The sequence below is a fragment of the Orbicella franksi genome, chromosome 12 (genome assembly GCF_964199315.1).
Source record: "Orbicella franksi chromosome 12, jaOrbFran1.1, whole genome shotgun sequence".
NCBI lineage: Eukaryota > Metazoa > Cnidaria > Anthozoa > Scleractinia > Merulinidae > Orbicella > Orbicella franksi.
In genome coordinates, this window is record NC_138156.1 from 24,443,466 (window position 1) to 24,701,515 (window position 258,050).

The 258,050-nt window shown below is 38.9% G+C and overlaps 24 protein-coding genes, 1 long non-coding RNA gene and 1 pseudogene across 40 annotated transcripts; 13 read left to right on the top strand and 13 right to left on the bottom strand.

The window, feature by feature from the left end:
- Nucleotides 1-2,201: 2,201 nt before the first annotated feature.
- On the top strand, nucleotides 2,202-25,176 carry LOC145463659 (uncharacterized). 10 transcript variants are annotated; one of them, XM_081447422.1, is made up of 16 exons: nucleotides 5,215-5,925; nucleotides 6,027-6,115; nucleotides 7,759-7,822; nucleotides 9,620-9,700; nucleotides 13,165-13,221; nucleotides 13,587-13,630; nucleotides 14,015-15,060; nucleotides 18,805-19,103; nucleotides 19,702-19,785; nucleotides 20,258-20,347; nucleotides 20,702-20,760; nucleotides 20,845-21,026; nucleotides 21,869-21,983; nucleotides 22,122-22,243; nucleotides 22,861-22,961; nucleotides 23,635-25,176. In XM_081447422.1, the coding sequence occupies exons 4-16, from the start codon at nucleotides 9,653-9,655 to the stop codon at nucleotides 23,713-23,715; spliced, it is 2,328 nt and encodes a 775-aa protein (XP_081303548.1). In that variant the 5' UTR covers nucleotides 5,215-5,925; nucleotides 6,027-6,115; nucleotides 7,759-7,822; nucleotides 9,620-9,652; the 3' UTR covers nucleotides 23,716-25,176. The 10 variants fall into 10 exon arrangements, with proteins under 10 accessions (XP_081303551.1, XP_081303548.1, XP_081303549.1 ...); XM_081447425.1 differs by lacking the exons at nucleotides 5,215-5,925; nucleotides 7,759-7,822 and adding an exon at nucleotides 2,202-2,567; XM_081447423.1 differs by lacking the exon at nucleotides 7,759-7,822 and having other exon boundaries at nucleotides 5,215-5,956.
- A 93-nt stretch (nucleotides 25,177-25,269) lies between these two features.
- Nucleotides 25,270-40,272, top strand: LOC145463652 (ATPase family AAA domain-containing protein 2-like). 2 transcript variants are annotated; one of them, XM_081447408.1, is made up of 20 exons: nucleotides 25,270-26,731; nucleotides 26,887-27,044; nucleotides 27,165-27,217; nucleotides 27,321-27,580; nucleotides 28,550-28,865; nucleotides 29,269-29,409; nucleotides 29,858-30,045; nucleotides 30,436-30,577; nucleotides 30,919-31,067; nucleotides 31,455-31,703; nucleotides 32,048-32,435; nucleotides 32,841-33,271; nucleotides 34,567-34,785; nucleotides 35,147-35,246; nucleotides 35,628-35,827; nucleotides 36,102-36,347; nucleotides 36,598-36,634; nucleotides 37,569-38,285; nucleotides 38,808-39,049; nucleotides 39,520-40,272. In XM_081447408.1, the coding sequence occupies exons 1-20, from the start codon at nucleotides 26,642-26,644 to the stop codon at nucleotides 39,577-39,579; spliced, it is 4,386 nt and encodes a 1,461-aa protein (XP_081303534.1). In that variant the 5' UTR covers nucleotides 25,270-26,641; the 3' UTR covers nucleotides 39,580-40,272. The 2 variants fall into 2 exon arrangements, with proteins under 2 accessions (XP_081303534.1, XP_081303535.1); XM_081447409.1 differs by having other exon boundaries at nucleotides 37,569-38,102.
- Nucleotides 40,273-40,507: 235 nt separating this feature from the next.
- Nucleotides 40,508-45,051, bottom strand: LOC145463723 (acyl-coenzyme A thioesterase 13-like). Its single transcript, XM_081447509.1, has 3 exons — nucleotides 43,828-45,051; nucleotides 43,413-43,597; nucleotides 40,508-42,700 (listed from the first exon to the last, which is right to left on the bottom strand). The coding sequence occupies exons 1-3, from the start codon at nucleotides 43,909-43,911 to the stop codon at nucleotides 42,523-42,525; spliced, it is 447 nt and encodes a 148-aa protein (XP_081303635.1). The 5' UTR covers nucleotides 43,912-45,051; the 3' UTR covers nucleotides 40,508-42,522.
- An 85-nt stretch (nucleotides 45,052-45,136) lies between these two features.
- LOC145463722 (acyl-coenzyme A thioesterase 13-like) lies at nucleotides 45,137-47,579 on the bottom strand. Its single transcript, XM_081447508.1, has 3 exons — nucleotides 47,496-47,579; nucleotides 47,117-47,301; nucleotides 45,137-46,318 (listed from the first exon to the last, which is right to left on the bottom strand). The coding sequence occupies exons 1-3, from the start codon at nucleotides 47,577-47,579 to the stop codon at nucleotides 46,141-46,143; spliced, it is 447 nt and encodes a 148-aa protein (XP_081303634.1). The 3' UTR covers nucleotides 45,137-46,140.
- Nucleotides 47,580-50,499: 2,920 nt separating this feature from the next.
- Nucleotides 50,500-69,392, top strand: LOC145463657 (exportin-2-like). The gene is made up of 32 exons (XM_081447417.1): nucleotides 50,500-50,720; nucleotides 52,430-52,575; nucleotides 53,417-53,462; nucleotides 53,698-53,753; nucleotides 54,431-54,496; nucleotides 54,668-54,747; nucleotides 55,347-55,437; nucleotides 56,985-57,092; nucleotides 57,684-57,776; nucleotides 58,417-58,509; nucleotides 59,073-59,147; nucleotides 59,238-59,367; nucleotides 59,626-59,691; nucleotides 59,794-59,903; nucleotides 60,123-60,215; nucleotides 60,488-60,572; nucleotides 60,969-61,030; nucleotides 61,651-61,787; nucleotides 62,139-62,242; nucleotides 62,782-62,879; nucleotides 63,272-63,330; nucleotides 63,742-63,833; nucleotides 63,928-64,050; nucleotides 64,435-64,514; nucleotides 65,023-65,120; nucleotides 65,519-65,604; nucleotides 66,001-66,082; nucleotides 66,492-66,540; nucleotides 66,849-66,943; nucleotides 67,383-67,480; nucleotides 67,699-67,832; nucleotides 68,637-69,392. The coding sequence occupies exons 1-32, from the start codon at nucleotides 50,654-50,656 to the stop codon at nucleotides 68,724-68,726; spliced, it is 2,892 nt and encodes a 963-aa protein (XP_081303543.1). The 5' UTR covers nucleotides 50,500-50,653; the 3' UTR covers nucleotides 68,727-69,392.
- A 3,185-nt stretch (nucleotides 69,393-72,577) lies between these two features.
- On the bottom strand, nucleotides 72,578-75,564 carry LOC145463714 (coiled-coil domain-containing protein 25-like). Its single transcript, XM_081447497.1, has 10 exons — nucleotides 75,494-75,564; nucleotides 75,368-75,415; nucleotides 75,199-75,238; nucleotides 74,997-75,048; nucleotides 74,539-74,614; nucleotides 74,305-74,408; nucleotides 74,078-74,227; nucleotides 73,479-73,531; nucleotides 73,239-73,284; nucleotides 72,578-72,849 (listed from the first exon to the last, which is right to left on the bottom strand). The coding sequence occupies exons 1-10, from the start codon at nucleotides 75,516-75,518 to the stop codon at nucleotides 72,817-72,819; spliced, it is 627 nt and encodes a 208-aa protein (XP_081303623.1). The 5' UTR covers nucleotides 75,519-75,564; the 3' UTR covers nucleotides 72,578-72,816.
- An 81-nt stretch (nucleotides 75,565-75,645) lies between these two features.
- Nucleotides 75,646-78,925, top strand: LOC145463678 (tektin-2-like). Its single transcript, XM_081447454.1, has 5 exons — nucleotides 75,646-76,161; nucleotides 76,490-76,560; nucleotides 76,849-77,215; nucleotides 77,466-77,546; nucleotides 77,813-78,925. The coding sequence occupies exons 1-5, from the start codon at nucleotides 75,745-75,747 to the stop codon at nucleotides 78,272-78,274; spliced, it is 1,398 nt and encodes a 465-aa protein (XP_081303580.1). The 5' UTR covers nucleotides 75,646-75,744; the 3' UTR covers nucleotides 78,275-78,925.
- A 102-nt stretch (nucleotides 78,926-79,027) lies between these two features.
- Nucleotides 79,028-83,406, bottom strand: LOC145463720 (putative transmembrane protein 244). Its single transcript, XM_081447504.1, has 6 exons — nucleotides 83,379-83,406; nucleotides 83,213-83,298; nucleotides 82,910-82,983; nucleotides 82,335-82,460; nucleotides 81,078-81,122; nucleotides 79,028-80,953 (listed from the first exon to the last, which is right to left on the bottom strand). Exons 1-6 carry the CDS (start codon nucleotides 83,394-83,396, stop codon nucleotides 80,847-80,849), a joined length of 456 nt encoding a protein of 151 aa, XP_081303630.1. The 5' UTR covers nucleotides 83,397-83,406; the 3' UTR covers nucleotides 79,028-80,846.
- A 2,304-nt stretch (nucleotides 83,407-85,710) lies between these two features.
- Nucleotides 85,711-92,888, top strand: LOC145463727 (neurexin-1b-like). Its single transcript, XM_081447513.1, has 5 exons — nucleotides 85,711-86,267; nucleotides 86,890-87,104; nucleotides 89,370-89,588; nucleotides 90,041-90,472; nucleotides 91,221-92,888. The coding sequence occupies exons 1-5, from the start codon at nucleotides 85,750-85,752 to the stop codon at nucleotides 91,517-91,519; spliced, it is 1,683 nt and encodes a 560-aa protein (XP_081303639.1). The 5' UTR covers nucleotides 85,711-85,749; the 3' UTR covers nucleotides 91,520-92,888.
- Nucleotides 92,889-95,461: 2,573 nt separating this feature from the next.
- On the top strand, nucleotides 95,462-107,953 carry LOC145462339 (neurexin 1-like). Its single transcript, XM_081445832.1, has 7 exons — nucleotides 95,462-95,997; nucleotides 96,303-96,998; nucleotides 98,836-99,420; nucleotides 102,154-102,377; nucleotides 103,229-103,748; nucleotides 104,888-105,117; nucleotides 105,736-107,953. The coding sequence occupies exons 1-7, from the start codon at nucleotides 95,462-95,464 to the stop codon at nucleotides 105,975-105,977; spliced, it is 3,033 nt and encodes a 1,010-aa protein (XP_081301958.1). The 3' UTR covers nucleotides 105,978-107,953.
- A 2,666-nt stretch (nucleotides 107,954-110,619) lies between these two features.
- Nucleotides 110,620-116,397, top strand: LOC145463668 (neurexin 1-like). Its single transcript, XM_081447442.1, has 5 exons — nucleotides 110,620-111,155; nucleotides 112,162-112,397; nucleotides 113,033-113,248; nucleotides 113,969-114,427; nucleotides 115,789-116,397. Exons 1-5 carry the CDS (start codon nucleotides 110,620-110,622, stop codon nucleotides 116,163-116,165), a joined length of 1,824 nt encoding a protein of 607 aa, XP_081303568.1. The 3' UTR covers nucleotides 116,166-116,397.
- Nucleotides 116,398-117,919: 1,522 nt separating this feature from the next.
- LOC145463692 (histamine H2 receptor-like) lies at nucleotides 117,920-119,554 on the bottom strand (annotated as a pseudogene).
- Nucleotides 119,555-120,244: 690 nt separating this feature from the next.
- Nucleotides 120,245-121,397, bottom strand: LOC145462340 (uncharacterized). The gene is made up of 5 exons (XR_014041186.1): nucleotides 121,329-121,397; nucleotides 121,106-121,154; nucleotides 120,829-120,904; nucleotides 120,619-120,669; nucleotides 120,245-120,353 (listed from the first exon to the last, which is right to left on the bottom strand). It is a non-coding gene; the product is annotated as an uncharacterized LOC145462340 (long non-coding RNA).
- LOC145463667 (neurexin 1-like) lies at nucleotides 121,394-131,707 on the top strand. 2 transcript variants are annotated; one of them, XM_081447441.1, is made up of 6 exons: nucleotides 121,394-122,085; nucleotides 125,486-125,721; nucleotides 126,357-126,572; nucleotides 127,301-127,759; nucleotides 129,448-129,567; nucleotides 130,169-131,707. In XM_081447441.1, exons 1-6 carry the CDS (start codon nucleotides 121,550-121,552, stop codon nucleotides 130,219-130,221), a joined length of 1,620 nt encoding a protein of 539 aa, XP_081303567.1. In that variant the 5' UTR covers nucleotides 121,394-121,549; the 3' UTR covers nucleotides 130,222-131,707. The 2 variants fall into 2 exon arrangements, with proteins under 2 accessions (XP_081303567.1, XP_081303566.1); XM_081447440.1 differs by having other exon boundaries at nucleotides 129,448-131,707.
- Nucleotides 131,708-132,742: 1,035 nt separating this feature from the next.
- Nucleotides 132,743-134,968, top strand: LOC145463729 (uncharacterized). Its single transcript, XM_081447516.1, has 2 exons — nucleotides 132,743-133,487; nucleotides 134,444-134,968. Exons 1-2 carry the CDS (start codon nucleotides 133,403-133,405, stop codon nucleotides 134,959-134,961), a joined length of 603 nt encoding a protein of 200 aa, XP_081303642.1. The 5' UTR covers nucleotides 132,743-133,402; the 3' UTR covers nucleotides 134,962-134,968.
- Nucleotides 134,969-135,781: 813 nt separating this feature from the next.
- Nucleotides 135,782-145,478, bottom strand: LOC145463676 (nuclear receptor-binding protein-like). Its single transcript, XM_081447451.1, has 20 exons — nucleotides 145,277-145,478; nucleotides 144,674-144,796; nucleotides 144,248-144,289; nucleotides 143,651-143,803; nucleotides 142,877-142,917; nucleotides 142,489-142,583; nucleotides 141,593-141,673; nucleotides 140,825-140,889; nucleotides 140,438-140,530; nucleotides 139,881-139,964; nucleotides 139,454-139,502; nucleotides 139,174-139,249; nucleotides 138,960-139,010; nucleotides 138,623-138,682; nucleotides 137,971-138,043; nucleotides 137,537-137,605; nucleotides 136,931-136,994; nucleotides 136,758-136,813; nucleotides 136,524-136,590; nucleotides 135,782-136,401 (listed from the first exon to the last, which is right to left on the bottom strand). Coding segments are annotated over exons 1-20 (1,473 nt in total). The 5' UTR covers nucleotides 145,406-145,478; the 3' UTR covers nucleotides 135,782-136,399.
- A 73-nt stretch (nucleotides 145,479-145,551) lies between these two features.
- LOC145463708 (syntaxin-7-like) lies at nucleotides 145,552-154,575 on the top strand. Of its 2 annotated transcripts, none has more exons than XM_081447489.1 (12): nucleotides 145,552-145,712; nucleotides 146,785-146,895; nucleotides 147,254-147,325; nucleotides 147,908-147,971; nucleotides 148,107-148,197; nucleotides 149,049-149,126; nucleotides 150,004-150,060; nucleotides 151,258-151,328; nucleotides 151,942-152,026; nucleotides 152,289-152,361; nucleotides 153,179-153,261; nucleotides 154,069-154,575. In XM_081447489.1, the coding sequence occupies exons 2-12, from the start codon at nucleotides 146,799-146,801 to the stop codon at nucleotides 154,159-154,161; spliced, it is 864 nt and encodes a 287-aa protein (XP_081303615.1). In that variant the 5' UTR covers nucleotides 145,552-145,712; nucleotides 146,785-146,798; the 3' UTR covers nucleotides 154,162-154,575. The 2 variants fall into 2 exon arrangements, with proteins under 2 accessions (XP_081303615.1, XP_081303614.1); XM_081447488.1 differs by having other exon boundaries at nucleotides 145,557-145,712; nucleotides 148,101-148,197.
- Nucleotides 150,070-162,696, bottom strand: LOC145463690 (nuclear inhibitor of protein phosphatase 1-like). Of its 2 annotated transcripts, XR_014041353.1 has the most exons (8): nucleotides 162,627-162,696; nucleotides 162,497-162,557; nucleotides 160,709-160,862; nucleotides 159,826-160,061; nucleotides 158,945-159,101; nucleotides 158,631-158,698; nucleotides 155,631-157,844; nucleotides 150,070-150,981 (listed from the first exon to the last, which is right to left on the bottom strand). XR_014041353.1 is itself a non-coding variant. In XM_081447467.1 (7 exons), the coding sequence occupies exons 1-7, from the start codon at nucleotides 162,680-162,682 to the stop codon at nucleotides 157,488-157,490; spliced, it is 1,089 nt and encodes a 362-aa protein (XP_081303593.1). In that variant the 5' UTR covers nucleotides 162,683-162,696; the 3' UTR covers nucleotides 155,587-157,487. The 2 variants fall into 2 exon arrangements, 1 of the variants encoding a protein (XP_081303593.1); XM_081447467.1 differs by lacking the exon at nucleotides 150,070-150,981 and having other exon boundaries at nucleotides 155,587-157,844.
- A 134-nt stretch (nucleotides 162,697-162,830) lies between these two features.
- Nucleotides 162,831-169,718, top strand: LOC145463710 (non-structural maintenance of chromosomes element 1 homolog). The gene is made up of 8 exons (XM_081447492.1): nucleotides 162,831-162,959; nucleotides 163,051-163,172; nucleotides 164,137-164,214; nucleotides 165,687-165,828; nucleotides 166,577-166,695; nucleotides 166,818-166,885; nucleotides 167,011-167,102; nucleotides 168,302-169,718. The coding sequence occupies exons 1-8, from the start codon at nucleotides 162,854-162,856 to the stop codon at nucleotides 168,367-168,369; spliced, it is 795 nt and encodes a 264-aa protein (XP_081303618.1). The 5' UTR covers nucleotides 162,831-162,853; the 3' UTR covers nucleotides 168,370-169,718.
- A 131-nt stretch (nucleotides 169,719-169,849) lies between these two features.
- On the bottom strand, nucleotides 169,850-174,190 carry LOC145463670 (kelch-like protein 3). Its single transcript, XM_081447444.1, has 4 exons — nucleotides 172,651-174,190; nucleotides 171,416-171,721; nucleotides 170,723-170,918; nucleotides 169,850-170,401 (listed from the first exon to the last, which is right to left on the bottom strand). The coding sequence occupies exons 1-4, from the start codon at nucleotides 173,363-173,365 to the stop codon at nucleotides 169,912-169,914; spliced, it is 1,707 nt and encodes a 568-aa protein (XP_081303570.1). The 5' UTR covers nucleotides 173,366-174,190; the 3' UTR covers nucleotides 169,850-169,911.
- Nucleotides 174,191-174,265: 75 nt separating this feature from the next.
- Nucleotides 174,266-181,908, bottom strand: LOC145463674 (tyrosine-protein kinase STK-like). Its single transcript, XM_081447448.1, has 4 exons — nucleotides 181,514-181,908; nucleotides 179,822-180,347; nucleotides 178,931-179,564; nucleotides 174,266-178,068 (listed from the first exon to the last, which is right to left on the bottom strand). The coding sequence occupies exons 1-3, from the start codon at nucleotides 181,906-181,908 to the stop codon at nucleotides 178,938-178,940; spliced, it is 1,548 nt and encodes a 515-aa protein (XP_081303574.1). The 3' UTR covers nucleotides 174,266-178,068; nucleotides 178,931-178,937.
- Nucleotides 181,909-182,093: 185 nt separating this feature from the next.
- On the top strand, nucleotides 182,094-190,328 carry LOC145463671 (tyrosine-protein kinase Src42A-like). The gene is made up of 4 exons (XM_081447445.1): nucleotides 182,094-182,638; nucleotides 184,068-184,347; nucleotides 185,382-186,065; nucleotides 186,404-190,328. The coding sequence occupies exons 1-4, from the start codon at nucleotides 182,094-182,096 to the stop codon at nucleotides 186,590-186,592; spliced, it is 1,698 nt and encodes a 565-aa protein (XP_081303571.1). The 3' UTR covers nucleotides 186,593-190,328.
- A 3,135-nt stretch (nucleotides 190,329-193,463) lies between these two features.
- Nucleotides 193,464-197,064, top strand: LOC145463719 (cytochrome c oxidase subunit 5B, mitochondrial-like). Its single transcript, XM_081447503.1, has 4 exons — nucleotides 193,464-193,630; nucleotides 194,292-194,389; nucleotides 195,379-195,478; nucleotides 196,705-197,064. Exons 1-4 carry the CDS (start codon nucleotides 193,513-193,515, stop codon nucleotides 196,845-196,847), a joined length of 459 nt encoding a protein of 152 aa, XP_081303629.1. The 5' UTR covers nucleotides 193,464-193,512; the 3' UTR covers nucleotides 196,848-197,064.
- An 18,278-nt stretch (nucleotides 197,065-215,342) lies between these two features.
- On the bottom strand, nucleotides 215,343-236,397 carry LOC145464308 (uncharacterized). Of its 3 annotated transcripts, none has more exons than XM_081448155.1 (7): nucleotides 236,270-236,397; nucleotides 230,472-231,023; nucleotides 227,915-227,981; nucleotides 221,618-221,828; nucleotides 218,378-218,496; nucleotides 217,357-217,498; nucleotides 215,343-216,512 (listed from the first exon to the last, which is right to left on the bottom strand). In XM_081448155.1, the coding sequence occupies exons 1-7, from the start codon at nucleotides 236,369-236,371 to the stop codon at nucleotides 216,242-216,244; spliced, it is 1,464 nt and encodes a 487-aa protein (XP_081304281.1). In that variant the 5' UTR covers nucleotides 236,372-236,397; the 3' UTR covers nucleotides 215,343-216,241. The 3 variants fall into 3 exon arrangements, with proteins under 3 accessions (XP_081304281.1, XP_081304279.1, XP_081304280.1); XM_081448153.1 differs by lacking the exon at nucleotides 236,270-236,397 and adding an exon at nucleotides 235,122-236,262; XM_081448154.1 differs by lacking the exon at nucleotides 236,270-236,397 and adding an exon at nucleotides 231,333-235,113.
- Nucleotides 236,398-236,440: 43 nt separating this feature from the next.
- LOC145464309 (uncharacterized) lies at nucleotides 236,441-243,782 on the bottom strand. The gene is made up of 7 exons (XM_081448156.1): nucleotides 242,855-243,782; nucleotides 242,574-242,633; nucleotides 242,120-242,164; nucleotides 241,918-241,956; nucleotides 240,903-241,463; nucleotides 240,200-240,294; nucleotides 236,441-239,877 (listed from the first exon to the last, which is right to left on the bottom strand). The coding sequence occupies exons 1-7, from the start codon at nucleotides 243,005-243,007 to the stop codon at nucleotides 239,760-239,762; spliced, it is 1,071 nt and encodes a 356-aa protein (XP_081304282.1). The 5' UTR covers nucleotides 243,008-243,782; the 3' UTR covers nucleotides 236,441-239,759.
- Nucleotides 243,783-243,883: 101 nt separating this feature from the next.
- On the bottom strand, nucleotides 243,884-256,271 carry LOC145464307 (uncharacterized). Its single transcript, XM_081448152.1, has 8 exons — nucleotides 255,728-256,271; nucleotides 253,717-253,852; nucleotides 252,172-252,392; nucleotides 250,078-250,630; nucleotides 248,076-248,565; nucleotides 247,329-247,507; nucleotides 246,937-246,995; nucleotides 243,884-246,393 (listed from the first exon to the last, which is right to left on the bottom strand). The coding sequence occupies exons 1-8, from the start codon at nucleotides 256,084-256,086 to the stop codon at nucleotides 245,988-245,990; spliced, it is 2,403 nt and encodes an 800-aa protein (XP_081304278.1). The 5' UTR covers nucleotides 256,087-256,271; the 3' UTR covers nucleotides 243,884-245,987.
- Between the last annotated feature and the right edge of the window lie 1,779 nt (nucleotides 256,272-258,050).

The window sequence follows — 258,050 nt, forward strand, 5'->3', positions numbered from 1 at the left end:
CTTAGCTGTAAAGAGTTGCTCGCAAATATGGGCGAAATTTAAGGACACTCTTCAGTTAGTCTGACGGAGCAAAACACATGGTTCATTTGACGTTTTGCCGAGCGTTGTCAAGTGACAGGTTATGTGTTAAAACTCCAAAAAGTTGATAAACATTCAAGAATTTTGCATAAATTGAAGTTTCCTATGAAATAGTTGACTTCTTCGTGCTTGATATGTGCTCAAAACCCATATTTTACTCAAAAGTTACTCAGAAAGGCAAAACTTGCTTGAGGTTGCTAGAACCGCAAAAAGTTGCTCCAAACGCCAAAAGTTGCTCAAAAGTTGCCCAGCACAATCGGGACAGGCCTAGTGATTTTACCATCTCCCGTGTAGCCCTGAAAGCATAACATTTTAGTCACGAAGTCACTACCCACGCTGTTAGTAAACCTTGTTCTTTTATTAAAGGCAACACCTGTCCGTTGTGTACTGTACGAGAAGCTAATGCAACTCCAATAGATGCGGAATACTTTAATCACAAATCCAAACACATAAACGTCCACGAAGCATTTAACTACTCTTATCAAGCGAAAAAGGGATGCGTGATATGCGTCCCCCACTCGTCTCTACTTGTTATTGTATACCGCCCTTCTGCGTTCGAGTTCGCCGATAAACACTCGTCAGGCTTCCAGCTGTCTATCTTGACTCCCCGCTTGACCCTCTTATGAACTAAGAGTTACAAGAATCGTGCTCGTCTGCATTTTCAATGGCGAACTGTCAATTGCAGGCCTCCTTTTTTGACCACGCGGTCAGTTCCTTCGATCCAGTGACACGGGTTCTTCATCCAATTGCAAAGAACGTTGAGCCACTTAATACCAATATACACAGAACGGAATTCGGATAATTACACGAAGATAGTTAAGTGCCGAAATACATAACCTGGGAATTTCCTACTGAGTGCCGGTTACTGGTAAGGAAAAGGGGACAAGAAAAGCAGCAATTCTTTTCCTTTTGCTTGGATCCAACCGGCTCCGCGTTAGATCCTCATTGTTCTATGGTCTAAGCTGCAATGCCAAACGGGAGGAAGTCGAACGTAAAAATTGGTCAGGAACGAGAAGCCAAGAAACCAGGAGAGTTATAGATCAGCACACCAACCGGAAGCCAAAGAAAATATTAAAGGTCTCATATTTTGTGTAACTCTGCTGAAGTTACAATGACGCACCGCCCTTTTGTTGCCATTGTTACTAAACCCTGCGAAGCTTAGTGACGTATTGGTACTTTCAACTCGTCTTTTCCTCTGACGTTTACTCGTTTTCAGCCAAATGGTTCACTTTTTACTTGAAATCGTGGAAGACAAATTTTGCACAACGGATTCTTTCAACAAAAGCATGAAATGCTAATTTTGAAAACATCTGACTCGATATAATTATTTGAACACCTTGTTATTTAAAATAGCCAATCTTTGATACTGAGTGTAAAAGTCTTTTTGCTGCCAGATTTTATTGGCTCAAAATCAATTTTTTTCCCGTAACTATTGTAGTAACAAATTAAGGTAATACTGACAGTCTGTGTGCTAGCTTATTTCTAAATTTGTCGACTTGTGTCACAGCCAACTGTCATCACCCGACAGTTACTTTAGGAAATTCCTTCTACGGATAGTGTTTGTCCGTGACGACCTAACGAGAAAAGGCTCTTTCAGCATCACATTTGTTCCTGATAGTTGGTGAATGTTTCCCGGCCGTCGAAATAGTATCATGTATAGATGAAATTCAATCTGCTCTGTTTAAAGTGGTTGGAAAAGAGACACTCGACCAAGATACTTGATAGTGTTGTTCAAGAGATCATAACAGTCTTGTTTTGTTACGTTATTTAATTTATTTTTGTTATCCATTCTCTAAAATACTATTTTATGACCACATAAACATTTCTTTGTTACAGACCAGTTTTTCATGGGGTGACGGAATTTCTTATTGAAATTTTCAGCAAAAATGCAATTAATCAGAGAAAAAATATATATGTTAGAATACTGGCTAAGCAAGTTTTAATAAATCCAAATACGAATTGTGTTCTGAAATGTTCTACAGGTTGCATTTTTCAATTGATTTATAAATACTATGTAATTAATCAGTTTCCTACTTTATACATAAGACGATCTTTGGTTGCGTCTTGAGTCGTCATAAGTCAGCAACACTGGTACAGTTCTAAAATACGCCAAAAAAGCTGCAAAATCTAAGTCGAAATGGTTACATTGAAAGGGCCGGCCGGGCCAGCTTTACTCATTTGCTTAACAATAAAAGCACACGCTATCAGATTACAGGAAGCCAATAGTAAGTGAGACAGGCTCGAATTATACATGCACAGATAATCCTCGTTAGATTTTATTACGAAACAAAGAAAAAACACCCGCCCGGCCAGCAATGCCTTCATTCAAGTAGGCCTAACGTAAGCCGTTTTTTCTGGAGTCCAATGAAATTCACTCTCAATCAAGAATACATCTTCACCTGGTATGAAAGAAACACTCCTCGCGAGACCACAATGCACGTGTGCTGAGAGCACTCTTCGCGCAAAATGTGATGAGATATTCCCCCAAGGTACGTAAATCTTATCTGCAATCTTTCCGCAGTTCTTGGCTTAAGGCAAAGTCGAGAAACTTAGACTGGAATTTTTTGGTTCACTGAAAATCGACATTTTTTTTCAAAGAAAACTTATGAGAATCCATAGAAAGTTGTTCAAATTACGTAAACGAATTTGAGTTAGCCTGCGCCTGTAACCAGAGCTGTGAATGACTGTAGTAGGGTGACAAAGATCTGGGGCCAACCACCTCCGGTTCAGGTGGGTAGTTATCCAAACGTTGGGTCGACCATGAATAACTGAATAGAGCGAGTTGCCGGGGGGAAATGATCAAGCAAATGTATTCTTCCCATGTAATTGCTAAGCAGGTATCGTTCATGTGAGGGAACTACGAAAGGTATAATCCGATGTTGTCCGTATTCCTGTCTGAGATGTAATTATTCCTTTCTCCAGACCAAAAAGGGGGCGATTATTCTAAAGGGCGATAATTTTCTAGTTTCCCCTACTGTGGGGCTGGGTTAAACTACAGCAAAATTTTCGGCAACTGGACTATCAACTGGACAAGGCCCGTAGGGAACAACGAAATAATGGTTATATTCATGACACCGAAACCCAAACAAGAACACAAACTGACAGCAACATTGCAGACACTCTCATGTTATGTCGAAGCCCAGTTTTGGCTTACAAAGATGTCTGCTTGATAATAAATTGATGGCGAGTTGTGAAATTTGGGCGGGGGGGGGGGGGAGGGGGGAGGCGGAGGCCGAGGAGGGAAAGGTGGGAAAAGAGCGATTACCGGTATTTCAAATGTTGGCTCAAAATGTTCTGGTTCGGCGGGTTATTAGTCTTCAAGGTGGGCAATTATTCGAGAAAATACGGTTTGTACCCTTTCTAATGAAAAGGAGTTGAAGGTCGCAATTAACAATTACCAGCTTCCTTTCCGCTTCAGTCATTATCTGGCTGGTAGGGCGGACATTGTGCACAGCAGATGTGAGGGGCCGAGTGTATTTATTTTTAACATGAACTCCGATCCGCAGACGTGCAATAAGTCGAAATTTCGAAGATGGCGGGTCATCCTTGAGGTCAAGTATCCCTCAAAACCGCCCAACTTTGTTTTGTTTAGCGTTCCTTTTCTGCCTGAAGTAACTTTTTATAACGAACTTATTTGTTTTTAAGGCTAATTTCCCATTAAATAAACTTACAAAGGTCCCTTATTTGAGACCCACGCTTTCGAACCGCAACCAGCTAAGACTGAAAACTATTTTGAGACAAACTATTTTAATCCTCGGGTGTGATATCAAGCAACAACAATGTAAATTCTCCTTACCTGTCTCAATGCGCCTTGTTAGCACCAGTTGGGAGACTTTGGCTCAGATCATAGTGATCAGATTGTTAATTCTCACAAAATAACTTGAAGTGGACACCTGTAGCTTAATTTGTATTGATTATGAGAAGAGAAGTCGGTGGCTTGACAGATTTGAATGGTTAAAAATAAAACAAACAAGACTGTGTGCAGATGCTCTGACAGATTAACATTATTCGTCGTTTTATTTAATTGTTTTTTTAGCGCACGTTAATCATGATTAATTTACTTTCGCTCTTTCTGAGGGAAAACTTCACTCGGTACGTAAGAACATAGCAGTGATCCTCATTTTCCAGCCAATTTTAGGCAGATATCAGCATTCTCTTTTAATCATTTAACAACATAAGCAGAAAACCCGCCGTGTTTTGATCATTTTTATGAAGGTAAATATTAAAAGTAAACACAATTTTCCAAATGTGTATTTTCTCGACCTTCCAAAAGACTTTAGAATAATTCCAGCGCGCCTTTTAAATTGCTCATGTTATTCAATATTTGTGATTAAGGTGGTGATTAATAGTCGTTCGCTTATGACATTAATAACTTAGGGAAATAACTCATATAATTCCATTATTTCGAATATTCTGTCAGTAAACGAACAATTTGTCGTTTACTCTAATAAAGTGGTTGCAAAATGGAAATTGTTCTGTAAACGAGGAAAAAGTTAAAAGTTCCTGCAATATTTTCCCTCGACCCGAATCGAAAGTATTATTAGCGGTAACAGACCGGAAATCCTCTTCTTAAAAAGTCATAACAAAGAGCGTTTGGCAACGCGGGATTTCATAATCCGCGAAGCAGCTTTCATCTCCAGCAGATCACCTGCCCGTCACTTGTGAACGGTCCAATCATGGCCAAGCGGCATCGTCTTTGCTCCGAGTAAGAGACTGGCAGGCTTCCCAAAGCGTCTGAGAAAAAAAAAGGAACACGCAAATATTTCCTGTAAGCTCGCGGGCGGTAAAAAACTCAAATGAAACCCGCGAGCATTGCTGAGTAAGAACCTGTTCGGGAGCGTTGTAAATTATTCGTCGATTTAAGCCACTGGCAGATGTACTTCAGAGAAATGATTTAGCGACCAGCAGGCAAATGCTAGTGGGAACTTGCAAAAGGCTATTGTGCTGTCCTCTGATGATAAAATTAAGATAACAGCTCTTTCAAATAGAATGAAGTGTTTTCCTTTAATACGCGGTTCTTCAATCTAGCCAATGTTTGTTTATACACGACACAGGGCCAAAGATAGCGATCAACCTTTTGAACCCTTGTTTTCTAAGCCTTTTACCATGCACCCCGCGTGCCGAATTTCTTCTTCAACTCTTTCTCAATAAATTCGTAATTGGGCAACGAAACAACTCCATTTGCCGTTTTCGTGGCTTGCGGCAGAATACGACGGCGCAAGAGTGTGAAATTTGGGGGGAATCTAGCGACTTCTAATTTTTTCACCAAGGGTGTAAGACAATTGATTTTGTATACAGGCTGGTATTTGTTCTATTGCCGAAGGGCAAAGTAGGCGGCACTCAAAAGACTTAACAATTTTTTCCCTCTGGCAAACCTCACATGAAGTCATCTTGACGAATAACAACAAAGAGAATATCTTTAAGGACTTTGAAAGAATGATTTTTAAAGGGTGATTTGCCTCAGTTTAGCGAGCGGGAAACGAAGACTCGCGAGTCAAAGGAAAACATACATCATCACCTCCCAATTTTAGTTTGTTTGATGCTTCAATTGTCTCCGAGTGTCACCAATTCACAGTAATTAAACTAATTAGGCCTGCTGCTCTTATCGCAGTGCCAGAAATTGACCAACACAAGCCTTGATTGGTTTACGTTAATTGCCTAAGCAAACTTCAAAGGGAAGAGCCGCCGGCGTCCATCCCATAAGACGTTGCAGGCCCCACCAGCTTCCCTCGTGAAAATTGATGAGGGAGTTTCTAGCTGGTTGCGTTCGGTTGGTGTTCTCCTATTACAGTTTAGCATTTTCCACCTTCCTCTTACAGGTTGAACGCACTGTATATAGCATCTTCGGTACGGAAATGTGAGCTTTACCTGGGTGGAGGTTTGATTCGTCCGATTGTGAGCTCCGTGCGTGATTGTGACGTGAATCTCACAAGCCTTCTGTGTTGCAGGGTACGAGCTCCATAGATCGACGCCATGTAAGACGAGTCCCCCAGTTGAAGCGCGAGTTTTGATTGCAAGCGGTGAATGGTGAATTAAGGTAAGTTGAGCACTTCATTCGCATCGTAACTGTATAAAAGGATCGTCGGTGCTATTTATTTTTGTGCGGTGTCGCTGGAGCCGTGACTTAAGAAACACGTGTGAATAAGGCCGCAATGACACCTTCGAGGACAACGGGCGCGTTTATCCTGGGAATGGGACAAGTTTTTTCCCACTCTTCTCGTGCGGTTTTTTCTGCATTTATTTCGCTGGGAAGTAGAGCTTTGAAAGTTTCGGCTGTCTGTGTTATTGGAGCTATGCTTATGTGGGAGGTATTATTAGAGGAAGCCCCTGAATGCTTGAGTGAGTTTTCGATTGAAATTGCCGTTTTGCATCGCAAGTGCTTGGGGCAAACGCGCGCTCTCATCGAAATAAACACAAATTTACTGGGTTTTTTGACGGGAGCGGTTATTTCCATTTCTTCAATATTCCGTAAGATTGCAGTGCGGTGGCCTTTCACGTGTTGTTCTTTTCTTCAGAGGAGTTTTCGGTGTTTAATCGAAGCATTTCCAGTTAATTTCCTTTGTGGCTCGATCGAAGTGCAGCATGAACTTGCACGCTTGATAACTAATGGATCATTCATTTTACATACAACAACAATACACGTGTTTCATAATCATTATGATTACATTTTACTATTTACGTGCTCTTGTCTTTGAATTCTTTTGTTTAATGTGCCAACTGGACATCGCGAGTTCCTTCGGAAAAAAGAACACTGAATGATTCGAAACGATCGCCCGCAATAATCGCGCGCTCCGGGCTTTCATTTTGATGGTTGTGAATGTCTAGCGCTATTGACAACGGTGGTGGTTTTATGTAATTTTCTCCGATGTGTAATCAGATGTGTGTTTCCTTGGTTTGACGTATTATAGCGATTGTAAAGGCGTAAAATTAGAGAATTTCGACATGTCGTTTTCATTTGCGAAAGTCGCTGGCACGAATGTTATTCCCCTGTAATGAACAAGATAGGTCTGTAGATATAAAACCACTAAATTGCTCTTATCAAAGGCTATCATAGCAACAAAAGTTTTAACCTGTTTAGGGACAATCTTCGAAAATAATTCAAACAGTGTTGTTAAGCTTCGCATCCTACAGAAGATTAACATAATTGCCGTGAAATTATGAGAGGACTTCTCCACACAAAAAGCCGAACAATTACGCACGCCGCTCGCATTGTTCTTAATTGAAATGTTTATGTGAAAAATTTCTACGAGAAAACAAAAAAAACTAAAAAGGCAATTGATAAGCGTTTAGTATTTTAGCACTGCGTGGAATTATTTCACTTTCACGCTATTGTCGGAAGTTTGGTCCCGGTGCGGGCGTAAAATAGGTTCTCCCTTCGCAACACAAGTAAGGTTATTTTCTTCCTGTGGTGTTTATTTTATGTATTACAGTTCCAGAGGTAAATCCCCGACTAGTTTTGGTAGTCGTTAAACTCTTTATTGCAACATTTTAATCCAACTCATTGCCTTTGCAATTCTCTTGTTTCGCTATGCCGATTTGCGGATCGAAAGGGATCTTTTTGAAAATATTACCAACGACCGATCGATGACTTTTTTGATGTCGCGTTTTCTAAGATTATTTTGTCAGTACCGAATCTTTGTAGAAAGAGTTACAATTGGACGTTATTTATTTCTTTTGCAGATAAGTTCCGTAGTGTATGATTTCCATCAAATGCTTTTTTTGAGTACAGGGAATTTTGTATGAGGTACGAGAAATTTAAAATGAAATAATGAAATATCAAAGGGAAATGTAGCTTAAGAGAGAAAAAAACATTATTTTGTAATCGTGTAAGATCTTCTCCTTAAGCACTAACCTACAAAAAGAACTATTGTTTATATGTTCAGGTTCTTTTTCTTCTAGATTAAGGTAGAATCTTGATTATCCAAACTTTAAACAGCAAACATTGGTTTAAGAACAGTTGTTTTGCATGCTGTCAAGAGAGTTTTAATTTCCTTTTTAATCACATGTCCTGTCCAAGCTCCAAAAAGCAAACTTTCTGTCTTTGGAAGTCAAAAGAATCAGTTGGTGAGCAGGCTTGGGAAAACAAGTTTGCTCAGCCACAACACCTGACTTCTGAATTTGTTTTTGCTCTTTGTCATCACATGAAATATCTGTCGTGGTCTTGCCAACGTTTTCTTTCATCATGTTAGCTGAGAGAGAATTAATTTGCGTCTGTATGAATTAGGTTTCCCTTACAGCAATAGTTGAAATGTTCAAGGTTGAAGAAAAAGTGGGGGCATCAAGTGTGAGGATTTCCCTTTTAATTTGACGAGAGGGCTTTGTCTGTTTATTGGGTATTTGCTTTATTTTGAACTGCTCAGCTGTTGTTTAAATCATGTCAACAGTTTCTGTTGATTTTTTGACTTCTTCCATGTAAACAAGAAATACATAAACTTGCTTATGTTACACCAGCAGCTTTGAAGGTGTTTTTAACAAACTTTAAAATTGAACAAAGGTCAATGATTTTATTATTGCCCTATTGCCAAATTTCACATAACAGAAAAACATAACAGTTCATAAACATGCTGTTTTCCAACTTCACAGATCCTTATTGTCAAGCAGTGAAATAAATAGAGACATGACCATCCTTAAATCCACTGCTATATACTATTAAAATTATCACAATAAAGTTGAATGATGTTGAATAATTAACATATTCTGAATGTTATATTTCAACTAGTAATATATTTCAACTAGTAATATATTGCATTTTTATTTATAATATTTGAGTATTCTTTATCTCAATCATTTATTACTGCCTGTTCATTAACTGGTCGTTTAAAAGCCACAATTTGGCAAGTTTCTATTGAATTCCCCTTCATAACCTTTTCCTTCAAAATTTCAGTCAGTTTTCTCTTACTAATATAAAAAGATCTTTCTTGAAACAAAATAACGTGGCTTGTTAACTACCATTTTAAATTTGTCCCAGTTTTTTAGGGGAATATATAACTAATGAAGTAGGTGACCTTTTAATCTACTGGCATATTTTCGTAAGCAGACAATAGACTAGGGCACAACAAGTGTAGATTCTAGATCAAGGTGCTTAAAAAGGGGATGAATTGAAGGTGTTATTGAGTTTTGTCTTGGTTCCTTGAGCCTTGTTCTGTTTTTTAGCAAACATAGTTGCCCCCTCCAGGATCTCCCACTGTCATTTTTCAATGCAGTAATCCATGACAAATGTTGTTCAAATGTGCTCAGACATGATTTGGGAATCTGCTTAGAACTACAGCTGAGGAGTAAATAACAAAAGTTCATTGTAATGACTCCTAATAGTTATTTATTAATTCTGTGAGACATTATTTTTGTTAAACACATGTAATCAAGAGGTAGTACTATATAGTACTCAACAACAGCTTGTCAAAATCCATTTCTTGAACTTTTTTCCGTTAATAATAAAGATTTAATGTGGCTGATATAAACATGTTTACGAAAATAAACTATAAGAAGTCTTGACATCCATTGTACTTGTTAAAAACACTTAACCCAGTTTTATTCCTTCAAGCTAACTGCCAAGGAGAACTAGCCTGGACATCAAATGTTTCAGATTTGCAGCCCAAGATATTTCCCTGCCATGCGATCCAAGGTATAATATAATACAGTTAAATTAAACTATTAAAAGTATTAAATCATAAACTTATAACTTATACAGGCTGCTTCATAAATATTAAAATTATGTAAAGGTGTTGTTGCAGATTTTTGGTTAATCTGAGTAATTTCCCTGGGGAAGGGACTCAACCTTTTAAATCCAAATACAAAATGTAGTGTAGTTTGATTACGGCTGGGCTTCTTAAGCTACCTTTTAATGAGATACATGACCTAAGTAGTAGTTAGAGAAAAGACAATACTAGATGATAAAAACTTACAATATGGTAGTCTTTTCATTGTCCATTGCCTTATTTTGTTTTTTTGTTTTGAAAAATGTATGATTATAACTTTAAGAAATCTCTTGTTCTGGTTTTTACTGCAAACCCTATCATTGGAATCTTGTAAAGCTGAAATCGCAAAGAGAGCAGTTTTCATGTTTATGAAAGAGATGTCGGCAAGTATTGAATGCTACCGTTGTGCGTTCACAGGGTGCAAATAATTCACTCTTTCCTTGAACATTGCACAATGATGGGCAAGTGATTTTGCTCTATTGCTTGTTATGATCCTGTCATACAAGAGACAACACAGTTATCTCAAAAATATTATGATTTAAGTCTTCACACCTTGTTGTGATCTGAACCTTAAGACAAGAGACAACACTATGTTAAAAATATGATTTAACTCTTTACTCCTTGTTTTGATCTTAACCTTAATACAAGAGTCAACAGTATGTTAAAAATATTATGATTTAACTCTTTACCCCTTGCTGTGATCTTAACCTGAATAGAAGAGATCACATAATGATCTCAAAATGATTAAGTCTTTATTCCTTGCTATGATGAAGGACCTTTGGCCCATTGGTTATAGTGTGTGCTGATCTCTGGATTTAACAGTCCAGGTTCAATCATCATGATGTGTTCTCATCAGGCATGACACTTTACTGTCACAGTACCTCTCTCCACCCAGGTGTATAAGTAGTTACCAGAAAATTGTAGGGACAACCTGACAGAATGCTGGGAACTTGCCATGAACTAGCATCCCATCCAGGGAGAGGGGGTGGGGGCAAGACTTCTAGCTGCTTCATGTTTCTAAAATCAGAGATAGAGGCCTAGAGCTACATAGATACATGCTAAACAAATCTTCTAATCTTCATACAAGAGACCACACAGTTATTTCTGTGCTTTTAACTTTTTAATTCAAGAGACAATCACTATCAATGGTGAACAAAACCTTGAATTTGAGAAATCATCTTTTGGGCTTATTTGACACATATCACTCTTCATTACCAAAGAAAAATTTGTAAACAAAGAAAATTGAGCACATTGTGAAAATTCTTTAAGTGTTTAAACCCACTGTGAATCTGTTGCTAAGTTAGTTGACATGTAGTTTCACCTAAAATTTGGTCAATTTGAGACTGTTAGTGTACCAGACTTAAATAAAAATAATGAACTTTGAGGAAAATCTTGAAAAATCTGGCAAGAACTTTGGAGATCTGTGAAGATCTGTGAAGTTCAGCATAAGACTTATCCCCTGTAATTGCCAAAACATGTGGGTAATTGTCAGAATGTTTGCCCCAATAACTCACACTGTTACCAATTTGGTACATCTGGTTTTGATTTCCCCGGTCCAAGCTTTCTATGTGTGTACTTTGATAAAATTATACTGACATTCCAGAAACCATTTGTCACAAAAGGTAGAAGAAGACATTTTTTGATGTTCACATTTAGGTCTTGTACATAGTCAAAAATAGCAACAAAAGCTTCTTGGTATTGTAAGTCTTGCTTTGAGAACAACTGAATAGTTGTTAAAAAACAGTGGATGTATTCTCTGGTAACCACCTGTACTTAACCCCTGAACGTAGATAACTTATACAGTTTTGTGACCTCAACTTTCACAGTTTTGTGACCTCTCCCTGTGTAGTATACAAGTGTATCAGCATATCTTCCGAAAAACACAACAGAAAACAGATGATCACATCCTTGTAAGCTATAGAACTAAGCTGAAAATTTGAAATTAAAACTGTTGCAAACATTCCTTTTTCTATTCTCTGCCCTTCCACGTCTTCTCATAGACACAAAAATGTTCTTGGAGAAAAAAGATTACTCTGAGAAATGTGTTGTTTCTTCTCCTACCTGTTGTAAACTTAAGTTTTGCAGAGACTGCATTTTTTGTACTTTCAGTTTTTTCCAACCAATATGCCTGAAATCTATGCCACATTTTTAGAGGTGTATACTCTGGTAGATATCTTAAACACCTCATTAAATATTCTTGATGTTTGCACTTGCCGTTTGAAGAACAGACTGCCTGGGCTAGTATCGCTTCAATTCTGTCCCAAGGTCTGGGTACATTTTGCATTACATCAAAAGGTGCTACACCATTAAGTATATGCATGTCATAACAGTGGCTGAGTAAACAGCTGTCTCTATTTATGAAGTTATCTGACGCCCTGTCCACACATATCCGGATATTTTTTAATCCGCAACTTTTTCTTTCCAGATACCGTTTCCATCCACATGCATCCGGCAAATTTGGCGGTGAATCCAGATATTTTTGAACCCGCTCTCCAGAGTGGATAAAAATAAATCCGCAGTGAATCTGATAATGTGTGGACGGTGAATCCGGATATCATCGGATGCGTGTGGACAGGCGAATTCGATTTGAATGCGCTATGTGTGGACAGGGAAATTTTTGAATCCGGAAAGAAAAAGTTGCGAATTCAAAAATATCCAGATACGTGTGGATGGGGTGTGAGATTCCAGCTACAAAATTCAGTATTGATCTTGAAACTCTGCAAAGACTGTTGTACTAGACTGAAACCCTGATCAGTAACTGATGTAACTTACACCCAAATCTTCTCAACCATGCAAAAACAATAGGGCAATCCTAGCTAATGTCATTGTTTTATATTTTGTCTCTTAAGCATATGACTTTGTGTAGAGAATGCGTCATGCTAAATGCAAATCAACTCTAAGCAGATAACCTTAGTGCATGGTGAAAGTTTTAGTTGTTTGGAGGTAGTATTAAAGGAGATATTGGCTTTCAAAAACTACAAAACATTTTAGGTGGCAAAAAGTGCTAATGAGCCCATTCATTCTTTGTTAAATTTTGAATAACTTTGAAACCTGCATTGGACAAAACGTTTTCAATATATCAGGCTCGAATTCCTTGGGACAGTCAATCAATACTATGACCTTTCAATGTATTTAGAACTGATATTTTTGTCCCTTGATCAGAAACTGAATTGCTTATGCTAATGAGGCAAGTATTGTAAACAAAGATTGGACTGTTGTAGAAACACCACACAAATATTTGTTGTTTGAACTATGTGTTGTGCATCATCAGTGGGGAATCTTAGTTGAATAGGTGTCTGAAGGGAAAAGTCCATTGACTTTGGTTAGATTTTTACTCACCTGGCAGTTCTGGCAGAATCTGATGTTCTTTCGCATTGTTCTTGTTCCTCAGGGGATGGCAACGGATCAGGTACAGGCGGAGTCGAGTGGTGTCCTGGAGACAATACCTGTAAGTTATCACATGGACAGGTAACAACATCAGCAAATGAAGCGTCTGCGCAGTCGGACAGTATGCGTCATGAAAAAATTTTTAAAATGTAATATACTGCATATTTTTCAGTAGCATGAAATAACGGGCAAACAGAACCAGATGGCTTTGCTGTTTTTGCTACAGGTTTTCGAGACTGGCTATCAAAGTATTTTGATAAACAGATGCTCTTGAGCAGCCGAGTTTGAGTAACATAAAGTTCTACAGCAAAGGAAAAAAGCAGTATAATTTTATCTGCAATGCTGTAATGTTTGCTGTAACGAATGTATTGTTTTAGTGCTTTCGGTAAAATCTTTTGTTTTAATGTTGGTCAATTTATTCCTCAGGCAAAAAGGGCTAGGCAAGAGAACAGCGACAATGAAAAAGAAAGGTGATTCTTTCTTTGTTTTAGTGATAGCACTAGTCAGAGTAATGTACTTGCTGGAGGTACAATGGTCCTATGGCTAGTGTTGTACACTCCAGATGGAGTGATACAGATTTGAGCTCTGGCTGGTATCATTGTACATTGTTTTCTTCAGATATTTCAAGACACTTACACAAACTTTCACTACCCACAAATGACAGTGGCCATGGCCCACAAAAGATGTTAAAAATACTTGTTTATTTATGGGTGCTATGCCCCTCCCTGCAAGGCACCAGTCTCACTTCCCTTTATATCTATTTAATTAGGTACACGACCCCTCAAGCATGTAGTGCTTAGATGATAATCGTGTTTTAAATAAAGGGTTTTACTTACTTAATTTACTTACTTTAGCAGTGATGAGTCCAGTCAAGGTGGATCTCCTGTTCATCACCCCGTCAATGGTGCCACACGAGATGGTAAGACAGTGATCACAGGTCAGGACGCAGAAAAAAATGATCCGTCATGGGACGTGGGCACAGTAGGTGAATCTGCTATTGCTGTCACTAGTGCTGATCTTGGTGTTGGAGGACCTAATGTTGTCGCACCAGTATCCACGGCAACACTAAGCTATCCTTCGTCTGATGGTTCTACCACCATGACAAACTTGGATGGTTGCAGCTTTGGGAATCAGGCGGCAATTGCATCTGGGGTAACGGACAGCTCTGGACAGTACCAACAGCTGTCGGGACAATACACTGCGAATACTGCTGGCTATTATGGCCAGCGGCCATATCCTCATATTGTTCCTGCTCCACAACCTGGGATGCAGCAGTATAAGACAACGGGAGGTGTTATACAAGGAACAGGAATAACACAGGTCGCAGGGTACGTATATCCCCAGGCAGCGTCCCAAGGTGGATACCCCATGGTACAGACTGTAAGGTACCCAGCAGTGAACGCATCAGGTAAGACTGCAGCTGATTCTCGGAATGTTTCTCAAGGAAAAGCCCATGGAGGCAATATCCCTGATATATCAACTCTTCGACAACCAGCAGGGTCGTATGGTAATCCTTACGGAACTGTCACATATCCTGCCATTATTCAGTCTGGCCAGACAGTGTATAGTAATCCATATCAAGCACCCTACGGGACAGCTTACGTAGCATCAACAGGAACGCCGACATCTAGCACCACAGCTTATACTGTTCAACAGTCTGATCAAGGTTCTTTTCAATATGGATATACTACAAGTAATCCACAGACTTACCCATATAACTACCTCAACACTCCACCGCCAGCGTATTCACCTTCACAGTACATTGGGCAGATGAACAATACACCGCCCCCTAATGCTGTAGCTGGGCCAACCAGCAGTTATCAACTCACTCAGCTTGTTACCGGGCAGGCAAATCAAGGTGTGACAACCAATGGAGAAAGAACGCACACTGCGAGTACAGGTATGTTGGCTGCTGATAGAATTAGCAATGAAATTCAATTCCAGAGGCTTGTGGCTCACCATTACTGATATTGGACACTGATTTCTGTAGAATGATGTGACCAGAAAGGTAGTTACCCCCACCCCTTCCTTAGATGGGGTACAAGTCTATCACAAGTTCCATTTACTCCCAGTATTTTGCTTGTTTGCTTAACACTGTGCTTGTACCTGTTGATCCTCTAGGGTAGTGAGAGACAGGGATAAAGTGTAAAGAACTCTTTGCAAGAACAAAGAACCTCTCCATTTGTTTATGGAGATTTCAGTGCATGTCTAGCTATTGGCAGCTCATTGTAGGGCACCTATTGGAGAAGGGATGCTAAATAGGGACGGGGCACTTATTTCTTTTAGATCATCTACATCTGAATGTGATACAATAATTAAATGAAGTACAAATAACAGATACTTTGACTCAAGGACGGCAACAAAAGGGGCCCTGACGGTCATACCGTTCATTATTGCATTCAGATGAGAAAGCAGACCTCATATTGAATTCATTTGTCCTATGTCAATGGAAGGGGGCACTTAGTGGAATAGGGGTGCTTAATATAAAATGGCACTCAAAGGGGAGTGTTCATTAGAAAGGGGGTGCTTATTGGAAGGCTTGATGAAATCACAACTGTAAGGATTATTTTTTCAAGAAGTATATACTTCCCAGCAAATGTGTGATAGAAGACTTGATCAATATTCTCAAAGACCCATTCTTTAATGAAAATCTGTTTTCTTCTTACCAGTTTTCATGAATTTACTTAAGGTCTCCTTTGGAGAATCTACTCTCTCATGAGATGATGAGCAAATTCTATTTTCTGTCTACTGAAATCTTATGTGAAAGAACAGCTTTCTGTTGTTTTTTGGCATAACTTTCCCACAAACTGCTGGCTTTCATGTAAACAAAAATGTGTGGCTGAAACAACAGCAAAGAAACAAGTGCTTGCAATCTCTTTGAATTTAAATCTATTTGGTTTGTAAATTTTTTGTTTTCTTTATCAACAGTAAGTGCCCTTAGAAAACACTCAACTTTTTAAATTAAAAGATCAAGCACTTTCTGAAAGTTATTTTAAAAGATATTAAAGATAGTCGGTTGAATCCTCTAGCGAACAGATTGCTTTTTGTAAGCAGCAGAAATTTGGGTTTTTAAGTAGGAATTTTATTTTGTCATGCTTTGGGTTTGTCTTAACTTGTTCTAACATTGAAATATTTCTGTATCAACCAAATATTATTGCCATTTGTTTTCTAAGCAGCATCTTCTGTAGTACTGTTATGGGTTCCTTTATAGGTGAGGAAATTATCCATACTGTATCTATCATGCTTTTGATTGTCTTACCGCCAGAAAGAAAAGCAGCATCGCTTCAATACTCATACAGATTTTCAACAAGTCAGAAGTCCTTATTGATAATTTTTTTATGTTCTGGTACCAGATCTATGGATTTGTTAGTTTGTTGCAATTAAAGACATTCTCTGCCCTGAACAGGGATTAAAAAAAAAAGAGTTTGTTGTCAGTAGTAAATAACAGGAAGAGATTCTTCTAAAATTGGGTTTTTTGTAAAATTCTACTGTCCTTAATAAAACCTTTTTTGGAGTGAGTTAAACAAACCCTATGTACTAATCTAAGAACTGGATCAAGAAGTATGGAGAATTTTATCATTACGAACTCATAGTTTGTTGCAAAAGGGAATCAGTTTTGTCGTAATTTAAATAGAGGGATTTCTTTTTCTTTTTTCATGACATGTGTTCCCTTGATGTAGAGCATTGTTTAAATGGAAGTCCATTTAATGGTACAAATGTTTACTTTAAATTCTAATGAATTAACAAGTCTCCTGTGGAGGCCAAGAAACCATTAGTGGCACATATGTTGTTTTCAGTGTGAGTGAGTGTTGTTGTGTACATCTGCGTGCTCAGACAAATTTGATGTCAGTTTGAATTGTTGCGGTATTGCTGTGAGGGTACAATCACTATAGTTGCTATCTGTACAAATGTTTTGATGGCTGGCTTCAAAATGGAAAAGTCTTTTTATTTTTGTGGATGAATATTAATTAAACAAGGACAGGAAGAAGTCCATTAACATGAACAAACAGCTGTTTGCTACATTAAGTGAATCTGATGGAGTTGATTAAAATTACAATGGCATAACAACTTAACTGGAACCACACATGTACATAGACATGTCTGCCTCTCAGTTTTACTCCTTGTTTTTGTTTTAGCTAGGCAGGAAGTTTGTGGAGCAAGGGAAATGAATTTCATCTTTGTTTGGCTTGTGTTGAGAGATGATCACTTAAAAACAGCCAATACTAATTGGCCAAAGCCTTCTGTATTTTATTAGGTTTACTAAAAGCTTTAGCAGACTTTGAGGAGTCCATGTATACACATACTTGAGAAAACAAATAATGCAAAGCAGCTCTTTTCAGTTTTATGTCAAAAGAGGCGTTTTATGTAAATCAGTAGTTATTTTTTGAAAATATTGGTGTTTTTTTTTCAGGAAAAGGGAAGAGACAATTGAATGAAAACAGTTTTTATTTTGCTAGTGAATAGATGTTTTAATTTCTTTTTTTTTCCTTTTTTTCTGTTTAATCAGAATGCGAGTGTATTCATCTTTATTCTTAAATAATAAAAAAACAAACATGGAAGTCACTTTTTGCTATGAATGCAAATGGCCTTTAAGAACAGGAATTGCTTTTTACTGTAGAAACGTTTGCATGTATATTTTGCCATTTTTCTGTTTGAAGTGCTATCTATCTTAATCAAGCTGCATGTTATGGAATATATTACACTGTTATTGCATGCTGCAAGTTGAGTTACCAAGATGATAATATTTTTCTGTCTAAAATGAGGTGCCCTGGTTTCTAGTCACAAACTGTTGTTAGAACTTCCAACATTATTACTCTATGGGTTAAGGCATGTCATTGTCATGCCACTATGATGCTAAAATTAGTAAAAGATGAACAAATCTCCTGCTGTGGTATGTTTTGTGTCACCTCAATGAATACAGCAGCTTCATTTCAACCCGGTTGTGGGTTCGAATCCCACTGAGATCTTGCAAAAACAAAACAATCACTAGCGTTTGACTAGCCTAGTAGAGTGTTGTGGGTAAGATCAGAGGCTTGAACATTCTCCTTCAACAGGAGGGGTTCATTATTCTGACTAATCTCAGAGTTTAATTTTGCTTTCTTTTAGAGCAGTAGTAATTACTGTAAGATTTCCAATCTTAGACATCCATACATGCATATTGTGTAGTATGATTGCTGACATAGCCTGTGTTACAGCCACTCTCCCTGAAAGAAAAATTGTAGAGAGCATCTATGGTGCTGTCAGTAATCATGTAATATATCTAATTTTGTTGACACAAAATGCTGATTACCTCTGTTAATCTGGCTTTTAGACTTCAAAGTTGTGAATGATTGTGGACTTGACGGCCAACTCTCAAAATATTTGTCAATATTTTAACTACAAATGATTATCAATCAGCCAGGTCATTTTCCACACATTCCTGGAAGAACCAGGTGCCTGGAACACTATCAACAACAGTAACACACAGGCACGTCTCTCTGATTTTCTCTTTTGGGGAGGGGCAGCTGGAACACAGGCTATTGCCAACACTATTCAGGTATATCACGTTTTACATTACCAGCAAAATACCCTGTGATGCAGGCTCCAGTAGCCGCATCAGCAATAGTTTTTGAACTCATTTCTTGTAAATTATTTTCATCCTAAGGTAATGCCACCATTCAGTATTCACCGAACCTACCATCCTCCCCAAGTCCTCCTCACTCACCCGGCACAGGAACAGACACCCCCCTGAACAGTGTCACTATGGTTTCTGCAAATGTTGGAATGCCTGGACAGGACGGAGTGCAGGTCCTTGTTGATTCAGGAGGGACAACACCAGGAATGTTAGTCCAAGGAGCAAACAGAGGGCGTGGCCGAGGGGGGAGAGGTGGAAGGGGACGGGGTGGTGGCAGAGGAAGAAGATCAACTTCTGGACCTCCACCTGAGATCGACCATAACATTGAGGTAAAGGTATTAATTATCTCTTTGTAGTTGCATATGACATTTTAACTAAATATTCTTCCCAGAAGGTCCAGGATTTAAAATGAGCATTTGTGGAAAGGCTTTTTCAAAATGACTAGTGGTGACAAAGTAATAAATATCAGTATTATTTATTTTTTTTACCATTGGGTTTATCCCCTAGTGAAACATGTATTTGAACATTTTTATCAACCTTAACTTTCAATTTCGGACTCTTATCTGTCAAAACAAAGCCAATCTATGTGTATGTAAGTTTGGGTGGTGCCTTAATGGGGGTAAAGACAATAGAAAAACCCTTACAGGGACAGCCAATAGGTGGCCATGGATGCTTAATAGAGTTGGTCAGTTGATAAGGGTTCTATTTACAGTATTTAACGGACAATAATTTCAGATAACTGAGAACTGGCCACTTAATGTAGTAAGGGGTGGCCACTCGTGTACATGTAATAGGAGGCCACTTAGTAAAGGTTTAACTGTATATATTTATGCATGTGTTTGTTGTGGTTACTTGTCGCTTAGCCACTTTTTTAGTTGTACCACATGCCTTATTTAACTGACTGTGTTAATTTTTTTTATGTTTTAGCGGATCTTTATATGGGATCTGGATGAAACTATTATTATTTTCCATTCGCTTTTAACGGGAACTTTTGCTTCAAAGTTTGGCAAGGTAAGAGATTTCAAAGGTTTCAAAAATTGAAGTTTGAAATGTGCTAAGCCTGTCGAAACCAATATTTATATGAAGCTGTCTAATTTTGTCCTGCAGTGCAGTGCATTATTAAAAGTCTGCATATGAGCCAATTGGCCCATCAGGTCAGAGTTTATCCTGGTTTCTGTAGCATGAAGCGACTAGGAGTATTTCTACACTCCCTGGATGGGATTTTAGTCCATCGCAGAGTTATCCCCAGCATTTAATTTGCCGGTACCCATTTATAAACCTGGGTGGAGAGGAGCACTGTGAGAGTAAAGTGTGTTGCTCAAGTGCACAACACAATGACCCGGCCAGGACTCAAACCCAGACCTCTCAATTTGGAGTCGAGCACACTAATCATGAAGCCACCACACCTCCTCCTTAGTGCATCACTACCACACCTTTTAAACCTGTGGTTCTTACAATCTCTTGTTGCATGTTTATTCCACAGGATGCTCCAAACTCAGTGTCATTAGGACTTCGCATGGAGGAAATGATTTTCAATTTAGCAGATACACATTTATTTTTTAATGATTTAGAGGTAAGATTGAGAGTTTCAATAAGCTCCGATTCTCATTCACTGATCCAACCCTGAAAAAACAACAAGAAATAAAACAGGAGAATTGGAAGATCCTTTGGGCAGTCTTGTACATCATAACAAATGGCGCGAATGTGTGATTTGCATGATGGCGCCATTTGGCTACAACTATCAGAATCCTTCACTCGTTCTGTTTCTTATGCTTAACCCCACTGGGGCTACAAAATTTAAATCATAAAGAAAAAGTGTAAGGAATTCTGGGAGTTGTAGTCAAATGACATCAACGTGCAAATCTGCTATTGGTTTTCTTTATGAGCCAATGCAAAATTGTAGCTCAATGTCACATTTGGTTTTCAGGACTGTGATCAAGTGCACATTGATGATGTTGCTGCTGATGACAATGGACTAGATTTAAGGTATAGTTGTGTGTACCTGTCCTTGTGGTTTTGTAGATCAGGCAGAGAGTGAGCTATTCAGTCTCTTGATGATATTCACTCCAGAACATCTTTGCCTGTGTGCAGTACCTACAATTTTGAGGGAGACGGATTTCATGCTGCTGCTACATCAGCCAACCTGTGTCTGGCCACTGGTGTCCGCGGCGGAGTAGATTGGATGAGGAAACTAGCATACAGATACAGACGAATCAAGGAAATCTACAACAGCTACAGGAATAATGTAGGAGGTAAGATGGGGTTCATTTCTGTAGTAAGTAATGCGTTACGTAGCACAGCAGGTAATTGACCTTAGTCATAGTTACCTCGTGGCTGGAGGGATCCCATGTGAAAAGGTTGGGAGCACTGCCTCTGTCCAAGTGACAAAACCCATCTTCTGTCTTTCTCTCTCCACTGTTCTCCTCCATGTATCCATTCCCCACCCCCCATGGATTTTGTTGGTAGTCCAATGGTATCTTAAAGTGGTCAAATAAAGGTTGAACCATAACCAGATTGGTCTTTTTTAGGGGTTTTATACAAATTTTCCAGTGAGACTAGCCACTTTTCAACAAGCATTCTGACCTTTTCACATGGTATTTCCCTTCCCCTCCCCAGGGTGTACCTGCTGATACAGACAATTTTCATTGTGTAAACCTGCTTCCACTTCTCATGGTCTTCACTCTTTTAAGTATTTTGCTTGCAAAACTTGGAACTCTCTACCTGAGAACTTAAGAATGGAACCTACTTTAACTGGTTTTAAATGCCTTGTAGAAACAGTCTCCTTTCAGGTATAATTGCTGATTACTACACTAATTGTTTGTTTTATAAATATTGTAGCCAAACATAATTGTTAGTAGTGAAGTACTTTTTGTTTTTATATTTGCAATGTTTATTTTCCTCGAAGATAAAAGCTTTTTAGCTACCTGTAAATTCGAGTCAGAAAAAATAGTCATGTAAGTATGTACACTGCATTTCTGAGTGAGAACAGGTTTCATGAATGGACTGATGTCACTCAGCATGATTAACCACAAAGTAGGGCACAAAAATCTAAATAATATTGTTGAGATATTTTGCCATTGTTATTCCCTTGAAGGTCTTCTTGGTCCAGCTAAAAGGGAAACATGGCTACAGCTGCGTATGGAATTAGAAGCAACCACAGACTCATGGCTGACTCTTGCCTTAAAAGCGTTAACACTCATTCACTCCAGGTAGCGACAGAGTTCTGAGTTATGCTGAAACTTTCTCACACATTTTTTCACTCTTCGCAAATGAACAAACATTCTCTTTTTGACACATTGTTGGATTTGTTTTCGTTGCACTTATCATCCCCATTTTTCCATCTGCAGGTCAAACTGTTTAAATGTTATGGTGACAACCACACAGCTTGTTCCTGCACTTGCAAAGTGTCTTCTGTATGGACTTGGTGGGATTTTTCCACTGGAAAATATTTATAGTGCTACTAAAGTTGGTAAGTGGTAATGATGTAAAGGAAGATTTTAAAGGATATGTAGAACAAACTTTTCAGTAGACTAAAATAACATAAATCCTTGAATTAGTGGACAGGGCACTTATTTCAAAGTTAGGAGAAGACAGGGGGTACTTATTTGAGGAGGGCGCTTAATCCAGGTTTTGTGGGGGGGGGGCTTATTTAATTTTTTGCCAATCGCGGTCACATATGATCGGTTATTTTGTAATACATGTATGTGTTAGTCGTGCTGCTGCACAATGTTGGTTGGACTTCAGGCATTGAATCAACAGATCTCTGCTACCATCCTTTGCGACAGTCAATGTGCAGAGCTTGATTGAGTCGATAATCACTTGCTTGTGATTGAACATGACCAAAACTATACATCCTTTGTTGTCCCAGTACTTGTCCATAACACAGGGGAAGTGGAGGGGGTGCTTATTTGAGGGGAGGTGCTTATTTTTAATTTTTGCTGATAGGAGGGGTGCTTATTTGAAAGGAGTGCTTATTTGAGAGGGGACGCTAATTCAAGGATTTATGGTAGTTTGTTTATGGTGTCGCAGATTTGCAAATCACAGTTTACATGGTCAGGATTTCCTTTGTTCTCTTTGTTTTTATAGGAAAGGAAACCTGCTTTGAGAGAATCTCAAATCGATTTGGAAAGAAATGTACATATGTAGTTGTAGGAGATGGAAGAGACGAAGAAATGGCAAGCAAGCAGGTAAAGTTATCTTGAATTGAACACTGTAACAGTCAGCTTTTTGAATGTGTGGTAGGTAAGGAAGATATTGACCGTGGGTCTGGTTTGCTTGGAAAGAATAAGTTTGTTTGTTTTGTTGTGTTATGGAATCCTACACATAGAATAATTTATGTCCAAAAAGGCTGACAGTAGCACCCCTCTGAAGTGGCCACACCCATTTAGAAGCATCGCTGACTTACATTTTGTGTAAAAGTGTAATACTGATCATTGTTTTGAACTTTACAAACTCTGAAATCACCCCTCTTGCCTTAGTATGAGTTTTTGTCCGCGCACGTAACTTCAGGTGATTTTAATTAGCCAGTCGTGGCCCAGAATGTGCTAGCGCACACATTTGAACTTCGCTGTTGTAATTTTGTAGATTTTCATCTTTGCTGTATTTTCTTGGCGTGTTTAAGATTTTAGGTCAGCCTTGCCACTGTTTCTGGAGTTTTGAGTCTAGCTTCTTCACCTTTTTTAGCCATTGTGATTCGTCGTTTATTGTATGTTCCGGATTACGTGGCTGGTTCATTAAATAGTTCGTTTATTTGGAGTCTGAGCCTACAACTCACTGAATACAATTCCCAACAATCATCACCTATCATCACTGAAGCCAACATTTAAGGCCTTCACATTAATCTGTACTTTTTTGTTTCAGATGGGATTTCCTTTCTGGCGGATTGGCACCCACACAGATTTAATAAACCTTCACCATGCATTAGATTTGGGACATCTCTAGAGGATTTAATAATTATCAAAGACTTGTTATATCATAACTTAGAGTTATTCTCCATTTAAGGGAAATAGGGGAGGAATGAACCACAAATGTTACAGAGATACAAGATGACAATGCCATGTATTGAAAATACATATTGTGTGGGAGGGTAGGTCGGAGGTCCAAATTTTACGTCTGTGAATTCTATCTCTTTATGCAACCAATAACCTAAAGTGGAAGTTTATTTAGAGATTGAGTTCTTGTTTTCTTACAAAACTAATATTCGTTTTTAAGCCCTTTTACCCCTAAGAGTCCTGAAATTTAAAATTAGGGGAAAAAATCTCAAATGTCATTTTGCTCAATAGCAAAAGATAAAGAACACCGCATAAACGTGCTGCTTGATAACATTCATCCAAATGGTAGTACTAGTGATTCATCCACAGACTTGGAAATTAGAACCAATTTGTACAGCATAAGAAATTTCTACTCGATAGCTTTGAAATATTGGAGCTGTGTCAATTTACGTAGTCTCTGTCTCTTGGGGTAAAAAGGTTAAGGATATGGTTGATGCTAGAACGTGTAACTTAAAAGCAAAATTTTTGTGTCATACTTGCAGTCTTGCCATGGCCAGGGAGGGATGATCACATGCATTTATATAACTATATTATAAAGCAGAATATCTGTACAGCTTTTGTAACGTAGAGGCCGGACAATTTGTAAGGTTTTGTTTCATAAAGTGTCAATCATTCTTTCTTAGTCGCTGGCTTATTGGTCTCTTTCGTAGCCATTACATGGGTTGTCACGCAATGTTTGTTACACCGTTACTGTCACGCAACGTCTCACCTAGAGAATCGCCTCGAGGCGACCCAAATAAAGGTTTCGCAGGAGACGAGCTTCGTAGAACGTGACGAGAGTCTGGTTTTTAGCCGAGAAAAGAAATGTTTTGTTTTGCCATTGTGATCTGGCCGTTGATTTTTCTAGTTTGTTTTTGCGCATGCGCCTAAAGAGTTAATGTTAGAGAAGAAATGAACATTCTCGTCCCCAGAGGCCGCGCTCCTTTTGGTCAGCACCAAGAATCGCGACCTCTGGCCGGATCCAACACCGGAAGTCCGCGATTCACGGATTTCCCGTCACTGCGCATGCTCAGGGTCAAGTCTGGCAAATCTGATTGGTTCCAGTCTCATTCTATTGTGTTTGCAAAGCCAATCAGAACCGGAACCTCACTTGACCTATCCAGAGGTCGTGATTCTTGGTGCTGACCAATAGGAGCGCGACCTCTGGGGACGAGAATGAGAAATTGAAAGAAAATAATGTGAAAATTTCCTCTTCAGAATGGTCAAATTATTACATATTATATATTGAATTTTATATATAAATTCATCTGTATATTGTCAAATTGGAATTCAGAGTATCAGTCTATGAAGTATGTAACATTTGGGAATGCCAATAAAACTATCAAGTATTCCTTTATTGGAGTAACATGAACGGTATAAGTGTTTTGCTTTCTTCTATGTTTCCATTAAGTTTTGAGTTAAATTTCTTTTTCTGCAAGATAGATTTTTCAACATTTTACGTAGTAATTAGCAAGCATAACAATACTCCCTGAGGTTTTCGATTTTTAGACGTTTTTAAAGTATTCAATTCAAAATCCACTCACTCCCCACACTCCTCGGGTATATGACAACTTTTCCTTCCCCAGGGTAGCGCATTTTCAGGTCATTTCGGGTGGTCAAAGGCAATTTGTCTTTCAGTTTTTGAAATACGTACACCTTTCGCTGTTTGTTGAGATTTTCTGTTAGTTTTCAATAGAAAACGTAGAAAACTTTCTGAGTTTATAAACTTCCTTGGTGTCTTGCACTGTTCAAGCGAACCCGGGACCATCTTTGAACACCTTCGCATCGGCAAAAGTTTCCAATGTTGCCTTGTCGGCGAACTAATCATAAAGAAAGAAGCCTTGACATCTTTGCAAGGCAGGACCAATCCGTAAGCGCTTGGGAAGAAAGGGCTTGGCTGAAGCAGGCTGCGGTTATTTTTCAATTAGAGTGTTAATTACAGATCCGATTCTGCCTGATTACACAGGGAAACATGGGCACAGACCTCGTCTTCCCGAAGCAAGTTAGCTAGCCCTACCGTGGGGTATTGGCAACATTTTTTGTTTTGCTTTTGTTTTGCTTTTGTTTTTCAAAAGAAAGGGAAATGCCCAGGGTAGGGGAGAAGTGGGAAGGGGGGGCGGGGCGGTGAGCGGGCTCGGGATTAACTTACATCCGGAGCATTTGGAGAACCGCTAATTTCGGGTAGCTAAAACGAGTAACATCTATTCCGGCTATACCCAAAGCGTTTTTTTTAAGAATAAAGTGTTTAATGAGGCGAGCGCTGAAGCTTGAATAAGACTTGTTGATAACAGTGTATTTTACATCAAAATACAACAATATATTACCTTAGAATTTGGGCCAATACCAAAGTGAATGTCAGACTATTTTGGCCGGTGACTTGACCCGTTGTATTCATAATTACAAGTCAAGTTACGTTTGAGGTTGCTCCATTTTGAGGATCGTTATTTTCGGAACTTTACGGTAAATCCATCAATCTTCTCTGAGGTAAGCTTTTTGGCACTTGGTTCGGGGAAGAGAAAGAGTCACGCGAAGTATTCTAATGATCCATTTTAAAGAAATTGACGCGAAATGAAACGGAAGTGAGGCAAGAATTTCTTTCATTTTGCTGTTTCATTTTTTCATTCATTTTGTTGTTTTATTTTCGATATATGTCCCTCCAAGTGGCCGTGGTTCGAGGAAGATGACTGAGGAGGCATTGCGGTGCTGATCCCGCGGGAATAAAGGTTTTCGTGCGGGAGCACCCGAACTCCCGGAAACGTGAACATGCTATATCCGGGACATCCATTCCCAAACAATGGTTCACTGCAGAAAATGGCCGGCAAGGTGAAGTAACCATCATGGTAAAAGCCAGCGAAAGTACGCCTTTCGTTCGCACATTACGGTCTGGTAACGGGAGGGGGAAAAATATTGGGAATAGAGAGGAGAAAGTGAGTACAAACTGTTGGATTTCATGCTCACTAATAGGTTAAAAAGTTACACAGTTTGCGATGATAATTTATACAATGTACATGCATGTATGTGTTGCCTTTGCAGAGAGTAAACCTCAAATTCATTGCCTAAATTCCTTCTTTTTATGCAAAAGGCTCCATCAAGCGATGAAAGTGGGCTGGAGACAAAACCTCTGCCTCCAAAGAAGCGCCGTTTGCGTAACAGCAAGGAGTATAATGATGTAAGCGGAGGATTATATCCGAGACTTCAAGTGAGCGTTCCGGTAACCCGTTCAACTCGCCAAAACCAAAGGTAACTTTATATTGTTATCGCTCGACATTGATTAATTGATCGAACTGAGATTTAGGCACGCTGACTTCATTTCAATTTCCTAGACACAGGAAGTTTAAACGCTTTTCTATTTTATGTCAGAATACTCAATGGCCCAACCATCGAAACCAGGAGTTCACAGCGGCGAGGCCGAGGTATGCATTTTCAAGCTTTCATCTTTATTTATTTTTTGTTTTCTGGAGTTTAGCACTCTATTTACTTCAAGAAACCAGACTGTTTGCTTTAATTTTCTTACAGAGAAAGCAGCCAGCTATAGAGCTTCGAGCTCCGCTCATAAAGGAAGCAATAAAACCAAAGAGAGATTTGTGGACGACGCAGACTTGGTTCGGCGCAGCGACAGAAAGCGAAGAAAGGTTTACGAAACCCTAAATGTTAAGATGTTAACAGATCATCGTTATTTGACTGGATTCGAAAATTCAAAATCTCCCAAAAAGAAAGGTGAAAGGAAAAGATATTTGGTCGAGGAGGAGAGCGATTCTCAAACGGAAGGCGATGAGGTAAAATTTAAATATTGCGTTGTTTGGTTTGAAATTGGCGCCAATTTCTCATTTTTGGCGCCAATCGCGTGAATCCTTACGTCAAATTATTTTTTATTTGAATTTATGTCCCCAGGATAGTGCCTTGTCAGTTTTACTGCTAACTGTGGCATTTTTTTGTCACAAATGATGATTTTATGAAATGGTTGAATCATTTTAGAATAATTTGCTTGGAATGCAAAATCCTGCAAAATGTAACAAGTTAGGTCGGGATGTTAGGGTCCTTGGGTTCAGAGACCAATGTTGTTTTCTTATTTGTCTTCAGTCTGTTGATTTATTTCATACTTTCTTCAAATGTCCTAATTTTCTGGTGGTGAAATGATACCTATGATAAAAGGGCCAAAATGTTTTAACTTTTGTGTTTCTGTGTTTTAAGTACAGTAACATTTTAGACCATGTTGATCAAGGCTGTCACAAATTCCAAAGTGCTACATTTTCAAAGTGGAGCACTCTGGTGAAACAAAAATCTTCCCAATACCTAATGACATTTGTGTAGAGAATATTATGCAGTTCCAGAAAATATCCATACTCTCCCCAAGGGGATTATAATTTCCTGGAGGTGAGGGGATTCAGTAAGACCAAAAAATTTAAAGAAATGTACAAAGCTTAATTGGAATTTCCAGAGGGGTGCTTGAAAAAAATCCCTTCAGTAGGGGAGGTATGGATATTGTCTGGAACTACAAGTTCTCAAAAAACCCAGCCATGGTTGTCTTGTTTTGAGGATATCATGTGCAAAATATGATTTAGGGGAAAACTTTCTGTGACAAAAAAGGGACATTCTGGTTGGTTTCCTCTGATTTGCAGATGTCAAGATCTGTATGTAGTCTTAAGGCCTTATATGTCCTGTGGTGCAATGAGGATAGTTAATGACTGTATGTAATCTTTTTTTAAGTCAACATTAACAGTTGCTTGTACTCATCTCACACCTAGGATAACATTGCTGAAACACCAAGTATGTATGATCTTGTCAAGAGAAAGCATGACCAGACTCCAACACCAGAGAAACGATCAAATAGAAAAGGTAGGCGTCAAGAAGACGAGCAGCCAGATGATAGTGATGAGGATGAGGAGGATGATGAGGAGGAAGATGATGATGATGATGACGATGATGAGGACGATGATGATGAAGATGATGATGGAGAGGAAGAAGGGGGGGAGGAGAAAGATTATAAAGGTTATCAGCTAAGGAAGAGTCGGCCCATACCAAACAGATATACTGCACCACCTTTGAAGTCCAGTAGTAAAGGTACTTGCTTTCAAAATATCATCTCATCTTTTAACCATTTGTTTCTGTCAGTTTTAAAAAAAGATTTGTCAGATTTTGAAATAACAGTATGACTCATTGTCATTGTTGCAAAACTGTCAGGATTGTTGCTCTGAATTGTACATTGTGATTGGCTGCTTGTGGAAAAAGCAAGACATTATGCTGTAAAATTATGGCCAAATCAAAATTAACTGATTCTTTTGAATTTTACTGGTGCGGTTGACATGATGAACAATTAAACAAAAACGTGACCTTATCAGGTTAGACATTATTTCGTGCCTTAAGTTTATTTTATCCTATGTATTTGTTAGTTTTTACCAGTATGTTGAAAGAAAAAAACAAACTACCAGTACTTTATTTTCACATGTATACATCTATCTTACAGGAAACAGAGGCTTCCATATGGGTGAAGTGAGGCGAAAGGGTAGGGAAAGAAAGAAAAAAGCACAGTATGCCTCTCCTGTGAGAAAAATTCGCAGACACAAACGGAAAGCTCACCATGTGAGTTCTTCAACTTCCTCTTCTGGTAAGATACTTTTACTTACAACTTAAAATCCAGGGTATTTGAAACTGGAGGGATGTCAAATTGTTTCTCAAAAGACTGAAGTTTATTTTAGTGCAAGTATACCAAAGCAGTAGGCACCAAAATTGTGGTCGGGTATTCATGGTATAATCTCATTTATTATGTAGACACATGAGTGTTTTACTGGAAAATACACCGCTTGGAAAATTCAGGAGAATCTGGGACCCATGTGGCATAATTATTTTCTGTATCCTCACTAGTGAGGTGATCTCACTTCCTACTTTTTCACAGTTGTTTGTCCAGTCAGTGAAAAATAGAATGCTGATAGATTCATGCCCAGATAATAAAAAAGAAATGGTTGCTGAAGATATGAATTTGTTTCTCTTATTAAAAACACAAGAAAACCCTGGCCAGTTAGTTGCTAAGGTAATCATTGTTTCATGCCCTCTAGATAACTCAGATAATGAGAAAGATGAAAGAAAGTTTGAACGCAGAAAGGCTAAGAGCATGGCTAAAGCCAGAGGTCGCTGTCTCCCAATGAACTTTACCATGGATGATGCAGCCACTGGAATTCTCAAGGAGAGAGCCAGGATTGGTTCAAGTTTAGCTGATGTGGATCCTATGAACATTGACAACAAGGTTTGTTTAGCTTATCTTTCAAGTGGGTAACAGGATAGCTCTTTGCGGGCTAATTAACAACTATTCGTTTGCCTTGTCAACTTTTCTTTTGTCTGGCTGGCCACAGTTGTGGTGGCAATTAATGACTGACCGTTGTTGTATCTCCAGCTAAAAGAAGACTTAGATTGGCAACCATTGTCTGTCACAACATCAACCAAAGCCTTTCCATCTGCCCATCTGTTAATGTATCTTTTTGTTTATCACAGCAATGCTTAGATTCGTGCTATCATCAAGACCCAATCGAATTATTTCATTTACAAAGCTGCTTGTTAAACTTGTAATTATTTACTTTCAAACCAACAACTTTTGGTAGAACTACTTTTGATCTTGAAGGTCTCTGTTTCTGGTCAGGTAATGTTTGATGCAGTTGGCGGCCTAAACAAGCAGATAAGGGCACTGAAAGAAATGGTTTTGTTTCCACTGATGTACCCTGAAGTGTTTGAAAAGTTTAAGATTTCTCCACCAAGAGGAGTCCTTTTCCATGGACCACCAGGTACGACTGTTTATGTTTTGTTTCTATTAATTTATAAAATGTATTTCATTATCCATGAGATAAGAGTTTCAAATAAATCTGGCTCCTGTTTACAGTTCTCACATTTTACTTAGTACATGTTCATATGGGTACCATCAAATTTGATGCGGGGAATAACTCTGTGTATGGACTGGCATCCCAACCAGGGGGGATTAGAAATACTCCTAGTTGCCTCATCCTACAGAAACCAGGATACGCTCTGGCCTGATGGGCCACTTGGCTTGTATACAGACTTCACCTTTTTTACCTTTTCATTTAGATGACAGTTACTGAGACTGTGTGACTGTACAATTTTATTTCAGGTACTGGAAAAACACTTGTAGCACGAGCCCTTGCTAATGAATGTAGTCAAGGTGACAAGAAAGTCGCATTTTTTATGAGGAAAGGTGCAGATTGTCTGAGTAAATGGGTTGGTGAATCTGAACGACAACTCAGGCTTTTGTTTGACCAGGTAAGGGCTAACTCTGTCTTGATGAGTCATTTTATAATCTAAATTGAAGCTGAGTTTTATGTTCATTTGATAAATAAATTATCATTTCAAAGTGGAAAATATTTTAACACATGCACACTACAACAATGTACTTGTTGGTGTTTAGCCTTTAATCACTTTGAAAATGTATTCACATGTACATTGCTTTGGTTATGCCTGTCACCCACCTGGGAAAAAATGTAAAAGCTGCTTTTCTCTCTCGATCGATTGGCTGTTTAAACTTCTGATATCCTGCCCCATTCACTGGTCTCCAAACTGGATGCTTAAGTTCTCTTTAAAGTATTTGCATCGATCAACTACCAATGTTGTCGTCTTACAATCTAAGCCTGATGTTTGTTTTGTTAACAGGCATTTAGTATGAGGCCAGCCATCATATTTTTTGATGAGATAGATGGACTGGCACCTGTACGTTCCAGTCGTCAGGACCAGATTCACAGTTCCATTGTATCAACCTTGTTGGCTCTAATGGATGGCTTGGACAGTCGTGGAGAAATTGTGGTTATTGGTGCTACCAACAGAATTGATGCTATTGATCCAGCACTGAGGCGCCCTGGTCGGTTTGACAGGGAATTTCAATTTGCTCTTCCCCATAGGAATGTAAGTTCTTTTCCAAACTGTTTGTCTGAACAGTTACAATTTATGAAAAGCATTGTTGATTTATGTGAGGTACATGTAAAGTTTCCCTATTTAGTATACAAATGTACTGGATACTTACACTGATTGAGCAGTAAAACCAAATGAGAAAATTTTTGGCTTGAGCTTATTACTTACACTGTAAAGACCAGTTTTGGACCAAGTGCTGCAAGGTCTTTGCAGAGCACCTGAGAACTACAAATTAATGTTCACATCTACTTAAGGCATCTCAAGAAAGACTTGGTTTTCACTTTCATTGATTTTTTTGTCATTTTGTATTGAAGTCAGAGTTTTGTCTTTGCCCATAGGCAAGAAGAAGCATCTTAACCATTCATACTCGTGAGTGGGAACCTAAACTGCTACCATCCTTTGTAAGTGAGGTAGCAGACCACTGTGTGGGATACTGTGGAGCAGACATCAAAGCCTTGTGTACAGAGGCAGCACTGTTTGCGTTAAGAAGACGTTATCCACAAATATACAGCAGTACAAGGAAACTGTTAGTAGATGTCAACTCCATTGAAGTGACTGCTAAGGACTTCCAGAAGGCAATGAAGGCCATAATTCCAGCCTCTCAGCGATCTGTGGTCTCTCCAGCAAGAGCACTCTCGCCCCTTATTTGGCCTTTGCTGAAGACGAGTTTGACTCAGGCAGTGGAGATTCTTGAGAAGATATTTCCCCCTGCTCACATGAAAACAGGTACGCAAATCAAAAATGGCTTGGTCACCTGCTATATGTTAGGTATAGGCATCCCTGTTACTTGGAGAACATTCTACATCAACTTATAAAGCATGGATTTACATTTCACAAAGCTTCTTGGCATAAGGGATACCTACCCTTGTTGTAGAGTGTCTCAAATCAAGTTACTGTATGGTCACTTCACCTGACTATAGATTGGAAAAATAAATATGATACTGAACCTTGGTCTCTATTTTCAAGGGGTGGAGGCTTGGGGTGGGCTCACTACTTTCTGCATTTATTAGCAGGAACAATTTTTTTGATGTTACTTTTGGGGGCCTGCTACTTTTGGGGGTCCTTGATTTCGGAAGTTTACAGTATTCTAACAGTGATCTGCTATGAATCATGTTTCCTATTTTGAAACAGTGACAGAGAGCAGTCCCAGCAGCCTGATGGGGAATCCCAGTGGAAGCCGTCATGAGCAGCGCAGTAGGTTGGCTGCTGTTTTGAGTGATGAGGAAACCAGTTCAGATGATGACCTGGGACCTCCAATTTTCGAGTCCGTTCCTGGATCATCAAGAAGTGAACGATACATGCGACGTGCACAGCAGTTCTCTGGCAATCCTGAATTGGTAGAAGTTCAGCATTCCTCTTTCTTCAATTCTGCAAATGGCCAAGCCAGAGGGCTGTCAACATATCGACCCCGATTTCTGATATGTGGTGAGCAAGGCATGGGCCAATCCACTCATATTGCTCCTGCTTTACTGCATACCATGGAACATATGACTGTGTACTGTTTGGACTTACCAGCTCTGTATGGAGTTACCTCCAAAACCCCTGAAGAAGCTTGCTCACAGGTATGACCCTGTGTTCTACTAATAATGTATTTAATGCATTTAATGTTCATAGGGTGGCAGGTGCAGTAGCAGTAGCAGTAGCTTCAATGGTTAGTGTGCTGGACACTGGATCTAGTGGCCAGGAATTTTGCTCTTGGCTAGGGTCATTACATTGTGTTCTTGTGTGCCAGCAAATTGTTGGGGCAACCTGAAAGAATGTTAGGGCATAACTTGCAACAGACTAGCAATGCATCGAGCAGGAATAGCGATACTCATAGCCATACTCATACATGATACTCATACAGAATTCTGTATCAAGCAATAAGAACTATGAGCCAGTTGTTTATGTCTCTGTCTACACGTATGTATATATAGTTAATTGAAATTTAGCATAGTTAACGACTAGGAGCTAGTCTGGTCAGTAGCGTTTTTATAGGCGGTTGTTAGTGTCTTGGCCGTCTGTGAGCGTTTGGTTAGCATTTGGTGCGTTCTGTAGCATTTGATATAGTTCAATGAAATTTTACATAGTTTATGACCAGGAGCTAGTCTGGTCAGTAGTGTTTTTTTGTAGGCATTTGATAGTGCCTTGGCCATCTGTTAACGTTTGTTAGCGTTTGGTGCGTTCTGTAGCATTTGCAGCAGTCATATGGTCGTGAGAGCCCTGGGGCTGACATTGTCCAGCGGTATTTTTGGTTAGTACATGTGTTGTCGTCCCACCTGCTCGCAGTGTGTTCATCGCTCTGTTAGTGTGGCGTTGAGGATTGAATTATATAGTTTAGCGGTTCTCGGCATTCCCTCCCGATCCCCCTCTTTTAGCTTTTTTGTTTTCCCCACCAATGCCATCTGGCTTGAGTGTGACGGGTGCCTGTAGGGGGCTTGGGGTGGGGGGCTCGTGGCTTGGTTGCGGGTTGGGCAGGCCAGTCGGGTGTTCTAGCGCCTTGGGGATGTGACTGCGGTTGCAGCCCCCGGGCTTCGTAAGCACCTTCCCACCACTAGCGACTTGGGCCATAAAAACGCACTGTGGAACCCCGCCTTACGGCCACCTCATTATTACAGCCACTTTATTCTTGCCTAAGCAAAAGCTCAGTTGGTCATTTTCTTATTTGAAATATCCCTTTGATACGGTCACGCCATTAATATGGCCAGATTTTTGTGGCCCATTGGTGACCAGATTTGCTGGGTTCCACTGTTAGTATCAGTTGTTAATAGCGTCTTTTTGATTCTCATTGTGACTACTGAGTTTTATATTTATTATAGTACTATAATAATTTTAATTTTAGAATGCTTTGGTTTGAGTTGATTTCTTTCCTCTTCAGTTGTTTCGTGAAGCACGTCGCACATCCCCTTGTGTGTTGTATTCACCTCATTTTGATGCATTGTGGAAAGCTACAGGAGACAGCCTGCATGCTACATTACTGTCATTGCTTCAAGATCTTCCTCCACTTGCTCCTGTGTTGTTTCTGGCAACTACTGATAAAAGATGGCACTACCTTCCAGCTATTATGAAGGAACTCTTTTCCGAGGAAACTGGACAGGTAGAGAGATTTAAAGTGTATACATATGTAGTATTGTTGGCAGTGGTTTTGCATAGAGCACTGGAGGATCTGTTATGGAGGAGGTGAAAATTCGAAACAACATTTTGTTTTTCCTTGGGAGTGGTCTAGAGATTTTTAACCTGCATATAGATCCACCTTATACAGGATAATATTCAGTAGCTGTTGTTTCAACAAGTGTCGCACTTGCTAATGAGCATTTCATCCGCAAAAGGCGAATCAGGTTAATGTAATAGATTGCATTAGGATTAAAAACAGCCCAGGATATTACTGCTGTCACACTGTCTAATATTGTCTCATTGTCTTCTCATGATCACTGATTCATGTCTGACTTTTTATTCAGGTATTCCGAGTGGCTGATCCTACCTCAGACGAGAGACGCGCTTTCTTTCATAGCCTATTCTTTGAGGAAGCTGTTCAACAACCCAAACCAAAGAAATCAAGTAAGAATAGCTGCATACTTCACTATGTCTTAACTTGACTGAAAACACCAGCATTCCTTTCTCTTTTTTAGATATTAGTGAATCTAAATGTTAGAACTGCAGGAGAATTTAAAAGTAAAGGATTCTGATAGTTCCACTCAACTGTCCAGTCTTCTCAACATTATTTATTTGTAACACGGAGGCAGTAAAACTGCTTAGTAACTTGGTCAAGATACAGTACTTTTAATTTTTAGAAATATTATTCAATATGAACTTTTAGTTAAGATTTGAAACATTTGTGTTGCATGGTGATCAATAGATGCTTTTACTTCTAATTGGTTATATGGTCACTAAAGACCATTCTACATGTAATGCACAGTAAAACTTTTTTTGCATGATTAGAAAAAGATCAGGTAGTGGAAGTGTTGCCTTTTGCTCCTACACCACCTCCACGGCAACTGTCAGAAGCAGAACTACAGAAGGCTCGGCAGGATGAAGAGAACACCATGAGAGAATTGCGCATCTTCCTCAGAGATGTAAATGCAAAGCTTTTTCAAGATCGCAGATTCAAGGAATTTGCCAAACCAGTGGATTTACAGGAGGTAAATGTATACATGAATTAACCTGAGCAGGAGTTTCTTAAAACAGACTTTGCTTAAATCAAGGAACAATTACATGTAAAACTACATTGCAAATTAAACATCCTGTTTGTTGACATAAGAAAAGAAAATCAAAATTTCACTATAGCAAACAAGTTGCAGATGGTAGTGGCTGCTGGTCAAAATAGGTTAAAGTAACACAAGTATAACACAAGGTTCCTGTTGTTTAACACCTCTGATTATATTTTCTCTAAAAAGGTAATTAATCTGTTTTCAGGTGCCTGACTACCTTGAGATCATTGATGAGCCAATGGATCTAACAACCATAATGCACAAAATTGACTGCCATGAATACAGTACATGTGAGCAATACTTGGCTGATGTTGATTTAATCACAAGCAATGCTTTAAAGTACAACCCTGACAGAGATCCCATGGACAAGCTGATCCGGCACAGGGCTTGTGAACTCAGTGATATGGCACACTCCGAAATTAAGTCACAACTGGAACCGGAGTTTGAGAAGGTGAGAGACCTACAGTAGAACCTCAAAATTTGTTACCTTGACTTGAGCTGTTATTATTTTCCCTTTAATGTATTTTTCAGCCATTTAATATTGGATGTCTTGAACTCTGTTATCTCAAGATTTTTTCTGTTTCCCTTGAGGGTTTGAGATAGGATTCTACTGTTAGTAGCTGAATTGATTGCAGAAATCTACCTGAAAAGTATTTTTTAGAGAATGTCTAGCTTACTCCACATTTGTACCTTTTCTACAGACCTGTGAAGAAATCATAGCAGCAAGAAAAAGACGAGGTATGATATGACTTGCTCACATGTCCCTTAATTATTAACTAGCTTAGGAGACACAGTAAACCTTCACTTCAATCACTGGGAACATTGTTAAACAGCTTGTAAAACTTTGATATCTATTTTCTATTTCAATACATTCCAAGCAGTTGCTAGGTGACCAGGATAGAGGACCTGCATGGAAACCATCTAAGGCTGATGTGGCTTCCTCTGTAAATATTGTAATTTAATTTATGTCAAGAACAAAGGAAATCTTCAAAGATTGCATTATCTAATTTAGTAATTAGTTTCTTGAGGTATAATTCTCAGAGCTAACCTCAAAGGAAACTAATGGCAATTAGTAAATGAAAAATAATTACTACATGTATTTTGAGCTTCAGTCTGAAAGGGCCGGTACTCAAGCTTATGGGGGGCCTTTCCTGAATCACCCCCTGTCATTAGTGAGAATCTCACAATGTTGAACAGTGGATGAAAGGGAAAGGGAAAATAAATCACACATGGCAGATATCATTTAAGAGGAAGCTCAACTCTTGAGTGTTTTGATTGTGTGAAACATTGCTGGCTTCATGTTATCCATTTACAGGTGGCATGGTTCTAGCTCTGGCTAAAGTCACTGTGTTATGTTATTTTGCAAGGCACTTGTCATGATTAGACTGTTTTTTTTTTTTTTTTTGTTTTTTTCCCGAAACAAAGATAACCTTAACAACACCAACAGATTTCGATACAGTTGATAATATTGTGACTTGTTTGTTACGATTTAGCCTGATTTTGGATTAGCCTTCCATCAAGGGACGAGGATAGAAATACTCTAGGTGCTGTCCTGATTTGCCAGTAGACTTAGATGTCAACTTAATTAAGCTTGCTTGCACAATTGTAGCAAGACTTTTGTCAGACTAGGTTATAATATTTTTATGGCTACTTCTTTTTCTTCCTCTGTCAGGTGATAAATCAACTGCTGCTGCTCCTCCATTCGTGTTTGTTGCTCCAGTGAAACAAGGTATGACAACTGATGTCACCTCTACACAGGCTGGAGTTCAACAAAGAGACAAAACAGCATTGGGGGTATCAGACATTACCTTTGTGTCAGAGTCACAATCACAGAGCAATAGCTCCAGACAGAGGAAAAAACCTCGCCGAAGGAAAGCACCAATCTATTGGGGAAAGAAACCTAGTCGAAGAAAATCTGATGTAAAGCGCAAATTAGATTCTGAACTTGATTCTATTACTGGAGAAAAAGAGTGTCTGGAAAATGGTGACCAAGCAGAGAGTGATCCTGAAGATATTCCTGGCAATTCGGTAGGAGATAGGTCCGTTGATGAAGAAACTGAAGAAGTACATGTACTTAATACAAACTGTGAGGAAGAAAATGATGCCACAGATCATCAAGACGACCAAGATGATGTTGAGCTTATGGAGAATGGGGACACATCGATAAATGGGGAGGTGGTTTTGTTGGACTCGGAAAATCTCGGAGGTGAAGTTAAAGATGATGACTTGGATGCTAAGTCAGTTCTTCAAATTGAGTCAGGCCATGTTTCACAGTTGTCTGAACAAACTCTGAAAAATCTTGTTTTGTCTATCGAATTATCAAGCTTGCCGAACAGGATCACTACAATTGGTTGCTCTAAGGAGAAGGAATGTGATGTTGAACATATCGGTGAGCACAGCTCAAAAAGTATTTCTTCTGATGACAGAAATTCTTTCACTTTCATACATTTCATAGTTCATAGTTTCACATGTCTGTTAAAGCCCATAATATAAAATTTAAATTAAAAAATAAAATAAAGCTATAAGATATCAGTCCCAGAAACGAAGCATTATGTATTGTAAAACGTCAAACACCCTTTGGCTATTCCCTTCATCAATTCAAACCTTAATATTTAATGTAAAACCACTTTTTGAGTACAATTTTCAAGTCACTTGCAGTAGTAGTAATTTTGTTAGAAGTTATACCTGCAGCTAAATAAAATTTAGGCAAAGTTAACTTTGAGACAATGTTAGTCGTTATTTTCCCTGTGAACAGTGTGACCTGTAAAAGGCTATTTGTGTTAGGCCCATTTTTGCAATTAAATTGACATTTTTGTCGAGTCCATTACAAGGTGATGGAGTACAAAATAATGTTCTTGGTGTTGCCATAAACATCCTGTCCTCAATACAGTTTGCTTTTACATTTTAACAGGAGAGCCATCCTCAAGCCATCCACCTCCTAATTATAGAGAGCTCAACAATGTAGTGGATGACAGCTCAAGAGACAACTGTCCAATGACTGCAGATATCAAAGAGAAACTAGAGTCTTTATTGGATTTGTTAGTTGATACAACTAAGGGGGCATCCATCGAGATGCTAGAGAGATACCACAGTGCTCTTCAGTGTTGTATTCATAAACAGAGACACATTCATGACAAGAAGCAGCTTCTGAAGGTAGGAATTCTGTCAAGATGTTCCTGGTTGTTTCAAAGTCAATTTATGTTAGCAGAATAGTGCTTTGTTATTAGGTTACGGTGTAGTCATTGTGACCACAGTGCTCAAACTGGGTTTCAGTAAGATTTTATTTTAGAAGCTTTAAACTGATAACTAACCTGACTGAGACATCTACAATTGCTGTAGATCTCTCAGTCAGGTCAGTTTTTTTCTTGACTGTTGTCAGTTTGAAGCTTCTACAATATAAACCTCAAAGAATTAGCTTCAAGTAGCTGGCAAATTTTTCTAGCATGTGGCTAGCATTATATATCCTGGGCTTGAAATGTATGAAATTGGTTGCTTGATGATTGACTGATTGACTGATTGACTGACCGATTGATTTCAAGATTGGTGAATTGACTGATTGATTGATTGGATTGATTGATTGACTGACTGACTGACTGACTGATTGATTCTCATTCTGTTTTAAGGACTTGGAAGTGATGATTGAGGGATTTGGACAATCTTCTAGAACAGCAAGACCACCATAAGCTCATTAAAATGAAAACTCACTACTTTTTGATAAAGCTAGCGTAATATAAGATTCTTGTTCAGTCACTGGCCATTATTAATTTATTGAAGATTTAATTATTTTGCTATTTTCTGTGAAAATGTGCCACAGCCAAAGCAATGTTTCCTATATTTTGAATGTCTACTGTACAGATGAACATTTTTGACAAAGCAATACATTTTTCAATTAATTTGATTTGTTTTTGATGTGACCTGGCCAATATTGTTGTTAATACTGTACATTCCTCATTGACTTTCGGTTTTTGTACATTTGAAAGATCCACTTGTCTCAATTGACCAAAATGCAGGCATGACAACTCAGTAAATGACCCAACAAGCAATTCCAATTAATTAAAAAAAACCCTGTAAATTTGCTTATTTACAATTTTTTTTGGGGGGGGTTGGGGTAGTGTTTTATGGGGGGGGGGTAGGCAGATGTACATGGGTGAAAGGATAACAGTAATTCATACTTTTGTAATGTTGATCTTTTCAATTTGGTGGGAAAATATTTTTAGAAAAGTAGTACTTCTTTACAATGTTCATTGGTTAATGTGTTATACATCGTTTGATCTCTATTCACTGCAGCATTTCCATTCACATTTACTGATAAGATACTAATATAAATAAGTTAAATAAGCTTTGCAAAATAAAGATACTCATTTTCCAAAAGAAAAGGTTGAGAGTGTCTCAATTTTTGTTTGTTGTGAATATTAACTAGTCATGTCATAAACTTATGGTGAACTCACTCTAGAAATATCCCCAAAATGAGGTTTGGCTGAATGACTAGTCCAACAATTGGTTTGAATCATGACGGTACATTAATAATATTAATTCTATTTATTTATGGTGTAATGATACCAACCAAAAGAAAGTCTTCACTTAACTTAATAATAATAATAATAATAATAATAATAATCAATATTTAAACAGGGTGACCCCTTCAGTCGCAGGACTGGTATCAACGGGGGCCTTCCTATTGTTAAGTGCAATGATTTGCACATGACCAGGGACCCTTGCACATAGCTCATGACCACCGCACAAAGCTCTATTTTTATTTCAGCTAATATCATTGCCAGATATTTTATAAACAGAAGACTTGTTACTTAATGGATGTCTGTAAAAAGGCTTGAAGTGACTTTTGACCCATGTATAATTTGTTCTCTATTTTGTTAAGTAAGCACAAGGTGATTTGGACCGAGAATCTCTCGGTTAGTACGTGTGCTGTGATTAGTCAGTTTAGTGGGCTGTATTCTACTGTATGGCCCGCCAAAATTTAAAGCTGTTTTTGTTGCCAAAATGTTTCGCGATTTATTGCCAAGTGTTCTGAACATTTTTAGCGAGTAAAAGTTGAAAACTTTCTTTTACTTCTGAAATTGTGTATTAAAACCTGCTAACAACCTAAAGATGATTTCCAGTCTGTACTGCGCAGTCTCAGCACCCTAATGTTTATAAACATAAAAGAACCTCACTCGATAGAATGCGAATTGACGTTATTCCTTATGAATCACATGCCTTATCTTTGAGGCCTTTCAAATTCTTTTTCCAACTGCTACATTGATTTTTACAGCCGCAAAGTTGTTTCATCAAGTGATATGAGAAAGAATGAAACATAAAGCTTTGTGTCCATAATGGGGGTTGACATGAAACTTTGAATTTACTTCATGTAAGTAATTGCAAAATGTTCACATTTTATGACATCATACATGAAACAAAACAAAAAATGTAAAAATACTCTCAAGAGTGTGCAGTATGGACTGGAAATCATCTTTAAGAGTCACTTAACGAATTCAAATTGACTCATTTCGCTTTCGAGGTGCATCAGAAATTTGAAGCTGTTCCGTGTGAATAGAAATCGTTCCTGAACCTGTCAGGCATACAGTAGAGATATAATAGGGAGCTTAAGCAACGACGACGGTGACGCCGAGGACGACGCCTAGTCAAAATGAATTTATGTTTTAGCAACGAAATTTGGAACTGTCTAAATCTGTTCCGTATGCCAATGGCTCTAAAAACGTGCTCAGGCTAAATATGCAATGACAGCATACATTTCCAAATATGGAAAATTAGCCGTCGTCATTTGCGTTCCTCAGACTACGCAGAACTTGGTCATTTCACGTTGTTTTGCAGAGTCTGCAGAGAAATGTACAAAGATTTATAACACATGTGCACAGCTATTGTTTTTCTCATTACGGTAAGCCCCAACCAAACGATCGCAACATATTGCAACACATGTTGCGTGCGTTTGGTCACCATGTTGTGACGTGTTGTGACATGTTGGGTGTTGTTGGCTCAAATTTGAAAATGGTCAAACTTTTCACACAACTTTTGTGGACGTTGCATGACGTAGTCATTTGGCCAGGTTCGTGCAACAATGTTGCACCAGGGCATGCGCACTAGTTCGATTTTCAACTTTCATGTTGCAAAAGGGTGGCCAAACGCACGCAACATGTTGCGCTCAATTGCTACATGTTGCGTCGAAATTTTGTGATCATTTGGCCGGAACTTGCAAATACTGGGGCAACAATGTTGCAATATGTTGCATTGAACTGTTGCGATTGCTTGGCCGGGGCTTTGCTGTCGTCATCATGGCTTGCTTAAGCTCCCTAATAACTATCTTACTAACTTCGTTTTCTCGGTCCGTACTGTAAGTTACGAATCCTTGTTTTTCTCCTTTCATTAACAGCCTGCACGTGAATTTGCAATTAAAACATATTTGCAAGTCACTAATGATAGTGTATTCTGCTATAATGGCTTGAAGGAAAAAATATATAATTTAACATTCAATGCGTTGTTTTAATCCACCTCATGGTAGTGAAGATTTCTGCTTGTGAAAAGCTTTGCTTGATTGACAGATAATTTGGAAAAATTGATAAGGCTGGCCAACTGTATATATAGATCCCTGACAGACCAGAAACATTTTAAGTCTACTCTGCCTTGATAGCTGGTGAGCCTTGTCCAATAAATTTTGTGTGGCTTGCTTTTGCTAAAAGTTTGCCATCTTTGTTCAGCAGTTCAGCAGAGGTGAAGGCCAATGTCCGACCCATCTTAACAACTTCTGCATATATGCTTATTTCGTCTCCAACGGGAGCAGCTCGTAAGTAGCTGTAAGGTAAATCAAAGTGTCAAAAATGATTTAGCTGTACAAATTATGGAGAAATTTATTCATTGGATCTGGCAGCATTGCAGCATAAAAACTATCAACTCATCAAACCCAAAGTTGTGAAGAAGCATTTTGTAAGATGTAAGTCCAAGAACCCAAAAGATACATCAAACCTTGGGGTTCAACAGAGAGAAAAAAAAAGAAACATGGAAGGGGAGGGAAATGAAAACCGAGGGGGGGGGGGGGTTACTCCCAGAAAAATTGGGCACGGTTCTACGGCCCACTTCCCAAAACCTTTACCCTATTTATGACCAAAATCTGTGATATTCCCTACTCTATTTATGACCTGACCATAAATTTGAAACCCTATTTATGACGTGACCCTTAAATCAAAACCCTGTTTCAGATCTGCATTACAATTAGTTCCCTAGTTCAGACCAATGTTAAATTACCGTAAACAGAATTGGTGACTTGGGGCTTTTGTTGATTTTCTTTTCCATAATGATGAAAATGTGGCTTCTTAAAAAAAATACCCATATCAAGGCTACAGTGCAAAAACCATACCCTATTCATGAACAAAGTGGCTAAGTCAGCTAAAATTGATACCCTGATTTATGAACAAAACAGCTGAAAAACCATACCCTTTGGGGCCCCACATACCTATATAGGCCATATAAGGGAGTATCTCTTCCCCCCAGATGAAGACAGACTTACCTTATGCTCATGTCAATGCTAACACCTGGTAAATGAGGTGGTTTGGTGACAACTGTAATAGTAGTTAAATAGTCAACCAAGAATGCTGTCATGCCACCATGAAGAGTGCCCACCCCATTCAAATGACTTTCATCCACTTTCATTTTAAATGAAGCCTTGCCTTCTTGAAGTGATAGAATCTCAACCTGTAAGAGTGACAATTAATTATGAATTATAAATAAGCAGGGTTTACCTTGTGGAAAGTTAACCAAATTAAAGAAGTTTTTTTTTTGGGGGGGGGGGGTGAACACACTTGATGCAGGCACCTTCCCCACTCTTGGGGGAAAAATTATTGTACACTCCAGCAAGAAGTATGCGCCCAAAATGGAATTTTATCTAAGAAACCTTTAAAATACGAATAGTACAAAAAAAATACCGTTTTTGCTAATCTGTCAAATCGTTTCGATATGCGTAAAGCCATCATAGCTTGCCGAACTCTCTGCAGTACCGGTGTCGCCATATTGAAAAAAAAAAAACAAGATCCATAACCCCCTGCGGTACAAAGCCTCGTCCCAGTCTACAAAGCGGTTCTCGACCTTTTTCGTGTACATCCACGAATGGAAGGTCTGATTTATGAATCAAAGTAGGGCTTTGAAGCTTTTAGGTCCATCAGTTCCCCTTTAGAAGAAGTAGGTAATTCTACTAAATTCTCTATATACGTTTTGTGTCACAAATGTTGCGTTTTTTGCTGAGGCTTGCACTTAAGTCTTCGTCTGCAACATTCGATCCACCTTGTTCCATAAACAATAACCATATACCTTTGACTATTTATTGCCTGGATAAAACCATCGTTAATAGGATACTGAACTCCAACGGAAGTTTTTGCGTTCCACAATTGTTTACTCACGAGTATATTATTCGTGAACGTTTATTTACGTCATTTTAATGGCTAAGTTGTTCTTAATTCAAGCGTTACAGTTTGTTTGGGTCCCATATGATCCGGGGGGGGGGGTAATTTGGGAATTTCTGGGTGGGATGTGCCGCTGGGACCCTGGAACCCTTGGCCTATACCAGAGCTAGTTCAGCTGAATTTTGCTACCCTATAATAGAGTAAACTCCCCAGATCCCCCCATCTATTGACACTGTTGAGGCTGATTTGCGTAAATTTAAACTTACGGATTTGATATTTTTTATATTTTTGAGTGGCAATTCTTGGTTTCCTTACTCAAGATAAAATCTTCAACCAACCAGTCAGTTTTGTGAAAAATGATACCCTATTCTAGACCCAAACGCTCTGATTTATATACCCTATCCTAGAGTAAACTGCTTGAAAACCATTCCCTTCACAGCAGCACATACCTATATCACCCATATATGGCAATGCCCCCGCCCCCCACCCCCGGCATATGATCAGGTGGATTTGATTAAGAAATGATAAATCAAATCAAAATATTAATAATCTGCAGATCAAAGTAAGTTAAATAAGTTTCTCAAGAGCAGAGGTAGCAACTAATTTTCATTTCCATGGATCACTTTTCCCCAATTTTACCCAAATACCACTTAGTTAACTTTGATTGATTTGATTTCAGCCATCATCACCGATATTCAACTTGCAGCCTGTGCAAGTGACCTGGGAGTGTCATTGTTCCTCCTTAAATGCTGCAACCTTGTTTCTTAGTGACACCTGATTTTCATGCAGTTATCATTAACATTTGCGGGGAGGATAGCATGGTTTTTATTGGGGGTGGGGGGGGGGGGTGGATGGATGAAAGGATAAGAGTAATATTCAAACTTTTGTATTGTTAAGCTTTTTAATTTGGTGGGAAAATATTTATGAAAGTATCACTCTTTACAATGTTCATTGGTTAATGTGTAATACATTGTTTGATCTCTGTTCAACACAGTATTAATAAATAAACTGCACCTCAAACAACATTTCCGTTCACATTTACTGATAAGATACCAATATATATAAGTTAAATAAGCTTTGCCAAATAAAGATACTCATTTTCCAATAGAAAAGACTGAGAGTGTCTCAATTTTTGTTTGTGCTGTAGAACCAGTAAATGTCGAAACCGTATGGTGAACTAACTCTAAAAATACCCCCAAAATGAGGTTTGGCTGAATGACTAGTCTAAAAATGGTTTGAATCATGACATTACATTAATAATATTAATGCTATTTATGATGAAATAATACCAACCAAAAGAAATTCTTAACTTTGCTTGCCTTGTAAATTGCTACTTCCTTTTAAATGTTATGTGCAATGATTTGTACATGACCTCTGATGAGGCTCTGTTTGTATTTCAGCTAATAAATTATCGCCAGATTTACAAAACAGAGGCCTTGCTAGTGAAGGAGTGCCTGTCAAAAGGTTTCATTTGACTTTTGATTGCATGTGATGTCTTGTTTGCTTCATTGAGAAAGCACAGCTATCACTTTATCGTACATCACAGTTTGGATGTTTCTTTTCCAGGTGCTCCTTCAAATAAGGCATCATTGCAGGTTTAATTTGCAGTAAAAACAAATTTACAAGTCACTAATAATAGCGTATTTTTTTTCTATTGGCTTGAAGAAAAAATATATAATTTTTAAATATTCAATGCATTGTTTTAATCCACCTCATGGCAGTAAAGTTTTCTGCCTGTGAAGAGCTTTGTTTAACATTGACAGATAATACTGAAAAATTTGATAAGGCTGGCCAACTGTATGCATTTCAGATCCCGGACAGACCAGAAACCTTTTCAGTCTACTCTGATTTGACTGTTGGTGGGCCTTGTCCAATGAATTTAGTGTGACTTGCTTTTGCTATAAGTTTGCCTTCTTTGTTTAGCAGTTCAGCCAACGTGAAGGCTAATGTACGGCCCATCTTAACAACTTCTGCATTTATAGTTATTTCTTCTCCCACTGGAGCAGCTCGTAAGTAGCTGTAGGTAAACCAAAGTGTAAAAAAAAAAGTGCTTCAGCTTTGCAAATTAACAAGGAATTTATTCATTGGTTTTGGCAGCCCTGCAGCATAAGAATGTAGAACTACACATCAAACTGAACACAACGTAACTTGTGACGGATCATTTTGAAGATACTGTGAACATAATTTATTTGCTAGAGATTTTCCCTCCAAGGCTCCAAGAACTCAAGGATATATTAGAGCTTGGGGTTTTACAGGGAAAAAACAGATGTGGAACAGTGGAAGGGGAGGGAAATGAAAGATAATTCCTTCCATTCCCCTGCTGTTGTACCTCAAACTTACAGATGCTGCTTGAGCACAGTTGTCGGGGGGGTGGGGGAGGGAAGAAGCATTGCAAAACAACCCTAATACATACATACATACACACTTTATTTAAATGCAGTCAGTTACTTGTAAGATTTCTTTTTTTAAAAACTTATTTACATGTTTGCTGTGTGGGAGTATGAGGTTGGTGATTAATCACATTTTTAAAGTTGATAACAGATCTAATGGTTCTGACGTTAGATGGAAGGCTATTCCACAAATGTGTCCCACTTTAGCAGAAACTGTGTTTCAAAAAATCGTTACGCTGTGAAAGGGACTACACCTCTAAGGGGTGAAAAAAAAAATTCAAGCCGAGCCCACAAAGCATGATCTTGGTACTTCTTAGCGGTTCTTTTCAAAATTTCTGAAGAGCACCCAGTCCTTTTTATATATGGGAGTACCCCCCCCCCCCCCTAGGCCTGAGCTCTTGGAAACAAAACAACTCTCACGTTACCTTATGCTCATATCAATGCTAACACCTGGTAAATGAGGTGGCTTAGTGAGAACCGCGCCAGTAGTTAAATTATCAACCAAGAATGCTGTCATGCCACCGTGAAGAGTGCCCACCCCATTCAAATGACTTTCATCCACTTTCATTTTGAATGAAGCTTTGCCTTCTTGAAGTGATAGTAGCTCAACCTGTACAAGTAACGATTAATTAAAAATTATGAAATAATGAGTAAAGTTTACCTTGTGAAAAATTGTTTCAAATTAAAGTTACATGCAGGTTGGACCGGGGGTGTGGGGTGAACGCACTTGATGCTGGCACCTTCCCCCCAAAAAAATTATTGTCGTGTTGCCAGAAAATAACATGAAATATTTCCTTCTTTTACCGTTTTTGCTAATCTGTCAAATCCTTTCGATGTGAGTGAAGCCTGCATAATTTGCCGAACTCTCTGCAGTACCGGTGTCGCCATGTTTGAAGAAAAGAAAATCCCCAGAACCCCCTGCGGTACACAACCTCGTTCCAATCTACATTGCAGTTCTCGACCTTTTTCGTGTCCAACAGGAATTGGAAGGTCTGATTTGAAGAACAAAGGACAATTTTGAAGCTCTTTAGTCCATCAATTCCCCTTAAAAGAGGTAAGTTACTCTACTTTAGTTCTCTTTATATGTCTTGTGTTACAAATGTTAAGTTTCTCTGCTTAGGCTTGCACGAAAACTTTTACACGTGTACTCTTCGTCTGCAACATTCGATCCTCTTTTAGCGATTATTTGTCTTTTGATAGGATGATAGAATATTCTTGCTCTCTAAATCTTCCCTGTAGCTTACTGCCTGGATAAAACCATCGTAGATAGTATACTGAACTTCAACGGAAGTTTCTGTGATCCACAATTGTTTACTTTCGCATGCTCGTGTACGTATTGAAGCTTAAAGAGCTGAGGTCCTAGCTCAGCTTGATAAGCGTGTTCTTGTTTCAATCGTGACAATTTCGTCCCTTATGATCTGAATTACGTTTAATTTAGAAATGTACTACAAATTTAAATAAGTTGAATAAGTTTCACAAGAGCAAAGATAGCAACAAGTTTTCATTTTCATGAATCATTTTTCCCCACAAATAATTTTACCCCAATTCCATTTCACCAGGCCTTCCTCCCCAGTTGTATTAATGGTTTACGTTAATTGATTTCAGCCATGATCACAGATATTCAACTAGCAGCCTTTGCAAACATTCTGGGAGTGTCGCTGTTCCTTCTTGTTGTTCTGTATCACTTTGTAGCAGTCAATAATCCTAAGAGGAAAGAAGAGTAATTTGATTCAATGTTAACATGTAAGTTTTTCATAGGTGCGTGATGTAGCTATTCCACCTGGGACGTTCTATAGTCTTTGTAACCCCTCTTTAAATAACTAAGTTAGTAAGTATACCATGGCTCACGGTAAATCATTTGTGAGAATAGTCTAGGTTGTAGGCCAGTGCAGTACAATCAACAGGAATTTTATTGTGCATGCAGCATTCAAACCTGATTTTTTTGTGATTCACACTACTTACAAAACTAGTATGTCTACTTACCCAATTTAAAACAGTAATACAACTACTAATTCAACAGTAATAACTATTTAAAACAGTAATACAACTACTTACACTACTTACACTACCTACAGTATGATGCAATTACAGATGCTACTTACCTACTTCTACCTGTTACCTACTTACTTACTTATTCAAACCTGATGATAAGGCAATTTATTAGTTATTCATTATAAACAGAAAATGATTATCTGAAAATGATGACTACCTAAAGGGCTGTAAAATGCAGTGACCTTGTTGTGCAGTTCTTTGTATTTTGGTCAGATCAAAGTGATAACCCTAAAATTTGAACTTGATACATTAGTGATTCCAGATTTCATGTAGTTATTATTAACTTTCATAGTTTTGATAGTAAATTAGTTGCAGGGAGTTATGTCAGATTAATCATACTTGTAAACTAAATTTCTTTGAATGATTATTAAACTCAGTGATAATCTAACAGTGATTCACAAGACAGAGTAATCAGAAGTTTTTTCCTTTCATTTGCAAGTAGCCATCAGCATCTAATTCTCCTTTCTTTTCTCTTCTCCTTTATTGGCACACTGCCTCATTCCCTGATCCTAGCCTTCTGCATTAGAGACAAATGAAATTAAGGCCTTCTTCATAAAATGTACATGAGCAAATCATTGATTTGTATTGTAGTTACTGTATTTTTTATTTACACATTTGTTGTTTACTGTCTTCTTCAGGTTCAGAAATTTTAGCATTCAATGGTCTTTATTGCCTCAGGACAAGAAGAAACCAAGTGTTTAGATAAAAAGTCAAGACTCATATTGTACATGTGTCATTATTATTAGAAACGTTTCTTCACTGTAATGTTGCTTTTAAGACAATAAAAGTATTTTGTAATCCAGCCTTTCAAGTGTGTATACATTTGTTAGGGGGTGGTAGTGGGTCATTTTAGTTTCTAGTATTTGGGTTACACCCCATTCAGTTAAATTAATTTAATGAGAGAAACAATATTAACTGAACATGAGTGACTATGTTATCTGCATTTCCAAACACCTAGAAGAGAGTAGTGCAGTATTTTTGACAACTCCGAGTCCAATGTGTGTGGAAATGTGGTAAAATGCTGCGTCTCAAGTGGTTGATATGTCTTCTCAGTGGAACTAAACTAAGCAAACATTGGAGAAATAAAACTAGGAAAATCTATGCTATTAAGGTATTCCAACACAGCTAAGCTAATGATCTCCTTTTTTGACTGCTGGCTCTTTTTATGAGACAATCAACAAAGGGGCCATGATTTTAGACTTGCAAATTAAATAAATAAAGTCCACCCAGTATCTTCACCTGAGATAAAAATAATGAGGACTGATGCACAAGGCTGAGGTAAGGGAAAAGACCATGAAAATGGGGTTGGATACCATTATCACGATAATTTTTAAACTAAGAAATTCCAAACATTTGCGTATACATGGTACCTCTTATCATTTGCTTGAAGCACTTTTCTCCATTTTCATGAGATTTACTTTTCAAATTATCTGGGGAATCTGAATTAGTAGGTCTTGTAGGTGAAAAGGAAAGAAAAATCGGCCGCAATTTTTTTCAAACAGATCTGGGAAAATGAGATTTATTTTTCAAATTCAAATGAGATTTACTTTTTCAAATTTAAATGAGGTGTACTTTTTCAAATTATCTGGACAATCTGAAGCAATAGTAGTTCTTTTTACAGATGAAAAGGAAAGCAGAACCTGCTGCAATTTTTTACATAACAGATTTGGGAAAAAACAAATGAAATAAAAATGAACGGGAAGCTATTTTTGTCCTGATAGTAGACTGGGTACGAAACATGTGAGGTTGAAAATGTGACATGCGCAAATCCAATGGCGCATTTCGTGAAGATTTGAAAACGCTGCTAGTTGTGAAACGATCTTTCCTTGAATTTTTCCATTCTAAATCGTTTTAGTTGGATTTCAAACACCGAGATTTGTAGTTTCTTTTTACTGCTTCACTAAAGTAAGATGGCAGAGACAGTGGCACTGAACTTGAAAAATACTTTGTCAGCTGAAGCTAACGTTCGGAAACAAGGTAGGTAGAATTTTGAACTAAGTTTAATAGGAAAAATCATAAACTTAAGCTTACACCTAAATCTGCAGTCTTCCTTCATGCGTTTTACAGGAAGGCATTTACACTAGATGCGATTTTACAGACCAAAGTATAAACAGACTAAATGAAATGAATGTACGTACATGTACATGATTGTACAGAGTCTAGCTAAGCTTCGTGATGTTCTTTTTGTAGCGGAAACCTGTGAAGGCTTGCGTTGGCATAGCTAGCTAGGCCATGCACGTGGTCAAAACGAAATAGAAGTTGATGTTAAAAAGGTGTTTGCGTTGTTCAGCCTTTCAATTGCACCATAAAATTCGGGTTGATTTAATTTTGCGTTTGATCATCATCATACGATCGAACTGAAGAAATTTGATTGGATGATTTTGAATTATCTTACCAGTTATGACGATAGCACACATCTGGTAACTGCTCATACTACAACTAGTAATATGTTTCAAGAAAAATGCATTCTCATGTTCTGAATCCCGGTATCAAGTTCTGGCTCATGCAGGCCAAACAAGAGAAAGTTAATTGACAAATGTTGTAATTTTTCAGTATTTTGTGAGTCAGCTTTTTATGACCAAACCACTTTCACAAGACAGAGGGTGATGGGAAATGAAACTTTCTATGTGTAGACTAATATGGACTGGTTTACTCTGTGGTAGACAGGAGCGTAGCTAGGGGGGTCCTGGGGTGCCTGTGACCCCCCTTTTGTAAGCCTTTTTTAAGCAAACAACCTACAACAGGTGGCGAAAATGATATGACAATCTGGTGAGTACCCTCACTTTGACACAGTATGAACCCCCCCCCCCCCCCACCTTTGAAAAATCTTGGCTACACCCCTGGTAGAGTCTTGAGCATGTAAATAGTCTAAAGAAACAGTGCAATCATCAATCAGAAGCATTACGTTTCAGATTGATATTTGTCATCCTTGTTTAGAGTCTCGTAATTCTGTCTACTATTGCACGGTCAGTGTAAACCAACACCACATGTCAGTAGTGGGGTTTAGAGGAAGGTTATAAGGATTGATCATAACCTTGGTTGCCCACTGACAAATTCAAAAGCTGTTTGGCCATGAAGGCTTCATCTGTTAATTGATTGGCAGTGTCAGCCAAAGGAGTATGCATACACAGCTTGGCTACCTGTAGTGAGAATTGAGTACAAGTTACCTGCCCATGTGGCATACCAATGGCTACAAAATGATAGTACAGAGAGAGAGAAGGAATTAATGTAGTTGATTATGGGACAAATCATTAACATTCTGGGATCATGTGTACTAAAGACATCTGTGGTCGAGTGTTGATTGATATCCTCTTTTGACCCTTGATCAACTCTTGATCAGCATCTTGATCAACATTCGATGGACATCTTAATTGATTCTTGGTCAACACTTGATCAACAGCTTGATTGACACCTGGTCGACACTCGATCAACAGTTGGTGAGTGTTAACCGACTTGTATATATCAATGGTTTGTCTGCAAAAATTAGTTGACTCTTGACTGACTGTCAACTGAGATGTTGATTGAGTGTCAACCAAGGTGTCGATCGATATCGCTCAAGTGTTGATCAAGGGTTGATTGAGGGTCGATTGAAGATATTGATCGACACTTGACCACAGATGCCTTTAGTACACATGACCCACACTCCGTAGTGTTTGACTTAACTGTGGTTGTTTGGATTACAACAGCTGAGAAGTTTCTTGAATCAGTGGAAGGGAAGGAGGAATACAATGTTTTGCTACTGCAAATAGTGGATGATGCTTCAGCAGATGGATTGATTAGATTTGCTGCCGCAATTGCATTCAAGAACAGTGTGAAGCGAAACTGGAGAATTGTGAGTTCAAGAAAATAGCTGAACGTGATATTAACTGAGAGTGAGGTCTTTATGAGAAAATCTCAAACTGAAACCTTGCTGTATTGACAGAGTGATGGCGAGGTCAATACAGCGAAGTTAAGGTTTAAGATTTTCCCGTAAAGACTGAACATTCAAGGTTATAAGTTCACTCACTTCACTGACCTAATTATATATTCTTCACATCATTTCACTCCTCATGGGAAGATATGAACTCAATTAATTGACCTCGCTCCCAATGTGTGGCTTCATAGCTCAGTTGGTAGGGCATTGCACTGGTATCACGCAGGCCACGGGTTCGAATCACATTGAAGCCCTGAGTTTTTTCAGCTTTTAAAGCTTTATTATTATCTACTGAAACCAACTGTACAATGAACAAAGCCAATATCATTGCAATAAGTCTTGTAGGACTTGATATGTACAAGTAATCATTGTTAGCCCCTGTCCACACTACTGTAGAGAGATTTCAAAATTGCATTTTCACTCTGAAACTGAATCAAACATTTTTCGTCCACACTGTGCCGATGAAATTTGAAAATGCCAGTCACTTTAGATTTGTGTTTGATGAAAACTTGGTCAGAGAAATCACATGATTATCAAGTCATCATTGTTTTGAAAAGCTGTTTCCAAAATGTTTTGTGTCCACACCTAAACGCAAAGCCGGCATTTTCAAATGCCTCTAATTTGAAGAGCGTTTTCCAGAAAGTTCCATGTTCATGACAGATTAGTGTAGACAGTAGGCTTGACCGCAGAAATAAAACTGCATTCTTAAATTTCTCTTGTGTAGTGTGGACAGGGTCTTAATTTGTAATTATTTTGTTAGATTCCTGATGAACCAAACAAGATCAACGAAAGTGATCGAGAAAAAAGTAAGTTTCAGACACTACTACTGAACAAATAGCGTAGCGTTGAAAGTATTTCACCGGATCGATTTATCATAATGTTAACAGGATAGTTTCCAAGAAATGCAAGGTTGTGAATGATAAACAAATCAAGTGATGAACATAAGTCACTTGGATATATATCAAATTTTGCAATAACAATTATTAAACAATGTTGTATACATGTACATGTAATAATGGTTTACTTTTTTTACTTGAATAGTTAAAGGCAAGATTGTTGATCTGATGCTTAAAAGTCCAGAAAAGTTACAGAAGCAGGTATTTAGGAGTGTTAAATTTGCCTTTAGTTAATTATTTTAAGTATTGCAGAAATTATTTAATTCTCTCAGCCCTGAAGTTCAAAATACCTTTAGAACTGTTGTGTTAGCCTCTAAACAAGTCATTTTTTGTTACAAGCATTAATTTCTTCCTCTTACTGTGCTTGTGTGTGCTTTTTCACCTTTTTCACTTCGCTTTTGCGCATTTGCACATTCAGCTTTACCAATTTATTCTTATCCTTAATGGTGATCATTTTTACTATGTATCTACATGTACTATTTAGATAAATTGTCCTGCCAATGACAGTATTTCAATTTCTTTAGTCTTAAATATGTCAAAGGGTAGTCCTTTACATAAGCCTTACTGTGCAGGCCTCATTGGGCTTCCTCACCTCATAGATTTGATATTTTATGTGAAAAAAAACTGAAACTGAAATTGAAACTGAAATTTATTCAGTCATGATGGCATAGAGAACTGGTTGATTCTCATTTATCTTCATGTTATGATAAGGTAATAGCCTGTGTGCAGGCCGATCATGTTGGAGCACAAGTGCGAGTGGCATAGCTACAATCGCTGAATTAGGTGGTGACCCTTTGAGATGTTTCTTGGCACCTCTTCAACAGACTCAACCCTGCTGGATTGCATATATGAGGTTCTAATGTATTATTTTTTTTCAGCTTAGTGATGCTGTCAGCATGATTGGTCGAGAAGACTTTCCTGATAAGTGGAAAAACTTGTTACCAGTAAGTGCACTGAAATACAAATCAAATGTATTTCTAAGGAGGGTTTTAAAGATGAAGAGCCAAATGGTTGAAGAGACAGGCTGTAAATCAAGACACTACTTATTTAGTATTTTCTCAAATCATGAAATTAAAGTAATGTTTGAATGTTTGGTACAAATTTCTTTCTGACAGGAACTTGTGACAAAGTTTGAAAGTGGAGATTTTCACATAATCAATGGAGTTTTACAAACAGCCCACTCATTATTTAAAAGGTTTGTATCGTGTGTGTTATCATTATTTAACGTGATCATGGCAAAGTCAGAAGTAAAATGTTTGACATGAAGATATGATTGATCATTGCAGTTATACACACAACTTTGGCAGTTGTGAAATTAAAGCCTGAAAAAAAAAATTCAGGCCTACGATGATCAATTATATCTTCATATCTTTCTCTGCAGTTCAATTATGTGGTCTTTTACATATTTACTTGTATTCTTCACCATTGATTACAAACTCAGATGGCTTGATAGCTCAGTTGGTAGAGCACTGTATCGGTATTGCAGAGGTCATGGGGTTGAAGCCTGTTCAGGCCTGAATTTTTTTCCACGCTTTAATTTCACAACTGCTTAACTTGTGTGTATAACTGTGTATAACTGCGACGATCAATCATATCTTCATATCTTTCTCTGCAGTTCAAATATATGGTCTTTCGTATATTTACGTGTAAAATGTTTGAATGAATAATCCTGATGGCAACATTCATGTGGAAATACCAACCTCTTAATTGATGAGTTAAAGTACAATGCTATAAATGACAGAAGTTTTCTTTGACTGTTCATGTTTCTCTTCAATGCATTGTTTATTTTTGTAGATATCGTCATGAATTCAAGTCTCAGGAACTGTGGACTGAGATAAAGTTTGTGTTGGAGAGGTTTGCAGAGCCACTCACGAATCTGTTTGAGGTAAGTAGATTTAAGGGGACTTAAGATTTGAGTACGAGTACAAGATTGAGTATGAGAACGACTTTTCAATTCTAGTTTGCAGGCTTTACATTATCACATCACATACCCATCTCATCCCATGAGCTGCCCTTTCCACCTAAAACCAGCATGAAGAGCGACAGCTCTGGAAACATCACTGGTTGGAAATTTGAAAATCGTACTCATACTGAATCTTGTACTTGTAGTCCAATCTAAAGGTCCCTAATGTCCGACGTGGTTCAATTTTCTCTTTATTCCCTGGGTGGGTTCTCCCAGAAAACATGGGTGGGGGTGTGCAGCCTGCTTACCTTATTTATGACCAAAATCTGCAATTTACCCTGCCCTATTTATGACCTGACCCTTCAGTCAATACATGTACCCTGTTTCAGACCTATCTTACAATTAGTTTCCTAGTTCAGACCAATGTTAAAGGCATTGTGATGGGCTTTTGTTTATGGTCTAATCAATAATGATGAAAAAGTAGCTTCTTTTTAGAAACATACCCAATTCAAGACAAGTGCAAAAACCATGTACCCTATATATGACCAAAATGGCCAAAATCGACACCCTATTTATGACCAAAATAGCTAAAAAACCATGCTACCCTTTGGGGCTGCACATACCTATAAAGCCCATATAAGGAAGTATCTCCCCCTCCCCCCTCCCTCCCCCTTTCAGTCTTTATCCCATGTCATGGAGGATAAGAGAACTTAACATTCATTTGGTGTTCTATTTAACAATTAGATTATGAGCTCAAGATTTCTATGATGTGATAGTTGATGAGGCCGAAGGCCAAATCAACTGTCACCTCATAGAAATCGAGAGCGAATAATCTAATTGTTTTAGTACAATTGTAGCTTAAATTAACACAAACGATGGTTTCCAAATATTTTTCGACCGCTTTTTCAATAATTTCGAGTTTTTAAAGTCAAGAATCCGTTCATGTCCTTCTTTTAGTCTTCTCAGGAATTTAATTATCCATTTACATCTAAACTTTCTTCCAAAACTTTCAAAAAACGATAAAAACGTCGCATTTCGTGGACGACCGACAGCTACTACATTCTAATGGCTGATAGTATACGAGTAGCTCAGCCAATCAGATTGCAGCATTTGCATTAGTATACTAGTAGAATTCTACTAAATAAAATTATATTTATTGAATAAATTACAAATATTATGATAGGGTGTGCAAATTTTGGAACAGTTTATAATGATACATAAACCGCAGTATTATGTGCTGACAACGAGAGGACAGGGTTCACAGTCATCTTAAACCTAAATGCACATTTTCTTAGGTTACACTTTTGGGGAGTATTGGCTTCTCCATCTGTTCTGCAAGTAGAATTGATGATATTATCCTGACTTTGTGATTTTGTTGGTCTGTACTGTGATAATGCAATGTCAAATCCTCTTCATCACTTCCTTATACTGGTGCAAGGTGGAATGTGTTGGGAGGCGTCTCATTCTTTGAAATCTTTCTTTTAAGAGTTCTTGTAAATTTTTTTTTTGTTTTTTTGTTTTTTTTGCAGGCCATAATGGAAGAAGCCAACAGATGTGGTAATGACCTGGCCAAGTTAAAAGATATTCTCAGTTCTATCTTGCTCATCTGCAAAGTGTTCTACAGTTTAAACTTCCAGGTGATTATTTTCATGCCCAGCTAAGAATCCCATGCAGTTTCTTTTAATTTTAATACATTTATATTTTAAATTTGAGGATGATTTTCTTTATTGATAACACCTGTCTGCTATCTAAATGCTGGTTTTCACTAGTGATGTAGTCAAAATCGGAATAGTAGTCTGAGTTGTAACAGAGCTTACGACCCTAGTGAAAACCGAAAATCAGAATTGTAAGCAGAGTCATAAGCTCGACAGTATCGGAATCAGAAGAATCAGACTCCGTTTACGACTCCCGTCACTTATGATTCAGTGAGAACTAGATTGTCGGAGGCAGAAGTAGAGGTGGAACCAATCACAAGGCCCAGAATTGAGCAGTGTGATTGGTTTAGATTCTTCTGCTTCTGCTTTTGACTCCATCAATGTAGTTTTCACTGGATCATAAGCGACAGAGTCATAGGCGGAATAGGTATTCTGTTTCCAACTCCATCAGTTTGATTTTCACAAGATTGTATCACTATATGGTTATGATTACAGCTCCAACTACAACTCTTTCGCTAGTGAAAACCAGCCTTATTAAAACTACTATTACCAACATATTTAAATACTTTTCAGGACTTACCTGAACACTTTGAGGAAAACATGGAGAAATGGATGAAGAACTTTCTTATTCTCCTCACAATAGACAGCAAGCAACTGAACCTAGAGGTTCTATTCTATTCTTTGTTAATTTTGTTTGTTGAACTATGTAGACTGCGAGCAGTTTCAAGAAAGAATGCAAAACAACATGAGCATGTGAGCGTGGCATATGAAGCCATGAGCTGTCACTTGTTTTGCATTCTTACCCATGGATTTTCAAGCGTAAGAGAGACTGCTCGCTGTCTTGTTGAACTATTATTAATTCCATATTGTTAAGATATGTATGAACTGAGCAACCATGGACCATACCAAAAATAAGAAGTACGTTGTTTAACTCTATGATAAATTAAATTAAGTAAAGCTCATCGTATGATGAAAAACCCTTCTCAGACTCATTAATCAAATTTACTAACTAAGGTAAGACACGAGAAATGTGTTTGGAAATGTGTTCTTAATTATTAGCAGACAATTTAATAGCTTTATTTGTCCAGTTTGTCCCTAGTTTTAGTTTCAATTGAGAAGATATGATTATGTAGATATCATTGCGTATCTAGGGTAGGGTTTCAGAATGCTCTAAGAGCCCTGGTTGTGGCATAAGTATAGGGAAGTCATGATTTTAGTGATGATAAAGCAGGAAATAAGGTATTTTATATAAAACTCCTCATCTTGATTTTGTTAACTTCCTTAATTGAAATGTTTAATTTTTAAGGACACTGATGAGACAGGACCATTAGATCTTATCAAATCACAGATCTGTGATAATGTAGCATTGTATGCACAGAAATATGATGAGGATTTTGAGGTAAGAATTGATTTTAATAGCAACAGGGGAGCAGGGATGGCACAGTGGTGAGAGTGGCCCGGGTTTGATTCCGACCTGGTGCCATATGTGGGTTGAGTTTGTTTTTGGTTCTTGCCTTACTCTGAGGGTTTTTCTACGGGTTTTCCGGGCTTAAAAAAGGCGTCGTCCAGGACAAGTAGATTTTCTTGCCAGATCTCCAAATTCCAATTCAACTGGGATAGAGTTCTCGCATGAAAAACCAGCTAAGGCTGATGTAGCTTTGTCTCTGTTGTAAATAAATAAAAATAAAAAGCATTCATTTATAACCAATCATGTTTGTATGCTTTTAAAGCAGGAGAAATTTTATTTATTTGCTGTATTTTCTCCTTCAACCCTTGAGCACCCATGAAGCCTGTACAAATTTCCGAACAGCTTGCTGCATGTGGAACTCTCCTCCCCCAACTAACAGGACACTTAGATCGGTACTGTTTTAGCAACGACGCATTTTATTTTTAAGATGATTACCTCTCTTATTTTTATTATATAGACACTGGTTATCTATGATGTTTAATGATTTATTTCAGAACTACCTGCCAAAGTTTGTAGAAGCTATTTGGCATCTCCTTGTCTCTACGGAAAAACAAGCAAAACATGACATTGTAAGTTTGAGTGTTTTGAATTTTTGTTTCAAGGTCTGCTGTAAGAATTTTATTGTATAAGGCAAAGTTTGAAATTTGTTTGGTTTACAGGTTGTTAGTAATGCCATTGGTTTCCTTGCCTCGGCATCAGAAAGAAATCACTACAAATACCTGTTTGAGAAACAAGAAACCTTGAAAAGTATCTGTGAGAATGTTGTTGTGCCAAATATAGAGTTTAGAGGTGAGTTCTATCTTATATCGCCTTCACAGTTCCTTTTGTTTTATTGTGATATTTTAAATACACATGCAATGAAAACATCATCAGTTCTAAGAAATATTGGTTATAAATTATACCTGCCAGTTGCTTACTTTCATAATGATCTCTTTTGAATAAGTTATATGCATGTTGAGTTCAGTTTCCATAAAAAAAAATGTCCTTGTAGTGAGACAACATACTGACTATTAATAATTATAAAATTCTCCTTTTTTCCAAATTCAGAGGAAGATGAAGAAATTTTTGAGGACAATCCTGAAGAATATATCAGAAGAGACATTGAGGGTTCAGGTACAGAGAAGAATTTTAATTTACAGCAACGTGATGCTGTATAATGCTGTGTGCGGCATGCTTTATGTTGAAAAGGATAACCATCAAGTTGAATTATTTTAGATGTGGACACCAGACGTCGTGCAGCCTCTGATCTTGTACGTGGATTGTGTAAATTCCATGAGCAGCGGGTCATAGAAATATTTTCTCATCATGTAGTGGCGATGCTTCAGGTAACTTTGAAATCTTCTCACTGATTGATCATTCTAACTGTGGTAAAAAAAAATTGTGGTACATTAGGAAAGTGTTTCTGGTCTAGCCAAGGTTCTTAATATGTTAGATCCTATTGAACAATGTTAAACAAGACATTTTAGTCTGCTCTCATGATTTCTGAATTTACTGTTTCTTAATGACTTAATAAATAAATGTACATAGTTTCTTTTCTTTAATAGCAATATCAGTTGAACAGTGAGAACAGCTGGAAAGCTAAAGATGCTGCAATATTTCTTGTCACATCACTGGCATGCAAGAAACAAACTGCTAAGGTATTTTTGACATTTATTTGTACCAGAGGAGAAAAAGGAAAATGAAATGTTAAGTGCTGTATCAGGGCCTATTTTCAGATAATAGTTCTCCAAGGAGGAGAGCAGTTTCAAAAACAAATCTTATCAAAAGCAATTATTATGGTTTTCCCATATCTGTTGAATAATAGCAGAATGCATTCAGTTGTATGATTAAGAATATTGAATAAAATATTGTTTTTTTTTGTTTTTTTTGTTGAACTAAAACATGAATTATTTAAATCTCTTCTGCTCAGCATGGAACAACACAAGCCAGTGAACTTGTTAATTTACACAGCTTTTTCACTGAGAATATTTTGCCAGAACTGCAGATAAAAGACAGTAAGTGTGAAACAATATTTCTGTTGTTAGAAACCACTCAACCTCTACACCTTGCTATAAAGCTGGATTTTAGTATGTCGAAAGTAGCCAGTCTTTGGTGCTAACTACATAGGATCACTTATGAACTTAAAGTGAATGGCCTAACTCACAATGAGTCTTTCCATGACTCAGTGGTTTAGGCCTGTATCTGGGAAGTCATGGGTCTGAATTCTGTCTGTGAAGTATCTCTCTATTTTCTTTGCCCATACTTGGGGAATTCTGAACTTTTCATCTTTTACATTCATCGATATACTTTGTGACTGCTATTTGCACAAGAATTTGTAACTTGTTAGATTAACGCTCTGAAGGTCTTTTACTTCAAATATTCATTTAGCTTTGATATCTTTCTTTCTTCAGTTGATCTTCATCCAGTGTTGAAGGCTGATTCCATTAAATATGTTATCATCTTTAGAAACATGGTAAGGTCTAGAATATAGAATGGCTTTATGTCTCAACTTGCTAAGTGTGATCACATTAGGCCACATCAGCTTCTACTAGTATGACTTAGTACATTCTGCTCCTTTATTCTCCAAATTAGGAATTTTAGACATTTATCAAATCAACATGTTTCAAATAGCTAAATTTATGTACTATTATCATAACAACCTGTTTCCTCCATTGTTTTTCAACTTTTTTTTTTTTTGCAAACTGTCAAATTCATGGCTATAGCACCAGAACAGCCAATAATTATTATCATGTGCATCATTGCCGGACTAATCTAAAAAAATTTACAATTCTTTATCAACATCCAAAGATCTGGAATTCCCTTCCTGTTACAATCACTTCATTGTCAAGTTTTCCCAATTTTAAGAAAAAACTGGTAGAGTTTTTAGTAAAATAATTACTGAACTGGCAAAGCCGCACACTGTTGCTCTATTTATGTAACCGTATTGTTACGTACGAGGTGGCCTCAACTAAAAGCCTGATGGTTCCTAGAGGTCACCTTGCCTCACATTAAAATATTTATAAATACTGCACATTAAGTAAAAAGGCAAAATAAACAGAATGAATGAATGAGTTATTGTTTCTGTCACATCAGCTTTCCCGTGAAGTATTAGTGGCTTGTCTGCCATTACTCGTCAAGCACTTGACAGCCAAGAGCCATGTTGTGCACAGTTATTCAGCAAACTGCCTGGAGAAACTCTTTACTCTGAAGAAACCGGGTGGAGGAACTCCGTATGTGTTCGTTTTTGTGTTATCTTTGTTTGTTGTCGTGTAAACCTTTAGTTACCTTTTTACCTTATGAAATACAGCATATGCAATTGACTAAATCTTTTGATACAGTCAAAAGCTTTTGAATGGAAAACAATCAGTAACATGAGGGGTTATAAGACATTTTGGTTCTTAAGCTGAACAATCATGCATCATTGCCATTGTAATGCCTTGCTATTAACAGTTATATTACAGAGATGAAATAACTGGAATATTTAATGACTGTAAAGCTGTTTGAAACTAGTATCAGGACTTTTTTTCAAATTGGTAAGTCAATTTTTCCATGCATGTCTTTTTTACATTTTACTTACACAGAATCAGCAAGGCAGAGATACAACCATTCTTAGAGGAAATGTTGTCAAATCTATTAAACTTGTTACAAGTTCCAGGTTCACAAGAGAATGAATATGTCATGAAAGGTAAGGCATTTAACACCATTTTTGAAACCATATTGTAAAATCCTAGAATTTGGGCAATTTTTTTGGAGACATAATGATGGCAGTGCGATTGTTAGTCTGCAAAATCCTGCCAGTTACATAGGCTATGTGACTTTGAGGCAAAATTCAGCTGCAGATCTATGACTGTATGCTAGACTTGCAATCTGGTTTTTACAATAACTGCATAAATTCTTGCATGCTCATTGGCTAATTTTCATTGTCAATAAGCTGACAGACACATGTCTTGAATTTCTCACATTTTGATTTAATTTTGTCCCTTCTGCCCTATGGTTTAATATTGTACAAAACAAAATGACATCAGTTTTTCATGCGTCTGTCCTGTTATTGGTAGTGAATTTTGTCATAACATTGTCAATTGAAAGTAGTCTGCAGATCCACTTGGCTGTCAATTTGATGTCAATTTGTTAAATTGATTCTAAACATGGTTGGGTGGGTGGGCAAGGTTTATGAACATGATGGAGTTCCATTTTGTACTTAATGATTTGCGTGCTGTTTTGCAGCCATTATGAGGTCATTCTCCTTGCTCCAGGAAGCCATGTTGCCATATGTTGGTGTGCTGATCAGTAGTCTGGCAAATAAACTTATGCTTGTCAGCAAGGTAAGAGACGGATTACATGTAATTGTAATCTGCTCCATATCTCACTATTTTAGTTTACTACCAAACTGAAATATGTTGCATTCAGTTGTTTTGATTCAAATATAGTGATGACAGATTGCAGCTGATTGTAAAGCAGAAGTTTAATTCATTCTGACTGTGGTTTGGATGGAAAGTGGTTTGATGTAGAATCCCACCCTTTGAAATCAGTTATATTGCCCAAGTCATCATAATGTTCCAGATAGACTGTCAGCTCTAAACACAATCAAAATAGCAGTCATTATTAGTACTGGTCACAAAATTCTTTCTAAAGCTAATCTCACTGGGATGATCACACACAACAAACAATGTCTTTGCTTGATTGCTGATATTTTATTGAAATGTTTTTGTTATAGAACCCCAGTAAACCACAGTTTAACCACTATCTGTTTGAGGCCATCTGCTGTGCTATCAGGTTTGTTACTAGTAAATGCAAAATCTCCAAGATGTAAAATAATGAAGATATAATATAAAGCTGAAAAGTAATATCAATATCAAAAGTGAAAGACTGTGTTTGATCACATTTCCAAACTCTGAGAGGAGAGTTGAAAACACAGTGCATAGCAGAGTATTTTTGACAAATGTCAAGTTGTTTGGAAATGTGGTCAAACACTGTCTTGATTGTTTTATATAATTATCTTTTCAATCAAAAGTAAAACTAAGGTGAAAACGGAGAAATAAAATTATTGTAAAAACCTCGGCTAATTAAGATCAAATATCGAAACATCATTAAGGCCACAATTTCTTTTGTCTAGACTCCAGATGAATTATTATTAATGAGTTTGTGTATTAACAGATATGTCTTTGGTTCTGTTCTTGTTATCAGGGCAATATGCAAAGCAGATGCTTCTGCAGTGTTAGGATTTGAGACAACACTGTTTCCTGTTATTCAAGAGATCCTTTCAAATGATGTGACAGGTAGGCAGTTAGTTACTTCCAGATTTTCTTGCTCAGTTTGGCTGGAGTGCTACTTTATCTTCTCCTAATGTACTGCTATTTTGCCTTCTTTCAGAGTTCCTGCCGTATGTTTTCCAAGTTTTATCTTTGCTACTTGAAATTAGACAAGATGAAATTCCTGAACCTTACATGAAGTTGTTCCCACTTCTTCTGTCTCCAGTGCTCTGGGAAAGAACTGGTATAAGCTGCCACTTTACATTATTTTGTACCTAAGTAAACTTTATTATCATTCTGAGATTACCAGTATAATGGAATAGTTCTTCTCTGGCAGTAACACTTGAAGGAGCTCAGTCAAGACATTTTAAGTTATTTTGGTCATGTGCAAAATTACTTTTCAATTGAAAGAAACCTGAAAATAATAGTTTACTAAAATAGAAAAACACCAAAGAGATAATAATAAACCATCAAGGAACAAGGATGATTAAAGATGGAGAAGATTAACATGAATTAGAAATGACAAACTTGAAAAATATAGGGTTAAGTTTTCAAGATATGCAAACTGTGACGTAGTTCATTTAAATCCACAAATTGTATGATACTCAGCCAATGGCTCTTGTTTCAGGAAACATACCTCCCTTGGTCCGCTTACTTCAAGCTTATATTGAGAAGGGAAGCAAAGTTGTCGTTCAGGAAAAGAAAGAGGTAACTAGGCAACAGCGTGTAGTTAATGATAATCTGGTTGGTATAATATTTGGTAAAATATTCGTATTCTCCTCTAGAATGCCAAGAATTTGTTATGTTGCGTGTTAACTTCCAAGTCTCTCACCAAGACCTCTTATACTTGGTGCAAGAATGAGAGTTTATTGCTCTTAAATCTAACTTGAGGTTTCTGAAGATTCTATAACAATTTATAGCAATCTAAAAAGTATAAATTATGTAATTGTATGTATTGAAAGTTATTAATTAAGGGGATATATAATTATAAAAAAATAACATTACACCAATTGTTAAGACACCATATGAAATTCAATGATCCTAAGGAAATAAAATAAGGAAACATTTGCAAGGTTTTAAAAAGTTATTTACAAGTAGTTATGGTCCTTGTTGCCCGTTATACATTGCTGAAAAAGGTAAAGAGAGGATTACCTCACTGGCTTAAAGTGCCTTAATTTTTTATTAATGGAAATTATTGTTTGTTTATTATCATTAGATGGGTCTGTTAGGTGTATTTCAAAAGCTGATTGCCTCAAAGAGCAATGATCATGAAGGATTTTACCTGATGGGGAGTATGGTGGAACACTTTGAAGTGTAAGTTCATCTCTTGTCAATATTTATCATAAATCACCATGTTACAAGTAAGAAACTGTTTTTTCCCATTTTATAACATAAGAAAAGAGGGTATTTGTAAGCATTTTTCATGGAATTTGCAATGTCTAGAAATGTGATGAAAGTAACAATGTCAGTGTTTGATATATCTTCTCAAAAAACTAAAACTAAAATGTAGGAGCAAATAAGAAATAAAATCATAAAAATATTTTGTGCTTGAGATCATGCATCCAAACCATTTTCACAGTTACCTTTTCTGTTGTTTTAACGAAGATAAACTATTAGTGAGTTTTGAGAATGATTGATCATGAACCAGTTAATATGTTACACCATTTAATTATCTTGTGACTTTTAATTTGTTCCTTATTCCCCTTGTTCAGGTCTGCGCTGTCACAACATATTAAGTCTGTGTTTGTCCTTCTATTCCAACGGTTGCAGAGTTCAAAAACTACAAAGTTTGTTAAAGGTAACATTATCCAAGACTTTTCCTGTATTTTATCTCATACCAGCCCTCTATGCACCAACAATTCATAATGCTCTGTCCCTTTTGGTCAGGGGCGGTGTGTGTGTGTGTGGGGGGGGGGGGTCCTTGGGTGCCCTTGACCCCCCCCCCCCTTTTTTAAGCAAACAGCCTGCAACAGGTGGCTAAAATGACATGACAATCTGGTGAGTACCCTCTTGACAGAGTGTGACCCCTCTCCCCTCCCCCTTTGAAAACTCCTGGCTGTGCCCCTGCCTTTTGGCTCTCTGTTGATTGTATACTTCCTGCATTTGTACTGTATCACCTTTCTTCTTTGTTGTTGTTGACCTTTCAAGGTTTGACATAATTTTTTTTGTCACATTAATTTCCTATAATTTGTAGGTTTACTAGTGTTCCTGTGCCTTTATGCTGGAAAGAATGGTGGCACTGCTCTGATGGACACTGTAGACTCCATTCAACAGGGGTAATGAAAAAGTCAATGAATCAGTATTTAGATTAAGATCCATTACTTTTTTTCTTACAAGTTTTCTAACAATCATGTGAGGCAGGTGTCATGTTTGTTGTATTCAAAAGAATAGCCCACGAAAGCATCTACTTTTTTTTCGTTTTGGCTGAAACAAGAGTCAAAAAAGCTGGATGCTCTCACAAGCTAACAAGACAAAGGAAATGTTGGAATCTTATTGTCAAGTTGTGTCCATAGATGTGTCGTTAACAGAAGAGAGTGTTTCTGAAAAAATATCTTAAGTGACAAATCTGAACATTTTCAAAAGCTATTTCGAGAAGTGCATTTTGTTCAGTTCATTTAGAATCTTGAATTGTAATTTTTTTTCCTACTGTCTCAATATGTTATTGTTCCATTTGCTTTCTTCCAGACTTTTTGGAAATGTTGTGCAAAAAATTTTAATCCCTGATGTACAGAAGGTAAGAAAGATAATTTTATTTATCGGAATGTTTTTAGACTGTGAGCAGTCTCTCTTTTACTCAAAAATCCATGGGGAAGAACGCAAAACAAGTGAGCGTGCAACCATGACTGTGAGTGTGATGTTTTCTGTTGTCCAATGGAGTTTTGAGGTGCATCCCTACAGGGACACAAGCAACGATATTTAAATGCATAAGCTTAAGGTCCTGTTTTTGGTGTCTTTATTGTTCTTTGTTCTTACCCATTCAGTTATTTTATTATTATTTAAAATAATATTTAGGTTACATTTGGATTTCTTTCTCACTTGCAGGTATCTGGGACAACGGAAAAGAGGATCTGTGCTGTTGGAATGATCAAGTTACTTGCAGACTGTCCTAAATTTTTAGAAACTTACAACAATCTTTGGTAAACTATTATCATTTGTTATCTGTCAGTCACTGATGATAGCTGTGTAATCATTCATTCATTTGTTAATTTATACATCTGTCATTGTGGAGGCACGGTGGCCTCATGGTTAGTGCACTCGCCTCCGGATCAAGCAGTCCGAGTATGGGGCCTGGCCGGAGACATTGTGTTGTGTTCTCGGGCAAGACACTTTACTCTCGCAGTGCTTCTCTCCACCCAAGTGTGTAAATGGGTGCTGCAAAATTTGATGCTGGGGGATAACCCTGCTATGGACTAACATCCCATCCAGGGGGGAGTAGATATACTCATAGTTGCTTCATGCTACTCAGAAACCAGATGTAAGTGCCAGCCTAATGGGCCACTTGGCACATATGCAGACTTGACCTTTTACCTTTTTACCAGTAGTATAATATTGACTTCACATGTTGTATCATCATAGGGTGCCTTTATTACAAGCTCTGATTGGATTATTTGAGTTACCTGAAGATGACTCCATTCCTGAGGATGAGCACTTCATAGAAATTGAAGACACGCCAGGTACAGAAACTAACCACTTACCTCTTTGACAATGCCTCAGTTGGTATAGTTGTGTTTGATACTCATTTTGCATTGTTCCAGAAAATCTACACCCCTCCTGTGGAAGGTTTTTAGTTTGACCCCCACCCCCACCCATCTGGAAATTCCAGTTTAGCTTTATACTTTTCTCTCAAAACTCCGAACTATTGTGAAAAAATTTGATGGCTTCTTTTTCACAGGGTACCAGACAGCCTACTCACAGTTGGCTTTTGCGGGAAAGAAAGAAAGAGATCCATTTTTTGGAACAATTCCTGATGCCAAAATCTTCCTTGCCCAGTCCCTACTGAAACTATCAACAGCACATCCTGGAACGGTAGGATGTAACTTAAACTATATTATTATACCATTTGATTGGCTAATAATGCTGAAAATAATTCCTTAACAATTTAGTTTAGGATTATAGCCATGCTGTTGAAACTAACTAGAGGCATGTTTTATGTGTATGTTGAAGCAGAGGATTCATCAATGCCAGGTACCAGGCGAATTGACTGGCTATAGACAGAACTTTGCCCGGCTGCTTCATAGACATTTTATATAGTACTGTTCCTGTCTTTTTAAAAGACTGTCTAACACTCTTCTAAAATTTGGTTGAGCTTATTTTAAGTCAAAGAAACCTTGATTGTGCTGGTAAAGTATGATTTATTTCCCTTGTATCTTCAAATTGTAGTCGGAGCAAATTGTCCCATTGACATCCATTGATCAAAAAATATATATTCTGCATGATAGCCCACTTTAAATATGTAGGCTTGTAGGCAACTGAGCGGTGCTAATTTTGTGATTCAAATTACAGGAAAACCCATCTCTGCAAGTTTAGAATTTCAAATTTTTCCAGGGGTGCATCCCCTGCCCTGAACCCCCCAGCTAGGCAAGACCCCTTGAACCTTGCAAATTTTCTGCCAATGTCATATCCTGCTGCCCTGAAAATATTAATAATAATAATATTGAAAGTATCATTGAAACCCTGGATGCAAGCTAAAATAATATCATTCTGAACAGTGTGCATACACTTAAACCATCAGTAAAGGTATAACTTCCCACATTGTGTATTGTGTTAATCTTGTGACCCGCCCTGAATATGTATTTGATTCAGGTAACTTATAGTCATTCTCTCTCATAGATTGACACCAAGATCAAGTCTGAGCTACATGAAGATGCATTAGGCTTCCTGCAGAAGTATCTTCAAGAGGCGGGCATTACTTTGAGATGAAGATTAAGCCTAGAATAAATCCTAGCCTTGCCTGGCTACAAACAAACTCAGACAAGAGTTTGGTTTGGTGTATTCATGTTGGACAAGTGGTTATTGATTCAGGCACTTCTTGTCACTGACCTACGTAATACATGTAGAACTGACTGATAGAGATGTACAACAGGAGGTCCTTTACATAAAATTACCCTAGTCATTAATCCATAGTGATTGTCTTCTTATAGTCAGCCTTAAACAGTACGAAAAGCTACAGGAACAAAAAGAACAGCTTTGTCCCGTCAGGACATGATTTTATGTAAAAAAAATTGGTTTTCACTCAGCAGACTAAAATAGAAATGTATGTTCCACTGTAAAGTGTTTGTGAAGTCAGAAGCCATTTATGACTAGGTAAGATTTCAATCTATTTTTTGCTGTAAACCACTCAATGGACCAGTTTAAGGTTGTTTCACTGACTGGACATGAGAGATGTAACTATTAACTGGCAGCATCACAGCTAAGATCATTTCAATGAAGGACTGAGATGTTGCAGTAGACCCAGTAGTGTACAGTCCTGTGTATTATTAAGAAATTATAATTTGATTCATAACAAATACGTTCCCTGGACATGGAGTTTAAGTAGTGAATAGAGCTGATGTAGATGTTTGTCATAATAAAAAGCTGTTAGATTCATTACTTCTGTAGTCATCTTTAAACGCTGTTTTAAAAAACGCATTTATTTATGACTAAATCACACACCCTACTCATATCATTTGCATATTTCCATTTCTCCTGGATGCTGGACTTGATCTCTAGCTGTATGGAAGTTGAGTTTGGAATATCATGAGGGCTTCTATTTGGGAGAACTCTGAAAACAGTTGCTTGGTACATGACCTGATTGATTAAAACCAGTTCTACAAATTTTGACGAATATTGAACATTCCTATTTCATCTTACAGACTTGTTACCTTTGTATCTAAGGGATTCACTGATATAATATTCCTAGAGACTTTGTTACCCAGGATACAGGAAGTTAAGTTGTCATTTTAAGATGATCTTTCACTACAGACTGAGGACATTTCTGAAGAGGCCTACAATACAGGGGAAAAACGCCCTTGCATAAAACTGTTTATTTTGTCTTTTATATTAATATACAATATTTACAAAGAATTTCCACAAAATAAAATTAATATTACCTCTGTAACAATATTGTAACTATTGTTCTTTACTATATAGATTTTTTAAGTGACATGTTGAACTACTCACTAACGTGTCTGTTCCATACTTTGTGTGTGTGTGTGTGTGTGTAATGAACTGGAAATATCTTTTTTATACATATAACAATTCTACCTTTTTGGTTGGCTTTGCTTGGCTTTGCTTGGCACCTCTTAGAGAGGGGGTGGGGTGGTACACTTAAGAGGCATTTCAAGCACATTTGCACAAGCCATGGTTCATATTTTAGCAGGATGAAGCCCAGCCAATATCAAACAAGCTTGATATGCTACCAAAGTATACAGTCAAGAAAGTTGTACCCCAAATGTGGCCAAAAACCTGGTGATAACAGGTCAATGGCTTGATATTACAGGAAATCAGGACAGCAAATAAGGGTGCCATTTGGCTAATTGTGGATTTAAATTAAACTGTGGTAAGTGTTTGTTACCTAGATCCTCATGATATTAGATAACATGCACAAGTCAACTCCTTGGATTCAGATGTTTCTTTGTTTCTTGCTTGTAATAATAATTTACATGTAAATCTTTCTCAAAACTCTACACCTGTGTGGCTGTGACAAATGGGTCTCAGCAATAAGGATCAGACAAGTTAATTTTTAAGTCAAATGTTGTGTACGTATTCCTATAAGGCTTAACAAACTATAATTTTTGAAAAAAAAAAGTTTTCCATAGATCACCTACCACTATTAAAGGACTTTTCTAGTTAGGGTCATAACCAACTGAGAAATACATTCACACATAATTTACATATTCTAAAACACACCCACAGGTGAAAATAAACTCATTATTTCTACCATTATTTCACAGTTGAAGAAACCATAGATCAATCTAGAAATTAGTTTAGTCTTGAACAAAATTAACAAACTACACATTTTACAGAAAGCAAGAGAACTCCTGTAAAGTAAGTCGGAAAGTTACACGAGAGACACTCATCTGAGATCAAGCCACAACGTAAAATTCTTTTATAGTTCTGAACTTAGTAACTACGAAAAATGTACTAGGAGTCAATTAGTTTCCGATAAGTCTTGTTCTCGTGACTCCTGTCCACTGGCTTCTTTCCCTTGTATAGTTCACTTGCATTACAAAATTTGGCAATACTAGAGAGATGAATAACAATACCATGAAGTGAACCGAATGTTACAGACTTACTAACCCTGCGAGCAGAGTCTCCTTCGATCTTGATCGAACGAGACTCTGCTCGCAGCCGGTACAGACTTACTCTATGTTGACTCTATTTATCCAACGTAATTCGACTCGCAGTGAAGTCGTGAACTCCATCACGGATACAAACGCGAAAAGCGAATAGTTGTATAACAACGTAAGTAAGAATAGCTGCTTGGTTTCTTCTACGGAAAATGTGTCAAAGTTACACGAAAACTGTAATTCGATTCCACTGACAGAATTGAGATTAAAACGACAGTAACCTCTGAAGTGAAACCACTGTCGAGGTGAAACCACCATTGCATTGCCTTCATTCTGTAGTCTCGTACTGAAGTCTGCTAAAGCAAAGTGAAACGAAGATGACATAAAAAGGACTCTCGTAATAATAATTCTCCACAAAGAAAGTGTTCATTCTACCTCGCACGTCGCTGATCCATAAATCGCCGTGGTCTTTGTAGCGAGGTAGTGGTTAAGCTATCATCTATTCCTTGGCCTGTGATCTTGGAATGAGACGCTTTGCACGAAATCCTCGTATGTGGCTTTCTTTTCGCTACGTGCTACACTCCAGGAGGAACAAGCAGTTTCCAATTCCACTGTAGCATATGAGAATAACAGCAGCAATGAAAACTATCGTACAAATTGTACAAGGGCGTCTTTCTAAGAAAAAGCTCGCCAAATACAGTGTCATGAACATGGAATGGTTGTGCAATAAAAACAAGTTCGCCGGGCGTGGAATCAGCAGAAGAGGCAACAGCCACTGTAAGCAATACATTGTTCAATATTGGCGTCCACGAGATCACTTTAGAGGCTTTTTTGAGTGTCAAAATCCAGTTAAGACTCGACAGAAAACGAAACGTGTTAGCCAAGTATCAACTCTCGAACCCTTGGGTTGGTGCCCAGGTTTCCCCGGTAAAGAAGAAGCCTCACGGTGACGGTGACTTCGTCACCATCAAAGGAAAATAGGTGCGTTATGCGTACACGCGAAAGCATAGTAACTGTTGACTTCGGGGTAAAGATGCCCTGATTTTGAAATATTCAAACAGAGACCGAGCGGGTGAATCAGTTTTTTCTTCAAGGAGCAAAGTTCTGGGGTACTTTCCATTTTGTGGAAAATTTCAGAAATTTGAGTTCATTGGAAGTAAATGGTAGATGGTTTTTCAGTTTGCCTTAGTGGAAGATTCCTGAAAAAATTGAACTGAGTGATTAGAAAGAGGTAAAGAGAAGAACAGTTTTTACTTCAAATTTTCCAGTGCAGTGAACTGAAAAAGGATTTTCCATTTACATCCGGCCCAGGTTGTTCGAAAGGTGAATAAGGTTATCCATTATCCAGCAGATAGCATGGTTTGAGTTGTTAACACTTATCCACTGGTTAGCGATTTATCCAGTGAATATGGTAGTGTTATCTAGCCTTTGAACAAAAATAATTTTTGACTAAATAGAGAGTACCCCTAGATTGTGTTCCTGTCCATCTGTAGATTGGAAAAATTAGATAATATTATTCAACATTTTTCAACATCCTTTTATTAACAATGAATTTAGTGATAAATATTTGCACATAGATTAGATTCTGGTACTTCCTAATCTGAACAGCCCCATAATATTATGATACTGGCATACAGGTTTTTTTTTACTGCCATGAGGCTGTCTCCAGCAGAAAAAGGGCCTAGTATTCATGTGCTACCAGAAAGAAGAAAGGTTTCAACCTAGGCTTGTGTTTAATCTCTTTACATAAAATCATCTTCATCTGACACATTGTCCTGAATAGAGAAAAACACAGTAATTCTTGTGAGTTTTGATAACAACCACTTACTGATCACTAATATGATTAGTAAATTACCATTCTTTTAAATTTTGCATTCATAGCAATATTACCATAAATCCTCTAAACAGGTTCTGTAGGTTTGTAATTTTGTAATACATGATTGGTTTTTAGCTTAGTTCATAATTTGATTGTAAAGTTGCACATATGTTGTTTCTGCTCTTTTAATAAAGACTATAATCCCCCTAGGGGTTGTTAATTTCACTCACATAATTTTGGTATGTTTGTCTTTTTTCCCATGTTGTAGAGGGAAATTACATCAGATTCCACAGGAAAGAACAGTCAGTAAATAGAATTATTCTATTTAAATATTATTGTTCAGTGTACCTTGTTGGACATCATATTTTGTGAGACCATTAATGAGTCATAGCTCCTGAAAAAATAAAATGAATATTATCAACTTATGTAGTAAATTGCTCATACATGACACTTATTTGTACATCAGCAAACATATTTTGAGTTAAATAATCCAGTACTATCTTACTCTCAGTATCATGGATTTTCAAAACTTAATATAAAAATAAAAATAAAAAATAACTTTAATATAAACACAGCTTCCATTCTCACCTCAGTGCAGCTTCCTCTTTCCTTTTCTTTTCTTCCTCTTTTTCTCTTTGTTTCTGGTTACATATAAAAGAATAAAAAACAGTAAAACTAATGTTTGTCAATAAGATACTACTGACACTCTCCAGCAACATCAGCCAAAGCTAAGAATGATCCTAATCAAATGTTCACCCAATTTAATTACAAATGTGTTATTCCAGAAATATATCCATACCCCTCCCAAGGAGGCAGGGATTTCATTAAAATTCACTACAAATATGGTAACTGTAACTTACATGCATAATTTTTTGGGCCTTTTTTATTTTTATTTTATAATTTTCGTTTTCAATATTTTGGGGGCGTTTTTAATAAAACAATAATTCCACTCGTGCTTGTTGGATATATGAGATGGTAATAGCCGAATTGGCAGTACATGCCTCGTTGGCTATCTGTTACCTCATATTCAATGGACACTCATGGAATAATTATTGTTACTTAAAACGATCCTAAAGTCTCTGGCACTCCCCACTAAGGTGTTTAACCTGTAGTGGACAAATTACTTGAAATTTATTACTGTCAGCAAAAAAAGCCTTAGTGCATAATAATTTATTGAGCAAACATACCTGCTCTCTTAATTTCTTTTTGTTTCCTTCTCTTTCCAGTCGATCCCTCTCTTCTCTTAGCTCTCTTAAGTTTACAACCTTTTCTTCTTTAGTCTTGTTCAGTCTGTTAACTATCTCACTGATTTTCTTTTCAACTTGAATGGTTCGTACCTTCAAAGTTACAGACTAAAGTTAAGAGTAACAAGAAAGTGAATAAAGACACTGATAATTTAGTAAAGATAAGTTACCTCTTTGTTACTGTGAAAACCCACTTGGCCAACCTCCATGTCACTGGTCTTTTTTAAGTTTTCCCAAAGGGTGTATACGACAGCAATATTGTTAGTCTTGCAACCTAAAATATATTAATTTAATAAAATTACTGTTTGAACATAAGTGGCTTTCAGCACTTCCATGAGAAAGACATCAATGGCCAGGGGATAGGGGGAAGAGAGACCCTGGGAACAATTAAGGTTGATGTTTACCTTGAATGCTATTAGCTTTTACTAGCTGAGCACAATCTGTTAACACTGCCATGGGAATGTCATCCAGTGTTTCACCCTATTGGAATTAAAACAGAAAATCACTAACACATTTGAAGAATGAAAAGATAGACATCCCCACATGCCAGGCTTATATCAACAATAGCTTTCATTTGGCATGAATGTCTGCAGACATTATCGTGAACACTTCTCTGAGAGTGTAGCTCGAGGAACAGAGAGATTTGAGGAACGGATAATGTCCAAGGACAAATATCCTCGGAAGAAAATTTTCTCTCCAAATCATAGCTGTTGTGTTTATTATCCCTCAAATATTTTTTGCAACATGCACAGTTTTGAAAAAAAAGTCATGTGACATGTTTAGACCAATCAGGTATGAGCAAAAATATTTGATGGTATATAATTCTTGGTATAACACTTTCACAGTACATCCGGTATCTTACCTTTCGTAATCTAAGATAAACATGAGCTGATGACATTTTGTCAACATGAAACCTACAAAATAAATTACACATTGTGTGGCTCAACGGCAAAACAAGAAAATTCACTTGTAAAACAAGCAAAACAAAAGAGAACCTAAGATGGTTAAAAGTGGCCCTGTATTCTGTAGTTTAGCCGATGAGCTGTATTAATTAAAATTCTTACCAAACATCTTCTGGGAAGCCCCATTTAATTAAATCTTCATCTGTATGGAGACAAAATATTTCTTTCGCTTAATAGTATAGAAACGAGTGATATGGCCTTTAAAATGGCCGGAATGTTTGATCGATCGAGACTGATGATAAAAAGTTTCAACAATAAAAAATTAACTCACTTTCGTGTTTATCTGCTCCCATGAAAATAATGGATGGTGGCGAGACAACTGGTGAAAAAAACAAACAGCAATTAAATATAGTTTTGCTTTCCCCAGAAACCAGTTACAACACATAATTCGACTCACCATTGCTTTCAAAATATAAAACCATGATGGATGGTGTCTGCCTTCAACAAGGCGTCCAAGTTCCAAATAACAACCGTGACAATCTGGGGACTACTAGTCCCAGTCCTTTCGCAATACGAGTTCTATCAGTTGCTATGGGAACAAACAACGCCAGCTGTAAAGAGTACTATGGTTACTGTGTAAACTCATTTAGTCCACGTCTTCCTTGCGGAAAGAGTCTTTGCCTGAAATTTTATTGAAAAGGAACATATATGGCTTTGACGGATCCTAAGATTCCTCCACGCTTTGCAGTGTCAGATTGGCACACTTCAAACACGATTATAAGGACAAACGCAGAACGCCAAAGAGATTCTTCGCACCGTGTTCGACAAGAAAGCCGCTTTCTGAGAAACGAGACAGACAACCACACTCGCTGGACCCAACACGACAGCAACACAAAGCTTGAAAAGAGAATACATGACATTGACAACTGGAAGAGGGATTTAGAGAGATGTCTCGCCGAAACAGATGCCGAGATTGCTTTATTGCAGCAGGAAAAAGAACGAACAGAACGCGCCCTGGAAGCAAAGAAAGTTCCGCTTGATATCACCTTCGAATGTCTTATGTTAAGAGAAAATCGACAAAGCATCGATCTTGTACGAGATGAAGTCGAAGCCCAGCTTCACAAGGTTAAAAAACCTTTTTCTAACAGATGTTTTTCTCGAGTGAATTAGACATAAACATGTTTACATGAAGTAATCAATTAAAAGTTCCTGGTGAAACCCCCCAACAATTCTAGAAAATAAACCTGATAAAATGATATAAGGTCATATAAAACTTCTGGAAAGGGGAAGGGAAAACAAGTTATTATACGATTTAGCATGCATGGTTGTGCTGAGATATATTTCGTATTTCATTGATATTGCAGTGTAATCTCAATTAGTATAAGCATATTATACAGTGTTTTCAATAAGCTTATGTATAAATTTAATGTAAAATTCATGTTTTGTGTTACAGGAGGTGGAAGTGATTGAAGGAGCTAAAGCTCTTCTTCAGCAGAAAGTTGACGAAGCCTCTGAACAATTATGGTGAGTTTAAGAAAGTCTAGAATTTCATTCATTTAAATTATAATAATTATTAGTGAATTTACTTATTAAGTAAAAAATCCCTGTACAAAACTGAGGCAGCTATCATGGAGGTCTGAGGGAAAAAAAGGATCACTCGGAATAATACTGGAAAGCAAAGAAACTCCACAAATGAAAAATATACTTCACTTCACAATTCACTTTTAGCCATGACCCCCTGGGGGTATTAAGCCGATGATTAAGTGAAAAATATCCAGGTAACAAGAATTCTGAATGTTTCTCTCATTTCAGTCTCTTGCAAGAGGCTCGCCATCAACTACACCTTGATATAACAGACAAGCACACTACCCTGGAGCTTGATGCTGAATGTTATCGCCTGAACAACAACTCAGCTAACATTGGCTTTCAAGTAAATCCCACACGCACCGTGAAGGGAAGTGTAACTCCTGAGACTTGGGATTCCTTTTCAAACTACAACAAGCTACGTGCCGAGGCAGAGATGAAAGCATCCAAGCATCTCAGGGAGGCAATTTTTGCCACCTTAAAGCAGACAGCTAATGATCTTGAAGCTCAGAGGCAAGCCACAGAGTATTCCTTCCGCAAAAGAATTCACGAGACCAATCAGGCTAGGTCAGAGCTGGAGTGGCAGCAGAAAAATGTAAATATTGATCATTATATTATTATGCATGTCAATATGTCCTTTCCAAAATCTTTCTAACCCAAAAAAGTCCTCAGATCCCAAATTTCAAATGCAAAAAAGATAAGAGAGACAACCACAATGGTTTCATAGAAACTAATCTCTTTGTTACAAAAATTGTACAAGGTGTGTAGGACCCTACACCAGCCATCATCAAACTTCTGGACATGTCAAAACTCAATGGTTAATCACTTAATCTCTTTTCTCTTAGACCATGGAGGAAATCTCAACGTTAGAAAATGACATTAAGGGAATCAAGGAGGCAATTGATGCTAAGAATGCACCAATGATGGTAAGTTACTGTTGCAGTTTTTCAGGGTTTTCTTTGCTCGCTTTCAGTAGCCTAACTTCACAAATATCAATAAGTTTTTCTCCATGACGAATGGTTGGGGTCATTGTTTTTATATGGTTTTGAATGTTCTTTTTTTTCTGGATCTGCAATGATTTTACTGTGTTTACCGGAAATGCATGCCCAGTTGCAGGATCAGACTCCAAATGGTCCAGATACCTAATGCAATACATTGTTTCATTCAAACTTTTGTTGCCGTTGATTTCCAGGTTGTACAAACACGTCTGGAAAACAGAACATACCGACCCAATGTTGAACTGTGCCGTGACCAGCCTCAGTATCAGATGTGCCATGAAGTGGCTGAAATCAGCGGCTCCATCAGGGCACTGAATGAGAAGCTCCGAGAAGCAGAAAATGCACTGCAGGCTTTGAGAAGCAACCTGGAGAGGATCAATGAGGACCTTGCAATCAAGAACAACTCACTGGCATTGGAGAATAGAAGCATGGAAGTGCGGCAGAAGATGAAGGAAGTCCCACATAGCATGATGAATACAGGAACAGTGTTCAACACCATTCAACATTCATCTCGTGTTCCTACCATGGAGAATGCTCCCTTTACAGAGGTGCAGGGTACCCGTTCTCCCATGCCCGTGACCTCTCCTCGTGCGGCTAACACCACCTACACACCACCTTTGAGCGGCAGGAGGGTGCAATCACCACTTGTTGACTAGTAAAAGTTTTTATAAACAGAAGAAAAGTTTGTTATAGAAGTGTTGAAATGGTGATTTTATGCAAGAATTTGTGAACTACTTTGGCATAGAGATGGACTCTTCAAACCAGGAAAACTTCCAAGAATGATCACTTGTAAACTGTTTTTTTTTATTGTTCTAGTTGTCAATACTTAATACCAATTATAATTGCACATACCAAAATGTTTTTTTTTTCCTTTTCATTTTAGACCAATACAAAATATGTCTTCTCAACAGCTTTCAACTATAATTTTCACAAAATGACTTTTTCAAAAAACATGGTTAATTTATGCATGTACAGTTAACGCCATTTTAATGTAAATATTTTGGAATTATTCAAATCAGCTGCTAATAAAACAATCTTCATGATACTCCTAATGTGTGAACTCAGTTTGATTCTTGTTATGGGAATAAATCCCACAGTGAAATCAAATATTTATTAATACTGGTTCTAGATAATCATATCATTCTCATAACAATACTTGTTTCTTGTTATCAATAGTTTATACGGTCAACTCCATCCTATTTCTCACACACACAAAACTGACTATTAAAAGATTATGTCATAACCTGCATAGCAGTCAGTTGCTCTCCAAGTACAAAGGACGTGTCAAAGCTCTGTGCAACAGGGCAAACAGTGTTAGACAGACAAGAGGAATAGAAGATTGAAATACAAAAAGATACTGATTACTACAATCAATATATTGGACAACACAGGCATTAATATTACATAACTGAAAGATAACGAAGATTTTATTATAAATGTACCGCAAGTTACAATGTCAGGGTCTTGGAAACTTGGTTACTGTAGAATTCTGTATATATATCCAGTGACTAAAAAACTGCCCCACTATACCAGCATTTTTATTACTGTTAAAAAAGAGGCTGGTCTGTAAAAAATAAATAACCAAAATCTGCCCTACAGCCTTGTTTCCAGCCTAATTTCCCAGGTCTCTCTTCTTCATACCTCAAGGAGGCAGGATGAAGAAAAACCCTTGACTAGCTAAAATATAATACTGTCAAAAAAAGTGAACATCTACGGCTACTATTTACACGAAGGAGTCTTAATTCACCAAACAATATTACAGCACAAAATTGGTTTTGATTCAAATCATTGTACTTTATCACACTAAGAATAATGTGTGGTCATGTTACAGACGTTACATGTCCATTGTAATTCCATCCACACATGATAAGTAGTTTCCTTGAGCTAACTTTCATCCTGTCTTCCAAGCCTTATTTAGACTATAAAAATGTGTTCATGTCATCTTTCTGGTATCCGATCTTCACAAAAGGAAAAGAGAAATCTTATGTACAGCTTACTGGACAAAACATGCTAACCAAAACATTTTGAAAGCCCAGCTAAGATGATCAAACAGGCAAATTTCTCAAGCCCTTAGTTTTAAAAAATACAAATTAATTTCATAACACAGCTAGTACAACCACACAACCAAGTTCAGTGTATGTAAACATGCACCATTATCCAATAGTGCATGTTGATAACAGGAGCAAGTCACCGTGCCAAAATTATTGTTTATCACATGGTGATGTTGCAATAGATGTTGTTTTAGATTTTTTTGGAGTGAGTTTTGATATACATTTCCACCGGCAATGTTATTAAATGGTTCATGCTTTTAGCTATGCACTGCTGAGTTATGATGAACTTGCCAAGAGCAACTCTTGAGTGCTCTCCGAACTCCTTGCTATAAATGACTGTTAATTACTAGTCAGTAATAGTGAAAAAGCAAAACATATTGCATTGTCAAATATCACTGACTAAAATATTCTTCAGCCTACAAAAGGGATTTACCTTTATATTATCATATAATATTTTTCTTTCTCATAAGCATTTAAGCCATGCCAAATCCTAGAGTGACACAACTTTCTGGTAACAACTTATTTGTGATCAGAATATAGTAATCTGAGATTATTTGACTACATACCAACTCTAAATTCCTTTTATTAGTTTATTTACAGTTATTTACAACTGAATCTTATTTACATTGTCAGGCAATATAACATAACCTCTACTGTAAGCCTAATAAACTAAATACACTGAGAATATTTTAAAAGTGTTCTTGTCATGTTATTAGACAACTTTACAATATTATTATTATTAGCTTTTGCTCTTATCAGAAAATAAAGCGCTTTCCATCTTTTAAAAAATATTTAGCTAGTTTGTTAGCTAGCATATAATTTTTCATTTATTACTGCACCTTTCAATAACATGCGTACTATTAAATTCAAAGCTCAACTGACAAATGCGTTTTTCACTACCGTCAATCAAATGTTCAGCAGCTCCTCCCAGCTTCCGATTACTGCCAAGCATGCCGTAATCAAATCGTTGAGCACAGTCCAGACAATGAAACAGTGCTCAGCAGTAGTGGGAAGCTTGGAGGAGCCGCCGAACATTTGATTGATGGTAGCGAAAAACAATTTTGTCGGTTGAGCTTTGAATTTTATAGCATGCATGTTATTGAGAGGCGCAGTAATAATGATAATTTTTGATATTAATAGATTATCTTCTCACATCCATGGCACTGTTTTTAAACTATCATGTTATCACATTTGTTTCTGGACTGACACTGGCAGCACCATTTTTCATATTGCAGCATCGGATCACCAGCTCTCCAAACACAGCCATGAAAAGTACAGATGATACTTTAAAAAAAAAAAACAAAAACAAAAGAGTACATTTTGAGTTAATTGCCTAGGGTTGATTTCAATTCTGATGAAATCAAAGAAAGTTAAAACATCTTGAAAACAACAGTGTTGGCAAACTTACAAAAGGCAATCCACCATTGCCAATTTGTCGGGAAGGACTGCATAACTGAAATCAATAATATATTTTATAATTATATCAATTAACAAAATTAACAACTGAAGACATGAAAGATCATTGCAGTTATACACACAACTTAAGCAGTTGTGAGATTGAGGCCTGAAAAAAATTCAGGCCTGAACGGGCTTCAAACCCATGACCTCTGCGATACCGGTGCAGTGCTCTACCAACTGAGCTATCAAGCCAACTGGGAGCTGGTCACTGTTTAAGAGCACTGTACCGGTATTGCAGAGGTCATGGGTTTGAATCCCATTCAAGCCTGACTTTTTTTTCAGGCTTTAATCTCACAACTGCTTAAGTTGTGTGTATAACTGCAATGATCTATCATGTCTTCATATCTTTCTCCGCAGTTCAAATATATGATCTTTTCACACATATTCACTTGTAAAATTAACAACTAATAAGGAAATGCCAGTTTGAGTGGGATGATCAACAATTTCCAGATCAAGATCAGTCTCTGAAGGGTTCCCTGGCTGAAACCCGAAGTATATTGCGGTTCCATAGTCTTTTCCTGACCCTTGGTCAGAGAGGCTAGCCACTAATCATAATATTAGTTTTTTTGGAGGTTACACGTACCAAAAGGCAGTAGTGGAAGACTTTTGTATGTAGCAATACTCTAATTCTGTATTTTACGGCTGACTCCTTGGGTTGGCAAGATCAATCAAATCCTGCACTATGATTGGCTACCTGAGCAGCCAACATGGGGCTATCTTGACTGCTCAGGACTACCCACTGTGTCCCGCAAGGAAAATTTCCCTGAAAGCCATATAATAAATCCTTTACTGACCAGGCTTGTTCCGGTCAAGATTGCTGGACATTGGCTTCATTCTTTTTTACCTGTTTATGGATCAAGATGGAGTTGAGGTCCACAAACTCACAAAAAAAGGACTTGGCCGATATCCAGCCATCTTGACCAAACAAGCTTTCCAGGAGTGTCAGAAATTTGAAGCCATTCCACGTGAACAGAAATCAATCCCAAACCCGTCAGATACACAGTAGAGATATAATAAATATCTTACTATCCGCATTTTCTCAGTCCATACTGTAAGTTACGGATCCTCATTTTCCCCCTTCAATTTATGGCCCACGTGCTTCATGCTTTGGCCATAAATCAATGGGGAAAAAACTCAGTCTATAACTTACAGTAAGGCCCTCGAACTTGGTTAGTAAGAGGTATATCTAAATTTTAAACATTCTTACCAGCACAGGACAGTAAAAGATGAACAAATCCTATTGTTATGGCATAATCCCAGACTCTTTTTCTCAAAAAGATTATAAAAATTGCTGTAGTGATGATGTATGTCAGCAACAGAGAAACGAGGGTTACTGAAAGCAAATACAAGACCTTCATGAATGTAACATTACATGTACAATATCTTATAAAGTCACTTCTGAGTTTCAATTTCTGTTACAGAATACTGGGAGGAGAACCCTGTTGTGCGCACTAATAGACCTTATCGCAGTTTTTGACGCCATCTTGACGGGTAGGCAAAGCAGTCAGAAATTACAGTGTTTGTATGGGAATCCGATGGCAAATAACTTTTTCCAAAATTGAATTTTACGCAATTTGTGAATCAAAATGTTAAAATACTAGGTAGAAGATCGTATTCACCAAGTTTGAAGGATGTAGCCTGGCTAGAAGATGCTTAGTTAATTTTTCTAATTTTCCATACATTTGTCTGCAATTTTTTTCCCAGCCAAATTTTAAGGCACGAACTTGAAACATGATCACTATCCTGCTCTTTCAACACACGATTGAATATTTTTCCACTTACCTAAATTCTGATTGTCATCTATACTGCAACAGTTTTTGAAATCGAAGGGTGTCTTGCCATCAAAATCACTGATTCTATTCATTCACAAACAAATATTGTTAGACATCTGAACCTCCCCATAGAAATCATGCTGCTTTATAACTGAGGAATCAGTCTATAAACTATTATAGCGATTGCCATAGAGCCTAAATATTGACATACGATGTTTAAAGAAAACATACAGACTTTACTCTGCTGACTTTGATGATAAACTTAACATAGCAACTGCCAAAATCACACCAGACATAAATAAGATTGACTTACTTGAAAGCACCACTTAGTACTGCCGCTGTCATGTAGTAAACAAGGAAAAATAACGGAAGGGCGATGGCAAGATTGCAGCAAATAACCTGAAAATATCATAAAAAGGCCCCGTCAATAAACTGGATCTTCAACATTAATAGTTTTATAGTTGTATTCTGTGTCTTACCCGCGTATCGTCCGCCATGTTTACGTTGCCTCACTTGCAGGACAGATGGCGCAAAGCATTGTGGTAGGGTATTGTCTTGCCGCCAACTTTTAAAGGGGCGGTGCTATATTTTCCCCAACAAAAAGATGAAAGAGAGTGAAGAGGCTCTCAATGGGGGGGAGGGGGGGGGTGACTTTCACGGCTAATGGTTCATATTAATTTTTGCCTTTTTTAGGGCCAACGGTTAATTCATTTCCCTTACGGTTAACAGAAATCTTAGAAATTAAGAGGGAATCCTCCAGAAGTTCAAGTAACTAGTGGACAAAAACCAAGAGAACAAAAACTTAGTACTTTTTAGTACCAAGATTATTTACAAACCATTTACTATATTATTTACGTTGTATCGCAATCAAAGTTTTTGTCCACTAAAAGTTGAAATTGCTCGATTTCCTATCGGATTAAGTCTTAACTAGCAATGTTTTAAACTGAGTTGAAATTTAAGAAAGTTAAAAAATTAGCTTGATTACCGTAAAACGTATTTAAGACCATTTCGGGATGGAAAAAGTTATTATTATAAGAAACGTCTCCTGGCTTTTCCCTATACTACAAAACTACAAAAAAACAAAACAAGACCCAAAAAGGGATTTGCAAGAGTTCTTGGGACTTTCACTTTCATGGCTAAAATTTTTTTACAGTAAACATCTTTTACAGCCAAGTGGTGAAAATTTCCAATCTCAGTACGCATAACGGCTACATTTTTGGCCTGTTTTACATGAAACAACAGCAGGAGCCTTAGTAACACAAAATGAAAGAGGGGCTAGCTTTAGGAAGACATAGGATAATGTGTTACGACGTCATTTTGGGTCTGCAGATCAATGCTTACCTTGTGCCTCTGTTTCAAAACGAGTCCGTGCAAAACCTTTCATATGAAAATGAGAGCTTGCATTGTTAGAATTGTAGAATTATCATATTATTATTGTACGTATTTCTGTTTTTAGTGTAAACTCGACCCCACAAGCAAACCTATTGCTTTAAACTAAATCGTGTGTAAATAAGGGTTGTTGTTGTTGTTGTTACAGGAAAATGAACCTGTAGGCGGAGCACATTTTCATATGAAAGGTTTTTCGCTAAGACTCGTTTTGACACTGAGGCACAAGGCAACTTGGAAATGTCTCTCTGTCGAGGCTTCCTTTGTAAACGCTATCGAGATAAAGGAGACTGAGAAGAGAATAAATTCCTGCAACTGGGACTTCTGACTTCTGCGGAGGAGACAAGGAAACATTTCTGCGTGATACTTTTACATGAAAGCGATCGACCGTTACATTCTGTGTCGCTGTTTGCGTATAATTTTTTGCAAAACCGAAGTGCTTTTATAACTTTTACTGGCTCCTTCAATGTGAAAAAGTCAATTAGGGATCTTTAGTTGTGAAGAAAGGTTTGAAACTGGTACCCTACATGTTGTATTTTAAGTGATGCTCTCTGAACTTAATTCTTCTGTTCGATTTTGTATGATAAATAGAATGTTGACGATGAAAATTAACATCCAATCTCTTTTATTTCACGCTATTTGGAGTTTAATTTATTCCCGAAGTTGTCAAGCTAAAAGCCAAGAACTTGACGCTGTCGCTTTCAAATTCCATGTCATGAAATTTTTAGTGATCCACGAGCCAGAAATTAAATTATAGAGTAAAATTTTCACTCTATATTTCTCTTTGTTATTTTTAAAGTGACATAGTTGTAGTTTAAATTTTGATACTCGACTACTACGCTGAAATTCATTTTGAGTTCTGTTGATATTTTGATTTGTAGTAACCATTTAACTTAGCACATCATCGTGGAGGGTTGCTCTGGTTATTTTTATCGTATTCACGGTGATTCTGGTTGGAATTTTGGTTATCAACACAAAGGAATCGCACGAAACTTGCACATTCATTTGCACACCCATTGGAAACATTAAAATTAAGATCCGGTTAGGAAATCATTAAATTTAGCATGCAAACGTACAAAAAAAAAAATTTTGCCAGGACGTGCGTAAAAAATTGTTCCAAGTTGTGCAAATGGTGACGTAATTCAGAGTGCTGGTACTCATTCAATACATTTTACAAACGGGCGGCTTACTGAACTGATCTCCCGCCGCAACGGTATGGAGATAAGTAGTACGTTGGATAAAATCACTCGATTAGCCAATCACAAACAAGATAAGCAATGTTGGCTCGCAGTGACGCACTGCCGCCTTGAAAGTTCGATTTGGTTAACTTGGCCTTTTGCACGTCTGGTCAGTTATGTAGTTTAGAGTGAATTTCTTTCAAGTCTGGCGTGAAGCACGCGCGTTTTTCCCCACGTTTCGCTGTACAGTTAATATGGAGCCTTTGTTGGGCGGAACGTAAGTGAAATGATAGGAGTTGTGATAATTCTCCAGCTCAGTTTTATTGCCGGTTCTCTTTCGGCGAGGACCGGTCTTCGGTTCTCAAAAGACCCAACGGCCTTTGCTGTTTTCAAGGGATGGAACGCCAAAACAAACGGAAATTTAACATTTCATTTCAAGACGGATAACAAAAATGGTTTCCTAGTTTACGAAGACGACAAAGGACAGTGCCAATACATTTATTTGTCTTTGGCGGACGGGCGGCTTAGATTGCGCCTTAAAATGGGTAACTGCGATGAAACGCAAACACTACTCGTCGGTCATAATCTGGCGGACGGAAACTGGCACAAAGTAACTGTCCAACGAAATTACAAGTCAACAACAATTACAGTGGACAGTTGGACTAACAGTACGGAATACAAAGGAACAGGCAGACAGACTCTTGGAGTTCAAAGCGATTTGTTTGTTGGTGGAATTCCGTGGTATAAGCCATTCAATGATCTCTCCTTTCCAGCTATTAAATACGAAAGCATACATTTTAACAGGTAAGACGGCGTGAGTTTCCACTTTTAAGCGAAGGCTAGTTAGTGTTAATTTTTCTTTGTTTTTCCGTAAGCTTTGATTTTCCTCTTGATGTGTGGTACGTGCACCTGTGAATGAAATGATTTGACCATTTTTATTCACAGTAATGCTGTTGTGATGAATACACAGGCCCATGATTAAGATAAATAAGATGAATTAATGGCTGCACGGCGAATTGCAGCTGCTTCAGAACATTCCGAAACTGCGAACATAGTGAAATCAATTATTTTACAGTTCTTGTGTTTTTTTTTTTTAGGTTCATTGTAAGACAAAAGATCGAGATTTTATTAACACTAATAACCTCGTTTAAAAGTCGCTACAGATCGCTTTAATCCCATGCGCCATGAACTCAATCGAGGGCTTCGTTTCTTTGCTTTTGAAGCAGGACTTACCATTTTACTCGTAAGAAAGGAATTAATAAATTCATTCCGCAGAAAAATACACATAAATAATTTATTTTTGGAACTGAAATCCAGCCTCTCTGATGAATAATACATTACCCTTGCGTGGAATTTCATTGCTGAACAAAGTTGGCCAACCAACGCACATTTTATACTAATAACATTTTCACGGGTTGTGTTTTAGTTTTGATGGCTGTATAAGTGGAATAATGCACAGCAATGGAGTAAGACCTTTGAGAGAAGCCCAGCTGCAAAACACTTCAGGGACATCGGAGGGCTGTTTGGATCCTTGCTCGCAAACAGATAAATGTGAGAACGGTGGAATTTGTCGTGATAGTGTAAGCAGTGTATGGTGTGACTGTAACGGAACCAGATTTGAAGGAGTCAATTGTACTGACGGTAGGTACGGCCAGCATGTACTTCAAGTCTTACGAGAGGAAGAATTTCTCTCAGGAAAACCAGTTTTCAACAAAGTTTTTTCTACTTTTGTGGTGATGAAAATTATGTCCGTGTTAGAAGCTTAATAGTGGTACTACTTTATTCAACCCAATGCAACGTTCATGTTATACGTCAAACACGAAAGACCGTGTTTGACCACATTTTCAAACACCGAAAAGAGAGTTGTGAATACGACGCGTAGCGAAGTATTTTTGGCGATCTTCGGGGTAACTGGAAATGTTGTCAAACACGGTCTTTCGTATTTGATACGTCCTCACAATCGAAAATAAAACTAAGGAGAAAACGGAGAATTAACTTCCTAAAAATCTATGCTAATTGAGATCAGATCACGGTCTTGACTTCCTTTGTTTAAACTTGATGAATTATTGATGATTTGAAAATTTATAAACTCAGCGTTTGCGCAGTTCAAAATGTTTTGTTTAACGCAGTGTTAAAATGCTTTTCTTTTTTGTCTATTGGAAAATTCTGAAGATATACCCAAGTAAACGCCAAATACGAGTATTATATTGGAGTGTCTTTGTTATAACCAGAGACACGACCAGAGCTTCCACCAGTCGGAGCTTTTACGTCAAATAAAAGCTCAAGTGAACACAAGTAGCGTCAAATTGATTTTTCTGCTAGTGAATTTCTACTCGCTTTTCTCTAAGAAGATGATTAATATTACTCCAAATTACCGACTTAGGTTTTGAAGATCGAATTATTATCATTATAACTTCTAGACGCCGAATAAGAAAAATGTTACTTTGTTTGTAAGGAAAATGACAGATCTGTTATTAAATTCACGAGTATTTTTGATGACATAGCATTCAATACTTTCTGAAACAAAGCGCGATGTTCGTCTGTCTTGGTGGGTAACAGTTATACAGTTTATTGTTTCGTGAGCCGACGATAGCGCTTTCTGGATGCAAGTTATAAGTGATTTGACTTCTTGTTCGTTAGTCGTTGTTGGTCGGCAAGAAGCTTTTCGTTTTGAATAAAAAGAGGCGCTGTCACCGGCAGATGGTGAACCACAAACCACATGGCTGTCCATTCTCAATACAACAACAACAACAACTATCTTTATTTCGTGCCCAGAAAAATTTTACAATAAAAATAAATACATGCAATGTGAAAAAATAACCATGAAAAACAGAGCACAGCCACTTAGAAATAGTTAAGGCTAATCGAGCTAAGTGGCTGGGCCAAGCGGGAAAAAATATTGCAATAAAGTTACAGAATATAAAACAGGACACGATTCAATAGTGATCAGCAGCTAAGATCTCCTTACATTGTCATTCATATGTGGTGAGAATATTAAAAATCATCAACTACGGGATATTGTCTTTATGCACCTTTAAATTCTTAAAACCAACATTAAAAAAGAATGGACCTCAAATTGAGTTGCATGGTTTTCATTCAAACTGAAGAGTTCGTATACAAAACGTATACATACATGGTCGACAAAAACATCGCCGAAACAGGACGAAAAGAGAGGAAGGCCACATCAGCCTTAACCGGTTTTCATGCGGGTCCCCTATCTTGGTCGATTTGGAATTTGGAGATGTTGGTTTTTGTGGAGGAAGGAAAACCGGAGAACCCGGAGAAAAACGCTCGGAGCAAGGAGAGAACCAACAACAAACTCAACCCACATATGGTAAAAACCCGCGATAAAAACCCAAAATTTAAGAACCTGTTCGGCTAAAATTTCCCATGCTGTTAAGCACCCTTCACATAAAAACGTTCTAGGCTAAAATCTCAATACAGCTTCTTAATTTAAAAATGTGTTTTTCATCACATGCGATACAAAAAGTAACAAAAACAGTGTTATAAGGCATTTTTATAAAACCACAATACTGTAATATAAAGACCACATCCACGAGTACAAGCTGTTTTTTTTAAAACAGAAATTAAGAACCTGATTAAGAACCTAGGTAGCATAATCTCACAGTAAACACCATTTATAAAAGGACATACGAAAGGTTAACTTAAAAAACCTAGGTTCTTGTACGGGGGATTTTACTGAAAGGCAGCGGGCCGGAATTAAACCCGGTCCACATTGGTGGGAGGGGAGCGCTCTCACCACTGCGCCATCCCTCCCCATTGTAGTTGGTAATTTTCTCTTTTCTTATTAACTATTTTCATGACTAATGTATTGATGTTGTATGGAGAAATTAAACAGGATTTACATCTCAATCGTGCTAAGTCCTCTTTTCTTTATTTCCACAGAAACATCTTCAATTTGGCTGAACGGAAGTGGCTATATCGTTTTCCACGTGAACCCGGCGGAGGAAAATTTCTATTCAAACTACAGTTACGTTGCGTTTCACTTGAAGACAGAGAATTCGGGTGGTATTATATTCAGCCTTCAGTCACCATATGGAAATGACTATCTGCTGATCGAGATGACTGATGGCAAAATAAGAGTGGAATTAGATCTGGAAGAAGGTAATTAAGAAGTCTTTAAAAATTACGGAGCCTAGTCTACTGAGTACATGAATTCTCCCTTCCCCCTCTCTGGTGCACGAGGAGGTTAGTTTGAACAGGATGGGGAAAAGAAAGGAGCTTGTACTTATCTCTCTTTTTGTATCTTCTTTGGGTCGTGATGAATATCAAAAGCGATTTCTATCCTTTGAACAGTTACGCCCTTGGTCTTATCAAGAGTAGTTCCAATTGAGAAGAAACCAAAAAATTGCCATTTGTATTGGCCCAACTCAGACACTGATACAAATGTTTGTGAAAACGCTTTCCATCACGTGAATTGCTAATTAAAGGATGAATAACATCACCTAGGAATTATTTAGTATTCTCTTTATTATCCTCTTTAAAATAAATCTGAACGCAGGGGTTTCGCTCCAGGTCTCGGAGGAAAACCTTACATTTATGTGCTCTCATTATAGGTCAGCTGGTTTTGGCGGGAAAAGGAGTGAAAGTCAATGACAACAAGTGGCACTGGGTCGAGTTTAGCAGGCGGCGTCGTAAAGTCGCTTTAAAGATAGATCATCGTCCCCAGGCCGGTGGAGAGATGCCCGGGAAATCCTCTCAGCTTAACGTGGGCCTGGAGCCCAAAGTGTACTTGGCTGGGGGCCCAAGGAACGCTTTCAGAAAATCCGAATCGAAACAGAACTTTAGTGGATATCTACAAGAGTTTTACTTTAGGCACACGAAGGTCTTTGACAGCATCGTGCCTACGATTACGGATAGACGATTTGTAAAAGTTGGAATTGTGATTGATGGAACTATCATACTTGACGGCAGCGCTTCAGGGTGCTTCCCGGTCGGGGACGACGAGGATGAGGATTGCAGGGGTACAGCTACTAATGCCCCTTCAGGTATGACAAGAGGAGGGCCCTCAAAGTTCGATAAAGTTAATGATTGGTCTGATTAAAATTGAAGAAAAATTGGTTCTAAAAAGCCCGCGTTAATCGGTTGGTCACATTGTAATTCTGTCCTCGTATAAATGAAATTTTTGTCTTCGAAGGTTCACTAGACTATGGGTAGTTCCTCTTTTGCTTAGTCCGTTGGGAGTGACAAGAAAAAAAACCGCGAGAAAAATGGCCGCGCTTAATCATGAAGGCGAAATCTTGAGCGAGCGGTCTTTTTTTCCTCGCGGTTTTACGGTATTGCTCAACGGACTAAGCGAAAGAGGGACTACTCGTAGTCTAACACAAACTGAGTTATTATCCCACCGAAGCTGCGTTTTATGTTAGTGTACGTGAAGATGCGCTAAATTACATTCCCTTAATTGCAGCGGAGTAATTGGTTTGAACCCAGGAGTGTCAGTAGTCTGTATAGTGTGATTTTTCGGGTGAGGGTGGTTCTGAAAAGAATTGTTGTTGGTGACTGCACGACGTTTCGACAACCTGAGTGGAAGTCATCTTCAGAGTTAAGTGAACAGTGTTTGTCATTCGACTGATAACTTTAATGAAATTACACCCTTACGACCATTTACGTTTAGGTCGTTTACGCCTAAACTGTACCAGAAAGTCAGTAACAAAACCCAACCCTGTACCTCTCATGTTTCAAATGTTTAAAAATGCCTATTTAAAATCTATAATTTTTTCTTTGCTTTTTTAAAAGAAGGCGTGATGACGTCAGCAACTCGCCTCTCCACTGACCCAGGCCCCATGCCCACTGGAGTCCAGGCCCAGCGCTCATTACCGCAGGTGGTGCCATTTTGGATCATCTCCGTGTTGGTGGTTATAGCAGCCATTGCCATTCTAGTGACAATCTTTTTCTTGTACCGCTGGAACTCTCGCTACAGTGGCTCATTTAAACCTGAGTCTGCTTCATCCAGCTGCGGGAATTCGCCAAAACACAGCGCTCAGCCAACCGCGAAACCTCGCATTTATGTCTCAGCACACGATGAGAAAGTTTAAGGGTGCTCTCCAGTTTGAGTCAGTGTTATGTGCTGAGTGTTGCTAAACACCATGGAAACGAAAGAGGTGGCCCTTTGATCACTGAGCGAGATCCAAAACGGATTCCTTAATCACTACCTGATGGTCAGGAGAAAAAAGCTCTTTATAAAAGAGGAGTGTTTTCAAACAATGTAGACTGCATTTGCTTCCAGAGTGTGAATTGAACAGAGCAGCTTGTAATTATTTAAAGGCGTGCCGAGTGAGCTTTGCTAGGAGATTGTGTCGTGTGTGGTTCCAATACGGTTTCATTCTACGAGTCTTGAGTGTGACAGTTACATCAGCAACTATTCAAAATGATTCATATGCACCAGTAATGCAAGTACATAGCTCGTTGAACCGAGGAACACGTAAAACGTAAAGGAATCTAAATGATATAAAATAAACAATTATTGAGCGTTCCAATCAATAAGAGATTTGTTACGAAAGATTAAGTTGCTGGAGAAATTTCCAGAGATTTGACTACCACTCTTCGCCACTCAGGAAAAATATGCAATGACTGAACGATTGCGACATTTGTTAGTGATAAAGAGTGTGAGCATTGTTTGTTGTTGAAGTTTGGCAATGCTAGTGCATGACCTAAGTCAGTTTGAATTAAGATTAGCATAAACGGCAACAAAAAGGCATTGAATCGTCTTCTCCAAGCCTGGAATTCATATCGATCCAAATTTATGGCATGTTTGTACTTTGTATAAGGAGAAAATCACGGTATAACTCCAAAAGTTTAATTACCTAGGATGATATCTTATTATCATGATGAGAGCCAATGCCTGGTTCTTTGATGTCACGTGATTACATGAATTTAGTTCGCTTAGAGTTACGTCATCAGTATGGATGTGTCGGGTCGAATCTAAGACGCTCTATGATCTATTTGCTGCGCATTTGAAAGGAGAACGCTAACAGAAAAGCCAAAACAGCTGCGCCTCCTAAAAAGTTTGCTTTTATATTTAAGCTCCTAGCGCATGTTTTTCACTTGTAAATTAAATATTTAGCGAGATATGAACAAGCATTATTAGTATTAAATTTTTGCTTTGTACAAAAAAGAATTCAGGAAAATGAATCGAGGGTGAACGCTTAAAAAAAAAACATTATTATTATAATTGAACATTATTATGGACTGGGATTAAACAATAGCGGATAAATGTGCGACAACTATAACAGGCTCCATTTAGACAGCACAGCCAAAAGCATTGCAGAACGTTCAAGGAAGAATTGATCAGGTTGAAATGCTGTTAAACCGGACACTGACTACGCTTTGTTACCGTTCTGCGATGTGATTGCTTGTCACTGCTCGTTGTCTAACTGTTTCCATTTGCAGTAGTCGAACATAAAGGATACGATCGCTAGATAGTTTTAAAATGACATTTTTTTAATTTGATTCATTTTTAGAAATAAAACTAATAATGGCATTGTGTTCGTTTCCTTTATATCCTGAGATCCTGCGTTTGATAAGAAAAGCATAGCGCCTCTTTGGCTTGTTCAAATTTCAGCTAGGTTGTTAATTACTCTACAAATAACTTACGGAAACCGTGCGCGTAGAGGACCGGGCAGACTTTTGGTATTGGAAAGTAAAAATGCTTTAAGATAGACTTCTGTTGTTGCATTATTTTATGTGAATTCTACTAGCTTCACTGCGGCTTACAGACGGCCTGCGTCTGCCGCAAAGAGTTTTATTTGGATTAAACCGCCATACAAATTCTCTAGTTTTCCTTTTCGCACGTTAAGCCAGTAAAACTCTCCTGAAGTGCTAAATGACTCAGAATAATCTCATCTGGCCAATCACAGCAGAATCAGATATCATGATGAACCAATCAAAACTCAAAGCTAAACAAGCAGTGCGCGTCAGGCGAGGGAAACGCGGGAAAACTCTGTGCAGCTTGTTATCTTTGATTTTGGCTTTACTTCTGATTAGCTAAAATTGATGGTTAGAATATTGCATGGCTCCTTCTATTCAAATGGGAGGCGCGGTGGCTTCGTGGTTAGTGAGTTCGAACACGGCTCGAGCGGTCCTGGTTCGAGCCCTGCCGGGAACACTGTGTTGTATTCTTGTGCAAGACACTTTACTCTCACAGTGTCTCTCTCTACCCCAGGTGTATAAATGGGTACTGGCGAATTTAATACTTTGGGGTAACCCTGCGATGAACTAACATCCCATCTAGGGGGGAGTAGAAATACTCCTGGTCTCTTCATGCCACAGAAACCGGAGATAAGCGCCGGCCTCATGAGCCACCTGGCTCCTCTGCTGAGATTTTACCCTTACACAATCTTTTATCCAAAGACAGCGATTTGTTAATGTAAAACCAAAGCAAAAACGTAATCATTTTGTAGTAAATCAAAAACCGCTATGACTGGTTGGAAATCTTTGACAATTCACACTACGATTGTTACTGGTTGTAAGATTATTATTTACTAGGTTTTAGGTACATTTGTGTGGATTAAGGTTTCAGCTACTTATATTTTTTCTCAGTTAATTTGATTTGCCTCGAGGTAGAATAACACAGAAACCAGGATCACGTAAATCTGATAACAGAACGAAATATGTCTTCTTTTTGTCAATAAAAAGAACCAGTTTTCATTTAGAACTTGTCAAGCGATGCGTGTTCAAATTAACTTCTTTAATTTCTGGCAAAACCGCAACTGAAACACTCTGCACGAGCAGTTATGAATATGTAAAGTTGGCTAATAATTATATTCAAGACGCGTGGAAAAAATGCTTGCTTCTGTTTTAACAATGCTTTAAACCAGAGGTAGGAAAAGGTTGCAATTACAATATGAACGTTTCGACATCGTTAGAAAGGCCAGAAAGGCTCAATTGTTGTACCTTTTTTTTTTTCATGTCATATTGTCCACATGCGGTTCTTATTTATTAAGTATGTTTACGCATAATTTCAGTCAAAAAATCTTAATGAAGCACCGGCTTCCCAAGATAAAAATTTGACTCTGCATACGTGGTGTATGGGACAGCTTGTGTATATAGAGAATTGTATGAAAAGTCACCGATCGCAAAAAAGTTGTGTAAATAACTATCTAATTTGAAATAAAGTTTTCCAACTCAAATGTGTCGCGTACTTGTCTCTTGCGCCGATTTTGAAGCCATTCTGACGCCGTTTAGTGAAGTTATTCGAAACCGTTGTCTTTCCTTCTAAAAGAAGGGAAAGGGAGACCACGCCATCGATCGCTGGCCGGACGTCACCCCACAAATCGCTCTCTCCTCAAAAGAAATAGTCCCAAACCGTAATAAAACCGTTCCATAAAGCCCAATAAATTTCACTCCACATACGTGTGCTTCGGCGGTCGAAAGACTCTTGAAGAACGAAAAATTTGGCTTAAAGTTCACCTCTTCGGCTTTCCTTTTATGCTTGAAAGGTCAAAGTATCTGGTTTCATCCTCAACTCTGATTGGTCCATTTGAACCAAGTCAAGCGATGACAACACGAGGGTTGTGTCCCTTCTTTTAGAAAGAGAGACAACAGTTTCGAATAACTTCACTAAACGGCGTCAGAATGGCTTCAAAAGAGACAAGTACGCGACACAAATGAGGAAGGAAAACTTTGTTTCAAATTAGTCATTTACACAATTTTTTTTACGATAGGGGACTTTCCCATACAACTCTCTATATACACAAGCTGTCCCATACACCACGTATGCAGAGTCGAATTTTTAGCTTGGGATGCCTGTCAATGAAGCCCAAGATAATCTGAAACATTGATCTTATCGTGTCCTTCACGAATGTTATTGGTTTGTTTCAACTGATAATAAACACACTGTCCTGCTGTAGTTCAGCAGTACAGAACTACAACTCTTCAAACGCGAAACGTGTCATTTACAAAGACGCTTTGGCGTCCAACACGTGCGTCTCGCATTGACTCCAAGAACATCTTAATCAGTTTAGCCAACTCGCTTTACGATGCCATTGTTCACTAGCTTTTTAAGTTTCCTTGGTCTGGTTTTGCTAGGTGCCGAAGCAAGAATTCCATCGCAAAACCTTACTACTGGTGTTTTCTTGTCTTACAACGAATACAATTCTAACGCTGTCTACGAGGCGTGGAAGGGACCTGGAGAGTTCTCGCTACTTTTCAACACTCGTAAACCCGCCGCGTTTCTTGCATATCAAGATGACAGTACCTACAACCACTTTGACTTGTTTCTGGTCAATGGAAAGATCCGCGCAAGAATAACCTTTGAAGAGTGCCAGTGGAAACAGCTTACTGTTGAGGGAAACTTCTCTGATTCTCAGTGGCATCGTCTTCGCTTAACAAGACAACTGAACAATGTTTCTCTAACAGTAGACGGATGTCATTCGCAATCTATTCCCTGCAGATATGCGTCTTCCAAATCAGAAAGGTGGCAAGCTCTGTATGTGGGAGGTATCCCGTGGAATATTACCCAGAATTCGAATACTTTGGCAAAACCGGGGATTTTTCGTGAGACTATTACATCTGGGTAAGTTGAATATAAGTAAAACATTCATTGAGTTGTCTTGTGAGGCAAAAATTAAAAGAATTCCACAAGTTAATTATGTTAAACAGTGAAGAAGAAGAAGAAGAAGAAGAAGAAGAAGAAGAAATGTTAAAGAAAATTTATGAAATTTCGGAGTGCTTATGAAAAATAAATAACTTGAAGGTTTTAATAGTTTACCAGGTGGTTGATCGAACCAAGCTGTCATTTCGTTAAACAAAGACCAAGGTTTGGTTGAGTTTATTAACCTTTAATGCCATTTTATTCTACAATGACTTTTATTCATACAGATTCAAGGGATGCATTGGTCACGTGACTCAAACTGCACCCGGCGAAAGTCCCAGGCCATTAGCACTGCGCTCCAGCTCGTGGACTGAATCCCACTGTGAGAGTTACTGTGCGCCTGGCCGGAAATGCAATCCGATAGATGACGTAACTCGTAAAGAATGTCAATGCCCCAGATACGAAAACGAAGACCCGATCTGCATGCTTCATACAAGCCGTTCGAAGGATGATCTCGCAACTATAATCATGGCTAGTTCATCGACTCTGTCACAGTCAGTTCAAATGACCTCAAAGAAAAGCACGCCCAAATTGAGTTCTGCAAGTCAAGCAAATGTCGAAGCAACTTCTTCATCAAAGATCACTGACCGCGCAACACCGACTAGCACCCAGTCCGCCTCGAAGCATGTGCAAGACTCATCAGAAGTAAAAGCACAATACGTAGACGTGGCATACCTTGATCAGCAGAGCTCTGTCCCAGGAAACTCGAGCCATCCACAGCCGCTTGGCTTGGTCTCAGCTTCAACAAGATTGTTTACTCCAGATGAAGTGTTTCCCAGCTCGGTAGAAGTTCGACCTAACTCTGCAGTCGACAACAATAGTTCAGTAATGGAAAAGAAAGGTAGCACCTCACGCATTTTAAGCTCCTTTGTCTTGATTTGTCTTGCGCCGGCGGTCTCGCTTCTCAGCGGACTTATGACCCGGTAAAGAACTTGACTAAGTCGTAGTCCGTCTTCAGTCTTTGCGTCATTTTGGCCACAGATTTATGGCTTTTATTCGAAGATCTCCACGGACTTTGATATGGAGTGGAACAATCTGCCGTGAGATAACTTGTTTAGAGCTGCATACTCAGCAACAGCACCAGAGTAAACAGCTGCTAATCAAACAGTGGCAGGCCAATGTCGAATTAATCGTCGCTCGTTGTCGGCAAATTATCTTGAAGCACTCGAGTTTCCCTGAAGGCCGTGTCCACACTACGCCGGAGGGATTTGAAAACGGAGCTTTATTTCTTCGTCTTTCCGTCCACACCAATCCGCCACGAAAACGGAGCTTTTCGAAAACGCTCTTCAAACCGGAGGAATTTGAAAACGCCGGCTTTGCGTTTTGGTGTGGACGGAAAACATTTTGAAAATGAAGCTTTTCGAAAAGGATGACATTACGGTTATCATGATATTCCCGAGCGGGCGAGTTGTTTTCAACTGACGGATGCAAAAAGAACGGTGATAGTTGCGTTTTCAAATTTCTCCTTCGTAGTGTGGAAGGAAAACATTTGATGCGTTTTCAGAGTGAAACCTCCGTTTTCAAATTCCTCCGACGTAGTGTGGGCTAGGCCTTTGTTTTTTGATTTAGAGACGGGGTAGGGAGGCGCGTTGCGAGACAAACAAAAGAAAAACTAGACTAATATCTTCTAGCTATGAGTACATTTCAGACCTTTCATACTTTTAAAATATCTCTTGAAATTAGGAAAACAAAGTGAGCAATTTTATTCATGCTTAGAGTAAATATATAGCGGGAATTAATTAATAATGTTTGGCTGGGGCAATATCATTGGGGAGTTTGAGGCATGCGCGTTCAATATCCCATGACGTATGATTATGCGTCAGTACTGTGCGGAGCTTCGTTCATTTGGTCACGTGGTTGGCGAAGTCATTAGGAAAACGAGTAGCTCTGGGAGCGAAAACACGTCAGTGGGGAAAATACTTTTACTACAATTGCTCAAGCCAAGAGAGACTGATGTCTATCATTTCAAGGTTTAACGTATTTAATATCAAATTTTAAAGCTGTACAGGGAAGAGAAATTACATCATTGAAGTAAATTTCCGCTAAAAACTCCTGGAATTTTAAAGTATTGAAGTCAAACTTTTAATTGACAGGAATAACGACAAAATTATAACATTCTTGTCTATAATTTCTGCTGATGTCTGTTGGATCCCAACAATACAAACAGCTGGTAACCAGAAAATCAAGTGTGAAGCTAGTTTTAATTCTAATTCATCAATGTCTTTCGCTATTTATTAGGGGAAATTAATTAACACAAACACGGCATTGAAGACCAGATATGCAAAGGGCTATAGGAAATTAAGAGAGGATTTACTCAGGGAAGATCGTATGATAACCGGAGACTTTCCGTGTCATTGGATTAACAAAACGATTTCCCACAAAATTAGCGAACGTTTAAGGGAACAACATTTCTTATGCAGTGATGCCTTTGGAATATCTTGAAATCTAAAAGTTCACTTTGTTAATACTATGGAACTTGATTCGTGCTTAGATGTTGAAAAAAAGAAAGGAAGAATTAATCTTCGTAATTAACTAGAAATCCGTGTCAACACTACCCTGTCTGCATCTATCTGTCAGAGGGTGACAATGTAAGGTCATTTGAATTCCAAATTTATTTCTTACCGCAGTCTTATCGCTTTTGAGAAGTTATAGCTGCAAACGCCTGTTGGAGGCCTGTACTGCTATGCGGGGAAATTTTATCGAACTTGCCGAGGCTCAAATCATTGGAGCGTGATGTTTCTTGCCCTTTGTTGATTGAATGAGGCGCGTTGTCAGCAAACGTTTAGTGAACATGTCGAAACTCTGGCTTGGCGTACAAATCTGTTTCCTGATTACCATCTGCCACCAAATCGCTTATGGCGCGCGACTTGTTCCCAAAAACAAAACGGACAACACTTTCATGTACACCAGGTTCGCTTATTCTGCTTACAGTTCTTTCGAATTTTCCGACAATTCTACGCTAGTGTTACGTTTCAAGACGTCGAAAAAACGCGGCATGCTGTTCTACATGGATGACGGCGGCACCAAAGAGTTTATGGATGCATTCCTGTTAAACGGACAGTTAAGAATTCGGATCACAATGGGCAGCTGTCAAGGAAAACAAAGATTTTTAAACGGCTCTTTCGCTGACCTCAAATGGCGCAAACTTACTCTACAACGAACCTCTGAGTCTGTGCTTGTGACAGTAGACAGTGCTGCTTCCAGTTATGTGCTTTGTGACGGAGTAAAGAAAACTGACTTCAAGAAACATGGACCTCTGTACATCAGCTACTTTCCGTCTTCTGAATGGTCCCACATTAAATGGACCTTACGGGATTCCCTTTGGAGATCTCTGACCCTCGGCGGGTAAGTTAGTTAATCTTCTGTCGGCACGCCGGTCAATAAGGGTTATTTGGAATTCCGAAAAGCGACTTTCGCAACCAAAATGTTTTCATGTCTAACACCTACAGTTTACTGCTAAGGATTTTTTTTATAAAGATGACATAATGGCCATCTTGACTGAAGAAAACCACATTGATAACCGTACTGGCTGTCAGTAGGAAAAGACGGAAAAATGTCCAGTCTTTTGAATTACAATCTAAGTGTCCAAAACTTTGGGTTCAAATCTTGGCTTTTCATCAAATTATTACGGAACGTCAACCTAGCATGTTAGGGTGACCTTTTCTGGTATTACCGAATCATTAGCATTTTAATTTTTAACCATACTTAACCCTTTCCTTCTAAGAAAAGAAAATTTTGTACGCCACTAAGCAACTGAAATATTAAAAAAACTAATAGCATATGAGAGTACTGCTAATCCTCTCATGTGGTTAGTTAGTTTATTTTTTAAAATGAATTTTAACGGTCACGGCTGTTTTCATCTGTAGATACTATAGACTTATAAGTTAGAACTGAATATTAGGTTTAAAAGCTGCTCAGTTTCAGCTATCAAAAGCTGGCACTAATACTACTAGGTTCAAACCATTAACTTAATTAAATAAGAGCACATTAACTAGTCAAGATGCGAACAATTATTGTGAAAACTGAGAGAAGTGATATATCTTTAGTCTCTGGGAATCGGGACTGGAATAATGAAATGCTCATCAGTTCTTTCCTTGCTCCTTCTCTGAAATTTAAACTAAATTATTCCAAGGCAAAGGAAAGTCGTTACCGATTCTCTAAAAAATATAGGCCATTTTCCCACCAGTCTTATCCCATTAAGCGGTCTAAGTGCTGTTATTTTTTTTGATTACATAGAAATGAATGGCTTCTCATTTTGTTGACAAACCAGTACCAGCTGCGACTCAGTTGGATTAATAGACTTGATAATGCCAGTGCGCTGAGTATGTCCTTGCCCACTGAGTAACGCGATTTTATCAGTGTCGGCCACAGTTCTTGGTTATTTGAAGGACCTACAAAAAATACAACTTTTTTAAAAGTTGGCATACAGACTACTCATACAAGTTGGCATACAGACTACTCATTCAAGTTGGCTTACAGACTACTCATACAACTGGAAACCACATACACAACGTCCCCTTCCCAACTGACCCTAGCCCGACCCTTTTCAAGAGACACTTTCCGCCGCTAAGAACTCTTACCTGGACCCTAAGCGGGGCGAGGAGGTTATTTTCGGATTACTTATTAAGCTCAGTAATCTGATTATACTGTGACGATAATTACAATGATTTAATACTTGGTCAGAACTCTGGACAATATTATACTCTTAATTACTGGCATCGGCTTCATTTTGATTCTTTTGTGTTTTTCGATCGTTTCATATCACAATAAATCTGTGTGAGCAGTGGCGGATCTAGGGGAGATCTATGGGGTGGGGGTAGGGGTGGGGTCCGCCCCCCCCCCATGTTTTGGGTAAAAAAGAAGAAGAAGGAAGAAAAGTCGGCAGGGCAAGTAAAAAAAAAAACCGCCCCCCCCCCCCCTTCCTTTTAGCTCAAGGTCTGGATCCGCCACTGGTGAGTGTCGTTTTCTCTGCATTGCACAGATAGAGCTAATTGGTAACTGAGAGAAATGAACCAATCACAGCGCATAGTGGTGACCCTCTTGGTTTTGGTTTGGCACCTGTTCATGACCAAAACTACCCTGCTCTGATTCAGGTTACTCTGAAAGCGCATCGAATGTTTCCCGTCCACACTGCGCCAGAGGAATTTAGAAACTCAACAACCACTACTCATTTTGGATTTGTGTTTGAGGAAAACTCGGTAGGGAAATCACGTGATTATCGTGTCGCCATCGTTTTCAAAGAGCTCCGTTTTGAAAATGTTTTCCGTCCACACAAAAACAAAAAGCCGGCGTTTTCAAATGCCTCTGGTGTGATATGGAGAGCGATTTCGAAAAGCTACGTTTTCTTGACGGATTAATGTGGACGGTAGGCCTAACTGTAGAAATTAAGCTTCGTATGCCCCTTCAAGGCATACGAATCAACAACAAAGAAATACATGACAGAATATGAATTAAATTGTTTGTTAATTGATCTTTTCACCGTTTCTGACGCCATCTTGCTTGGGGGGCAAATGCAGCAAAACTTGCAGTAAATGTATGGGAAAAGTTAAAGGTTTGATGCCCAATAAGTTGAGAGTGATTGACTTTCTGATTATTTTATGAGTTACAAGGAAAAGACACCCAACAGAAGGTTGTTTTGGTCAAATTTGAAGAACATAGATTTGCTGTGAGGCGAGAAATTGCACTTTTAATTTTTCTTACAAATGTCTCAAAATTTTCCCGCGAATCGCAATTCGATTTTACAGACAAACGTGTGGAAAAATGAAAACCTTAATTGTGGCTTTTCTAGCGTGGCTATTTCCATCAAATGCGATCAGGAAATTATTTTACCTAGTAGCTTTAGTTTTTAATTCATAGATAGTTTAGAACTCGAATTTTCAGTGAGTTGTTAAACATTAGATTCTCCATTTTGCCCATACACGTTAGAAACCGGGAAAAGACCTATACACAAAAGCAACAGCTGACATGAAGATCCACAAGAAGAAACATGTACAGATAAATAATGACAAGATATGGCGGGAATAACGCAAAGAGATAAATTCAATTCGTCAAACTCCAGCCAATCTTCTTTTCCCTTAGATTCGAAGGTTGTATGAAAACTCCAAGGTTCGCTACAGGCGACAAAAAGTTACGCCGAGCCCGTCTTTTGAAAAGCGAGCGTACCATCCCCGGATGCCGTGACGCGTGCAAAGACCCCAGTTTTGGCGGGAAATGCCACAATGGCGGGAAATGCGTGAACAGGATCGTGAGAAGAGAGTGCGACTGCAGAGGAACTGGATTCAATGGTCCGAACTGTTCTCGGGGTAAGATAAATTTCCCAGACTTGTTTCCTTCTTGAATGGTAAATACAATAAAATATATAATGTCTATAGTAGCTGAATTAATAAATTAAAGGTCGCAGTAATATTCATTACGTTATTAAAATAATAATATGCATTTTACCTTGTACGTGTTTTTTCGTTTGTTGGCTTTGAATGAGACTTCATCTGAAACGAATTATTAAAGCAAATCGAGTTCCATAGAAAATGATCTTTTTTCTTGTTACATGTGATGCCCATCGATTCTTTCATGTTTTGTTTTCTGTCAGTGTAGGATCTTCGATAAAGTCAATCTGAAATGAGAAAATGAGTTAACAAAAATAAATAAATAATAATAATAATAATAATAATACGGTAACTGGTTTTCTTTCCGCAATACAAAGAAAGAAACATTGAAAGTTGTTAAGGATGACACACTTCACAGCTACACATCTTGTGTGGCTCAGTCATTTGAAATTAATGCCTTCATTCGAGTTAAGATTTGCATACGAAGCTTGCCTGATAAGAATCTCGCATCGCAACTTTTGAACACACAGTTAACAAATAAAAACTAAAATGAACTGTGGTTTTGTGATGAGATGAACGATTCTTTGTTTATCTTTATTTCATTTAGTATTGAAAAAACGTTGTGCCTTTCATTTGTCTGGGTAGTACTGGCAGCTTGTCAATGTGCTCAGCTTCAGAGCTGGGTCAGTGATATTCATCGTTTAATGCGGGGCTGTTATTAACAAAAAGGACTCTGATCGCATTTAGCGTAATTATATGGTGGGAATATTATCGGTGCATCAGTAACATGATCAAGAATTTAAGCCTGCTTGTACTTTTTTCCATGTTAGTCGCACTTGTGGATTCCACAGCAGGACTGCGATTCAAAGCAGATTCTAAACGGTCTTATGCTGAGTTCACCGGTTGGCCCATGCCAGAAATCAGCGAGCTGCAGTTTTACTTCAAAACAGGCTCAAAAAAACCCGCCATTCTCCTCTACCAAGACAATGGCGTTGATCGTGACACGAACGATTACCTCGAAGTATCTCTGGTGAAACATGGCCACGTTCGGCTTCGTCTCCGTGGTAATGGATGTTCGAAGACTTACCTTTATATCCGTCGAAACTTTACCGATGACTCCTGGCACAAGTTGAAAATTTCACGACACGGCGTCCGTCTCAATTTGACCGTTGACAACATTTCAAGCGAATACATCTCCTGTGTACAGCCGCCGCGTTTCTCTGGACGCAATGGAAAAGCTCAGAGCTCCCTTTTTATGGGAGGAATTCCACTCGAAAATCCCCAGGGAACTCCTACCGATGGGAAATGGGCCCTGACTGGGCTGTTCCGCAAAGTACTACAAGAAAGCAGGTGAGAAGTGGTAAAAAGTGTTACGTGAAATTATGGTATGTGCGAAATTTTTGCAGTCTTTTCTTTTTACTAATCTCAGTATACACCTACTATATCTGTCGAGTATTTTTAGAATCTTATTTCAACAAAATAATTTTTGTAGTACTACGAGAAATCCTTGTTCTAATGTGATAATTCGAGGTTTCCACAGATAGCATCTTGATTGAGGACATGAAATAGACAAATGTCTGCTTTGGACAGCTGCAAACCGATGAGAATGGTCATACACAGCCTGTGATCGCAGAAATTCAGTACTAGAAAATAGTCTGTTCGGGTTAAACCTTTCGGTCAAGTTGATTTTCAAAGTGGCGCTTGATTTTCTACAGATATTTCACACATACACACAACTTAGACTTGGTTCCCACAATTTTACTTTTAATTATTAAAGAGAGGATTTATGAATAATTTTCGTACTTGGACCTGACTAGTTCGAAATAACGTTTAGCTTATATATAAATTATAATCAGAAGGAGTATTGACTTTGACAATATTTTACTGAACAATTGTGCTCATAGGGAGCTGCAGTTCGAAACAGTTATATTCTAAATTCAAATAATATGGTCACTCAGTGGGAAGGAAGGAAAACCATTTCGTAAAATTGAAACAATGGAAAGACTATACAAAGGAAACCCAGGCGTCGGGAAACAACACAGGATCTGCATGATAGTAAAACACAAAAAGCCAAGGTGCAGAAAAATTACTTTGTTCTTTTCCAATTAACAACAGCAGCAACAAAAACAGCAAGAACAACAACAAAGGAAGGAGAAAGAATGAGTTATAGACTAATATTATTAACATCAGAGCGGTTTGCTGAGTTTTCCACTCGAATTTTTAAAGCAAGCCATACACGTGTCGCGAAAAACACCTTTGTCGGGGATCCAATGTTTCTTACAAAAGGATTCGCTCTTGTCAACAAGTTTGTTTCCAAATTTAGTGGCGTAGTTAATATATTTTTTTCCGTGCTGGAAAACCTACAATTGCGTCTTCTCTTTTCATACATGCATTTTTTTTTATTACCCGGGAAGAAAATTCAGACAAACAACGGGAATTTTAAAAAAATTGGACAGCATTGTTTTGCACTGTGTATTCCCTATTGACAGCTGGTTCCAGGGATGTGTAGCGCTACTGAGATACAACAGCGAGGCCAAGCCATTCGAGAATGTCAAGCTACTGGGGTCAAAAGGCGTGTGGGAAAACTGCAGCGGCGAGGCGTGTTCAAGTTCTGAACAGAACAAGTGTAAACACGGAGGGATCTGTGTTGATCTGGTGGTGAAGACCGAGTGCGATTGTAAGGGGACTGGGTACTACGGACGCTTCTGCGAACGATCAGGTAATGAACGTTAACAATAAACTAAGCATACTAACTTAACTAGATAGCGGGTTGGTATTTGTTTTTATAGTGTTGCCACACACACTGATTACAATACTTATACGGCTACTTACACTACCTGCAAGGCTAATACATCTACTTAATCTACTTACATTACTTACAATATGATTCCTCCAGCCACTTGCAATGCTAAGACTTACAACACTTACATTACTTACAATACAGTACATACACTGCTTACGATACAGTACGATCACTTGTGCTACTTACAGTACTAATATGTACTACACACCGTACAATGTGATAACTCATGTTGCTTACAATACTAACACTTAAACTACTTACACTGCAATACGATTACAATACTAACGCCACTTGCAATACTAATACTCACACTACGTACTTACACAGCTTACAATAGCGGGTTGGTATATTAATAAGAATATGCCACATCTCCAATGTTTCGAGAGCACGGCTAAACTTTGATCTCCAGGCTGACAGGTGCAATTAATTCAACGGCCTGTTCCCACGAATGCAGATGAAAAGCCAGGGTAGGCAAGAGAAGATGTAACAATATTTGTGATTAAAATGTTTTGTCTCATTTTGTTTGATTTCTAGTGAGCCAGGAACTAACGACGACTTCAGATGTTAGAAACACGGCCTTTACCACTGCACCAGACCACACCAAGCCGGACAAAGACAACGAAAACGATGAGAAGAATCCCGATGAAACAAAAGGTGAACCAACAGCAAGGAAAAATAAAAAGGCTCGTAATGAATCTTCTTCTCCGGTCGTTTCACCCGGGTGGTGCCTATTACTCTCCATGGGATCTTTGCTCATGCGCACTACTGCAGCTTGATAATGACAGGCATTACTCTATCGTCAGCGGAGTCAACGGAAAAAAGCTTGTTTCAGTGGTTCTAAAGTAGCAGTTGATGGTTTTATTCTGCAAGGGATACTGTCCAACAGTGTTTTCACAGGAGAGAAGAAAATGTTGAAACTTTATCAAGATTAAACGCGACTTGGATCCAAGTTAAAGAAAGCTTAGAGAAGACAACTTAAAACTATTTACAATTATTGAAAAAACAATAATTTCCAATCTCCTTCCTCTATTAATTTTAGTCTTTTTTTAATTATTCCCCAATAAGACCAAGTACGTTTGGAGTTACGGTGAGGCTGATTATTAAGACAATCATTTCATGAATCAACTTATATTTAACCAAGGAATTCCTTCATCTGTATTTAAATTAAATAATAGGTTTTCGTTGAAAACGTGAAATTCTGATGAAAATGCATGAACTGATATGTTATTGGTGTATATCAACATTGATGCAACAAATTAATGTAGCTAAGAAAAGTAATTATGTTCTGCTTGCTATGCTCTCTAAGAAAGTAGTAATATATGTAGGGTAGCTCAAAGATTACAATCGATTGGTTATTACATGTTAACTAGTATGTGAACTTCATTCTAGAATCAGTTATAATCATTTGATCCTTGCAAGGTACAAACACAAATGCGTGCTACTAAAAGAAAAACCTTTCAACTAGAAATTAAGCTTCGAGAGAAAAACTCGTTGTAGCTGGATCTCACGTGACCTACTCACCAATGAGAATTATGGGTTATCACTTGAATAGAACAGTCACAATAAAATAAATTAAACCGTCGACAATTTGAATTCACCGAATTTGACTTGCAAGGCTTTACGGCAAATTTTATGTTTGATACATATTGTAAGGTTTGGCACGTATCAAAATAGCTGTTCCTTAGAAATGTATAACAACGCAAATTTCGGCAAGAGTTTCGTAAGGCTGGTAACTGCAGTCACGTGCATTGCTTAAAAGACTGTAAAAAAACGTAAAAAATATGTTAACGAATTTAATAGAAGTGAGGTCTGTTTCCTGATGTGCCTTCATGTTTAGTAAAGGCTGGTTTTCAATAGCGCATTAGCGTAAGCATAAGCGACTGACGCAGATGCAATAAGGTACTGTTGAGTAGCGCTTGCTACTTGAAATGTTTCTTAATAGAAAGCTTTTAAAGCTCTCTCCACGGTTAGCTTTTCTCATTTGAATTACAATGTAATCCAACACGTGTTCGGGGCAATTTCGGGCTAGTCTGTAGTTTCTGCCCGAAATTACCTCGCATCCACGTTGAATTACATCGTAGTGCAAATGAGAGGAGGTAAGCGATGTTATCAACATCTTACTGCGCATGCGTGTGTTGATTATGGTCATGTGCTTAAGTCTGATTTGACTCGACTTAAGTCGAAAAGCATTTTTGACTTGATCAAATATAAAATAAAATAAAATAGAAAATAAATATAAATAAATGAATAAAAAATAATAAAATAATAAATGAATGAAATTCAGCTTATCTTGTCACTGATAGAATTAACTGATAACTGCCTTCAGAGATTGTAATAAAGCTTCTGTGCGAGACAGAGATGATTATAAAGGCGAACTTCTCGTGTTACCATAAATTAAATGGTGCAAAACGAGAGGGAAGGTCTGGAAGAACGACATATGTTGTAGAAAGCTAGCGTTTTCCGCTTTCATGAGATTATCTACTCCCCTTGCTTGGTTTTCGGTGTGGGTTTTTTTTCTACCCAGGCCTTTGAACTCGATTCCATCTGATTTTCTGTGACGACACAGGAATGGAGCACGTGACCAGAAACACATTGTTCACAGCGACAGTTCAAAAGACTATAAAATGTTTAAGCAAGCAACCGGAACGATGATCCTGCTGGTATACGTTGGATCAATAGTGATCTAATCGGCTTCACATATAAAATGAAGAATACAAAAGCAAAAACCGACACAACGTAGGATGATTTTTTGAAGGTGTACTATACTTCAAAAGAACACGACTGGAAACTAATTTTACCCGGAGGGGGAGTCCCATATAAAAAGGACGGGGGTACTCGGCGCACCTTTTAGTGGTTAAAAAAGCGGATTTTGTAACTCTTGAGATGTTCAGCCTCAAAAGGTCTACCAGCAGGGGTTTTCTCTTACCTTTCAGGGTATTGAGCCGAAAAAAGTCAGTGTCAGTCGATATTTTGTTTTAGAATCGGTACATCTTAGGGGTGAAAAACATTTCAAACCACACCCACAGAACAGGATCTTGATAACCCTTTATAAATACTGTATATTAAGTACAAAGGCAAATAAACAGAATGAATGAATGAATGAAATCTTAGTGGTTCTTTTCAAAATTTTCCGACGAACATCTCCCCGGAAAATTTTGTACCCAACCGCAAAAGCGCTCGCGAACGTTCATAATTTTCTGGGAACTTGAAAAAATTTCGAAAGTCTTGTATGTTGTACCGCACATGCACCTGGACTCATTTAAACAGGGAAGAACACACTTTGAAAGGACTGGCGCAAAACTTTGCAAGCAAGGCCAGAGTTGTAAAATTATCAACGTGATTATGCTTGCTAAAGATGAGACTCTTATTAGAAGATTCCACTAGATATGGAGATATGGAAGAAAAAGGCAGAAAATACATAGATAATCATTGATGCAAAACTAATATTGTCAGAGGAAATTAGAGTGAGAATTACTCTTGGAAATAAACATCAATAGGTCTCTTGACTTTCAACTTTTTTCCAACGGGTGGGTTAAATTCATGGCCTCTTTGTAGTATTGACTAGCTAGTAGAAAAAAACGCTATCAATGGTTTCGCAGAGAATGCATTATGTATAATTCATTAACTCTGATTAGGTCAAAGTTTCTTGAGTGAATGAACTTTTCTGTTCTTGAATGAAGAACAGTGTAGCTCATTTCAGCATAATGTGTGTCTGACAAGGCGTCAGGCCAGGCCAAAGTTAAACGAGGAAACGTCCGCCTCACGCTGCAATGAGTATTTATTTGTCCTCCGTTACTCGTAACGACTTGGGAATCGAGAAATCTGAAGTCAGTTTTAAAGCTTAAAATGGCTGAAGCGGCAAGTGAATAGCGTAACCACAAGTTCAAGTGAAATAGTAAATAAAACAGTAAACGTAAAAAAACAGGTGTATTTTTGTGAAATACGTACCAATTTGGTTTACCAGCCTGTCAGACTCAAAATTTGCCAAAAAAAATTAAAAAGAAATCAAGTCATACTGATGTAAAACTTGTTAGTAGTGTTTGTGTGGCATAAACCATGTTACAGTAGATTTCAAATCAAGTGGTTTACAAACTGATAACCAACCGGAAAACATACAAAACTGGACGATCTTAAACGCAATGTGGAATTTCAAAAATTGTGCTGCTTGCGTCAATTTTTGATGGTTTTGTCGCTTTTGCGCATACAAACTGCAACTCAAATACCTTTATTATTTAAAAATATATCGCATTCTCTTTTCAGTTCATTAAGTCAAAGCATCGATATTTATCTCATGTAAAAAGAAAAGCAACTTTATCATTACTTGAAATGACTAACAACCCTCATTACCATGGGTTAAAATATAAATAAAACAAATTCCACCGCAAAATTACTAACATTGACTCTCGCGTGAGAATATTCATATTCATTTTAATACGAACACCTTTTAAAGAGAAACAGAAGGCCGAATATGAATAATTATTTAATGGGCGGTCTTAACCGCTTTTTCTTTGACCGCAAGCCCGTTTTAGATAGATTTTCAGGTATACATTTAACTGACTAAAGGTGATCTACGGAGAAATGTTTTTGAGTCACCCGTGGGCCGAAAGCGGATTTTGCAATTTATAACAAGAAAGGTTCTAAAATAACCATCACGTATGATTGAGTTGTAAATTTTTAATGGAACGACGCGCAAAATGAACAGAAAATTGCTGCTTATTTGTAAACAATTAAACGCCAAAACTGAAATCTCAGCGAGGCGAATGGAGAGTAACTTTAAATTTCTACGGCTATTGTTACAGGAATAATAGAAAATGATGAACATGGAAATAACTAGTTTTAACGCCAAGCCTTTATGCACTGTGATAATGACAGACGTTTCAAAGATATCAAAAAAACAAAACTGGATTGTGAATGGCTTAAGAGAAAATTACATTCTAATCGAGCATTGCTTATGTCTTAAAAGTCGACGAATAGGCCACAATAATGAGACTTTAATACGACAGTCTGCAGGTGAAATGTAGCTAGTTCACATTGTGCAGGGACGCTTCTTCGTCCGCACGTTTTGGAAGTAGCAGGTTTAGAGCTTTTAATAACGTCAAAACGGCTTAAAACTGATACCCGTGACGTTTCCCTCTTTGGAGAGGTCTTATTATTTTATTCAGCTTCTCGAATGTGTGTTATTCCACGCGATAAGGGCAAAGTTCAAGTCCGCCAATGAAGTTATTGCAATTACTGATAGTGGACATGCGGTTGAAAGTTGATGTGAACCGGCGAATCACTTTGTTTGTGTCCGCTAATAAAACGCGATGCACGTTTCGCCGCTTTTCAACAAACAGACTGTAAACAGACTTCCGCTATATTCTCCTAAACATCATACAGGAACAGACATTTTGTTTTGCAGTCTTGGCTTGGCACACTATGTCAGTAAAATATGCTTTCTTTCTGATTGTGGTGAGCTCACTTGTATCATCGGTGATTCAAGCGGCGGGAACCGAGAGTGCTGGATTAGAATTTTACGGCCAGCTTGATTCTTACGCTGAATATGAACCATGGAACTGGCGTCTGAATGCAACACTACAGTTCTTCTTCCAGACTAAATCGAAAAAACCTGCCATGATCTTTTACCAAGACGACAATAGAGAAAGCCAGTTTATGGATTTGTTTCTCATCAATGGAAAAGCTCGATTCCGTGCAAAGGTACAAGGAATGAACGAGATTGAAAAACGAGTCATTCGACACGACTTTGCTGACTCAAAGTGGCATAAGGTTAATATCGAGTTGTCTGAGGAAGAAATAAAGTTGTCCATAGACACTGAAGACACAATATACAATGCAAGGCCGATAGTACTTACTCAATATGCTGAATCTCTCGACAATGCCGCCCTGTATGTTGGTGGAATTCCTCTAATTAACCAGGGATGGTCTTATCCAGCGATTTTCTTCAATGTTTACGAGTAAGTACAGACATTTATTCTCATTCTGTTAGCTGTTATTGCAAAACACTAGTTAACGGGTTTATTCGCAAATCATGAATGCGTCAGTGCTCTTATTTATGACAGATGAGTTTTGGAGTGCTCTCGAACAAGGTTAGCTAACAAGTTGAGCAAACTCACAAGCAGTTTTCTTGCTAGCTAAATCATTTAAGATTCGAGTGGTTTGAGAAACAATGCACTGAAATACGAATACGCCATTGAGCTACGGCGTAAGTCGACTTGCTGTTTTCCACAGAAAGGCAACTTTGCAGAGTAAATCAGGTAACTGTATAGTTTATGTAGTATTTTCCTGTCATCTTTCAGTTGCAGATTTGAACGTTATAAAACTTTCATTTGTTAAAAGATCATAAATGAATGATTGCGATGGCAGTGTTTTGTTATTTTTAATTCAAAGTAAGATTAATTATAGAATGTGTTCACGTGACCTCATCAAATTCTCAAATCCAGAACTAAAGAGCTTGGAAACCAACGCATTTTCAATTTCGGAGTTATGGCGGTGTGTGACATTGAGCTAAGATCGCGTTTGTCGAAAAATATACACTTAACTCGTGACTTTTAGACATTTTAGGAGTTAACGTATTAGGAAAAGTGCTTGTGTAAATGCTTTTGGTTCGGTTCAGATAATCAGTTGTCTAGATAGCCAAAGTAAGTTTCAGATGTTTACACTATTTTCCGGCCGCCATAATGGAGGACTACGGAGGTACTAGGCTCGGAACACTTCGACGAATATCTCAACTTTGGGACAACGCACACATCTGAAACTTGGAGAACTGTCAACTTCATTTATCGTCTATAATATCACAATTTCTTGACTTTATCCATTGAATGGTTTTTGATTTTATATTTTATTGCGTGGCAATGCACTCGCTCTATTATTCTGTTACAAAACCCTTGCAATCAAGTCAACTTCCAGTTTAACTTACAGTTCCCTTAAGCTTGACTAACAAATCCATTCACTTTAATTTAGGAAAGACCCCGCTGTCTTTAAAGGCTGTATTGGCGACATAAGATTCAATCGAGCTCCGAACGGTGGTTTGGAAAGAGCAAGACTTCGGCGTTCAAAGAAAGCCACGAATACCTGTAAAGGAGACTGTGAAAAGCGGCCTGAGAGATGCGCCAATGACGGCCGGTGTATCGACATGATAAGGGATTCCGAGTGCGACTGTAGGGAGACTGAGTACGAAGGAAGAAGCTGTGCAAAACGTAAGGACATGTGAAGAGCAAAGTCTATTTTCCCGCCTAAATTTTTTGCTGTTATGGTAACCACAGAGGCATGAATGAACTAAAGTGATAGCATACATTTATATAAATTATTAATATAATTAACCTTCCTTAACGCTTAAGCCTTAAGCCCTGTCCACACTACGCCGCGGAAATTTCAAAACGGCGTTTTCACTCTAAAAACGTCTCAAATGTTTTCCGTCCACTCTACCCCAGAGCAAATTTGAAAACGCAACAATCACCGGTCATTTTGGATTTGTGTTTGAGGAAAACTCGCTCAGGGAAATCACATGATTATCATGTCGTCATCGTATTCGAAAAGCTCCGTTACAAAATGTTTTCCGTCCACGCTAAAACGAAAAGCCGGCATTTTCAAATTCCTTCGGTTTGAAGAGCGTTTCCGAAAAGCTCCGTTTTCGTGAAGCTTTAGTGTGGACGGCAAGCCTAACCGTAGTAAAGCTGCGTCTTCAAATTTCTCCGGCGTATTGTTGTCAGAGGCTTGAATAACTGAACCTGACCTTAGTCAATTCCACCTGCATATTAAAGCAGACGGAAGGTCGCGGAAGGTGCGGAGAAACAAGCTGATATTGCAATAACATTTTTACAATCTTTGACAGGTTCCACAGTTGTCTTTATGGATGGTAATGGTGCATATATGTCATACAACCTGGATAGTGACAATCCTCTGAGGTCAACAGAAAGAAATGCACTGGAGTTCCGGTTTTTAACAGAAGCTAAAGATGGCGTTTTGTTTTACATGGGGCGAGATAAAGACCACTTACTTGTGGAACTTGTTAATGGAAGTCTACGAGTGCAAGCAGATTTTGGCGATGGTAGGCAATAAAGAGAGTAGAATATGTAGCTATGTACTATGAGCAGAAAGGGGAGACAATAGAGGGGTGTTGGGGAGAAGGACAAGAGATGACCCCCCCCCCTAGATAATAATACAGCAACAGCAATAGTGTGGTTACATCTCAAATACACTGTATGCTTCGTACGTTTGCCGTACAAAGGTGGTGGTAAGAAATAAAGAGACTAGAACATAACTGAGTCGTTTGGCTATGCACTGCGCACAGAAAGGGGGGGACAAAAGAGGGCCGGTATTGGGAAGGAGAGTAAGAGGTGCTCACCCCGGGCAACAACAACAACAATGGCTTATTTACACCTCAAATATACTTTATGCTTTGTACGTTTGCCGTACAGGCGTTGTAGTGAAGTATTCGACTAAGTGTACTTTCTGCAGATCTGACGAAAATCTGTGTTGAGCTCTTTCTTTAACACTATAAAAACAACTAAGTTTAAAGCGTTACAGATGTCTGTGCTTGTCTGTACTTGTGAGCCATTTTAATGAAAGTTGTGAGAATTGGTTGATATATTAGGAGTTGCCGACTATCCCCTAAGATGTAAAATGGTGACAAGAGTAACTTTTCAGAGGAAGTTTTCTTGGAAGGACATTCAATTCACTTTTCTCTGTTGATAATGATCAAAATGATTGAATTCTAATTTCCTGAAAGATCACACTTTGTCATTTATTTTGAATCTCTCAAATGTAGGTCCTGTTGTCGTGCACAGTAAGGAAAATATTCTGTCGGACAGCTGCTGGCATCACGTGGAAATCCGCCGAAGGAAACGACGTTTGACCGCCATGATCGACTTAGGGAAATCTGGGACTTACAATGCAAATTTTTCTATGTTTACAACACTCAACCTCAACAACCAGTCGAATTTGATTTACTTTGGAGGAGGTCCTTCAATGGATCTACGCTTCGCAAAAGCCAAAAGGTTGTCATTTAAAGGCTATCTCCAAAAGCTTCGATTTGAAGGATTCAATGTTTTAGAGAACGCGTTACAAAACAAAGACGGTTTTTCTGAGACTGGAGTGATGGAGATTTCCCGCTACAATGTGCTGTTTGGTCAGGCTAAGAAAAAATGCGAGGCCTGGGGGTCAGGATGCTCACCCAGTGAGGATGACTCAGACAATTGTAATCCATCAACACCCCCTCCTACCACCAGTGAGTACTGTTATGTACCATTATAGGTCCGGAGTACGTGCGAAGTATTCAGAACAAGGTATCATTGTATTGGCTGCCGCATAGGACTGCACTGCGTGCAGAGTATTGTGGCATCATAGGGCCTTGATCCGTAGGAAGAAATACGCAATCATTATATTCTGTTGAAACTTGTTTTCTAATTGATTAAAGTCCAGACCCCGTTGTTCGAAAGGTTTATGACGGTATCCACGAGATAAATCTCTATTCAGTGGAAGGTGTTCATAAAACAAACCACGCTATCCACTAGGTAGTAATTTATCCATTGGATGGCGTTAGCCACCTTCCTTTCAAACAACCCGGGCCAGGTGGAACGTCTTTAATACGGACAGGAAAGTGCCAGTGCCGTACTACGGAGGTGTCCGTAATACATTGGTAGAAATTATAAGAATCCTGGTTTCTTTGGGACCAAATGTCTGTAATAAAGAGGTGTCCTTATTATAGAGACATCGGTAAGGATAGGTTCGGCTGTATTTTGTCCTTAATGCACTGTGCAGAAGAAAAAGGAGAGGGATCGATCTTACGAGAGACTTGTATTTCAGGGGTCTGTAAAAAGACGTTTTCGTAAATAACTGTGGTCTCTTTCTCAAAGCGAGTTTTGGTGCCCATCCTTTCACATAAAAAAGAGATTTCATTCGCATGCAAATTAAACTCATTTTCATATGAATGGTTGTGCACCAAGCCTCGCTTTCATAGAGAGGCTTGGAGCAACTCAGAAATGGGCTATTTTTGATTTAGTAGAATTCTACTAGTACACTAATGTAAATGCTGTAATCTGATTGGCTGAGCCATTGAACACTATCAGCCATTAATGTGCAGTGGCTGGAGGTCGTCTAGGAAATGGCGACGTTTTTGGTTTTTCCAAAGTGTTGGAGGAAAATTTTGATGCAAATGGATAATTAAATTCCTGAGCAGTCTAAACGAAAGACATTTACGGTTTTTTGACTTTTGAAAAAGTTGAAATTATTGAAAAAGCTGATGCGCACGCGGACATATTTTCAATTTTAAATGACAATTCAGTCCGAGCGATCTTTTTCAGGCACAAAGTTTAATAATACGTCAAGAAATAATGGGAAATTAAACCGTTATTTGAAGTAAATTTTAGTAAGAATTCTACTAAAACAATTCGATTATTCCTCTCTCGATTTCTATGAGGTGATAGTTGATTCGACCTTCGGCCTCATCAACTATCGCCTCCCAGAAATCTCGAGCTCATAATCTAATTGTTATAAAGCCTTAAGCTTATCAAATGATAGTTTTACAGGATTATAGCTATAACTTTGTAAGTGTCTAAACGTTTATAGTGTTTTTGCTCATTTTTTAAGGTACACAGACAACCACGGCATCTCCAACAACCACCCCATCACGTGCTCCGCCAAAAATACCTGAGACCCAGCTACCTCCGGAAATCGCGAAACAACAGAAACCGACACCGAGGCCTAAAGGTGTGTCAGCTTGGGTCATTATTGTAATAGTTCTAGCCGCCATGGCAGTCGTGTTCATCTCTGTGTTTTTATTGTACCGCTGGAATCATCGCTATACGGGCTCATTTAAACCCAGTAAGAACGGCGAGGGTCAGATGCGAGAACCTGGAGTGGAGCCCGCTGAACAACAAAATGCCCGGATGTATAATCAACCGGCGTTTTACATGTACAAACCTCCTAAGAAACCACCAACTGCCGAAAGCCCAGTGTCTATTTAGAACAGCGGTCTAGCTCCTGAAGCGGCGGTTGATGCGGCAAAGGGCTTCATTCGTAAAGTTCTTGGGCACTATTTAAGACAGCGAATCCAGCTTAGCTTCTGGAAGAGAATCTGTCAATTTTAAGTGAAGAGCATCGACAAGACATCGAGAAAAAGTACTGTTTTTATCATCGAGGAGACCATCGTATGTTAAACAAATGTGTTACTCCAATATAGTGGAACAGGATTGAGTTACGAAGCAAAAAAAAAAAAAAACCCTTCACATCTATACTAAATAAAAAAAAAAAATGCAGCTTTGCGGTGGAAGCATTTACAGATGTTTCAGAGAATTGTTTATTTATTTCTAGATGCAGAGAAAGCGTACGGACGTATCCTGCATTTTGATGATGTTCAGAGGTGAAAGTATTGGGGAATGCTATAGTAAGCCGTATAATCAATGGCTTTATGGCTTGTATGCCACACGCTGAACTAAGCATCATATCAGTATTAGGTATGAAAAACCCCAGGACTCGATAATACCGAAGACAGCTAAGCTTACCTTAAAGGCAAAGGCTGAATCTGAATTTTACTATTTGTGAAAATTGCAGTGGAATATTTTATAGTGTACAAAAAACTCGACCATGTCTTCCACTTATACCGTAAGATGGGAGAAATGATCAGCGTGCTTAAGACCAAACAAAGTTATGGCAAAGGTGCAAAGATTGCGGTTTCTATATGAAGTAGAACTTCTTTTTTCCTTCACAGGAACATAACTTTATATACATTGCATATGAAATGTTACTTTTACTTTCGACCTAATGTTCATTGTCTTAAAACTTCGACTGTATATTCAAAGCCAAACGATTTGTATTTTCTGCAAAGTTAGTGGCAATTTTCTGGATGTGAATTGAACGTCAAATTAATTTTAAGAATAAGAACTCCTAAAATTAAGCCCTAAACGGAGGTATTTTCTTGCGTGTTGAGCTTCATATGTTAAACCTTCACCCCAACTCCCTCTCCCTGCAAATACTATTGGTAAAATCTTGAAATTCGGACTTGTCAGAGCTTTATTGAAGTGTCTTAAGCTGAGAAAACATCATTTCATATGCTTTTTGAGGTAACTTACAATGCTTTTTTTACATGGACAGCAAAGACATCAGCCGGTCTGACTAAATAAAATATCTACCGGCGAGGTTGATCTCGGACATCCGAGACTTCAACAGTGTATTTTCGTAAACAGTAGTTGTTTCAGTGAATGAAGACATGTGATGTGGAAGAAAGAGCGATCCGCGTTTAAAACTCCTAGATAAATATTCAATTTCAGGTGATAACAATAGTGGCATCTTTCCATTTCTAGGAAATCTTGATAAAGAGGACTTTGCCTGGGATGAATGGTATAAGTAAACACAAACATTTCTGAAAAAAAACTGTTGTTTTCATTTCTTTACTCTGCATTGATAGCAGTTAAAACGAACGTTTGCCTCCTTAATACCTAGTTCCTGTTATATGCCCTTTCCAAGGTCAAAACTCTACAAGCGTCTCGTATAATAGAATAAGAGTTCCATAAAATCCCGCGAATAGGAACTCACTTAATTCAACCCTCCTCCAAATATAAACGCAAACATCCTTGCAATGAATAATTCGAATAGACGTCTTTGGGCTTATATTTATATCTATATCCACAGCTCTTGATTTACCAGTAGAAAGTTCGTACACCAGGGACCCGTTTCTCGAAAGTCCCGAAATGTTCTCGCACCCGGAAAGCCGTAGCAAAATCTTAAACCTTATGATTACAGAGCTGTTTTGTCAGTTCACATATTCTTAATATGAACAGAGGTTCCCTTCAAACAAGAAGTTTCAGGCGTATACACTTCTCCGTTTTTACATACAGATTATATAAAAATGGCTTTACGAGCCCGAAACGTTTCCGGGGCTTTCGAGAAACGGGTCCCAGGCCCCAGTTGTTCAAAGGGTGGATGACACGTGTATCACTGGATAACACACTACCTAGTGGTTAGTGCAATTGGTTTCGTGAACTGGATGGGTATTTATTACGGCCTGGGCTTGAAACCAGACATCTACATCCGGAGTCCAAGGCATGCGCACCAACCATTACGCCCCCGCACTTTACTTTGAACTTAGGAAACTTCGGAAAATAAAGTTTTCACCTGACAAACTTTAACTTGTAAAGTTTGGTTTCGTTGGTTTTAAAATCAGTGAAAATTGAAGAATGTTCTCGACGCCTACATTGACTAGCGTTTTATGCACGAGCAGCGTCTGTGAATATTTGCTATAAGCTGTGTTCCATCCTGTTGTTCAGTGGCGGGTTTGTCTATGATGATGATGGTGTTAATAAAGCATACTGCTCTCTGACTGGAACCAATGTTAAGTTATTCATACCAATCGTTTTGATAGTTTTGTCTAACCTGTGAGAACCTCTGCAGATTCCAGCCCTCCTTAACACAGTCTGAACCCCGGTACGAAATTTTCTTTTACGTATGGAATAGATGATCGGATTACACAGCGAACTGACAAAGAAAACACTAGAAGTAACCAGTACTACCTCGGCTGGGACTTGCCTACTTTTCAAGTACTGACGACAGAAAACAGTAATCCAACCAGGAACATAACATAGAACAAAAGCCCCAATGATAATGCTCACATCGACGGCTGCCTTCCTGTAAATCATGCTCTTAGTTCTCCTTTGCCATTGGCCCTCAGCACTGTCATGTCCATGAGTTCCCACTCGCACTCGAATGGTATTTCCCTGAAGAATTTTTGCCTTGTTGAAAACAGACCAGTTTAGAAACACCATTTAAAGAAAGGGCACAAAAAAAGTGATTAGAGCAAACAAGAGTATGTTCCGAGCGATATTATCGCTCTGCACTTCCCATCCTTGCTCACAATAGAATAACTCTGAATTGTAAACGTACTTTGCCCAACCGAGGAGCGGACCGAAGGAAAACGGAATCGGGATTTTCCAGATGACAACTATCAACACAACTCTTGACTTGCTAATTGAACCATCGTAGGTCAAAGGCGATCTAACTATGGCCTTGTATCGCTCATACGACACGGCTATCAGATGAAGAACGGTGTTAAGGTAGAAATATCGCAAAAAGAATGGATTGAGAAAGCACATTGTTTGACCGTATAACCACTTTTCTTGTGATATGCTTGCTATGCGGAACGAGTTTGTGAGGACTAAACAAAGAAAGTCTGACACTGCGATGCTGGCGAGCAGAATATACCGCATGACGTGAAATCTTCTTTCCAAGCCGATCGTTACTATTACCAGTAAATTTCCAGGAAGTCCGATCACGTTGAAAAATGCGAGGAACACTGCAATGACTTGAGGAAGCGCCATGTTGCTTTCAAATGGTTTCAGCAAGAAATCTTATTTCTCCACCTCGGCCGCCAGTGAAGTATGACAATTGTTTGGTTACAATATTTGCTTGCATGTATTCGTCACCGTCGTGTGTTTTTTTCCTGGGTTTAATAGACACCTTGAAAATTACTTGGGAAGAATAAGCAACCGATCACATCCGACATATAGCTCGGTTGGTGGAACACTGAACTGGTATTCGCAGAAGTCATGATGGGTTCGACTCCCGTTCATGCTTGAAATCTACTGGCTCTGTTTTCACAGCTGTTTAAGTTGTGTATATAATTACTATGATCATTTATGTCTTTACAACGTAATTACTCTTTACTCCCGCGTATTTTCGCCGGTTTGATGGGGAGGTCAGTGTTTTAAGAGGTGAGAACTTCGCCGATACATGTACATATTACGTAAAAGCTATCTTCAATCGAGGAGAAGAATTACTGAAAATGAACTTAAAATTTTCCCACATCGCATTTTAAATTTTCATGCTTGTTTATGATTGTTCCATCGTCGATTTTTACTTACACACTAATTTTCTGGGGAGGGGATATTAAACATTTTGTCAACAACTGAACAAAAACCTTTAGAGTTTGACTGATTGCGTTGGAACTATTGTATTAAAACGTTTATTGGTATAAAAAAGTAGTACAATATTGGCACGCGTATGAGGCTGTTTATGTCGCATGTTGGTTATCGAACAGTTCATTTATTCAACGCTAGTTTAACGTAGGTAAAAATGAAAAAGAAGCCAACAATACTAAAACGTACAGCTTGATGCTATAACTATTTTTTAGTTTCTTCCCAGTCAGAGGAAAAAGGCCATTTCTAAAAAAAAGATATACACAATAATTTGAGTTTTTATGAAAAACACACCCCCAGATTAAAATTCAGTTATTAAGATCTCCAGAGAAACAAATAATTCTTAAGCGTTGATTTGCCCAATGCCGTCCTGTAATTCCTGTTTGTATCATAGCAACCAGCATATAACAAGCCTTGTGCCCTCTAGTATCATATCTTCTATGATTATTATAGCAGATAAGCTTAACAAAATTTGACCACATTTGAAGTGTTTGATTTTTCTATGACTCACCTTACTTCTTCCAAATACTTCTCAAGTTGCAGAGCAGGAGATTTGCCTCGTCTGAAAAACCCAGAAAACGTATTATATTATGAACAAACAATATTTCTCTTTGACTATGAAACCTCTCAAGGCTTAAAGGATGTGACATACATTGTAGCTCTACCCCTCCTCTAAGCTATGTAATATACCCTCACTATCATATCATAATCATAATCATACTTCCAATTTTGATCCTTTCCAATGACAGCCAGCACTCTCTCTGGATCAGTATCTTCACCCTTGTCAGGAGGAGACACTGAAAAACAATGCTATTGACAGAATAAGACCAAAATCACTAACCATGATCAAACAACTCTTACAAAAATGCTCTGGATACTCATTAACCTTCAATGCTTACTGTATGCAAACACATGTAAGCCAAGAAAAAAATGTGAAAATCTGTGAAAAATACAAACATTTTTAAGCCAGAAAAATGTTTGTACTAAACCGTCATTACCATCATTGTCCACCATACAGTGAGCTGCCAACAACTTGAGTGAATGAACCTAAACCAAACAAGGGGCAAACCATCAGTATAAACAATCAGTGAGTAAACAATGGAACCACGCCTTACGACCACCCTTATATGGCCACCATGTGATTATGGCCACTCATTTTTGGCTCACAAAAAATGCTTAGTCACCTTACTAACCTTAACTAACCATTCACTCTAAACTTACCACAAACAAGCCCGGATGCAATAACAAGTCCCTTGCTGTAGGTCTTTCAGCAGGATTTTCAGCGAAACACCTCCGTATAAAGTCCTGTTGATTTACAGTGCAAGTGTCACTAAGACGTCTCGGCGCTTTCCAACTAACAGAATGTAAAAAGACTTCCGCTATATTCTCCTAAACATCATACAGGAACAGACACTTTGTTTGCCGTCTCGGCTTGGCACACCATGTCAGTGAAATATGTTGTCTTTCTGATTGTGGTGGACTCAGTTGTAGCATCAGTGATTCAAGCGGTAGGAGCCGAGAGTGTTGGATTAGAATTTTACGGCCAGGTTGAGTCTTACGCTGAATATGAACCATGGAACTGGCGTCTGAATGCAACACTACAGTTCTTCTTCCAAACTAAATCGAAAAAACCTGCCATGATCTTTTACCAAGACGACAATAGAGAAAGCCAGTTTATGGATTTGTTTCTCATCAATGGAAAAGCTCGATTCCGTGCAAAGGTACAAGGGATGAACGAGATTGAAAAACGAGTCATTCGACACGACTTTGCTGACTCAAAGTGGCATAAGGTTAATATCGAGTTGTCTGAGGAAGAAATAAAGTTGTCCATAGACACTGAAGACACAATATACAATGCAAGGCCGATAGTACTTACTCAATATGCTGAATCTCTCGACAATGCCGCCCTGTATGTCGGTGGAATTCCTCTAATTAACCAGGGATGGTCTTATGCAGCGATTTTCTTCAATGTTTACGAGTAAGTACAGACATTTATTCTCATTCTGTTAGCTGTTATTGCAAAACACTAGTTAACGGGTTTATTCGCAAATTATGAATGCGTCAGTGCACTTATTTGTGACAGATGAGTTTTGGAGTGCTCTCGAACAAGGTTAGCTCACAAGTTGAGCAAACTCACAAGCAGCTTTCTTGCTAGTTAAATCATTTAAGATTTGAGTGGTTCGAGAAAAAATGCACTGAATTACGAATACGCCATTAAGCTAGGGCGTAAGTCGACTTGCTGTTTTCCACAGAAAGGAAACTTTGCAGAGTAAATCAGTTAATTGTATAGTTTATGTAGTATTTCCAGTCATCTTTCAGTTGCAGAGTTGAACGTCGGTTATCAAACTTTCATTTGTTAAATGATCATAAATAAATGAATGATTGCTATGATGATTGTGTTTTGTTATTTTTAACTCAAAGTAAGATTAATTATAGAATGTGTTTACGTGACCTCATCAAATTCTCAAATCCAAAACTAAAGAGCCCTTAAAGGTTTTATCCTCATCAGGCATAAGCAGTACTAAATTTATATCTGTTTACAATTTTCCAGCTCAATAGCGTCCCTCGTTTGGAAACCAGCGCATTTCCAATTTCGAAGTCATGGCGGTGCGTGACATGAAGCTAGGGTCGCGTTTGTCGACAAATATACACTTATCTCGTGATTTTTAGCCATTTTAGGAGTTAACGTGTTAGGAAAAGTGCTTGTGTAAATGCTTTTGGTTCGGTTCAGATAATCAGTTGTCTAGATAGCCAAAGTAAGTTCCAGATGTTTACACTATTTTCCGGCCGCCACATTGGAGGACTAAGGAAGTATTGAGGCCCTGTTAGGGGTAAATTCCGACAAGCGACATGGTCTTGAAACGGCGACACGAGAGCCACGAACTGGCAACGAATGACAGACTACTCCAGCGAAATAGGGAAAGCGACACCGATGTCAAAACAGACCGACAACGAATTTCGGATTTGTGAAAGCAGTATGAAAGGAGTGAATGTTTTAAACAATGAGGTCAATAACGTTTCAATAAAACCAATAAATGAGTCATAAATGCGTCTCATTTTACCGACTAAAATATAGTAACGTCATTAACGATATTAATTAACAAAAACTAATATCCAACTAGGGCTCGTCACAGAGGAGGATTGCGTGACGAGTCGAAAGAAGTAGGAGACTAGACCCACGTGCGCGCGCGCTCCATCTATCTGTCATCTGTTGGAGATATTTTACTTCATTTGTCACCGAGATACTATAGCAGGCAAAGTGGACGTAGGACATTTTGAGAGAGGAGACAACTTTGTCAAACTGACAGAGATGTCGTACGAGACATTTAGATATCAAAATGAAGTGGAAGATTTTCTGCCAGCCAAAGGAAGTTACGAGGAGACCAGCGACCTTGACTCCGATGATGAAAGCCAAGCAGACGGTAGTCTTTGGCAGAATGTCCTTAGGTACATTATCTGGAAGGAGTGTCATTCGCCCAGACCGTTTGGACCTCTGAGTAGAGCTTTTCAAATAATAACGTAGACGGCCCTAAAATATACACTATTACTACTCCATTGCTGCTGTGTCTTCATTGACTTCAGTGGATGTTTTAATATTCTCTACATTACTATCATGTCAAATTTGATACAAGGCATTCACTTTTAACTGATAGTGTCACATCAATTCGTTATTTTATTGGGGTCATCACTAGTCTAGCCATGGATCGAGGTTGAACAAACTGCACCTACAAAAACTGAAAGTCACTCTGGTCTCAGTTTTCAAAGTATCTTATTATTATCATTATCATTATCATTATTATTATTATAATTGTTATTATTATTATTATTATTATTATTATTATTATTATTATTATTAAGACGAAATTCCGACCGGCGACATAAGAACCTTGCCAAGTGCCGACATAGCTGCTTGTGAAATTCAGACAGGGGACATGGGCAACCCCCCTAACAGGGCCTCGGTACTAGGCTCGGAACATTTCGAAGAATATCTCAACTTTGGGACCACGCACATCTTACGCATGTACTAAAACCCGAAACAACGAAACGAAACGAGCGAAACGAAACCACCGGAACGAGGGAAACGACCGAAACGAGTAAAATAACAAGTAAATAAATGAAAAAGTTAAAAAAAAAACCAGCCTTGATCTCTGGCACGTTACTATGGCCGCTGTTGTGTTATGATACACATAGACGTGATCCTAGAGATTAGATACTGAATGAACAATTGACAATAACCTATTGATTGAGAGTCACGTGAATAGTACCTTGTGCAATCTTGTCAAAAACTGCTCTGCTAGAATAAAGAAGTAGAATCGACACTGAATCGAGTTATCTGCTGATTCCTGTTAGCAATTCACGGATAACATAATAGCCGCCTGATCTCGTACCCAGATCCGCATGTGTGACATCGTTACATCTCAAAGCTGAAAGATGGATGAGCGCAAGGGTGTCGACGACGACCACGAAGACATCGAGAAAAAGATGAGTATTTTTCACATTTTGAATGGAATTCTAGCTAAAAACAAGGAATGTAATTTCAAAGAAAGGTTGCCTGGTCGTATCGTGGATTCTTAGGCGGTGGCGAATCGACAACGCCGAGCCCAGGATGTACGGAAACACAATCTCAAGAGTATCCGTGAAGAGCTGAGCGCCTAATAAGAAATTACTTTGAGAACTGCAGGAGTCACGAAGGCCTGACGTTAATATGACCAAAGCCTGTCAAGTCGCCCTCGTTTTTCTTTAGAGATATATATTAAAGAAAGTCCTGGTTCGCACCAAGAATGCTGCAAAGTCATTCTCGAATAGACCATTCGATTCGCCACCGTCTAAAAATCCACGATACGACCAGAAAACCTTTCTTTGAAATTAGATATCTTGTTTAGCTAGGATACCATTCAGAATGTGAAAATACCCACCTTTTTCTCGATGTATTCCCGCTCGACACACTTGCGCTTATCCACCTTTCAGGTTTGTGATGTCACGATGTCACAGATGTGGCTTAAGAGCAGGATCTGGGTACGAGATCCGGCTGCCATAGTAACGCGCTAGAGCTCAGGGCTTTTTTTAACTTTTTTATTTATTTACTTACTATTTTACTCGTTTCGGTCGTTTCGCTTGTTTCGGTGGTTTCGTTTCGTTGTTTCGGGTTTTAGTACATGCCCACATCTTAAACTTGGAGAACTGTCATCTTTATTTAGAGTCTATAATATCACAATTTCTTGACTTTATCCACCGAATGGTTTTTGACTTGATATTTTATTGCGTAACAATACACTCACTCTATTATTCTGTTACAAAACCCTTGCAATCAAGTCAACTTCCAGTTTAACTTACAGTTCCCTTAAGCTTGACTGATAATTCCATTCACTTTAATTTAGGAAAGTCCCCGCTGTCTTTGAAGGCTGTATTAGCGACATAAGATTCAATCGAGCTCCGAGCGGTGGTTTGGAAAGAGCAAGACTTCGGCGTTCAAAGAAAGCCACGAATACCTGTAAAGGAGACTGTGAAAAGCGGCCTGAGAGATGCGCCAATGACGGCCGGTGTATCGACATGATAAGGGATTCCGAGTGCGACTGTAGGGAGACTGAGTACGAAGGAAGAAGCTGTGCAAAACGTAAGGACATGTGAAGAGCAAAGTCTATTTTCCCGCCTAAATATTTTGTTGTTATGGTAACCACAGAGGCATGAATGAACTAAAGTGATAGCATACATTTATATAAATTATTAATATAATTAACCTTCCTTAACGCTTAAGCCTTAAGCCCTGTCCACACTACGCCGCGGAAATTTCAAAACGGCGTTTTCACTCTAAAAACGTCTCAAATGTTTTCCGTCCACTCTACCCCAGAGCAAATTTGAAAACGCAACAATCACCGGTCATTTTGGATTTGTGTTTGAGGAAAACTCGCTCAGGGAAATCACATGATTATCATGTCGTCATCGTATTCGAAAAGCTCCGTTACAAAATGTTTTCCGTCCACGCTAAAACGAAAAGCCGGCATTTTCAAATTCCTTCGGTTTGAAGAGCGTTTTCGAAAAGCTCCGTTTTCGTGAAGCTTTAGTGTGGACGGTAAGCCTAACCGTAGTAAAGCTGCGTCTTCAAATTTCTCCGGCGTATTGTTGTCAGAGGGTTGAATAACTGAACCTGACCATAGTCAATTCCACCTGCATATTAAAGCAGACGGAAGGTCGTGGAAGGTGCGGAGAAACAAGCTGATTTTGCAATAACATTTTTACAATCTTTGACAGGTTCCACAGTTGTCTTTATGAATGGTAATGGTGCATTTATGTCATACAACCTGGACAGTGACAATCCTCTGAGGTCAACAGAAAGAAATGCACTGGAGTTCCGGTTTTTAACAGAAGCTAAAGATGGCGTTTTCTTTTACATGGGGCGAGATAAAGACCACTTACTTGTGGAACTTGTTAATGGAAGTCTACGAGTGCAAGCAGATTTTGGCGATGGTAAGCAATAAAGAGAGTAGATAATGTAGCTATGTACTATGAGCAGAAAGGGGAGACAATAGAGGGGTGTTGGGGAGAAGGACAAGAGATGACCCCCCCCCCTAGATAATAATACAGCAACAGCAATAGTGTAGTTGCATCTCAAATACACTGTATGCTTCGTACGTTTGCCGTACAAAGGTGGTGGTAAGAAATAAAGAGACTAGAACATAACTGAGTCATTTGGCTATGCACTGCGCACAGAAAGGGGGGGGGGGGGGGACAAAAGAGGGCCGGTATTGGGAAGGAGAGTAAGAGGTGCTCACCCCGGGCAACAACAACAACAATGGTTTATTTACACCTCAAATATGCTTTATGCTTTGTACGTTTGCCGTACAGGCGTTGTAGTGAAGTATTCGACTAAGTGTACTTTCTGCAGATCTGACGAAAATCTGTGTTGAGCTCTTTCCTTAACAGTATAAAAACAACTAAGTTTAAAGCGTTACAGATGTCTGTGCTTGTCTGTACTTGTGAGCCATTTTAATGAAAGTTGTGAGAATTGGTTGATATATTAGGAGTTGCCGACTATCCCCTAAGATGTAAAATGGTGACAAGAGTAACTTTTCAGAGGAAGTTTTCTTGGAAGGACATTCAATTCACTTTTCTCTGTTGATAATGATCAAAATGATTGAATTCTAATTTCCTGAAAGATCACACTTTGTCATTTATTTTGAATCTCTCAAATGTAGGTCCTGTTGTCGTGCACAGTAAGGAAAATATTCTGTCGGACAGCTGCTGGCATCACGTGGAAATCCGCCGAAGGAAACGACGTTTGACCGCCATGATCGACTTAGGGAAATCTGGGATTTACAATGCAAATTTTTCTATGTTTACAACACTCAACCTCAACAACCAGTCGAATTTGATTTACTTTGGAGGAGGTCCTTCAATGGATCTACGCTTCGCAAAAGCCAAAAGGTTGTCATTTAAAGGCTTTCTCCAAAAGCTTCGATTTGAAGGATTCAATGTTTTAGAGAACGCGTTACAAAACAAAGACGGTTTTTCTCACACTGGAGTGATGGAGATTTCCCGCTACAATGTGCTGTTTGGTCAGGCTAAGGAAAAATGCGAGGCCTGGGGGTCAGGATGCTCACCCAGTGAGGATGACTCAGACAATTGTAATCCATCAACTCTCCCTCCTACCACCAGTGAGTACTGTTATGTACCATTATAGGTCCGGAGTACGTGCGAAGTATTCAGAGCAAGGTATCATTGTATTGGCTGCGGCATAGGACTGCACTGCGTGCAGAGTATTGTGGCATCATAGGGCCTTGATCCGTAGGAAGAAATACGCAATCATTATATTCTGTTGAAACTTGTTTTCTAATTGATTAAAGTCCAGACCCCGTTGTTCGAAAGGTTTATGACGCTATCCACGAGATAACTCTGTATTCAGTGGAAGGTGTTCATAAAACAAACCACGCTATCCACTAGGTAGTAATTTATCCATTGGATGGCGTTAGCCACCTTCCTTTCAAACAACCCGGGCCAGGTGGAACGTCTTTAATACGGACAGGAAAGTGCCAGTGCCATATTATGGAGGTGTCCGTAATACATTGGTAGAAATTATAAGAATCCTGGTTTCTTTGGGACCAAATGTCTGTAATAAAGAGGTGTCCTTATTATAGAGACATCGGTAAGGATAGGTTCGGCTGTATTTTGTCCTTAATGCACTGTGCAGAAGAAAAAGGAGAGGGATCGATCTTACGAGAGACTTGTATTTCAGGGGTCTGTAAAAAGACGTTTTCGTAAATAACTGTGGTCTCTTTCTCAAAGCGAGTTTTGGTGCCCATCCTTTCATATAAAAAAGAGATTTCATTCGCATGCAAATTAAACTCATTTTCATACGAATGGTTGCGCACCAAGCCTCGCTTTCATAGAGAGGCTTAAAGCAACTCGGAAACGGGCTATTTTTGATTTAGTAGAATTCTACTAGTATACTAATGTAAATGCTGTAATCTGATTGGCTGAGCCATTGAACACTATCAGCCATTAATGTGCAGTGGCTGGAGGTCGTCTAGGAAATGGCGACGTTTTTGGTTTTTCCAAAGTGTTGGAGGAAAATTTTGATGCAAATGGATAATTAAATTCCTGAGAAGTCTAAACGAAAGACATTGACGGTTTCTTGACTTTTAAAAAAGTTGAAATTATTGAAAAAGCTGATGCACACGCGGACATGTTTTCAATTTTAAATGACAATTCAGTCCGAGCGATCTTTTTCAGGCGCAAAGTTTAATAATACGTCAAGAAATAATGGGAAATTAAACCGTTATTTGAAGTAAATTTTAGTAAGAATTCTACTAAAACAATTCGATTATTCCTCTCTCGATTTCTAAGAGGTGATAGTTGATTCGACCTTCGGCCTCATCAACTATCGCCTCCCAGAAATCTCGAGCTCATAATCTAATTGTTATAAAGCCTTAAGCTTATCAAATAATAGTTTTACAGGATTGCAGCTATAACTTTGTAAGTGCCTTAACGTTTATAGCCTGCGAACGCAGACGTATTTCCGGCTGTCACTTGGTTCCGCCGAAAAATAACGTCTGCGAACCCGAGCCAGAAAACGATTTCTGTGACGTGGGAATTCTAAGCCAATCACAGTTTAGCTCAAATAACCCCAGAACTACTGCGCGAGGTATTCGCTGTGAGGAGCACTCGAGTTTCATTCTATCATTTAATCTGATTGGCCAAGGAAGAACAAAAGTCATTACGTCACAGAAATCGTTTCCTGGCTCGGGTTCGCAGACGCTATTTTTCGGCGGAACCAAGTGACAGCCGGAAATACGTTTGCGTTCGCAGGCTATAACGTTTATAGTGTTTTTGCTCATTTTTTAAGGTACACAGACAACCACGGCATCTCCAACAACCACCCCATCACGTGCTCCGCCAAAAATACCTGAGACCAAGCCACCTCCGGAAACCGCGAAACAACAGAAACCGACACCGAGGCCTAAAGGTGTGCCAGCTTGGGTCATTATTGTAATAGTTCTAGCCGCGATGGCAGTTGTGTTCATCTCTGTGTTTCTACTGTACCGCTGGAATCATCGCTATACGGGCTCATTTAAACCCAGTAAAAACGGCGAGGGTCAGATGCGAGAACCTGGAGTGGAGCCCGCTGAACAACAAAATGCCCGGATGTATAATCAACCGGCGTTTTACATGTACAAACCTCCTAAGAAACCACCAACTGCCGAAAGCCCAGTGTCTATTTAGAACAGCGGTCTAGCTCCTGAAGCGGCGGTTGATGCGGCAAAGGGCTTCATTCGCAAAGTTCTCGGGCACTATTTAAGACAGCGAAGCCAGCTTAGCTTCTGGAAGAGAATCTGTCAATTTTAAGTGAAGAGCATCGACAAGACATCCAGAAAATGTACTGTTTTTATCATCGAGGAGACCATCGTATGTTAAACAAATGTGTTACTCCAATATAGTGGAACAGGATTGAGTTACGAAGCAAAAAAAAAAAAAAACCCCTTCACATCTACACTAAATTAAAAAAAATGCAGCTTTGCGGTGGAAGCATTTACAGATGTTTCAGAGAATTGTTTGTTTATTTCTAGATGCAGAGAAAGCGTACGGACGTATCCTGCATTTTGATGATGTTCAGAGGTGAACGTATTGGGGAATGCTATAGCAAGCCGTATAATCAATGGCTTTAAGGCTTGTATGCTACCCGCAGAACCAAGAATCATATCAGTATTAGGTATGAAAACCCTAGGACTCGATAATACTGAAGACAGCTAAGCTTACCTTCGAAGCAAAGGTTAAATCTGAATTTTACTATTTGTGAAAATTGCAGTGGAATATTTTATAGTGTACAAAAAACTCGACCATGTCTTCCACTTATACCGTAAGATGGGAGAAATGATCAGCGTGCTTAAGACCAAACAAATTTATGGCAAAGGTGCAAAGATTGCGGTTTCTATTAGAAAGTAGAACTTCTTTTTTCCTTCACAGGAACATAACTTTATATACATTGCATATGAAATGTTACTTTTACTTTCGACCTAATGTTCATTGTCTTAAAACTTCGACTGTATATTCAAAGCCAAACGATTTCTATTTTCTGCAAAGTTAGTGGCAATTTTCTGGATGTGAATTGAACGTCAAATTAATTTTAAGAATAAGAACTCCTAAAATTAAGCCCTAAACGAAATTATTCTCGTGTGCAGAGTTTCATATGTTAAACTTTCACCCCGACTCCTTCCTCCTGCAAATACTATTGGTAAAATCTTGAAATTCGGACTTGTCAGAGCCTTGTCGAAGTGTCTTTAGCTGAGAAAACATCATTTCATATGCTTTTTGAGGTAACTTACAAGGCTTTTTTTAAATGGACAGCAAAGACATCAGCCGGTCTGACCAAATACATAAAATATCTGCCGGCGAGATTGATCTCGAACATCCGGGACTTCAACAGTGTATTTTCGTAAACTGTAGTTGTTTCAGTGAATGAGGACACGTGATCTGGAAAAAAGAGCAATCCGCGTTTAAAACTCCTAGATAAATTTCAATTTCGGGTGATAATAATAGCAGCATCTTTCCGTTTCTAGGAAATATTGATATAGAAAACTTTGCTTGGGATGAATGGTATAATTAAACACAAACATTTCTGAAAAAAAAAAATTGTTTTAATTTCTTTATTCTGCACTGATAGCAGTTAAAATGAGCGTTTGCCTCCTTAATACCTAGTTCCTGTTACATGCCCTTTCCAAGGTCAAAACTGTACAAGCGTCTCGTATAAGAGAATAAGAGTTCCATAAAATCCCACGAATAGGAGCTCACTTAATTCAGCCCTCCTCCAAATATAAACGGTAAAATCCTTCCAATAAATAATTCGAATAGACGTCCATGGGCTTATATTTATATTTATATCCACAGCTCTTGATTTACCAGTAGCGAGTTTGTACACCTGGGTCCGTTTCTCGAAAGCCCCGGAGACGTTTCGGGCCCGTAAAGCCATTTTCAGATAATCTGTATTGAAAAACGGAGAAGCCGTGTATACGTCTGAAACTTCTTGTACGAAGGAGACTTCTTTTCATATTAAGAATATGTGAATAAAACAGCTCTGTAGTCGTAAGGTTTCAGATTTTGCTATGGCTTTACGGGCCCGAAAAGTTTCCGGGGCTTTCGAGAAACGGGCCCCAGGCCCCATTTGTTCAAAGGGTGGATGACGCGTGTACCACCGGACAACACACTACCTAGTGGTTAGTGCTATTTGTTTTGTGAAGTGGATGGGTATTTGTATAATGGATAAAATTATCCTCCCTTTGAACAACTGGGTCCTGATTTTCTTGCCCGAGGACATGACACAGTTACTACGGTCCTATACTACGGTCCGATACTACGTGTCCTCAATTAGTAGAGGGTTTCTTTTTTCCCATCGGCTAGATATAAAGACACGTTAATAAAGTTTATGTAAGTTTATGTACGCACGGCCTGGGCTCGAAACCAGACATCTACATTCGGAGTCCAGGGCATGCGCGCTAACCATTACGCCATCGCGCTTCCCATGAAATGTTTAGTCGAAATATTGGTCTTATTCTTTTTCAATACCCTTTCCATTTAAAATATAACTTTAACTGGTCAAGTTTGTTTTCGTTGGTTTTAAGATCAGTAAAAATTGAAGAATGTTCTCGACTCCTGCAGTGACTAACGTTTTATGCGTGAGCAGCGTCTGTGAATATTTTGCGCTATGATCGTTTATGTCTTTACAACATAATTACTCTTTACTCCCGCGTGTTTTCGCCGGACTGATGGGGAGGTCAGTGTTTTATGAGGTGAGAACTTCGCCGATACATGTACATATTACGTAAAAGCTCTCTTCAATCGAGGAGAAGAATTATTGAAAATGAACTTAAAATTTTCCCACATCGTATTTTAAATTTTCATGCTTGTTTATGATTGTTCCATCGTCGATTTTTACTTACACACTAATTTTCTGGAAAGGAGATATTAAACATTTTGTCAACAACTGAACAAAAAGCTTGAGAGTTTGACTGATTACGTTGGAACTATTTTATTAAAACGTTTATTGGTATAAAAAAGGAATACAATATTGGTACGCGTATGAGGCTGTTTATGTCGCATGTTGGTTCTACTACAGTTATCGAACAGTTCATTTATTCAACACTAATTTAAAGTAGGTGAAAATGAAAAAGACGCCAACAACACCAAACGTACTGCTCGATGCTAAAACTATATTTTAGGCAGAATCACAGGCCGCAAAGTTTTGCAAACCGCTAAGATCAGATCTACTTCAAGTTTTAAAAAGAACGCTTTTCTTTTTTTTCTTCCTGGTATGCTTATCCAAACGTACAGCTCTTAAACCTGTTCGCGGCGGGATGTGAAAACCAGTATCCTTGATGGCTATATTTTTTATTTCCTTGAAACACTATTTAATTGCCAGTCTTTAGCTAATGTAGATTTGAAAATTCACCTGCACATATACAAACATAAATATTACTGTACTGACGGTGTAATGAAAAGATTCCATAGAACTAGATACCAGGTAGTTATTCGTCCATCGTTAACAATAAGAAATAGCATAATCAGAAAAGGCTTACCCTGAAGATTTACAGAATGAGAAAATCGTAATTATAAAACTTTTTGAAAAGCAAAACACGGTCAATGTATAGTGCGTCAGTTGCTGGGTGTCCCTGTGGTATGAGATACAGGTGGGACTGCGGTTTGCCAGTTGGCTCGGCGCCAGACCACAGCATCCATTTCGCAGGTGGCGATACGACTGCAGCAGTACTGAGAGCAGAAGATATTTCGTTTTAAAGCTTCAATTGACCATGAAACAGGCTGAAAAAGTCTCCACGTATCCCAGCACTGGGGATCATATCTACGTCCTTCGTTCCTTGAGCTATACACATCATGGTAGGCAGTGTTTCCATTTTCCAACCTCTAAACGTAATACTGACGTTAACGTTTGTCATTTAACATACAAATTGAATACAGTAATCAGAGCCACCATACACTTGGATAGTCAAAATTGCTTCGCGTTGGCAGTATGGGTATTTGATATTTTTTCCACTTTAATTACAGAAAATGAAGTAACAACAAAAAAAACTCTGCGTGGTCCTCCTTTAGATGTGTTTCCACGGAAAAATGTCTGGCAGTTCAAAAATTGATTTAATTTGCTTGCTGAAACTTTATGTGCTATCCTTTAGCCGTGTTACAAAAGTAAAGTAGGATATTAACACAACAAGTATTTTTGAGCAATTTTGATTACAATGAGTTTGATGTGACTTCAAGAAAGCTGCCAGATAGTGATGTAGAGCGGTAACCAAACTAGCGCGGACACTGGAAAAGTTATACAGGACACTAACCCATATGAAGCTATGTGACTTACTAATGTATTCAACTTTAAATTGCTTCAAAGAATTTAAGGATGTCTCCTGTCGCACCTCGGGACTTCACAGTCTTCAGTTAAATTCTTCAAACAGTTACTGCCAAACTTCAAAACCTCGCAACCTATTTTAGAAGAGGGTGGCAAAGAGTTTACGCGTGACTCAAGATGAGGGCAAAAATTACTGTGTGACGCGTGGGAAGTAACTAAAAGGTGCTTGAGTTTACGAAAAAAAAAAACATTTTTATCGGTAGCTCAAAGCATATCTGAGGCGTAAATTTTGTTAAAAGTCTTTCATGAAACTTGATCACACACCTTTCCCCCCCCTTCCCAACTCCTGCAAAACTCTTAGAATAGCCAGATAGCTAACTACCGGTTAACTCGAAATCTAATTCACCATGCAGATGCTTTTATCGATCGATGCAAGTACCCAACAAATAAATCCATTGTTTTTTTACTATAGACCTCTCGTTCTTTGTAACAGGTATCTACATGGGTGATAGCAAAGTGGTGCATTTTCAAACCCCTCTTGAAACAGGACGGATGGAAAGTTCGGAGATCGTAGAAAGCGATTTTCAAGAGTTCCTTGGACCTGAAAGCTCAGACTGGTACTTGTATAAATACGGCGCGACTGAGGAAGAATTCAGCGGAAATCCGCGTGGGACATGCACAACTAGACACAGTGAAGAGCTGGAAACTGTGCTTGAACGCGCGCGCCTGGCATTGCGGGAAGGATTTGGGCAGTTCAATATAGTGGGTAGTAACTGCGAGGACTTTGCTTTGTACTGCAAGACGGGACAGCGATCCCAGACCAGCGGTCAGTACTTATCAGCCATGCGCAGAATAGAGGCCGCTCGCCAGGCTGCAGCTACTGGTTACAAGAGTCCTATAGTGTACGCTGGCTGTGTCTTGGGCTGGTTCACAGCCAAGGATTTTGGAATAAACTCCGAAAGTTCAACAAACGATGAGAAAGGTGAAGAAATGCCATTGAAAAGCAAGTAGGGTTAATATAACTCTACACCCGCATGGTTGAATAGTAACCATGATGGCGAACTGAAGTTGGAATGTCTCAACTGAATGAAATTCAGATTAAAGAAGGACTCCATCAGAAGTTCGAATAACAAGTGGACAAAAACTTTGTACCGAGATTATTTACTCTGTATTACAAACTTCTATCGGACTGTTTTAAACATCTTCTAAAAATGTCGAAAACAAATTTTGAAGTTCAAATGAAACACTTGAAAGTGCTGCTGAAATGAAACTGATGATGACATTTTACCAGTGATTGCACAATTTCCCTGAACTTTGAAACTTATTTTCTCGAGTTCTCATGGGAAATTGTTTTCGATGTTATCTCAGACAACGATTTATACAGTATATTTAGCTTTAAGAAAATGTAAAAAGGCCTGTAAATACCTGAAATTATTCTGGTACAAGATTTCTGTCCATTAAAAACTGAAATTGCTCGATTTCTTATCGGATTTCGCCTTAATTTCGCACACAAACACAGCCAACTGACGTCACCAGAAAACTACATGAAAGTGAATATTACCAAGCAACGAATACCACGTTACCTGTTTGTCAGCAGGCTTGCTGATGATCAAGAGTGATGGAAACTTGACAAATAGGATTAACAATAAAATACACTACTATACCACACGGAGCGACTGAAGAACAAGTTTATTTGATAAATAATTGTAATTTTACGATAATTCAACATCTTATTGACTTTATGTCTCAGTTCTTGGTACGTGACACGATTTTGCCTGGCCTCACACCGACCTGATCGCTTCACTCCCAAGCTCGGTACTGAATTTTATACATTTTCAAGTTTAATTCTTGCTGAGACAATTTCATTTTAGATCAATATTATTCTTTTTTTACTAGGTTCGATTTCCACCGCTCCCATTTTCCCAAACAGCGGTTGAAACACTAGCCTAGTTTTTACCCTGATATTTTTTCCTCTTTTTCGTAACTAGCCTTCTTGAATTTGTAATAAAAAGGTAAAGACAAAAGTTAGCAAAAAATTACATAACGTCAACGGTTCATAACTACTACTCATTCTGAGCCGTCCCGAGTGGCATGAAACTTCACTGAAGCCGAGTTGTTATAAATTTTTCGGGAACACAGCCTCCTGTAATAAATCGTTCACCATTCCTACACTATTGTCGCAAATCTTTTTCCTTCAACATTTTCTTGCCACGCTCCTTTCCTCAAGTACTCCAGAGTCTCTACCCTTTTTTGTAAAATGTACGCGCTTTTACTCAGCCAAATTATCCGTGAGTCAAGACCATAGGTTACAGAACTCAAGAAGCATCTTTAGATTAATTTCTTCCGTATTTACAAAGGTATTCAAGAAAGATAAGCTGCCACAAGGATTTGCCTCTGACTGGCTGTGTTCGTTTGTTTGTTTGTTTTCAACAGCACAATGGGTTATGAACTCTGAAAGAGAAATAACACATGACTATTCAGTTTGCATTTCACGTGAACCTGCTCTTTCCAGTAAACACATTCTCGGTGGCTTAGTGAAATGTGAGAAAAAAAACCTCTCCCGCAGTACTTACAGGCCTTCATAGCAAGGTAGGAATCTAACTGCTCCTGCATGGCTATAGCTAGAACATCACGATCAGCCTGAAAACGAATGACGCATAAGCAAACAAGACCAATAATCACGGAAAACAATCGGGAAAGATCTCTGGCGGAAAGCGTCTTAAAAAATTACGGACGTGATAGGAGCCATGTCACAAAAAAGTCCTAAAATTCAATTTTAAACTTTGTTCAAGTTTGTAGTTAGCTACCTTGTTTACGAGTCCACATCTGATCAAATCATCGGCCAGATCTCCTCCCTTGTCACCTGTAAACCAAACAGCATTAAAAGTTTTCTTTGTTTACAGCACAGCAGTTTAGATGACTTTCAACCTATCAGAGCAGGCGTTATATCATTGAGAGTTTATTACAGAGAATATTGTACCTGGACGTATATCACACATAAGATGTCTATTCATCTTGTCATCCAACTTGAGAAGTAGTTCCAACTGTGAAAGGAAACCAGCACTTCAGATATTAGTCATAAAAGAATTTTGAATTCCTTTGGGTCGGTCGTGTTGGTATTGCTGGTAATCTACTGTGATGGTTTGACGTTTTACAAACAAAGAATATCCTATCCTACATCTCTTTATGCCATAAGGCACATAAGGCTTTAAAATACAAAGAATATATGAAACTTTATCTGCATGCCGATTTTGAATTTCCAGCATCCGAATCAGGCTATAGAAACCTCTGATCCTTCAATGAGTTTTACATGAACGTTCTGATGTTCAAACAAAATCGTTTTTCAGTGTCATTTGACAATCTCTGCCCTGCATCCGAATTTTAACACACCGATCTTGGTAGGATACTTTGGTACAATGATTAACGCTTCTTATGATGAGTATACGATGCAAGAAACACTGGATAGTAAGAAGTTTTGGCCATAGATGCGATCAGGTGCAAAACGTCGATTTGAATTCTAAGGCAAATCACTGACCAAACTGATTTTATCACTTGCTGCTCTCTCCCTTCTGAGTTACTCACTGACCTGGCTTTGGTATTTACTATCTCCACCCTCCTGAGGCATCATTTTGATGTGACATTTATTTATGATTGCCTGTTAACAACAACAGTAACAAAGGAAAAATTCAAACAAGATCCTAAGCCATAAAGCCAACCACTGTTCATCATTTGCCAGCTACAGTGTCGCTGTCCACACGAGGCTCTGATAGTCTTGCTAAAAAAAATGCCTGAAGCAATTTTGTACCAACTTGTGTCACCAACAAAAAAGATTTCAGTAACCTGTTTCAGGCATACACGCTTATTCAGTGTTTTTCTTTTTGCTGCTCTCCTGCGTGGCAGGCGTTCAAATGGGAGGGACAGTGGGAAACAGAAGCGCGAAGTGAGATTGGAGGGAGAGGGAACCCCTCCGTCCCCCTCTGATCATGCTTTGCGCTTCTTTGGACAAAAGATGAATTTTACCCTTCTTGTTTCTTCATCATAGTGATCATCTTTTTCATTTAGTACAGACTCCACATCTTCAGGAGACTTGGGTCTACAACATCAACACAACACTCATGATTACCTTTCTCTGCAGTTCAAATATATGATCCCTCATATATTCACTTGTAACAATCAATCTATCAACCACTCTTATAAAAACTTAATAAATAAATGGTAAAGTTTAGACCTTTTAACAGCTTGTAGGGGGCTGTGTACAACTAAAAATTCAAAAAGATAAATAGGATGTATGAAGAATAAGTTCTCTCTAGGATTGGTAAAAAGGTGAAGACTGCATTCGAGCCAAGTGGCCCATCAGGCCAGCGCTTTTCTCCAGTTTCAGTGCCATGAAACCTGGATGGGATGCTAGTCCGTTGCAGGGTTACTCCCAGCATAATATTTGCTGGTACCCATTTACACACCTGGGTGGAGAGGCACGGTGAGAGTTAAGCGTCTTGCCCTAAAACACAACACAATGTCCCCGGCCGGGGCTCGAGCCCAGACCGTTTGATATGGAGGCGAGTGAACTACCCATGAGGCCACCATGCCTCTCTAGGATTGGTGACAAGGATAATTCATTAAAAGTAATGAATATCAGTAAGGAGAATTTTGGGGTTGATCAGTCAACACCAACCTTTGTCTTGGTCTTGATTCTTTTCTTTGTTGCATTCCAGTCAGAGGAAAAAGGCCATTTCTAAATAAAGATATACACAACAATTTCTGTTTTTATGTAAAACACACCCCCAGATAAAATTTCCGAGATATTAAGATCTCCAGTTAAACAAATAAATATTATTATGGGTTGATTTACCCTGTGCCCAGTCCTGTAACCCCTGTTTGTATCTTGAGAACCAGTATATAACAAGCCTTGTACCTTCTAGTAATATATTTTCTATAATCATTATGGCAGATAAGCTTAACAAAACTTGACCACATTTTAAGTACCGGTATTTGATTTTTCTATGACTCACCTTACTTCTTCCAAATACTTCTCAAGTTCCAGAGCAGGAGATTTGCCTCGTCTAAAAACCCAGAAAACATAAGAAGTTAAATTATGAACAAACAATATTTCTGATTGACTATGAAACCTCTCAAGGCTTACAAGATGTGCCATACATTGTAACTCTACCCCTCCTCTAAGCTATATAATATACTCTCACTATCATATCGCAGTCATTATCTTACTTCCAATTTTGATCCTTTCCAATGACAGCCAGCACTCTCTCTGGATCAGTATCTTCACCCTTGTCGGGAGGAGACACTGAAAAACAATATTGTTGACAGAATAAGACCAAAATCACTAACCATGATCAGAAGACTCTTTGCAAAAATGTTCTGGCCACTAATCAACCTTCAATGCTTACTTTATGCAAACACAAGTAAGCCAAGAAAAAAAATGTGAAAATCTGTGAAAAATACAAACAATTTTAAGCCAGAATAATGTTTGTACTAAAACCATCCTTACCATCATTGTCCACCATACAGTGAGCTGACAACAACTTGAGTGAATGAACCTAAACCAAACAAGGAGCAAACCATCAGTATAAACAATCAGTGAGTAAACAATGGAACCACGCCTTATGACCACCCTTACATGTATATGGCCACCATGTTAGTATGGCCACTCATTTCTGGCTCTCAAAAAATGCCTAGTCAGTCACTTAACCCCGCTCCTTAATTCAGTGACATATTATTGTGATCATACTGTGGTTATCTTGAAACCCTTTTTTTTCTGTAACATATTTCTTTGTCAAGATTCATTTGCTTTCTTAGGAGCTTTCTTTCAATGAAAGTTTGTACATGTAGTTAAAACCAGTCACCAAAAAGAAAAAAATGGTCGAGAGCCAACTTTGGCTTTCCAAATCCTAACTAACCATTCATTCTAAACTTACCACAAACAAGCCCGGATGCAATAACAAGTCCCTTGCAGTAGGTCTTTCAGCAGGATTTTCAGCCAAACACCTCCGTATAAAATCCTGTTGATATACAGTGCAAGTGTCACTAAGACCTTAGAGTATTAGAGGAATTTCATGGACCTGACAAGATGTTTGAAAAAACCCCAGAAAGTACTGTCTGATCACTTGTAAAGATGTACAAGCCTTAGGGTGTAACGATCATTGCTACTTCTACTACTACCGCATTTTCTCGATTAAACACCCCTGGTGTTTATTTTAAACTTGACTTGCAGTTTATTCGAGCATGGAGTTTATTAGAGTTTTTATTCACTATTTTTAGAGCTTTAAAATATCTTATAATAATATTATACCTTAAGCTTACTATAACTCGAATAGAAATCCTTGAGGGTCTTATTTATGAATCCGTGTGTGAGACCCAGCGTTTATTTGAGACCCGGTGTTTGATTGAGAAAATATGGTAGGTCCTCAAATACTATCTAACATTACTCTAAGTCAACTCACAAATAATCAGACAACATTTGTTGTACTTGTACCTTTTGGTGTGGTTGTTCTAATCCATCAATAGCTTTGTAGATATTTTCTCGTAACACTGGCCCGTCGGTGTCATGCAGTTCTAAAGCTGCCATCTGTAAGATGCCACATTTGCAATGTCCATTGGTTGAAAAGAAAATACTGAATAACTCCTTTAATAAGACTGACAGAACAGAGCAGGGCATGGACTCACAGAGATTCTAATTCAACAGCTTCATTTGATTTTTTCATGGTACATGTGGTACTTCTTATTAACTGCCATATTCATTCTTCATACGCAACTGATGATAGATCAAGTAACATTTGAAACATGTTTTGTTGTCCTTAAAAGTACTGATCACAGTTTTCTGAGAACATAACTCCATAATCTATATACTGACAAGAATTACCTCAAGTGCACATATCCCAAAAGCATAAATATCAACTGCACAGTCAATGACATGTCCAGGTTTTCCTGCAAGTAAAAATGTACAATCAAATTAAAACTGATTGTGAAATAATTTACCCTGTGCTCCAAATTTGGCTTATTTTACAAAACTATAAAAGTAAACTACTGCCACATCACAATGTCAGCAACGGTAACTGCCACTGATGTTACAATGTTTTTTTCAGTCCAAAAATTGAAATTTAAGTTCTCATCACTTTACTGAAAAAATATCCACTATTTTTTACTTTCTGCTATAATGGTAAATAAATAAAAATAAATAAATAAATAAATAATAGGAATTTGCAGTGGCACATTCCGCATTCTTCTGCAGAGCAGACCCTCTTTGTCTACTGTTTCCAGGTTGAACTGTGTAGTTCCAGAAAATGCTCATGCCTCACCCCTTCCCATCCCTCTGAAAATTCCAATTAAGCTTCATACATTTCTTTACATTTTTTGGTCTTAAAGACCCCCCCCCCCCCCAACCCCAGGAAATTCCAGCCCTTTTTGTGACAGGGGGGAGGGAGGGGGGAGTATGGATATTTTCTGGAACTGCACATTGAAATTTAGAAGTGTTGGTTTTTTTTGTTGAGGGATGAAAACCAGGGAAACTAGAGAAAAACCCCGTGGTTAGTTCCAAAGTTAGAGTTAAGAATCTGAACACTTGATCACTTCCTGGACTGACAAAAACCTTAAATGCTATAATTATTTAAAGCAGACTGGAGTAAAATACCATATTCTGGGGCAATAAAATGCATATTCCGCCTTTCGTCTCGATAAGTCTTGACATGGTTATGAATGGTGTCAGGAGCAACTAGAAAAGTAACATGAAAACGTGATTAGCTGAGGGCATCAAGCCCTCATGATCAGACGTCCAGGTATTTGAGCATAGCCATGTGATAAGGCCACATTCATCATCAGTGCATTGTGTTTTAGAGTGCTCAGTGCAGTTGACTACACCTCACTCTCAAGGTTAAAATTATGAGGAGCCCAAACATTCCTATGTGCCCAGCACTTAAGCTTATATGGAAAACGGAAGTTTTTTCAGTTGCTTAAAGGAAAAAGTTAGTCACCTGTGGCACCTGGGTGCTCCTAGAGCACAGCCCTGCAAGGTGCATAGCTCCAAGTTTAGCCGAGCTGTGATTTTAAATACATCCTGTTGACCCGTTTGAGAAATGCAAAAAAAAAAAAGTGTGCATGTCACTGAATGGAGAGGGTAAACTGCAATGGCATAGCTGCCTTGTCATTGTGCCATTGTGCGATTGTGCAATTGTGCGAATGATGCTCTAAACACCTTATGCTTAAAAAACACAATTCACCAAACAATGCTGGGGTGGATCTGGAAGGGGTGGGGCATCAAATCCTCTACATTAAAAACAAATGAGACATTGTATGACACGCTTACTTGGCTTCAGAATGCTGGAAATCCCATTTCTGAGGAACTCAATTTTAAGAATTTTCCAGCGAGAAAAATGGCTCCAGACCCCCCCTACTGACTTTGGCAGTCCATGTCACAAAGTCCCTTCTCTAAATTCCTGTGTCCACCTCAGCAATAAGACAAGTTTGAATTCTGGATTGGTTACAGCCTAGTTAGCTACATCTTACTATGTATGACATAATGCACATTACCAGATCCAATCTTGATCAGCCCATTGTGCTGGATAAATATTGTATCACAGGACAAGTTCCCATGAACAATGGGTGTGTCACAGCCATGGAGATAGCTGCAAGAAAAATAGTGACAATACAAGACTGTTAGTAGAAAATGAATGTGGAGTGAATTCAATACTACCAATGTGAGTTATTATTTCTTAAAGGCTTGTGTAATAATAAAATGTGTATAAATATTGTTGAGTTATTATTATTATTATTATTATTATTATTATTATTATTATTATTATTATTATTATTACTGAGTTATTATTTCTTAAAGGTTTGTGTAATAATAAAATGTGTATAAATAATATTCACTAACTGAGTTTTGGATAAAGAAGTATCATTTGAAATGGACCTTTACCTCAAAGCTGACAAAATTTGTCGTAACCATCTTTTCCACACCTATAATGAAATGATTTGAAAACAAAAACTAACAGTAAGTGACCTGACAAGAGAAATATTGTATCAAGTAAACTATTTCTTTATCAATTGGTTGGCTGCATTACAAATGGCCCATAGTGAAATATACTTTGTTGGTCAAAATGCTCCCAGAGTATGTAAATTTGCATACTTTTGTAATGTGTACAGAGACTACTCAGATCTTGAGTACAAACGGAATTTAATACAGGTTTGTTTTGTAGGCCAATAGGAAGTTGGCCCACTCATCAGTTGACTTCCATAAACACAGAAGCCTACTAAAATACACATCAACAATGTGATTGTGCAAGATGCACTAAACCGTTTACAACAAAACATTGTTACAAAACATTGTAAAAAAAAGTTACAATCAATCATTGCATGTTCGCATGAACTTAAAATGAACTTTAAAACTAATGTGCGCACTACAAATATTTGTGTTTTTTATTTCTCCACTTGAAGATTTGAACACTGTATTGTTAAAAACAAAGTGCAGTGAAAGGAACATGGAAAGGGTATCTTGGAGAACCTCTGGAGTTTTAAATTTCTGGTTGGGGGCATGCCATTACACTCCCTTGTATTTCTTTACCTATTGCATGTATATATACAGCCCCCTGTTTCTGAATTTCTGGATGTGCCTCTGGAAGGAATTTAGCCCGAAAATAATTACTTAAATGAAAGACTTTTTATCTGTAAGATTGTAAATCAAAATTGATACCTTTTCATTCAATGTCTTATAATTACTCTTTCGCGTCTTCTTCAGGAACTGTTTCAGCGAACCAGATGTCATGTATTCAGTGATAAAGATGACGCGAGGTTTTTCAGACCTGGTATCCGTCCAGAACTTATGGAATTTAACAATGTTTGCATGCTATCAAATGTAAAACAAAATGAATACATAAGTGAGGATGTCTTCCCAAAAATGAATACCCTTGTTCAATATTTTATTGCAATGTGCAGTTCTAGAATGTATCCACACCCACCTCAAGGAACATTCACGAAGATTCCAAGGGGGAGGGGGGTCTCAAAGTCAAAACTTTTAAAGGAAAGTATGAGGCTAAACCAAAATTTCCGGGGGGTTGGACGGGAATTCAAACTAAAAACTTCTTCATGGGACTGGTATGGATACTTACTGGAACAACACAATGGCTTAGTGTGCCAAGCTTCATGCATTTCAGTGTATTTTCAACAGACTTGTAAGTTACTGACTCATTTGTCAATAAAGAATGCCAAAACGAATCAATCAAAGATCTGATTTATATATTATGTACAAGAGCTTCCAGTATGGAGTCAAGGGTTTCATTTCAATACTTACATCCAGTTGAATCAGATTTTCAAAGACAGCTTTCACATTTTCCTATACAAAAAAAACAACAACAACAAAAAAACATGATTCATGGATAAATTACTTTAAAAATGTTTTGTTCAGACCATCACTGAGTAGCAAATGGCACCATGAAACAAAAGCCAGAACATCTGTGTTCACAGGCTACCAACAAGCCTGTTGGTATAAAAATTACTATAATGGGCAGGGAGTCAATTTTTATACTACTGATTTCTCAAGGGCAGTTCAAGTGTGTATATTATAAGAAGCAAGACAGATAGCTGAATTTTTTCTGAAGGAGATTATTGGATTTTTATTAAATCGACTGCAGAGGGAAACAACAAGGTAGAAAAGGGCAGGTCACTTGCATGTATATACTTCTTGAACATAGGAAATTTTTTGACAAAAATTCAATACCTCTTGACTCTTGAAGGATTTCCTTTCAGAAAACTGCACTTCATTCCAAACCACCTCGACTCCTTCTTCTGTGTCCATGGCTAAGAATGAATGATCAATGCCTGGGACATCCCTCTGCATTACCTTAATAACAGCCGCAGATAAAAATATGAATATCAACAGACATTAAAGAACTGATCCACCTACAGATAAGCAGCCACTCTTGCAAAAGAAGAGGAGTACACACTGGAAAGATGAACACCTTTAGGATGTCCGTGTCTGTATATGGCTTGAAATATGACAAACTGTCTGTCTTTCATAGGAAAGTAATTTGACAACGAAATCTTAAAAATTCCCTTAAAAACTCTGCATTGATAAACTTATTTCTCGCAAGTGTTTTAGGCTTAAATATGGCGGATTTTCACTGCAAAAAGAGATCAAACTAGCAAGCAGTGCTATATGTGTTGATCCCATTGTGAAGCTGGTTGAAAACGCAAGTTGAGAAAAATTAATCAATTCTTAAAAAAAACCAAACATACACTGACGACAGAATTTAGTTAGGTTTTATGACTGGGAGAGAATCTTATCTATCCAGTTCTAATACCATACCGGCATATTGCTTACCTCTTGCCTTCGCTTCTCCCATCGTCCACAAGGACTCTGCTCGACTACATCGTCATCATCATCCTCACTTTCGTCTCCAGAATGTTCAAGATGAACCTCAATGGTACCAAGTGTGAGATTGTTGGCCATTTCGGTATTTTACCTGAGACAATTAACGGATGCCACAACACTTTCACTCAAACATGGCCGACTGTGGAACTAGCAACACTCCTCTGTGTGTGTTACATTACGTACTTATTGAGGTTTGAGTTAACGGCTGACCGTCAAGGTGGTTGTACGAACGATTGAACGGCTCGTATTTCTGGATGGTGCGGATTTCCCCAGGGTGATGGCCATAAAAATATTTGTCTTTCTTCCAACGACACGTTCAGACATACAGTTCTGAAGAAGAGAGATTGCAGGCAGACTTTTTGCTTCATCCCGTTACATTTTCCGTGTAAGAAAGTATTATCTTCGCAAAATTCTTGTGTAACTGCAGTCTGTGGTTTGTATGCATGTTGTCAATTTCGTTTTCGTTTTGGGTGGATGTGTGGTGGCAGCAGACCCAGCTTGAATATTATTAGTTATTGTAACTTTTGATTTACCGGAATAGTTGTCAAGGTAGTTGGTTTCAATATTCTGAATATTTCATGAAGGATTTCTGGTATTCTCAGTTCTCCGCAAGCAATCCCTTGCAGGTGGTATAAACTGCACGTGATCTTGCAATTAAAACAATAATTAGCCCTAGCATTAATGAAAAGAGCGAGCAAATTAATGAGCAGTGTATATTTGAGCTATTTGTTTGGAAAGTTGGGAAGGAATAAACGATTATCGGAAGTGCAGTAATTCTCACACCTTTTTTGTACATGTACGCTTTAGTCAAGCCGTGGTATTTTTACTAAAACAGTCAAGCCAAAAAACTAATGGCGACACCAACGTTGCTTGATATTGCGCCAAAGCATATGTAATAACGTATTTATTGCACCCACATTTGGTGACAATCTTTCCATATGAAGTCAGTAACTTGATATCATAGTCAGGATATTGGGGTAGTAGACAAGGCTTCTGATTGGCTAATTGCAAATTTGGGTATGGTAAGGCTAGCATTGTGTGGTACCTATGAGTTCAGCTGACCCCTTGTTGTGAAAGGGTCCTTTACAAATGATTATATTTTACATCCACATCAATGTAAGGTCTGGAACTGAGAAACGTTTGGAAATTGTTTTCTACAAAATTTTTCATTTTCTAAGCTCTAGGAATTTTGTAAGGTCCTATTACTTTGATGATGATGATGATGATGATGATGATGATTGTTATTATTATTATCAGTAGTAGTAGTGTTGTTTTACCAATCAAGCTCTTGGAATTTTCCGGATTTCTTGGTTGTCTCACATGTTTAAGGTCTAAACCATGCACTTGCTGATCACACTGAAAAAAAGTCAAAAACTTGTATAAATATAAATGAATGTTGTTGTTAATAGTTCTTGTTATGCAACATAGATATTTATCTTTAACTTGCATATTTCTAGTGCGTTGTCCAAGCATGTCTCGTGGTGAGTTTGGAGGTCCATCGTATGGCACCCTCTCTGACAGCAATGCTGCCGTAGGTTATGGCAGGCCTTCGTCATCAAGATACCAAGGTAATGACCTTTTTGATCATTAGGTAGCCTCGCCAGTAACACATTCGCTACCAAGTATTTTCATCAGTGTATGTAATTTTTCAAATACCACACCAGTTGCAAAGTGGCTATGCAAGTAAGTCATGTGATTTAATTTATAAGCAGCTACTGAAGCAAACTGTTCAAACAAGTTACATCCCACAAAATCATATATTGTGAAATTATAATTTAAATTATAATTTTAACTGTAATTAAACTTGTGCACCTCTGTCATGTTGTGATCCTTCTCGACTAGTTTCTTTCCATATTCTTGGAAACTGCATGTATTCATTTGGGGAAATATGATATTACTCATTATTTTATTTGTTACTGATTCTAGGTGATACTGGGGAAAGATTTCAAAATCTCAGTGACTCAGTTAGCAGTAACATCTTCCAGATTAACAACAACAGTAAGTATTGTAAAGATGTGCAACGGAGACAGATAAGACGTCAGTGATATCTTCTTTTCAAAAGCATGTAAAAATTGTGAAAAAAGTCCAAAGTCCCTGATGGGAATTGAACCTACTGCACAATGTAAGAGTTTCATAGGAAGCATTCCTGTTTACCTCTCTTGTTGTCAGATCTTGATGCTGGGTTCAAATATCCAAATGGTCTTTTCCCAGACCTTTTTTGTTTTTATCATTGCCAATGTTTCTGACAAGTGCATTCAAAACTGCAACATCTTGGACCATCAGGAGATATTAGAATCTATGTGATGATGTGGAATTGTAAAGCTTCAAGTTGGAGCACGTTGTTATGTCACTTACCTCAGCCACCTGGATATTGAATACAACTGGAACAACTTAGTGAACCCAAAAATGTTATGTTTGGGGCATGTAATGAACACAACATTTGTTTTGACAACTTACATGCGGTGTACTATTTATAATAGGTGTTTGTAGCTTACATCTGTATTTTTAATTGCATTGGAAATTGTTCTTTTATAACTCTATAACAATTATTGTCGCCTTCCTTCTCAATTTTCTTTATAGCCTCAGCATTGGAGCGCACGCTTAAGCAGTTAATTGGAGGCAAGGATAGCCAAGAGGAAAAACTGTAAGTTAATTTTATTCCTGTGATTATGTACTCTGTCTACTCTGTCCAAATGATCCTCAGTGTCAGGAATCAGTGCCAGTATTAATTCTATCTTTAGTTAATGTTATGTTGTATTTCTCTTCTCCACAGACATAGAATACAACAAGCTACAAATGAACTTGCCAGTAAGACAACTTTGCTCTTAAAGGAGATGAGTTCTCTTTGCGGTGGAAGCAGCCCAACTGCAGTGAGTTCAATAACATTTAGAGCTTTACAGTTTTCCTGCCATAGTGATTGTGCTGCATATATCCCTGAGCTGTCACTGAGTTTACTTTGTGGGAAAATTGTATCAACAAAAGACAAGTTCTCCCCTAACTTCAAGGGAAAATCAAGCATACTCAGCCATGACAGGTGTTACGGGTTACAGCCCTTTATGACCGCCCTGTATCCATGTTATTGATGTAGCCATAAAAAAAAGAAAAAAAGTGTTGCATGCTATAGTTTTTATAAGATGTCAGACAAATTTAAATGAATGTGGACCACTATAAACGTACTGTCAACTGAATTGATGAATGCATCAGCTTTATTTGTATAGAAGGAGGGAAGAGGCATAATTTATTTCAGGAATCATGTGTCCACAGCAGTTTACTCCAAAAACTACAGCATCAAATAAGTCCAACCAAATGGGCAATTTCTTCTGGTGTCATCAACAGTATATATATTTCAATTTTTGTGTTAAAGGTTTATAAGAAGGAATTATACATATGCAGTGGTGGATCCAGACTTTGAGCTAAGGGGGGGGGGAAGCAGTTTTGTTTTACTTACCCTGCTGGTTTTTCTTCCTTCAGTCATTTCTTCTTTTTTCACCCAAAATGAGGAAGGGGGCGGGGGCCTGGGCCCCCAGGCCAGTCCCCTAGATCCACCACTGATATGAATTTATTTTGCAATGACCAAGTTCTTGGTAACTAACTCACCATTTGGTACCAAACCTGCCTCAACTAGTTGGTCAAGAGGAAGAGACCAGATCAAAACAATCCAAGAATACTGTTAGTTTGTAACTTATCAATAATTACTTTATTTCTTACTGATAATTTATAGAGACAGCAGCGTGTTCAGCATGAAAGACTAAAGGGTGAATTTAGAGAGTCTATTTCACGGTACTACTCTGTACAAAATGTAAGTATGTAATCTGAGGTAGGTAAAGTCTGCATACAAGCCAAGTAGCCCGTGGTTATCAGGCCGGTGCTTAACTCCAGTTTTTGAAGCATGAAGTGACTAGAAGTATTTCCACTCTCTCCTGGGTGGGATGCTAGTCCATCACAGTGTTACCCCAAGCATAAAATTTGCTGGAACCCATTTATACACCCTGGTGAAGAGAGACACTGTGAAAGTCAAGTGTCTTGCCCAAGAACACAACACAGTGTCTCCAGCCAGGGCTTGAACTGGCAGCATTCGATCCAGAGTCAAGGAGTCACTAACTGTGAGGCCACCATGCCTCCTGTTCAATCTCAAGTACAATACCTTATTTTCATTCTACTGCTTCCTTTCACCTTTATTATGTCTCAGACAAAGTTTACCTTTCGCTTTGTAACAGTAGCTTATTGCGAGATATGCATAGAGCATTCAAAGAAATAGTTTTTATATCTGAATCCACTCAGTTTATAATGTAGCTGAGAACTGCAGATTGCAATGTTTAAAAAATAATGCAAGTGTCTCCAGTCATTATTCATTCACTCCAGCTTCATCATGATCTTCCTTTAAGGTTCAAAAGAAATCAGATTTTTCTGGTTGCTGTTGAGGTGCAAAGGCCCCTCTCAGTTGCTTAGATGCCATGCTAAAAAGTTGTTAAGTGTGTAGAATAGAATCTAATGGCTTTAAGCTGTTGTACAAGACGTCCTTTCTTTGCTGATCATGCAGATATTTTGGAGACTGTAATTCCCTGGTCCCACTATCACCTGTCGCTGTTTGTGTACACCTTAAATCATAGCCTGCCTGTTGGATGCCCCAGTATCTCTCTCTCTCTTATTTCCATTCTCATTTTAACCCTTTTTAGAAAGTGGTTGAAAAGGAAAAGTTATTAGTCGGTTCAACAAGTACAAGAACTTCACAGGTACTAAATAATTTAATATTTCGGTTTTTTTTTTCGTTATTGTAATATGGATGTGTGTGAAGGCAGGAAGGTCACTATGACTTGATGACTCACATTGATCTTATTACTGTTTGCATGCACATTTTTGGTTTCTGTAAGCCTGCGTAGCAAGCGTTCCCCTACAAAGAGCTTTTCCGCATTCTGTCCAGCTAGAGCAAGCTTCGTTGATTTCTGCTCTTGCTCCAATTTATGCGCGGCCAGAATGCAGGAAAGTTCTTCGTACGGGACGCTTGCTACGCAGTCTAGGTTTATGTCTAAAGACTTCTGAATTACACAGACTAACAAGCATTAAAGTTCACTAAAAATAAAGCTATACTCAATAATTCAGGCCCCGCCCACGCCCACGGAGGGTTCACTCTGAAAACGCATCAAATGTTTTCCCTCTACACTACGCTGGAGGAATTTCAAAACGCAACAATCACCGGTCATTTTTTCAGATTTGTGTTTGTGGAAAACTCGAGCAGGGAAATCGACATAATTATCGTAGCTACATCGTTGACGAAAACCTCCGTTTTCAAAGTGTTTTTGGTCCAAACGAAAACGAAAAGCCGGCATTTTCAAATTTCTCCAGTTTGAGGAGCGTTTTCGAAAAGCTCCGTTTTCGTGACGGAATAGTGTGGACTGTAGGCCTAACAAAGCTGCTTTTTCAAATCCTCCGGCGTTCGCCCGAGGCCTCAGGGCATCTGACAGGATGCGGTGGTGCAGATCCACATAATTCGCGAACATCTGCATCATATGCATAATCAGAGCTTTTTTCCAAATAAAACAGAAAAATTGTTTCGCATTAGCGATATGGCAACTGCTTACCATTCTTACCAGGAACAATTTCCACGAACGCAACGACAAAATTCCATGGAAAAACTGTGTTAAATGAAGAAATGCCTGTCAACAAAAAAAGATCAAGCATGCGTCAAAGTTGGCGGGCATGATGTTTATGCTAATATTAAAAGAGTTTAAACTGTAGGTTAGACTTTGAAGTGCTTTTCGTTTCACTGTTGTTCATTGGAAAGGCTTTAATATCTGAAATTTCCACATAATCCAGTATTTGTTCTGCATAATTAACGCATTTTCCGCAATTTTTCCCGAAAACTTCCGGATAATTTGTTTTCAAGTTCCTGGCGGTTGAAATGACCTCATAGGATAACAATCTTATTTCAGAGGCAAGACAGATTCGGAGATGACGGATTTGGAAATGAAAAAAGTAGCTTAATGGAGGACGACCAAAGGAGGTTTGTACATTACTTCTTGCACGTCAGCCTCTTACTGATCGTGTTTTATTCAACCGGTCAAGAATAGGAAGAGGTGAAGATCGTGGGAACATGACTGGAACTCGTATTGCTACCTAAATATCCACAATACCGTTAACAGTTCAACTGTTTATAGCTGAAAATTATACTGCTAATTGCTAACTTGAACTACGGAAAAACTAATTCACGGGCGTGATGTGAGGATTTATTATTACGGTCAAGCAGTGTTTCAGTGTTTTAGCGTTTGCTTAGAATCTTAGGGTTAGCTTAGGGTTTAAGGCAGAGAATAAGGTTAGGTTAGGGTTAGTTTTCGGATTTAGAGTAAGCAATCAAATATTGCAAGGATCCCCCCTTCAGGCCCATTTGTTAGCGTCACCTGCATAGTGTGGGCATGAGTGAGGACTGGACGCATCCCTTCAAAGTAAGTAATGCCCAGATAAGTAACGTGACATCATAGGTCTGCAGTGCGTGTACAGGCTGTAGTCCTTTGCATGCATTGTAGCAGTGGGGATGTGGTGCTAGCGAATAAGTCACTTCAATATCTTAATTAGTTTTATCGCTTAGGTATTATTTATTATTATAATAATGTGGACAGGCAAGAGCAAGAGCAGCTGGATGTACAGATTGATATCGATGAATCACTGATAAGGGACAGAGAAGAACGGATCCGACAGATAGAGGTGAGTCCACTGCAGTGACAACAACAACAACAACAACAACTTTATTTCTTAAAAAATAAACAAACAAACAAACAAACAAACAAACAAAAACACAAAATTATTTCTGACTGACCCACAAATAACTAAGTTATTGTTGTTTGGTCAGTCCCCTATCGAACGATTAGTGAGAGAGCCTGTTTACCACCATGCATTGTGATTAACTTGTTAAGTTGTAGAAAATTTAGTTGAAGGTTACTAATTATTCCAATGATATTTGTGTAAGGGAGATATTTTAGATATCAATGAGATATTCAAAGACCTTGCAACTATGGTTTACGAACAAGGCGATATGGTCGGTGAGTAATGATTGTCTCATTGTATTGTTTTTAGAACTTTTGAGCCGAGTACAAGTCGTTGCATGATTTCTTATCCCTTTCGCACCATTAAGATATGCTACACATTTAGAAGATACACGTGAAATGCCTTAGAGTCCCGTACACACTAAGCCGGAGGAATTTGAAAAAGCAGCTTTATCTCTACAGCTAGGCCTACCGTCCACACTAATCCGTCACGAAAACGGAGCTTTTCGAAAACGCTTAAACCGGAGAAATTTGGAAACGTCGCAGTTTTGCGTTTTCGTGTGGACGAAAACCGTTTTGAAAACGGAGCTTTTCGAAACAGATGTCATCACGATGATCACGTGATTTCCCTGCACGAGTTTTCCTCAAACACAAATCCAAAATGACCGGTGATTGTTACGTTTTCAAATTTCTCTGGCGTAGTGTGGACGCAGCCCGCGGGGCCATAAACAGACACGACACACTGTTGATGTTAACAATGGGCATACCGCGTTGGAACAACACCAACAGCAGCAGTAGCAGCAGCAGCAGCAAATTAGGAGCTTTAGCATTTACAACTTCACGTTGCTGGTGAAATGTTTTTAATACGCACATAAGAAGAGACTATTTGACTTCCGTCCGTGACTCAAGAACGTTTTTGCTCGTAAGTTAACTTTAGTAATTATTGTAACCTTACCACAACTGAATGCCGTTAAATAAATTAAATAAACTATTTGCCGACTTTTAATTGTGCCATAGCTATACTTGGAGTTATTATATTACAGTCATACCAAACTTATTTAAAAATCTTTGTGAATGAATGGTTTTATTTTAGATTCAATTGAGGCTAATGTTGAACGTGCACACACTCATGTGGAAGGAGCGAACATACAGCTTAGCAAAGCTAGTCTTTACCAGGTGAAATCAAATATTTCCTTGTAAATACTCATCTTTTTCATCGAAAACATACATTTCATAAAGGTCGGCTCACACGAGGGGACCAGTCCCTGCGACTGGTCCATCGAGGAGTTTACACGAAGGGACTGGTCGCAGGGACTTGTCCCTCGAACAGTTCACACGAAGCGTTTTGAGGAACAAGTCGCAGGGACTTGTCCCAAAAATTCAAACCAGTTTGAATTCGTGGGACCAGTCGCAGGGATGCGACTACATTTTTGTGGCGAAAATGGCTAGTTCACACGATGAGACTTATCCCCGCGACTTGTTACAGGGACTAGTCGCAGGGATTGGTCCGCTCGTTTTTGCTGACCTTAACCCTTTCCAGAATGAAGACATTTGAAAACGGAGCTCTATGTCTCAACGTAATGTATAGAGGATTTTGATCACGCCGATTCACATCAATTGTGTATACGCGTATGACCTTTCAGTATTTTGTTAGAAAATCTTTGAGACTTCCCAGATTTTGGAAGTTCTTTGGCGGTATTCGGGCTCTTGTCAACTTTGGAATTTGTGGCTCTTCGAGTAATCTCAGTCAATCTTCAAACTAATTTCATCGTCAACGCTCAGAAAAAAACAACAATTAAGTGGCCTCCGCTTAAACCATTCAGATTTCAGTTATTTTTGCTCCCTGTTTGATACTGCACTTGGCCGAAACTGTTGTTGTTTTCTCGGTGCGCAAAATTAAAGACGAACTCTCTTTAAATAAATATCACTATTTTTCAAAGGTATGTATGACGATACTAACGAGATTTCTTTTTGATTCCGCAGAAAAAAGCCCGAACCAAGATGTGCATTTTGCTTGTCGTTCTTTTGGTTGTTGGTGGAATTATAGCCTTAATTGTTGTTTTAACAAAAAATTGAAATAGTTCTACGGGCTAATTTATATACTAAATCAGTCATAGCAGTCGATGAGGAATCCAGAATTACCTCAGTTGTATTTGAATGTAGGTATCACTTTTTGATAAACTTGCACACCATCTTCCGTTTGAATGGTGTGTTATGTTAGAGTCACTCTTCAGCAGATAGTCGAAAATGTGGTCTCACAAAATGACTACTTAAACAGTTAGAGAAAACGAAAAAAATAAACTACACCCGACTCAATGACCACTTCCTATTGAACCATTTCATTTAAGTCTTTATTTGTTGAGCAATCAGATTTTAATATCAACACACCACTCAAATGAATGATTATCCGCTAGTGTTTATAACTAAAGTAAGAAAACGTTCTTTCTTTGTCACGAAAATAGTGGCAAAACTTCTTTAATTCTAAGAACTGTTCGTCAAACAGTTTGCTGAACAAGTAAATTTAAACAATTTACGTTGAGACATTCTTAATCACACAAAGTGGGGTGAAAAATACAAGCGAAGACTGAAACACAAGACTGCCTCTTTTCCAGAAAATGGCACCTTCACTTTAATTGTAGTAGATAAGGTAATGAATTGCTAGCCGAGTCATAAAACATTCGCGGTGATTTAGAGGTTTTCGGTTGTATAGTTAAAGACTCATTAGTTTGTTCGCTTCTTCGAGTGTTACCGAGAACAATGACGTTAGTACAGTTTTACCGTCAAAGAAAAATTTATGTTATTCATATTCAGTTCTTGCTTTTGAATTCATAGAAAACAAATTGTGTTGCGTTCACTGAGGATAAAACCAAAGAAATGTTATGTCACTGAAAGCCGTCAGGCGTCCATTTTGTCTTTCCTGGGTTCTCGTGCTTTGAGTTCTCAAGCTGTAAAAGCCGTTTTCATCAGGTTTTACCGGTAGAGCCGGTAAAGCCGGTATGGTTGGTATAGCCAGTTCCAGGCGTTCGGTTAGTTGTGGGACAACGCGAAAAATGGCGACAGAAAGAAGCAGTGCACGGAAAAGCTCCGTCCCAATCCCCGCCACTGTTTTTTCTTTCGCCGTGCTTCGTGCTGCTCTCGAACGAGCGAAAGGCCTGGAAACTGCCAGATCACGTTATGTTACTGATCAGGCCTGGTTTCTGATCAAAGCGCGCTTTTGTCTTCTGGTAATGTAGTAAAGGTTCAAGTATTAAGTGTAATTTTTGATGAATGGTATGAGAGAATTTTGATAAAATAAAGACGAACGTAAACCTAAAAAGGCCCCTTACGTGTCGCATACGGAACACACGCGCGTCTGCGTGTGTCGCATCGCTACCCAAACGCTCTTTGGAGTCGTCACGCAATCTTTCCTCCCGTTGTGGCGCGAAAGATTGCGTGACGAGCAATAGCAATGTCTGACTATGAGGCCAAGTCGTGTCCTGTTATTATACAATGTAACCCCCCCTATGGAGGCTTTGTTCTGATAAGCGGTTGACATAATGATTTACCTCAATCCGAAAGGTAGAAATCCCGGATCTTCCTGACTGGACCATTTTCGTATGTTTATTTTCAAAATGAGATTTCCTACTCAGTGCAGAATCACTGCCCTGCGTTTGTTGGTGTTTGAAGCGTGCGAAAGCATTGCCCCTCAATGATGATCTTTTGGGTTCACAGTTCGCTAGTTGCCTCATTTTACGTCTAATTTGGACCAAATCGCGCCCTTTTCGTTTAGAAAATCGTCAAATGTGATCAGTACAATAGACGACTTCAGACAGAAAAACCACGCAGGTTACTTGGTTAAAGCTTGGATAAGCTCAGTTGAATTGGAACCTTTGTCTCGCAAAGCCTTTCCATACTAAGCTAATGACATAGTTATAACATTGCCGACAGTACTGTATCTCGGTTTTCAAAAGTACATCTCGCAGTAGCTTACATCACAGATGAACTCAATCACTTGAGTATTTATAACAGACAGGATGCAGGACAATTTGCCATTCTTGAACTCCTGTAAATCTGCAAAAGTGTAAGTATTTTGTCGCGTTAAACGTTATGCAGTCAATAAGATGTCTGATCAAACCACAGCAAAACAACATCTGATTGGCTTCCCTTCTAAGCTAACACTCCGCAAAACAATTCTGGTATTTGTTTTTCAGATTTGCACTAGAACAATAATTGATACTGGTCAATCTTTCAAGAATATTCAGCTTTTAAAAAGAGTTTCTTTCTTGGCTAACCTCGGAAATAAAAGTCACTTCACATCATACAAAGGTCTGGCTTGAACATGTACAGTGACAAGGGCGTAGCCAGGGGGTCCTGGGGTGCCTGTGACCCCCCTCTTGTAAGCCTTTTTAAGCAACAACCTACCACAGGGGGCAAACATGTCATGACAATCTGCTGAGTACCCTCACTTAGACACACTGTGACCACCCCACCCCCCTTTTAAAAAATCCTGGCTATGCCCCTGAGTGAAACCTCAATATAACAAAGGACCAAGGGACTGACAACGTATGTTCGCCGTAACGAGGTTTGATAAGTGCAGTTCTTCAATATATTTTACTATTACTGGGGCAAAGAAATACAGCGGATTTCAACTGAGTGTCAAAAGACCAAAACCAAACCATTTGCTTACCAATTAGACTACTCAGCCAATGTCAAACCCAGTAAAACCAAAACCAAAGTAATTGCCTGATTGCCTTTGACACTCAATTGAAAACTACTCCATTGTTTGTTATACCGAGGACCTCGTTACATAGTGGTTCCTCTGCAACACCATTTTGCAATGAGAATAGCCTCTGTGAGCACAAGAGCAATCACTTGTGTGAACAGAACAGAAAACACAGAGACACCAGGCATCAGGGTCGTGACAATCAAAGTGATGAGGACAAAAGATCATCATAGGCCTAACTATTAAATCAGACCTTCTAACAAACAGAATTGTGCTCTTACTTGACTGTTGTAAAGAGTACGAGTAGAAAGTGCTCTAGATAGCACAAACTTTAACTGGTGACATAATTAGTGCTCAAGAAACACAGTACCAAGTAATAAGATACCATGCAGATGACAAAGACATACAGTGAAATGAGAAAAATTAACTTCAGTTGTGTTGCAGATCATCAGTCTAGTGCCGTGTAATGCCACGGTATCCACAGTTTGAAGTTCTTTGCAACATATCATTACATGACTGGCCCAGGTCTGTTGTAAAGCCATTTTGCAAGAACTTGATATTTACAGTGCTGATCTCTTCCACTTGACTCCACTTTATAAAATCTGCAATGGTTCTTACCACAAAACAGTATTCCTATAACCTGGAAGTACATCCTGGGCACTGATTCTTAAAATCAGCTAAAAATTCTCTTAATAAATAACTAGATGAGTAATGATGGTGTTGGTTTCTTGCCAGGCCACGCCTCTTTAGCGTATTTCTTTTTAGGAGCTTCGGCAATTGTCATTGTAGCATTTTGCATAACTGGCCCAGCTGGTAAAGGTTCTGGTGCGTGATGTACAGGAACACTCGGCAGTGTTGGAGATGAGACTTCAGGTGCCGAGGTGATTGACATTCGAGGTTTGTGTTGTGTTGTGGGTGAGGTAGGACTTGTAGGGTCAGGAGTGACTCCTGTTCCTGGTAGATTGGAGTACAGACCTTGAGAGTAAGGGAAGCTCTGAAGACGACGAGTAATGTTCTCTGTGAGACTCCCTACAGGAGAAACTGGTCCTCGTATTTTCTGTGAAAGTCAACAATTAACTCTTTTTAGCTCAAAGAATGATGAACATTACTCAGTCTTAGTAGCATACAGGCTATGTACAATGGCCAGGAAAAAAGTCCTTGGGACAATGATGAAATGCAATGAATTATCTGTGATTTGCGAGAGGTGTGGTGACCTCATGGTTAGGTGCTCATCTCCAGATTGAGCATCCGGGTTCGAGCCCTGACCAGGGACATTGTCATTGTTGTGTTCTTGGGCAAGACTCTTTATTCTCACAGTGTCTCTCTCCACCCAGGTGTATAAATTGGTACTGGCAAATTTAATGCTGGGGGTAACCCTGCGACAGACTGGCATCCCATCCAGGAGGGAGGAGAAATACTCGTAGTCGCTTCATGCCACAGAAACTGGGATAAGCTCCGGCCTGATGCGCCACTTGGCTCATATGCAGACTTACCCCTATCAGTGATTTACACAGCACTGCCACCTTTCAAAAATGCCTTGTTGTTCCCACCTCTCCACCCAGTACAATGTTGAAACTCAGGAGAAATTGCAGGTACTAGTTTTAAACATTGTACATGAGTTGGGGGGGGGGGGGGGAGGCTAGAAAGGTGGAGTTATTATTATTTTAGGCACGACTGATGAATTTGATGAATTATTAATGAGTTTGAGAAAAACGTTGAAGGTCTGATGATGATTAACATGAAGACGTGATAGTAAAAGAAGTATAGGGTGTTTGATCTGTCATTAGTATTTGGATGAGCGAAGAAAGTCATATAGAGATTTCTAGACAATTCTATAACATACCTTGGTTGGAACAACAACAGTTGTCTGAATCATGTTTCTGAACTTGCCTACAGTGGGATCAATGTCCTCTGAAATATAGAGAAACCACTTTTTATCAGATAAAGTACTGTACACAGATCATATTTAACAATGCATTAGATTATGATCAATGGAGTTATGAACTAGTAAAGTATGCCCCTTAGCTAGGCAGCATATTTTTCAAGATGATCAATTCTGCTGCATTTTTAAACCTTACTGCAGCAGCCTACACAGATGCATTACCCAACAAAGCAGTTGACAGACAGTAGCATTTTAATACAACTTATTACATGTACCTGGATTTATAATTTCTTCTCCTTCTCTAAATGCAACAGATAAAGACGATCTCCTTTTGCGCTTCAGGGATGTAACACCAGCTAAATTTGCACTTCCTTCCTCGATGCCGAGTGATGAAATCCTTTTGTTGTGAGCTGTGTTGAACTCTGTCAGATCCTGTTTTCAGACAATAACCAAGCTTAGAATATTCTGAGATTTAGAGGTGATTTAATCAAAATAGGAAAATTCATTATGTCCAAATGTCTTTTTACCTAAAATGAAAAAAGTAAAATCAGGTACTAGCAGATTCTTTAGCAAGAATGTCAATGGTTGATTCAAACAAAATAAAGGGACTAAAAATGGGTTTGAAAGCATTCATCAGGGCTCTCATTCAGAGCCGTGACCTGAAACACCTGTCAGAGCTAAGTATGACTGATAAAATTCCACCCACAAAGCAACATGTTTGTAAAGCAACAGGCAGGTTAAAACTAAAAAATGAAAGTACTGTTTATGGAGTCAAAATCAATTCCTTATTTGATGAAAACATTGGAAATTATAGAGTCTTGGAGAGGTGCTGCCAGTCTACACTGGTACTGTAAGGGATGTACTGTCCAAGTCAAAAGTAAAGTGCTTTGTGTGCAGGGGATGGGAGGGTCGGTTGCATGGAAATTCCAGGAATTGTGCATTGCAACCAAGGGTATAATAAAAAAATATAATTTATGGAAATTTAAAAAATTTGCACTGGCCTGTGATCTTAAACCTAGATATAGCACAAAATGCTAAAAAAAAACCTGGATTTGAAACTGATAGGAGGACACAATTATTCTTTTGCTTATTGCATCCTTCTGTTAAGTGTCACTAGTTCAATTATCAAATTTTGTCAAAATAAAATGAAGCTTACATCTAACTCTGTGTCTGACTCTGGAAGTCCTAACAGGCCTCCTTTTGAGCCTTCCTCAGTCTCGTCCTCCATTTTTTCTGAATTTTCTGACTGCTTAAGATTGGAACTTGGCATGGCTGGCTTTTCTCGCAGAACATAGCTTCTGGAAGATGCACCAAACCTGATCACACTGTCGACTTGAACTTGTGTTGGTTTTTGTGGTTCTAAACGTATTGTGCCAATAAAAGTGCCATGTGCTGAACAAGGACAAAATCAGAAATAAGAAAAATGTTAAATAAGTGTGTAAAAATACTATGATATCAAGGAAAAGGTTGTTGTTATTCATCGTGGTAGATGCAATAATGAAGTGTATTATCATTTGTCACACGATGTAGTCACTTTAGATGTACTGTGATACTTTATATACTGTCTTGCCTTAAGTTTTTTCAGTTTTCACTCAAATATACAAGAGATTCACGTTATAATCTGCTATTTCAATGAGTAACAACTTTTATTATTAAAAGACGGTAAGAGAGAACAGTTTTCAGTGACTAACTAGTTGTCCTCTGTCTTATGAACTACAAATTTAATTGCTGTTAGCAGTCAATACTAACACTTTTTTGTGGAGATTTGTGATTGTATTATTTTCAGGTGCAAAATTTATGTTTGTGAACTCTGCCAATTTGAATACAACTTAGTTTAGTGAGATATTTGAATAGTAATAGTTGTTGTGTTTTGTTTGTTTGTTTGTTTGACAGTAAGGATAATGGTTGTCAATTAACCATTGAGATTTTGACACACCTTGGTTAAGAATGAGCGGTGAAGACAATGGCAAAAACATTCATGTTGAATAGACTTCAGTCAACTACAACATTTGTCAAAATAAGAAATTACAAACACTTACTACTCTTGAGGTCAATCAGAAATGTTCGGTTGAGATGTTTATGGAAAACCAGAGCAGCATGAACACGAGAACATGATGTGTGTTCCAACGTGAAATCACAAGCTTCCTTGTTTCTTCCAAACAAGTAGTACGACTTCTGATCAATGATCATTTTCTATGTCAGAAACAAGAATTGTTGTGCATTAAAATACAGTCAAACCTCCCGTAAGCGACCACCCAAAGTGTCAAGCCTTGGTGGTCACATATGGGAGGTGGTCATTTACAAGAGCTTAGACAACATTGGGTCAAAATTTTGCCTCGTTAGCTTAAGGTAACTGCAGAGATTCACCCCTGTTTTAAATGCTTTATTCATGTGAAAAGTCAATTCGAAAAAGATCTGGTACTTCCCACTGAGATATTCCATCTCTTGTGCAACCCAAGAATGTGATGTTACAACACCTTATTATCCAATTTTAACTCTATTATCTGTGTAGTGGTTGGTTACAGGAGGTTAAAAACAACAGAAAAGTTCAAACTTTAAGCTCTAAAAGAGGTCGCAATCACTTATGAGAGGTGGTCGCTTATAAGAGATTACAAATATAGTGATTTGACCTGTAAATGTTTGGTATTTTGGAAAACTGGTCACTGAGGAGAGGTGGTTGCTTACGAGAGGTCGTCACAACCAGAGGTTTGACTGCATGCATACGTGTAGTCTTATGTCAGTTTCTATGCCATGATTTCCCAGTTAAACTTGGTATTATTATAAGCCTATGGAATATTACTTAACATGTTACAAGATGCTCTTTAAAGGCAGGGGTTAAAAAGACATGCATTTATCATTGATATCACACTATGATGCCATATCATCAATACTTCCAAAGTTGTCTGCAACTACCTATCATTTACAATTTTTTTAACAGAAATAGAAGTAATGCTAAATATGCTTCAATACAAGCCACAAACACATATAATTTAAGTAAAGATTCTAATGCCAGCAATATATTAAATAGAGAAAACAAGGTTTTCCTTTTCTTCGCACATATGTGCACAAACACAAGATCACTTGCATTGCTCCTATGCAAGTGATGTGTAGATTGAACTGAATCTGTTTGAGGAGTAATAACATCCACTTGTACTCAAAGCCAGATGCCTAAACCTCACCCACTGTTAATATAGCACAAATTTGCTGTACAAACAACTCTAATGTCGGCACAGTCTGTTCTAGTGCAATGTATTAAATTATTCTGCAATTAATTGTTCAAAAGGATTTCTTAGTACAATTCTTTTGGTCTTATTATCTAGGAGATTATAATCAGAAGCAATTTTGCAATTTGGGAGGATGCTACTTCTAAGCTGTGTACAAGAATATCACCAGTGTGCAAAGAAAGTCCTGCTCGATAGGGATTATGGATCTTCCAGCTGGGCTAGTAGATTCTGTCTGTAATTAACTTGCCAGATGAGCAAGCACAGTTTCTTGGGAAATTTTTGAGGAAATATAAATAAGAGAGGTACTGTAAGAGATGAAATTTTTAGGGGGCTTGTGAGAATGACTTTTGAGATAGTCATCATAGTTAGAACTTGCCAGAAGGGCAAGCCCTGACCACATGATAAAACCCTGAAAACATAATATTAAAAACCCAAGTCCTACGTGCCTTACATCAACATTATAACTGCAACGACAAAGAATACAAATCAAGCTCTCAATTAAGAGGATTAAAATAATTAAATAATTTTTAAAGATAAATTTAGACATCTAAGGTTTGGCGTGATCATTTCAAATCACATGCTACTTGTTTTGATCAAGCTCACCTCAACTAAATTATTCTGTTTCATGACATCTAAGTGAAGTCCCTGCGGCGGTTTACCTGCCCTGGAGAAAAATCACCTCTCCTTGAGCTACGACACCAAATAAAAGATCAGGAAATCCAAAAGATCTTACCAACTAGGAACATCAAATGGAGGATTGTTCGCGGCAGAAGTCTTGTTAGCCGCCATCTTGGCACGCTTTGTCTCCTGATGGACTGGTACCAAGTTATTCTGGCTTATCCCGGATGACTAAATTCCCGTGCTGCTTTGGTGCGCCACTTTATGTTTTCCCGCCATCATCTTATTTTCTGGTTGAATCTTTGAGTGTTTTATTTCAATAATTTTAGTATTCGAAAGAAAATGAGAGATTCTCACCGCCTTTTTCTTCGAAGTCTTATGTCTAAGCAGTTCCTTTCTGAAAAGGAAACAAAAACCCTGTATCAGAAGGCGTGTCGGGTATTTGGAGGTAAGTCAAAACGCTTGTATGTGACGTCGAACCTTCACTCTCAAACTTGTAAGCTTATGATAATCGAGCGTTTCTTATAACATAATTTCAGATGACAGCTCTCCAGAGAACTTCGAAACGTTCTTGGAAACTGTAAACAGAAATTTGAAGCCACTTTACATGGAGATAAGGCGTGGGGTTTCTGAAGAAGATGGGTCTAATAATTATGGATTGGTATGGAAAATTTGGAATGCAAAGTTAATCAGAAAAAAGTCAGGATTTCAAACTAGTACATCCTCATTATGTTCTATCTCACTTTATATAATATGCCAAATTATTCTTGCATTCATTTTTGATGGGTTCTTACTAATGATCAATTAGAGGACAGATGCGTGGATGATGTCATTTGACATTTTTGTGTTTCTTCATATGAAACAAATGTTTACATGTAGTTCCAGAAAATATCTATACCTCTCCCGTGGAAGGATTTTTTTCTAAGACCCCTGCCCTCCTACCCTTCTGGAAATTCCTATTCAGCTTTGTACATTTCTTTGTTTTGATCTTAGAGAACCCTCCACCCCCAGAAATTCTAATCCCTCTATTGGCGGGGGGAGGGGGGGAGAGGGGATATGGATATTTTCTGGAAAACTGCGCAATAGATTCCATCTTGCTGTGTGTCTGTTTGGTAATTAGTCACAGAAGACGTCAAAATGTGTCAAGAACATCAGTGACACACTTAGCTATCACCATATGTGCCACTGTTTTGTTCTCACCATAAACTGAAGTCATCTGTGATTAATAACACAGGGACGCACGACAACATGGGATCTATTTGTTAAGTTAAATATTTGCCATGGACCATGATTGCATTTGTAAACCTTTGAAAGAGAATATTGTTTCCCTTGCTTTAAATAGCAGCTGTAAAATGTAGTTTTCTGACTGCTATTGTATGTTGGCTGTTAAAAAATAAGACTAATCATAGGCTTTTTACTATTGATGTTAGTCAAATTGACTGCATCTTGTTGATTTCTTTTTTTCATTCAAAACAAAAGGATGGAGTCTAATTATTTTAAATAATATCTATTACATATTGCAGTTTTCTAAATTATGTGATCTATCCACTTACATGCCTTTTTTGTTAATTGGTAAATAGTAAGGTGCTAAAATAATGTATCACTTTCATTAAAATATTTTCCAGGTAAATACAACTGAGGACGAACAGTCAAAGTTGGCAACAGACTTTTCTCCAAATGACATTGCCTTCTTCAAGAAAGCGGTAAATAAGCATGTACATTCAAGCAACTTATTGGGAATCCACTTGCTGGACTACAAAATCCACCAGCCCTGGACTATCAGACAAAACCTTCTTTGCATGTTGCTAAGAGGCATATTACATCAACGTTGTTTTACTCTGTTGATGGAAGTGTCAAAAGAGCAGCGTGGAGGCAGCATGGCCGAGCGGTTAGAGCACCGGATTTGAAATCTGTAGGTCCTGGGTTCAAATCCAGTTCTGACCATTAGCTGATGTTGTTCTCGGTAGCCCTGAGGTCAACTTCTTGGCTGTGCTTGTAAATAGCCAACTGGTCTGCCTCCCGCCAGTTGGGATTCTTAACCTAGTTATGTTTATTTGAATATTTATTTATCATTGTTTGTTTACATTGATCCTGAAAAGCCCCAATGGGGAGTGGCCAATTAAGTATACACAGACATTTTAATTTCAGTGAAGGCATGAAATGTTTAGCCACCCACTTTTAAAGCTCATATTCAACTCTTTCCACTCACGCTCTATAAATTTCAATGCTTCAGGATTGATGACTAAAAAAATTCTAAAAAAATCGGATTATTTTTGTTTCCCCTGAAATTTGGGGACATAAAACTAGAGATAATTAACTAAGCACATGGCTAGTTTCACATGGGATGCTTCAATGTGGCCTACAGGACGACAATGCATAATCACACAATTTCAAGTCAAAATTTCCGCCTTTTGTTGAGTGTGCGATGTCCATGATTTCAAGGTCCTGAAGATGTTGAAGTAAGTATGAATGTAATTTTATGATTAGCAAGAAATTAGAAGCGAAAATTTTAGGTAAGTGAGCTTGCATGACCTTTGCCATGTGCTACGCAAATCCATGCATGTTGTTCAAAGGCGACTAAATTCCCTTCGGACCGCCCTTTTTCCGTTTGCAATCTCAAATAATTCTTGAATTATGTGTCTTGAATCATTTTTGGGATCGTAGAGCTCAGGAACTGTGGAAAAAAGCTTCGTTTCGTTGAGTAAACACACTTTTGGAAAGGACAGTCACGTAACTCGATCTGAGTTAATATTCCACTGGCTGTTGCCATGGTAACGGAAGTGCAAGATTTTTAATTAGTTAAAAAAACAATCTAAAAAATTTCGGTTTCGATGGTTTTTCGCTCTGTTTTCAGGGTGTGTTTGCTGGAAAATTATTTATTTCTACATTAAATTTGACCAGTGGAGTGGAAATACATTTCTAAAATATTTTTTACATTTTTTCCCATTTTTTGTGAAGTTTAATTTATTTAAATTGTTTAAAAATTACTACTAGCTTTCATGAAGGAAAAGCTTTTTTTTTCTAGAGAGTTTTTTTATGCTCATTTAAATGAGATATAGTAGATTACTCTCCTGTAAATATTTGCTGAGATATTAATGATTAACCTTATGACCTTTTGCCACGTCCGTTTTTGATGTGACACAAATGAATTAAGTCTTTTTGTATTGTTATGTAGATGGATCTGATAGTCGACTCTCCAGATGGTACAGTGTCTTCCTTTGATGTAATCAACGCTTCAGCAGACTTGGAGAAGAGGATGAATATTACACATGCTGAAGAACTTATTGAAAGGCTCCTTAAAGACAAATGGATGTCAGAGATTAGTCTGCCAATGCTTATTTGAAATGTATCCTCACCTAAACAAGAAGTTCTGGTACATAGAGGACCTGTCCTGGCCATTCTTAGCACTAGTTGTGAAAACATGAACAGTTGACAGACGACTTCAGCTTTTTCTTCAACTGTTGGTGATAAATTTTATTTTGGTTTTGATAAGAGTGTTCTGCTACAATATTTGCAATTTGCATCTAAGTTTTGTTAATTTTTTTGTAATAAATAATGGACTTACTAAAATGCAAATCTGTTACAAAAAAAAAAAGAGAAAAAAAGCTACTTACACAAAGGGAAAAAAACACAACAAATGTACTTACAATACACCACTTACACGAAAATCTGTTCATGGAAAATGTTGCTTTGGGGAGCTTTTAAAGCATCCTTAGTCAGAGTTTCCAAAAGTAACCCACTGCTGGCAAAAATCCTGATCTACTTTGTCATCTAAGCCAGCTACTCTGCTAAGTTATACTTTCAGTTCTTCAAAAGAGTGCAAAATCAGCTACCTACTCCAACACATAAAGTCACCTACTTGAAAACTTGTGACAACTCTCTTAGATTACAGAACATTTAACTCCACGTTGTGGCACTATATGCAAGGGTACAAATTTGCATTTGAAATCTGCACGGTACATGTTGGAAGTAGGACTTCTTCTTTAATTAATCCTTGTGCATGGTACTATAGATGGCAACATTCTAATACGTTATAAATACTATTTTTATTGTTACTAATATTGTAGACATCAGGATCATACTCACTGGGACCAAGAGCCATGTTAGAACTTTATCCATACTTAAAGAGAGTGTATGAAGATCAGATAGTAGACTGCATGATGTGTCGTGAGATTGCTATAAGGGTCAGTATATCTGAAGATTTATGGAGACTATTTTCTGTTCAAGAACCTGGTTCTTTACCATGATTTGTCTCTTTACCTGCTAAGCCAACAATAATTATAATTCTTTCTTTTAAAAATATTAGGGGCAGTGTTGCACTCGATGTGATGGCAAGATTCATCACCATTGTGCTGCTCGCTACTTTCGTGGAAGGTAATAATGAAATAGATTAGCCTCGCTCATTTTGATTCAGGAAAATATGTTGTTGTTGACATGCAATTGACTGTAGCATCTGCTTTCAATCCTGTGCATCACCCAAGGCTTTTAAATTCCAACAGGGCTCAGAAGACATGTCCAAACCAGCAGTGTGGTGCGGTGTGGATGCATGAAGTACCTCAGCTATCAACATCATCTCCATCTCAAGTGAATGGTGAGTTGTAATTTGTTAAAGGTTTCATTGTCTGTAAAAATAATTTCCATTCCAAGTATAAATGCTGATTATCAATCAGGAGTGAGGGATTTGTCCTATTTTTTCAAAGCTTCCATCAAACATTTTGTGTCAAATGAAGACAATACACACACGAGAAAGTGGTTTCCCTTTAAACAAGGAGTCACTCTACTTTCCATAATCAAATGAAAGAGACATCGGAGATAATGTAGTAACGTTTACTTGTGCTAACTGTATTCAGTTTGTTACAGAGAATGATGGAAGAAAAAAAAGCATCCTGGATGGTAGACAGAATTCATCTTCAATTTTACAATTTTATATGGCAGCAATATTTGAAGGGTTTCATGCAAAAAGGGCATATGTGACATTTTGGGCCGATTTTTATTTTTTGCAGGATCAAGCTAATTTTTGGCACTGACTTGTTTTGACATGAAAAGCATTGTTGCGTAATTGTTTTTGTTGATTTGCACTTAGTTTTTGAGAAATAACGTATGCAAAAAACTAAGTTTTCCGAGCGGCATCTTTTGGAGTGAATCCTTCCAAGGTGGATTTTGATGCGGCGCAAACTTAAATGATTACTTTTAGCAGCTTCAACAGCACGTTTCTTTTTAAATAGATGTTTTAATTTTTTAAAGAAGTAGAGAAATAGACCGGAAAAAAAAATTGACTGACCTTGTATTGAACCAGTGTCACAACAAAACAAACTCGCATCCAGCCAGTTCAGCACCTTATTCGCTTGCGCTAATGAAGCAACAGTAAGAGAATTGAGTAATTACGTGAATAATAAAACTAGCGGCAAATACCACGCTTCGGTGACTTCATCGTTTAGCAAAACAAAGGTTTCTTTTGTTTTTTGCTCAACAAAAGATCTCCAAAAGATACCCTTGGAAAACTGAGTTTTTTTTGCATATGTTATTTCTCGAAAACGAAGCCCAAATCAACAAAAACAATTCCGCAATGATGCTTTTCATGTCAAAACAAGTCAGTGCCAAAAATTAGCTCGATCCTGCAAAAAATAAAAATCGGCCCAAAATGTCACATACGCCCTTTTTGCACAAAAGCCTTCAATTGATTATATGATGTTTTGTTGACAGAAATTATTTCTCTGTGCTAACTTTAACTTGAGTTGTGATGGGTCAAGTTCAAGCCAAGTTGGTAGCTGAACTCTGCTTCTTTTTCAGGTGAAAACGATGCTGGGCCTTCATCACAAGCTGGACCTCCAGGACGGCAACGTAGAAAGAGAAGATGAGAACAAACAAAACTTGCTGTATACTATTAGTTTTAAAAAAATCCTGTTAGTTATGGTTACAGTTTAGATGTATATTTGGACATTGATATGAAATACCAGTATATGGAGACTGATTGTATCACTCAAGAATTATTCCACACAGGATAGAGCTTTGACTGTTCAGAGACAATAACAAAGTGTCTTCAAGCAATAGTTTTGCACGGGACTATGTTAAAATTGATTTTGATTTTGCTTGTGTTTGAACTGCTGAAGAAGATAATGAAAGGCTCAATGATATTTTTTTATATTTCTTCAATATTTCTTATCCTAGGGCTTCTCATTATCTTGCAGAGTAAATGGTGATTTTGATTTAAAAAAAAGAAGCATCAATATTGCAATCAATAGTGTTTTGTCACGACAATACATTTTTTCCAAAAAACAAAACATAAAAGATGGCCATTAAGCTAATGGTCCAAATAAAAAGAAGTGTTATTGCGACATTTAAATGCGTGGTTTAACTGTGTCAGTAATACTACTAAAAATTAACAAAGAAAATTGATTTTATGTAAAGTGACAACAGAAATTGAACATAAACCTTTTTTATTCCTCTGTTAGTCGTACATTTTCTGTAAACATATAATTTTTGTAACATAAGTTGATAGTGGAACTAGCCAATAAATATTCAAAACATTAAATTACTTCAGTCAAACCTCCACTACCAATAACTTGTCTATAGTAGCCACCTCTCTGTGAAGGCCAGGATATTTTTTCTAAGTACGTTATGTCAGTCCATATTTTATACTCTGCCTTCACCAATCTACAATGTTCAGTTAATTTTCCATAAATTTAAGGTACCATTGTAGAGAGGGTCTCCTGTAATATTCTAATAGATCAGAATATATTAATTTATCATAAAAGTCATTTACAACTCAAACATTTTATATTAATAATATTTGCTATATCAAGATAGACCAAAGGACACTATATTTCACCCTTATATCATAAAATATTTTCTTGTATCAACATTTTTCTCAAGTGTGTGATGTTTGCTGTGTGTCGTTAGACTTTCCTTGGTAACTTGTTGCTGTATTCTTACTTCCTTTAAGATTCTGATTAGAAACTCTACAACAGTTCTTGTTACAGGTAATACCTTGATGAGATGAAAACACAATGAACAGCCTTTCTGTTTGGTTAAGGACTGAAAAGCCAACAGTGCATTACAGTTAAATATGCAACATTGCTATAATAAAGGTAATTTATTTTACATAAATTTAAGAGAGAAATAATTTTATTGAATAATTTTTTCCTAGTTTGTGTCTATTTGATAGCATTCTTTTTGTACTTTTCTTTTTGAACCAACTAGTGAAGTTTTTTTTTAACTTCTCCGTCCACACAATACCACAGTTATTCTATTTCTTATTAATTTAATTTTAAATAAAATAATTATAGTACAAGCACTAGGTGCTGCTTTTAAAACCTTTGTGAAATAATGCAATTTTTTCTTAGCAAATGAAGCTAAACATTCAAACAACAGCCAACTTCTGGCATTCCAATTGTTGCATGTCATATTACAGCTACACCCATGCCTTCTATGGCCAGAGGTAGTGGCGCAAACTCCTCCCACTTGTTAGTTAAAGGATCATAGCAGTCAATCTTTTCTGTTTCAACATTCATGCATGCACCTCCCATGGCAAACAATTTGTCATCAACAGCAGCTACAGCTGGACTCTCTCTCCTCATCAGCATCGGAGGCAGTGAAAGCCATCTGTTCATACGTGGATCAAAACACTCCACAGAGTTATGATCTTCATCATAATCACTCCCTCCGACAACAAATATCTTGCTCTTCAGTACTGCTGCACCAAAGTATCTTCGTCGATAGCTCATGGCGACACAAGCACTCCAGCGATCCAGCCGTGGGTCATACCTTTCTACCGTGTTTAATATAGAGACACCATTGTCTCCACCAATTGCATAGATAGTACCATCTAGAGTAACCATGGCAATTCCCTCTCGCATTGTGCTCATGGGTTTCATGTGAGTCCAGACATCCCTGAAGAGAGCAGATTCAACAAATTTTAAGTGCTGTTAAAATACTAGTTTCAAGGAAGTTGTCAAAGGAACTAGTATTTTTCCTGTTGTTTTGTGCCACAAAATTATCTGTCACTTTTACTGCCATCAAATATGGTTTCTTGTATGCAATTTGTCTTCATGTCATGTCTAATCTTTGAAATTTGCATGGATATTAGTCCATAGACATCATCTGTTCCTTAAAGCTAACAGCACTTGGCTTTTGGAAAACTGTGGCTGTTTAGAACAGATAAATGTTTTAAGGGTAAATTAATCTTTAAGCAATGATGAAAGTGATGATAACCTGACTGGATCATAACGTTCCAAGCTGTTATATTCAGAACGTGAGAAGTCACTTCCTCCTGATGCATACAACCAACCATCCAGCTCTACCAAACCAAAAGCATGCCGTCCACATGCCATAGGCTGAACATACGTCCACTTGTCAGTGGCAGGATGGTAACATTCTACTGAACTAAGGGCTACATCACCATCACATCCTAACAAAAATGGTGTAAAACAAAATTGTAAAAAGCAATTTTTAAAAGTTTAACAGATGTTTCAATCCATTAGATCCGCTACAAACCGTAACCAATTATCCTGTAGGAATAGTAAACATTTCTTTTCATTTAGCAGTAGACATGCAAACATTTCTACAAATAGTGTTCCCTAGGCCACACTTTCTAGCCATTTTGGGAGTCTGATGTCATCCTCATAGAGTACAATGGGGCTAATAAAAAATCCGACCACAAAACAACTGGAAATCAAGCCCAATAGCTTCAATAAAACTCAAATGTACTTGAAACATTTTGTGAGAAGACAACTTAAACTGGCTACACCCTACCACTTTTTTCTTTTTTTTTTCACCACTTAATAGACTTTGGAAAAATGAGAGAACTTAGCCTCCAGAGGCACTTGTTGTGCTTTTATCATAAATTTTACTTTGATGCAGCTCAATGATTTATAAAAAAGGCTCTTATAACAAGCTCTTGCCTACCTCCTGCAGCATAAATATGGCCACTATATACAGCCACACCCACACCATCACGATGTTTGTTCATTGGAGCCACTTCATCCCACATGTTGGTCTCAAAGTTGAATCTCCTGACACTGTTGAATACCCTGTTATGTATTTCACCACCCACAATGTAGATCATAGTGCTCCTGGCTTTATGCCTAGCCTGTGTCCCGAATGGGATGTTGTCACGTCGTTCAGGAAGCAGATGAAAGTTCTTTGCCTCACTGATTAGCCTCATGCAAGTGTCATTGCTTTCTACCAGCTTCTCGCTCTCTATACAATCAACTGAAGCAGAAATACACTTTCATGTTACAAGGTGAGATTTTTGATGTGGGCAAAGGGTGTAACCTTGCCAGAAAGAGTGTGATGGGAAGTAGTTACCAAGTAAGAAATTTGGAATCTTTTGGGGTTGGAGAGCAACAGAATACAACAGAAAGGTGCAGTTTTTCTTTTGAGGCTGTTTTGCCAACCAGGATTTCTACAGGGTGGACAATATGCTTACAGCTTTGACCATTTTGGTCTAGCAAATATCAAATTTTACAGCTCCAGAAAAATATCCATACTCCCCCCACAGAGATTGGAATTTCCTTGGGGTGGGGGGTTCTGTAAGGCCAAACAATTTTAAGAAATTTATAAAGCTTAATTGTAATTTCCAGAGGGACAGGAGGGTCTTAGACAAAATCCCTCCTATGGGGGGGGGGGGGGGAGAGAGGTATAGACATTTTCTGGAACTATATAAATTATTTCATTTTTCAATTTCATTTCCTGGATATTTCAAATCACGGTATCTGAAATTCAGTCACGATTATTTTTGCCATAGAAAAATCTTGATGATTATGCAAACCTTTGTTGAACAATGTCAGACGCTTCGAGCTATATTTTATGCTTGTGTGACTAAGAGATAAATGAGTGTACGATATATAATACGGAGAGCACTTTGCTCTGCGTGACTTCTGTGTGATCAGGAAATGACGATAATCACGAAAATTTCATTTTCCAAAGGAAAACAAAATAGCTGTGCAAATTTAATACAGAAAAATCCTGACCTTTAGTCTAGTTAAACGCCTTAAATATGTATAAAATAGACAACTGCTGACGCCAAGAACAACTTTCCTATCGTAACAAAACAATGTTTACTTTGCAGTGGGATGTGAAATTAATGTGTCCACTATTTAGCAATTTAAATCTATCTTTTTTTAAGAAACGTATCTTACCTAAAATTTTCGGCGGCAATAAAGGGAGCCTAATGTCTTTGAGAAATCCTGGTAAATGTCGCTTCCGACGACCCTCGTCGTGATAGATCCACTGTATGACAGAATCGAAAACCTCTTGTTCACTCGCCACATCAAGGAAATCACTCTTCAGCATGGTCGATATCTGTTCGCAAGTCGCATTAAGAAATTCCTCAGACTTAATTACCTCAAGAAAATGTTTTTCAGCATAGCATTGTGCGGCATTTTTTAATTTTGAGAAGCCGTGGTGATCGGCAAAATCTCCAATCCCCAGACAGTTTGTGGGGTGTAACTGATTCTTCAAAAACCCACAACAAGATTCGATGATCGTGTTGAACTGCAGTAAATTCGACACTGACAGAAGATTTTGTGCGTTTTTCTCCGTAATTTCTATAGTCGAAGTGTAGCAAAAGTTTACTATAAGCTCCACTGCCTCGAAGTCTATTCCTTTCAGGGAAATCCTCTCTTGAACACTCTCGCACATGTCGGTGGTAAACATTGAATAAAAATAGGCGCTATTCGCTGCTAAAACCACTCGATGTGCTTTGATTTCTTGTTCATCCACTATCAAAACAACATCGCAAAGTTCCTTTTTTAAATACAATTTCTTAAGGGTCTCCAAAACGTGGCAAGCATGAAATGAGTCCTTGTAATTGAGGACTTCCATAAAGCTTTCTCCTTCCTTCGCGGCCGCCATTTCCTTTGTTTATTAAATTTACGTCCCACAATGCAATTTGAGCATAAATTCGATGCACCTGCGATTTGCAGGGAAAACCCGAACAGCGCGCAAGTATATTTGTTGTTCCAGTTCACTAGTTACTAGACAAAAAAAACAGTTGAAAATCGTTACAATGCCCGAGAAAAAAAGACCAGAACAGACGTTGACCCGAGTTTGGCTCGAAGTTGACCCATATAACTCGTGCTTGACTCGTGCTACTAATAACCTTACATCTTTTGTGCTGTATTAAAATTTTGGTCTCACGCCCAGCTATGGACCAATCTTCCACGCCGAGGTAAAAAGGAAAACAGGAGCTGCAGCTTTAACTCGCACACGTTCGAAAAATACGTAAACTCGAACAGTAAAAGACTGAAAGGCAACAGAACGTGAAATTCTTCGTGGAAATGTTCGGAGTTTTTGGAAATCTTCGGAATGTCCTCGGAAATCATCGGACGGGTGGTATGGTCTTGCGTGGGTGATATAATAACCTCTTACTGCTCTAGTGGGGTTTGGGTAATGGTGTCAAACATATTTTATCGATTGAGGAGGTCTTAAAATGAGCAGCTGAAAAAAGGCTCATTGATTAATGTTCTTTCCTCTCAAAACTGTTGTACCTTCGGGAAAAGGCCTTCCAATGTAGAGGAATGTTCATAAAGTTTGGAGAGCACTATCCATGCAGCCCTAAGCTATAAACGGGGAAAGTTTGGCATGGTGCATCTCTCTTACAAAACTATCAACAGAAGTCAATTTTCCTAGATCTCAAGTATCTAAGAATGTTTGCTAAACAATTGACTGTTGTAAAAATATCTGAAGATGGGTCCTCCCCCTCTTGTAAATTGAATGAAATAGAAAACAAAACATCCGCACCAGACATGTATATTAAACTTTATTCACTAAAAAAAGTATGTTGCAATAATTACAAGAGAAGTGACAGAAATAAGTAATTCTTGGGTATTAAACTGCAACAAATATACTTACATGATTTGCTGCATTATTTTACTGACAGAAAAACTACATTTTAGTAATAAATCTTACAAAAATACTGAGAAAACCACTGACAAGTCAATTACATTCTGCAATGTATTTTACCTCAAAATACAAAAAGCTCTCTCAAACTAGACATTAATATGTTTAATCACAGACAATAAGTTTTCTAACTAAAACATGATCTCAGTTTTTCTGATGACACAAATTTAAGGCTTTTAACTTGTTAAACAAGAAAGAAATATTTACTAACCCCACCCAACCCTGGAGACTTGCATAAGATTATGAGCTCGAGATTTCTATCATGCATAGTAATCAAGAGTGAATAATAATACTACAAATCTACTAGTAGTTCCTAACTCAACTAGTAAATTATCTTAATCCTCTTCACAGACACTTAGAAAGGGAAAGAAGCGGCTGCCAATTTGTTAACAACGACACACTGCTAGGCTACTCACTAACTACACCCGTACCAAACAATTAGATTAGGAGCTTGAGATTTCTATCACGTGATAGTTGACGAGTGAGCAGCCTGAGTCAACTATCACGCATAGAAATCGAGAACGAATAATCTAATTGTTTTAGTATAAATCTACTGTACCTTCAAAACTTTATCTAAATCCTCTTCACAGACACTTCGAAAATGCAAAGAAGCAGCCCTTAGTGCACACTGCTGGGCTACTCACTCTCTACAACAGAATAGCTAGTGAGTAGTGTAGCCAATCAGTGAACAGCATGCGTGATAGAACGCTAGTAGATTTATACTAAAACAAAATGGATAGTGAGTTGCATAGCCCTTCAGACAAATGTATTCATGATATAGAATGCTAGTAGATTTATATTTAAAAAACGGAACTGGAAAGTAAATTACTACGAATAAAAAATATTTAATAATCAATAATGCAATGAATAGTCTATGTAAACAACCTCAATGTCAATTTTACACTATATGGCAGAATTTTGTTCCTATAACTTTTGCATCAAAATTATAGAAACAACTGACCTACCATGTTAGTCATGCGCCATCTGTGCTTTGCATACATTAAGGTGGCTCCCTAGAGTATTAATGAACGCCCTCTCCATAGAGCGCAAGTTAGAAAAGGAAACTTAATTTAAGTTAATTTGTCTTAAAGTTTTTCCCGTAGAGATTTACCAGTATGGGTACTGTTAAAATAAGGCTTACTTTTTGGTTCTCAATTTTTGGATTACGGCCTTTACCATGGCCTTTACCATCTTATCTAATGACAGGCAGATATATTCCTCAATTTGTCCTAAACTCCTCAATATTTATACTTTCCTTCGGTGAAATTTTTTCATACTTTGCCACATCATGGAAATGATATTGCCTGACATTTTGAATTGGTAAAAAGTCAAGGTTGTTCAGACGGTTTTTCCAATATTCTGTAATTTGTCATTCTTCTAAATATATTAGATTAGCTCTGACGGATTTTAACAAAAACAGGGTGTTTTATAGGAAGTGTGTGTGGTTACAACCGAGCCAAATTTTAAAAAAATTCACTGAAGAAAACGCGAGAAAATTCACCGTCAGTTTTGCTTTTTGTGCTCATGTTGAGGTCATAAAAATAATAATAAAAAAACTTACGTTTTCCTTCGAGCACACGCAGATTTGTTTCATGCGCGCATGCAATCATAGAACTATAGGGAGCCACCTTAAAACTAGACCTCTATGCCACTGAGTAACAATATATATAGAGTCATTTCTGTCATATATTCAAAACATCAGTTATCCTTACTTAACTTCTACATTGTACACTTTCATTGGATTTTAGTTTTGAGAATATGGCAGAAAATCAAGAATAGATTTTATAACATACTGTACTGTACATGGACTGTTTTAGCCATTGAAAAGAAAATCACTATGACAAAAACTTGATGAAGTTAATTAAAAAAGAAAAAAAATATATTTTCCTACTGTAAATAACACAATTAAACAAAATAGCAATGATTGGTGTACAAGGTATTATTCCTCATATGGAAATAAATGGAAAAAAAAAAACTTTTATGACATTATTTACAATGTATACAAATGAACATTCAATAAATCGGTTTATTTAGGAAAGGACTTAAGGAGTTATTAGCACTCAAGGTGTTAAAGTATGGATTTTTATGCCTAATTCTACAAAAATGTCACTCTTGCTGCTGCAGCTACCACTAACTACACAAAATCCATGAAACAAGGTGGGTAGGTAAATAAAACTGGCTGCATTTTAACTCAGCTACTGGGAGAAAACACACATTACATTGCAATCATCTCAGTAGTCGCACATGTATTTACAGTCAATAACTTCATAGTATCACAGTTCAATAAACTACGTGGTCGCCTTTGTAATATTTCATCCAACTTGGGTGAATGCTAGCTTTCAATCAAACAGTTTAGGTGCTTTCTAATGATATGGCAAAAGCTGCAGAGATTTCCAGCAGTAGAACAACACTGCCCCACTAATCAACAGTCCAAGATAAAGATAATGAAAAGAATACCAGTACAGCACACCAAAATTAATAATAATCCACAAATGCCACTAAATTGCCATAAATTTGAGTTAAACATTTAAAAGCTTACTTATCTTGGATCATGTTTATGCAGTTTTTGCTAAATTCGTCACTGTAACCACTTCCCTCCACTATGATTCTAAATTTTGATGCTGCCGTTGAGATTGTTAAGTTTTACTACTCCATAAAAGACACAGAAAAGTAATTTCTCATGACCCTATTCATTTTGGGAATTTTTCGACTCTTAGGCAGTGAAATGTTAAGGTTGCTCCAGGTATCTTGTCCCTTAGAATATTTGATGACAGCCTCCCAGAAAGTGACACCTATCTATACTGAAATCCAAGATACATAACAAGTACATGTATGTATTCCATGCTGTACTAAAAGTCAGGCATGTGCCTGTTTATTAAAACAGAGATTTCACTAACGGAGTTAAATTGCTAAAATGTACAACAAACTACACATAAGCTAGCCTGTGAACTAAGATGGAATCAATCATCACCATAGCAGCAGTGCATGAAAAAAAGGAGGCTGTATTCATGAATGACAAACCAAATTTGAGCGTTCAAACTTGTAACCAGTCCATAAGAACTGGACAAGATCCTCATCCCAGTAGTGCAGATGAACATATCACGAAATCATCATCATCATCACTGCTCTTTGTGCCAGTAGATGTACAAGGCCGTGAACATATCAACAGTTGTTGGTTCAACATAACTTGTAATTTAATGAATAAATAGCAAAAATGAGTAAGTTGTGAGCCTCAGTAGGCTTTTTGCGATATATTAAAATTCCACTTGATAGAGAGGTCTAGAGGTATAAACAAGGGAAATGAACAAACACACTCATTCAATTTCCTTCATTCAAGTCCTCTAGGCCTTGCTGCCAAAGCTGAATTTTACTGTATCAAAAACAGTTTATCATTGAAAGAAAAGCTAGTACACTTCTAATGAATGAAGCAACTCTAATAAATTATTCTTTAGTTTGCCTAGTGTCATTAACACTCTGGGTAATGTTATTATAAAATTTCTTCCTATAAGCTAAAATGCTTATTCCTTGTGACATGCACTGAGAAATTGTGAGTTATAATTTGAATACTTTGCTAAAAAGTACAACAATGTAAAAATAGTGTTCTGAAGGTACTTCTCTACTGTCTGTCATTTTCTGTAGAAGACTGATCTTGCATTCTGCAGATGGACAAAAAGGACACAAAGAGTGAGGAAATAATGGCAGTGCACACCAACACAGAACTACTAAAGTATTCCACTATCATAGTTTTTATTATCACTAGGAAGTAATTAAGTCTGTAAAAAAGCCATCTCCTGTACAGGGCTGTCATTAAGTTTTGAGTCACCTGTAGTCTTGGTCTTCCCACTTGTAACAAACTTGTTACTTTGTAGGTGAACTGTACCAACTACAGGCAAATTCACCTGTAATATCAAGGGTCTAATAAACATGTTCAGCTGTAACAGGTGCTTCGGGTTATGGCCCTTGTTGACAGCCCTGCTGTATAGAGGGACACATGACCCAACAGTGCCAGCAGTTTGGTTCCAGCAACTAGGATGATTGCCATTTTCTCTGGACAGGATGCTATTCCATCATAGGCTACCTCAAGCATTAAGTCACATAACCACCATGAGTTTACCACTTTATACTACTGGATGTTGTTACATGTAGATCCAACTGCCTGCCACTGCCAGTACTTTTTCTCCTGAGCTACATGAACTTCTCTCGCTAGTTCATTTCAGGGATGGGGATTTGTACTCGCCAGTGAGTGAGATAAAGTCTCAAACCCTTAAATCACCTGAGTGACAGTTTTGACATAATTCAGAGTCTACCGCTTTTCTTATAAGTGAAAAGGTGGCCCCCAGTTTAGTGGAACTTACCTTGAAGCTCTAGAAAAAAAAATTCAATTTCATTGGCACTGCAAGAGCATTTCAATATCTTTGAAAGCAGTTAAGTCAGTTAAGGAGACTTAGTACTAAGTTGTGAGTGCCATAGATTTGTTCAACAAGAACTGGCAAACAGGCAAAGTAGATTACAACTCACCAAGAGATTATGGATCCAGCTTCTTATAATTAGGCTCTGTTGAAACAAAGTAGTCTTCCAACAGGGATTGAAGGTAATCAAATGTTGGTCTTTCCCATTCATTCTTCTTCCAGCATTCCAACATAATGCCGTAGAGTGCATCAGGGGTATCCATGGGCTTGGGCATTCTGTAGCCACGTTCCACTTGGGCTAACACTTCGGCATTTGTCATGCCTGGGTAAGGAACACGACCATGTGTTACCAATTCGACCAGCAAAATTCCAAACGACCACACGTCTGATTTGATGGTGAATTTGTTGTACAGTGCAGCTTCAGGAGCAGTCCATTTTATGGGAAACTTAGCTCCTTGATGGGGGTTATACTCATCATCTTCGATCAACCTTGCCAGACCAAAATCAGCAACTTTGCAGACATTTTCATCTCCGACCAAGATGTTTCTTGCTGCTAAATCACGGTGGATGTAATTCATCCTTTCTAAGTATGCCATACCAGCCGCCACCTGTGCCCCCATGTCAATCAGTTCTGGCAATTTCAGACTCTTGCCGTCTCCTTTCAAATAATCTAACAAGCTTCCATGCTTCATTAACTCTGTTACAATGTAGATCGGTTCCTCGTTTGTGCAAACTGCATAAAGCTGAGAAGACAAAACAATAATAAGTATTTTCTGCAGTCTGGGAATTGATAATGGAAAGAAAACTTTGTAATTTTTCAGCACTTTCATCAGCATTTATCACAGTTTTCCTTGGATTTGCCTCACTCCAAAACATCAATATCTTGAAATCCATTGAGGGTTCAAGAAATTGGGATTCCACTGTTACGTTATATTCTTGTCACTTGCCAACACACCTATTTGAAATTCTTTAGCCCCCTAATATAAGGTATATGTATTACCTGTATAAGATTTGTATGTCTCAGTTTCTTCATTATTGCCGCTTCTGCTAAAAATGCCTGAGGTGACATGGTTCCTGTCTTAAGTGTTTTAACAGCAACGTGTGTCGTTCCATTCCAGACTCCAGCCCACACTTCACCAAACTGTCCTGCACCCAGTCTTTTGGTCAATCTCAGGGACTCACGAGAAATTTCCCAAGCATCTTTAGTGTTATAAGAGAGGCCAGAAGTGACAGGCTTTTCTGCACGGCATGGATAAGCCAGTTTGCAACACAGGCCATCTGCATCCTCACTGTAGTGCTCAACTAGCTCTGAAAGGCTTGCAAAAGGTGCCCGCGTAGTGATATAATAGCCTCCATTGTCCAACTTGCGTATACGGTAGTGTCTGACACTATCTCCATCTCTGATGGACAATGAATAATTACCAGGCATGGTCTCCGAGTCACGGATAAGATAAGTGCCAGATGGACTTCCAGGGGCCAGAAGCTTCTTTTCAGCATCTGCACGTTTTATCTTGCCAAAGAACCAGCTACCAAAAACAAAAATAAGTGAATTCAACCGATCAACTACAACCACATCAGAACTTGTTTGGTACATTTATACCATGAAGCCTACTTACCTAGAAAAAATGAATGAGTTAGTACAGAATTACAAAATTACTCTAAATGTTTCCTGGAGTTGAGGAATAAACAATGATGCTACTTAAGGAATATTTCAGAGGACCTCTGAAAGGTAACGGGTGTAAACTACTGTTTTTTTTTAAAATTATTTCACTAGTTTTCCAGTTCATCTAGCGCACAATGTTTCACTTGCTTCATTATTGCAAGCTACATAAAGTGACATCTGCTCAGGCTGCAGTCATTAACTACTGACAACAGCTGTGTAGACGAAACAAAAGCTGACAAAAAACAAATTGACAACTTTGAACGCCATCGAACGCTGATTTGCATTGCAGTCAGCACAAGAAAAAATAAATGACCCAACCAGACAGTTTGCAACATACATTGTAGCAACCAGACAAGTAACTAATAAACATAATTTGATAAAAATACAAAACACAGTTAGTTATTGGCAAAAGTTTTCTTTATAAAGAAACAATAAAGTATTAATTCTTGACATTTAAGAACTTAGATTACATCTTGTCAAAACCACTTCCTCAAACTAGAGCTGAAAGTTTGCCAAAAATCTAAAATTCCAAGAACACAATAGTTTATCTGCATGACAAAAACTGCTCAAAGGGATGGAAGCCATCAAATGACAACAAGTTTTATCCCGGAAGTAAAACTGCGTTTCAGGTGAGCTGGAACAAGATCTGAAAAATTTCAGAGCGCGAGACATCCAGCATTCATACGAAAACCCCTGGATCGCTTCCAAAACATCACACATGGTAAATGGAAATGAAACTTTCACCCTCGTGAATGCGCACGGGATGGAGTGATCCAAATTTTACCACCATTCAATAGGTTTATTACTTGCGCAACTATGCATTCATGTGTGAAAGAACCAAACTCTGCGAGATCTAACACAGCTTCCTTAAATGTGTTAAGCTTTCTGGCTAATTTGGTGGGCGACGGATCATAAAACTATCCACGTCCGGTATAGCTAAAGGATGTGTAAAGATCAGTCGGGGATCATAATCTTCTGGCCGGCTTCATGCGCATAACAATACGAAAATAAAAAAGTTACAATACTTACTCCTGGGCGTTCACACTTAGTTCAGGTGCCACATAATTGCTTGGGATATAGCCTTCTTTGTGAGTGGTTAGAGACTTGGCCAGCCACCAGTCGCTATCCGTGTTGTCAATTACTTGAAGACGTTCGGCTTTCCTGAAGCTCAGGTCCTCGTTGGTACGCGCATCGTAATCATACAGAGCGACAAACACTGTTATGCCTTTGGACGGCTGCATCATCGAATGACTGGACATAATAGAAGACGGCTGGTGGAAATTCACACTCTCTGCTGGAGCGGAGACACGTTTCTGGGCTTCCGTATCATTCGCTTGGCCGTTGTTTGGCGGCAAGTTTCTGCCAGACTCACCCTTAGTTTCATACTTCTTCTTCGTCTTCGTCTTTCCACAGCAGCAACCCATGGTTGCTCCAAAAATTGCGAAACGCAAACTGACTTTTCCCCGTTTCGGAAACTAGTGAATTTAAGAGCTAAAGGTATAAGTCTAGGTAGAAATGCAGAAATAACTCTTCAAGTAATGTTGATCCAAGGGAGGAAACCGAAGGTGATCAGTGAGCTGCGCAAGGCTGGGAGGGGAGCTAGTCACCAATGTGCCCTCGACTGGAATCGAGAGTGAAGGCCTGGGCAGAGATAATAGTGGGAGTGCGCAATCCCGGAACTGTGTCCCTTGAAGAAACATTCGAGATCACACAGAGACCAGGTTGTAAAGTATACAGATTTTTGGGTGCTGGTCTTGATTCTTTCTTACCCATGGGAGGCTGCATGGGTAAGGAGACCCATGTGGACGGAAGAGGTGACGTTAAGAACGGGCAAAATGGCCCTAATTCCACGGCAAGTTTGAAAGAAATTACGCCCGAGGTAAATGTTACCGGAGTTCAACCCGATCAAGAGGGCAGATACGTTCCAGAACCGCCAAGCTCACCGCCAAGTGCTGTAAAGCCCCTTTACGTTGCTCTCTACGACTATGATGCACGAACAGAGGAAGATTTGAGCTTCGAAAAGGGTGAGGTTCTTGAAGTATACCCCGAGACTTTAAGAAACGATTGGTGGAAAGCTCGGTCTCGAGATACTGGCCGCGAAGGCTTCATTCCAAGCAACTATGTGGCTGAGGTCCAATCTTTGGATGCAGAAGAGTAAGTCAATTCTACATCCTATACTTTTTTTTTATTACAAGACTATTTTATGTAATTAAAAAGAGAGATAGAGAGGCACGAACACGCGAAAGTCAAAGTTATGTGGTTTGGAATGTGTTCTCTGTTTAGACTGACCAAGAGGTCACCTAAATAGCTTACTTTTTTGGAATTCATGTTGAAGCTTGAATTTGCTCAGTCTTTTGCCCTTTTTATTTCAATTTTAATTGGCAGTTCTTTGATTCAGTTCTGCTTTAAAGGATATTTCTGTCAAACTTACAGTAACTGAAGGTTAAAAAGTGAAAGAAAGTATAACGTTACATATTTATGATTCATCAAGTAATGGGGTCTCAATGATCAAACACCCGGAAATTGTTGTTGCTTTAGTTGCCTCGACTTGTTCTTCCTTGAAACAATGCTTTATTTTTGGACTGTTTCTCTCACGAGATCTTTAAGCGATTCAAAAGAACTGTCTGCAAAACATATTTGTTACACAAAAGAGGAAAATTATCTCTAATTGTCCATATGCTTTGGAATATTAACTAACATACTTGTGAAAACAAATTGTTCTCTTGATGAGGTTGAGTAGAACTTAGGTAGCTATGGATGTGCACGGAAGGCCCAGTAAAATTGCCTGAAATGAGTATAAAAGACATCCTAAAGAAAATTGTTTAAACAAAGCAAGGATTAACACAAGATGGATCATCATCTACTGGCATTTCAGCATCCAGTCTTTCTTCCTGATACTTATGCAAATTTCCACTTGGTTGTCAAGGGATTCACATGTACAGTAACTGCACAATAATATTATTGACCTTGTTGAGACTGTGCACAAGAAGTATTTTACGTATCATTTACATAAACTAGGTTTTAACAGTCATGCTAAAGTTAAAATGCTAAGCACTGAGTACTTCTTTCCATTATTAAGGATAGTCAACTGATAATCACCTATTAAATTCTTTACCATTGTATAAAATTTTTTGGTTCTATCTCAGGCAAGACCGTGTGAGACTGATTCCAAATAGTTCTTGTGCAAGAACAGATTCTACTGTCCCCAACTTACAAGCAGTCAACATATAATTAGTCCCATATTGGTCTGTTAGCAGACTAACTTGAACAAATCAGCTCTTTCTACCAGTTAATCATGCACAGAAAGCATGAAAGTGACCAGAGACCAAATTCATTGTTGTAAACATAACCATACTTGTTCAGCTGCTTCCAAGTCTGACTGGTATACTGGTGGTGTCCTCCAGGGAAGTGGCCTAAATGGGACTGCAGTACTTAGCAATTTTTCCAAACTGAATTTACCCTGAGTTTACCTGCTTTTTGTACAATCATTCAAAAATCAGGGAAGAAGTGGATACCGTAGGTGGTTACAGAAAGTAATTTACGTTGTTCTCATTCAATTTCCCTTTCTTCTTTTATTGCGTAGTTGGTATTTTGGTGACATAAAGCGACCAGAAGCAGAAAAGTTATTGAAGACACCACCCAATGAACATGGAGCATTCTTGGTGCGTGACAGTGACAAGGGGGGTTATGCCTTGTCTGTGAAGGATGGTGACATGGTGAAGCATTACAAAATTCGCACCACCGAGACTGGCAATTTCTTTATCGCTCACAACAATCCCGTCACCTCACTGTCGGATTTGATTCAGCATTATACTAGAACTGCAGATGGATTGTGCGATATTCTTAAAAAAGCATGTGTCAAGGTGAGTGGCTCTTAAGATAAGCTTATTAATTCCTTTCATGTGTAATTTCTATCGGTAGTATAAAGTTAAAGGGACGTTTTCAAGGCTCGGCACATGTGCAAGCTCCAATGTTAACCGTTCAGTTTCATTGTGTATAAAACAATTGAAAGCCTGCAAATGACTCTTGCAGGAAATTTGCCTTTGAAAATTTCACAGTCAGAAGTGAAAACCGGACAATAAAGGACATAAAGAGGAGATTTCTCATTAGAGTTCCTTTCATATGTTCCTACTCCATGCGTAACACACATTTTCATTTTTCTGTTAACAAGATGAATATCAGAAATCACAGACCTTTAATTTCGTGAAAGCAATTGCAAAATGATAGCCTTTGAGTAACTGCAGGGCTACACAAAGGCTAGCATAATGACTGGTGTCCAGATTTTACGTAAGATAAAACAGAGTTAGATGGAAAATGGCAAATTTAGAATTGAACATTGAATTTGTTACTTGGCCCGATGCTTTTATTCTAGACCAGACGAGTGAGGTATCATTATTCTACTCGCATCTGATTGGGTTAATTATACACAGTGGAATTGGGTGGTTACGTCTCAGCTTGCACATGCGCTGAACTGTGCAACCATCCCTCTGGATACTTTGACTTACCTCTAGACAGTGTTTAAGTTTGAAAATTATCGAAAATATACACGTCTCATTTTGTAATTTTTGGCCAACCACTATTGAAAGTTAATCTTTACCAATTTTTTGTTTATACTCCAAGTAGAGTTTAAATCAATATTGTCTTCTGTAAATGATTTTTGTCATTTGCTATCTCCTTGTAAAATTGAATCCTACAGGGAAGCCAAGATCTCAGTGGCCAAAAAACTTTGCACAATTATAGCAAGATTTTCTGTTTATTTGATGTTTTGTGTGACATATTTTTAAATCATCTGTCATTGTATGGCCTTAAGAAGAAGCAAACTCCTGCTATAAATGTAGCTATGTGTTCAAGAAATAGTCAGATTGACTTTTTTTATTATAATATTATGCCTTTTCAGACTGAAAAACCCCAGACCATAGGCCTATCACATAACACTGTAGATGAATGGGAAATACAACGTGATTCACTCAGGCTTATTCAGCGTCTTGGATCCGGCAATTTTGGTGAGGTTTGGGAGGGAGTTTGGAATGACACCACCCCTGTGGCTATCAAAACATTGAAGCCTGGCACAATGAATCCCACAGCATTCCTGGAAGAGGCTGAGCTCATGAAGAAGTTGATTCATGACAAACTGGTACAACTTTATGCAATTTGCTCCAGAGAGGAGCCAATTTACATTGTGACAGAGCTGATGCCAAATGGAAGCTTACTTGAATATCTCCGCGGTGATGAAGGACGCCAGAAGAAGATGGACGATCTGATTGATATGGCTGCCCAAATTGCTGCAGGCATGGCATTTCTAGAAAAACACAGCTATGTCCACAGAGATTTGGCAGCAAGAAACATCCTGGTTGGACATCGTAACAGTGTTAAAGTTGCAGATTTTGGTCTGTCACGGGCCATTGATGAGGATATCTATGAAGCCCATGAAGGAGCAAAATTCCCTATAAAATGGACTGCTCCAGAAGCATGCCTTAAGAACCAGTTTTCCATCAAGTCTGATGTGTGGTCTTTTGGAATCCTGTTGACAGAATTGGTGACCTACGGCCGAGTACCCTACGCTGGGATGAATAATAGACAGGTAAACAGAGTAAACGTGCCTGACCATGATTCAATAATGTATTTATCATATAACTGGGGTGCAAAGAGAGTTAATTACATTTACAGCCTTTCCTTTAGAAAAGGTAGTTCTAAACCCTGTTAATTTGTCTTCAGTGTACCACACAAACTAGGGGATATTAGACAAGAGAAGGAATCCCTTTGTCCCTCTGGGCAGGTCTTTCTTTAATCTGAAGATTACGAACACCTTGCGTGTTGATCATTATTTGTAACAAATTAGACTAGAGCCGCAGAAAAATAGCATTTTCCAGCTAAACATCAAGACAGAGTGAAACTACATTTTGATTGTTTATGGTTTAGGTTGTTGAAGATGTTGAGCGTGGCTACAGAATGCCAAAACCAAACCTGTGCCCTGACAAGTTGTACGAGATAATGATGGACTGTTGGAAAAAGGAGCCTCAGGAACGGCCCACATTTGAAACCCTTCAATGGCAACTGGAGGATTTCTACCTGGCAGATTCAAAGCAATACAAAGAACTGGATAAATAGTGTTTCTTGGCTTGGTAAAAAGGTGATAACATGGCTTGTCAGTTAAAGTTTTGCACCATTAGAAAAGTGTATGTAAGTGTATAAATTTTATTATTATCATTTGCTAAGAAATTTATTTGCAGTTAAACAGTACCAGGTTGAGTTAACTATTAAGTTTGAACATACATGAACCAAGCTGTTTAATCATTTTTTGTCTGCTTTGTTTGATGTGTGGGCCTGTTAACAGATCATTAATCAACATGGATAAATAGGTTACATAATTATTAATTATTTTGAGTTAATAACAATTTTTATATTTCTCAGTCACTCAAAAAAGTAATCAACCCTTTAATTAGTTATCAAGATAAATTTAATTAGGAATCTCAATAACAAAGCAATAATAATTATTAAAGGAATTAGCAAGCTTTCTGAAGTTTAGGTTATAAGGTATGTCCATGCATACCTTAGGTTAAGCTTAGGTCCATCCATTCCTTAGGTTAAGCTGCAATTTTATTTTGAACTGGTAATATTGAAATTAGATTACAGTAACAAGACAATATTTGAAACTTTAGGTTGTTATGCAAATCATTGTGGTGACAACCTTGGTTGATTTGTTCTAACAGGTTAGTAAATAATTTTAAAATCACGAAAAAGTAGTTGCCTTTTTTCTTATTTGAGTAAGAAAAGGGTAGAAAATTTAATTAGGTTGAATCTTTGATGGAGTACACTTGGATCAATTGCCCAAATGTCACAGTTAAAATGTTTAAAGTTAACAATGAAACACATAATACATTGAGAATATTGAATGAATTGTTGACAAAATTGCAAAATTAATATAGTAGGGACAAATTTACCCTGGCATTTTGATACTAAAACGAAAATAGAAAATAGTAAATCAAAATCGTTTTAGATTGTGTTGATCATACTGGAAAGTTACCTTTGGTGACAATTTATTTCTTTGGATAATTTTAACTTCAGACATTTACCTCAGAACAATGATACCATGAAGTTTTGTAATTCAGTTGCGCAAAGAAAAAGGATTGTCTAGATGTAGTTTGTTTGTTGCGCATATAGTTTAGTATGTAATTCAATCGCTTACAATCAAATATGTGAATAACACATGTTTAAACCACAGTATGTTATTTCATAATTTGTAAAGAATATGCATGTTAAGTGGTTAACTCTAATGTGACTGGTTGCATGATTTCGTTTTTGCTGCTAAGCTAGCATTTGTGCTCTGATAACTGGTAAGTGCCAAAATAATAGCATGTAATGTATTTTATCTGGGCCCAGGGGCAGATCCAGGATTTTTCGTAGGAGGGGTGCACCACTAAGGAATAGCGTAACTGACTGGTGAGGTGCACAAATTTTAACACGAATAGGCATTGGTGCTCTGATAACTGGTAAGGGCCAAAATAATAGCAGGTAATGTATTTTATCTGGGCCCAGGGGTGGATCCAGGATTTTTCTTAGGAGGGGTGCACCACTAAGGAATAGCATAACTGACTGGTGAGGTGTACAAATTTTAAAACCAAATATGGAGAAGAGGGTTTTATCTCAAGGGGGGTGCAGCCTCTGTACCCTCCCCCTAGATCCACCCCTGGGGCCTATTTCAAACTTCACTAAGTTTGTTTTCTGCTAGGAATAACAAACTATTTATCAAGTGAAATGTTCTTATGCAACACCAAATTTTGCCATTATATTGTATGAAATTTCTGTGAGACAGATATGTAGACCTGTTGTAGACATGGTGACGTTGTGGCTGAAAGGGTTAAGAAAAACTGCAACGTGGGTACATGTACAAATTAGAATTATAATATCTATCTTTTTTATGGTAAAAATCTAACATGGGGGAATTCAAGGGGGTTAACAAGAGTAGTCTACTACCATGTTGTTAAGCATGAGTAAATAGCTAACTTTTCTTGTCATATCAGTCTTCTTTTACATGTAACCTACAACAGTTATTAACAATTACATGTCAATATTGCAAATTAACAGACTGGCAGAAATAGCTTAACTACTTCTGGTTAAGACAAGCATGTCTCTCTCAGTCTCTCCTCTGCAGAGGTTTTTTCTGTGCTGTCTTGAACATGTAGGCTGGCAGTCTGGAGGGTGAGGAGAGTGGAAGGAAAGCATACAGAGAATGATGGGAATGGTTTTACCTGCCTCCTGTCAACCCTGCATGGCTTCCTTCTCCTTTTTCTCCCCTCCCCCTGCCCCCTAATCCTGCAACCCAACCTCTGCAGGGGAGACAGCAAGCATTTTGAAAGGTATCACTTTAGCTTGGTACCATGTGGATGTTGATTACATCATGTGTTACTTCGCAACAATATAACAGGTACTGTCAATCAAGATGATGTAAATCAAAATTAATATTGTTACCTTCGATAGTATATGATAGTATAATCCAAGCCTTAATCATTAGTAAATGTTACAATCCATGTTGGATTGGAAAGGTCAGTTTCTGACTTCTTTGTTTGATTAACTGATTTTGGGGGTTAACAGAATTTAGTAAATCGGTAGTTAAACACAGTGGCCCACCTAAATAAATAGCTGCAATCTAAGCTGTTGAGTTGGCATGTTTCTCCCTCACTAATAGATGCTTAAATCCAAGCATGACTTTCTTTTTGTTTTGAGTGCAAAACAATGTTGTTTCAGTTTTTTGTTTTTTTCTGTCAGCCAAAAAATTAGTTTTGATTCGTAGAAATGTACTAAGGTCATTGTACTCATGAAGAATAATTATTGAGTTCGGTCTCACCTGAAATAACATTTGATTTTGTCCCTACACATCTAAAATTGAAAACCAGAGTACAAGGTAGCAACAAGAACAAACCATTGATGTCTGGATTCTGAAATTGGCCACTGAATTAAGAAAGTTGATCAGAAATGCCTGGATTTGATAAATATTAATGGCAACTTACCTTTCAGACATTTGAGAATTTCTAATTACAAATTAAAAGTTTTTTGCAGGATGATGTTCCTGATCCTTATTCCACTGTTAGTAGTATTTGCATTTTTCCCTCCATTTCTCATTTCTACCTGTAGCACACCCGATGATTGATGAATTCAGCAGATTTGTCACACATTTTGGAAGAAAAGATGTAATTAGCTCCTTGTTTTGCCAAACAGATGTTGCTTGGGTTTAAGTGTCCAACTTGACAGCTCTAGATAAGGTTACCAACTTATTTCTGGAAAAATGGAGAGTATAAGAAGTCAAAAATCACTTAATAAACACAAATGGAAGATAGTGACTTTTGTCTTCATCTGTTTTCTTCATTCCGTAGAATAAATGATATTTAAATTTGAATAACAATACTTATACATCCCAAGCCTCACATTCATGTGAAAAATCATTTGTCTAGAAACACTAATTACAAGGCTAAGGATGTATAAAGTATTGTTATTCAAATTTAGGAACCATTTATGCAAAGCGTCTGTGCTGTGAAACACGTTCAAGGTATCTACACTTCCAGAAAGGGCTTAAAACTATGAAATAATGTTTTATATTTACTCAGTTTTTTATCATTCCAAGCAAATCCTTCGGAGTTTTGCAAAGAAAACATTGCTCCGTCTTGATGTGGATGGAATTTTTTTTTTGTCAATTTTAGTGCAGCAATGTTAAATCGCTAAGGCTACCCTTAGTTATTCATTGTTTACATAATACATAGTTGTGTAGTGACCTATATATACTTTGAAAATTAATATTTCTGTTAGTTTATTTTTATATCGATTTGTAAATAAAGAGTCTTTAATAGTTGCATTGTTAGAGTTGGATTTTATTTGGAATACCTGCTCATTAAATGTTACTAGTTTCAACTCGTACTTTCTTTTCATCTGTCATGATAACTCTCATTCTCTTCAATAAGGCAGCATCTACATTATGACGAAATTTGAAAACGCAGCTTCATTTCTAGTTTGTCCAACCATCCACACCAATCCATCAGGAAAATGGAGCTTTTCAAAAATGCTCTCTAAAGTGGAGGAATTTGAAAACATTGGGTTTTGAAAAGCTCTGAAAATGGAGCTTTTCGACAACAATGTTGTCATGATTATCATGTGATTTCCCAGTCCAAGTTTTCCTCAAACACAAATCCAAAATAACAGGTGATTGTTGCATTTTTAAATTTCTTCGGCATAGTTTACTAGACAGAAACATTTGATGCGTTTTCGGAGTGAAATCTTCATTTTCAAATTCTTCCAGTGTAGTGCTAAGTTTCTTTGTTAGGAGCCCATCTGTGAAGTTGATCGCGCAGCATGCTGGATACACACACAAGTGATAACTCAAGTAAGAATTGCCAGAAATTTAACAAAACTGCAAAAAACTAAGAACCTTAGTTTTGGAGGACAGCATATTGAACTGACAGAAAACATATAGGGGACATCATAAAATTTGTTCAAAGAATTGAGATAAATGGGAGAATGCTGAGAATTTTCAAGGATGATCTTTACATTTTAGGAATGAGCGTCACTGGTTGATCAGCTTCTGTTAAAATGGACACCACTTGCACGTTGGTATTGCACCTTAACCAGGGCTGTCACTAAGGTTTGAGTCACCTGTAGCCTTGTTCTCCACACCTGTAGCAAACTTGTTACTTTGTGGGTGAATTCTATCAACAGACAATTTCACCCGTAGTATCAAGGAAAAATCAAGCATATTCAGCAGTAAGAGGTGTTATGCATTACAGCCCTTAATGGCAGCCCTGCCTAGCTGACGCATTTGTACTTGAGAAGAAACTTGGACTGGCTAACTGCAAGCTAGAGTTCAAGACGACCACATGTATCCTCCAGACATAATTCATCCTTTAGCAGAAGTATCATTGCCATTGCCATCATGAGAGGCAAGCCATAAATATTTTATCAGTTCTGTATTCCTAATGGTAACAATAAGAAAGCATCCTCATGAGTTCCCACACCAAGTTGAAATCTCATCCTGTTCAGCCAATATGGGCAATGTCTTGTGTCTTGAATTATTCAAACAGGCATGGGTTGGTCGACAGCAGTGTAAAGTCCTCTGACAGACCTCTTTCTTGGTTTGTAAATATAAATTGCCATCCCAACAAACAATATAAAAAGTCCAACACTGATTCCTAGAGTCAAATCTGAAATTGAAAAAAGCTTTGTTAAAGTAATTCATAAGAACTGGGCCAAAAAGGGTGCTATAATTGCAAGTAAAGATCTGGATACAAGTTTGGCTGCAGCCATTGTACACTCCTAACACACAACGAGGAAGATTATGTGATGAGCCCAAAGAGCATCTGTGTAGGCTACAGCCAGTGTAGTTCTGATTTAAATTTCCCTGGTTGGGGTAGGGGGTGGTGGGGCTGGGGTGCTCACAGGGTCAGTGCATTTAGAATTCCCCAGGGAGGAATTCAAGGGAAAAAATGACGGGCAGGTGATATTCTGTCAGTGTGACATATTTCTCCTTTCCAACACTTAAAATGCTGGGAGTTTCTCTCTGCTGAAAGTGAATTCAGGAAACACAACCCAATCTGTTGAATAAACCACTGAATGCACTGGTCAAACTAAACTTTTCTAAACACAGTTTGACCAAAACCTGTGCACATGAGCTCAGCCGATTACCCAAGGAGAAGCAGCCATGGACAGTCAGTTGTTTCATCCTGGTCAGGACTCATCAGTATGGCATATCTAAGTGTAAGGGTTTCAGAAAAAATCAACCCCACCATTGGAGTTGTGGCTGGGACTGTGGAATAGTCACAGTAATTCTTATGTGTGTACATAGACCACATCAGTCAATAGGCCATTTCCAAGTAACCTTGTGCCTCTGTTTCAAAACGAGTCCATGCAAAATCTTCCACATCAAAATGAGTTTGTTTTGCATGAAAATGAACCTGAGGGGCAAACACATTTTCACATGAATGGTTTCACCAGAAGACTCATTTCAACACAGAGTCACAAAAATGGCTTATTAACCAATTGTGCAGTTCCAGAAAATATCCATACTCCTCTCACAAGAGGGATTGAAATTTCCTGGGGGTGGTGGGATTCTGTAAGACCAAAATATTTAAAGAAATGTATGAAGCCTAACTGGAATTTCCAGTGGTGGGGGATCCTAGAAAAATCCCTTCCACAGGAGAGGTGTGGATACTCTCTGGAGCTACACATTGTTGTTTAGTAGAGGGGGTGGGGTTAAATGAACCCATCATTAAACACCCTCAAACTATATACCCAAGTGATATGATAATTAAGCTCCCAAATATTCTTCAACTCTTTAATTTTACCCCCCCCCCCAACCCAAAAAAAAGCCCCATGTCAGACATATCAAATATTTACTCCACATATACCTGACAAAAAAAGTCAAATATACACTAAAATGGCCAATTCCTCCCCCAGCAGTCCTCACTCCATAAACCATGCGGCCATGATCAAGTCCCTTCACTCCCTCACCTTCACCAATCCCCCCCCCCCCCTCTCAACAGTGTCCTCCCACCCGTTTTTTTTTTTTTCTCTCTCTCTCTCTCTTTCTTACGTACCCAGCTCTGCTCCGTTTCTTCCATAGTAATGTTTATTACTGCGAAAACTAGATACTCATGTCAACTTTGTCCAAAACAAATAAAATAAAAAGAAGCTGAGCCGGGCGACTCAAAAGAGAAACTCTCCGAGAAATCCAAAGGAAATTGCAATTTTGCTCACCAAGTTGAGGTTTTCCAACTACCGTGTTGCTATCTTTCGGTAAACCTGAATCACCAGCTGTTTCTCGATAGCAGAGAAAGCTTATTATTACCAGGAAAAACAAAGACATTCCGTTAAATGTCCCATGCATCCTCCCTTGCTTCGATCCAAGCGTTCCTTTTTGCAAGTATCGCATCATGTATGACAAACCAAACATCACATAGATCGAGAGGGAGGAGAGAGATTGGTGCGATTATACGGGATATCGATAGCTGAAGTTCACATCCGGGTACCAGTTGGAGTTGTTAAAGATGGCGGCTTCACTTCGTATATTGGCAAAAGGGAAGTTGTCAACCATGCAGCCTGCTTTGAGGGCAATTTTTTCCAGACCGTGCCCAGCTATTCTTTCTAGAGGACTCTCTTTAACAAGTGAGTTCGTCAGTGCCCCCTTTGTATCACGTCGCGTTAGCAGAGATCAGTGATTCGCTTCAATTTTGCCGGGTGTCACAAGCTTATACGATACTCATATTTACTAGAATGCTTTAAGCTTACTTAATATCCCTGTTACTAGCCATTTATGGGAAGTTTAAGTTATAATTTTACTCGTTTTAACTTTGTGTGGGTTTAATATCCAATCTGAAGGCTTGAATATTACAAAGTCCCAGGGAGCAGTGAAGACGTGATCATTGGCATGGCGTACCAAATTAATGGCAGAGCTTTATGTCCAAACGTACAAATTGTGTACACACCACCTCCATGAAAGAACAACATTTATAACATGCTTCATGAGATCATTAGTTCAATTGTGGCATTTAGGAAACAAAATTAAGATTAAGTATCTTCAAATGACCAGTTGGACGCCAATCATGGGTTACTGTCTTCATGTGACAGTACACAAGAAATAATACAAAAGGCAAAACAACACTCTACGGCTAATCAATGACTCCTCAACAAAGGAAATACTTTGGTTATTCCCTTGTGTACCATTGTAGAATGTATGGAAAGTCAAAACTTGATTGGTTATGGAAAAAAAAAGCAAACCCAGATTGCTTGATTTGTAGTATTATTGTCATCTCTTGTGTTTAATCAGGCAGACGACCCGCAGGAGGGGATACCATTCCAACTGATGCAGAACAAGCCACTGGTCTCGAGAAGATAGAGTATGATGCCATGGCTGCTGGAATTCAAGTATGTGTTATCTTGGAGCTTTAAATTTATATTAGGGCGTCGATAAAACATCCAGTTCCCATCTGTCTGTAAGCTTGTGCACAACCACACGCTGATGAGACACAGATGGTTCTTCAAAAGAGAGAAATTGTACGGTAGTCAATGAGAATTTTTTTTGGAGGCAAGACTTTCCTCTATAACTTAGTATTGTCAAACCTGTATTAGGCGGACACCTGCAGGACCCTTGCTGATGTCCACTTAATACAGCAGGGTTGCCACTGTCAGGGAAAATTAGATTTTATTCAAAGTCAGGGAAAAGTCAGAGAGTTTTGTACCAGGTCAGGGAATTTCTAAATCCCTGCTCAAAGTCAGGGAATTTCATCTTAAGGTTGCTGCAAATTATTTCATTAGATATTTTTGTATAGACAAGGCAATTTTGTTTTAAACATTACCTTAGCCATCCTTATTTTTGTTAATTCCTGGCCAGAATAATCATTCTGCACGGTCAGTGAAAGTTGCTTTACAGTCAGTGAAAAGTCAGGTAAAAGTCAGGATTTATTTTTTGTTCTGGTGGGTGGCAACCCTGTGTAACAGCATGTCTATTGAAAACAGGTTCCCTGAGAATTTATGTTAAAAGGATCATATTAATATTTGTCAGTTTCGAAAGGCCTTTAAAGGGTCAAATAGCCTACTCAAGAATGGTTGATAACTCTGAAATGCCATTTTTCCATAAACAGTGTCAAGTTTAAGGTGTCTGTATCCGCTTAATAGAGGTGTCCATTGAATACAGGTATTCTTTTACAGTAAATGTAGAGGATAAAAATTGCACTTGTACTGCTGTCTACTTAATAAAGGGTATCTGCTTAATATGGGGTCTGCTTAATACAGGTTTGACTGTATACATGTGACTGGAAAAGTTGCAGGAATAAAAATAAAGTTGTATTGACTGTTCACAAATTTTCCAAACAGCCTTGACATGTTGTTCTTATCACTGAATAAATGCTTTTTAGGATCCGTTCAACATGCAGCCTCGTAGCGGGCCACCTGGTACCAAAGACAAACCTGTTGAAGTTTTGTCCATGTTTGATGAGCGAATTATTGGATGCGTTTGTAAGTACCTTCTAATTTGGTGTCATTAAGTCTTATTACAGTCAAAACTGGTTCAGCATGGGGCATTGTGAACTAATGGAGAACGCATTGGACTGTGGATCAAGTGGTCTGGGTTTTAGCCCTGATGGGTGTGATTGTGTTCTGTACTTGGGGTACACTACCCGTCTCCACTGGGCAGCCTGACAGAATGCTGACCAGGGAGCAACCTGCAATAGACCAGCATCCCATCCAGAAGGAGTCTGAACACTCCCAGCCACATGCAACAAAACACACTCAAGTATTGAGGTCTGTGAGTTCGGCTTAAAAGGCTTTACTCTCTGGTTAAGCATTCTTCCCTAGGGCAAAGCCATCAGTTTATTTTAGGAACTTTGACTTTGACTTCGCCAGTTCAAACTTGCATCCTCCAGTTAGATTATGACTCAACTCACATTTTGATATAGTTAAATGAAAATTTAACATAGTTTATGACCAGGAGCTAGTCTGGTCAGTAGCATTTTTTGTAGGGGTTTGATAGTGTCTTGGCCGTCTGTTAACGTTTGTTAAGTGTTTGGTGCGTTCTGTAGCATTTGCAGCAGTCATATGGTCGTGAGAGCCCTGGGGCTGACATTGTCCAGCAGTATTCTTGGTTAGTACGTGCGTTGTCGTTCCACGTGCTTGCAGTGTGTTCATTGCTCTGTTAGCGTGGCATTGTGGATTGAATTATAGTGGTTTAGTGGTTCTCGGCATTCCCACCCTACCCCCCCCCTCTCTTTTCAGCATTTTTTTTTTTCCACTGAGCCATCTGGCTTGAGTGTGATGGGTGCCTGTAAGGGGCCCGGCGCGGGGGCTCGTGGCTTGGTTGCAGGTTGGACAGGCCAGTCGGGTGTTCTAGCACCTTGGGGATGTGACTGCGGTTGCAGCCCCCAGGCTTCGTAGGCACCTTCCCTCCACTAGTGACTTGGGCGTTAATATGTTGTCTGGATTAATGCCTTGTTTCATATGGCAGACTTGTGAGAATAATTTGTAGAATATTTAACAGCTTTCTGATAGGTCTCTATAAATATCTTACACTACTACTGTACAGAGATTCATGTAGTGTTCTGACTGGTAATCCATCAGACTAATCGAAGGTTTGAAAAGTTTTGCCTTCCTGTGAAAACCAGTTGCCCTCCTACCAAAAATGTTAATAAAACCCTTGTAAAGATGGATGTTTGTTAACTTTACTTCTCTGCTTTCTTAATCCACAGGTGAACCAGATGCAACTATGATAGTGTGGAAGAAAATTTATTTGAACGAGCAAACACGATGCGATTGTGGGCATTGGTTTGTCCTAAAAAGAGGCAATCCTTTAAAAGTTGAGATTAATGACCCCGAGGACCATCATCACTAGTACTAGTACTAGAAGTTTCCTTTCTTAACTCAAAATTAACTTGATTATATTCAAGCAAGTAAAGTGTGTATTATGTGTTGTAATATGATGTTTTACAGGTTTTTGTCCTTGCATAAAAAGTGCTCAACTTCTTTCCGAGCTACAGTTATTTGACCACTAGGCAATGTGTCATTAAATGATGTTGTTGATTGCAGTTAAATAAAATTTTAAAGAATAATTTGTTGTGAAGGTGAATTAATCAACATGACACGAGCGTGGGACAAAGAAAAATTCTGAGTCCCCGACAGGAATCGAACCCATGACCTCCCGAACACTAGGTGGGCGCTCTTTCCACTGAGCTACGAGAACTCATGGAGAGCAAGGTCATTTAACTGAGTTCATATATGATAGGTGTCCTGCATACTGCTAGGATCAACGCTATCGAATTCATTCAAAAACAAGATTTCACGTGTTGACAAAACTAACCCCAGTAGGCGGAACTTTCATCACAATTAAGCGTAGGTTTATGGCCTAGCTTACACTAGTCACTTGTAGCTCAGGAGACTCGATTAACAAACACAAAAGTTAAAAATAATATAGAGGCCACATGCAACTACATGTAAGCTTACATGTCTGACATGTACACTCCATGTCTGGCAAATCCTGACAACCTAGCCATGAGCCCCCATGTGGAAGGAAAAAACAGGCACCCGTCACACTCACAAAACAGTGGAAAGAGAGGAAGGAAAAAGCGGGGAGAATAACCAACAAAGGGAGTCCCCACACTCAAGAAAACGCTGACGCTCAAGAAAAATGACCACTTACAACAAACCTTAAGGTTATTCCCCAGTATTGCATTGCGCATCCCTACTGCGCATAATTTCACGCGTGATTAGCGCGCGCGCATTAAAAAATGGCGGCTTTTTCTTTACAGCTGGACCTCGCCATAGAGGTAAATCGTCATTTTCTCGCAAACGAGTATGCTGACCTATCATTTTTTCTTTTGTTTTGACTTGAGTAAGAAATTTCTCTGTGTAAAATAAATATGGACCAATTCTCAGTGTAGAACAAAAAGCAGTCGTCGGAAACGTGAATTTAGCAAGCAATCGTGACTACAATCATGGTGCTCTTATAAGGATTTATATGGGGATAAACAAGGTGCTGTTGCTTTTAAACGAACATGGGGACCCCTCATTTTTATTTCAAAATTTAAGTTCCTATAATATAAACAATCAATAGGGAAAGTTTCGCAAAAATCTCAGTGCAGGTTCTATTTCAGTGGAATGACCTTAAAACACGCACTTTGGTCCAAGAGAACGTGTAATCTTGGCGGACGCGCATATCGTAACTCCACTGACCGCAAACATAAACTTGCATACCTATCGCTCCCGTGGGGAATACCACATATTTGTGAAACGGTCCCTACAGACCCAGTTACTTATGTAAGATACCATTTGAAAGGTGTTGTTTGAGGAATACCATAAACCATACTAACAGCAGAGGAGGAGGATGTCACACCTTGAAATCCCTTAAATCAAAAAACTTTTAAGCGAAAAAAAACGTTGAAAAATATCTTACTCCTAAGGCTGTAAAAGTGTAAGAGGAAAACGTAGTAAAAATTACGTAGGGGTGATTAGTCAAGTCTCAGATAAGGCCAGGGAATGATATTATGTTTTCAAAAGAAATCTCTCCAAGACTTTTTTGCTGTCTAGTTTGGTACAAATTAACCCTAGCCCTTGCCTAGATCCTAGACCTCAATATTTCACCGCGGTCAATCGTTTTCGGGTCACGTGGTCCGGGACGAAAAGTGTGTTAGGGTTAGGGTACTAGGGTCACTCCGGGCCGTTCGTCTCGGATACGTCACCGAAATCAATTGACCGTGAAGGACTGGGAGAAAGCCGCGCAGGAACATACATTGAGCATGTAGTGGCATTTTGTGTCGCACTCTTGGGAGTGAGAGGGTTAACTGAATATCTGTACTACGTTGTAAATTCTCCTTCACCTAATTTCTTCTCATTTTACATACAAAATTGTGCTAGCCAAGGATGTAGCTAAGAAGCAGGCAATTCTGCAAGCTGGAAGGGAGCAGTTCAACTTTTACAGACAAAATATTTTCGAAGTATTGTACCAGGGACCGTCCTGAATGCATGACGGGACGCACGGGGCTTCTACTGTAAGTACCGCAGAGAAGTGGTAGGAAATTTTCCTAGCATTCCTTACATACTCTCACTAGGGTTCTTCGTCTTGCGGCCAAGGAAGGCGTCATAATCTGTTTCAGTGACATGCCGATGATATTAAATAAAAAAAATAAACCAGAAAGGGCCGATGGAATATGAGACAAGCTTTACAACGAAGCCGCGATATTAAGAGTGCTTTAAAAGTAAATAGTGCGTTCGAGTCATTCCCAATGCTTTCAAATGATCGCGGACTCCACCGACGCACATAACCTGCAACAAAACAAGGTCATTATATATCGGATCACGTCTAAACACACGTGAAGAAAGACTTGGGCAGGAAAAAAACGTGAGCGGACGAAGCCGGGGAATGCCGATAAATCAAGTAATCCCGCAATGATGAACGAATTACACAACATGAACCTTCCTCTGCTTCTCCCCCTAAACCAAATTCAGATCTACGAACTGAACTTAAAGATACCAAAGTGCCTACGAATGCATGTTGAGCACGGCGAGCAGACGTAAATGTGTTGTTTACCCAATGAAAGCCATCACAACAAACTCTGAGTTTGCATCGAGATGCTTGTTCGGGCGTAAAGGAGCGTTTGATTAATCAATCTAAAACAGATCTTAAGGAATAAAAACCCAGATGATCTGGAATACTTGTCTGAGTATGTCGTTGGCAGTGGGAGCCACATGCAGTATTATCATGCTCGGCAATTGAAGTTATTGTGTAGAAAATATCACACAATTACACAGCCGAGGACGAAAAAAGAAGCGCGAGGAGAAACTTAGTACATGGAGCTAAGATAAATTGTCAGTGCTTTAGGTGACCATGCACGGCTACCAATGGCTTGGCCAATGGCTTGGCTAATGGCTCGTACACGCAACGAATCGTAAAAGTCCGTAAGTAACGACCTCCGAAAGAAGTGAGCCCACCCCACATCCCCTGAAAATAGAGGAACTAAGGTTCAAAAGTATACTTATTTTTCCAATCAATAACCTGAATAACGTACGATAAACTGATGACGATTCAACTAGGGTAGGTATAGCTAATTCCAGGAGGCGTCATGAAGCGCCCTGGTAAAACAAACCCCGCAAAGTTTTCATCAAGTAACAAGAAGGTACTAACAGGACCTTTTCATCAAATTGAAATTACTAAAATTGACAACTTTGCATCATTTTTAACAGGAACGCTTAAAAAGAACGTTTAATCATATTGAAATTGAAAACTCGACCAGAGCAGTTAAATATTTATAAAGCAGACTAACGTAGCAGTGCATCATGAACAGTAAAAATAGTTTAAGGTATATATCACAGCCCACCCATGTGCTAGCAACATAAATTTGAACTGGAACGAAGAATTTCAAAACGATTTACAAGAACTCAGTGTTTTTCGAATTATACCCACAGCCCTCAAGGAATACAGCCCTGTTCTCATAAAATTTAAAAAAAAAGTGCTCCGGGAAGAGATACTTAGAGTAGAAGTCATTTACGTCCCCTCATGGGGTGAGATATTCTCGCCCATATCGACCTTCTTTTCTCTCGTAAGTTCTCGTGCGTGTCGAGATGCGCCACACTCGCGTTTTAGGTGTCGGGATCCCAGGCAATGCTTACCTAACTTTTTTTAAGATGCTACTTTTAGCCCTCCCCCAAATCTACACACGTATATTTCACTTGTGGAAGTCTTTCGATTTGGAGATTGCCTGGTTCAGAGATTCTCGCCCATATCAACTTTCTTTTCTCTCATAAGTTCTCGCGCGTCTAGAGATGTGCTACAATCGCGTTTTAGGTGCCGGGATCCCAGCCAAGGTTTACCTAACTTTTTAAAGATGCTATTTTTAGCCCTCCCCCAAATCTACACGCGTGTATTTCACTTGTGGAAGCCTATGGATTTGGACAGTGCTTAGGTAAGAGATTCTTGGCCATATCAACTTTATTTTCTCTCGTAAGTTCTCGCGCGTTTAGAAACGCGCCACACTCGCGTTTTAGGTGCAGGGATCCCAACCAATGCTTACCTAACGTTTTAAAGATGCTACTTTTACCCCTCCACCAAATCTGCACCCGTGTATTTCACTTGTGGAAAACTATCGATTTGCAAAGTGTTTGGGTTGGACATTCTCGCCCATATCAACTTTTTTTTCTCTTGGAAGTACTCGCGCGTTTAGAGATGCGCCCCTCTCGCGTTTTAGGCGCAGTGATCTCAACCACTTTTTAATGTGGAAGTCTATCGATTTGGACAGTGCTTGGTTGAGAGATTCTCGCCTCTATCAACTTTCTTTTCTCTCGTAAGATCTTGCGCGTGTCGAGATGCGCCACACTCCGTTTTAGGTGCAGGGATCCCAACCAATGCTTACCTAACTTTTTAAAGACGCTACTTTTAGCCCTCCCCCAAATCTACACACATGTATTACACTTGTAAAAAACCATCGATTTCCAATGTCTTTGGGTTGGACATTCTCGCCCATACCAGCTTTCTTTTCTCTCGTAAGTTCTCGCGCGTTTAGAGAGAAGCCACACTCGCGTTTTAGGTGCCGAAATCCCAACCAATCCTTACCTTAAAGGCTTTTGTTCTTGGGCCATCGTAGTTTAACGAGGAATAAAACACAAATAGCGGTGATAAACATATTAAACATATTAAAATGCGTAAGTTTAATATGTTTATCACCGCTATTTGTGTTTTATTCCTCGTTAATCCTTACCTTACTTTTTAAAGGTGCTAGTTTTAGCCCTCTTCCAAATCTACACACGTGCATTTCACTTGTGGAAGTCTATCGATTTGGACAGTGCTTGGGTGAGATATTCTCGCCCCTTTTAACTTTCTTTTCTCTCGTAAGTTCTCGCGCGTTTAGAGATGCGCCACACTCGCGTTTTAGGTGCCGAGATCCCAACCAGTGCTTGCCTAACTTTTTAAAGATACTAGTTTTAGCCCTCTTCCAAATCTTCACACGTGTATTTCACTTGTGGAAGTCTATCGATTTGAACAGTGCTTGGGTGAGAGATTCTCGCCCATATCAACTTTCTTTTCTCTCGCAAGTTCTCGCGCAATTAGAGATGCGCCACACTCGCGTTTTAGGTGCCAGGATCGCAACCAATGCTTACCTAACCTTTTAAAGATGCTACATTTAGCCCTCCCCCAAATCTACACACGTGTATTTTACTTGTGGAAAACTATAGATTTGCAAAGTGCTTGGGTAAGAGATTCCCGCCCATATCAACTTTCTTTTTTCTCGTAAGTTTTCGCGCGTTTAGAAATGCGCGACACTCGCGTTTTAGGTGCAAGGATCCCAACCAATGCTTACCTAACATTTTAAAGATGCTACTTTTAGCCCTCCTCCAAATCTAAACACGTGTATTTCACTTGTGGAAAACTATCGATTGCACGCTGCTTGGGTGAGAGCTTCTCGCTCATATCAACTTTTTTTGCTCTCCTAAGTTCTCGCGCGTTTAGAGATGCGCCACACTCGCGTTTCAGGTGCCGGGATCCGAACCAATGCCTACTTAACTTTTTAAAGATCCTACTTTTAGCCTTCCTTTAAATCTACACAAGTTTATTTTACTTGTAAAAAAGACTATCGATTTGCACAGTGTCTGGGTTGAACATTCTCGCCCATAACAACTTTCTTTTTTCTCGTAAGTTCTCGCGCGTTTAGAGATGCGCCACACTCGCGTTTTAGGTTTAGGGGTCCCAACCAATGGTTACCTCACTTTTTAAAGATGCCAGTTCTAGCCCTCTTTTAAATGTCCAACGGTTATTTCATTTGTAGAAGTCTATCGATTTGGACAGTGCTTGGGTGAAAGATTCTCGCCCCTATCATCTTTTTTTTTCTCGAAAGTTCTCGCGAGTTTAGAGATACGCCACACTCGCGTTTCAGGTGCCGGGATGCCAACAAATGCTTACCTAAGTTTTTAAAGATGTTACTTTTAGCCCTTCCCTCAGATCTACACACGTGTATTTCACTTGTGAAAAACTATCAATTTGCACAGTGTTTGGGTTGGACATTCTCGCTGATAACAACTTTTTTTTCTCTCGTAACTACTCTCGCGTTTAGAGATGCGCCAAACCTGCGTTTTCGGTGCCGGGATACCAGCCAATGGTTACCTAACTTTTTAAAGATTCTAGTTTTAGCCCTCTTACAAATCTCCAACGTTTATTTCACCTGTAAAAGTCTATCGATTTGGACAGTGCTTGGGTAAGAAATTCTCGCCCCTATCAACTTTCCTTTCTCTCGTAAGTTCTCGCGCGTTTAGAGATGCGCCACACTCGCATTTCAGATTCCGGGATTTCAACCAATGCTTACCTAACTTTTTAAAGATGCTACTTTTAGCCCTCTTCCAAATCTACACACATGTATTTAACTTGCAAAGAACTATCGATTTGCACGGTGTTTCGGTTGGACATTCTCGCCTATATCAACTTTGATTTGTCTCGTAAGTACTTGCGCGTTTACAGATGCGCCACACATGCGTTTTGGGTGCTGGGATACCAACCAATGGTTACCTCACTTTTTAAAGAAGCTAGTTTTAGCCCTCTTCCAAATCTCCAACGTTTATTTCACTTGTGGAGGTCTATCGATTTGGACAGTGCTTGGGTGAGAGATTCTCGCCCCTATCATCTTTCTTTTTTCTTGTACGTTCTCGCGCGTTTAGAGATGCGCCACACTCGCGTTGTACATGCAGGGATCCCAACCAATGCTTACCTAACGTTTCAAAGATGCTACTTTAAGCCCTCCCCCAAATCTACACAGGTGTATTTCACTTCTGGAAAGCTATCGATTTGGACAGTGTTGGGGTAGACATTCTCGCCCATATCAACTTTTGTTTCTCTCATGAGTTCTCGCGCGTTTAGAGATGCGCCACACTCGCGTTTCTGGTGCCTGGATGCCAACCAATGCTTACCTAAGTTTTTAAAGATGCTACTTTAAGCCCTCCCCCAAATCTACACCCGTGTATTTTACTTGTAAAAAACTATCGATTTGCACAGTGTTGGGTTGGGCATTCTCGCCGATATCAACTTTCTTTTCTCTCGTAACTACTCTCGCGTTTAGAGATGCGCCACACCCGCGTTTTAGGTCCCGGGATCCCAACCAATTGTTATATAACTTTTTAAAAATGCTAGTTTTAGCCCTCTTCCAAATCTCCAACGTTTATTTCACTTGTGGAAGTCTATGGATTTGGACAGTGCTTGGGTGAGACATTCTCGCCCTATCAACTTTCTTTTCTGTCGTAAATTCTCGCACGTTTAGAGATGCGCCACGCTCGTGTTTTAGGTGCACTGACCACAACCAATGCTAACCTAACCTTTTCAAGATGCTACTTTTAGACCTCCCCGAAATCTACACACGTGTATTTCACTTGTGGTAAACTATCGATTTGCAGAGTGCTTGGGTAAGAGATTCTCGCCCATATAAACTTTCTTTTCTCTCGAAAGTTCTCGCGCGTTTAGAGATGCGCCACACTCTTGTTTTAGGTGCAGGGATCCCAACCAATGCTTACCTAACTTTTTCAAGATGCTACTTTTAGTCCTCCCTTAAATCTACACACGTGTATTTCACTTGTAACAAACTATCGATTTGCACAGTGCTTGAATAAGAGATTCTCGTCCATATCAACTTTCTTTACTCTCGTAAGTTCAAGCGCGTTTAGAGATGCGCCACACTCGCGGTTTAGGTGCTGGGATCCCAACAAATGCTTACCTAACTTTTTAAAGTTGCAACTTTTAGCCCTCTCCCAAATTTACACACGTGTATTTTACTTGTAAAAAACTATCGATTTGCATAGTGTTTGGGCTGGACTTTCTCGCCCATATCAACTTTCTTTTCTTTCATAAGTTTTCTCGCGTTTAGAGATGCGCCACACCCGCGTTTCAAGTGCCGGGATCCCAGCCAATGGTTACCTAACTTTTTAAAGATGCTAATTTTAGCGCTCTTCCAAATATCCGATGTTTATTTTACTTGTGGAAGTCTATCGATTTGGACAGTGCTTGGGTAAGAGATTCTCGCCCCTAGCAACTTTCTTTTCTCTCGTAACTTCTCGCGCCTTTCGAGATGCGCCACACTCGCGGTTTAGGTGTAGGGATCCCAACTAATGCTTACCTAACGTTTTTTAAGATGTTACTTTTAGCCCTCCCCCAAATCTACACACGTGTATTTCACTTGTAGAAAACTATCGCTTTACACAGTGCTTGGGTGAGAGATTCTCGCCGATATGAACTTTCTTTTCTCTCGGAAGTTCTCGCGAGTTGAAAGATGCGCCACACTGGCGTTTTAGGTTCAGGGATCCGAACCAATGCTTACCTAACATTTTAAGGCTGGTTTCCATATGATCGCAGACGATCGCAGACGATCGCAGACGATCGCAGACGATCGCGGATCGCAAATCGCAGATCGCAGACGATCGCAAAGAGAGTTGTTTCCATATAATCGCAGACGATCGCAAGCGATCGCAGAGCCGACTGTCGCATACATTTCGGACAGCGGAACTGTCAAAATTAAACGCACGTTGTGCTGGCGGGAAAATCGCAGCAAACAATATGGCGGACGTCGAGGAGGAAATTTTGCTGCAAGCAAATGTATTCCTTCTTTTTGTCAACCTATTTTGAAATTCCCTTGGCACTGCATCTCGCCCCGAGCCAGAAGGTAGCTTTTTCAATCGCTTCAGATAACGACCATAAGCAGTTCTTATGTTGCGGAATTTGACCTCCGCCTCAGCCGCCCCGATTTTTTCCCAGTAGTTAGCCTTTTTGTTTTTGTCTTTGAAATCTTTACTGTTACGGTGGTAAACGCACTGATATCACGCAACTTCCTCCATAAATTTCTCGTTACTAACGTTACCTTGTTCAACGCCAGCCATGTTTACAACAAATAAGCGGTTGCTTTCTTGCTAAGAAGCGTTGAATCATGGGTCGGAATTCAAAATATTATGGGATACGTTTCGATCGCAGATCGCAGAACTTTGGTTTCCATATGATCGCACGATCGCAGACGATCGCAGAAGTGTGTTTCCATATGATCGCAGACGATCGCAAAACTTTTTGCGATCTGCGATCCGCGATCCGCGATCGTCTGCGATCATATGGAAACCAGCCTTTAAAGATGCTACTTTTAGCCCTCCTCCAAATTTACACAAGTGCATTTCCCTTGTAAAAAACTATCTATTTTCACAGTGTTTGGGTTGGACACTCTCGCTCATATCAACTTTTTTTTCTCTCGTAAGTTTTCTCTCGTTTAGAGATGCGCCACACCCGCGTTTCAGCTGCCGGGATCCCAACCAATGGTTACCTCAGTTTTTAAAGATGCTAGTTTTAGCTCTTTTCCAAATCTGGGACGTTTATTTCACTTGTGGAAGTCTATCGATTTGGACAGTGCTTAAGTGAGAGATTCTCGCCCCTATCAACTTTCTTTTCTCTCGTAAGTTCTCGCACGTTTCGAGATGCGCCACATTCGTGTTTTAGGTGCAGGGATCCCAACCAATGCTTACCTAACTCTTTTAAGATGCTACTTTTAGCCCTCCCCCAAATCTACACACGTGTATTTCATTTGTGGAAAACTATCGCTTTGCCCAGTGCTTGGGTAAGAGATTCTCGCCCGTATACACTTTCTTTCCTCTCGTAAGTTCTGGCGTGTTTAGAGATGCGCCACATTGGCGTTTCAGTTGCATGGATCCGAACCAATGCTTACCTAACATGCATTTTAAAGACGCTACTTTTAGCCCTTCCCCAAATCTAAACACGTGTATTTCACGGGTGGAACACTATCCACTTGCACAGTGTTTGGGTTGGACATTCTCGCCCATACCAACTTTCTTTTCTCTCGTAAGTTCTCGCGCGTTTAGAGATGCACCACACTCGCGTTTTAGGTGCAGGGTTCCAACTAATGGTTATATATCTTTTTAAAGAAGCTAGTTTTAGCCCTCTTCCAAATCTCCAACGGTTATTTCACTCTTGGAAGTCTACTGATTTATACAATGCTTGGGTGAGAGATTCTCGCCCCTATCATCTTTCTTCTCCCTCGGAAGGTCTCGCGAAATTAGAGATGCGCCCCACTCGCTTTTTAGGTGCAAGGATCCCAACCAATGCTTACCTAACGTTTTAAAGATGTTACTTTTAGCCCTCCTCCAAATCTACTCACGGGTATTTCACTTGTAAAAAACTATCGAGTTGCACAGTGCTTTGGTTGGACATTCTCGCCCATATCAACTTTCTTTTCTTTCGTAAGTTCTCGCGCGTTTAGAGATGCGCTACACTTGCGTTTCAGGCGCCGGGATCCCAACCAATGCTTACCTAACATTTCAAAGATGCTACTTTTAGCCCTCCCTTAAATCTACACACGTGTATTTTACTTGCAAAAAAAAAAAACTATCGATTTGCACAGTGTTTGGGTTGGTCATTCTCGCCCATATTGACTGTCTTTTCTCTCGTAAGTTCTCGCATGTTTCGAGATGCGCCACACTCGCGTTTCAGGTGCAGGGACCCCAAGCAATGCTGACCTAACTTTTTAAATATGCTTGTTTTAGCCCTCTTCCAAATCTCCAACGTTTATTTTAGTTGTGGAAGTCTTTCGATTTCGACAGTTCTTGGGTGAGAGATTCTCGCACCTATCAACTTTCTTTTCTCTCGTAAGGTCTCGTACGTTTAGAGATGAGCCACACTCGCGTTTTAGGTGCAGAGATCCCAGCCAATGCTTTCCCAACTTTTTAAATATACTACTTTTAGCCCTCCCCCAAATCTACACAAGTTTATTTCACTTGTGGAAAACTATCGATTTGCAGAGAGCTTGGGTAAGAGATTCTCGCCCATATTAACTTTCTTTTCTCTCGTAAGTTCTAGCGCGTTTAGAGATGCGCCACACTCGCGTTTCAGGTGCCGGGATCCCAATCAATGCTTACCTAACTTTGTAAAGATGCTACTTTTACCCCTCCCTCAAATCTACACACGTGTATTTCACTTGTAAAAAACTATCGATTTGCACAGTGTTTGGGCTGGACATTCTCGCCCATATCAACATTCTTTTGTCTCGTAAGTACTCTCGCGTTTAGAGATGCGCCACACCCGCTATTTAGGTACCGGGATACCAACCAGTGGTTACCTCACTTTTTCAAGATGCTCCTTTTAGCCCTCTTCCAAATCTCCAACGTTTATTTCACTTGTGGAAGTCTATGGATTTGGACAGTGCTTGGGTGAGAGATTCTCGCTCCTATCAACTTTCTTTTCTCTCGTAAGTTCTCGCGCGTTTCGAGATGAGCCACACTTGCGTTTTAGATGGAGGGATTCCAACCAATGCTTACCTAACTTTTTAAAGATGCTACTTTTAGACCTCCCCCAAATCTACACACGTGTATTTCACTTGTGCAAAACTGTCGATTTGCGCAGTGCTTGGGTAAGAGATTCTCGCCCACATCAACTTTCTTTCCTCTCGTAAGTTCACGCGCGTTTAGATATGCGCCACACTGGCGTTTTAGGTTCAGGGATCCGAACCAATGCTTACCTAACATTTTAAAGATGCTACTTTTAGCCCCCCTCCCCCTCCCCCACCAAATCTACACACGTGTATTTTACTTGTGGAAGTGTATCGATTTGGACAGTGCTTGGGTGAGAGATTGTCGCCCCTATCAACTTTCTTTTTTTTCGTAAGTTCTCGCGCGTTTAGAGATGCGCCACACGCGCGTCTTAGGTGCGGGAATCCTAAACTTTGCTTACCTCTCTTTTTAAAGATGTTAGGTTTAGCCCTCTTCCAAATTTCCGGTTTAAACAGTGCTTGGGTGGATATTTTTAACCATGCAATTTACTTTTCCCTTGTCTTTTCTCGCGCGTTTAGCTATGCGGCACACTCGAACTTTTGCTGACGGGATCTTAAACTATGCTCACTGGGCTTCTAAAGGTGCTAGTATTGGCCCTCTCTTAAATTTACACGTGTGTATTTTTTACTTGTGGGAGTCTTTCGATTTGGACAGAGCTTGGGTAAGAGATTCTCGCCCATATAAAATTTCTTTTCTCTCGTAAGTTCTCGCGCGTGTAGAGATGCGCCACACTCCCGTTTTTGGTGTGGGGATCCCAAAGTATGCTTACGGGGCTGTTTAAAAATACTAGATTTGGCCCTCTTCGAAATCTACACACGTGTATTTCACTTGTGGAAGTCTGTCGCTTTGGAGATTGCTTGGGATGGAGATAGTCGCCCATTTATATTTTTTTCTGTCGCGTGTTTTCGCGCGTTTAGAGATGCGCCACACTCGCGATTTTGGTGTCGTGATCTCAAACTATGCTTACTGGACTTTTTAAAGATGCTAGATTTGGCCCTTTTATCAAATCTACACAGGTGTATTTCACTTGTGGAAGTCTGTCGCTTTGGACATGCATGGGTTAAAGATTCTCGCTCATTTATATCTTTTTTTTCGCTCGGGTGTTTTTGCGAGCTTAGCGATGCGGCATTCTCGCGTTTTTGGTGTGGGGATCCCAAACTATGCTCACTGGGCTAGATGATAGTTTTGGCCCTCTCTTAAATTTAAACCTGTGTAATGTTTTTACCTGTGGGAGTCTTTCGATTTAGACAGTGCTTGGGTAAGAGATTCTCGCCCATATCAAATTTCTTTTCTCTTGTGAGTTCTCGCGCGTTTAGAGATGCGCCACACTTGCCTGTCTGGTGTGGGGATCCCAAAGTATGCTTACGGGGCTCTTTAAAAATGCTAGATTTGGCCCTCCCCCAAATCTACACACGTGTATTTCACTTGTGGAAGTCTGTCGCTTTGGAGAATGCCTGGGTTAAAGATTCTCGCCCATTTATATCTTTTTTACACTAACGTGTTTTTGCGTATTTAGCGATGCGGCAAACTCGCGTTTTTGATGTGGGGATCCCAAACTATGCTTACGGGGCTCTTTAAACATAGCCACGCAAGGCGTGCAAGAGTTATTTTCTTTGTGAAGTCTCGGAGATAGGAGCATTCATAGAGCTGTTTACAGTAATGATTTGGTTAATTCGACAAGTTATTTTGGTTGCGGTGTACAGCAAGAAAGAAACTGGGAATTTATGATGTACATACGATGTTACATCGGTAATGGTAAGATAACTAAATAGTAAGCCATAAGATGTTTGACTGAACAAACTACAGTAATCTGACACGTCTCCAGATTAATATAGATACCATCTTATTTTTTTTCTTTGATTCGTTCTTTGATAAAACCCACACTGTGATTGGTATGACACGTGCACATGCATAACTCCCTCACTCGCCGATCACATAGCCCTTCCAACCCCCAAGAGAAATTTTTGCTCAAAAATACTCAAGTTAAGAGACCTTTTCGCATTTTATACGAGTCGTAAGTTTATCCTTTTTACACAACACAACACAACAACACTACTTCACCGAAAATTTAAAGAAAGAGAAAAAAACCTCTCTGACACATTGAAAGTCTGCTTTAATTAAATTACACTTTAACTTGGTGCCACGAAGTCTTCAAAGAACATTTGAGCAGTTTTGATGCTTTTTACCTTTAAAAATATCGGACTGAAAAGAATGTCATAAAATGCCCATCTAATAAAAATAAACTGCTACTGCAGAGACGTAACAACCGTCCAGAAATGAAAGCTTTTTTTGTTTAATATCCTGGGAACAATAGCCGATAACTTGTCAGCTCTAATTGAATTTACTCCCATATAAAAAAACAAAAGTGTTAAGTTACCATTTGTAACTAAAGATAGCAAACATCTCGTGGGAAAGACTAGTGACGATTCGTCAGCTCTAATTGAATTTACTCCCCTGTGGAAAACAAGAGTGTCAAATAACCCTTTGTAACTAAAAATAAAAATATCTCGTTATATTTGCATGCAACAAGAACAAAACAATCGTCACCTGCACTTACTATTGTATACGTTAGAACTGTTTCAAATCTAAATAGTCTCGTCTCCTCTAAAACATGTCCTAAGAACTAGAAGCGACCATTCGTGACCTCTAATTGAATTTACTCCTTGTGGAAAGCAAAAGTATCAAGTTACCTTTGTAGCTAAAAATAAAAATATCTCGTTGCATTTTCATACTACGAATTCACGAACTGTTTCAAACCTCAAGGCTCATCTCGTTCGTAACTAAAATCCTCAGCCTAACCCACAGAAAATGTCGAAGTAAGCCCAATATATGAATACTTCTTCCTCTTTTATAGAAGAATAAATATGGCCGTTCTCAACGGTATCAGGATCAGATCTCCTCACATACTATTTACCTTCACAACAAGAAATTTGATTGGCTGTTTATAGTAGATCCAATTTGATTGGTGTGACATACATACATCTCTCACTCAATCACCCATTGACCCGTAACATACCCGACGCGCCGATTAAGAGGTATTTTTTTACAAAAAAATAACTCAAAAATGCTAGTTTTGGCCGTCCACCAAATCTACGCAAACGTATTTCACTTGTGGAAGTCTATCGATTTGGACAGTGCTTAGGTTGGAGATTCTCGCCCATATCAACTTTGTTTTCCCTCGTAAGTTCTCGCGCGTTTAGAGCTGCGCCACACTCGCGTTTTTGGTGTCGGGATCTCAAACTATGCTTACTGGGTTTTTTAAAGATGCTAGATTTGGCCCTTTCTCAAATCTTCACACGTGTATTTCACTTATGCGAGTCTATTGATTTGGACAGTGTTGGGGTTGGAGATTCTCGCCCATAGCAACTTTCTTTTCTCTCGTAATTTCTCGCGCGTTTAGAGATGCGCCACACTCGCCTTTTAGGTGCGGGGATCCCAATCAATGCTTACCTACCTTTTGGCCCTCCCCCAGATCTACACACGTGTATTTCACATGTGGAAATCTATCGATTTGGACAGTGCTCAAAGTCGCCGAGACCGGGCTACGCGCAGCGTGATTTTGACCAACTTTGGGTCGATTTCCAGGATTTTGGGCGATATTTAAGAGTTCCAGGGACTCTAAACTAATTCGAGAAGACTTTGCTTTTCAGTGAAATGGAGAAAGGGAAAATTTTTGAACACTTGGTTATGAGCAGTCTGGCCGAGATATGGCCCCTCTTTAATTCCCTTAGTGAATAGAAAGTCGCCGAGAACGGGCTACGCGCAGCGTGATTTTGACCGCCTTTAGGTCGATTTCTATTAACTGGGGCGATATTTCCGAGTCCCAGGCACTCTAAACTAATTCGAGAAGACTTTCGTTTTCAGTGAAATGGACAGAAGAAAAATTTTTGAACGCTTAGTTATGAGCAGTCTGACCGAAATATAGGCACTTAGTGACTAGAACGTCGCCCAGACCGGGCTACGCGCAGCGTGATTTTGACCAACTTTAAGTCGATTTCCAGGAAGTTGGGCAATATTTCCGAGTCCCAAGGACTCTAAGCTAATTCGAGAAGACTTTGGTTTTCAGTGAAGTGGACAGAGTAAAAATTTTTGAACGCTACCAAAGTCTTCTCGAATTAGTTTAAGAGTCCCTGGGACTCGGAAATATCGCCCAAGTCCCTGGAAATCGACTTAAAGTTGGTCAAAATCACGCTGCGCATAGCCCGGTCTCGGCGACTTTCTAGTCACTACGTGGCTATATTTCGGCCACACTGCTAATAACCAAGCGTTCAAAAATTTTTCCTCTCTCCATTTCACTGAAAACCAAGTCTTCTCGAATTAGTTTAGAGTCCCTGGGACTCGGAAATATCGCCCCAGTTAATAGAAATCGACCTAAAGGCGGTCAAAATCACGCTGCGCGTAGCCCGTTCTCGGCGACCTTCTAGTCACTAAGTGAATTAAAGAATTAAAGAACGTGAATTAACGTTCTTTTTATGCGTTCCTGTTAAAAATGATGCAAAGTTGTCAATTTTAGTAATTTCAATTTGAAGAAAAGGTCCTGTTAGTACCTTCTTGTTACTTGATGAAAATTTTGCGGGGTTTGTTTTACCAGGGCGCTTCATGACGCCTCCTGGAATTAGCTATACCTTCCCTAGTTGAATCGTCATCAGTTTATCGTACGTTATTCAGGTTATTGATTGGAAAAATAATTATACTTTTGAACCTTAGTTCCTCTATTTTCAGGGGATGTGGGGTGGGCTCACTTCTTTCAGAGGTCGTTACTTACGGACTTTTACGATTCGTTGCGTGTACGAGCCATTAGCCTAGCCATTGGCCAAGCCATTGGTAGCCCGGCATGGTCACCTAAAGCACTGACAATCTATCTTAGCTCCATGCACTAAGTTTCTTCTCGCGCTTCGTTTTTTGCCCTTGGTTGTGTAATTGTGTGATATTTGACAATAACATCAATTGCCGAGTATGATAATACTGCACGTGGCTCCCACTGCCAAAGACATACTCAGACAAGTATTCCAGATCATCTGGGTTTTTATTCCTTAATAAGATCTGTTTTAGATTGATTAATCAAACGCTCCTTTACGCCTGGACAAGCATCTCGATGCAAGCTCCGAGTTTGTTGTGATGGCTTTCATTGGGTAAACAACACATTTACGTCTGCTCGCCGTGCTCAACATGCATTCGTAGGCACTTTGGTATCTTTAAGTTCAGTTCGTAGATCTGAATTTGGTTTAGGGGGAGAAGCAGAGGAAGGTTCATGTTGTGTAATTCGTTCATCATTGCGGGATTACTTGATTTATCGGCATTCCCCGGTTTTGTCCGCTCACGTTTTTTTCCTGCCCAAGTCTTTCTTCACGTGTGTTTAGACGTGATCCGATATATAATGACCTTGTTTTGTTGCAGATTATTGGCGTCGGTGGAGTCCGCCATCATTGGAAAACATCGGGAATGACTCGAACGCACTATTTACTTTTAAAGCACTATTAATATCGTGACTTCACTCTAAAGTTTGTGTCATATTCCATCGGTCCTTTCTGGTTTATTTTTTATCATCGGCATGTCACTGAAACAGATTATGACGCCTTCCCTGGCCGCAAGACGAAGAACCCTAGTGAGAGTATGTAAGGAATGCTAGGAAAATTTCCTACCATTTCTCTCCGGTACTTACAGTAGAAGCCCCGTGCGTCCCGTCATGATCTGGCTCGCTTTTCTTGTAGTTCATGGCTAAATTTTAGGAAAGAGTTAGTTTGGACGTCAAAGTTTTATTCGTTTTATTTATTTATTTATTTTTGAGTCAGCTCTTTTCTTTTTCCTTCTTTGCATTTTTTTTCTCTTTTTAAAGCGTCATACCGGAGTAAATGCTAAGTAGCCCTCGAGAAGAATTGCGAGCTTGAAGTTCACGGTGTCTTCCAGTCCGTGATCGTGTGATCGTGGAACGGATTAGGCCAACTATTTTAAGTCGTGTAATAAATCTCTTATTAGGGACTTTAAGCGGCGAGAACGCGGACGGCGACGGGACGACAAAACCTGTGAGAAGACTGGGGAGAGAACGCAGTTGTGGCGGGAATTCACAAACATTAGGCTGGTTTAGCAAAAGGACGGGAAAGTCAGATGACGACTGCAGGGCGCGCGGAATAACCTTGATTCTGTTCTAATTTGAGCATATTTGAGTATTTGCACTGCGCGCGCCGTCGTCAAGTGACGTTCCCGTTCTCTTGCTAAATCAGCCTAATGCTGGAGACCATACCTGACTGGAAAGCCTGAATATCGACCTTTGGTCTTAGCACGTGCTTGGCAAGACCTCGGATCGCAATATTCTCCTAGTGCGGCCCTGGCACATATACTTAATACAAAGCAAACTGGTCCAAGATGAAAGGAGACTTCTGATTGGTTCTCTGAGCGGTCTAAAGTTTGCAATGCGGACCGCTGAAATGGACTGCTCAAGAAATAATTTTGGCGAATCTTTTTTACTCAATATGGCACAAAAGAAAACTGTTGTTAAGTAGAATTTTTGTTCCTTCATAGTAGGCAGATAATTCGAGTTAAACTTTCACGAAAGCAACCTGGAAAAGTACCTAAATACTTCACTTGTGCGCGCGTGTTTACCGAGAGGAGATTGGGGGCAAGCATGAACTTTTCGTGTTGCAAGTTGCAATATGCCTGTGCTAGGTAGATCATGATGCAAGCTCAACTAGTGCAACATGTCGCTGCCACTTGCAACACGGGTCAGATTTATTTCAGTTTTTCCCAAAATGTGCAGACGATTTAGCAACCTAACCGAGCTACATGCATGCCTCCAAAAGACTACCAGCTTTCAAAATCATGTAACTGTTTTCCAAGACAGAGATATATGCTAACCTGGCTTTGTCGAACACTTTCTGTCGCTTTAGAAAAAAGCCGGGAACGGCAAAGAAAACAACATGTGACCGCCTTATCAGTTCATGAAGGAAGCGACGAGCTGATTTCAATCCGATCTTTCTCCTTGCATTCTAATTGGTCGGGTTCTTTTAATTATTTTGTTTAATAATAACATTACCAAAGTCATTCACTGATTGGCTAGTAGTTTTTAATTTGTTCACGCTAGCAAGTACTTTAAGTATGAATAAACTATAAATACGGTATACTTAAATGACTTTGTCATTTACTACTGTAATTGTTTAGATCGGAGCCATTGAAAGGGTTACTTAAATATCAGTTGAAGGGGTGTATTTGAAGTTTGATCATTTGTTACGGTAATTATCAGTTTTCAGTACGAAGGCTAGCATATTGCGAGCCCCCGGGGATTGCGAGTTTAGTCTACGTTTTTTAGTCAGTAACCTATACGCGGTCTTTGAATAGTTGATGTAGATTTTTCTAAATTCTCTAAGGAGACACTGCCAACCGTATTCGGAGTAAACCTCATGGTAAAATCACAACAAAACGAAAAAACATTTGACAACGTATGTATTTGTCCTCCCAAAATAATCAAAAAATCAGAAATATATTTTGTCTGCACTAGTTTCGTTTCGGTTCTTTTCTGGATTGTAAATTTTAATATCTCGCGATTAATTAAAACAGTTAAAGCTTACGTTTATTAACAGGCAAATAAATTCATTATATATTGCGTTTCAATGAATTTCCTTGCTGAGGCATAAATATATTTTATACACGACAGCAATTGCAATGATATTGTGATAACAACTCGAAATCAAGTATACGTCCAAACAAAAAGTCTCCCCTACCCTCCCTACCCGATATTTTTCGGGCTGATATCACTTCTATGTTGAGAAAGTAGCTTATCTTTTGTCTCTCTTCTATGATTATAATATATTCTATACATGTTTATGGTCCGGGGACAGTAGCTTTGTAAGCCGATCTGGAATACCCTAACTAACTAAACGATGAGTACAAATTCTATTCTCTCTCTTTGTGCTAATCAAATGTACAGTGGATAATATATATATCTTCAACTCACGCCTCGCCATTTTTGACAATATTTTGATTTCTACTTCCGGTGTTTCCACCGGAAGCGACGGTTCCTTCGTGGAATTTAAGCAGTTCTCCTAGGTACGCTTGGAATGCGTTCATGGCGGCGTTTATCGCCGGTGAGCCAAAACCATGGGTCACGAGACCAAACTGGTTCAGGCTTCGTAAGATAGAGTCCGGGAGGTTACTGTTGGGTAACCTGGTCTTTGGGTAAGGATCCTGGGCAAGAACATCTTGAAGTTCTTTTGTCAATTGTCTGGAAGAGAGGATGGACAAAACGTCAGCCACTATTAGAAAACAGCCCAAAGAAATTACGTGCGCTGATTGGTTTAAAATCGTGTTTCTATTTCACATCTAGATTATGAGCTCGAGATTTCTATCTCGTTTAGTCACGCATAGAAATCGAGAGCGAATAATCTAATCGTTTTAGTATAAATCTACTAGTCGTTCAAAACTTTATCTAAATACTCTTCACAGACACAAGTCTCGAAAACGCCAAGAAGCGGCCTTCATTTCGTCAACAAGCACACACTGCTTCGCTACTCACTATTTATCATAGAATAGATAGCGAGTGGCATAGCCAATCAGAGAACGGCATTCGTGATAGAACGCTAGTAGATTTATACTGAAACTCGATAGAAACACGGTACATGTTTTCTATTTCCTAAGTAATGATAATTACTGAATAGGGTGGTTTTTAGGCGAAAAGTAAAACAAAGACCAATCGTAACTCGCTCGAACACATTTTCACGCGCTTCGCGCCAACTACACCTACTTACTTCGAGTTTCGATTGGTTCATTCTGTGTCGTTTGTGATTGGCCAGAGGGATTACTTTGGTTTTGGTTTTACGACACTCAATTGAAAACCGCTCTGATAAAGAAATTGTTAAAAACACATCAAGTCTTGGTCTCTATGTTATTTTTTTTATTTTATTATTATTATTATTTTTTTTTTGCAATATTTAATCTAACAAGCCAAAAATTTTAAAGTTGAAAATCTCAACAATGTAAATAGGAACACATAAAAAAGATCGCGATAACCTGAAGGAATTAATGCGACTAAATAAGCTGATCATAAACTCTAACGAAGCAGCACATACTTAGCAGCAATAATGGCATTTTTCCTGGACTGCTGTTGAGATGGTTCAGCATGTTGTCTGTACTGTCTCTCCGCCAGCTGCGCGGCAGGAAATTCTGATTCACACACGTAATCAAAGTCAGCAGCTAAGTGTGCGGCCTCTCCTGCAAACGATAACATAAAGTACACTGTGAAACACGATCTGCATTGACCATGGTCACATAGCCTACGAACAGGCTCCCGGCGAGGATGGAAAAAAAATGGCGAGCAAAGCGAGCCGACGAGCGCGAAACTGAAGAATTCGCTTAGTTCGCCGATTTCTTGTTTTCGCGCTCGCCGGGAGCCTGTTCGTAGGCTATGGTCACAAATCAACTGGAAGATATTAGGGGAAAGTTGTACTTAACATAGCCTGCGGTCGGGCTCTCCTGCACTGCGGCACAAGCATTAGGTGAAGCTGCGAGAGACAAGTTGGCGAGCGAAAGCCCCTCATCGGCTCTCTTCGCTCACCGACTCGTCTTTCGAGCCTTCACCTTTGCTCGTGCCACAGAGCATGAGAAACTGCTCGGAGCCTATGCTGAACAAGGTATAGTTGGTTTTCAATATTAGTCAATAGCAGAGTACAAAGAGTAAACCACAAGGTGCACGAATGGCTCCAGTTAGGTCCGAGGTGTCAAGAGTCAATCCCGTAAGGGTTTTGTCTGTCCATAGACCCTCCATATTTTGTCTTAAGTTCGTCGAGATCGCAAGCAAAATATTAACCGGGGGGGATATGACAGAGCCAAAACGCAAGAGGGGGTGCTTTAGAAAGACAAAAATAGAGGGCCTGTGGACTTCGCAGTCGCTCTCGCGCGCTCGAAAAATAAAAAAAAACACGCACACGTCTGTGGACAAGTAGGATATACAGCCCGCGTGACTTGAAATACTTGGCAAGCTCGGCAAGCTCACCATTTATATCTTTATAAGGCCTTTCAACAACCAAGAAAGAAACATGTCGGTATAGCGCTTAGTTAGGAAAGTAAAACTTCACTTTCTTACAAACGTACCTTCCACTAGTGACGTGAGTAGCGTGACTTGTGCTGCCTTCCTTCTTCCCGCTGGAAGTGACAAACCAATCTTCTCTAACTTGTCACGCAAGCTTTTACCGCCATTCTTAGACTTGGCTCTGACAGCAAATAAAAATCGTATTAGTGAACACCTTTGCCTCGTTTGGCCTCAAAAAGCTAGCCGTTTATCCTAATAAGGCTAACGTTAACCCCAAGTAAATTCCAACAACAACAACAACAACAGTTTATTCAGTGTACCAAAGGAAAAAATAGGGAAAGAGAGTGGTTTTTACGTGAGCGTCGAAAATAACTTTACTTTGCTTTGGTTTTGAATTACTACGCCACGCGATTGGCTTAAAAAATATTCGCGCCACTTTTTCATCCAATCAGAGGCAAGACCAAAACTAATCGTGACTCCCTCCTACACATTTTCCCGCGCTTCGCATTAGCTTCTAATATTTGCTTGGATTTATGATTGGTTCATTGGATAGCGTGTGTAATTCGTGATTGGCCACAGTGATTACTTCGATTTCGTGTTATGATACTCAACTAAAAACCGCTCTATTTTACAAACGTAGTATAATTACTAAGTGAAGATGGAAAAATAGGTTCTAGCATAATCTACAGTGCCACAAAGTGAGAACGTAGATCGCAAAAATAAAAGGACGTATAGTAGACCAGAGGCAGTGAGATTTCACGAAACGACTAAACCCTGTAAGTGAAGTTCAAAATGAGACAGCTAGAGAAGAAGAGGCTGGGTGTTCTATAATATCTCCTGCTAGACCAAACTAGGCCATCGACGACGTTTTACTAGGTCTAATTAACAATTATTCCATGAAACCGCGTTGGATATGAAGTGATAAATAACCAACGAGCGCGTAGCGCGAGTTGGTTATGATCACTTCATATCCAACAAGGTCGAATGGAATAATTGTTTTAGTATATTCTTAATCGGGTTTTTGCCGCCGATTTTTATTTCAACAATTTTACAGAGCGGAAAATTTTTAAACTTGGCGCACTGTTTTCCATATAAGGTAAAACTCCGACTAATGGCTCATAGTCGGAGTTTTTGAGCCAATCAGAGAGCTAGAAATGCAATAGTCGGAGCTGAGAATATACTAAATTGGTTTAACCTTTCGCTTGCAAAGCGTTTATAGTGTTCGTAAAACCGCAGGACCGTTCACACGAGCTGAACAAGCTACTGACAAGGAGGTCTTACTTGCAATTTTAGCACAATGCCAACCAGGAGCCATAATCGGGGACGGAGACCGTAAGCGCGCGCCATTTCTAGTATTGGGGCTGTCCCTATGATATGGGACAATTTTTCTATTTTCAGAACAATTTGCGCCATCCCGTGCGGCACACGCGCGTACCGCATGCTGCGAGGATTTTTGCGGATGTAGCGCGGGGAAATGGCGTCCAAAATTCCCGAAATGTTTAATGCGTTTGGCCCACAACTCAATACTTTCATGTCTGTCAGAATTTTTCTTCAGTATTTTCGTCGTAAGCTGCTCCAGTTTGAGTGAAGTAAGACAGTGTCGAATTTAGTTATGCGCCGCTTTATGATATATATCACAAACCAAGTTGTGTTCCGCAGCTTCTTTTACAAGAGCTCCACATTACTCCACTCTAAATTTCACATATGTTGAAGATTAACAGCTTTTCCAATACAGCAAAAAAACTAGTTGGATATATTTGGATATAGCAGCGTTTCAGGACTTCAAAGTTTCCCTCCTCTTGCCACACGCTTGCGAGGATTTCACCAGAGTCTATCTCGACCGAACAGTAAAAAAAAAATAATAATAATGGCAAGTTTGATCATGAGTTTCGCCTGAATTCTGAGCAACGCTTGATGTTTTATCAAGGCCCAATAAGTGACAATGAAGTTTATGTCTGTAGATGTTGCTCAGTTTTTTTGTGTAAAAATCCAATAAATTGACTGTTGTCGATGAATAAGAGCGCCCGCCGATGCGTGTTTTGTACAGTCAGTAAGATTGACATGACAAATTGGACTTCCCCAGTTTCGTGTGAAAACGTACATCGAACTCGTGTATCTCTAGTTTTTAAATATGTTTAAGGTTGATAAATGTTTGATAACATATTAAATGTTTAGCTGAAAATATGTGAATACAGCAGAAATAATCAGCTTTCTTTAATCAGCTCGAATAGTCACGATACTCGAATAAAGATTTCGATTTTGTTGGTTGAGTTATCAAAACTCATTGTCTATTTTATTTTCGCAGTGTAAAATTTCACTATGTTAAAGAAACACACATGATATTAGTAGCCTTTTGGCGTTGGTGAAAATTGTCGCAGCATCTCGGCACAAAAGACAACGAAAGAAATCTTTGTCAAGATTTGTTGACAATTGAAAACACCGACTCGGACTTGAAAGTGCACGCGCTGCACTATGCAAATGAGCTACTTGTACGTGTCAGACTTTCCTTTCAAAAACTTTTGCAAACTCGCCAAACAAACAGAAACAATAATTAACTATCAAAACAGGGTTTAGTTATGATTAAGCATTGTTTGGGAAACTCATAAATTAACTCGATACCAGAGTAAAGAGTTTTCTTACATAACTTTTCTTTATAGAACAAGGGCAAAAGCTCACGCGTACAACTAGCGCGAGCATTCATTCACAGCGCGAAATCGAAGTCATGTTTTTGACCCTGAAAAACTGACCTTTTCCTATAGCTCAGAGCATAAAACTACATATAAGAGCCCTGGTTCTTATTCCTCGCCTTATTCCCTGCTATCGCTGTGAAAAATCTGCAAGAGAATCTCGCAACTCTCACCATTTGATCACGCAACGTGACAACATCCACGCGAGAGCCCCCGACATGTGCGTGGATCCGCGCGGATATATGACGTCAGGATGGCGCAATTTCTTTTAAAAATGTCCCACATCGTAGGTGCGCGCGGATCCCAAGACTTATGGTCTTCGTCCCCGATTATGGCTCCTGTGTCAACTGATACGTTCACCTGGAAATCAGATTAAAGGACAGGACTCTACAGTTGGAACGGGGGGTGGGGGGAGGGGGGAGGGCGCAAACTGATTATTGGGAGGTTAAATAATTCAGAGTCCTCTGGGATTGCAGAGAGTCTGAACCGCAGAGAGTCAGATGTTTGTCGGGCTTGGTCTTGGAGGGGTAAATTTAGTGGTGATGATTTCTTTATTCTCATTAATAGTAAATGGAGTAATATACTAAGGAGAAATAACGTATCGATCGCTCTCACCTTCTAAGAACCCCGCCCAGCAGGGAAGCGTTCAAACACTCGGGGTGCGAGAGTCGCCTGCGGATCTCCCCCACGGTAACTTTGTATTTTGACGTAGAACTGAGGAGCGACAGTCTTCCTGGTACACAACAGAACACATCTGACGGGTGAACGGGACTGTCCGAGTCAGCCTCCTCGCGGGAATCCCGCTCAACATGCTTTTGTTTGTGGCCTGTGGCAAAGAAACGAATTTTTTGAATGGGCCACCTTGGCTAAATAAAGTTTTACTGCTATGTCATAACAAAAATACTAGTTTCAACACTTCCTGAGGCCTTTTAATACTAGCTCGTCCATAATTAGAATTGTTTCAGAAACGAGTCTTTATCGTTTACAAAGACGCTGACATTTCTTACAGTTATGCAAGTTATGTTTTTCTTTTGTTAGAGAATTTTTCAAGTTTTCCAAACCAAGTTTTTTCAAACAAAATGTCTAATGGTTACTGTGTTTGCCTGCTTCCCGCAAGACGGTGGTGTAAGCAGTAATATTGTAACTTTTCGTTTATGCAAGACTTACTTTCCCTGCGCTTCTATTGTGACTCACTGTTTCGCATGCTTTCATCGTAACTTGCCCTGTTATTATAACTCACTTTTTAGTACGCTTTCCAGAATTAACAGACGTGCCTTTCGGATTACCATAAAAATAAAAAAAAGACAAGTCTTTAGACCAAATATATGTGCAAATAATTTGGTTAAGACCATCAGAGTCCACATCATGATTATTTTTTTCGCTCCTATGTTGCCAAAATAACTCACAAGTAAAAATTAGAAGTATGGCATCAAATAAAGTAAGTTTACTTTTCTAGTCGCAAGCTCTAAACATTCTCATTACTGTTTCTCTTATATTACTCTCAATGTCTCTTCTGAGAATTTGTTAATAAATCAGGGCGGTATCCTCCAGAAGCTAGAATTTATCACCTGTCATTGTAGATGAGTACAGTTCATGTTGAGAAGAAAATTATACTGAAAACAGAGTTCCATTTGAGATAAAGAATTTTCTTTCACTTTAGGACCCCTTAAATTTCAGTGTACTTGGCAAAAACTCCTAAGATCTTTAGTGATAAATGACTTTTGTGTTCGATATATATTTTCCTGTTTGCCGGCTACTGGCTGAAACTAGTTTTTTTGACATACCACAAGTACATACATTATTAAATCGTTAGTAGGGTGAAATCATGTGAAACGTGACTTGAGGGTCACTTATCGTAATATTTGAAAGCTGTAGGTGTTTTTATTTTTAACGCTGGGGCATTATTACAGTGTTTTTAAGTGCTTCGTGAACAAAAGCAGTTACCCGCCCATTATAAGAACTCGTGGCTTTTAAACTCTGGCAGCAAGCTTCCCGGCGGCAAATGTTACAAGGCTATAACTTTAATATCTGCCAGCCTTAAAATAAGTTTTCCTGATTTTAATATAGTTCTCAGAAATAAAGGTCATTTAAAACTGATCTCGGCCTTGAAGGACAAAGCCCTCGGAACCGGTGGATCACAGACAAAAAACGTTCATAAAGAACAAATTATCTTGTTGTTAGTCTGATAAAAAATAAAGAAATGCGGAAATAAAACGAAAACTTTTGTGGATTAAACTTTGCAGAGTATTATTGCTTTTTTAATTTCGTTTTTAATATGTTTGGCAGGCTATAAGAAAATCTTAAGCCCTTCTTAAGTAATATCACGGGATTTCCCGCTGTAAAGTACAACACTGTTTTGTTTCTAAATTTCAACAAAATGTTAATGTACAATACTGTGAAGTTTTGCTCCAGTTTAAGTCAACTAAATAACTTTTCTGAATAGTGACCAACTCGAAAGCTGCTGTCACTTATGTATCAGACCTGACTCTGAGAACTCTTTATTTTGTTATTAAAAAAAGTTTTTTTATAAGAATATTGAGGCCGAAATTGGTGAAATTTTAAAATTGCGTTAAAAATATACCCAAGGCTGAGACGAGATATGAAATACATTAAAATCAACTAATGTTTCTAAATGAACTTTATTTTACCATTGAAGAGTATGGTAAATTCTTTCCGTTTTGTAATGAAACTAGCTAACAAAGTGATAAAAACTACGCATAAGGTAAAGCTATAGAACACGTGTAACACGAAACAGACGTCATGCAGTTTTTTTGATAGTTCAATTCCTGGTCACATCCGTTTTAAATAACTGAAATACATGTACTATCGTCTGAAATCTAAGAATGTTCAAAATTATATTTGAAGCCCAAAGTCGACAGAAAAATAAGAATGTCCGCGAAAAATCTACAGTGTCATTAAAAAAAGATTGTATGCGCCGAACAATGAGAAAACAAAGGTGAACCATAAAACTTATTTATTAGCTAAACACCACAAAAGAACTTTACTGAAAAGGTAAACTTGAGTAAGAACGGAGTATAGGATTTATTTCATGCAATAAAAATGGTAAGTCTCCTGTTACCACTTGAACATTTGTTTGTTTATTGATTCGCGTGCAAGGAACTCAAGTGTTTCGGAATGACGCCAAAACGCACAAAAGCGAAAGAGACAATGTGTTATTTATACTCTAATGTAAAAAGCTCTTCCCTCAAGCTGAATTGAACTTGGCGAATCATCGAAGCGTCTAATGGACGTTGTTTTAACCAAACAACTTTCACGTTATAGCTGCAAGGCAATGACAAGTTATACTGTAAAGCAATTAGTAAAGAGCGAGAGGTTAGGCTTCAAAGTGCTTGGTGGTCCTTAGACTTAACATAAACATAATTAAACCATTAGTATCATGGAAAGTCGACACAGCGTGCTGTATCCTCCGATTTCTAAGCAGCGAAGAGCACCAAGTGCAGGTTATTTTGAGGGAAGTAAAACAATGGAAAGCTGGGGACGAAAATAGAAGTGTTTTTGACTTCGCAATATAAGCTTACTACGTAGGCAGCAGTTTGTAATTTTTGAAGTACAAATAAGAACGGAGGGTGGATTCGAAACAACAAAAGATGCTCTCAGATATTCTTGTGTTTTAATTCTTCACGCTTTGATCTTAAGGTCAAATTCAGAACGTTGGAAAGAGACAAGAATTGAAAAATGTATTGAGAGAAGTGACACATTGCTTTTCAAAAGAAGTGCGAAAGTAAAACATTCCCTTTGTTAGATGCCTAAAGTTATGGCAGAAAGAACAAGGAGAGACCGCCCTTCATGGTACCAAGGTTATTAAGATCTTCCTAACTCCGACAGGTAGAAAGCCATAACGACAAAATTACAAATTCACAAACGACGCCGACAACTTAGAGAACCTTAATAACCCTTGTACTGGCGTCACTTCGATTAAGCTATGTTTTATGAAGGTATTTTTAGCTTTTTTTGTTCGTTTGATGGTTCAAAGGTTTTCACATAGGCATATTGCACGATATTCTAAGCGGAGAAAAACGTTATGTCAAAACTAATTAAAACGAATACTTTGCTGTACTTGATTGTTGCTAAACAACTATATTGAAAGCAAAACATTTTGATTTTGAGTAGGTTGTTTGTACACAGCGTTCTTAAACATAACGGGTACATGTGGATTTACAACAGTTGTTTGAAGTAGGTTTTATATTCTCGATAACCTTATGAATCGATGTTCAATACGCCATTTATCAACCTAAGCCCAGGCGCCAACGAATCATCTATTGAATGCGCTAAAATATAAAGGAAAAAAGCAACCTTGTCAATGTTATCTGGAAATTATTTTGTAAGAAAATAGGCGACAAGAAATCTATTATTAGAAGCCTTTGAAACAGAAGGGAAATGTTTGTTTGCCTGTCTTTATTGTCGGACCCCTATTGAGAGAAAATCATTTATCAGAGCCGCTTGTGAGTTGTCTACGCTGTGTCCATGATACCAGCAAAGTATCATGCCTGTCCGGTCAACAAGTGTTCTTGACAAAGCAAAAAAATACACTTTATATAAAGAAAATGCAATTTGAATACAGAACGGCAGAGGATATGGGATTTCACAGAACAAAGGAAATCTTTGCAAAGAAAAGCCACAAGAAAAGAACAAACGGCATGTTGTTAGAGCTGTCTGTCGTCGAACAGTTGGTGTTTGGCTTTCAAGATATCAAATCTTGTTTCCTTCACTTGTTAGCACTTCAGTTGTCAGTAATTCGTGCGAAAGACAAAAAATTTCCCTCGAGAACAAGCTCGTCTTCTCAATTTCCCAAAATATCCGGCCAGGTTCCATCTTTATCATGAAATATTTATAACTGTGACTCTCACCTGCCTATTCATATTCAACTCAAAAAGCGGCTTTCTATGTTTCCGCGCGACTTTTAAGGACAGATGTTTTATATTCACCACGGATTAACGTTCAAATAAAGATAATAATAATGATAAAAATAAAAATAAAGATAATAAAAGAAAAGTTTTCTTTCAATTTTGTCAAGGTTAGCTGCGAATGCCATTATGTCAATTGTAATGTTACAAAAAACGTGTGCAGTCCAGTGTTTAGCGGTGAAATGAGCGACACCTCTCAGTGCCTATCCTCTGGAAAATACATAAGTAAACTGTCAACTGTTTCGCAGAATAAAATTGCGAGAAACACTGATATAAAATGTTGCCAGTGACGTTTGTACAACGTTAAACCGTTAATATGCAAGTTGTCCAGTTGATGAGTTCGAGTAAAACTCGCGTCAATGAGCGTGTATTTCAAAAGTAAATATATAAAATGCTCGAACAGGATAAAACAGAAGCAGCGGAACAAATTGAGCTGTCATAAACGATTTAAACATTCAATAAAAGTACTGACAACCTGAGCTTTGGCCTGTGTCCACAGAATGAAGTAAATTAAACTTTTAAGCTGAGCCGCTACTAATCCAGTGATCGATTGTCCATCTATTTTTTTAATAATTTTTTTGGTAGAGAATAAGAATTAACGAAAAACCCGCTAGCAAAGCCCTCTGGTGTAGGTCAATATTTCACTCGGATCAATCGGACTTGCTAACTGTAGTTTAAGCAGATCGAGTAACTCTGGTGGTTTGTAACCCCCGTTAATTTAATAACGCTTACAGATAAGACAGTAAAGGCCATAAAGTTTGAACAAGCATGGACAGTGGTACTTTAAAAGAGTATTGGCACAGACTTAACTGAGAATGATCTGAAAAGGGAACGTAAATATATCGACGAGCAAATAATTATTGTAATAAGAGTAAACATAAAATAGGCCAATTAAGTTTTTAAGGGACGAAGCAAACTTTCAAATTGCTTTTCAACGCCTGAGGAAAATCTCTCCGTCGTTGTTTATAACTTAGAATTCTTTTCAAAATATACCAACTGCTACATTTTATTTTCTCTTTCATTCATAAAATGTGACAAACGCACAACAAAAAAAACCATCGTCCTTGGAAACAACTTCATCTTTATGGCATTAAATGCGCAGCACAAATAACGTTTTACTTCCAAATTGAATTTGCATTTCACCTCCTGATTTCGTAACATAGGCAAATACTTAATATTTTAGGTTTTGTTTCTTCTCTACGGAAGATTGATGACCAAAGCTAAATATTGTCTCCTGATTAATGATAGGACAGATAAATAAGGTGGCTACATTAGTCTGTAAAAAAAAAATGGCATCTAGCCTTGTTAAAGAGTAACTATAGAAGTGTATGTCTGATGTTACGAGCCAAGGTTAAATTGAACAGCCAAATATATTCTTGGAAGGCCATCAGGAATATTTTTGATAGAAAGCGCCAAAGATTTCTGTTTTTGTTTGGTTTTGAAATCCTGCTTTAATCACTAACACAGGACAAATGCCCTACGCATAAGACTGTTGATAAACTTTTTCCGTTTCCTCCTTTCTTATCAAATAAGAATTCACAGAGAGCTTTTTAATGATTTTAAATCAAGAAAGATTATTTAATTTTTTGTGCACCGCACTTTGAGAAAACCCAGTCAGAGCTACAGCCAGCCATAACACTACGACCATCAGCAATATTTTTATGTCGTTTACCACTAGCGAGGGTAAAAATAAATTTTTTTAAGTCAGCTGCCTAGAGGAAAAAAAAACCTTTCACTTGTAGTGACTGAAGCGAATTTTACATTTTAAATGTTATAATATTTTGCCACCGCCCGGTGGATAACAAATGATGTGTGTAGCTAGCTACCTTCATTAGCAACACTCGCTCCAAGTAAATAACCTTTCAACATTTTGTTTGAAATCACTTATTTTTTCCCTACCATATATCCACAACAGAAATAAAAGCTGAAAAAACATAGAAAGCAAGGGAGTGGTCTAAGCCACTAGGTAAAGCTGTGTTGCACTTACTTTCCCGAGAATTGTGATGGCTGTGTGTGTCCCCATTTTTGCTGTTTAATACTCCTGAACGATGATTCTGCAGGATTGAAAATCCAAAATTATAACCCGTTTACAAACAAGAATAAAGAGTTGAAGAACATGTCCCTAAGCTATTAATATACCAACTACAGAAAACTATTCGGTGTAACTTAGATTCTATTTAAAACTCTACACACGAGAAAGAATATCATAAACCTTTGTCAATTTTTATTATATATTCTTCTTCCTTTTATTTTAAAATGTTCTTAATGATACCATTCAATATTAGCTGTAAAACCGTCTAACAGAGCTGTTGCATATAGCGAGGGTGTAAAGCTGAAACTAAAAGGAACCGGGCTACTTCAAGTAATGTATTATTGGGCATGAAATGGGTTTGCTAATCGCTTCGTTTTTATTTCAAAGCCACAGATCTATTTAATGTTTTCCGCCCTTTTATTGTAATTTCTGAAGCGCGTTTTGGCCGGATGCCCAAGAGTTGCAATTTTCTGTTTGGTAATTGTCACGAAGGAATATTTTGAACCTTTCTCGCTGGTCACTCAATAAACTACTGTGATCGCGTGTTTAAAAATCGCTTTTAAAGCTTTAAGCAAACGAAGTAAATGGGATTAGGAAACTCAGTGGCATTTCACACGTTTAGAAGTGGCTGTGAAGTGCTCGCTAGGGTCACGGTTTATGACACCAGAACGAAACACGAACGACTAGAAACCGCTAAACAAAACAGCCACCGCGCGAGGGTCAACATCAGCTGCATTAAAGAATTCTTAAAAGGATTAATTCGCCTTCACAGCGAAACACGAACGGGGCAAACGAGTAAGATAGCGGATATTTTGAATGGGATTTTTTCACTAGGTGAACAGTTCTGTGGTTGTTTTATTAATTGCTCCCCACTGGGAATTCACGGCAAAGGCCGTCTAAACATAATCGAGACATTGAACCTCGACATGTATATCCCTTTATTTCTCTCGGTGCGCCATTAATGGAAATTGAGAAGGCAGTTGAGAAGTATAAAAGGATTGGTAAAAGACAATCAATAGGTTTCCTTATATGCTAGAGAGTTTTTTAAAATCGTTTAAACGAAACACAACTAAATCAAGACATCAACTTTCCCGTTTACAGTTTTATCATACTAATAGTTCCTTGTGGTTTGGTGAACCATTTTCGAGCATATCGTTCTTCGCCATTCTTCCCCACTCGTCCAATTTCTGTCCTATTCATCTTTGAAAAATCTATCACAGCAAAGTGATTGTTTCGTCGCTGTTTTCAGTGTTTAAATCTTGCTGTTGTAAAACAGCTCTGATAAGCGAGTGTTTCGAATTTATTTACGTCTTCTCCCGGCATGTGGTATTTTATGACTGCAAACTAAAACATTTTGGTTTCGTTAAAAGGCCTTTTCTATCTCAAACAAGGCTTCTAATTCCAATCGCTCAAGCTTGAGCAAGTCACGCATAAAATCTTTTGTTGGATGATAGATTTCTGTTTCTTTCCACGAGTAATTTTCACCTGGAGAAAAACATCACCTGGAGGAACACATGACCGCACTTAGGCGATCAAATCGTTTGTTAGGGGTTTGTCGACAGAGTAGTTAGCATTTTGAAAGCTTTGTTTCCTATAAAAATAGCCCCGAGAACCATCATTTATTAACATCAACAACGTAGCCGAGAAAAGCGTTAGGCAGAGCGTGTGTTGAAAACCTATTCAACTGAAAACCGCTAAACTTCACACGCACTTGAAACCCGTTTTGTTTCACGGCTTAAGGAGTTCTTTGTGACTTTAGTTCTCGTGACTTCTGCAGCCGAGCTGATGTGTTATTGATTACCGCAACTGTCCCTCGAAAACACATATATTGTTCAAAGTTGTAGGGAGCAAATTTCCTAGTTATCAAACTTTTACGCGGCGCCGGGAACTCGTGAAAACAAACTGACGACGTCGCATGACTCTCGTTGATTTACGACTAAGCTTCGAAGGAAACCCCAAAATGCGATAAGGCGAATGAAGGGAGGCAAATATAGCCTCGGCCATGAGTAGATAGCCAAATAAAAAGGAAATTTGCGTTGAGTGCCAGTTATAGACCGCGGCAGGAATAACGCTACGGGCTTTAATAGATAATATTGACCGGAGGACTCGAAATTGTCACTTGCTTGTGACCTTGAGATTGTCGTATCTTAAGAAGTAGTGTTGACCACACGCGCTATATGGAGAAGATCAGTCAGCACCTAAAGTCTACCGATCACAGATGTTTACGAATGAAAACAATGTTCCTAGACCTCTCAAAAACCACCTCACCTCGTACACAGTTGTTACAGTTCCCTGTTTCGCGGGAAAACCTGATTTAAACTTTGTGTGCGAAAAGCTTGCATGAGTTTTGCCATCGCATGTTGTTATGGCGTTGCGTCACTCTCCGCAAGGTGTAGACATGGCCACAAGAAAATGCGAAGCGCGCTAAACGCAAAGGTTGTAGCTTTTGGCGCCACAGGATTAAGAAAATATTGTGCGGTGGGTGACTGGAAGGATAAAAGTGAAATGTTACCTGTGAATCTTGCAAGTTTCCCGGTCCCATCATATCATTGATCAACATATCAGGCCTTCGCACGGCTGAGTAACGCTCCTCCATTCGCCTTGCGTGCTCCATTGCGGCTCCTGCAGCAAACTGGTTCATGTGCACTTGTTGTATAGCGTCCATCCGAGCGGGATGTCTTGCTTGATGCTGGGACACTGGCTGTGGATGAGTCGGGCCAGCCATGGACTGGTGTGGCGCTCCGGCCGATGCCGGGTGAAAACCTGCAGGACCATTGCCGAATTGCTGTGAATGTGCTGTTTGAAATGGCTCCAGAGGATGAGTGAAGTCGAACCTCGGCTGTTGTTGCTGTTGATAGTGCAATGGGTTATACTGTGGAGCGTAGTACTGGTGTGTTTGAGGCTGCATCGGCGAGGACAATACCTCACGAAAGTCGTGAGGTGGTGTGTGTGAGAGGCGAGGAGCGCACGAAACTAAACCTGCGCTGGTCACATTGGCTGAAGGCGAAGACACGACTCCTGTGCCACTAACAGTGCTTACTCCGTGTAGTCCAAGGACTCGATCCTGAGAAGCAAGAAACGCGTGTGAGTTAATAAGTCTATTATCGAATGAAAATAACATGCAGCGTGTTATACCGGTGTGACATTCACGACATCGGTTCGGAACTGTAGGTGGATTTCAAAGATATGACGGCTACTGAGTTAGCTCACCGCCATCTGACGAGTCGACGAGCGGCCGATTTTGTCAGTCTGTGAAAGGAGCGTATGGCTCACGCTTAAGTCCCTTGAGGATCAAGTGTATTTTGACAAGTGTGAACAGCGATCAGCTCGCCTGGCACTTGACTTGGTTTACAGAATATCCTTATATCCTTACCTCGGAATCGATCAACTCGAAGGCGGATGTTGATGAGGTCTCTGTTCTCTTTGAATGAGATGAGGAAGGAGATAGAGGAGTCAATGGCGGTGACAGCTCACGAGTTTGCGATCGCTTTCTCTTACTACCTGTTTGTCGCGCTGCTCCCTGAGTTGTACTGTTCGTAGCTAAAGGGCCCAACTGGGACGTCATAATTAAGCTTAATTCACGGTCGGTGCTAAATGTTTTATAACCCGGGGCCGTACCAGTCGGCGGCGTAAAACGTTATTCAGTCACGGTAGGCTGTGCTCTACTCGGCCTTACTCCACTCCACAGCGGCTCAAGTCTTCAAGTTTATGCCAATTATCGCCTGAGGGAAATCTGTACTTCACGTCGCTCTTCAAACACGGTTTAAATTTCGTGCAGCGGCGATGCTTTGTGTTGCATCAGTTCGCACCGATCACTTTTCAAAAGATGCTTTTGGGAATTGACAAGGGCTTGAGTGGCAAGCCAGACATATTTTAATTATTTTCTGTCGTATTAAAGTTTCCAATTATTTGCAAATCAATTGAGGCCCCCTGATGGTTTATAGTACTTGTGTACTCTTCACCTTGTTGCCGATTGGCAGATTAAGAAAGCAAATCGTATAATAATGCCATCCAACACCCAATAATCTATGGTATATAAACAGGCAGGCGGGGCCTTGTCAAAATTTTCACTGAGCCTTTTGTGTGTTTTCTTTCTTTGTTTGCACCAAGAAGTGGGCGTGAGGCCTACCGTCAAAGGTTCTACCAAAGCGTTTGTTCACCTTAAGTCTAAGTATGCCATCACTAAGCATGGCAACACTGCCAAAATCCGGCGATTTTACCACAGATTGCAGGTCGACGACGCGGGCGATGTGAAGCTCACATTGTCCACGCGTGATTGGTTTAGTAAATGAAAAGTGACATAATGCTTCCTGAATCGTGACTGAGAGCCGGGAATGGTTTGTGCTCTAAATTATACCAGATTAGATGTCGGTGTCCTTTGATGTTCATTTGCGCAACATAACAAGATAGAAGGACGCTCTAAGACTTTTAACTTCAGGTCAAAGAAAATTGCAAAGGCCTCAAAAAAACGCCCACAAAAGACACGGGCCATATGTTTATACGAGTTAAATCGATCGGCTTTTTCTGAAGGGATGATGAGAGAGCTATAGCGATCTAGACGTAACGCTCTACTGCGTCCTACAAACCACCAGAACACGTTTCTTAGAGGTCACTCTATCTTTATATCTCTGTTTTGAAGTACTTGTAAACATCGAGTACATTTGAGGCCAAGCATCGGTGACTTTCTACAGTGGTCTTTTCTAACTTGAGGCCTAAATGTTGAACAGATTTGATTAATTATTCAATAAATAGCTTCTTTTATTTCATTATGTCAGCAAGTTGTCTTAATGACTTCTACACTCAAAGCTAAGAAAACTCTTTGCCTGCTAAAATCCTGCCCGAATAAAAGGAAACCGCTAGATTTTCTTGGCTGCTCGTGACTGGCGCAAAACATCTGTTACTCTTGCGTAAGTAAACTTAAGCATTGAGAATCTTGATCGATCCAGAACGCGCCGTTACTACCCGTTATTGCTACAATAGATCACGAAGTAATTGTTCCTTGTTTACAAGTGCTTAGAATTTGGAAAGCCGAGAAAATTGCTCGATATAATTAACCCCAAAGGATAAGCCGGATATTTTGAACCAAAACAGATCAATATTGAACTGACGATCACCAATATTTGAGATCGAGTTAGTCGACAAGCAAGCCACTGTTTGGCAACAAGTACTTAAGTGAAATTTTCGGTAAACACTACAGGCGAACTTTGCCGCGCGTTCAGTTCTGTGTGGCTTTAGCACTTCTTTCTAAAAAAGAACAGACAACGAAACCAAAGCAACCATAATTGGCGGGCCACTAGCGTGTTATTCAAAGCGTAATGTTCATTCAAAGAACCCTGCAGATACGAGCTTTTGTCGCCGGGCCGAAGATTATGTTATTTATTCTGGGGCATGAGCCTCATGCTGTTACGACATTTCCACACTCAATTCGGAGTCAAACATCAGGTCCCAAAAATTTTTTCGGCCGAAGTCACCAGAAATACGGCGCTCTTTTGTTTCTTAGCAGCTGAAGAAAATTACACAGCGGCAAAGTGTTGAAGAAATAATCTATATGTAAATTTTATCTTTTAAGCTTGGCTACATCGTTTGACGGAGTCACGAAACAAGATACAAGCTTTGCGGGAAGTTTTTCAATCATTCTGATTGTCAAATAACAATGGGTAGATGATTGAGAAGTATCCTCGGACTTAAACCAATGGGAAGAAAATGTCTTTTTTCGTTCAAGCTTGCTTTTTCGTCGTCCCTTTCGCTATATTTGCATATTTCTCCGACACGTAGACAATTGAATACAATGTTTAGGCTTTCACCAGTCGAGCTGGTATAAAGAGAATTCAAAAATGTTTTTTGTCCCGAGATTTTAAGAGGCTAACACTTATTTGCAAAAAGTTGATTTCCTTCCGATGTTAAAGTCGATTTCGTGTCAGCTTTTCTTTGAAGGCGGACACGATAACAAAATGAAAAAGAGAAGAGCAATGCATTATACTTAGATACCACCTCGGTAGAATTTGCGGCGAACTTGCCCTTTCACGCGTCATGAGGGAAAGGTTTTAATGGCAGGCCATCAATCATCGAACCGGGAGAAGAACAAAAAAATACACTTTGCTATGATATATTAAGAGCTTCAAGAATTGGTTTGTCGTGATGATTTATGTTAATTGTTTATTTTTTTTTTTTAATCTCTTCCTATGCTCCAGTGACACTCCAACACAATATTTTTGTGAGTTGATCATTGTTGTGATGATTCACAGCATTACACAACTTTGATACAATGAAAGCTCAGCTGATACCGCAGTTCACCGTGTTTTGGTACATGTACACAGGCACCAGACCAACAATGTTTAGTCAATCTACAGCACGACTTGTCACCGGAAAAAGGTTTAAAGTATTGTCTTACGTGAAAGGTTTCTGCTTCTGTGCTAAATCTCTTATGTTTCAACCACGTGCGACTACAAGAATCACTGATCCTTTGCTATCCGTGACACAAGATACAAGGCCCTTTTTTCAAACACCCCGAGCTTGTACTCTTGTACCCGTTTTACTCATGAGTGGATTAGATATTTAGGCTGCGCGCCTGAGTGGAGAGGTTATAGGGTTGGAAATATCGTGTTTCGCCAAAGTACATTCATCGACGACGTTGTCGCACACTGTTTGCTTAACACTTGTTGTCACTTTGTAATGGATTATTCAATAAAACAACAAACGCCTAATCGCGCGCAAATTACGTGAAAATCGATAGCGTGCGGAGTGTGTTGCGATATTTGACGCGGAAGCAAAGGTCCTCCGTCTTCAGACAGTCACTTTTCCGTTGAAACTTTCGTCAAGAACGAAGGGCATTTTGTAGTCGACTAAAAATAGAAGTTGCCGTTGATTGAAAGGCGTAGGCAATATAAATGGAAATTGTTACTTGCAGTTTCTCCGAGCAACAAAGACATGAGTGTAATATGTGGAATTCATTTTTGTTTAGTCGCAAAAGACCGCTACTCCAAACAATGTCACGAGTATCGATTTAAAAATAACAAATACATAAATACTATTGAGAAACCTTTATCACTATTTTAGTGGCTAAAAAGTGGTTAACTTTTAAATGAAAGTTGCGCGCACGTTTGGTAGACGAACGTATTATAGATTATTTCGATCGTAAAAAAGTTATTGAAGTTAATTGTACCTGTTGCAAATGATTCGAGCGATGAGGTTCACGCGTTGTTTTGCGGCCACTCTTGTGCTTCTCATTCATGGCTTGAATTTGAGTCACACAAATGTTGAAGCAAACCTTGAAAGTTTCATATTTCACAAATAACTCGAACACTGTCCCTGCCAGAATTTGTTCCGCACAAAGATCCTCTCGGTCTCTAAGGCGCTGTTGCATTCAGAATTGCGAAGACACCCTCTTGAAGCATATCTTGTCTTGAGGATTATGGAAGATCAAAGTCGCCATGTGGAATCAAAAGGTTGAAGAATTTCGAGAAGTGTTTGTCTTATCAATCGATCACTCAATGATGACATAACCACCGCGGTCGAACACAGTAAATACGCTGTTTTTCAACGGAAGTCATACGCGGAAAGACTTCTAGAACAAAGTCGCCGCAGTTCAGTTGTATTCAATCGCGGTAAGTGGAGTAAATGCCCTGACTCATTGCAGAATTCTTTAGAAAGAAACCAAGGCAGTAAGGTCTCTTAATTGCACCAGGCCAACAGCGAACGAAGGTACAATTATCAGCTAAGTTCTGACTAACTTTCCGAACATTTTATCACCTAATTCCGAGCTTTTGCCTCTTGTAAAGTTAGCTGTGCAGGGCTTCGCTGACGTTGAAGGCACTTTCTACTTTCCCTTTCTTTTCAATGTTCGGGTGGCGTGCCAATACTTGAAATATTATAAACAGCCGGAAAAACGTTTTGTTCCAACAGACAAACGCTCGCGACTTGATTTAAACACCAAGTGCGTGACCAAATTGCTCGAATCTATCGCCTCGCAGGCATTCTTAAGGACACGGAGTTTGACACAATTGATAAATTAAGAGGGATCCTTCAGAAAACTTTAAATATTTACCTAAGGATTACCGGCCGTTCAAGGAGTGTCGCAAGCAAGCCCTTGAGGATTTGTATATAAAGTTCCCTTGTGGCTTTATTTGACGAGGGGAGACGTTAAAAGAGCCGACACTTCTTAGCTATCAGACCCAACTGACGTACACAGTCTTACATCAGCACACAGAAAGATGCACAATATTAAGCTAAAGAGCGGTTTTCAAAAGGAAGTTTCTTAAGTGTTTGTCGGGGTTTTAAAACAACGGAATTTTCAGATTTTTGAGTACTAACCTTTCGTGGGATCTTGGCCGGTGGTTTCATCGACCCGTAAGTGTAATCAGCGGCCGTTAGATCGCGGGCTCCTATATTACCTTGATACATGCACATGTTCATCTTGGACTGATTTTGCTTCTAAATACCAATTATTATTATTTTTTCGTCGTTTTGCAGATGCAAGTTCCTTTGAGTTTCGCTGAGTAGTACGTATGCAGTAGGTATGTTTCGTATGTCTAATAAGTATGCAGTACCAGTTAAAAAGCCGCAGCGGTTGCAATTAGCGTTTTCTCGTGAATTGGAAGATTGGCAAGTTTGCTTGTGACCGACTCTAATAATTATAGCACTACGTATTTCTATTCAACGTGGGCGCGTGGCTTGCCTCGCGAATTCATACTTCAATATTTATAACCATTTCAAAATTCTTGAGGGCTTGGCAAGTTCATCCGCTAGAGCAAACCATACAACGGAAGCTCGACCACTGGATATTGTGTAACACGTAGAGCATACTTTCCTCGGGTACAGCTATTAAGCCCTGATTCCAATCGTTTTTCAGTGTTTATTAAAAGAATAAAGGACACTTGAAGCAGTAGTTACACTGTTTCACGTGGTTTTGTTCTCTGAAACTTGAAACCAAGACCTAGAGAATTTAACCCGGGAAGCCCACCTACTCCATTTCTTCTGAAGTAATGGAGGTACATCATAACATAAACAAGCAAAGTAAGAGAGATTTTCAAACCAAAAAATTATGCGGCATCTGCTTATGAGTGCTTTTAATAGCAAACTTTTCAGCTGGTTTATTCAGGTTGCTGTTTTGCAGCGGAAAGTCAAAAAGCTGTTCCCGATGTTCACTTTATACCGTGCCCCCGCTTCGGTTGGTTTCCTTTTTTGTGGGGTTTCTATTTTAAATGATAGCTGAGAAAAATGAAACTTTAATTGTTAGCTGAGAAATCGCCCAAATTTAACTGTTAACTGAGATACAGTCATCCATTCAGACCTTCGTTAAATCTTTTTGCCGTCTAAGGCAGCTGAGTTTCCGGTCGTTCATGCCGCAGGGATATTTTCTTAGTCAGACCGAGCGACGGAAAATTGAACAAATATAATTGTTTGGGTAAACCAAGATTCATGGTAATGGTATGGTATACATGACCAACATATTGTAAATTAAAAATAATTTTTCTTCAAGCTAGCCTCTCCAAAGAACTTGAAATGTAACCACCTCAGTAGTGAAAGTATTGAGTATCTAGTTAACTAGACTAATGAAACTAGGCATGAAACAATTGCGAATGGATTGGTGCTAAAGGCTGACATGTCAACAGTCAGTTATATTTTAGTTTAAAGCTTAAACTTGTGAATTCTTTTTGAAATTGAGCCTTCCTGGGGAAGATATTAGAGGGCTCAAGCTTTGTCATCGTGAATTACTTGACTTGCCAGTGCTTGTGGAAACACTGAAGGTTTTTGGTTTTAATGGCCACCCCCTATAAGGAACTGATTGTTCAGGTTTTCAGCCGCCAAACGAGTAAGATTTATATCGCCAATTGTTAAAGCTGGATCTAAACTAGCTAGAGCTTTAAGTTGTCACTAATTTCATTCGAGCAATCACCCTCAAGGTCACCAGCAATCTTAGCCTCGCCCAATAAAACTCGCTAAGTATAAATTACGACGTTATGGCTTTCACCGTGACCGAGATTGTGCGTTCTCTTAAGATTGTTTTTTCTCACCGCCACTCAGTAAGCCTTTCCAATACCACACATGTTTTTCATCGCCTACGTGCTTTACCATTGTTTCATGTTTAAATTGCAACATTCTCATTGCCTTCGTAGTTGTGTATGGCTAAAAATACGTGTTCGTATCATAAACCTCGTAAGGCTAAAAACTGCTAATATAAACTTATCAACTACTGGTGTAAAACTTCTACAGGGTTTGGACACAACACAGCTTCGATATTTCAACTTTCAAAGGTTACGGTTTAGCATTCCGTGACCGTCTTTTCTCGGTAGTTTTGCCGGGGGGGTCGGAGTGATTGTTTATACTTTGAGGTAATAAACTTGGTCGATTTGATTTCCCGCAGGCCAACAAGAAGCTAAGAGTGCACTAAAAATGAAAGAACTTTGTTGAAAGAAAAAGATGTTTGGATGCCTTTGATGACTTGAGGGTGTGCTCTAATTTACTGTCAGTTGATAACTGGCCAAGTTTTTAGTGAGCAATTAAATGACAGATAGCCAAACCTTTAGCTGGTAAAGTTTCTAGCCCTCTGGTCATCCAACCCATAAAATGACCCATTTACACTTCCCATCTAGACCGCTCATTCAATATTCTTCCCTAGGTAACATACACGGGAAATGGACTCAACCAACGAAATGACCATCTTCTATAGCAATCAATCTGACGAAACTTATTGATATTTTGACTAAATCTTCCAAGTAAAACCGTTTAGAAAACCAGGAGATCAGCAAAGACAATTTGAAATTTTATGTTGGCGCGCACGGCGTGATGGGAAACTTTACGTTGGAGTGTTGCCTAATTCAATAATCTGCAATAACTATCTCTAATCGACTTTAGCAGTTACAGGATTAGAACTGGAATTGCAAATATTTGGTGCATATCTGACAAGGGTTAATTGTTATTCTTTTAGGTGGTGCTTAGTCTATGTCAGTTTAAATTTACTACTCTTTATAATGCAGTTCAGAACTCAATTCTAAATGATCTTGGTGTCAACATTTTACTGACGACAAGTGGTTATGTGGGCGTGAGGAACATTTTACCACCGTGCGAGCAGAGTCTCCTTCGATCTTCCCAGAAAAATTGGGAAGAGAAATCCTCTTCCCGATTTTCCTAGGAAGATCGAAGGATCACTTTTTTTTTTAATCTCGAGGCTAATTTTTTTCGTTGCATAGTTGGGCACACGTTTACCGTTCCACACAACCAAGTGTTGAAGAAGCATGGAACGATACTTTCTCTACAATGCTGTGCGCTGCCACAACAGTTTCGAGGGCAAAAAGCGGTGCAACATTGCGCGAAGCTGCACCGTGCATGCAGACCACCTTAGCTCAAACATATCTTTAACACACCCATTTTTAGTGCTCACAGGTGCGCATTTTAAATGTGTTTATTTGTTTGTAATTTGCTACGAAAAAAATAAGATTATTATTTCTCAGTGAAACGCTGAAACGCTGCCCGTTTCCCAATAAAATTCTCCGTTAGTTTTCCAGTTAAATCTTATTGTTTAGTGGCACAACGCACGCAAATTTGCTTGATATCCCTCACAACCAATCGCAACATAGTATAGAAAAATGTTTTGGTGAACTCTAGCCTGCTACATAGTTCATGTATGAGTTATTGTTCATAATCTGCTGAAAATCATTTCAAATATAGGACAATTAACAATGTACAAATGATTTAAAATACTCTCTATCGTTCTTTGCACATTTTCTAAAGCTCTCCTAACAAGAATTTTGTTTAAGTGGAGTGAACTGACTTTCCTTCCATTCGATGTTACGCAGTCATTTCAATGGTTACGGGGTTCCCCTGGCAGCTTATGAGCCTGCGTTTTATGGTGGTCAGCGGTATGACGACTGAACGTCTTGTGGCCGTGTTTGGGTTTGGTAGCAACTTTTGATGAGATGCTACATGGTAAACAAGAAGCAATAAGATGATAAGTAATCAGTCAGATATGCCACTCGCATACGATGGAATCCCAATTTTTCTAACCTCCAAGGAAAACTATAACTGGTTTGAAAAATCGAGTAGTTCGAGAAATCGGGGGTAAAATTACAGTGTTCGACTGAGGAGAGGGAAACTCCTTTTGGTTTGAGTTATCCGTCGAGGTTAAAAAAATCGAGGGTTAGAGAAATCGGAATTCCACGCTACATACACTCATGTATAACAGTTTTTCGATCTCTCAGAGTAGGGCTTAGGTATGCGTCGTTTGTCACGTGTTGAACATACCTGCTCTTTTTGAAAGTAGTGCTAGGTTGCGCGGCTTGAACAGTTCCAGGAGTTGCCGAGTAGCCCTGCACGGAAACCTGGGGCGTAACAACTCCCTGGAGGAAACAAGACGGAGAAAAAATTCACAAAAAGAAAAGGCCACATAAAACGACAGCGCTAACCCTAAACCTAACCCTAACCCTCAACGCTTTATCTCTTATAACGTGAAATAAATGTGACATTCTCCGGGTTCCCTCCTCTTTTCCGGGTTCGAAGCCGTCCTCTTTGTCGCTTCTACTATTTAAAAAAAGTTGAGCTAAGTCAAGAACCAAGTTTGAAAAACTGTTAAGTTCAAATATAACATCTCAGCCTGTGAGCCCAGCCAAACTGAGGCCTGGTGCGCGATAGTTAAGTGAATATCAAGAGCGCAGCAAATATCATGCCTCTTAACTTCAGTATATAGTAAGTTTTTTTTGTGTACTACGTGATATTTCACGACTTTTCGCTAATAACCGTTTTAAAATTGATGTGAGTATTAATTAATACCCGAGATCCACTGCGAACCGTTGCTCACTTAGGAGGCATTTGTGGATCCTAAAATCAATAATAGAAAACCCAGTAAGGCAATCAAGAAGTTCAAATCACCATTCTATCTGCCCCCACTTCCTCCCCATGAATAAGGGATGTTATCATGGACTGTTAGAATAGTGGAAACCTCTCCTACCTGTATCTCAACCTGACCATTTCCTCCAGGAAACGTCCCCGGCGCTTCTACCGTGCTCTGGACAGTAAAACCGACAGGAACTGCCATGGGGACTTGTGACGGCGCGGGACTGGCCCAAAGGACCTGGGCGGGACTCGCTGGTACAACGACGGAAGGAGGAGTCTGGGGTTTCACTGGAACAGGCGCGGGCGCCGGTGAAGGAGAGCCTGGGGCTTGAACTTGACCAGGGGCTGGAGCAGGAGCTTGGGGGGAAACAGTAGGAGCAGGAGCCGGAGCCGGAGCAGGGGCAGGAGCAGGAGCAGGAGATTGGGGGGAAACAGCAGGAGCAGGGACAGGGGCAGCAACCGCAGGGGGCTGGGGAGGGGCTGGATATGGCTTCTGAGTTGGAGTGGTTGGTGCTAAAGGTGTGGGTGTTGTTGGACAGATCTTTGTAGTGCCAGGCGTGACTTGGGGTGTGGGTTTAATACATGGCTCCCCGCCAGTTTGATTCTGCTTGTCCTTGACGTACTTTTCAAGCGCATTTAAACGCTGAATCAGAAGTTTTAGTTCATTTGATTCACACTGAAGATAAAACAATGAAAGAAACGGAGTGTGTCAGCTATTTCAAGTTCCAATCTCTTGTGCTGAATAAAAAGTTCGCTTTTATAATCATTAATCAGTTAATCAATCAATCAATCAATCAATCAATCAATCACTCAATCAGTTTAGTAATAGTGATCAGTGTGTTAAGTTTTCCTACGGAGATGCGCTTAGCTTGTCAACACAAACACTAATAAAATCAAATGCGAAAAATTGAAAATACTGCTCATGCGTGCGTGCACTACACTTTGCAATGGAGCTTTTCAACTTCATCCACTACATGACAGGTTTACTCTGTTTTTATTTTTGATCTATACATCATAACACTGCTAGCAAAGCTGCCCGCAGTAGTAAAATACACTGCCAGCAAAGCTGTCAGAAATCACATCTTATAAAATCAGTCCTGAATCAGTTGTAAAATAGGAAACTTTTTTACCTGTTCTTTGGTGCATACTCCCGGTGTTCCTTTAGAACCCTACATAATTAGAAAATTTAAGTTATTACTAAATAATCGCCGGGCTGAAAATTTTTCGAAACGCTTTCTACCTTTAACCGATGACAACTGATCACAACTGAAAAACAGCACCGTAATTTCCAGGACTTTCCCGGTAAGACAACTGGTGACTGAAACAACTTACCGGTACTCCCGGTGGGCCACGCTGACCTGGTAAACCGGGGTCGCCCTAGAAAACAAAAGCAAACGTTTCCGTTGCTAACAGGAAATGAATTCGAGACTTGCCCTAAATGTAAAGTCTGCACATCCGAGCAGCCCATCAGGCCGGCGCTTATCTCCAGTTTCAGTGAAATGAAATGGCTAGGAGTATTTCTACTTCCCCCTGGATGGGATGCAAGTCAGTGGCATGGTTACCCCCAGCATTAAATTCGCCGGTACCCATTTGTGCACCTGGATAAAGAGAGGCACTGAGAGAGTAAAGTGTCTTGCCCAAGAACACAACACAATGTCCTTGGCCAGGGCTCGAGCCCGGACCGCTCGATCCCGAGACGAGCGCACTAACCGTGAGGCCAACGCGCCTCCCTCCCTGAATGTAGCACGTGTGAATTGTATTTCAAAAGTAGCAGGAGATGACATACCTGCGTACCGTTTTGTCCGCTTGATCCATCCCTTCCCTTCAACACGACCACCATGTTGTCCTAAATAAAACAAACGAATCCTAGCATGGTATTAAATGTCGAAGAAGTACATTTTGGTGATATTCTGTAAATATCATGATCGTTTTCTTGACAATTCAAAACGACCAATCCCATTCATAACCCGCACTTTTTGGGTCAGGTGAACAAACGCTGCAAGTAGAGCGCGGGCTCTGGGTACAAGAAAAGGTCCTAGCAGGGGTCTGGGGTGAGGGTGCAAATACCTCGTTCCTGGAATGAGTCACGATGTTGAACTTCTTAGCTGAGTGCACATCCTTCAAATGTGAATGCTTCAGATGCTGAGCATGCTCTCTGCACGATATACCACTGACCAGAACCAGGAGCAAGGCGAGTTCCATTGTCCTAACGAAACACATTCAATTGTAAAACTGAACGGCTAGAGGTTGCTACGCCTTTACCTTTGGAGCTATTTAACCTAAACATTGATAGAAGTAACCTATCCCTTCGACCGTTTCACTGATTTGTTTGCCAGTTTTTCCACACGTTTTATTTTCAAAATACCTTTAAAAGACTTTCTTACGAAGCTAACACATCTGACAACTGTGATATCCGTCTGTAAACTGTAAAATGCAAAAAGTTTTCATTCTTTTGTTTCGTAGCATTGAATAGTTGGATTATCAAAGGACTCTGATTTCGCTCTTTGCGCCGTCAGTGCTACACTAAAGCGGCAGCCCACACCAGTCACGTGACCTTTCCCGCCACAAACAAATCAACTAGCAGGTGGTAGGCTGGTGGATTTTGAGAGCAAAATAAATATGGCGGAATACTGTTACACGGAAAGCAAGGACAAAAATAGATATCGTTTGCTTTAGTTAGTGAAAAAGATTCATTTTAACTATTTTTAGTCTGTGGAGCAAAGGCAGTTCCTTAGTTATGTTAACTTAAACCATTTCGATCATTTTACGCTTAATTTAAAAATAAGATTAATTTGTTCTCAAAACAAATGACTCGGACGATAATAGTTATTCAATTGGAAATGTTTTCAGATTTACAAAACATTAGCTTCGATCGAGATAGAGTTTTCGGAGTAGGCCTCATATGGGCCGTAGTCTGGTTTTTGAAAACGTAAGTTTCAATTGAACCACTTGCAAAAGTCTCCTCAAGAGATCAGTAAAATTAAATAAGCTTAGATATGGGTTAGGTTGCTTTTATCGTTTCGTTACAATATGTCGGGTTTCACACAGACATTCCTCGTTACTTACCTTCCAATCATGGGAAGCAATAGACAGAAGCCCAAGAAATAAGAAACAAACGAGAAAATGCCCGAAAAAACTTTGTTTTGATCTGTCAAGATTTTAGATCACTGACAGTCACGTGGGCCTAAACTTCAAATGAATGAATGATAGCCTCGTTTTGATTTTTTGAGATTGTACTTGGTTCTCACAGTCAAGTGAACTCAAAATGGCAATTAAGACACAAATATGAAATCATTAAAACTCAGGACAAACATTTCTGAAAAAAAACTTTGGTTCCGCGAAAAAGGATGAAGTGGGGAACTCGCAATTCCATTAACGACACAGAATATGCAGAAGAAATTGTGCGCCTTTTGTCCCCCTCCTCTTCCCTCCAATTTAGGTCCCTGTAACGTGCCTTGCAAAACGCTGTCGCGGTTCCAGCGCTGTTACACGTCACTAGGCAATCCTTGTCGCAGGCAAAAAGAGTCTCGCAACGGTTTTATTGAGGCAAGCGATGCACGTAGTGTTCGACTTTTTGCGATGATTGTGACAACGTTGTCTGATTCTCAGATCAGACGGTCCAAGGACTCTGAGGCCAGCGGCAACGTTGCAACGACTGTATTATGCGTCATCAAGAGGCGTTACACGTGCACTGAGATGCATACGAAATGGCGTAACGGAAAATTTGCGATACAAAGACGTCACAAGTTGAACTTGCTGAGTTGCAAGCTGCGAACCAGTTACGTTCTACAAATAAAATTGGCTAAATCTAAGATAGAATCACGTCTATTAAAATTTTATTAAAATGTCTGCAGATTTTATTAAAATGTCTTATGATTCGTAAGCGTGAACAAAATTGAAATTAAAACTCACCATCTCCCTGAAAAGTAGTTACAAAGAAGTTTTAGAGAAAAGGTAGGAAAAGAGCATAAGAGAAAGTGGATTACTTCAAATATTTTTTTCCAGGAATAAAAAATGTTCAAATGTTGTTGTTTATGGTGGTCAATGTGCTTAGCTATACCTAGCTAGATCACGGGCATGCTACTTAAACTGAAAGAAACAAATATATCGACATTATTGGCTTAAAAATCCCAACTGGCAGGAGGCAGACCATTTGGCTATTTACAAGCACGACCGAGGAGTTGAACTAGGGTCTACCGAGAAACAACTTAAACTTAGTGGTCAGAGCAGGACTTGAACCGGCAACCTCCGGATTTGAAATCCTGCGCATTAACCACTCGGCCACGCTGCCTCCCACTAGAGTGATAAAAGTGGGAAAACGTGAAATTTACCTTCAAGTTCATATAGCGCCCCGGAAATCCGTCTGTTATCTTCTATTAAGGGTTTTATCTTTCATCTATTAAGGGTCTTTGTTTCGAATTAAATTGTAAATAATTTTATCTTTATGTAGCTAAGGTATATTTTAATATGTAAATAGTGTCCCCAATTAGTTAGACTAAGAGTAGTCACTCTTTCGCTTAGTCCGTCGTGCGTGACGCGAAAGAAAACCGCGAGAAAAAAATGGCCTCGCGAAATCCTGGGGGCGAGAAGAATGGCCGCGCGAGATCCTGGGGGCGAGAAGAACGTCACGCGCGACGGACTAGGCGGAAGAGGGACTACTCGTAGTCTACCAATTAGTTTTTTTAAGCTAAATACCATTGACACTTAAATAAAGTCTTTCATTCATTCATCCGTTTTACACTGCAAATCATGCTAAAACAAGTATACTTGAGGCCAATGACTGGCGATAATTTGAGAGAATCCGTTTGAATCATTCTCTCTGGCACAATTTCTTGAACCGTAACATGTTTTAGCAATTAAACGTGTTCGTTGTCTGTAAAACGTTATGGACTGTTACTTGATGAAGAAAAGGAGTGCAAAGTTACGAGACAAGAAATTGAAGATAAACAGCTTATATACTAACATATTGTTACCGAGAAAACAGAAGAGAAAGCTAGGGCCCAGATAGCATGAACAAGCGATCACGTGACATACATCTGGCGCATGCGCTTGCTATGGTCGACGCTGACGTAAGTTAATCATTAAACAAAGATATATCCCTTACCCCGTGCATGGGTGTTCCAAGACAGTTCAAAACGTTGCAAGTTATGTGAGTGTTTATCTATGTAGTTGAGCGCAAAGTTCCATCTAACAATCGCTGTTAGATAAAACTTCTCTTGGGAGGGCTCGGTGGAAGATTTTCCTCAAGGTCTAAATCTTTTTGTGATGTCCTTTCCTCGTCTTCCCGTCCTTCAGTGTACTTTAAGATATCAGAACAAAGTTCTTGGTCTATTTTTCTCGTATAGCAATCTATGAATTTGTCAATGTGACTTTGAAGATAGCCCAGAGGAGCAGATCCCTGGCTGAGAAGTTGATAATGAAACTCCGGTAAACTGAACGACTTGCCCATTGCCTTCTCCACCTGTTTGCGCATGTTTACTAGTTTCAGTTTCCCCAACATGTAGGCTGTAGCTTGGCCGGGAACGCTCTGGTATCGAGTCACTTCCTTCACTGCAAAGTCTGTAGTATCCCATGTATAGTCTTCAAACTTTTTGAGTGCTTCTGACCTGATAAGAAAGCAATTTGTTACGTCTTACCAACGTTAAGAATAACAGCGTGAAATTTGCGAATTTTAAAACGATTTGTTTATGACGTGAAACCAAAAATCATTCTTAAAATATATTCTTAAATTCGCCGGTACCCATTTGCACACCTGGGTGGAGAGAAGCACTGTGGCAGTAAAGTGTCTTGCCCAAGAACACAACACAATGTCCCCGGCCAGGCTCGAACCCAGACCGCTCGATCCGGAGGCAAGCACACTAACCATGAGGCCACTGCGCCTAACACGGAAAAACAGTCCATATTTTAACGCGAGTTAACTGGGCGAATGAAAAAAGTAAAAACGGACTTAACGTTTTGCAGTCTATCTAAGTGGTTTGTCTGAAGTCGATATTAATTAATTAATTCACCATGAAGCCTTTGAACTTGCTGAGAATGCGGCGATGGGCATACAGTGAACCTGTTATGTCTCTCCTTATCCTTCTGTCCGTTCAGATGGGTACACTTGTTATAGCTAACTTGTCTACAATAACCAACAGAACTTTGTTCACCTTGTCATTCCTCTGTAATGAAGGCCGGTGTCCACTACCAATCTCACAGCCCGCCATACCTTAACACAAAATGACACATGTCAAAATCTTCACGATTTCTGCCACATTGTAAAGTAACATTGTTTTGAGGGATGGTCTTAAATGTGCCCAGGGACACGAAGAGAACTGAGTGAGTGAGTGAGCTGTTTTGAAGGGCAATTTTCCGAGTCAATCCTGGGAACAGCCATGCGGTCAGAGCTCAATGAGGCATCGCGAAAGGCTTTTCAGAAAACCTGACGTATTTTCCCAATTTTAAATCAAACGACAAGAATATCGGAATGATTTGTCGAAAACGACAGCTGTTGTTTGTTCTGTGATAATAGTCAGATATCCTCTTTGCTAATCACACAAACCTGCCATTTAAACATGCCATACAGCTGTAGATAGTTCTGTTCATAAAGATTAGCGTCTTGGGCGAGTAGAGGACTCTCCGCGTATAGAGCCCAGCCCTCCTGGAACGCTATGTACGAGGTTTTCTTATCAAGCCACCGCGGAACTCCGCCGCACTTGTCTCGAAAATGTTCTATCAATCCTGTTAATCAAGAAACACAATAGAATAAAATGACAAACTAAAAGCGCACCGCCGGCTGGCGTACACGTCTCGTAATTGAGCGCACAATTCATCATGACTCCACAAAAATTGGTGTCCACAATAATTGTTGCGTGCCTGCAAACGAGGAACCTTTAGTGGATACAATGGTTGCTTTCCGTTATGCCAGACCGACCGGTAAGAGACCAGTGGAAATACCCCAGGAGAATGAAATGACATTTTCCGAACAAACCGGGCCAACCAAGAGGAATGGCTCTTACCATTTTAATCCCTTTTCCGAACTCCCTACATAAGTGAAGAGAAGTAGGGCAATGAACCAGTTTGTCAAAATGGAACGGCAAATTTCCGTCCGACCGATCAAAGTGGACCACCTCCAGAGGTGTTTCCGAACACTTCGGTCAGAAGGAACCGAAACTGACCTTTCCATTTGACATCCGAACGGAATTTCCGGAATCTTTGGCATAATGGAAAGCACCTAATATTTCCGGAACGCTTTATCGTTCGCGGATGACTTTAACGGTTAATATACGAACATATGGAAATCTAATACCTTGCATCTGAGTGTGGTGCCCAGGCCTCGACTCGTGCCCGATTACAGACCATTCCTGGAACTTTGGCCCATACCTCTTCAGAAAAAAAGGAAGACCAAAATAACTGGGAGTGGTACAGTTTCCTCTGCTGGGACGAAAGAACATGGCGCCATTGGACGGGTTGTAGTGGGGTAACATTTGTATTGGGCAGTTGGCCGCGGTAGCCTTGGGACCAGTAAAGTAAAACATGGATTGGATCTTCGGATAAATCATGCTCATCACAGTTTCAATGTACTCGCTCCATTTCTCCACGGCCGCCCAGCGCTGCGGGCAATGAATCTTGGCAGAGGCTGGATCGTGGCACGCTTTGTACGCAAGCTCGTCGCTCTCATTAACTGGGAATGGAGCCGTGTTGTGCCACTGGTCAGCTGCATCCAATTGAAGCTTAAAAGCTTCCACTGCTTTAGATCTCTTATTTATGCGAGTCAAAAGCTTTGCAATTTTATACACCTAACGTAACAAGACAACAAAAAAATAGTACATGATTGAAAAACGTTACTCTGGTTGAAAAAATGTAAAAATGTTAGTAAAAATTTTTTGTAAAAGTCCCAACGTTTCGGCTAAACTTCAGCCTTCATCAGGGGAAAGTGACAAGGAATTTGTAAAAAGGCACGTTCTTATACTATGCAAATCAGCAAATCGGAGCTAATTATGTCCTATCCCTTAGGGCTAAATTTAAAAATTCGTGCGGTAAATGCATGTCATCACCGCGGTTCAGCGGATCTCTACAAGTGTTAATTTCCCATGCTTCTAAAATACGTCTGTTGCGCCAATTTGTGCTTGTACGTAAAATCGTACGTAAAATGGATCATTGGATAATGCAATTCAAGAGTTTTCATTTGTTTAGCCATCATGGTATATATGAGCCATTATACCATGCTCTACAAATATGGTAAGTGTACGCGTCATCTTTTTGGGCGTTTTTTATTTTTATCTTATTTTAGTTTTCTATATTTGGGAGCGTTTTTAATAAAACAATTATTCCACTCGCGCTTGTTGGCTGGATATGAGATAGTTATAGCTAACTCATACCCAACACGCGCTTGTGGAATAATTGACAAATATATCACTTAATCGAAGAGTATTTAACGTCCTGAAAAGGTCTTCGTTTATATATGGACTGGATCATACACACTCCTATTCAGCCGCGCGCGAACCGCAAATATCGTGCTTGCTCGCTCAAGTTTTGCGTTCTTCCCCGCGGATTTTGGAGTAAAAGAGAGACTGCTCGCGGTCTATCTTCAATGAGGTCATAGGCTAAGACAATACTAAGATTATATAGTTTAAGCTCCCTCGGCAGGGAGTCTATGATCAGAAGAAATAACAGTGTTTCTTTAAGCTTTAATCATGTACGGCTTAGTGGATAAGCTTAGAGAGTGGAAGCCTGTTAATTCGGTCTCCTACGGGCCATGAACATTTGGCCGTATTAACGAGATAGGGTCAAATTTCATGACCGGTCCAAATTGAGTGACGTCTGATCTTAGCTGACTTAACAGGTCACAACTGCACTTTGAAACAACTGTTTTTTAATAAACCACAGGAATGCAGATATAATTTTACAAAAAAAATGGAAACGTCAATCAGAACTTACAATATTATCAGTGAAAAACGAAAACAACTGTTTTGAGTGGCCGTAAACGGAGTAAAATTATAAAGGATTATACAGGTTGGGATTTCAGAATGTTGCCGTTGGCCATATTAACGGCGTGGCCGCATTAACGGAGTTTTCTTATAACAGAATGTATGGGTGTTTCGCGGGGACAAAAAATGTGGCCGTAATAACGAGATGACCGTATAGCGCGTTCCACTGTATTTGTGTGTTCTTTATTATCGGCAGATGTTTTGCTTCCTGGATTTCATAGGCGTGTTTGGTGCGAGGGGCGGAAAGAAAAACATATTCAAAGTGAAGGTTATTATCTGCACTCTAAACTATTAATAATGTCACGGGGAAACAAAGCCTACCTGTGGCATGTAGATACTGAGTTGCTTATTTCCCTCTTGATTGATATCTTCAGGGGAAATATCAAACGTTGTGAAGTACGATAACATTATGCGATAAGTGTCAGTGCCACGCAACGCCTTTTCAGTACCGGGTAGAACCTTTGTCGTCCTATTCCCCAAATCCGGGACACCGTCCGTGTACACATAGTCCACGGGCAAATTAGCAAGACCGCTGGCAACTGTTTCAGGTAAACAGTGACGACTGTGTTCGTATTCAAGGTAATGAATAAGGTTCAGTACGGGTTCTCCAAAACCTTTCACTAAGGCCTCTCTAATGGCGTCTCTTGCACTCTGGCCTGAGTGTTCAATTCGCCACCGCGCGTTCACTCCTGAATCTAAGTTGGCTAGATAAGCAGGTTTAAGGTAGAGTGAGGCGGACCACTCCCCCAGTACCCCCATTGAGTCATTCGCCTTTGCTATTTCAGGATATTCCTCTTTAAAAGCATCAAGACCCGCTTTACAGTCAATTGACGAACGAACCATGCCGGCTTTGACTCCCAGGGCAATATTATCTCTGTTAATAACAAATCAAAAGCATTGAGCCTATCAATCAATCAATCAATCAATCAATCACTCGACCTCATTAATCGAGTTCGTAGTTCATATATACTGCTCGAAACAGATCCAAGCTTTTCCTTTCACGGTTCACCGAAGTTTTGACTTTAGTCATAGCAGTATCAGAAGATTTTACCAATCATTTCTAGAATCATTCTGGCCTTGCGTTGCTAGCATGTGTCAATGTAGTATTGTAACATTTCTCCCTCAACTTGTTTGGTGCCTGGCTCTGCCTTCGGAAGGGATCAGGTTTCCTCTTATAAAGGGAATTTTTCCTAGCACACTAGTTGACCATGCACTAATGCACTGTTGTTAAACCTCTACATGTATCATAGTCTGTCTAACGTAACAACCAATAAATTGGATCTGTTGCACCGTAAAAGCCGGGCCTTACCATTTGCAGCTAGCAGTCTAGTCAGTGAAGGGGGCAGCACCCTATTTACCGGTGGACAGTAGTACTTTTCTTGACTGATGTACGGAATGCGAAAAACAGTTGGGCCGGGTTGTTCGAAGCCCGATTAAACTAACCCAGAATTAGTGAGAATTTTGATGTCATTTTGTAACTTTTCGGTGAGGTTTTCTGTTCATATTATTTGTTCTTCAGTTTTGAGTTTGAATAATCCCAAACTACAGAAAACATAAGCAGTGAAAAACATTTTTATAAAAGAAAAATGAATACTTCGGCTAACTTTTAAACCTGGATTACAGTAAACCGGCTTTCGAACAACCCAGCCCAAGTTGGTAACACGTTGGCCACATGTCGTGTTTAAGAGAAAGGAAACATAATGCTACAGTCGAATTCGAATTTCGCGAGCAGTAAAATTGACCAATCACAGCGCGTGATATAACGATGACCGTGAAAGCATAAAGTTTTAGAACGACTTGTGGCCAGTTGTCGTTCATCAAAGATTCTATTGCAGAAATTTCTAAAAAAATTATTCACAATATACTTGTACCGGGGAACTGTCTTATTTCTAACAAGACATTATGCCTCTTTGGCTGCTATTTCCAGACGAAAATCCTTAAGGCTGGTTTTTCACTAGCGACGGAGTCGTAATAAGAAGCGTAGAGCAATATGATCTAGTGAAAATCAAACCAACGGAGTCGGAAGCAGAACACCCATTCCGCTTTTGACTCTCTCGCTGTGATCTGCTGGAAATAAGATTGTCGGAGTCTGAAGTTGAAACGGACAAGTAAACCAATTACAATGCTCACTTCTGGGCCTTGTGATTGGTTGGTTCTTCCGCTTCTGCTTCCGACTCCGACATCCTAGTTCACACCGGATCGTAAGCGGCGGAGTCTTAAACAAAATCGGAAGAAATGGGAGCGTTCTTATTTTTCCAACGAGCTTATGACTCCGCTTATGACTCATATTTTTGATTTTCACTTGGTCATAAGTTCTCTTACGACTCCGACTCCGTCGCTAGTGAAAACCAGCCTTTAACCAGCAAGAGGATATTACCCTCCCCTCCCTTCTTGCCAAACTAAACCGCCACAAACCTGTAACGATCAAACGTGTCCTTGTGTTTCATAATGGTGTCAATCACAAATTGTAGATCCTCGTAGGAACGAGGCTTCACTTGCCACGCGAAAGAATTGATGTCATAAGTCACGTAGCAGATTGGCTGCCAGCAGAAGTAGTTTGGACCCATCATCCAATCACCTGCGTAATAGTTGATGTCAAATGGCGAATCGAACACGTGACGTAGGAAATGCTTTGCCTGTTGGAATGACAATAAGAGAAAAAACTTCTTATGTATCGCCTTCCATTTCGCAAGATGGCTGAAAGGTCCTGTTTTGTAATATTTAAAGGAGCTACTTCACGGTTTGCGCGTCTTGAAAAGTTTAGCCTAGCTTTTTTCAAGTTTGTCGTTTGTAATCCGTGTTGATCTTCTTCATCCTCGATCATCCTTGTTTCTGTATGGTTTATCAGTATTTCTTTAGTGTGTTTCTATCTTAGTAAACTACTATTTTCAGGTTTCCTTCAATTTAAAGATAATTTTGTACGTGGCCCAAATAACTGAAAATACCGTGACTGAGTTCCTTTAATGAAGCTACCTTTCAATCGCCAGAGAGGTTTTAATTCTTTCTTTTAACTGTAGAATCATTTTTTTTCAATAAATTACCCTTTTTCAACATATTCTACCTAGCCAAACTTGAGCAGGTTTTGTCAGTACAGAAGTTCAAAGGTGAGACCAAAACGGATTATGTGTTTAGACGAAATCGTGATCTGCTCAACTACGTCTTAAACGAAGCACTGAGAGGCAATCAAAACGCTTACTGCGTCTGATAATTCGTGCTGATTTTACACTCGCCGCATAAAAGAACAAACGTATCTTTATGCCCTCCATTTACCTAGGTACTAGCGTAAAATAAAATGCGTTCAGTTCCAGCAGCCCGTCTTATTAAGTTTAAAACAAAGAATCAAATCCGCTCTGGGATATGAAATTTAATATCTTTTTTAACGCAAAGTAGACCCTCGTTATCTAGAACTCCGTTATCTCGATTCTCGAACTCCCCGTAATCCCGAACTCCCGTTATCTTGAACTTTTCTTTGTTTCCCTTGAGGTTTCGAGATAATGGCAATCAACCGTAGTAGTTTTGACTTTTTCATAGTTACAACAAGGCCGGGGGTACTCTACAAAGTTCTTCATGGGGAGGCTGCGCCCCGAGGTCCACCCCTTACCCTTTTGTATACCATTTTGACAAAAAAGGGACCCCTTTAGAGCACATTTAATTGAATAAAGGTACCGCTTTCACATACTTTCATAACTGGCCCGTATTATGAATAAATCGCCAAAAAAGGAAATCTTCACGTCATTTTCAGGTATTGCTTAATAACTTAAATGATAAAGGCATAAGGTGCGTGACAGATTTCGCTACCTTTCCATATACCTCAACTTGTGAATGTCCACCCTTTTATAAACCTGAAGCTTGAAAAAGGTACCCCTTTCATCCGGAGCCTCAGTCCCTGTATAGGCCCTCATAGGGAGTATGCCCCGGGCAACAAGACAAGATGACCAAGGTCAGCGGTTCCATGCTCACCTGCCATAAGGCTTTTCCTTCTCGCGCCTTGAGTTTCCTCTCGTCTACTTTAACGTTATTCAGTTTTTCCAAGAGCGCTAACGCCGCGTCCGTTTTTCGTTTAAGAGCCTCTGGGGAAGGATCGTAGGGGAAATATCTATGAAGAGAAAGCAGTTGATAAATTACTCGCTTAACATCGGCGACATTGCGAAAATAATTGGCCTTGTAGGCATCGAAAAGAGCGGGAAATTGCTCCTAACCGTACCCTGGACGAAACTGTTGATACAGACAATCAAAGTCGCCCCCCTCCCCTAACCCCATTCCATGTTGTTTTGGTCTGAAAACCATCGGATAAGCTATTCCTGTCAGTATTATCCGGCAAAATAACATTGCAAGCATTGCATTTAACAATGTTTTGGCAATTGTAGGTATTTTTCAATTTCTCTCAACTTTCCTGTAATTTCTGTCCAAGGTTTTAGATCTTGCGGACTGAGGACTACTGCCCGGGGGCGGGGAGGGGGGGGGGGGAATCTCGTGTAAAAAACGAGGGTGCTCGTCGGAAATTTCGAAAAGAACACCTAAGAGGTACCCAGATCCTGTTTTGTGAGCGTGGCTTGAAATTTTGTTCACCCCCAAAGAGTTACCAATTCTAAAACAACATATCATTTCCTGTCATACAGCTTTTTTCAGCTCAATACCCTAAAAGGTACCGCAAAAGCTCACGCTGTGGACTTTTTGATGAAAAACCGTAAGAGGTACCAAACCCGGGACCGCTTTTTTAACCCACGACGAGCAACCCCGCCCTTTTTATTTGGGAGCCCCCCTCCGGGGCTTACTGGGCCCCTGACGCCAAGCGTGTCAAGCGCGCGAAATGAATGAATCATCTACCTTATTATCACTTATTTTCGCGCGACTATAATTTCGCGAATTTGGAATCGAAATGTTTCGCGGGACTTAAATTACGCGATTTTGACGAATCACCGTTTTTCAAGGAAATTGAATTTCGCGAATCAAGTAACTGGTGCTCGTTGGTAAACTTCCATTTCTGTATTTTATTCTTTTGAAAAGAATGAAGCTATCATGAAGAGGCTCAAGCAGCTGATCACTGAGAACTATAGGGAGCCAGATGCCGATGGCAAATTTAACGACTGTACTGAGGAAGTGTTACAGGAACTAATTCGGCAAGATCAGTCAGATGATGAGGAATAAGGACATGCGTTGAACTGAAATTTGAGCCCTTCTACTTGTAAACTCACAGCAGACTGAAAACTTAAATAAAGGATTTTATAATGGGCACTAAATTTCGCGTCTTTAATTTTCTCGGTACCTTTTTTTCGCGCCGGGGACTTCAATTTCGCGAATTTTTTTAAACGCGAAAATTAAGTCTCGCGAAAATAAGTGATGATAAGGTAGCCTTTTACGGTTTAGTCTCGAATCGCGCTCAAATCACATGCGCAGGAAGCAGCTGAACTGGAATTCAGTATATATGATAACATAAACCTTTGTATTCTCCATTCTCCTGTTACATAACACTTCCACCTAACTGTAAGCCGTTTTTCAGCGCTCAGCTTTTCAACCTTTTTATCTGTTTTTACAGAGCTCTATTTTTTCCTCTTCAGAACAAGGCTTCCTATCAGTTAATGCGATAGAATCTTATTACTGGAAGCTTAAATCCGCCGCAGAATTTTATCGTCAGTCTTGTCCCGGAGACAGTTCTTATTAATCACCTTTAAAGCGTCGTGAACAGGACATGCGTGGAATTTTCAGCCACAAAAAAAAACATTAGTGACATTAACAACCTTGACATCATCAAATAATAAAATGAGTCGACTACAGAAATGAAATTCAAGCTCTCTGATGTCTGTCATCTCGCCAACAACAGAAAGTGAAGCACTTCTGAAACGATCGTTACTTTCCACAGCGCATTGTCTTATTTGACTCCGAACCTAATACGATTCAAGGTCATTTAACAAACGTACTGAACAGCACATGAAAACATCGTCCTCACACCTTGTATTACCCGGGGTATTACCTTGTCTTCACATATTCGGTCATTTCTTGTCCTATCAGGTCAGGATTCCACGCCACATTGTTAGGATTGTGAGTAAAATAAGCGGTTTTCACTTCTTCCAGTAAAGCTGGCAATCCAACGCGAACCGCCTCATCAGAGAAACGACAAAGCTGCGACGAAGCAACGGACACGCGCTTCTTCGCAGTGGAAGACGGTTCGACTTGGCCGCATTTTTCATTTGCTGCATGTAGCTTCACAGCGCCAATAATTACCAACACTACACCAATCAAGGCGAAGAGCAAGCCGAGTAGTAACAAGACTGAGTCGCTACAAATTGCTCTGTCTTTTAAGCGTCTGTTGTGGTGCAGCTGTGCTGCCATTTCTGATGTTATGAGAGACTACAATCGCTTTGTAGACGTGTAGTACTAAAGTGAAATTGACACTACAAATGACAAGGTCATGTCAACAGAGGTAACTGACTGTCTATCACTGTCTGGGTCATTTACGTAAGATATCTCTCGGGTTATTCTCGTTTTTAACCCGTGATTGGACGCAACCCAAGTCGATGTGTGTCCACAATCAGCATGCCTACGGGGAGGGGGGGGGGGGGGAAGGGGTACTCCTATGTATGGGCTATATAGGTATGTGTGGCCCCAAAGTGTATGGTTTTCCGCCGTTTTGGTCATAAAAAAGGCATCGATTTTTTGGTCATAAATAGTGTATGGGTTTTGCACTCTACTCTTGAATTGGGCATGTTTTTTAGAAAGAGCTTCTTTTCAATCTTTATCGACAAGACCATCAACATGCAACGAAAGCCCTTCATAAACTACGTTTAGGGCAACTGTGCCAGCCGCAACGGTCGTAAATAGGGAATCCAATTTTTTTTGTCAGGTCATAAATAGGGTAGGGAAAATCGCAGATTTTGGTCATAAAGAGGGTAAGGGTTTTGGGAAGCGGGCCTCACACTTTAACCCAATTTTTCTGGGAGCACCCCCGTGAGTTGCAGGTGTGAACTGGGTACTGACGGGGCGAGAAAAAACGCGAGGAAAAATGGGAAAGAACAAGTTACATGGTGAAGTTAAGAAACTTGCAAGGTGGTATATCGATCACAACACTTGTGACCCACCATGATTTCCTGTGACTTTTTTCCCTTCAATATATCACGTCACGCTATTACCTACACGCGTTTGCCAACAGCAAGGAGAGATCTGTGACAACAAGAGAACAACACCAAGTCACCAATCAACCTTGAAAGGAAAAGTGAAAAGGAAAGGAAAGTAAAATATATTCTCCGTTGTGCGAATGCAACCTCTCTCTTTGCTGGACATTTAACAATCAGAGTCCCTCAGAATCTATCATACCCTGAGTCATTGTTGAGCGTGGGTTATCAACTCTACCATCTAAAGCTCGTGCTAATAACCATAGGAATAAGAACTTTATCTTTATCAGGGAAAAATGATAGTAATCGGCAACAAGAATGGGATCTGGCTAAAGAGTAGATTGGAGCAATTAGATTAAAGAATAAGAACTTAAACTTTATCGTTTCCATTCCGTAGCTGGGAAAATTGATCGAAATCGGTAACAAGAATGAGATCTGTATACAAGAGTTCACATAGCCTGCGTAGCAAGCGTTCCCATACGGAGAGCTTTTCCGCATTCTGACCGCACGCAGGCTAGAGGTCACAGTATCAAGACTGAAGAGAGAAAAACAAACTCTTAAACCGTTTAAGAACAATTTATAAATAACTAGTCAAGATCAGCCAAGTCACTGACCCACGTGGTAAGATGGCACAAACAGTGCTAATAGAGCAAGGCTGCTCACATGTGAAATTATGTTGTCAAGGGTAAAATACATACATGATTGAGTCTTTGAATTCTACAACAGTTAGATTCACATTTCGTTCTTTAAAAGCTTCACGCTTCAGTTACTTCTCGATGGATTTGCCAGCATGAATGTCCTCCCGGACGTTTTTTACACTCTGGTCTCAAGATAGACATACAACTTCTCCTTAACAGCTTCCATACATTTCGGTTAATGCTAGATCCGAGAATATCGTGTCGCATCTAGACAATAAGGAGCTTAAGTAATAACAACGGCGACGCCAAGGACGACGCCTTGGAAAAATGGATTCATATTTGACCTTTGAAATTCGCAGTTATCTCGATCTGTTAAGTAATAGGAATTGGACCGGGTGGAGTACAATTCAGGGAGTAATCGCGTGAGTAATTTCAAAATCGGACGAGCACGAAGGGCGAGGCGGATTTGAAATTACGAGCACGATTACTCCCTGAATTGTTCGACACATATTGCTAATTAATCGTATCTATAACAACTATCGGAATT

What these genes read in the sequence shown, in the direction of transcription:
- LOC145463659 (XM_081447425.1), top strand. Translation starts at nt 9,653, where the DNA reads ATGTTTCAGATTTGCAGCCCAAGATATTTCCCTGCCATGCGATCCAAG. An exon ending in CTACAGGAATAATGTAGGAG is followed by an intron (nt 21,027 to 21,868) that starts GTAAGATGGGGT and finishes ATTCCCTTGAAG; the next exon opens with GTCTTCTTGGTCCAGCTAAA. An exon ending in AAGAAATGGCAAGCAAGCAG is followed by an intron (nt 22,962 to 23,634) that starts GTAAAGTTATCT and finishes TTTTTGTTTCAG; the next exon opens with ATGGGATTTCCTTTCTGGCG.
- LOC145463652 (XM_081447408.1), top strand. Translation starts at nt 26,642, where the DNA reads ATGGTAAAAGCCAGCGAAAGTACGCCTTTCGTTCGCACATTACGGTCT. An exon ending in CTATGAACATTGACAACAAG is followed by an intron (nt 30,046 to 30,435) that starts GTTTGTTTAGCT and finishes GTTTCTGGTCAG; the next exon opens with GTAATGTTTGATGCAGTTGG. An exon ending in CCTTTTCCATGGACCACCAG is followed by an intron (nt 30,578 to 30,918) that starts GTACGACTGTTT and finishes ATTTTATTTCAG; the next exon opens with GTACTGGAAAAACACTTGTA.
- LOC145463723 (XM_081447509.1), bottom strand. Translation starts at nt 43,911, where the DNA reads ATGGCGACACCGGTACTGCAGAGAGTTCGGCAAGCTATGATGGCTTTA. An exon ending in TTGACAGATTAGCAAAAACG is followed by an intron (nt 43,598 to 43,827) that starts GTATTTTTTTTG and finishes TCACTCTTACAG; the next exon opens with GTTGAGATTCTATCACTTCA. An exon ending in AGCATTGACATGAGCATAAG is followed by an intron (nt 42,701 to 43,412) that starts GTAAGTCTGTCT and finishes TTTACCTTACAG; the next exon opens with CTACTTACGAGCTGCTCCCG.
- LOC145463722 (XM_081447508.1), bottom strand. Translation starts at nt 47,579, where the DNA reads ATGGCGACACCGGTACTGCAGAGAGTTCGGCAAATTATGCAGGCTTCA. An exon ending in TTGACAGATTAGCAAAAACG is followed by an intron (nt 47,302 to 47,495) that starts GTAAAAGAAGGA and finishes TTACTTGTACAG; the next exon opens with GTTGAGCTACTATCACTTCA. An exon ending in AGCATTGATATGAGCATAAG is followed by an intron (nt 46,319 to 47,116) that starts GTAACGTGAGAG and finishes GTTTACCTACAG; the next exon opens with CTACTTACGAGCTGCTCCAG.
- LOC145463657 (XM_081447417.1), top strand. Translation starts at nt 50,654, where the DNA reads ATGGCAGAGACAGTGGCACTGAACTTGAAAAATACTTTGTCAGCTGAA. An exon ending in AGAACTGCAGATAAAAGACA is followed by an intron (nt 60,573 to 60,968) that starts GTAAGTGTGAAA and finishes TTCTTTCTTCAG; the next exon opens with TTGATCTTCATCCAGTGTTG. An exon ending in AACTTATGCTTGTCAGCAAG is followed by an intron (nt 62,880 to 63,271) that starts GTAAGAGACGGA and finishes TTTTTGTTATAG; the next exon opens with AACCCCAGTAAACCACAGTT.
- LOC145463714 (XM_081447497.1), bottom strand. Translation starts at nt 75,518, where the DNA reads ATGGTTTTATATTTTGAAAGCAATG. An exon ending in GTTTTCACAGTAACAAAGAG is followed by an intron (nt 74,228 to 74,304) that starts GTAACTTATCTT and finishes GTAACTTTGAAG; the next exon opens with GTACGAACCATTCAAGTTGA. An exon ending in AAAATATGATGTCCAACAAG is followed by an intron (nt 72,850 to 73,238) that starts GTACACTGAACA and finishes TTCTCTATTCAG; the next exon opens with GACAATGTGTCAGATGAAGA.
- LOC145463678 (XM_081447454.1), top strand. Translation starts at nt 75,745, where the DNA reads ATGGCTTTGACGGATCCTAAGATTCCTCCACGCTTTGCAGTGTCAGAT. An exon ending in GAAGCCTCTGAACAATTATG is followed by an intron (nt 76,561 to 76,848) that starts GTGAGTTTAAGA and finishes CTCTCATTTCAG; the next exon opens with TCTCTTGCAAGAGGCTCGCC. An exon ending in TGGAGTGGCAGCAGAAAAAT is followed by an intron (nt 77,216 to 77,465) that starts GTAAATATTGAT and finishes CTTTTCTCTTAG; the next exon opens with ACCATGGAGGAAATCTCAAC.
- LOC145463720 (XM_081447504.1), bottom strand. An exon ending in GTACTAAGTGGTGCTTTCAA is followed by an intron (nt 82,984 to 83,212) that starts GTAAGTCAATCT and finishes GTGAATGAATAG; the next exon opens with AATCAGTGATTTTGATGGCA. An exon ending in TCTTTTACTGTCCTGTGCTG is followed by an intron (nt 81,123 to 82,334) that starts GTAAGAATGTTT and finishes TATTGATTTCAG; the next exon opens with TTATGCAGTCCTTCCCGACA.
- LOC145463727 (XM_081447513.1), top strand. Translation starts at nt 85,750, where the DNA reads ATGATAGGAGTTGTGATAATTCTCCAGCTCAGTTTTATTGCCGGTTCT. An exon ending in GAAAGCATACATTTTAACAG is followed by an intron (nt 86,268 to 86,889) that starts GTAAGACGGCGT and finishes GTTGTGTTTTAG; the next exon opens with TTTTGATGGCTGTATAAGTG. An exon ending in GGAATTAGATCTGGAAGAAG is followed by an intron (nt 89,589 to 90,040) that starts GTAATTAAGAAG and finishes CTCTCATTATAG; the next exon opens with GTCAGCTGGTTTTGGCGGGA.
- LOC145462339 (XM_081445832.1), top strand. Translation starts at nt 95,462, where the DNA reads ATGCCATTGTTCACTAGCTTTTTAAGTTTCCTTGGTCTGGTTTTGCTA. An exon ending in AGATCTCTGACCCTCGGCGG is followed by an intron (nt 99,421 to 102,153) that starts GTAAGTTAGTTA and finishes CTTTTCCCTTAG; the next exon opens with ATTCGAAGGTTGTATGAAAA. An exon ending in ACGCTTCTGCGAACGATCAG is followed by an intron (nt 105,118 to 105,735) that starts GTAATGAACGTT and finishes TTTGATTTCTAG; the next exon opens with TGAGCCAGGAACTAACGACG.
- LOC145463668 (XM_081447442.1), top strand. Translation starts at nt 110,620, where the DNA reads ATGTCAGTAAAATATGCTTTCTTTCTGATTGTGGTGAGCTCACTTGTA. An exon ending in AGGAAGAAGCTGTGCAAAAC is followed by an intron (nt 112,398 to 113,032) that starts GTAAGGACATGT and finishes AATCTTTGACAG; the next exon opens with GTTCCACAGTTGTCTTTATG. An exon ending in GCAAGCAGATTTTGGCGATG is followed by an intron (nt 113,249 to 113,968) that starts GTAGGCAATAAA and finishes TCTCAAATGTAG; the next exon opens with GTCCTGTTGTCGTGCACAGT.
- LOC145463667 (XM_081447440.1), top strand. Translation starts at nt 121,550, where the DNA reads ATGTCAGTGAAATATGTTGTCTTTCTGATTGTGGTGGACTCAGTTGTA. An exon ending in GCAAGCAGATTTTGGCGATG is followed by an intron (nt 126,573 to 127,300) that starts GTAAGCAATAAA and finishes TCTCAAATGTAG; the next exon opens with GTCCTGTTGTCGTGCACAGT. An exon ending in AACTCTCCCTCCTACCACCA is followed by an intron (nt 127,760 to 129,447) that starts GTGAGTACTGTT and finishes TCATTTTTTAAG; the next exon opens with GTACACAGACAACCACGGCA.
- LOC145463729 (XM_081447516.1), top strand. Translation starts at nt 133,403, where the DNA reads ATGAAACAGGCTGAAAAAGTCTCCACGTATCCCAGCACTGGGGATCAT. An exon ending in CTTGAGCTATACACATCATG is followed by an intron (nt 133,488 to 134,443) that starts GTAGGCAGTGTT and finishes TCTTTGTAACAG; the next exon opens with GTATCTACATGGGTGATAGC.
- LOC145463676 (XM_081447451.1), bottom strand. Translation starts at nt 145,405, where the DNA reads ATGGCCAACAATCTCACACTTGGTACCATTGAGGTTCATCTTGAACAT. An exon ending in CAAATTTTGTCAGCTTTGAG is followed by an intron (nt 142,584 to 142,876) that starts GTAAAGGTCCAT and finishes TTTTTCTTGCAG; the next exon opens with CTATCTCCATGGCTGTGACA. An exon ending in TATGTGTGATATACGTCCAG is followed by an intron (nt 136,814 to 136,930) that starts GTACAATATTCT and finishes TTTGGTTTACAG; the next exon opens with GTGACAAGGGAGGAGATCTG.
- LOC145463708 (XM_081447488.1), top strand. Translation starts at nt 146,799, where the DNA reads ATGTCTCGTGGTGAGTTTGGAGGTCCATCGTATGGCACCCTCTCTGAC. An exon ending in GATAGCCAAGAGGAAAAACT is followed by an intron (nt 147,972 to 148,100) that starts GTAAGTTAATTT and finishes TCTTCTCCACAG; the next exon opens with ACATAGAATACAACAAGCTA. An exon ending in ATGGAGGACGACCAAAGGAG is followed by an intron (nt 151,329 to 151,941) that starts GTTTGTACATTA and finishes TAATGTGGACAG; the next exon opens with GCAAGAGCAAGAGCAGCTGG.
- LOC145463690 (XM_081447467.1), bottom strand. Translation starts at nt 162,682, where the DNA reads ATGGCGGCTAACAAGACTTCTGCCGCGAACAATCCTCCATTTGATGTT. An exon ending in TCTGATTGACCTCAAGAGTA is followed by an intron (nt 160,062 to 160,708) that starts GTAAGTGTTTGT and finishes GTCCTTGTTCAG; the next exon opens with CACATGGCACTTTTATTGGC. An exon ending in AGAAGAAATTATAAATCCAG is followed by an intron (nt 158,699 to 158,944) that starts GTACATGTAATA and finishes TCTATATTTCAG; the next exon opens with AGGACATTGATCCCACTGTA.
- LOC145463710 (XM_081447492.1), top strand. Translation starts at nt 162,854, where the DNA reads ATGAGAGATTCTCACCGCCTTTTTCTTCGAAGTCTTATGTCTAAGCAG. An exon ending in GGCGTGTCGGGTATTTGGAG is followed by an intron (nt 162,960 to 163,050) that starts GTAAGTCAAAAC and finishes ACATAATTTCAG; the next exon opens with ATGACAGCTCTCCAGAGAAC. An exon ending in TAAAGACAAATGGATGTCAG is followed by an intron (nt 165,829 to 166,576) that starts AGATTAGTCTGC and finishes TACTAATATTGT; the next exon opens with AGACATCAGGATCATACTCA.
- LOC145463670 (XM_081447444.1), bottom strand. Translation starts at nt 173,365, where the DNA reads ATGGCGGCCGCGAAGGAAGGAGAAAGCTTTATGGAAGTCCTCAATTAC. An exon ending in CCATATTTATGCTGCAGGAG is followed by an intron (nt 170,919 to 171,415) that starts GTAGGCAAGAGC and finishes CATTTTTGTTAG; the next exon opens with GATGTGATGGTGATGTAGCC. An exon ending in GAACGTTATGATCCAGTCAG is followed by an intron (nt 170,402 to 170,722) that starts GTTATCATCACT and finishes TGCTCTCTTCAG; the next exon opens with GGATGTCTGGACTCACATGA.
- LOC145463674 (XM_081447448.1), bottom strand. Translation starts at nt 181,908, where the DNA reads ATGGGTTGCTGCTGTGGAAAGACGAAGACGAAGAAGAAGTATGAAACT. An exon ending in CTAAGTGTGAACGCCCAGGA is followed by an intron (nt 180,348 to 181,513) that starts GTAAGTATTGTA and finishes TGTTTTTGGTAG; the next exon opens with CTGGTTCTTTGGCAAGATAA. An exon ending in GACATACAAATCTTATACAG is followed by an intron (nt 179,565 to 179,821) that starts GTAATACATATA and finishes TTGTCTTCTCAG; the next exon opens with CTTTATGCAGTTTGCACAAA.
- LOC145463671 (XM_081447445.1), top strand. Translation starts at nt 182,094, where the DNA reads ATGTGCCCTCGACTGGAATCGAGAGTGAAGGCCTGGGCAGAGATAATA. An exon ending in CAATCTTTGGATGCAGAAGA is followed by an intron (nt 182,639 to 184,067) that starts GTAAGTCAATTC and finishes TTTATTGCGTAG; the next exon opens with TTGGTATTTTGGTGACATAA. An exon ending in TTAAAAAAGCATGTGTCAAG is followed by an intron (nt 184,348 to 185,381) that starts GTGAGTGGCTCT and finishes ATGCCTTTTCAG; the next exon opens with ACTGAAAAACCCCAGACCAT.
- LOC145463719 (XM_081447503.1), top strand. Translation starts at nt 193,513, where the DNA reads ATGGCGGCTTCACTTCGTATATTGGCAAAAGGGAAGTTGTCAACCATG. An exon ending in CCATGGCTGCTGGAATTCAA is followed by an intron (nt 194,390 to 195,378) that starts GTATGTGTTATC and finishes AATGCTTTTTAG; the next exon opens with GATCCGTTCAACATGCAGCC. An exon ending in GCGAATTATTGGATGCGTTT is followed by an intron (nt 195,479 to 196,704) that starts GTAAGTACCTTC and finishes CTTAATCCACAG; the next exon opens with GTGAACCAGATGCAACTATG.
- LOC145464308 (XM_081448153.1), bottom strand. Translation starts at nt 235,322, where the DNA reads ATGCAACAGCGCCTTAGAGACCGAGAGGATCTTTGTGCGGAACAAATT. An exon ending in CCATCACAATTCTCGGGAAA is followed by an intron (nt 221,829 to 227,914) that starts GTAAGTGCAACA and finishes TCTTTGCCACAG; the next exon opens with GCCACAAACAAAAGCATGTT. An exon ending in ACTCACGTCACTAGTGGAAG is followed by an intron (nt 217,499 to 218,377) that starts GTACGTTTGTAA and finishes TATCGTTTGCAG; the next exon opens with GAGAGGCCGCACACTTAGCT.
- LOC145464309 (XM_081448156.1), bottom strand. Translation starts at nt 243,007, where the DNA reads ATGTGTTTCGTTAGGACAATGGAACTCGCCTTGCTCCTGGTTCTGGTC. An exon ending in TGACTCATTCCAGGAACGAG is followed by an intron (nt 242,634 to 242,854) that starts GTATTTGCACCC and finishes TGTTTTATTTAG; the next exon opens with GACAACATGGTGGTCGTGTT. An exon ending in ACTACTTTCAAAAAGAGCAG is followed by an intron (nt 239,878 to 240,199) that starts GTATGTTCAACA and finishes TTTACCATGTAG; the next exon opens with CATCTCATCAAAAGTTGCTA.
- LOC145464307 (XM_081448152.1), bottom strand. Translation starts at nt 256,086, where the DNA reads ATGGCAGCACAGCTGCACCACAACAGACGCTTAAAAGACAGAGCAATT. An exon ending in ACCGAATATGTGAAGACAAG is followed by an intron (nt 253,853 to 255,727) that starts GTAATACCCCGG and finishes TTCTCTTCATAG; the next exon opens with ATATTTCCCCTACGATCCTT. An exon ending in CATTACAGAGGAATGACAAG is followed by an intron (nt 246,394 to 246,936) that starts GTGAACAAAGTT and finishes CTTTCTTATCAG; the next exon opens with GTCAGAAGCACTCAAAAAGT.